Raw genomic sequence first — 230000 nt, forward strand, 5'->3', positions numbered from 1 at the left:
AATACACACACACACACATATATTTATATACTGTATACACACTCACACACACATATATATATATATATATATATATATATATATAAAAAATAATAATACACACACATATTTATATACTGTATACACACACACATATACTGTATATATATATATACACACATACACTCACCTGCCACTTTATTAGGTACACATTGCTAGTACCGGGTTGGACCCCCTTTTGATTTCAGAACTGCCTTAATTCTTCGTGGCATAGATTCAACAATGCGTTGGAAACATTCCTCAGACATTTTGGCCCATATTGACATGATAGCATCACGCAGTTGCTGCAGATTTGTCGGCTGCACATCCATGATGCGTATCTCCCATTCCACCACATCCCAAAGGTGCTCTATTGGATTGAGATCTGGTGACTGTGGAGGCCATTGGAGTACAGTGTACTCATTGTTATGTTTAAGAAACCAGTTTGAGATGATTTGAGCTTTGTGATATGGTGCATTATCCTGCTGGAAGTAGCCATCAGAAGATGGGTAAACTGTAGTCATAAAGGGATGGACATGGTCAGCAACAATACTCAGGCCATGACGTTTAAACAATGCTCAGTTGGTACTAAGGGGTACTAAGGGGTCTAAAGTGTGCTAAGAAAATATCCCCCACACCATTACACCACCACCACCAGCCTGAACCGTTGAAACAAGGCAGGATGGATCAATGCTTTCATGTTGTTTGTGCCAAATTCTGACCCTACCATCTGAAAGTCGCAGCTGAAGTCGAGACTCATCAGACTCGGCAAGGTTTTTCCAATCTTCCATTGTCCAATTTTGGTGAGCCTGTGCGAATTGTAGCCTCAGTTTCCTGTTTTTAGCTGACAGGAGTGGTACCCGGTGTGGTCTTCTGCTGCTTCAAGGTTCGACGTGTTGTGCGTTCAGAGATGGTATTCTGCATAATTAATTAAATGCCCTATCCTCCTGGCTTGCTGGAAAACCTTAATAACTGGAGCCATAAAACTGGCTCAACACATAACTATGTACAAATAATAACTGGAGCCATAGAACTGACTCAACAACTTAACTATGTACAACTATAACTCTTAAATAACTTTGTATAAAACTGTAATACTTAAATAACCACGCAGACACAGATATATGGGAAAAGACCCGAAGGTCACATTTATTGTAGAACGTGAGAACCGGCTGGACTCAACGGGGCCAGCTAAAACATGTGGCGGCAATCTAGCTAGGAGTAGGGACCCCCTGCTAGGAGAATGGACCGCGCCCGTGAATGCCCACACAAGCGGAGCTCAGCTGCCGCAGAAGCTTAGGGAGTTCTCGGCATCTTAGAATGGGAGGGACCCCAGGCGCGCGCCTGCAGAGATCACCCTCCCCTGGGCAGCCGTCACTCTACCTCTGATGGCAAACCGGGGCGCGGACCAACCGCCTAACCAGGGTGTAAAGTAACGATCTCCGAACCAGTAGGACCAGGTGTGACTAGACGCGTCTCCATGCCACTACCCGGGGAGTCAAAAACTACCGTCCTTGGACTTAAGGAAACAAGCCGCGTAGCTCTCATCCAGCCTCGGACACCTAGCTGAAACACCCTGGTGATGTAGCAGCCTAAAGATTGCCGTGTGAACAAGTGCAGGGAGGGAGGGAGGGACGCTGTGAAGACGAGCTGGAAAAGAGGGTTTGGGCCTTGGGAGCTGACTACTTAAAGGTAAGCTAAACCCCACCCTCACTAATGCAACATTGTTGCAACCTTCACAGCAGCACACTCCTAAGGGCCTTAATTATTATGGTCGTTCTGGGCTATGCTGCCCTCCACTGTCTTAATTAATTAAATGCCCTATCCTCCTGGCTTGCTGGAAAACCTTAATAACTGGAGCCATAAAACTGGCTCAACACATAACTATGTACAAATAATAACTGGAGCCATAGAACTGACTCAACAACTTAACTATGTACAACTATAACTCTTAAATAACTTTGTATAAAACTGTAATACTTAAATAACCACGCAGACACAGATATATGGGAAAAGACCCGAAGGTCACATTTATTGTAGAACGTGAGAACCGGCTGGACTCAACGGGGCCAGCTAAAACATGTGGCGGCAATCTAGCTAGGAGTAGGGACCCCCTGCTAGGAGAATGGACCGCGCCCGTGAATGCCCACACAAGCGGAGCTCAGCTGCCGCAGAAGCTTAGGGAGTTCTCGGCATCTTAGAATGGGAGGGACCCCAGGCGCGCGCCTGCAGAGATCACCCTCCCCTGGGCAGCCGTCACTCTACCTCTGATGGCAAACCGGGGCGCGGACCAACCGCCACAAGAGATAGCCCAACAGGCTCACCTCTTGCCGCCACACCTATAGATGATTAAGTATAGCACGCCTCAAATTACAGAGGAACAGGTCAATGCCCCTCTCAGAGAGGTGCACCCCGTCCCTTCTGTAGAGGCACCTCTCAGCCGTTGATATGTTCCCATGTTCCACAACAAACCCACCTGACTGCCCTAAGAAAATCCTCACTTCTCTGTTAATTTTCTTGCGGACCTGAAAAGCCGCGCGATGAGACTGCATATGGCGCCATTCTATTCTGGGGATGATGTTAGACCACCCTATCCTGACTTGGGGAATCCATGCCTGAATCGTGCGCAGATCCGACTGAATAACTGCACTGAGCTGTTTGCATGGTAGGAGCCCCATATCATTTCCACCTGCGTGAATGATAAGTACATGGGGTTTCTCCCACCTGCGCAAAGCCCCCTGCAGCAACTCAGGCAGAGCCTGCCACGTAAGCCCCCTGCGCCCTAACCACCTAACAGTGACTCGGGAAGAGGGGAACCCCAGCTGACGCCCATCAGGTCTCGCGATCGCTCGAAGCTCCGCCCAGTGGATGTACGAATGCCCCGTAATCCATACTCTCAGTGGACCGCTCCTTGGTCCTAAGAAAAGAAACAGAGGTTATCCCTTGCATCTGCAAAACATAATCATTTCTAAACAGTCAAAGGCCTAACGTATAAAAGATACCTTTGCGACCTCCATCTCCCCAGAGCTCTAATATGGTCAGCCGACCATCCTAAACTAGCGGCAGTGGTGGCCGCGCCCACCCTAAAGGAATGGGGAGCAATCACCCTGGGATCAAGACCTGCCTTTGATGCTGCCCAGGCCAACACCTTCCTAAACTGGAATCTAGTCAACGGGGAACCGTCCTCGTGAACTAGAAATTGCGAGAAACCCTCAGGACGCACGTCCATATAGGCTTTAACCAGTCTGACCGGGCAGCAAACAGCTTCAACATGGGATGGCAAAGCCAACCAGGCACCTCTCCCTTCCTGGTCAGTTTTGGATCTGGGAAGAAAGACCAAGATAGACGACCCGTCGTTTCTAACATGAGGCAGCAAAAGGCCGCCCGTCTTATTCTTAGAGGGCGGGACAATTTCCCCTACCCTAAGAGCCCCGTGAAAAGCCAACCCAAAGGCGGCTGAGAATAGGGCCGTTTCATAGGCGGATGAACAGACCGCCGGCAAAACTCGGCACAACGTTACCAGACGCTCCATGGTAACTGGTTCCCTGAAATCCCTGACCCTGGGGGCCATACGCCCCCAGCCCCGAAGTACCTGCCTAACCAGGAAGGTCTTCGAGGCGTCAACAAGCCCATACAACTTGCAGAAAAAGGACACTGCCGCCAGGCGTGAACCCATCGCAGTCTTCGAAACACCATTACCTTTAAGTTCGGTAATCCATTCAAGCAAGCCCCACTGGTCCCCGTCACAGGAGGGACGACACCTGAAGTCACAAAAGGCGATCCACTCCGTCCAGTATTTCACATACGTAGCCCAGGTAGACGGAGCGAGGGAAGCCCGCACCATCGCAATCAAGGGGCCCCATCCAGCGCCACCTGCCATAAGTAAGTGGGACAGGACAATCCGTTAGTGTCCGCATCGGGCACCAAAGCATAAAATGCTTCCCATTGAAAACGGGAGAGCGCATCAGCAATTCTATTCTGGACGCCCGGGACATGCTTAGCACGGAACACAATATTCAGGTGCAGACACCTCAGCACCAACAGTCTCAAATACCGCACAACCGGAGGGGAACTAGATGATAATCTGTTAACAGCATAAACAACGCTCATGTTATCTGTCCAGAAAACCACCTCACGGTCGCGAAGCTGATGCCCCAAATGTCAAGAGCAACCAGTATGGGAAACAGTTCGAGAAGGCATAGGTTCCTGACCAAGCCTCTCTCTATCCACGCGGCGGGCCATGGGCCCGCGCTCCATTGCCCGGCCAAGAAAGCCCCGTACCCGTGGGACCCAGCCGCATCAGTGAACAACTGGATCGCTGCGTTAGAAGGAACAACCTCCCGCCACAGACAGATCCCGTTAAAGTGGAGAAGAAAATCTTCCCAGACCTTAAGATCTTCCACCATCTCAGCAGACACCCGGAACCTCCGGGTCTGCGATCTTTTTCCGCACAGCTGCCTCTCGAGCCTGCGAAGGAATATTCTTCCCATGGGAATGATCCTGCCGGCAAAGTTCAGCAAACCCAATAGGATTTGAAGATCCTTCACGGAGCTATACAGCTCTGCTCTCATAGCGCGTACTGACTCCAACATGCGCTGAACTTTTTCATGTGGCAGACGGCACTGCTCTGCCACCGAATCAACTTCAATGCCCAAAAAAGTAAGGCACGTGCAAGGACCCTGGGACTTGTCTTCCGCCAGAGGAACTCCCATTCTATCCATTAGAAACCTAGTGACTTTCATCAGGAAAGCACACTCAGATGATCCTGTCCGCCCAACCAGCAGAAAATCATCCAAATAGTGTGCCAGGCCGTCGAATCCGGCCACCTCCGCAATGGCCCAGTGCAAGAAGCAGCTGAAAGCCTCGAAGTAGGCACACGAAATTGAGCACCCCATGGGCAAGCATTTGTCCACGTAGTACTGCCCCTCAAAATAGCACCCCATAAGCCTAAAAGAGGAGGGGTGAATGGGCAGGAGCCGAAAGGCGGACTCTATATCCAGTTTAGCCATCAGAGCCCCGGCCCCTGCCCTGCGAACTAGCCCCAATGCCTCATCAAATGATTGGTAAGAAACTGAGCTCAGTTCAGGGGGGATGGCGTCATTCACCGAACGACCCTTCGGGAAGGACAGATGTTGGATGAGCCGAAATTTACCCGGCTCCCTTTTTGGAACCACCCCCAAGGGTGATACCACCAGCCCTGGCAGGGGAATATCTTCAAATGGGCCTGCCATACGACCCAACCCAATCTCTTTGTTCAGTTTATCCCGCAAAACCCCGGGAAACTGATACGCGGATTTCAGGTTCCTGCGTGACAAGGAACCCTCCACGTGCGATCCGACTGGGATAACAAATCCCGACCGCAGACCGCCTCTAAGCAGCAAGGCGGCCTCCTCGAATGGGTATAGCAGCAGCCACTTCTCAATTACGGCCACCTTCAGAGGTGTGGCCGCCCTTTCCAACAGTGAAAGGTTTGGAGCCAGCCGCTGGTCTCTCTTGGGGACGACCCGCGTCCTGGGTTCTGGTACACTCGGACCCCGAGTGGCCGCCACCACAGGTTCTGCACGCGTGCCGAAATGCGCATGCCGCTCCCCTGGTACATGATTTGTCCTGGAAGCGCCAGCACACCCCTGTGGCCCGCCGTCGAGAGCGCTGCGAGGCCTTAACGCCCCCTGATGCTCCGACTACTGCAGCAGGCGCCGCCTGTTTTTCAGGACCCAATTGCGCCCACAGACGTGAATCAACGTCACCGAAAGTAAGAAGAGGGTTCCCAACCATCTTCCTACGGAAAGCAGCGTCGTAATCCCGCCAAGCTCCATCCCTGTACTTCTCGTACACTGTTTCAATGGAATCCTGATATTTCAGGATGTTTAAGGCTTGATCGGGAAATTTAGAGATATAACAGGACGCATAAACCCTAAAGCACTTGCGCCATTCCTCATAGGAATCAGGACGTTTAAATTTTTTCGGGCCCGTGCCATCATCCGCCATTTCTTTCTGGCGATAAGCTTCCGCAGAAAGCTCAAACATGTGCACGTACCTCCCACCCTGAATGCGCCGCACCATCTTAGATTTGAGATGCTCATGAAGGCTAAACGCAGGCCATGTTTCAGTGTCCCCATGTATAGCTGCCCTGCGCCTGTTCCCCATAAGTGGGCTAACTAAGTCTGTTGACGCAGGAGGTGTCAACATAGGAACAGTGGGCTCCATGCGGGATGAACCAGGGGGGAGGGGAAGACCCATAGCCTTCCTTTCTTCCACTAACCATTTCACCATCCTATACATTCTTTTTTGCCCTTTCGCTTCCAACCCCAGGGATCTATCACTCTCTGAACCTGAATCATCCGAGGATGAACTTAAAACACTACGTTCAAAAGTAATAGCGCGCTTACCAGCTCCCAAGAGGCGTTGCACCGGGACAGGACCAGAAGAGGTGGATGGCTGTTCCTGAGACTGTGGCTCCCTTTCCACGGCACTGGGGGTGGACTGGAGTGGCTGTAATGCAGTTCTGGGTTCCATAATGATCTGTGGAGACAAATGTGAAAGAGGAGTACCCAGGGAAGGGGACGAAGGCCCACTAACCACATTACCCCGGGGCCCTAGGGGACTGGGGCTCCTGTGATCACTGCCACACTCTTCAATACCATCATCAACCATATCAGCCATACGCACATTCATCACTGCATTAGCAAACTGTACTTGTCTATTCTGTTCATTCGCAGCCTGCGTGCCCTGACAAAGACTGGGCGTGATAACTGGGCCTTTCTTTGCTGAAGCCCTAGTGACAACACCTGGCGGAGCCCCGCTGAGGGCCACACCCACGGGCGCCGCCCGCGCACCCTGTCGGGCGTTACGTTTGCTGCGTGACGCAGCACTACGTCGTCTGCTAGGCCGCGATGTATTCGCGGGCCTACGCTTGCCCCCAGGCTGCGTGATTGCGGCCTGAGGCCCTGCGACCTGTTGCGCAGTAGGCATATTCCCCGTCAGGCCTGCGGCCTGCTCATTAATGCCTGTTTCCCTAATCTGGGCCCTTCTGGGCGAACGTGCCCTTGTTCCTTGCCCCTCAGAAATCACTTGCCCCTCAGACACACTAGTTGCCCCGTTCGGAGCACCGTCAAGTGCTAACATACCCCCGGTCAGGCTTGCGGCCTGCTCATGAGATCCCTCATGCAACCTTCTACCCCTTTCAATGGCCGCCAAATCAGTGTCCCTTCGCGGGCGCTGAGTAATTGAGCCTCGCTGCGCACCCCCCCGCGGGCGTCGCCCCCCCCCCGGGGTACCCCTCTCTTACCTGCGTACCCCGGCGGAGAAGACGATGCTGCCCGCTTGCCTCTTGTGTCCGGAATGGCGTTTCCGGACGTGACGTCACCGGAAGTGACGTCACCGGAAACGGCCAAACCGGAAGAGACGGGCTCTGAAGGGGCCATGGAGGACCGCGTGGACGCCGGCGCGCAAACTGAAGCCGGGAGGCCTCCCTGGGATGCCGGCCCCCCGCCGGAAAGCACCGCTGCCAAGGATTGGAGCAGCGCTACCGCCGTGGAGACCGCCTCCCCGGTAAGAACGACCGGAGCAGATACGGCCTCCCCCCCGTCCAGAACAGGGCCCTGTTCCCCTACCACAACCTCCTCTGCTATTTGGGGACCCACCTCTACTGAAAGGGGGATTAAAGGAGGGGAGGGAGAGACAACTCTAACTTCGGGATACAGGCTAGGCCCCGGGGGACGACTCACCGTGCGAGGGGGGGAAGGCTGCACCACATCTTCTCCAGAGTCAAACTCATCGATCATCAGCTCATCTAATTCCGACATCTTCTTCCACAGGACTCCTGACAGATGATCCTGACGCTGTGAAGACGAGCTGGAAAAGAGGGTTTGGGCCTTGGGAGCTGACTACTTAAAGGTAAGCTAAACCCCACCCTCACTAATGCAACATTGTTGCAACCTTCACAGCAGCACACTCCTAAGGGCCTTAATTATTATGGTCGTTCTGGGCTATGCTGCCCTCCACTGTCTTACCTTGGTTGTTATGTATTGCTAAGGATAGGGTAATACATCTTCTGACTGTGCTACATGACCATTTATAACCCAGATATTATTTCTTGCTAAAGGAAAGGGTAATACATGTTCTCGCTGTGCTACAATACCCTTTATCACCCCCCCCCCCATATTATTTCTTGCTAAGGATAGGGGTAATACATCTTCTGGCATCCACGTGTGACACCAAGAAGGGGACCTCCAGATTAGAGTCCTGACAGTGCCTCCTCCTTAAGTGTCACCTCCGGGGACTGCTGTGAACAGGATGGTTAGGATGTTTCCTCTAGAAATCTCAGATACGTGCAGGAGCATGGACCTTTGATGTTGGTACCCAACTTCTCTCATCAAGAGACCACATCCTTTCCATTGGATGAGGTTTCTAGCTCGCTACGCTTTCTCGAACAACTCGAGATCCTGCTTGCGGACAAGGGTGCCATTTGAGACATAAGTGCAGTCATGTGGCAGTACTTTGGCTGGGCAGAGAGTGATGTAGGTGCTTGCCAGTATAGAGGTGATGATGGTTTCAGGATTAGGTACATTATCAGAATGTTGAGAAGACGTTTCAGGAGCAAGAGGTAGAGACATAACTGGGGTCCTTAGTGTTTCAGGATTAACAAGAGCAGGCCCCGTAGGTCTACAGGAAATGAGAAGACGTTTCAGGAGCAAGAGGTAGAGACATAACTGGGGTCCTTAGTGTTTCAGGATTAACAAGAGCAGGCCCCGTAGGTCTACAGGAAATAACAGTCTCAGAGGTCTGTAGACTCCTCTGAACATCAGAACATAGAAAGTCATGACAGCAACCTTGGCACCTCACAGATTTGCATGTAGAACAGACAGGGTGAACAGAAACTTTGCCCATTTGGAGAGCTAGAGGCCGAGGTGGACGAATAGGGCAATAGGAGGTAACGTGTCCTCTTTCCCCACAGTAAAAGCAAAGGCCATGGCTCCTCATTCTGGTTCTTTCTTGGGGAGCCTTCTTTTTCTGAATTACCCATATCTCCATGGGCTCCTCATTGTCCTGAAAATGAGTATAGGATTCATCAGGGGTTTCAAGGCTTGCGGATGAGGACTGGTACAAGGCATCCCTGTCACGAGGAAGTTCTGATCCGTGGGAACAGTCCTAGGAACCTAGGTTTGCCTTGCGGTAGTACACTGAGTGGTCGTGGCGATTATGAAAGCCCCCAGCTATCTAAGACATTACTCTTAGCCAGGAGCATCTGGTGTACCCATTTTTTGATCTGCCCAGAAAGCAGGTTGATGGCTAAGCGGACCTTGATAAAGTCAGTGGCATATGTACGAGGCTTTAAGGCAAACAACAGCTCGCAATCCACCTTGAAGGACGAGAAGGAGGAACAATTACCATCTAATTTCTCAGGTAGAAATACAAAGGGTTCAAGATACGCTGGTTCTGGGGTTGGGTGTATCGTACCTTTGAGAGCGCAAAAGTCCCGCTGCAAATCCAGAACAGTCTGAGACAGGTTGGATACATGCTGCATCAGGTCTGCAAGCATCTTGGTCATCTCTGTGGGCTCCATGATGGTCAGTTCTTATGTAATGTTTTTTTCTGGATTTGGAGTCTGTAGCTCAGAAATATGTTTACCCTTACAGGTATCACAGCCCCAAGTGATCAGACAAGAAAACCACCTAAGCTGTGAATAAATGCACCCAAGGCTTGGGTTACTGCATTCAATTGTTGTGTTAAAACTTTGACTATTCCTGTGAGTTCCATCTCTTTGGCTGAGTTATTCTGAAAGGGAGAGGGGCGGTGTGAGGAACTTGGTATGCAGGAGCAGAGACACAGGACAAAGAAAGTCATTTTTTGTGAATACTTTACTGAAGCAAAATAATAAACAACAATATTCTGGAGTTGGGGAAAAGGGAATAGAATACCGAAAGTATAAGCACAAGTCTCTCAACAAGCACAGACTACCCAGCGGGCACTGTTGGTGAGAATTTGGCTTTCAGGATTCAGATAAGCATACACAGGTATCACAGGAGGGATACTTAGCTTCATGAACAAGGTAGGCATACACAGGTACAACAAGTATGCTAAGTCTCAGGAGCAAGGAGAACATACGCAGGAAATCCAAATCTCAAGAGCAGGAGCCAGAGAAGTACGCTCTGTATAGGGCAATAACACAGCAGGTAGTGAAGGGCTGATTGCACTTTTATAGGAACTCCCACACCTGATTCCTCCAGGTGGGAGTTCCTGTAATCAACAGAATGGCTCTTTAAATCCTGCGGCCACACGCACCTAGGGAGTTGCAGCACAGCCGCTTCAGACAGATCTCGATGCCAAGAACGTGACCTCCAGGTAAGAGTCCTAACATTATGCCTTGTTAAGGATAGGGTAATACATATTCTGGCTGTGCTACAAGACCATTTATAACATGTATATTATGTATTGCTAAGGATAGGGTAATACATCTTCTGGCTTTGCTACAAGACCATTTATAACCCGGATATTATTTATTGTTATCCCCTCAATGACGTTATCCTGGGCTTCTCTCTGCACTGATCTCGCTAAAATTAGCGATATTGTGCTATTTCTGCATGCCCCACGAGTGGGGCACTGCAGAAATATTGTTGCAGAGTTACAGATGCATCGGACAGCGGGGGTGCCGATCATTGGTGGGTGGGAGGGAGGCGGGTGGGCGGCCCATCACTGGAGGGGGCGGGAGCGGGTGGGACTGCTACGCCTAGCTAGAGGCAAGGAAAAAAAAAACACCTGCGCCAGTGAGGGGAAAGGAGGGAGGAGGGATCCTATTTGGGATCCGTAGAGGGAAAGGGATCTGGAAGGGGATATGGTAATGAGGGGGGGCAGCTACACTACCGAAAATTTTTTTGGGTGAAATAAAGCAAAATTAGGTCAAACTGGGTACTGGCAGACAGCTGCCAGTACATAAGATGGCGGCTAATAGGGGGAGGGTTAGAGAGCTGTTGGGGGGGGATCAGGGAAGTTGGGGGGTAAGGGGGAATCCTACACTGCAGAAAATACGGTATATTTAAAAAAAGATTAGATATTAAAAAAAAAAGCCTTTTATTTTAGTACTGGCTGACTTTCTGCCAGTACTTAAGATGGGTGTGACTATTGTGGGATGGGGGAGGGAAGAGAGCTGTTTGAGGGGGATTAGGGGGGATCAGGGGGTGGGGTGTGTCAGGTGGGAGGGTAACCTATACACTAAAGCTAAGCTACCTAATTAACCCTCTCACTGCTGGGCATAATACAAGTGTGGTGCGCAGCGGCATTTAGCGGCCTTCTAATTACCAAAAAGCAACGCCAAAGCCATATTTGTCTGCTATTTCTGAACAAAGGGGATCCCAGAGAAGCATTTACAACCATTTGTGCCATGATTGGCCAAGCTGTTTGTAAATAATTTCAGAGAGATACCTAAAATTTGAGAAAAAGTTAACGTTTTTTTTTATTTGATCGCATTTGACGGTGAAATGGTGGCATGAAATATACCAAAATGGGCCTAGATCAATACTTTGGGTTGTCTACTAAAAAAATAAATATATAGTTTTGGTGGGTAAATATAAAAAAGGCTCTATTTCTGTTTAAATGTAGTGATGGCAAAAATGCTAAAATGCTCTGGTCTTTTGGGGAAGTTTTTGTCTGAAATGCCCGGTCCTTAAGGAGTTTAGCATAGGGTAATACATCTTCTGGCTGTGCTGCAAGACCATTTATATCCTGGATATTATTTCTTGCTATTACTACTGATTAATCCTCCCATTGGGCCGTCTTAAAATTGCCAGGTCCACCCACCAAATCTAACAAAACACCAACATTTTCTGAGCTAGTACTTAGCTCTTCATTACACTGAATAGTTTGTTGTCCCACTAACTCAAGCATAGGGCATTATATCTTATTTGTCCCTCGTCAATATAATCACCTACCAAATCAGTTTCAGACAAAGGAAACACATACATCTAATTAGTTGGACCCTTTACTGGAGATTCCTGAACTGACTTTTCTGTTAAAGCCCATAATCCTAGAGATTTTGGAAAATCTCCCACTATCACCACCCCATGGGCTAAATTGGGTACTACACCCACACAATATATTTATTTACTACATTGAGTTTCAATATGAACTTCAGCTGTAGGAAATTCACTTTTATCTCCATGAACACAGACAAATTCCTATTTTTTGCACATAATCTAATACGTCAGTTACAATAGATTTAGCCACTATTGTGATTATACTTCCAAGCATGGCCCTGAACACTTTACCATTAACCTTTACAGTACACTAGAGGGAACCATTATTAACAGAGTTGATACAATCAGATAATAATGAATGTGTTTCATTAAAATCCATAAGTTCATCTTTAAGAACACAGTCTCTGGCTATGTGGCCAATCTCTTTACGTTTAAAGCATCTAACAGGTTGGTTATATTTAAAGGTCTCCTAAGTTCCTGGAGAAATGTCCCTGGTGTTTTGCATATACACCTGCTGATCTCCCAATCCCCTTATCCCCCAGAACAGTGTTACCAGTTATTGTAGAGTTCTGGGGCTTAGGATTGCGGGGCTGATCCACTGAAGATTGGTGCAGAGCTTCTCCTGAATCTACAAACCTTTCTACCAATGCAATTAACGGCTCTGCTGTTTGAGGATCACCTTGACTAACCCACCACCTCAGGGGGGATCCACGCTGAAGTGATCCATCGCCAGTAATTTGTTTATTTGGATAGCAGAATTGATTTTCCGGTCGCAGCCACATCCTTGCAAGGTGTAACATCTGCGAGAAAGTCACTCAAAAGCGTGAAAGGATTTCAGCTTTCAACTTCTCATATTTACTGGCTTGCACTGACTCTAAATCATAGTAGACCTGAGGTTCACCAATAAGAAATTGTGCAAGTATACTCGCCCACTCAGCTGTTGGCCATCTTTCTCTTTCTGCTGTGCGCTCAAAGGCCAGAAGGTACCAACATCATCAGCTGCCAACATGTTTTGAAAATAGTGACTAGCCCTCATCACATAGCGACTAGCCCATATCACATAGCAACTAGCCCTTATCACATAGCAACTAGCCCATATCACATAGCGACTAGCCCTTATCACATAGCAACTAGCCCATATCACATAGTGACTAGATCTAATCAAATAGTGACTAGCCCTCATCACATAGCGACTAGCCCATATCACATAGCGACTAGCCCGTATCACATAGCAACTAGCCCATATCACATAGTGACTAGATCTAATCACATAGCGACTAGCCCATATCACATAGCGACTAGCTATTATCACATAGCGACTAGCCCTCATCACATAGCGACTAGCCCTTATCACATAGCGACTAGCCCTCATCACATAGCAACTAGCCCTCATCACATAGCGACTATCCCTTATCACATAGCGGCTCTTATCACATAGCGACTAGCTCTTATCACATAGCGACTAGCCCTTATCACATAGCGACTAGCTCTTATCACATAGCAACTAGCCCTCATCACATAGCGACTAGCCCTTATCACATAGCGACTAGCTCTGATCACATAGCGAATAGCCCTTATCACATAGCGACTAGCCCTTATCACATAGCGACTAGCCCTTATCACATAGGGATTAGATCTTATCACATAGTGGCTAGCCCTTATCACATAGTGACTAGCTTTTATCACATAGCGACTAGCTCTTATCACATAGGGACTAGCTCTTATCACATAACAACTAGCCCTCATCACAAAGCAACTAGCTCTTATCACATAGCGACTAGCTCTTATCACATAGCGACTAGCCCTCATCACATATCGACTAGCCCTTATCACATAGTGACATAGCGACTAGCTCTTATCACCTCTTATCACATAGGGACTAGCTCTTATCACATAGCTACTAGATCTTATCACATAGTGACTAGCCCTTATTACATAGCGATTAGCCCTTATCACATAGTGACTAACCCTCATCACATAGCGACTAACCCTCATCACATAGCGACTAGCTAATATCACATAGCGACTAGCTCTTATCACATAGCAACTAGCCCTTATTACATAGCGACTAGCTCTTATCACATAGCGACTAGCTCTTATCACATAGGGACTAGCTCTTATCACATAACGACTAGCCCTTATCACATAGGGATTCACTCTTATCACATAGCTACTAGATCTTATCACATAGTGACTAGCCCTTATTACATAGCGATTAGCCCTTATCACATAGTGACTAACCCTCATCACATAGCGACTAACCCTCATCACATAGCGACTAGCTAATATCACATAGCGACTAGCTCTTATCACATAGCAACTAGCTCTTATCACATAGGGACTAGCTCTTATCACATAACGACTAGCCCTTATCACATAGGGATTCACTCTTATCACATAGCGACTAGCCCTTATCACATAGCGACTAGCTCTTATCACATAGCGACTAGCCCTCATCACATAGTGACTAGCCACCAACATGATCAGGGTCCAGCCTTTCTGATATCACTTGAATATCCTGTTGCAGATTTCGTGTAGCCTTTTGTTGCTCTTCATGGGCATTCCTGAATGTCTCCGCCTGCACAGCGGCCATCTGTTGCACCAAAATCTCAGTGCTCTCTCTCTGTGATTTAGCCATAAGCATAGCATTCTCTGCCTGGGCCAAAACCAACTGCTGCAGGGCTGCACTATTCTCATCATCTCTCCTGTTAGCCTCCTGTTGCCCAGTGTTAGACTTTATCAAAGCTTTAACGACTTCCTCCATGTTGCTTGCAAATTACAATGCCCACAGACAAAGGGCCCGATTACAAGTGGAGCGGTATTTAACGCTCCCGCCCTAACTCCACTAGAAGTGAGCTTTTAGCGAGCATCGGGGAGCGCTCCTATAACAAGTAAAATGTTTTTGCTTGCACGCTAACCTGATGTGCACAAAAAGCCGAAGTTAGAATTTCAGGCAAACGTAATCGCATATTCTTATGTGCGCTAACACAATATGAAAATACGAACATTTTACATTTAAATGTTCTTCACATAGCAGAATATGTTCTATTTATTCATAAATACATATTTATACATATATCTGATGTTTTGTGTACAATATATAGTTATACCTTTATATACAGTATCTCACAAAAGTGAGTACACTCCTCACATTTTTGTAAATATTTTATTATATCTTTTCATGTGACATCACTGAAGAAATTACACTTTGCTACAATGTAAAGGAGGGTACAGCCTGTATAATGATGTAAATTTGCCGTCCCCTCAAAATAACTCAACACACAGCCATTAATGTCTAAACCGTTGGCAACAAAAGTGAGTACACCGCTAAGTGGAAATGTCCAAATTGTGCCCAAAGCGTCAATATTTTGTGTGACCACCATTGTTTTCCAGCACTGCCTTAACCTTCTTGTTCATGGAGTTCAACAGAGCTTCACAGGTTGCCACTGGAGTCCTCTTCCACTCCTCCATGACAACATCACGGAGCTGGTGGATGTTAGAGGCCTTGTGCTTCCCCACCTTTCGTTTGAGGATGCCCCACAGATGCTCAATAGGGTTTAGGTCTGGAGACATGCTTGGCCAGTCCATCACCTTTACCCTCAGCTTCTTTAGCAAGGCAGTGGTGGTCTTGGAGATGTGTTTGGGATTGTTATCAAGTTGGAATACTGCCCTGCGGCCCAGTCTCCGAAGGGAGGGGATCATGCTCTGCTTCAGTATATCACAGTACATGTTGGCATTCATGGTTCCCTCAGTGAACTGTAGCTCCCCAGTGCCGGCAGCACTCATGCTGGCCCAGACCATGACACTCCTATCACCATGCTTGACTGTAGGCAAGACACACTTGTCTTTGTACTCCTCACCTGGTTGCCGCCACACACGCTTGACACCATCTGAACCAAATAAGTTTATCTTGGTCTCATCGGACCACAGGACATGGTTCCAGTAATCCATGTCCTTACTCTGCTTGTCTTCAGCAAACTGCAGGCTTTCTTGTGCATCATCTTTAGAAGAGGCTTCCTTCTGGGACGATAGCCATGCAGATCAATTTTATGCAGTGTGCGGCGTATGGTCTGAGCACTGACAGGCTGACCCCCAGCCCCTTCAACCTCTGCAGCAATGCTGGCAGCACTCATACGTCTTTTTCCCAAAGACAACCTCTGGATATGACTAGGGATGGGCAAATATGTTTATATTCGAATTCGAATGTTAGAACGAATGTTATTATAGAAATTTTATTTACATAATAGAATATTGATAAGAACGAATATTTTTAAAAATTTGATTTTTGAATGTTATTTACAGTTTTCAAAATGTCACATTCAAATTCAAATGTCACTTTGGAATTCGAATATTACATTTATAAAACACAATTGTAGACTAGAAACACTATTTCGAATTTGAATGTCACATTCAAATCGAAAATCACATTTGAATCGAATATCACATTCAAATTTGAATATTACATTTATAAAACACAGTATTAGACTAGAAATACTATTTCAAATTCGAATATCACATTCAAATCGAATATCACATTTATTAAACACAGTTGTAAACTAGAAATACTATTTCGAATTCGAATGTCACATTCAAATCGAATATCGCATTTATTAAACACAGTTGTAAACTAGAAATACTATTTCGAATTCGAATGTCACATTCAAATTCGAATGTCACATTCAAATTTGAATATTACATTTAAAAAACACAGTATTAGACTAGAAATACTATTTCAAATTCGAATGTCACATTCAAATTCGAATATTACATTTAAAACACAGTATTAGACTAGAAATACTATTTCAAATTTCGAATGTGACATTCGAATGTAGCATTCGAATTCGAATATTACATTTATTAAACACAGTTGTAGACTAGAAATACTATTTCGAATTTGAATGTCACATTCAAATGCGAATATTACATTTCGAAATTGAATGAATACATAGCTAAACATTCTATTATTCTAACAAATATTTTCGAATTTTATTGAAAAATGCGAAAACGAAAATTCAAAAATAGATTATTAGAATGTTATATAAACATTCGAAATTCGAACAAACAAATGTATAAAAATTTGTTTTATATTTTGAATTTTTAGAAACATTCGCCCATCCCTAGATATGACGCTGAGCACGTGCACTCAACTTCTTTGGTTGACCATGGCGAGGCCTATTCTGAGTAAAACCGGTCTTGTAAAACCGCTGTATGGTCTTGCCCACCGTGCTGCGGCTCAGTTTCAGGGTCTTGACAATCTTCTTATAGCCTAGGCATCTTTATGTAGAGCAACAATACTTTTTTTCAGATCCTCAGAGAGTTCTTTGCCATTAGGTGCCATGATGAACTTCCAGTGACCAGTATGAGAGAGTGTGAGAGCGATAACACCAGATTTAACACACCTGCTCCCCATTCACACCTGAGACCTTGTAAGATTAATGAGTCACATGACACCGGGGAGGGAAAATGGCAATTTGAGCCCATTTGGACATTTCCACTTAGGGGTGTACTCACTTTTGTTGCCAACGGTTTAGACATTAATCGCTATGTGTTGAGTTATTTTGAGGGGACAGCAAATTTACACTGTTATACAGACTGTACACTCACTACTTTACATTGTAGCAAAGTGCAATATCTTCAGTGTTGTCACATGAAAAGATATAATAAAATATTTAGACAAATGTGAGGGGTGTACTCACTTTTGTGAGATACTGTGTGTGTGTATCTATCTATCTATCTATCTATCTATCTATCTATCTATCTATCTATCTATCTATCTATATATATAATTCTGCTTTGTGAAGAACATTGGAATGTGAAATATTTACAGTAAATACATAGTTAAAACCTTTATTAAATATGAATATTGCACACATATGCATTTCTTTGAGCCCTTATAACTTTTGTGAGCAATATTTTTTTAAAATAATTGTTTATTAGACAATGTTAATATGAGTGTAACTGTACTTTGTAATGTATTTTTTATGTGTTTTGTGCAACCTTTTTGTTTTTGCGAAACAGTTAACCACAGCTCTGAAGTCACAGTAATAATTCTAGTGTAAATTGCGTTTACTTTTTTTTTTTTTTTTTTTTTTTTTTTAGGCCAGAAACTATTTTAATTATATATATTTTGTTTTTGTTTTCAGTGCAAAACTATATTTGATTTTTTTTTAAACTACAGAAATAGACTGACACCCTTTACAGAAAAAAATTGTTTGGTAAATACAGAAATGATGTTTTGATACATTAAAGCATTGTTTAGCAGTTTACAACGTGATTGTTAATGTATTATAAAGAAAATGAAACTGGTCTGCACATAAATCATGAAAGTTTGCTTATTCCCAGCCCCCTCTTCTCATCAGATTTATTGACCCTGGTCAGACAAAGACTTGTGCTTTGATTACTGCTCTTCCAGCCAGGATGGGGCATCAACCCCCGGAGTTTTCAATTTAACGTGGAACTGTTTCAACGTCTGTTCAAGCTGCTTCTGGTTCCCGGCAAAATAGCCAGCAATAGCATTGTGGAATAGGACTAGTTGATTATGCAGAACTTTTACCTTATTTTCTTCCAGGAACTTCAGTTTGATAGAAACATCATTTCGCATTTTGTCATACTTCTCCTTGTGTGTTTGGAAAAGTTGCTGTGACTGTTCAATCTTAGGCATTGTTGTGGCATCACGTGGTCCCAAATTTAGCTCCTCCAAGTCTGTGCGGTATGCATCATATTCAATTCTTGCTGTTTCTTAATGCTTCACTGTAACCAGTGTATCTTCAATTGTTTTGTTAACTAATGTGTTTACACTAGAGATGAAAAAGTTGATGGCCCCAAGAAGAGTTTCTCCATTCTTGGCCAGAAGCTTCTGAGTATCTGCATTGTACCCAAATTCCTCATGTAGCTCTAAAGACTTCAAGCTGAGGTCTGCAAAAGCATCTCCCATCTGCCTCTGGGTCTGCACCATCTGATAGAGCTGTGAAGAGAGCGTCTGTGCCAACTTCAGTACATTTTCATACTTCTTTTTGTTATCTCGAAGAATTTCTATTTGAGCTTCAAGCTCCAGGTCGACTGTTCTGGAGCCACGACCTAACTTTTCCGAGATGATCTGGCGGGTGCACTTGTATGTATTTAAACTCCATCTTCTTACAAGTTCAAACTTTTCAATAGCTGTGCTTCTTGGGTCTTCTGCCAGAACAATGGGTCCACTTTTCTGCTGTGTCCTCTCTCGTTCTGCTTGAAAAGAGCCAGCTTCAATGATTCCTTCTTTATTGCCATCAAAGCCATGAGAGGTGATCTGGGTTTCTGAAAGGCCAAGTCCAGCTTGTATTGACCGCTTTAAGTCCGAATTATAACTGTGCTCTATTGTATCATCAACTGCTCCATTGCTGGTCACGGCTATTTCAGCTGCTGTGCTTCTTGGGGAGTCTTCAGACATTGTGAGTTCATCTACTAATATCCACTAAACAGAAGGTAGACCAGATGGATAGGAGATCCCTAATAGAGCAACCTGTTGCTTCAGTATCACCAATCAGATCATAGTGTATTTTACAAATCTCCAAATTGCGTTTACTTTTAACTCAGTGGTAAGCTAGACAAGCGAAACCCCCCGAAATAAACTCCTTATTGTGAGCTAGCAAACATTTGCGCTCCCCTCGTAATCTGGCCCTTATTGTGTGTGCAGACCTTTTGTACTGTGGCACTTAATTACTGATATATACTGTGCATATATAAACATTTATTGCGTGTACAGACCTTTTGTAATGTGGCTCTTAATTACTGATATATACTGTACATATATAAACATTTATTGTGTGTGCAGACCTTTTGTAATATGGCACTCAATTACTGATATATACTGTACATATATTAAAATTTATTGTGTGTGCAGACCTTTTGTAATGTGGCACTTAATTACTGATATATACTGTGCATATATAAACATTTTAGTGTGCAGACCATTTGTAATGTGCACTTAATTACTGGTATATACTGTGCATATAAACATTTATTGTGTGCGCAGACCTTTTGTAATGATGCACTTAAAGGGACAGTCAACACCTGAATTTTTGTTGTTTTAAAATATAGATAATCCCTTAATTACCCATTCCCCAGTTTTGCACAACGAACACAGCTATAATAATACACGTTTTACCTCTGTGATTGCCTCATATCTATGCCTCTGTAGACTGCCCCCTTTTTTTGTTTCTTTTGACAGACTTGCATTTTAGCCAATCAGTGCTCACTCCTCTGTAAATTCACTTGCATGAGCTCAATATTATCTATATGACACACATGAACTAACACCCGCTAGTGGTGAAAAACTGTTAAAATGCATTTAGATTAGAGGCGGCTTTCAAGGTCTAAGAAATTAGCATATGAACCTCCTAGGTTTAGCTTTCAACTAAGAATACCAAGAGAACAAAGCAAATTAGTGATAAAAGTAAATTGGAAAGTTGTTTAAAATTACATGCCCTATTTGAATCATGAAAGTTTTTTAACTTGACTGTCCCTTTAATTACTGATATATAAACATTTATTGTGTGTGCAGAGCTTTTGTAATGTGGCACTAAATTACTGATATATACTGTGCATATATAAATATTTATTGTGTGTGCAGACCTTTTGTAATGCTGCACTTAGTTACTGATATAAACTGTGCATATATAAACATTTATTGTGTGTGCAAACCTGTTGTAATGCTGCACTTAATTACTGATATATACTGTGCATGTATAAACATTTATTGTGTGTGCAGATCTTATGTAATGTAGCACTTAATTACTGATATATACTGTGCATATATAAATATTTATTGTGTGTGCAGACCTTTTGTAATGCTGCACTTAATTACTGATATATACTGTGCATATATAAACATTTATTGTGTGTGCAGACCTTATGTAATGCAGCACTTAATTACTGATATATACTGTACATATATAAACATTTATTGTGTGTGCAGACCTTATGTAATGCAGCACTTAATTACTGATATATACTGTACATATATAAACATTTATTGTGTGTGCAGACCTTATGTAATGCAGCACTTAATTACTGATATATACTGTACATATATAAACATTTATTGTGTGTGCAGATCTTATGTAATGCAGCACTTAATTACTGATATATACTGTGCATGTATAAACATTTATTGTGTGTGCAGATCTTATGTAATGTAGCACTTAATTACTGATATATACTGTGCATATATAAATATTTATTGTGTGTGCAGACCTTTTGTAATGCTGCACTTAATTACTGATATATACTGTGCATATATAAACATTTATTGTGTGTGCAGACCTTATGTAGTGTGGCACTTAATTACTGATATATACTGTGCATATATAAACATTTATTGTGTGTGCAGACCTTATGTAATGCTGCACTTAATTACTGATATATACTGTGCATGTATAAACATTTATTGTGTGTGCAGACCTTATGTAATGCAGCACTTAATTACTGATATATACTGTGCATATATAAACATTTATTGTGTGTGCATACCTTATGTAATGCAGCACTTAATTACTGATATATACTGTGCATATATAAACATTTATTGCGTGTGCAGACCTTTTGTAATGCTGCACATAGTTACTGATATACACTGTGCATATATAAACATTTATTGTGTGTGCAGACCTTTTGTAATGCTGCACATAGTTACTGATATACACTGTGCATATATAAACATTTATTGCGTGTGCAGACCTTATGTAATGCTGCACTTAATTACTGATATATACTGTGCATATATAAACATTTATTGTGTGTGCAGACCTTATGTAATGCTGCACTTAATTACTGATATATACTGTGCATGTATAAACATTTATTGTGTGTGCAGACCTTATGTAATGCAGCACTTAATTACTGATATATACTGTGCATATATAAACATTTATTGTGTGTGCATACCTTATGTAATGCAGCACTTAATTACTGATATATACTGTGCATATATAAACATTTATTTTGTGTGCAGACCTTTTGTAATGCTGCACATAGTTACTGATATACACTGTGCATATATAAACATTTATTGTGTGTGCAGACCTTTTGTAATGCTGCACATAGTTACTGATATACACTGTGCATATATAAACATTTATTGCGTGTGCAGACCTTATGTAATGCTGCACTTAATTACTGATATATACTGTGTATCTATAAAACATATTTTGTGTATACAAATCTTTTGCAATGCAGTAATTATTTGCTAATATATACTGTACATCTTTACATAAGTTTAATGATCCGTTAATGTATTACTGGGATTCTGTTCTATTTCTAAGACACACAGGAATACGACACATTGCAGTTGCCCTCCGCTCCATCACATTGTGCTGAAGAATGTTGTGATCCTAACATACTTTATGCAACAAACTAAAGGTAATAGGCGACCACCAGGCCATCTGGTCATCCTGCTAAGCAACAGATGGTGGCAGTAGATCCCATCAGCTGATCTCCGGTTTATGGACGAGCTATACATAGCCAAACTGACTGAGGATCTGCAAGCAGGCTAGGCAGCGATACTTTGTGCCTGCAGGCTTACCAACCCATCATTTATTAAAGGGTTATGAATTTCAGTATGGACAAAATACCTATAATATCATGAATCAGAATTATCTGAAGCTTATGACCAGAAGTCATGTTTTTGTGCTGCAGGATTCATTGAGGATTTATGTTTCACTGACATAAGAGATTCTGTCAGCAGAGGTGATCATGGGCTGTAATGATTATAATCTATTCCAGTGGTTGAAAAATGTGTTTTAAATTTAGGAGCAGCTCAGAATACTGAGGGGGCAGCAACAGAATGGTCCAGATTCATAGAAGCTTGTGAGATAGAGGGGCCTCACTAGAAAGACACAACAAACTTCATTAAAGGGACACTGAACCCAAATATTTTCTTTTGTGATTCAGATAGAGCATGCAATTTTAAGCAACTATCTAATTTACTCTTATTATGAATGTTTCTTTATTCTCTTGCTATCTTTATTTGAAAAAGAAGGCATCTAAGCTAAGGAGTCAGACAGTTCTTGGTTCAGACCCTGGACAGCACTTGTTTATTGGTGGGTGAATTTATCCACCAATCAGCAAGAACAACCCAGGTTGTTCACCAAAAATGGGCTGGCTTCTAAACTTACATTCATGCTTTTCAAATAAAGATACCAAGAGAATGAAGAAAATTTGATAACAGGAATAAATTAGAAAGTTGCTTAAAATTGCTGCTCTATATGAATCACGAAAGAAAAAATTTGGCTTCAGTGTCCCTTTAAGCATAGCTGCACCTGGCTTTAATAGCTTATTGTTAGTGAACGTTCCTGCCAGTGACATCTATAGTTGTGGTAAGGGACAGATACTTGAGAACAATTAAAATAATTACAACCTAACAACTTAAAAACAGTAAATGTGTAGAATATCTGTCATGTCACAGAATAGTAGTCTCATCGCACAGAACCCGAGGCACCTGGGAAACCTCAGAGACAGAACCTGGGAAACCTCACAGACAGAACCTGGGAAACCTCAGAGAGAGAACCTGGCAAACCTTAGAGAGAGAATCTAGGAAACCTCACAAACAGAACCTGGGAAACCTCACAGACAGAACCTGGGAAACCTTAGAGAGAGAATCTAGGAAACCTCACAGACAGAACCTGGGAAACCTCAGAGAGAGAACCTGGGAAACCTTAGAGAGAGAATCTAGGAAACCTCACAGACAGAACCTGGGAAAACTCACAGACAGAACCTGGGAAACCTCAGAGAGAGAACCTGGGAAACCTTAGAGAGAGAATCTAGGAAACCTCACAGACAGAACCTGGGAAACCTCACAGACAGAACCTGGAAAACCTCACAGACAGAACCTGGGAAACCTCACAGACAGAACCTGGGAAACCTCACAGACAGAACCTGGGAAACCTCACAGACAGAACCTGGGAAACCTCTCAGACAGAACCTGGGAAACCTCACAGACAGAACCTGAGACACCTCACAGACAGAACCTGGGACACCTCACAGACAGAACCTGGGGCACCTCACAGACAGAACCTGGGAAACCTCACAGACAGAACCTGGGAAACCTCACAGACAGAACCTGGGAAACCTCGCAGACAGAACCTGGGAAACTTCAGAGAGAGAACCTAGGAAACCTCACAGACAGAACCTGGGAAACCTCAGAGAGAGAACCTAGGAAACCTCACAGACAGAACCTGGGAAACCTCAGAGAGAGAGAACCTAGGAAAGCTCACAGACAGAACCTGGGAAACCTCACAGACAGAACCTGGGAAACCTCACAGACAGAACCTGGGAAACCTCACAGACAGAACCTGGGAAACTTCAGAGAGAGAACCTAGGAAACCTCACAGACAGAACCTGGGAAACTTCAGAGAGAGAACCTGGGAAACTTCAGAGAGAGAACCTAGGAAACCTCATAGACAGAACCTGGGAAACCTCAGAGAGAGAACCTGGGAAATCTCACAGACAGAACCTGGGAAACTTCAGAGAGAGAACCTGGGACACCTCACAGACAGAACCTGGGACACCTCACAGACAGAACCTGGGACACCTCACAGACAGAACCTGGGACACCTCACAGACAGAACCTGGGAAACCTCACAGACAGAACCTGGGAAACCTCACAGACAGAACCTGGGAAACCTCACAGACAGAACCTGGGAAACCTCAGAGAGAGAACCTAGGAAACCTCACAGACAGAACCTGGGAAACCTCAGAGAGAGAACCTAGGAAACCTCACAGACAGAACCTGGGAAACCTCACAGACAGAACCTGGGACACCTCACAGACAGAACCTGGGACACCTCACAGACAGAACCTGGGACACCTCACAGACAGAACCTGGGAAAACTCACAGACAGAACCTGGGAAACCTCACAGATAGAACCTGGGAAACCTCACAGACAGAACCTGGGAAACCTCACAGACAGAACCTGGGAAACTTCAGAGAGAGAACCTAGGAAACCTCACAGACAGAACCTGGGAAACCTCAGAGAGAGAACCTGGGAAACCTCACAGACAGAACCTGGGAAACTTCAGAAAGAGAACCTAGGAAACCTCACAGACAGAACCTGGGAAACCTCACAGACAGATACCGGAGCAACATTACACAGATTGTGCAAGCAACGAGAGGAGCTCTTCTAATTACCCATCGGAATAAAGTTTTTTCATCTGAACCCATCGGCAACCAAGAATCCATTTGACGGCATTTATTTAACCGCATAAAGAAAATCCAACGGAATTCCATCTATATCTTTGAAACTGTAGCTGACGGATCGGTCACTGACCGACAGGAATAAGAAGACCTAAAGATACAGAACGGCTCATCTAAGCCGCATACGAATCCACACTTGGCGGCTTACACCAAACCGCACCCAACACTAACCTGGGAGGGACACCATCAGGTACCATCTACTCGCCAGCAATTAGATTGGTCACTGACCGGCAAAAGAAAAGGATACATAGCGGCCACCGGAACCGCACTGTATCTACTTCAAGGTGAGACCCAATAAAGAAAACCACGGAGGAACACCAACATATACCCAAATAAAAGGAACACACAGTGGCATATATTTAACCGCACACACAGAAGAGAGCTTATAGCTGTTACATCGGGTCACGGAGGAACACCAACATATACCCAAATAAAAAGAACATACAGCAGCATATATTTAACCGCACACACAGAAGAGACCTTACAGCTGTTACACCGGGTCAGGTAAATTGTAGCGGCATATATTTAACCGCACCATCTTGTATGCTATAAGCCTGGCAAAATACTATCTTGCATTTATAAACCAGGTCAAATACCTCACCGGTTTCAAGCAACATAGTGATATCATACAGATACACTATAAGGTACTGTTTTTAACATATCATCCTCTAGTGTGATAAACACGCTCTGTCCATTAGTTTGACAAACTGGAATAACAGAGTCCTATTTAGAAGAAATAAGCACACGTCTAAACTGTATTTATACATTTTAATGCATTTTTAGAAATTGTGTAACTATTTTAATTTGACTTATATGTAAACATTTTTATACTATCTGTATACAATATTATCCGACACCGGTGTCAAGTAAAATTCATGTCACTACATTAATAGTAATTTTATGTCTTTTTATACTGTATTATACTTAATAAAATTGTAAATAATATAACAACTCAGTTTTGTGGTCACCTTTACTATAATGAGTATTTTTAAGAATAGAATATCTATATAGAAACACTACTCTAGAAATTAGAATAACTTTGGAAATAGAATTTATATACAGGTAATAGCGACACTCACTAATATACCACATTAAGTCCGCATTAAGGCTATAGGACCAGCAAATATATTAGAGAATCGAACATATAAATAATCACATATTGGGAATAGCATTTATTTGCGCCACCTACTCCAGCAACTGTAAAATTTAAACCTCACAGATAGAACCTGGGAAACCTCACAGACAGAACCTGGGACACCTCACAGACAGAACCTGGGACACCTCACAGACAGAACCTGGGAAACCTCACAGACAGAACGCGGGAAACCTCACAGACAGAACTCGGGAAACCTCACAGACAGAACCCGGGAAACCTCACAGAGAAAACCCGGGAAACCTCACAGACATAACCTGGGACACCTCACAGACAGAACATAGGACACCTCACAGACAGAACCTGGGAAACCTCACAGACAGAACCCGGGAAACCTCACAGACAGAACCTGGGAAACCTCACAGACAGAACCTGAGAAACCTCACAGACAGAACCCGGGAAACCTCACAGACAGAACCTGGGAAACCTCTGAGATAGAACCTGGGAAACCTCAGAGAGAGAACCTGGGAAACTTCACAGACAGAACCTGGGAAACCTCAGAGAACCTGGGAAACCTCAGAGAGAGAACCTAGGAAACCTCACAGACAGAACTGGGGAAACCTCAGAGAGAGAACCGGGGAAACCTCAGAGGGAGAACCTGGGAAACCTCAGAGAGAGAACCTAGGAAACCTCACAGATAGAACTTGGGAAACCTCACAGATAGAACCTGGAAAACCTCACAGATAGAACCTGGGACACCTCACAGACAGAACCTGGGACACCTCGCAGACAGAACCTGGGAAACCTCACAGACAGAACCTGGGACACCTCACAGACAGAACCTGGGACACCTCACAGACAGAACCTGAGAAACCTCACAGACAGAACCCGGGAAACCTCACAGACAGAACCTGGGAAACCTCACAGACAGAACCTGAGAAACCTCACAGACAGAACCCGGGAAACCTCACAGACAGAACCTGGGAAACCTCTGAGATAGAACCTGGGAAACCTCAGAGAGAGAACCTGGGAAACTTCACAGACAGAACCTGGGAAACCTCAGAGAACCTGGGAAACCTCAGAGAGAGAACCTAGGAAACCTCACAGACAGAACCGGGGAAACCTCAGAGAGAGAACCGGGGAAACCTCAGAGGGAGAACCTGGGAAACCTCAGAGAGAGAACCTAGGAAACCTCACAGATAGAACTTGGGAAACCTCACAGATAGAACCTGGAAAACCTCACAGATAGAACCTGGGACACCTCACAGACAGAACCTGGGACACCTCGCAGACAGAACCTGGGAAACCTCACAGACAGAACCTGGGACACCTCACAGACAGAACCTGGGACACCTCACAGACAGAACCTGGGACACCTCACAGACAGAACCTGGGACACCTCGCAGACAGAACCTGGGAAACCTCACAGACAGAACCCGGGAAACCTCACAGAGAAAACCTGGGAAACCTCACAGACAGAACCTGGGAAACCTCACAGATAGAACCTGGGAAACCTCACAGATAGAACCTGGGAAACCTCACAGACAGAACCTGGAAACCTCACAGACAGAACTTGGGAAACCTCACAGACAGAAGTGTGATAAACACTCCTCTAGTGTGATAAGACAGAACCTGGGAAACCTCACAGACAGAACGCGGGAAACCTCACAGACAGAACTCGGGAAACCTCACAGACAGAACCCGGGAAACCTCACAGAGAAAACCCGGGAAACCTCACAGACATAACCTGGGACACCTCACAGACAGAACCTAGGACACCTCACAGACAGAACCTGGGAAACCTCACAGACAGAACCCGGGAAACCTCACAGACAGAACCTGGGAAACCTCACAGACAGAACTTGGGAAACCTCACAGACAGAAGTGTGATAAACACTCCTCTAGTGTGATAAGACAGAACCTGGGAAACCTCACAGACAGAACGCGGGAAACCTCACAGACAGAACTCGGGAAACCTCACAGACAGAACCTGGGACACCTCACAGACATAACCTGGGACACCTCACAGACAGAACCTGGGACACCTCGCAGACAGAACCTGGGAAACCTCACAGACAGAACCCGGGAAACCTCACAGAGAAAACCTGGGAAACCTCACAGACAGAACCTGGGAAACCTCACAGATAGAACCTGGGAAACCTCACAGATAGAACCTGGGAAACCTCACAGACAGAACCTGGAAACCTCACAGACAGAACTTGGGAAACCTCACAGACAGAAGTGTGATAAACACTCCTCTAGTGTGATAAGACAGAACCTGGGAAACCTCACAGACAGAACGCGGGAAACCTCACAGACAGAACTCGGGAAACCTCACAGACAGAACCCGGGAAACCTCACAGAGAAAACCCGGGAAACCTCACAGACATAACCTGGGACACCTCACAGACAGAACCTAGGACACCTCACAGACAGAACCTGGGAAACCTCACAGACAGAACCCGGGAAACCTCACAGACAGAACCTGGGAAACCTCACAGACAGAACTTGGGAAACCTCACAGACAGAAGTGTGATAAACACTCCTCTAGTGTGATAAGACAGAACCTGGGAAACCTCACAGACAGAACTTGGGAAACCTCACAGACAGAAGTGTGATAAACACTCCTCTAGTGTGATAAGACAGAACCTGGGAAACCTCACAGACAGAACGCGGGAAACCTCACAGACAGAACTCGGGAAACCTCACAGACAGAACTCGGGAAACCTCACAGAGAAAACCCGGGAAACCTCACAGACATAACCTGGGACACCTCGCAGACAGAACCTAGGACACCTCACAGACAGAACCTGGGAAACCTCACAGACAGAACCCGGGAAACCTCACAGACAGAACCTGGGAAACCTCACAGACAGAACCTGGGAAACCTCACAGACAGAACCCGGGAAACCTCACAGACAGAACTTGGGAAACCTCACAGACAGAAGTGTGATAAACACTCCTCTAGTGTGATAAGACAGAACCTGGGAAACCTCACAGACAGAACGCGGGAAACCTCACAGACAGAACTCGGGAAACCTCACAGACAGAACCCGGGAAACCTCACAGACATAACCTGGGACACCTCACAGACAGAACCTAGGACACCTCACAGACAGAACCTGGGAAACCTCACAGACAGAACCCGGGAAACCTCACAGACAGAACCCGGGAAACCTCACAGACAGAACCTGGGAAACCTCACAGACAGAACTTGGGAAACCTCACAGACAGAAGTGTGATAAACACTCCTCTAGTGTGATAAGACAGAACCTGGGAAACCTCACAGACAGAACGCGGGAAACCTCACAGACAGAACTCGGGAAACCTCACAGACAGAACCTGGGACACCTCACAGACATAACCTGGGACACCTCACAGACATAACCTGGGACACCTCACAGACAGAACCTGGGACACCTCGCAGACAGAACCTGGGAAACCTCACAGACAGAACCCGGGAAACCTCACAGAGAAAACCTGGGAAACCTCACAGACAGAACCTGGGAAACCTCACAGATAGAACCTGGGAAACCTCACAGATAGAACCTGGGAAACCTCACAGACAGAACCTGGAAACCTCACAGACAGAACTTGGGAAACCTCACAGACAGAAGTGTGATAAACACTCCTCTAGTGTGATAAGACAGAACCTGGGAAACCTCACAGACAGAACGCGGGAAACCTCACAGACAGAACTCGGGAAACCTCACAGACAGAACCCGGGAAACCTCACAGAGAAAACCCGGGAAACCTCACAGACATAACCTGGGATACCTCACAGACAGAACCTAGGACACCTCACAGACAGAACCTGGGAAACCTCACAGACAGAACCCGGGAAACCTCACAGACAGAACCTGGGAAACCTCACAGACAGAACTTGGGAAACCTCACAGACAGAAGTGTGATAAACACTCCTCTAGTGTGATAAGACAGAACCTGGGAAACCTCACAGACAGAACGCGGGAAACCTCACAGACAGAACTCGGGAAACCTCACAGACAGAACCCGGTAAACCTCACAGAGAAAACCCGGGAAACCTCACAGACATAACCTGGGACACCTCACAGACAGAACCTGGGAAACCTCACAGACAGAACCCGGGAAACCTCACAGACAGAACCTGGGAAACCTCACAGACAGAACTTGGGAAACCTCACAGACAGAAGTGTGATAAACACTCCTCTAGTGTGATAAGACAGAACCTGGGAAACCTCACAGACAGAACGCGGGAAACCTCACAGACAGAACGCGGGAAACCTCACAGACAGAACTCGGGAAACCTCACAGACAGAACCCGGGAAACCTCACAGAGAAAACCCGGGAAACCTCACAGACATAACCTGGGACACCTCGCAGACAGAACCTAGGACACCTCACAGACAGAACCTGGGAAACCTCACAGACAGAACCCGGGAAACCTCACAGACAGAACCTGGGAAACCTCACAGACAGAACCTGGGAAACCTCACAGACAGAACCCGGGAAACCTCACAGACAGAACCTGGGAAACCTCTGAGATAGAACCTGGGAAACCTCAGAGAGAGAACCTGGGAAACCTCACAGACAGAACCTGGGAAACCTCAGAGAACCTGGGAAACCTCAGAGAGAGAACCTAGGAAACCTCACAGACAGAACCTGGGAAACCTCAGAGAGAGAACCGGGGAAACCTCAGAGGGAGAACCTGGGAAACCTCAGAGAGAGAACCTAGGAAACCTCACAGATAGAACTTGGGAAACCTCACAGATAGAACCTGGAAAACCTCACAGATAGAACCTGGGAAACCTCACAGACATAACCTGGGACACCTCACAGACAGAACCTGGGACACCTCGCAGACAGAACCTGGGAAACCTCACAGACAGAACCTGGGACACCTCACAGACATAACCTGGGACACCTCACAGACAGAACCTGGGACACCTCGCAGACAGAACCTGGGAAACCTCACAGACAGAACCCGGGAAACCTCACAGAGAAAACCTGGGAAACCTCACAGACAGAACCTGGGAAACCTCACAGATAGAACCTGGGAAACCTCACAGACAGAACCTGGAAACCTCACAGACAGAACTTGGGAAACCTCACAGACAGAACCTGGGAAACCTCACAGACAGAACCTGGGAAACCTCACAGACAGAACCTGGGAAACCTCACAGAGAGAACCTGGGAAACCTCACAGAGAGAACCTGGGAAACCTCACAGAGAGAACCTGGGAAACCTCACAGATAGAACCTGGGAAACCTCACAGAGAGAACCTGGGAAACCTCACAGACAGAACCTGGGAAACCTCACAGACAGAACCTGGGACACCTCACAGACAGAACTTGGGAAACCTCACAGACAGAACCTGGGACACCTCACACACAGAACCTGGGAAACCTCACAGAGAGAACCTGGGAAACCTCACAGACAGAACCTGGGAAACCTCATAGACAGAACCTGGGAAACCTCACAGAGAGGTGATTGTAGGAAGATTGCAGGGCTGTACCTAATAATGTGGCCGCACAGTGTATATGAATATAAGCATATACATATGTATTTATAGTAATAACAGTCTTTTTCAGTGCCCTTTTGTTTTAACACACCACATCCAATCACTTTAAGAACTGACCTTCAACTACTGTGGACGCTTTGGGGTAGATTTCTCCAGCAGCGGATGCTGCTTTCTACCCCCGAAGTTTCAGGTCTACCTGAAACTAAAGTTAAGAAGCTCCTTAACTCATCCGCCACCTCTTTGGTGGCGGACAGCAATCATCTCGATCGGATATAATCGGGATGAATGACACCCTCTTCTAGCGGCCGGAAATGCTTGTGCAATAATAATTTACTACAGCCCATCATGTCCACCCATTTGATAAATCTACCCCTTTCTCTCTTTTGAAAAAAGCCTTTTGTACTGCTGAATGGCAACTTACTTGATGGTCCTTACTGAATGGAGACATTGAGGCTGAATTATCAAATGTCTGTCAGACCTGATCCGACAGTGCGGATCAGGTCCGACAGACATCGCTGAATGCGGAGAGCAATACTCTCTCCGTATTCAGCATTGCACCAGCAGCTCACAAGAGCTGCAGGTGCAACGCCGCCCTTATGCAGACTCGAGGCCAATGGGCCACCAGCTGGGAGGTGTCAATCAACCCGATCGTACTCGATCGCGTTGAATTATGGCGATTCCTGTCCGCCTCATCAGAGCAGGCGGACAGGGTTATGGAGCAGCGGTCTTTAGAACGCTGCTCCATAACTTGTGTTTCTGGCGAGTCTGAAGACTCGCCAGAAACACGGGCCCTCAAGCTCCTTACGGAGCTTGATAAATGGGCCTCATTGGCTAGAGGGTATTACCAACCACATTCAGATTCTTACTGACATAAGAACCTGATGTATTTAGAGACTGCTCACCGACTTAATCCTAGACAGGCCAGATGGGCCTTATTCTTTTCTCATTTTAATTTTATAGTCTCTTATCTTCTAACGCCCTTTCCTGTCGGTTTCCTCAGTTCAATGATGCCTCTGAAACTCCTATAGAGCATATCATTCCTCCCGCCTGTGTTATTAGTCAACTCAACACATCTCTTCTCAAATGTGCAATGGGCACAGTCAAGAAAACCTCCCGAGGCTCTTGCTGCTCCTGAGATCTTTTTGTACCTCTGAATCTCTGTACTCCTGTGCTATCCTGGGCTCATGATAGCAAACTTTCAGGTCATCCCGGTTCGTAACAAACCTTTAAACCTCTCTTTCAACTTGTCTGATGGCCCACCATGAAGTCTGATTCTCATGAGTATGTCAAGGCCTGTCAGACCTGTGCTGTTAACAAGACTACTTGAACCTTACCTCATGGTCTGCTTCAACCCTTGTCCATACCTAAGCAGCCTTGGACACACATAGCCATGGATTTTGTTGTGGATCTCCCTCCTTCCAATAATAATAATAATAATAATAATAGTGTCATCTGGATTGTGGAAGATCGATTTTCCACGTTTACCCATTTTGTAACATTACTCAAGCTGCCCAAGAAATGGCGGATCTTTTTCTTTCTCATGTTGTACGACTTCATGGTTTACCCTTGAACATCGTCTCTGACAAAGGACCTCAATTTCTTTCTACCTTTTGGAGGGGCTTTTTTTAATTAATTGGTACTACTAATTGTCTGTCTTCAATACCTTGTGCACTGGAAGGGTTACTCTGTGGCTGATCATTCCTGGGTTCCTGCCCACGAAGTTCATGCCCCTTCTCTTGTGTCCCGGGTTCATGCTGCTAATCCCACTAAACCGGCTAGCATCGGGTTGTTGTGCAGAACGCTGCTCCATAACTTGTGTTTCTGGTGAGTCTGAAGACTTGCCAGAAACACGGGCCCTCAAGCTCCAAACGGAGCTTGATAAATGGGCCTCATTGGCTAGAGGGTATTACCAACCGCATTCAGATTCTTACTGACATAAGAACCTGATGTATTTAGAGACTGCTCACCGACTTAATCCTAGACAGGCCAGATGGGCCTTATTCTTTTCTCATTTTAATTTTATAGTCTCTTATCTTCTAACGCCCTTTCCTGTCGGTTTCCTCAGTTCAATGATGCCTCTGAAACTCCTATAGAGCATATCATTCCTCCCGCCTGTGTTATTAGTCCACTCAACACATCTCTTCTCAAATGTGCAATGGGCACAGTCAAGAAAACCTCCCGAGGCTCTTGCTGCTCCTGAGATCTTTTTGTACCTCTGAATCTCTGTACTCCTGTGCTATCCTGGGCTCATGATAGCAAACTTTCAGGTCATCCCGGTTCGTAACAACCTTTAAACCTCTCTCTCAACTTGTCTGATGGCCCACCATGAAGTCTGATTCTCATGAGTATGTCAAGGCCTGTCAGACCTGTGCTGTTAACAAGACTACTTGAACCTTACCTCATGGTCTGCTTCAACCCTTGACCATACCTAAGCAGCCTTGGACACACATAGCCATGGATTTTGTTGTGGATCTCCCTCCTTCCAATAATAATAATAATAATAATAATAATAGTGTCATCTGGATTGTGGAAGATCAATTTTCTACGTTTACCCATTTTGTAACATTACTCAAGCTGCCCAAGAAATGGCGGATCTTTTTCTTTCTCATGTTGTACGACTTCATGGTTTACCCTTGAACATCGTCTCTGACAAACGACCTCAATTTATTTCTACCTTTTGGAGGGGATTTTTTAATTAATTGGTACTACTAATTGTCTGTCTTCTTCAATACCTTGTGCACTGGAAGGGTTACTCTGTGGCTGATCATTCCTGGGTTCCTGCCCGCGAAGTTCATGCCCCTTCTCTTGTGTCCCGGGTTCATGCTGCTAATCCCACTAAACTGGCTAGCATCGGGTTGTTGTGCAGCACACGGTGGTAACATTATTGCCGCGTGTCAGGAGTGTCGCTCTTCTCATTATGCGCACCTGTGCATCATCCCTAGCGTGAACCTGTGCCTATTTAAAGCACCTCCTTCTTATCTTCCTTGCCTAAGTATAGGTTTTCCATAGTGTACTCCTCGGTGCTCAATAAATTCTTTACATACTATCTGCTGATCCATAAGAGCAGTGAGTACCTACAGCAGGTATTAATACTGAATACACTACAGTTACATACTATCTGCTGATCCTGTCACCATAAGAGCAGTGAGTACCTTAAGCAGGTATTATTACTGAATACACTACACTTACATACTATCTGCTGATCCTGTCACCATAAGAGCAGTAAGTACCTACAGCAGGTATTATTAAAGAATATACTACAGTTACATACTATCTGCTGATCCTGTCACCATAAGAGCAGTGAGTACCTACTGCAGGTATTAATCTTGAACACACAACACTTACATACTATTTGCTGATCCTGTCACCATAAGAGCAGTGAGTACCTACAACAGGTATTATTACTGAATACACTACAGTTACATACTATCTGCTGATCCTGTCACCATAAGAGCAGTGAGTACCTACAACAGGTATTATTACTGAATACACTACAGTTACATACTATCTGCTGATCCTGTCACCATAAGAGCAGTGAGTACCTACAGCAGGTATTATTACTGAATATACTAGTTACATACTATCTGCTGATCCTGTCACCATAAGAGCAGTGAGTACCTACAGCAGGTATTATTACTGAATACACTACACTTACATACTTTTCTTCCTAAATGGAAAGAGTCCACAGCTGCATTCATTACTTTTGGGAAATAAGAACCTGGCCACCAGGAGAAGGCAAAGATAACCCAGCCAAAGGCTTAAATACTCCTCCCCTTTTTCTGCGAAACCATCCCGACTCATATTAACAGCTCCTCAAGCAATCGGCGTTGTCGAACTTCGCTTCGTTGCCTGTTTTCTTCTCTCAAGTCCATGGCAGAGGTGATGCTACTATCTGTCACACTTGAAAGGCTGTGTTCCTGTTCCACATCGTAGATTCGATCGTTTCATTTTACTTTATTCATCAATGTACTGTAATGTGAATGTTTTTCCGAGAGGCTACCCCCTTTCAGGTCTAACTTATCATAAGGGTCTCAGTGAATCTCTTGTAGTATCTTGGAATCAAGGGTTAATAACTCCTGAGGGGGGTTATTGAACAGGGGGTTTATAATCATGTTTGTTATGTGATTCAACCTGCTTATGTGTGATGTTTATGGGCTCGTGGTTTGGAACATTGAGGCCTTTGGAAGTGATGCAGCCTTTTTGTTGGGCGCGCTTTTTTGGACTGTACAGTTCACCTTGTGTTCGGGTGTGGCTCCGTTCCATTTTCCATTTCCGCATTCCCGACCGTGTGGCGAAATAAAATTTCTAGTCCGCAGGGGTCTGGTCATACGAGGTGGTGAGTGCCCCAGCCATTGGGGGTGTCAGGTGCCGTTTTTGTTTTTACTACTTAGTCCATATTTATAAATCTTCTATCCAGTCATGGAGGATTCTGATGCTGAGACTGTGCTAATTTCAGATTAAGTTACGGAGGATGCTGATACTGAGACTATTTTGATTTCAGATTCAGATTCTGTGTCCGGTGACGAATCCGGATTGGCCCCGTTGACACATGTCAACCGGTTTTGTTCCGTATGCCATTTCAGAGCACCTGGTTCCTCTGGCTCAGGGAATCAAGGGACTGCTGAGCCATCCGCCGCTGGAGGTCCTGTCCTCCGAGAGGCAAGTTCCCTACCAATTCATACTTCTACACATGTGGGTAACCCAATTTCTGATTCCTCCATGCAGGGTGGCGTGTTCCCCCTGGAGGTTGCAGCACGTTTTCGCTTCCACATAATGTTGGCGATTGTTCGTCTGCAGAGTCCAGACGTTTATTTGAGAATGTGCTTGTGCCTTATTGTCCCGGGCCTTCTGCCTTGGGGAGGGCCTCTACAGTTCCCCGTGGGTGTAACTGTCCCTGAGTGTTGTGCCTTTCATTACAGGATTGCACGCCTTTGCGTATTGCTCAGACATGTTTTTCAGTTATTGAATGACTATCATTACCAGATACGGGGATTTTCAGTCTGCTAATTCAAATGGTGCACCTCATTAGACATGTGGGGATGAAGTAGTCTCCCGATTGTCATTTGTTTGAGATCTTTCCCAGTTTTTGAAAGATAGGGCTCCTTTTGGCTGGTCCTGTGGGTAGGCCTGTGTCTTTTTGGGCGCTAACCTTTCGGTTGCCTTATATTTTATTTATATCTGATGGGATGTCTTTTATTTGTTTCCTTCGGGAACCTTCTGGGATTGATAGTCTTTATTACTTCTTCGGAAGTTGTTTTGGACATGTTAGTCCTATGTTAAAAATGTCTGTTTTTTCCCCTATGAGGGAGAATTTATGCAGTTTTCCAGTTAGGACCCTAGGTGCAGGCTAGTCCTTTCGCGTTCGTTCGGTCTTGTGGCTGTTCAGACACGTGGCGCTGTTCTGCTCAGCTGGTTTGGTAGAAGCGCAGAGTGCTCAGGTTATCATTGTTTTTCATGTTCAGCGAAGCATTCGAGAGGACCTGTGGGTCCGTGAGGCGGGAAGGATTGTTTCAGTCCTTATAGCCTTCAGTCATAGATGGCTGGGCAGGGGAGTTTTCCACTGCGTCACTCTGACATCTGATTTCATCAGAACTTAGTTTCCCTTCCTCATGTGGTGGAGGGTTGGAGGGCTTAACGCCCCTTACCGCAGTTGAGCGGTTTGGCCTTCATTTTTAGGCCTCTGGATTTGTCCTTTTGGGCTTGATCCAACAGCTTGTACAGAATAGCTGTCTAGCATGCGGAAGGTTTGCAGTTTGAAACCAGTTGCAGCTCTTGACACCTTGCAGGTGTCGCGCAAGCTGTTTATAGTGTATCTAGATGCAACTCTTACTCTTTGATGTGTACTGTCTGTCTGAGTTATAAGAGACCTTTGGGTCTTCTTCCATTGTCTCCTGGTGAGTTGAATCTCCTTTTAGGGATCTGTGTTTCCGGGTGATGGTTGTTCCCTGCGGGGACTTTGTTTAGCTTGGGGTTTTCCGGAGCTGGGTAGGCTTAGTGCCTTTCTCTTCCTTGTGTCCTCTGCTTGTGCGGAGGTGATAGGGAGACTAGTCCTGCTAGTAGGATTTTTTGGATCTCAAGGTATCCCTTGGTTGTCCTGCGGCTCTGAGAAGTATCTTCATATGACTTCTAGCCTTGCTCCTTGGAGCTAGGGGTGATTCCTTCCTTTGGTCGGGGCTTTCAAGTTCTTCTTGCTATACGGATTCTCTGGATATGCATCCATATCCCTTATGTCTGGCTTTTTGGCCAGTTGGGGTGTTTAGTTCTAGGGTAGGGTTTGCCTGAAATTTTAGATGCCCGGACCTGTTTTTCTCCCTGAGACTTCCGGTTGCTGAAGCTTCGCTTGGCCTTTTTCCTGACCCAGTCTTGGGTGGTTTTGAAATCTTGGACCTCAGGGCTGGTCGGGGTGTTCAGTGCACTGTTGGGAACTTGGGCTATGTCCTTGCTCCATCTACCTAACCTGGTCATGGTTGGCCAGGTTTTTGGAGTATTTTTTGCGTACACCCCTAAGTGGAAATGTCCAAATTGGGCCCAAAGTGTCAATATTTTGTGTGGCCACCAATATTTTCCAGCACTGCCTTAACCCTCTTGGGCATGGAGTTCACCAAAGCTTCACAGGTTGACACTGGAGTCCTCTTCCACTCCTTCATGACGACATCACAGAGCTGGTGGTTGTTAGAGAACATGTGCTCCCCCACCTTCCGTTTGAGGATGCCACACAGATGCTCAATAGGGTTTAGGTCTGGAGACATGCTTGGCCAGTCCATCACCTTTACCCTCAGCTTCTTTAGCAAGGCAGTGGTGGTCTTGGAGCTGTTTTTGGGGTTGTTATGTTGGAATACTGCCATGCAGCCCAGTCTCCGAAGGGAGGGGATTATGCTCTGTTTCAGTATGTCACAGTACATGTTGGCATTCATGGTTCCCTCAATGAACTGTAGCTCCCCAGTGTAGGCCGCACTCATGCAGGCCCAGACCATGACACTCGCACCACCATGCTTGACTGTAGGCAAGACACATTTGTCTTTGAACTCCTCACCTGGTTACCGCCACACACGCTTGACACCATCTGAACCAAATACGTTTATCTTGGTCTCATCTGACCACAGGACATGGTTCCAGTAATCCATGTCCTTAGTCTGCTTGTCTTCAACAAACTGTTTGCGGGCTTTCTTGTGCATCATCTTTAGAAGAGGCTTCCTTCTGGGACGACAGCCATGCAGACTAATTTGAAGCAGTGTGCGGCGTATGGTTTGACCACTGACAGGCTGACCCCCCCATCCCTTCAACCTCTGCAGCAATGCTGGCAGCACTCATATGTCTATTTCCCAAAGGCAACCTCTGGATATGACGCTGAGCATGTGCACTCAACTTCTTTGGTTGACTATGGCGAGGCCTGTTCTGGAGTGGAATCTGTCCTGTGAAACCGCTGTATGCTCTTGCCCACCGTGCTGCAGCTCAGTTTCAGAGTTTTGGCAATCTTCTTATAGCCTAGGACATCTTTATGTAGAGCAACAATTCTTTTTTCAGATCCTCAGAGTTCTTTGCCATGAGGTGTCATGTTGAACTTCCAGTGCCCAGTATGAGAGAGTGTGAGAGCGAGAGAGAGTGTGAGAGCGATAACACCAAATTTTTCATTTAGTACATGAGTAATCAGAATATCAAATATACACATCATATTTGTACTAGAAAGTTCTTAAACGGTTCTAGTCCTTATTTTCTTGCCCCTTATATTGTCGATATAGGTCACTCTTGGACCCTAGTGAGATGTTCTTTAAGACATAAATTTTGCTTCAGTTATGAAGATGCTAGTGCCAAATCCGGACACCTTGTCAGTAAATTGTTCCATGAAACATTTATATAACATTAACAATAGTATAAATCAATTGGTATAATTAAACTTCTAACTCAACTGTTTCCCTTCTAGCCCACACAACAGTTGCGGAACACTTTTGTATCCTCATTGCTATCAGGAGTACATCTCTTATTTATATATGAGAGGTATTATAGATTATAGAGTAGGTATATTGCATGTTGTACATATAAAAGTATAGTTCTGAGTGGTTCCCTAATTGATGCGTATATCTATATTTGTTCATGCTATACATAATTCTATATTCTACTTAACATTGCGATGACCCCATTTTGAGCAGTGTACCGCAACTTTATCAAAACATAGTTTTCCCTGTGATAAGCGTGAGCTTTTTTTGTTCATCTCCTGCCGTAGCCCCGGCCAAGAGGGAGATGTTAGTGTGAGAACCGTCCTATGTTAAGGGGCAGCGGCATTAATGTTTTGGAAGCCCTTAATCAGGTTTAGTTAAAGTAAGTGTAATCACAAGGGCCCCCCACGAGGCATTCTAGAATATATATAAGGACTTTGTAAGATTATCAGTGCCCCTTGCACTGACTTTATAGGGAATGTTTCTATAAATCAATCTGTTCTGTCTAGAAAACTCTTAAGGACATATGAAGCCTAGTGTATAATTAGTATAGGTTATAATTATTGAAAAATGCTAAAAACAGGAACAGTCACTTCAAACCTGCAATAATTAACGTATTAAACTGTAGTGAATATTAAACTATTATATGTCATAACCTTTCAATAGCTTTACTGGTCTTTCTCGTCATATCAGTGGTATATCATCCCCATGCCTTAATTTGTAGCAACGGAATGATTTGTGCAAAAACAGAGTCCAGCTGCAAATGTTTTTTTCTGCATATTAAAGTCGGATTTGTTGCTCCTAGTGTCTCTTTAATAATAGTCGCCCGTTGCGCTTTGCCATGTTTGTTGTAGTGGTCTTCGGTTTGGTTGCCCATATTATATCTGTTAACCGTCAGAGACATAGGTGTGGGTGAAGAGAGTACATGGTTTTTATTTGCGGCTTAGGAGAGAATCAGCCGGAGCTCTAGAAAGTGTGACCGCTTCAGATCGCTGATCAGACACGCCCCTCCGATAACACCAAATTTAACACACCTGCTCCCCATTCACACCTGAGACCTTGTAACACTAATGAGTCACAGGACACCAGGGAGGGAAAATGGCTAATTGGGCCAAATTTGGACATTTCCACTTAGGGGTGTACTCACTTTTGTTGCCAACGGTTTAGACATTAATGGCTGTGTGTTATACAGGCTGTACACTCACTCCTTTACATTGTAGCAAAGTGTAATTTCTTCAGTGTTGTCACATAAAAATATATAAAAAAATATTTACAAAAATGCGATGGGTGTACTCACTTTTGTGAGATACTGTGTGTGTGTATCTATCTATCTATCTATCTATCTATCTATATGTATGTATGAAGAGGAGTCCGCAGGCTAATGAGAGGTTTCTACCTAACTGCAACAGGTTATTTAGCCACCAATATGGAATATAAAAGTATATAAATCTTCATACAGTTTCATTCAATCATTTTAAAATTTATTTATTTTTACATTTATACAGCAAACAAATTTATTAGAAATCCGTAGAAAAACAAAAAATCTTTAAAAATATATAAATATTTTTTTAAAAAACAAACATGGACACGTGGTTCTTGTATAAATAATGACATTTAGACACAAAAACACCATATAAAACTGCACAGTTTGTATTTAATGCTGGCTAGACCCCAGACAGACGACATAATCCTTACATCTGACAGCAAGGGGTTAATAATTCAGACATATGGCTATAGTGATATCCTGCCTATAAACAGTGAAATAACACGTCACATTTGAACGAGTTGACCCAAATGGAGGACATAGTTAAAGTTACAGTGAACCCCCCTTGGTTGCCAGAGGGCATTTGAATTGATGTAGACAAAGGAAGGGTTAAGCTTCTGTTACAGTGACACTTTATTGACACTGAATTGGCAATCTAGACATTGCTAAAAGCTGCAGACCCTTTTACCAGTGTTTAAATAACAAATCCACGTCTCATTAAATGGGAATGACCCATTTGCAGGAATAATGGCGCTGCGGAATCTGTTGGCGTTCTACAAATAACTAATAAGTTGCACCAGGTGAGTTTTATTAGTCAGAACACAGACACACAAACTGTTTGCTCAGTACAGCCGGAGGTCACTCACACTTGTATTATTTTGTACTTTTTCTACTACCTAATTATTACATCAGCATGTTAAGTGGTTTTTATCTATGTGGGATTATAGATCACAGCAGAAGACTTGCAGCCTGCGTACGGCCTGTCTGATAGGACAATAAACTAATCTCACATATGAAAGGACACAATTTAACTTTAACGTATTTCTGTAAAGATATTAAATATCATTATGTTAAAGGGACAGTCTACACCAGAATTTGTATTGTTTTAAAAGATAGATAATCCCTTTATTACCCATTCCCCAGTTTTGCATAACCAACACAGTTATATTAATATACTTTTAACCCCTGTGATTATCTTGTATCTAAGCCTGCAAACTGCCCCGTTATTTCAGTTCTTTTGACAGACTTGCAGTTTAGCCAATCAGTGCCTGCTCCCAGATAACTTCACGTGCACGAGCACAGTGTTATCTATATGAAATACGTGAACTAACACCCTCTAGTGGTGAAAAACTGTTAAATGCATTCTGAAAAGAGGTGGCCTTCAAGGTCTAATAAATTAGCATATGAACCTCCTAGGTTAAGCTTTCAACTAAGAATACCAAGAGAACAAAGCAAAATTGGTGATAAAAGTAAATTGGAAAATTGTTTAAAATCACATGCTCTATCTGAATCATGAAAGTTTATTTTGGCCTAGACTGTCCCTTTAAAGCTGTTTATTGTGATTGAGAAGCTAATGGGAAAATGCACTGTGTACAAATGGGCCTTAAAGGGACACTAAACCAAAAATTTGCTTTAATGATTCAGATAGAGCAGTAATTTTAAGCAACTTTCTAATTTACTTCTATTATCAATTTCTCTTTGTTCTCTTGCTATATTTATTTTTATAAAGCAGGAATGTAAAGCTTAGGAGCCGGCCCATTTTTGGTTCAGAACCTGAGTAATTCTTGTTTATTGGTTTGCTAAATGTAGCCACCAATAAGCAAGCGCTATCCAGGGTGCTGAAACTAAAATGGGTTGGCTCCCAAGCTTTACATTACTGCTTTTTAAAGTGAATGTTAATTTTCAGCAATGAGTGTCCGGTTTTAAAAATACTTTTAAAAACAGGGGCACTATTATTGCTAAAAGTTTACATTGTACTGGATTTGTAGAAATACCTTTTACTTCTCCAAAACCGGATCGCCGATCCCCCTCCTTCTTCTTCCTGCTGTACAAACACAGCAATGACGAAACCGGCTTCCTCCAATCACAGCCGGGCATCACGAGATGTACGCTCTGGGGGGGAAGCCATGATTGGAGGAAGCCGGTTTTGTCATTTCTGACGTCAGTACAGAGGAACTGAGGCTGGGATCGGCGATCCGGTTTTGGAGAAGTAAAAAAGTAAGTATTTCTACAAATTCGGTGCAATGTAAACTTTCATCAAGGAAAGTGCACCTGTTTTTAAAACTATTTTTAAAATCCGGGCACTCCTTGAAAATTTACCTTCACTTTAAATAAAGATACCAAGAAAATGAAGAAAAATTGACAATAGGAGTAAATTAGAAAGTTGCTTAAAATTGCTGCTCTATCTAAATCATGAAAGATTTTTTTGGGGGTTTAGTTCCCTTTAATGACTGATTTCTCATTGGCTGATTAGCAGGAACTGATGCTGTTTTATTGGTAGACAGGGACACACCTCACAAGTGTAATAACAAAAAATAAAAAAGGCTATGAGTAAGGCTTAGGCCGAAACGCGTAAGCCGTTTGTTTAGGTGCCCTGCACTTATTTTTCCACTATTTTCTCTGCACTTTTAACCGGGAGTATACACTCCTCACGCTATGGATGTACATGTTTTTTGGATCTGTCCATTAAATTGATTTGCTTGCTTTAACTCGTGTGCTTCTCATACTTTTTATTAGACAGTGATACACCTCACAAGTGTAATAACAAAAAATAAATAAAGAATTACATTAAAAAATGACCCCTTGTAGCTGCAACACGTCCCATTGAGGTCAGATCAGTGTCAGCAATGTTATTAAAGTCATGTCGTCCTTCTCTGTGCTCGCCGGACAAATTAAATATGAATCACAGTAAGGGAATTGCACGAGCAATGTCAGAAGTGTTACAGAGAAACGAGCACCTAAAGGCAAATGGAAGACATTCGATAACATAAGGGCTAAGTTGTGCAGCACCAAGTGAGTCACATGACCACAGCTGATCTTCACAGACCTAAGTGGGTTTCCTGCTTCTTTTTTAACTCTGCAAAGTCTGGGACATAAGGAAGCAAAGTTCTCTCCTTAAAGTGGGGTTCGAGGGCGTATAGGTGAACTGGATACAGCAGCCTCACCAAATACATTGGCATATGAAGATTTTAGAAACTGAACATAGTTCTGCATGCTGCGATTTGTGCTCTCGGACTGCTCCAGTCGGTCTTTCAGATCTTGCAGACGGCTCTGGAACCGACGCTCAGCCTGGGGAGGGAAGAGATACACAGTATTCATCATATAACCACATCACCAGTACTGTGCATGTGCACTGCACCGCCAGTCAGCGCGCGCACGCAGCACCGCCAGTCAGCGCGCGCACGCAGCACCGCCAGTCAGCGCGCGCACTCAGCACCGTCAGTCAGCGCGCGCACACAGCACCGTCCGTCAGCACGCGCACACAGCACCGTCCGTCAGCACGCGCACACAGCACCGTCCGTCAGCACGCGCACACAGCACCGTCCGTCAGCACGCGCACACAGCACCGTCAGTGAGCACGCGCACACAGCACACACATAAAAAGGCACTAACTAAAGCATAAGCCACATACACATGCACAAATCACCTGCCAGTACTTCTGCCACTGGGGCATCCATAAAGAATGTGAATAACATAAAAAGGGAGAGATGCGTATGAGGACGGAGCTCTGCAAGAGGACACCTTCTATAGCTCACAATGTATAACGCATTTCACTAGCTGTACTTTGCTTTTCACCATTAATAAACTCTAGTAAAATGTATTAAATCATCTTGTGCTGATGTGTACTGTGTATAAATAACAGGGAATGCAGCAAGTTATTGTTTTATAAAGGTGAGCCACAAACAGCCAATCACAGGCTACACGGGTAACGTATTGACTTAAGCAGAAATCGTATTCAGTTGTACTTGAGAAATTATTTCAGAGAATTAAAGTCTGCGCATTAAATGGTGTCTACAGCTGCACACATGAGCGTTTACAGCCTTAAATAAAAAAATGTATGCTTACCTGATAAATTTCTTTCCGGACATGGAGAATCCACAACGTCATTCCAATTACTAGTAGGATATTCAACTCCTGGCCAGCAGGAGGAGGCAAAGAGTACCCCAGCAAAGCTGTTAAGTGTAACTTCCCTTACCCATAATCCCCAGTCATTCAGCCGAAGGAAAATGGAAAAAGAAGAAACACAAGGGGGAAAAGGTCCCTGAGGTTTACTAAAAAAAACCTGCCGAATTATAATTAAAAAAGAGGGCAGGGTCGTGGACTCTCCATGTCTGGAAAGAAAGATATATACAGGTAAGCATAAATTTTGTTTTCTTTCCTAAGACATGGAGAGTCCACGATGTCATTCCAATTACTAGTGGAAACCAACAGCCAATCTAGAGGACACAGAATGAACAGGGAGGGGAAAAAAAAGGCAAGAGGACCTAAAGAGAAGGCAACACCACTTGAAGGACCTTTCTCCCAAAAGAAGCCTCAGCTGAGGCAAAAGTATCAAATTTAGAAAAAGTATGCAGAAAGGACAATGTTGCCGCCTTGCAAATCTGTTCCACAGAAGCCTCATCTTTGAAAGCCCAAGAAGTGGAATGAGCCGTAATTCTCTCAGGAGGCTGCAGTCCAGAGTCTCATAAGCCAAAAGAATCATACTTCTTAACCAGAGGGAAAGAGAAGTAGTAGTGGCCTTCTGACCCTTACGCTTTCCAGAGAAAATAACAAATAGGGCAGAAGATAGCCGAAAATACTAGTAGCTTGAAAGTAAAATTTGAGAGCACACACAACATGCAAGTTATGCAAAAGACGTTCCTTAAGAGAAGCAGGATTAGGACAAAAAGAAGGAACAACAATTTCCTGATTAATGTTTCGATCCGACACCACCTTAGGGAGAAAACCCAATTTAGTACCAAGGGTCACTTTATCTGCATGAAAAATAAGGTACAGGAATCACACTGCAGAGCTGAAAACTCAGAACTCTGTGAGAGGAGGAAGTAGCAAGGAGAAACAAAACCTCCCAAAATAACCACATTATAATCAACAGCAAGCATCGGCTCAAACGGAGCCTGCTGCAAAACTTTAAGAACTAGGATAAGGCTCCAATGAGGAGCAGCAGAGTAAATACAGGCCTGATTCTGACCAGGGCCTGAACAAAAGCTTGGACATCTGGTAATTCTGCCAGATATTTGTGCAAAAGAATAGACAGCGCAGAAATCTGACCTTTCAGAGTACTGACAGACAAACCCTTCTCCAGGCCATACGGAAGGATAAAATTTGGGGAATCCTCACCAGACTCCAAGAAAAACCTTGGTTTCACACCAAAAAAGGTATTTACGCCACATCTCATGATAAATACGGGTAACAGGTTTAGGAGCCAGAAGCATAGTATCAAAGACCGTTTCCGAAAACCCGTGTCTATACAGGACTAGGCGTTCAATCTTTAAGCAGTCAGCTTCAGAGAATCTAGATTTGGATGGAGGAATGGACCCTGAATTAGAAGGTTATTCCTCAGTGGTATCCTCCAAGGTGGAAGACATGACATCTTCCCCAGATCCGCAAACCAGATTCAGCAAGGTCAGACAGGAGCTATTAGACTCACGGATGCTCTCTCCTGTTTGATACGAGCAATGACTCGTGGAAGAAGAGCAAATGGAGAAAAAAGGTAAGCTAGCCAGAAAACCCAAGGGACCACCAAAGTATCTATTAGGGCAGCCTACAGAACACCTCGAGATGGAGAGCCCACTACCCAGTATGAAAAGTCTGTCTACTCAGAAATCTACTTCCCAATTGTCCATTCCTGTAAAGTGGATGACAAATAGGAGACAATCGTGAGCTTCCACCTACTGCCGAATGCTAGTCACCTCCCTCATGGCCAAGGAACTCCGAGTTCCTCCTTGGTGGTTGATGTAAGTCACTGAGGTGAAGTTGTCTGACTGGAACCTGATAAACCAGACTAAAGATAATTGAGGCCAAACTGACAGGGCATTGAAGATTGCTCTCAACTCCAAGATGTTTATGAGGAAAGAAAACTCCTCCCGAGTCCACAGGCCCTAAGCATTCAGAGAACCCCAAACAGCTCCCCAGCCCGATAGGCTGGCGTCCGTAGTCACAATCACCCAAGAGGGTCTCAGGAAGTATGTGCCCAGAGACAGAAGGTCCTGAGAAATCCACCATGAGAGAGAGTCTCTTGTAAGGGGTCCAGAACTGAGCAAAAGGAATGATGTCCATGGAAGCCATCATCAGACCAATCACCTTCATGCACTGAGCCACTGATGGACGAAAAGCAGACTGGAGAAAGCAGACTGGAGGGAAAGACAAATAGCAAGAACCTGGAGTTTCTAACCTCTGTAAAGAAAAACCTTCATGGAGAATGAGTCTATGACCATTCCCCGTCATTTGGTACCAAAGGACTCTATTCCAAAATCACCTTTCACCCAAGTAAACGGGGAATCGACAACAGAGATGCAAATGAGAGCTTGCTAAATTGAAGGATGGCATCTGAACCAAGTTTTAGTCCAGGTACAGAGCCACCAAGAATCTCTGATCTGTCAAAAAATAAGATAACATTATCGTATAATAAAAAAAACTTATATTGAGCCATATAAAAGTAAAATATGGAAGCGCCTAAGTATATTGAAAGCATATTACATAATACCCATAATCATGTAGATAAGGTATTGTACCCTTATACCTGAAAAAAACAAACAATAAACTTAAACAAGTTTACACTTAAACTACCACTAAATAGCGGTAAACATCATGGAAAAGGCTTAAATTAACACCATTCCCCAGGATTATCTGTGGGTAGTAGAAAAAAGGATAAACATATTCTTCACTGTAAAGAAAGAAGAATATCCTGTCAGGATGGCAGGAATCAGACGAGACGAGAAGTGCAAAAATAATCACACCTTTATTAATAGCAAAAAATAATAAAAAGTCCACAAGTCAAATAACAAGCCGGGAATCAAAACCAGAGCTGGTAGTCAGACGAGCCGAGTCAGGAGCCAAAGCGAATAGTCAGACGAGCTGAGTCAGGAGCAAGGAGAACAGCAGATTCAGGAACAAGCCAAGGATCAGGAACCAGAAGGGACGTCAGACAGCCAGGTAATACACAGGAGCTCTCACAAACAGGTCTGAGACAATGCAAGGGCAAATCATACTGAACAGAGGCCCTTTAAATAATAAGTGATGACATCACAATTCTGAGACTGCATCCTGTCTCACACGGATGATGTACACCAGTCTGGCCATAAAAGGAAGTGCAGGAACTTCTCCCCAATACCCCTAAACATCTTGTATCTTTCATATACAAATTACTGGTACTATCATCCTCACAAAAACCCTCCTCCTTTAGATCACAGTGGGAGCGTGAACTACACATACATCTAGATGACTCAATATGGGAGAGGTGTTTTAGATCAATCAAGAAGTCCTCCCCCTCATTGAATATAGTAGAGACTAACTATAAACTGCTATCAAGGTGGTACTTAACCCCTGTTCGGCTCCACAAAATTTATCCAACAGCCTCGCCTAGATGCTGGAGAAAATGTGGAGGTCTCGGATCCCTATCCCATATATGGTGGGAATGCCCACATATTAAACTATTCTGGAGTCAAGTTGAGGAACGAATAAATATCATATTAAATACAGATATATCTCTGGATCCACAGATGATTTTACTTAATAACTTACCAAACCTACACTGCCAGTACAGGATGGGTTTACTTCAGATAATGATCAATAGTGCCAAGAGGCTTATCCCCCGGCTGTGGAAATCACCACAAATACCTAGCTTAGATCAATGGTTACAAGAAATAAAACATACCTTAAAACTTGAAGAACTATACCACAATTACCACAACAAAGCAGAACATTTCGCTAATATTCTATTCCTTTGGAATCAATACACATCACAAAAATAACTGAACACCAATAAAACCACAGATGCAAAGAATTCTCTTAACACTTGTAGTTTCCCTTTCCTTCCCCTCCTTTCTTCCCTCACTCCCTATCTTCTATATATGTCTCTGAAATTCTCTATGATTACCCGGATTTTTATATTGGATAAATGTTTATTATTGTCCATGTTTCCGGTCAAAGTTCGACATGTATATCTCTATATATGAACGTATAAGAATGTACAATTGTTATAGATTGAATGCTGATCCTGTTTCTTTATAAAATCAATAAAAAAACATTGAATTAAAAAAAAAAAGGAAGTGCAGGAAATGAGCAGCATCACACAGTATGCACCAGAGTCAGCAAGAGAGGCAAGTAAAATGGCTGCCAGCAGCACATGGCAAACAAGGCAGGGAAAAAACCCTGACATATCCGCAGAAGCCAAATTACCATAAACTGCCACAAGATGACAGCCACGGTACAGAAAAAGAAACTGTACAAACATAAAACACCTAAAATACCACCAACAAATATTGTAATGCCTATTAGGTTACCATAATTTTTTTTAAAAAAAGGAATACCCAACAAGAAAATTGAGTATAAATAAGCAATATTAGGAGGCAAAACCAGAGAACAAATGTTCAAAGGATCCTTAGCCTACCGAGTTATACAATATAGAGCATCTACATGAACTCAAGCCAGAGTACATATGAATATGCCCCCACATTGGCAAATTAAACAGACCACTGTATTAGCAATGGGCTAACGGCAAGCAATGAGGAAAAATTATCAAAAATCCCCTCAGTTGCCACTAGATGGTGGCAGATTAAAATGTAAAACAATACACATTTTTGATACAGAGCTGTAGACTGGTCTGCAGGGTAGACTCCATGAGGATATAAAAAAACTGTGAAAGGGGACCACAAGTACATGCACTTAAAAAGCATGGTCACATAACCCCAAAGACGTAAAAAACACAGTTTATTAAAGTATTAAACCAAATACTCCCAGCTCTCTCCAAATTAACCCATACACCACAGCACCACAGGGTTAAAATAAAACACCCCTATATACAAATCAGCCTAAAGCAGGTGCGGGAGAGCAGAGCTAAAAAGGCTTAAGGCACGAATGCAATCGCCTGATAATAAACCGATAATCGTACCGTAGAGAAAAGTCGCTGATTAGGAGGACTTAGCTACTATCCTCCGCTCTATCACGCTCTTTCAGGAATGCAATGTGCATCTATATACACCACCATATTCTGCTATCCTTAGTAGTAGTACTTACAGCGCGCGTTTATTCGCGCCAAAAACACACAGTAGAGTCCATACACACTGAGTACCAGTTTAGCCCGCCTTACATCGCCGGCTTCAAAATTTCAGATTTTAAAATTTTGCATCCACTAATGGCGGGTATTGTCATTATACTCTGTGAACTTAGGGACATAAATATGGCTGGAACCCTCTCCTCCTGACCTAGTGTAAATAGGTCATAGAGAAATACACAGAATAAAAAGTCCCTGACTGCCCAGGAAAACTGTGATGGTATGAAAGGAACGCTTAATATTAACAAGGGTAGCTTCACAGTCGCTTAAAATCCCTTGTAAATTCCCATAAAGAAATTTAAAAAGGCAGACCCTTAATACCAACATTGTCCTTCTTTGTATTTATTAAAGAGACAGCCGCTGAGGGATAATTAAGCCCAAGATAACGCCCCTCAATAACTCTGGATCCCACATACTGAAAAGCCTGAGTCTGACCACTTAAAGACTCGTAGGTAGGTTAAAGGGCGGCATAAATCTTTGTCACTGATTTTCATCAATGTGCCCCGCCGCAAAATATCCCAAACCTGTGGATATACTGTAAATACAATACATACACACTCTTCCTGAGGGTAGCAGGTCCCACCAGGTCCCTGACTTCCCAGTCCTTCCTCCTTCATCCTGATAATAAATAATAAGAAAGGACTTACCCTCCAGAGTCCTCTGCTGTGTGGGGCATTACAGCAGCTGCAGGTCTGTCAAACTCATCCGGCCGCTGACAGGAACCTGCAAGTAAAATAAAGAACAGAGTAACCAACCCTGGCTTTCTCTGAAGGGGTAGCAATAATGTTAGAAATAAAGCAAAGACAAGCTCGCCGCTTTCTAACTGCTAACAGCCACCATTACTCTTACTCAAGAGATTGACATGGACACAGCATAACCAATAAAAGGATTAAATATCTTCAGACACCGACTTCACACATCCTCCATTGACATAGGCAAAGAGAATGACTGGGGATTATGGGTAAGGGAAGTTATACTTAACAGCTTTGATGGGGTGTTATTTGCCGCCTCCTGCTGGCCAGTAGTTGAATATTCTACTAGTAATTGGAATGACGTTGTGGACTCTCCATGTATTAGGAAAGAAACATTTATTTGCGTGAAGTTCAGGCTATTACAGCTACATCATACACTGTGTCCCTTGACAAATAAACATGGAAGCGGTTAGATCTATTCATATATACATTTAGCCACCAATCAGCAAGCTCTACCCAGGTGCTGAACCAAAAATAGGCTTGGCTCCCTTCTTTTTGAATAAAGATACCACGAAAATGAAGAAAACTTAAATTATGCTTACCTGATCATTTTCTTTTCTTCAGATGGAAGAAAAGATGAACAGTTGCATTCATTACTTTTTGGAAATAAGAACCTGGCCACCAGGAGGAGGCAAAGACACCCCAGCCAAAGGCTTAAATACTCCTCCCACTTCCCTCATCCCCCAGTTATTCTGCAGAGGAATAAGGAACAGTAGAAGAAATATCAGGGTAAAAAGGTGCCAAAAGAATAAAAAATAAGAGACCCCCCACTGAACAAATACGGGTGGGGAGCTGTGGACTCTTTCCATCTGAAGAAAAAAAAATTATCAGGTAAGCATAATTTAAGTTTTCCTTCATAAATGGAAAGAGTCCAGAGCTGCATTCATTACTTTTGGGAAAACAATACCCAAGCTATAGAGGACACTGAATGCAAAAACGGGAGGGTACCATAGGCTGCCAATTCTGAGGGAACCAGGCCTGAAAAAAACCACAAACCAACCAAACCCCGCTTTGTCGGAGCTGGGCAACAAAAACTAGAAGGAAAGGGCCCCAAGGACACTGACCCGCAGATAGTCCGAAGGCCTAACTAGAGACCGCAAAGCAGACTTACTGAGCCAACACTCCTCCAGGAGAACCGTCACCCAGCAGTCGGTCCCCACACAACCCTTACTAGTACAGTACCAAAATCCCCAAAAGGAAGAGGAGAAGGGTGAACCAAAGGGATACCCAAAAGGTACAGCAAAATCCAATAACGGAAATCCCCCTTCAAAAGAAGGCCAAGTCCACAGAGACCCGAATGGATCCCGAGAACAAGGGGAGATGACTCCCAACCCACCGGGCATCACCAAGGAAAATAAACATCTTCCAAATATCGTGCAACAGCACCGAAAAGACAGCTGAAGACAAAGTCCTCAAAACGTCAGAACTCAGAGACTGAGCAAACAGAAAAATTACAAGTAGCAAACTCAGAACAAAAACATCTAAATCCAGTAACACGCTGTCATCCGTAGGAAGGAAAAAGCGTCCGAACAAACTAGCAGATTGCCCAACCTCCAAGGCAGAGGACACACTCCAGGCAATCCAGGCCGCCAGACCTACTCACAGATCTCAAAGGGTAGGAGGCACAGAACCTCTAACATAAAAGGTCCACTGGCACCCCCAAGACCTGAGGATAAACAACAGATCTCAGATCCTACACCTAGCCGGACCAGCCCAAGCAACGGCAGATCTAAAAAGCAAGGGAACAGAAAGGAACCCCAAGACCGGCCCCAAAAAGGGCGGAAGAATAGACAAAGCCACTTCAACCTAAAGACAATCGAGCAGGCATTAGACCCAAAGAGATCTAGCAAAGCCACCCGACTAAGTCTCAATGCGGAGCCAACAGCTCCCCAGATGGAAAGGAACAACTCAAAGAGCAGCCCAATCCCTGAACCAGATAAAACATCTGTTCCAACCTCCCAAACACAGGAGAGGCCCCTAAAAAAGGAACCACACCTCCGTACGGAGGACAACGAGCCCCCTGAAGAGGAGAGCGTAGATAAATACCTGTCCATAAGACAGGAAGTCGTAGGAAGAACCGAGAGGACACAAGGCAAGGTCACTGATGAACACGGAAAGAACCCCTTAAAACACCATTGTGCTAGCACACATACCAGGTGCAAAAGCGACAGCTGAGCAACCGCAAACCTTCCGTTTGCTAGACAGGAAAGCCCACCATCAGGTCACATTAGTCGGCTGTCCCAAGGGAACCGTATCGTCCGGCACAAGACAAGCCCCAAGGAGCCCGGGCTCTCAGAAGATCTGGCCAAGTTGTAAAACAGAACAGCCAGAACAAGGGATAAGCCCAAGTACCCCGGAAACTGGAACCCCCAGGTCAGTCCTAGGGTAACATCCCACAGCGGGATCCACAAAGAAAAAACGATGACCAAAACCCTCGACAACCGAAAGATCAGGACAAGAAGCCCGGGCCCCACAAATGTTTAGATTAAACAATCTTCCAGGAACTTAAATCCCTCGTCTGATATAAAAAAACAGACCTCCCAGGGAAAATATCCAGAATAAACCGGATAACAAGAGCAAGAAGCTCTTGCACGTCCCGACCCAAAGGGAAGAGACCACCCCTTGCAGGAGCCTAACACTCCAAAGAGCCAAGGCCATAAAAGGACACTAGAGCTAACAGACATCCAAGCAACAATAACATGATTGTGCTTGAAAAGCGTGGCTAATCTCCCTTAAGGGACACAAGGCACTGCTCATGTTATCAACCTCGAAGGAGGAAGGCTGAGTAGACCTTGCCAGGGATCGAACTAGCAACCCTCGGTTTGCTACAGTACAGAGTAGCCACAGAGCATTAGTATGCTGAGCTAGCTGTCCAGATAGCCACAAGCTCTATACACAAGGGGAACAGTGAGGACAAGTCACCCGAACAGAGCAACATCAAGCCTCCACATCACCTCAGATTCGAAATCCGAGGACAGTAAAAAATGGGCTTGGATGCCACCTGGATGGCAATACTCGAACCCTACGAGTGGAAAACCACTAGGACCTCATCTATCCCAAGAAGGAGATGCAGAGCATTCCCAACACCGGGGGAATTAAAACAAATAAGAAAAATAAATAATGTTGAAAGAACTCTGCACCCCAACCTGACCAGCAAGGTATTATAGGCGCCACGTGTCTGAATAAGCCGCGAGACAGAAGATCTGAACCCAAGCAGGACCAGCCCACAACCAGGGTCATAAATGCCAAGCTGGCTAAATCCGCTCTCAGAGAGGGAGGAAGAAAAACAGACAAACATGGGACTAACCTGTTCCGAACAACCTCCGTAGAAGCAAACAGCGAGTATCGATCCCAGAGAAAGTTCCCACAGGAAACATAGTATGAAAACTAAAACTAAAATTCATCCTAACCGGATAAAATAAAATGACAGGCAACCCGAGGGTTAACGCCCAAGAAGAACAGAAAAATCCGCAGGACCAGCCTAAAGGAAACCCTGTTCTTCCAACAAAACTAGGAAGGATCTCGATAACAAGATTTAAAGGAGATTACTTCATCCCCCCATGTCTAACGAGGTGAGCCATTTGAAGGAGGAGACTGATGATTTCTGTAACCAAGAAGGGTAGGGTCCCCAAACGTGTCTGAGTAGAACACGAAGGTGAGCCAGTCTGTAATAAAAGTCACAAAACTCAGGAACAGTTACACCCGCAGGGATCTGCACATGCCCTCCTGTGGCCAAGAGACCTGTGACAATCGGGCACGAACACAATCACAAATAAACATCTAGACTTTGTAGATGCGCAAGCGCCAAAAGCATGTAAAAGCGAAAACGTGCCACAACCTCCGGGGGGAACAATCCAAAAAAACATAACCTGGGTTACCCGCATGTGTAGTAGTAGGGAGCGGTAGGGAACTCGCCTCCTGGAGGACAGGGCCCCCCCGAGGCATATGGCTCAGCAGTCCCTTGAATCCCTGACCAACAAGGCACTCTAGAACGGCCTAAAGAACATAACTGGCTGACCTGAGTCAATGGGGCCAATTCGCATTCGTCACAGGACGAAGAATCAGAATCAGAAAGTTGAACAATCCCAACATCAGTATCCTCCATAACTGGATAAAGGATACCAAAAAAATGGACTAAATATAAAACAATTTAAACGGCACCTGACACCCACAATGGCTGGGGCACTCACCACCTCCTATGAATCAGACACCAGCGCACTAGATTTCTCCGTCGCCACACAGTCAGGAATGCGGAAATGGGAGACCAGAACGTAAACATGCCCGGTCACAAGGTGAACCGCACAGTCCAAAAAAAGCGCGCCCGACTGTAAGGTTGCGTCACTTCGAAAGGCCATTATGCTCCAAGAGCCACGAGCCCAGTTAACACTACACATAAGCAGACTGAATCACATAAACATGATTATAAAAAACCCTGTTCAATAATCCCCCTCAGGAGATATTAACCCTTGATTCTTCGTGTTCTGCAACAGGCTCCGTAGATACTAAAGGAGTCCCACTGAGACCCTGTATTTTTCATTGTGAGTTCGCAGGAACAAATGAGTTACAGTACAATCATGAAGAAGTAAAATGAAACAATCTTGCCGAAATCTACGCCGTGGAACAGGAACACGGCCCTTCAAGTGTAATGAATAGTAGCCTCGCCTCCGCCATGGACTTGAGAGAAGAAAGCAGGCAGCGAAGCGAAGTTCGACAACGCAGAATGCTTGTGGAGTTGTTAAAATGTGTAGGGATGGTTTCACAGAAAGACTCTTCCTGCATCTCCGGACTCTAACTTTCATCCAAGCCCTCACTGAGAGACTGACGGGATTACTTAAAACTCCCGTCCCATGTCGAAGAGTACTACCCTCCATAAGAGACAAAAACAAACTTCTGACACTTCTCTGCCCACCTTCTGGGACGAAAAGCAAAGAATGACTGGGGGATGAGGGAGGTGGGAGGAGTATTTAAGCATTTGGCTGGGGTGTCTTTGTCTCCTCCTGGTGGCCAGGTTCTTATTTCCCAAAACTAATGAAGGCAGCTGTGGACTCTTTCCATTTATGAAGAAAAAAGTGATAATAGGAGTAAATTAGAAAGTTATATAAAATTGCTGCTGTTTCATGTCCTTTTAACCCATTTGCGTTTATTCATTCTGAGTATGCAATACCACCACATAGCGCAATTTACTTACATCATCCTTGGTGCGCCGGAACTGGTTCAGTTCGGTTTTGGTTTTGCTCAACTGGGTCTCCAGATCCAGGATCTTAGACTGTGTTATTCGCTCTTTGGATGATGCACGTTCTCTCGTCTGATCCACCTGTTTTGAAGAAAAGTAAAATAAGCTTAGATTGTGCTGTCTGTCCTGCTCGTCTGTGTGTGTCAAACACAGGAGGTAATATAGCTCCTTATTAGTGGTCATGCAGGGCACTGCAGGTATATACTATATAGTAAATATGAATATCCTGACCTAACAACTAACTATAGCTAATAACTGCAGGTATATACAATATAGTATATACATAATATCCTGACCTAACAACTCAGCATAGCTAACACTGCAGGTAAATATTATATAGTATATACATAATATCCTGACCTAACAACTCACTATAGCTAATAACTGCAGGTATATATTATATAGTATATACATAATATCCTGACCTAACAACTCAGCATAGCTAATAACTGCAGGTATATATTATATAGTATATACATAATATCCTGACCTAACAACTCAGCATAGCCAACACTGCAGGTATATATAATATATTATATAAATAATATCCTAACCTAACAACTCAGCATAGCCAACACTGCAGGTATATACTATATAATATATACATAATATCCTGACCTAACAACTCACTATAGCTAATAACTTCAGGTATATACTATATAATATATACATAATATCCTGACCTAACAACTCACTATAGCTAATAACTGCAGGTATATACTACTCAGTATAGCTAATAACTGCAGGTATATACTACTCAGTATAAACTAATAACTGCAGGTATATACTACTCAGAATAAACTAATAACTGCAGGTATACATTACTCAGTATAGCTAATAACTGCAGGTATATACTATAAAGATATCAGAACAACTCAGTGACCCGTTGGCCGTTTCTCACCTGCCTTCTGGAGTCCTCAATAGCGGCTTCTAACTGGCGCGCCAGAGATGCACACTCACGACTTTTCTCCTCCAGCCGCAGTTGGTTCTGGTGAATGGAGTCCTCGCGTTTAGCTACGACCTGCATGAGTTCTCTGTTCTGAGTAGTGGCATCCTCCAGCTTCCTGGCAGAGAAATAAAGCACATTTATGGTTTACCTGACGGTGCGCCTCATGCTTAGATAGGAAAGCACAATAACATTTGTTTTTTTTAGGTCTTTGAAACTAAATGTCTGGTGAGGTCACCTTTCCAGTTCCTCAAGTCTCAGCACCAAAAGCTTGTTCTCTTCAGTAGCAGATTGGTAACGGTCCCTTGTGGATTCCATCTTGTCTCCTTGCTGCTCCATCTATAAAACAACAGCAGTATTAAACTATATCTACACTAAGAAAGGAAACGTAAAATCGGAAGAGTATTCAGATACCAATCACCCGGGCAAGGCTCTACATTCGTTAAATAAAACAAATTAACGTACTAGTACCTGTGAGTAAACTTAACTGATGAGAGACCGCAGGCTTCATGCAGACAGAGGTAAATAGCAATTAGCTGAGTGAAGAAATATGCCACAAAGTTGTACGAAATTAGCAGATCACCATACCGGACATTGGTTACGTCAGGAAATATAGCATATAAGAAATTCATGCAAAGACAACTAAAGAAGAGATCACACTAGAGACAAATTATGTTTATAACGGCGTTTAATTTAGCGATAACTAAGGGATGTAGAGATAACAGATCGAGGAAACTGCACAGATGAAGATCTCAGAAGCGTCAGGAGATCACTGGCTTCTCTGCTGTACTACATATGACGGACTGCTTGTGCAGATGGTGTTGCGCCAGTTCCTTACCCGAACGCGTAGATCAGAGATGATGGAAGTCAGCTCGCTATTCTTGTTCTCATATTCATGTAGCTGCTCTTGACATTCCTGCAGTTTCATCTCCGTTATCCTCAGCATCTCTGGGAGCTGCTCAAGCTCAGACAAACGATAGTGGAACTTCTTACGCACCTAAAGGGTGAGATGTGTCAGAGGAGGAATCATTCCTGTTTAATCATATGTAAACCGTGCCGTTTAAAGCAGCAAGACCAATGTAATATACCAAAGTCACATGGATGGAGAAAACTTTATTACCATTATATTACAGAGAGGAAGCCAAAAGGCAGCCAGAAGTTAGTATTAGCCAAGTGTAAATAATTATTTGCAACTCTGCTGTGCTAAACTTAAGATCTATCAGCATCGCAATATGAACAGCTTTGGGTTTTGGAAGTTTGTTTACCTGTTCCATGTCTCGGTTCATTTCATCCTTCAAGTTTTTGTTTTCAGAGACGCTTCTTTCCAGTTGCAGACAAATCTCATCGGCTTCTTTACGAGTTTTTTGCACCTGTAGGAAAACAGAAAGTCAATCAACAATGTGAGTTTGTTTGCACAATTGGGGGAAGTTATATATCCCTATTAAACAAATAGAGAAAGTTGTTGGTGCAAAGTTTCTATATAGTAAGCTGGATGTGTGCTACGTGTATTCTATTATACATACAAACATATACAAGCAAGTACGTATAGTATATAGTAGTGTGTATATCAATAGCTAACTGCACAAAAACAAATGTATATTATGATAAGTCCATTTCTATATATTCTGCACAGAAAACGGACTCTTAGGTACTCAGCTTCTATCCACTTAAAGTTATGTAGAAATTTCACAAAAGTCCTCATGCTTGTCCGATTCCCCTATATAGACACACGCCTTCCTGAGGGTCTCACCCAAACTACAAACTATCCGGACAGAAATAAGGAACAATAATTACACCAGTAATGATTCAGTGTCATTTCTAACATTGTCCATAATAAAGTAACTGGACAAATCCACGAAAGAGCTTTTTTATGAGACTACATGAAGAGAAAGAGCGTAAGAAGGCTTACAGATGTCTATAATGGCTTGTAGATGACCTTTATGGCTACAACAAGCTGTGTAGAAAAGACCAGAACTTAGGATCAGATGATGAGTTAATAGGATTAGGATTTAGATCAAAACAAATGTTCTAAGGTCCTCTTTATAATAATACACATCACAAAAGGAGGAATGAAGAGCAGAGGTTCTAGATCTGAAAGTCTTGTTGAAGTCAAAAAGTATTTTGAAGATGTATAAGCGTAATCATTACTTATGCTTATGTTCAGATGGTACTGAAACACATGTAAGAGCAAATTTAAGTAGAAGGGAGAAAATAAATATTTTAAGAGTTTAAAATAGTAAAATGTTGGGAGAAGCGCTGTCTCCCACTAAACAAAGTTAGCGCTAAAAGCTGAACCTCTATAAAAAAAGCCCAATGAAGAACCCTCTCTTTACACCATCTGGAAACACCGTAAAAACCTTTAAAATAGTCAGATATATTGGTCCTGTACACGGAAAACCCTTATTCTTCAGAATGGATTCTATAGCCAGTTGTGAAATAAACAAAAACTGGGGACCTGGAGAAGTAACCAGCAATTCTGCCCTGCAAGAGAAACAAAAATAAGGACACACCCAGAAAGATAGTCGTCTTCTTGTTCTGGTCTGTGCATAAGCAAAGCCTCATAAGAACCCTACTTTGTTCTCCATGGTTACAGCAATAATATTGTATGACTCCAATATGACATCGGCACAACTAAAGTACTTAATATTCTGATTTGCAGAATGCATACTGTTAAAGTAGCTTGATCGTTTCCAAATTGGTAGGACGGCTTACAAATTCAGGTGTCAGAAAATATACTTGAGAGTGACTAATATCAGAAATCTCCAAAAACATTTGTCCAAGTGATAGAAATACATTTTGCCAATATCTCTTAGGAGACACGTGAAAGAGCCAAATACTAGAAGCAACGGAATTGTAATTTGATCAGATGCTTGCTAAACAGGAATAGAATGAAATCTTCCGAACTGTAGCCAAACTTTAAGGAGAAACCAAATGAGAATGAAATTATCTAAGCGTTTGGGAATTTAGAGATGAGTCTTCTTGACTTAGGGTTGTTATGAATTAATCCTGTTACAAGGTAGGAGTCACCCCCCCACCCAAAAAATAAATACATTTATGTCCAGAACCAGACAAAAACTCCCCTTTGGAAGCATTAATAACATTTTAATTGAATCTCTGCCATTATTCCATCAAGTAGAAATGTTAAGTCATAAAAAATGTGCAATGAAAGCTTGTCCTTGGAGGCCCAAAGAAATATATATTGTTCCCCATGGAGAGACCACAGTTATTCAAAACAACTGGAGAAAAAACACAATTGGTTCTCAGAATACACTCACACAAGGCCAGTAGAGTGCTTGGTTGTATAGGTAGTGGTATCTGCAGCAGGAATAGTAAGTATTGCAGCAAGTAAAGCCAGTAGAGTGCTTGGTTGTATAGGTAGCGGTATCTACAGCAGGAACAGTAAGTATTGCAGTGAGTAAGGCCAGTAGAGTGCTTAGTTATATAGGTAGCGGTATCTACAGCAGGAACAGTAAGTATTGCAGTGAGTAAGGCCAATAGAGTGCTTAGTTATATAGGTAGCGGTATCTACAGCAGGAACAGTAAGTATTGCAGTGAGTAAGGCCAGTAGAGTGCTTGGTTGCATAGGTAGTGGTATCTGCAGCAGGAATAGTAAGTATTGCAGCAAGTAAAGCCAGTAGAGTGCTTGGTTGTATAGGTAGCGGTATCTACAGCAGGAACAGTAAGTATTGCAGTGAGTAAGGCCAGTAGAGTGCTTGGTTGTATAGGTAGCGATATCTGCAGCAGGAATAGTAAGTATTGCAGCAAGTAAAGCAAGTAGAGTGCTTGGTTGTATAGGTAGCGGTATCTACAGCAGGAACAGTAAGTATTGCAGTGAGTAAGGCCAGTAGAGTGCTGGGTTGTATAGGTAGAGGTATCTGCAGCAGGAATAGTAAGTATTGCAGTGAGTAAGGCAAGTAGAGTGCTTGTTTGTATAGGAAGCAGTATCTGCAGCAGGAATAGTAAGTACTGCAGTGAGTAAAGCCAGCACAGTGCTTGGTTGTATAGGTAGTGGTATCTGCAGCAGGAATAGTAAGTATTGCAGCAAGTAAAGCAAGTAGAGTGCTTGGTTGTATAGGTAGCGGTATCTACAGCAGGAACAGTAAGTATTGCAGTGAGTAAGGCCAGTAGAGTGCTTGGTTGTATAGGTAGCGATATCTGCAGCAGGAATAGTAAGTATTGCAGCAAGTAAAGCCAGTAGAGTGCTTGGTTGTATAGGAAGCAGTATCTGCAGCAGGAACAGTAAGTATTGCAGTGAGTAAAGCCAGCACAGTGCTTGGTTGTATAGGTAGCGGTTTCAACAGCAGGAATAGTAAGTACTGCAGTGAGTAAGGCTAATAGAGTGCTTGGTTGTAGAGGAAGCAGTATCTGCAGCAGGAATAGTAAGAATTGCAGTGAGTAAGGCCAGTAGAGTGCTTGGTTGTACAGATAGTGTTATCTGCAGCAGGAATAGTAAGTACTGCAGTGAGTAAGGTCAGTAGAGTGCTTGGTTGTAGAGGAAGCGGTATCTGCAGCAGGAATAGTAAGTACTGCAGTGAGTAAGGTCAGTAGAATGCTTGGTTGTAGAGGAAGCGGTATCTGCAGCAGGAATAGTAAGAATTGCAGTGAGTAAGACCAGTAGAGTGCTTGGTTGTATAGGTAGCAGTATCTGCAGCGGGAATAGTAAGTATTGCAGCGAGTAAGGCCAGTAGAGTGCTTGGTTGTATAGGCAGCGGTATCTGCAGCAGGAATAGTAAGTAATGCAGCGAGTAAGGCCAGTAGAGTGCTTGGTTGTATAGGCAGCGGGATCTGCAGCAGGAATAGTAAGAATTGCAGTGAGTAAGGCCAGTAGAGTGCTTGGCTCTATAGGTAGCATTATATGCAGCAGGGATAGTAAGTATTGCAGTGAGTAAGGCCAGTAGAGTGCTTGGCTCTATAGGTAGCATTATATGCAGCAGGAATAGTAAGTATTGCAGTGAGTAAGGCCAGTAGAGTGCTTGGTTGTATAGGTAGCGGTATCTGCAGCAGGAATATTAAGTATTGCAGTGAGTAAGGCCAGTAGAGTGCTTGTTTGTATAGGTAGTGATATCTGCAGAAGTAATAGTAAGTATTGCAGTGAGTAAGGCCAGTAGAGTGCTTGGTTGTATAGGTAGCGATATCTGCAGCAGGAATAGTAAGGCCAGTAGAGTGCTTGGTTGTATAGTTAGCCGTATCTGCAGCAGGAATAGTAGGTATTGCAGTGAGTAAAGCCAGTAGAGTGCTTGGTTGTATAGGTAGAGGTATCTGCAGCAGGAATAGTAAGTACTGCAGTGAGTAAGATCAGTAGAGTGCTTGGTTGTATAGGTAGAAGTGTCTGCAGCAGGAATAGTAAGGTTCTTATGGCACTTTATAGATCATTAGTTAGGCCTCATCTTGAGTATTGTGTGCAGTTCTGGAAGCCATATCTTCAGAAGGATATTAACAAACTGGAATCTGTACAAAGAAGGCTACTAAATGGTACATGGTCTAAGCAATAAAACTTACCAGGAGAGGTTAAATGACCTAAATATGTATCGCTTAGAGAGAAGGGAATGAGACGTGATATGATAGCAACTTTCAAGTATATTAAAGGGCTTTGTAAAGCTGAGGCTGTGAGTATTTTACATAAAAAGCTGAAGGGTAGTAAGTTCAGGAGTAATTTACAGAAGTTTCTTCACTGAAAGGGTGGTTGATTCTTGAAATAAATTTCCATTAAGGCTATCCTACCTACTAATTAATGCTTGGGGTAAGCATACGACTATACTATATACTAATTAATGCCTGAAATAAGCATAAGGCTATCCTACATACTAATTACTGCCTGGGATAAGCATAATTCTATCCTACATACTAATTACTGCCTGGGATAAGCATAGGACTATCCTACGTACTAATTATAGCCTGGGATAAGCATAAGGCTAGCCTACATACTAATTACTGCCTGGGATAAGCATACGGCTATCCTACATACTAATGCCTGGGATAAGATTAAGGCTATCCTACGTACTAATTATAGCCTGGGATAAAAGCATAAGGCTAGCCTATATACTTATTAATACCTGGGATAAGCATAAGGCTATCCTACATCCTAATTAATGACTGGGATAAGAATAAGGCTATCCTACAAACTAATTACTGCCTGGGATAAGCATAAGGCTATCCTACATACTAATTAATGACTGGGATAAGCATAAGGTTATCCTACATACTAATTAATGTCTGGGATAAGCATAATGCTATCCTACAAACTAATTACTGTCTGGGATAAGCATAAGGCTATCCTACATACTAATTAATGACTGGGATAAGCATAAGGCTATCCTACATACTAACTACTGCCTGGGATAAGCAAAAGGCTATCCTATATACTAATTAATGCCAGGGATATATATAAGGCTGTTATATACCCTAGGTTACAATATTATTTAATTCTATCTCAGCAGTAACCTCCAACGTGTTATATAACTTTACGTAACAATATTTTTGGTTAATGGAATTCTGAATATTAATAAATCAATCAAAATTATCGTCAGCAATTTCAATTCTGATATGGTAGAATTTGTCAATACCCTCCAGTGAAGCGTTATATAGTCTCTGTATCGTATTCCAAAATGCTAATGAGATATCTAGAAATTATGACAAAATTATTATGAACAATAATATTTAATCTCAAATTAAATTAAGTCCTGAGTTCTGACCAGTTAATCTCTATAAAAACATTGATTATATTTATGCAGAAAACAGTGTATTCATTTTGACCAAATATATATGTCTATTATCCCATGAATGGACAAAACACTTCTATAAATTAACCTTAACTCAAAATGAATTAACGGTACCTCAGTATTATGGACACCATAGGTCTATAAATTAACCTCAACTCAAAATGATTCACTTATTAAATATCACACAGGAATTATACTAGAATAATTTATAAATAGCCAGAAAGTTTAATCAATTCAATATATATAGCTTATTTAACAACGTTTGTATTTACCTATGTTCAAATTTGACAATGAAATCTTATCTTAACTCCCACAATCTAATGGAATTTCCAGGGAAATATAATTCACTATTTTTAACACAATATAATCTAATATACTTCCCTTAAACCCAGAGATTGTTACACAATACTACCAATTTCACATATACCAACTAATCTAGCATGAGATAACTTCTTATTTAGCCACAATAAAACACATTCTAAAATATATCACAATAACCACAAACACATTATGGCATTAAAATACATAAATCCTTTCTTAATACTAATATTTAACACTAGTACACTTACTACCCTGGTCTAATTAATATTAAATATAAGAATAAGATACCTTTTAATTCACAGCTACAGCTATAATATGCTATAACAAATTTCTTTGCTAAGGCCTATTTAATAACATAAATTATGCTTACCTGATAATTTCCTTTTCTTCTGATGGAAAGAGTCCACAGCTGCATTCATTACTTTTGGGAAATAAGACCCTGGCCATCAGGAGGAGGCAAAGACACCCCAGCCAAAGGCTTAAATACTCCTCCCACTTCCCTCATCCCCCAGTCATTCTGCCGAGGAACAAGGAACAGTAGAAGAAATATCAGGGTGAAAGGTGCCAGAAGAATAACACGGAAGCCCCACATAAAATAATGGATGGGGAGCTGTGGACTCTTTCCATTAGAAGAAAAGGAAATTATCAGGTAAGCATAATTTATGTTTTTCTTCTAAAATGGAAAGAGTCCACAGCTGCATTCATTACTTTTGGGAAAAAACAATACCCAAGCAATAGAGGACACTGAATGCCAAGACGGGAGGGTACCATAGGCGGCCCATTCTGAGGGCACCAGGCCTGAAAAAACCACAACCCAACCAAACCCCGCTTTTGTCAGAGCCGAGCAAAAAAAAACTAGAAGGAATGGGCCCCAAGGACACTGACCCGCAGATAGTCAGAAGGCCTAACTAGAGACCGCAAAGCAGACTCACTGAGCCAACACTCCTCTAAGAGAAACGTCAACCAGCAGTCGGTCCCCACACAACCCTTACTAGTACAGTACCAAAATCCCCAAAAGGGAGAGGACAAGGGTGAACCAAAGAGATACCCAAAAGGTACAGCAAAATCCAATAATGGAAAGCCTCCTTCAAAAGAAGGCCAAGTCTGCAGAGACCCGAATGGATCCCGAGAACAAGGGGAGATAATTTCCTTTTCTTCTTTCCATCAGAATACACAATACTTATATGCGAGTAACCTTATTTTATTATAATTGTTGGATATATAAAAGTATATTTATGTATCTCAAATGTTGAATAATATATACCTCACGGTTTAAGATTCACCTCTCAACCTAAACCACGTATCCATAATGATGTTAGCTCTCATTGTTGTAATGGTTTATACTTGTACCTGTGCTTTTTGAAAGTCTCAATAAAAATCATAAAAAAAAAATAATAATAGACACAGCAAGCTCACACATCCCAAAGGATACCGTGACCCATAGACCACTTAGGCATCCTGACCTGCAGACCTAGCAGGGTCACCAATACAAGGGAACAAAGATCCAGAAACTGGTACAGGAATGAGCGTAAAGATGGCAAAGCCAACCCCCCAGAGTACACAACTCTGAAAACAGACAAGGCCATAGACCCAAGGATCTATCAAAACAAGGCCCCACAGTCTGACACGGAAACAGCAAGATTCCAGGTGGAACCAAGTTCTCCTTCCACTTCCCGACCAGGAGAAGCCCCTAGTAAGGACTCAGTCTCCCCAGAAGCGAATATCCCTTAAAGAAAAAGGGAAGAGGCCAGAAGGGCAACAACAATCCTCAAGGCCCGAAGCCACCAGCTAAAACGGGAAGAAAAAAATCCCTTGCAAATGTCCTAGAAAGGACCCCCACACAAGTAGTTCGCCCAACAGAGGCACAGCCAACCCATTCGCCTGCAGAGCAGAGATCCACGGGTACCCTGGCAAACTAACAGGGGAATGCAACCCTAAGGCGCACCAGAAGCCTGGAATCCAGCGCCAGAAGCTGGGTAGGAACCCACCATACTTGAGGCGCAAGCCACCCAGCAAACCCCAGATGACATGGGTTACTCTGTGGCAAGGAGTAATAAATACTCAGATAGACCAGGTCAACCCTGACCCGGTCAGGTAGATGGAGCAACGACATAGCCAAAGTTCCCACCACCATGGAACATCCCGACCAGCCCTGAGATCCAAACAACCCAAAACTGGGACAGGAGCAAAGCCCCCGAAAGAGGAAGACTCAGGAGGAAAAAACAGGTCTGGGTACCTGATAGTTCAGGCAACTAAACCCTGGAACTAAACACCCCGACTGGCCAATCCAGACAAAAGGGATGGAGCATATCCAGAAAATCCGGACAGCACAGAGAACTCGAAAATCTCCGACCAAATGAAGGAACCACCCCTAGATAAAGTTCAACTTTCCAAGGAGCAAAGCTAGAAGTCAAATGAAGAGACTTCACAGGACACAGGACAACAGGGGGGATACCTTGAAGTTCCCAAAACCCTACTAACAGGGCTAGTCTCCCCATCACCTCCACACAGGCAGAGGACACAGGGGAGAGAAAAGGTGCTAAACCTTCCCAGCTCCGGGAAAACACGAGCTAAACAAGTCCCCACCGGGATCAACCAACGTCCGGAACACAGATCCCCAAAAGGAGATCTAACCCACCCGGGACAATGGAAGAAGAGCCAAGGTCTCATAACTCAGACAGACCTTACGCGGCCTAGAGTAAGAGCTATATCTAGAAACACTAGAAACAGCTGACACGCAGCCCTTTAAAAAAGGTGCCAAAAGCTGAAATAGGTTTCAAAATACAAAACCTTCCACAACCTGGACAGCTATCCAAGCTGTTGGATCAATCCCACAAGGACCATCCAGGAGCCTAAAAACTGAAGTCCAAACCTATCAAGCAGTGGCAATGGGGCACTACGCATTAGGCTATCCTATGTACTAATTACTGCCTGAGATAAGCTTAAGGCTATCCTACATACTATTTAATGCATGGGATAAGCATAAGGCTATCCTACGTACTAATTAATGCCTGGGATAAGCATAAGACTATCCACGTATTAATTAATGTCTGGGATAAGCATATGTCTATCCTACGTACTAATTAATACCTGGGATAAGCATAAGTCTATCTTACATACTAATAAATGCCTGGGATAAGCATAAGTCTATCTTACGTACTAATTAATGCCTGGGATAAGCATAAGGCTATCCTACATACTAATTAATGCCTGGGATAAGCATAAGGCTATCCTACATACTAATTAATGCCTGGGATAAGCATAAGGCTATCCTACATACTAATTAATGCCTGGGATAAACATAAGACTATCTTACTTACTAATTAATGCCTGGGATAAGCATAAGTCTATCTTACGTACTAATTAATGCCTGGGATAAACATAAGTCTATCCTACGTACTAATTAATGTCTGGGATAAGCATAAAGCTATCATTCAAGCTAATTAAATTTACACTTAATTAAATTCATGCAGACTTGTTGGGCCTATGGTTCTTATTATCAGTCACAACCTATGTTTCTATTTCTATGTGGTTGTTGGGCCTCCAGTTCACCATCCCTGACATACGTCATGGGGAGGGTGGGGAGGGTGGTGGCAGGACCACTGCAGTGCTGGAATATGTTGTTAAAGGGACAGTCAAGTCCAAAATAAACTTTCATGATTCAGATAGGGTAGGTAATTTTAAACAACTTTCCAATTTACTTTTATCACCAATTTTGCTTTGTTCTCTTGGTATTCTTAGTTGAAAGCTAAACCTAGGAGGTTCATATGCTAATGTATTTGACCTTGAAGGCCACCTCTAATCTGAAAGCATGTTGACAGTTTTTCACCACTAGAGGGCGTTAATTTGTTTCATATAGATAACATTGGGCTCACGCACGTGAAGCTCCTAAGAGTGAGCACTGATTGGCTAAAATGCAAGTCTGTCAAAAGAACTGAAATAAGGGGGCAGTTTGCAGAGGCTTAGATACAAGGTAATTACAGAGGTAAAAAACTGAATTTATGCTTACCTGATAAATTTCTTTCTCTTGTGATGTATCGAGTCCACGGATTCATCCATACTTATGGGATATTCTCCTTCCCTACAGGAAGTGGCAGAGAGAGCACCCACAGCAGAGCTGTCCATATAGCTCCTCCCTTAGCTCCACCCCCCAGTCATTCGACCGAAGGCTAGGAAGAAAGAGGAGAAACCATAGGGTGCAGTGGTGACTGAAGTTTTTTAAATAAAAATATACTACCTGTCTTAAATAGACAGGGCGGGCCGTGGACTTGATACATCACAAGAGAAAGAAATTTTTCAGGTAAGCATAAATTCTGTTTTCTCTTGTAAGATGTATCGAGTCCACAGATTCATCCATACTTATGGGATACCAATACCAAAGCTTTAGGACACGGATGAAGGGAGGGACAAGACAGGTACCTTAAACGGAAGGCACCACTGCTTGTAGAACCTTTCTCCCAAAAATAGCCTCCGAAGAAGCAAAAGTATCAAATTTGGAAAAAGTATGAAGCGAAGACCAAGTCGCCACCTTACAAATCTGTTCAACAGAAGCCTCATTTTTAAAAGCCCATGTGGAAGCCACTGCTCTAGTAGAATGAGCAGTAATTCTTTCAGGAGGCTGCTGGCCAGCAGTCTCATAAGCCAAACGGATGAAGCTTTTCAGCCAAAAAGGAAAGAGAGGTAGCCGTAGCCTTTTGACCTCTCCGTTTACCAGAATAAACAACAAACAATGAAGATGTTTGACGGAAATCTTTAGTTGCTTGTAAGTAGAACTTTAAAGCACGAACCACATCAAGATTGTGCAACAGACGTTCCTTCTTTGATGAAGGATTAGGACACAGAGAAGGAACAACAATCTCCTAATTGATATTCCTATTAGAAACAAACTTAGGAAGAAACCCAGGTTTGGTACGCAAAACCACCTTATCTGCATGGAAAACTAGGTAAGGTGAGTCACATTGTAAGCAGATAACTCAGAAACTCTTCGAGCCGAAGAGATAGCTACTAAAAACAAAACTTTCCAAGATAGAAGCTTAATATCTATGCAATGCATAGGTTCAAACGGAATCCCTTGAAGAACATTAAGAACCAAATTTAGTCTCCATGGTGGAGCAACAGGTTTAAATACAGGCTTGATCCTGATCAAGGCCTGACTAAACGCTTGAACGTCTGGGACATCTGCCAGACGTTTGTGTAAAAGAATAGACAAAGCAGATATTTGTCCTTTTTAAGGAACTAACTGATAATCCCTTCTCCAATCCTTCTTGGAAAAAGGACAAAATTCTAGGAACCCTAATCTTACTCCATGAGTAACCCTTGGATTCACACCAACAAAGATATCTGCGCCAAATCTTATGATAGATTTTCCTGGTGACAGGCTGAATCAGGGTATCAATGACAGACTCAGAGAAAACACGCTTTGATAGAATCAGGCGTTCAATCTCCAAGCAGTCAGACGCAGAGAAGTTAGATTTGGATGGACCTTGGATTAGAAGGTCCTGCCTCATTGGCAGAGTCCACAGTGGAACAGATGACATGTCCACCAGGTCTGCATACCAAGTCCTGCGTGGCCACGCAGGCGCTATCAGAATCACCGAAGCTCTCTCCTGCTTGATTCTGGCAACCAGACGTGGGAGGAGAGGAAACGGTGGAAATACATAAGCCAGATTGAAGGACCAGGGCATCTATCAGTACCGCCTGGGGAGCCCGGGACCTGGACCCGTAACAAGGAAGTTTGGTGTCGGGACGCGATCAGATCCAATTCTGGTGTGCCCCATAGCGGAGTCAGCTGGGCAAATACCTCCGGATGGAGCTCCCACTCCCCCGGATGAAAAGTCTGACGACTTAGGAAATCCGCCTCCCAGTTCTCTACCCCTGGGATATGGATTGCTGAGAGATGGCAAGAGTGATCCTTCGCCCATCGGATTATTTTGGTTACCTCCATCATCGCTAGAGAACTCTGTGTTCCTCCTTGATGATTGATATAGGCTACAGTCGTGATGTTGTCCGACTGAAATCTGATGAATGTGGCCGCAGCTAGCTGAAGCCATGCCTGAAGCGCATTGAATATCGCTCTCAGTTCTAGAATGTTTATCGGGAGGAGAGATTCCTCCCGAGACCATAAGCCCTGTGCTTTCAGGGATTTCCAGACTGCACCCCAGCCTAGCAGGCTGGCATCTGTCGTTACTATGAGCCACTCTGGCCTGCGGAAACACATTCCCTGAGACAGGTGGTCCTGAGACAACCACCAGAGAAGAGAATCTCTGGTCTCTTGGTCCAGATGCAGTTGAGGAGATAAATCTGCATAATCCCCATTCCACTGTTTGAGCATGCATAGTTGCAGTGGTCTGAGGTGTAGGCGGGCATAAGGAACTATGTCCATTGCCGCTACCATGAGTCCGATTACCTCCATACACTGAGCCACTGATGGCCGAGGAATGGAATGAAGAGCTCGGCAAGTGATTAAAAGTTTTGATTTTCTGACCTCTGTCAGAAATATTTTCATTTCTACCGAGTCTATCAGAGTCCCTAGGAAGGAAACTCTTGTGAGAGGGACGAGAGAACTCTTTTTTATGTTCACCTTCCATCCGTGAGATCTCAGAAAAGCCAACACGATGTCCGTGTGAGACTTGGCTAGCTGGAAAGTCGACGTCTGAATTAAGATGTCGTCTAGATAAGGCGCCACTGCTATACCCCGCGGTCTTAGAACCGCCAAAAGGGACCCTAGCACCTTTGTGAAAATTCTGGGAGCCGTGGCCAACCCGAAAGGAAGGACCACAAACTGGTAATGCCTGTCCAGAAAGGCGAATCTGAGGAATTGATGATGATCTCTGTGAATAGGGATGTGTAGATACGCATCCTTTAAATCCACGGTAGTCATATATTGACCCTCCTGGATCAGAGGAAGAATAGCCCGAATAGTCTCCATCTTGAAAGATGGTACTCTGAGGAATTTGTTTAGAATTTTGAGATCCAAGATCGGTCTGAAAGTTCCCTCTTTTTTGGGAACCACAAACAGGTTGGAGTAAAAACCTAGCCCTTGTTCTGCTCTTGGAACTGGGTGGATCACTCCCATGGTATGTAGGTCTTCTACACAGCGTAAGAACGCCTCTCTCATTGTCTGGTTTGCAGACAATTGAGAAATGTGAAATCTCCCCCTTGGGGGGAGTCTTTGAAGTCCAGAAGATATCCTTGGGACACAATTTCTAAAGCCCAGGAATCATGAACATCTCTTGCCCGAAGCCTGAGCGAAGAGAGAGAGTCTGCCCCCTACTAGATCCGGTCCCGGATCGGGGGCTACCCCTTCATGCTGTCTTAGAGGCAGCAGCAGGCTTCTTGGCCTGTTTACCTTTGTTCCAAGCCTGGTTAGGTCTCCAGACTGACTTGGATTGGACAGAATTCCCCTCTTGCTTTGCTGCAGGGGAAGCTGAAGCAGGACCTTTGAAATTCCGAAAGGAACGAAAATTATTTTGTTTGGTCCTCATCTTATTTGTTTTATCCTGAGGGAGGGCATGGCCTTTCCCTCCAGTGATGTCTGAAATAATTTCTTTCAGTGTAGGCCCGAATAGGGTCTTTCCTTTGAAAGGGATGTTCAACAACTTAGATTTTGATGACACATCAGCAGACCAGGACTTAAGCCATAACGCCCTGCGTGCTAAAATGGCAAAACCTGAATTCTTTAACGCTAATTTAGCCATTTGGAAAACGGCATCTGTAATGAAAGAATTAGCCAACTTAAGGGCCTTAATTCTATCCATAATATCCTCTAATGGAGTCTCCACCTGGAGAGCCTCTTCTAGAGCCTCAAACCAGAAAGCAGCTGCAGTAGTTACAGGAACAATGCATGCAATAGGTTGGAGAAGAAAACCTTGATGAACAAAAATTTTCTTTAGGAGACCCTCTAATATTTTTATCCATAGGATCTTTGAAAGCACAACTGTCTTCGATAGGTATAGTTGTATGCTTAGCAAGAGTAGAAATAGCTCCCTCCACCTTAGGAACAGTCTGCCACGAGTCCTGTATGGTGTCAGATATGGGAAACATTTTCTTAAAAACAGGAGGGGGAGCGAACGGAATACCTGGTCTATCCCACTCCTTAGTAACAATAGTCACAATCCTCTTAGGGACTGGAAAAACATCAGTGTAAACAGGAACCTCTAAGTATCTGTCCATTTTACACAATTTCTCTGGGACCACTATAGGGTCACAATCGTCTAGAGTAGCTAATACCTCCTTGAGCAATAAGCGGAGGTGTTCAAGCTTAAATTTAAAGGCCGTCATATCAGAATCTGTCTGAGGGAACGTCTTTCCTGAATCAGAAATCTCTCCCTCAGATAACAAATCCCTTACCCCTGCTTCAGAACATTGTGAGGGTATATAAAATACGGCTACTAAAGACGGCTCAGCATTTGTTCTTAACCCAGAGCTGTCACGCTTTCCTTGTAAACCAGTCAGTTTAGAGAAAACCTATGTGAGGGTTTTATTGATAACTATGGCCATGTCTTGTAAAGTAAATGAATTAGACGCATTAGAGGCACTTGTGCGGGCGTTACTGGTTGTGACACTTGGGGAGAGCTAGGTGCTAAACCCTCATTTCATCATCTATTGCAATATTTTTAAGTGCTAAAATATGCTCTTTATAATTTATAGACATATTAGTGCAAGTGGGACACATTCTAAGAGGGGGTTCCACAATGGCTTCTAAACACATAGAACAAGGCTTTTCCTTGGTGTCAGACATGTTAAACAGGCTAGTAATGAAACAAACAAGCTTGGAAAACACTTTAATCAAAGTAAATAACACTTTAAACAAAAACGGTACTGTGCCTTTAAGAGGAAAAAAAGCTGCACAAACTCTGCAAAACAGTGTAAAAAAGCAGTAAACAAAATGATTTTTTTACAGTAGCATCATAAAGCCTTAGTAACTTTGCACCACTATGCAAATAAACAATTAACCCCTTAATGTAAAAACCGGATTGAAAAAACTTCAAAACCGGTAAAATAACGTTCAGCACCTTGCCACAGCTCTGCTGTGGCGCCTACCTGCCCTTTAGGAACGATTTATGGGGAAAAAAAACTCTTTACAGCCCTCAAATACAGCAGAAATCTCTGGAGAAGTAGCTGGATGCTTCTGAGGTAAATAAACTGTGCAACTGAAAATAGGCCCCTCCCACCTCACTCAATGTTATGGGGCCTAAAAAACACCACAGAGTGTTTCTTAAACTAGCCATGTGGGTTAATAACCCTTAAACAAGCCACAAAGACCCCTTAAAGTCCCTCAAAAAACGCTTTATTTGTAATTAAACCAAAAGTTTTTTCCTATTAGTGTCACCAGTAACTATGAGCCCTTTATGCAAGCTTGGATTCCTCTTTTACTGAATACAGCTTACCTTTCCCTCATGGGGATATTGCCAGCCTTTTCTAGAAATAACACAGTGTGTCTAGAAAAAAATAGAATGAACATACCTTAATGCGGTTTAGCCTGCAAACTGTTCCCCCAACTGAAGTTTTCCTGTACTCTTCAGCCCTTGTGAGAACAGCAGTGGATCTTTGTTACAAAATGCTAAGATCATCATCCTCCTTGCAGAAACCTTCATCTCTTTTCTGCCAGAGAGTAAATAGTACACACCGGTACCATTTAAAATAACAAACTTTTGCTTGAGAAAATAAAATACAAAATTTATGCTTACCTGATAAATTTATTTCTCTTGTGGTGTATCCAGTCCACGGATCATCCATTACTTGTGGGATTTTCTCCTTCCCAACAGGAAGCTGCAAGAGGATCACCCACAGCAGAGCTGTCTATATAGCTCCTCCCCTAACTACCACCCCCAGTCATTCGACCGAAGACAAGCAAGAGAAAGGAGAAACTATAGGGTGCAGTGGTGACTGTAGTTTAAAAATAAAAAACACCTGCCTTAAAATGACAGGGCGGGCCGTGGACTGGATACACCACAAGAGAAATAAATTTATCAGGTAAGCATAAATTTTGTTTTCTCTTGTAAGGTGTATCCAGTCCACGGATCATCCATTACTTGTGGGATACCAATACCAAAGCTATAGGACACGGATGAAGGGAGGGACAAGGCAGGCGCTTAAACGGGAGGCAACACTGCCTGTAAGACCTTTCTCCCAAAAACAGCCTCAGAAGAAGCAAAAGTATCAAATTTGTAGAATTTAGAAAAAGTATGAAGCGAAGACCAAGTCGCCGCCTTACAAATCTATTCAACAGAAGCCTCATTCTTAAAAACCCATGTGGAAGCTACCGCTCTAGTAGAATGAGCTGTAATTCTTTCAGGAGGCTGCTGGCCAGCAGTCTCATATGCTAAGCGGATTATACTTCTTAGCCAAAAAGAAAGAGAAGTTGCCGAAGCCTTTTGGCCTCTCCTCTGTCCAGAGTAGACAACAAACAATACAGATGTTTGATGAAAATCTTTAGTAGCTTGTAAATAAAACTTTAAAGCACGAACCACGTCCAGATTGTGTAATAAACGTTCCTTCTTTGAAGAAGGATTAGGACACAGTGACGGAACAACAATCTCCTGATTGATATTCTTATTAGATACCACCTTAGGTAGAAAACCAGGTTTGGTACGTAACACTACCTTATCTGCATGGAAAATGAGATAAGGGGAATCACATTGTAAAGCAGATAACTCCGAAACTCTTCGAGCCGAGGAGATAGCTGCTAAAAACAGAACTTTCCAAGATAAGAGCTTAATATCTATGGAATGCAAAGGTTCAAACGGAACCCCTTGAAGAACTTTAAGAACTAAATTTAAACTCCATGGCGGAGCAACAGGTTTAAACACAGGCTTGATTCTAACAAAAGCCTGACAAAACGCCTGAACATCTGGAACCTCAGCCAGACGTTTGTGCAAAAGAATAGACAGAGCAGAAATCTGTCCCTTTAAGGAACTAGCTGACAAACCCTTTTCCAATCCTTCTTGGAGAAAAGATAATATCCTAGGAATCCTGACTTTACTCCATGAGTAACCCTTGGATTCACACCAATGAAGATATTTACACCATATTTTATGATAGATTTCCCTGGTGACAGGCTTTCGTGCCTGTATTAAGGTATCAATGACCGACTCGGAGAAACCACGCTTTGATAAAATCAAGCGTTCAATCTCCAAGCAGTCAGATGCAGAGAAATTAGATTTGGATGGTTGAAAGGACCCTGAAGTAGAAGGTCCTGTCTCAGCGGCAGAGTCCATGGTGGAAAGGATGACATGTCCACCAGATCTGCATACCAAGTCCTGCGTGGCGAGGGAGCAGAGGAAACGGTGGAAACACATAAACCAGGTTGAAGGACCAAGGCGCTGCTAGAGCATCTATCAGTGCTGCCTTGGGATCCCTGGACCTGGATCCGTAACAAGGAAGCTTGGCGTTCTGACGAGACGCCATGAGATCCAGTTCTGGTTTGCCCCAAAGTTGAATCAACTGCGCAAACACCTCCGGATGGAGTTCCCACTCCCCTGGATGAAAAGTCTGTCGACTTAGAAAATCCGCCTCCCAGTTCTCTACTCCTGGGATATGGATAGCTGATAGAAGGCAAGAGTGAACCTCTGCCCATAGAATTATTTTTGAAACCTCCAACATTGCTAGGGAACTCCTTGTTCCCCCTTGATGGTTGATGTAGGCTACAGTCGTGATATTGTCCGACTGAAATCTGATGAACCTGACCGCAGCAAGCTGAGGCCAAGCCTGAAGAGCATTGAATATCGCTCTTAGTTCCAGAATATTTATCGGAAGAAGTGCCTCCTCCTGAGTCCACGAGCCCTGAGCCTTCAGGGAGTTCCAGACTGCACCCCAGCCCAAAAGGCTGGCATCTGTCGTTACTATTGTCCAATCTGGCCTGCGGAAGGTCATACCCTTGGACAGATGGACCCGAGATCTGTGTAATCCCCATTCCACTGACTGAGCATGCAGAGTTGCAGCGGTATGAGATGTAGGCGGGCAAACGGCACTATGTCCATTGCCGCTACCATTAGCAAGAAGTAGAATAAAGAACACGGCAGGAATTTAGAAGTTTTGACAACCTGGCCTCTGTCAGGTAAATCTTCATTTCTACAGAATCTATCAGAGTTCCCAGGAAGCAAACTCTTGTGAGAGGGGATAGAGAACTCTTTTCTTCATTCACTTTCCACCCATGAGACCTCAGGAATGCCAGAACAATGTCCGTAAGGGACCTGGCGATTTGAAAATTCGACGCCTGTATCAGAATGTCGTCTAGGTAAGGGGCTACTGCTATACCCCGCGGCCTTAGGATCGCCAGGAGTGACCCCAGAACCTTCGTAAAGATTCTTGGTGCCGTAGCTAACCCAAAGGGAAGAGCCACAAACTGGTAATGCCTGTCTAGGAAGGTGAACCTGAGAAACCGATGATGATGTCTGTGTATCAGAATGTGAAGATAAGCATCCTTTAAGTTCACGGTAGTCATATATTGACCCTCCTGGATCATAGGTAGGATGGTTCGAATAGTCTCCAGAAATTTGTTTAAGATCTTGAGATCTAAGATTGGTCTGAAGGTTCCCTCTTTCTTGGGAACTACAAACAGATTTGAATAGAAGCCTTGCCCCTGTTACTCCTTTGGAACGGGGTGGATCACTCCCATAACTAGGAGGTCTTGAACACAATGTAAGAATGCCTCTCTCTTTATCTGGTTTGCAGATAATTGTGAGAGATGAAATCTTCCTTTTGGGGAAGAAGCTTTGAAGTCCAGAAGATATCCCTGGGACACAATTTCCAACGCCCAGGGATCCTGGACATCTCTTGCCCAAGCCTGGGCGAAGAGAGAAAGTCTGCCCCCTACTAGATCCGTTACTGGATCGGGGGCTGATCTTTCATGCTGTCTTAGAGGCAGCAGCAGGTTTTTTGGCCTGCTTTCCTTTGTTCCAAGCCTGGTTAGGCCTCCAGACCGGCTTGGACTGGGCAAAATTTCCCTCTTGTTTTGTATTAGAGGAAGTTGAAGTTGCACCACTCTTGAAGTTTCGAAAGGCACGAAAATTAGTCTGTTTGGTCCTTAATTTGTTGGACCTATCCTGAGAAAGGGCGTGACCTTTTCCTCCAGTAATATCAGAAATTATCTCCTTCAGTCCAGGCCCGAATAGGGTCTGCCCCTTGAAGGGAATGTTGAGAAGCTTAGATTTTGAAGTAACGTCAGCTGACCAGGATTTAAGCCATAACGCCCTACGCGCCTGAATAGCAAAACCTGAGTTATTAGCCGTTAGTTTGGTTAAATGAACAACGGCGTCAGAAACAAATGAATTGGCTAGCTTAAGAGCTTTAAGCTTGTCAAGGATATCATCCAATGGGGTTTCTACCTGTAGAGCCTCTTCTAGAGACTCAAACCAGAAGGCCGCAGCAGCAGTGACAGGGGCAATGCATGCAAGAGGCTGGAGAATAAAACCTTGTTGAATAAACATTTTCTTAAGGTAACCCTCTAATTTTTTATCCATTGGATCTAGGAAAGCACAACTGTCCTCGACGGGGATAGTTGTACGCTTAGCTAGGGTAGAGACTGCTCCCTCCACCTTAGGGACCGTTTGCCACAAGTCCCGTGTAGCGGCATCTATGGGAAACATCTTTTTAAAAACAGGAGGGGGAGAGAACGGTACACCTGGTCTATCCCATTCCTTAGTAATAATTTCTGAAAACCTCTTAGGTATTGGAAAAACATCAGTGTAAACAGGCACTGCATAGTATTTATCCAATCTACACAATTTCTCTGGGACTATAATGGTGTCACAGTCATCCAGAGTTGCTAAAACCTCCCTGAGCAACACGCAGAGGTGTTCAAGCTTAAATTTAAATGTAGACATATCAGAATCAGGTTGAAGTATCTTCCCTGAGTCAGAAAAATCACCCACAGATAGAAGCTCTCCTGCCTCAGCTTCTGAACATTGTGAGGGTGTATCAGACATAGCTACTAAAGCGTCAGAGAGCTCTGTATTTTTCCTAGCCCCAGAGCTGTCTCGCTTTCCTTGTAACCCTGGCAGTTTGGACAATACCGCTGTAAGGGTATGATCCATAACTGCCGCCATGTCTTGTAAGGTAAACGCTATGGGCGCGCTAGATGTACTTGGCGTCCCTTGAGCGGGAGTTATAGGTTCTCACACGTGGGGAGAGTTAGTCGGCATAACTTCCCCCTTGTCAATTTCCTCTGGTGATAAATCTTTTAAAGTCAGAATATGGTCTTTATAACTTATAGTAAGATCAGTGCATTTGGTACAGATTCTAAGAGGGGGTTCCACAATGGCTTCTAAACATAATGAACAAGGAGTTTCCTCTATGTCAGACATGTTTAACAGACTAGTAATAAGACCAGCAAGCTTTGAAAACACTTTAATTAATGTGAAAAAGCAGAATATAAAAAACGGTACTGTGCCTTTAAGGGAAAAAAACAAACACAAAAACTGCAAAACAGTGAAAAAAGCAGTTAACTCTATGAAATTTTTACAGTGTATATACTAGACTAAAATAGCATTGCACCCACTTGCAAATGGATGATTAACCCCTCAGGCTCAAAAACGAATCATAAAAACTGTAAAACAGTTATAAACAGTCACAATCAAACTGCCACAGCTCTACTGTGGCTCCTACCTTCCCATAAAACGACTTATGTAGTCACAAAAACCCTTTACAGAGGTCCAATATGTCAGGGGACTCCTTCAGGGAAGCTGGATGTCTCAGAATGTAAAAACTACTGCGCAATTAGAGCGCAAAAATAGGCCCCTCCCACCATGCACTGAAAGTCAGAGGGCCTTAAAAAACTACTCCTAGGAGTGAAATAACAGCCATGTGGAAAAACTAGGCCCCAAAGAAAGATTTATCACCCTTAGTAAAAAAACGTTCTTTATAAATCCTGTAAACGTTTAACATACTAAGCCATAAGAGCAATTAACATGAATATTACCCTTTACTACAAGCATGATGCCAGTTGTTAAATCACTGTAATCAGGCTTACCTTAAATATATCAGGCACTGTCAGCATTTTCTAGACCTTATCATCTCTCTAGAAAAAAATATACTGAACATACCTCAGGGCAGTTAATTCTGCAGGCCATTCCCCCAGCTGAAGTTTTCCCATACTCTTCAGTTATGTGTGAGAACAACAGTGGATCTTAGTTACAACCTGCTAAGATCATCAAAAACCTCAGGCAAAACTCTTCTTCTAATTTCTGCCTGAGGTAAAAACAGTACAACGCCGGTACCATTTAAAAATAACAAACTTTTGATTGAAGATAAACTACACTAAGTCACCACATATCTCTAGCTACTTCCCTTGTCGAGAGCTGCAAGAGAATGACTGGGGGGTGGCAGTTAGGGGAGGAGCTATATAGACAGCTCTGCTGTGGGTGATCCTCTTGCAGCTTCCTGTTGGGAAGGAGAATATCCCACAAGTAATGGATGATCCGTGGACTGGATACACCTTACAAGAGAAACTAACATTTTTGTCACCACACTCCCTTTGCCCTTCCTAGCAGTTAAGCAGGCAGAGAGAATGACTGGGGGTGGAGCTAAGGAAGGAGCTATATGGACAGCTCTGCTGTGGGTGCTCTCTCTGCCACTTCCTGTAGGGAAGGAGAATATCCCATAAGTATGGATGAATCCGTGGACTTGATACATCTTACAAGAGAAAGTGTATTATTATAACAGTGTTGGTTTTGCAAAACTTGGGAATGGGTAATAAAGGGAGTATCTACCTTTTTAAACAACAACAATTCTGGTGTTGACTGTCCCTTTAAGGGTTATGTTTTTCTTTGTTTTGGGAATAAATTATGCTGGAACAGAGCTACAGTCCAAATAACCATTCTCTAACTATGCAGAGGAGGCTTAAAGGGGAAGTGACCACAGAATTCTGAAAAGGTTGTACCTACATATCCCATAGTTTAATACCTAGAAGTCAACATATCTAGAAACGCAAACTAGAAATCATTCACATTTGTACTTGGAAACCTTTTTGTATATAAAGTACAATGAAATTAGATTCTGTTTTACCGTTCACCAGTAGAGCTGCCTACCTGCTCTTTATAGGTATCCACCAGTCCTTCATACTGACGTAGGGTGCCCTTGAGTTGCTGCACCTCACTATGAGCCAGCGTCAGTTTCTCCTCCAGTGTCGCTAAGTTTGTCTGTAAAGTGACAGAGAAAAGGCTTACAGTGAGTGCTAAACAACATCTACATTATACTCATCCTAAATATCTGCAAAATGTAAAAACAAGCACAGAATAGCTGTCACGCCACCACCGGAGGTTCCGGCGGCTCTTCCGGCGTGTTTGGTTGCCGGGCAACGTCTTCCTCTCTGAGCCATCCCCTCTGCTGACGTCAGTACCGGCTTCTTATTCCGGTCTCTCAATCCTCCGGTGCGTGATTGTTTGTTCTTTCCGGAGGCTATTGTGAGTACTCTTGCTTTGTGTAATCCTGTTCCAGAACCTTTGCCTGATCGACTACACTACTGCTTAACCCTCAAACTGCCTGATTACAAGCTGCCAAACCCTGCATATACGACTACACTACTGCTTAACCCTCAAACTGCCTGATTACAAGTTGCCAAACCCTGCATATACGACTACGCTACTGCTTCACCCTCAAACTGTCTGATTACAAGTTGCCAAACCCTGCATATACGACTACGCTACTGCTTAACCCTCAAACTGCCTGATTACAAGTTGCCAAACCCTGCATATACGACTACGCTACTGCTTCACCCTCAAACTGCCTGATTACAAGTTGCCAAACCCTGCATATACGACTACGCTACTGCTTAACCCTCAAACTGCCTGATTACAAGTTGCCAAACCCTGCATATACGACTACACTACTGCTTAACCCTCAAACTGCCTGATTACAAGCTGCCAAACCCTGCATATACGACTACACTACTGCTTCACCCTCAAACTGCCTGATTACAAGTTGCCAAACCCTGCATATACGACTACGCTACTGCTTCACCCTCAAACTGCCTGATTACAAGTTGCCAAACCCTGCATATACGACTACGCTACTGCTTAACCCTCAAACTGCCTGATTACAAGTTGCCAAACCCTGCATATACGACTACACTACTGCTTAACCCTCAAACTGCCTGATTACAAGCTGCCAAACCCTGCATATACGACTACACTACTGCTTCACCCTCAAACTGCCTGATTACAAGTTGCCAAACCCTGCATATACGACTACACTACTGCTTCACCCTCAAACTGCCTGATTACAAGTTGCCAAACCCTGCATATACGACTACGCTACTGCTTAACCCTCAAACTGCCTGATTACAAGTTGCCAAACCCTGCATATACGACTACGCTACTGCTTCACCCTCAAACTGCCTGATTACAAGTTGCCAAACCCTGCATATACGACTACGCTACTGCTTAACCCTCAAACTGCCTGATTACAAGTTGCCAAACCCTGCATATACGACTACACTACTGCTTCACCCTCAAACTGCCTGATTACAAGTTGCCAAACCCTGCATATACGACTACGCTACTGCTTAACCCTCAAACTGCCTGATTACAAGTTGCCAAACCCTGCATATACGACTACGCTACTGCTTCACCCTCAAACTGCCTGATTACAAGTTGCCAAACCCTGCATATACGACTACGCTACTGCTTAACCCTCAAACTGCCTGATTACAAGTTGCCAAACCCTGCATATACGACTACGCTACTGCTTAACCCTCAAACTGCCTGATTACAAGTTGCCAAACCCTGCATATACGACTACGCTACTGCTTAACCCTCAAACTGCCTGATTACAAGTTGCCAAACCCTGCATATACGACTACGCTACTGCTTCACCCTCAAACTGCCTGATTACAAGTTGCCAAACCCTGCATATACGACTACGCTACTGCTTAACCCTCAAACTGCCTGATTAGAAGTTGCCAAACCCTGCATATACGACTACGCTACTGCTTAACCCTCAAACTGCCTGATTACAAGCTGCCAAACCCTGCATATACAACTACGCTACTGCTTAACCCTCAAACTGCCTGATTACAAGCTGCCAAACCTGCATATACGACTACGCTACTGCTTAACCCTCAAACTGCCTGATTACAAGCTGCCAAACCTGCATATACGACTACGCTACTGCTTAACCCTCAAACTGCCTGATTACAAGTTGCCAAACCCTGCATATACGACTACGCTACTGCTTAACCCTCAAACTGCCTGATTACAAGTTGCTAGTCTCTGCTTCATAGACCACGCTGAGCTTAACCCTCAAAAGTGCCTGATTTTCAAGTTAACTAATCCTTCCTTATTGACTGTTTGTTTTTGGTACCCTATTCTGAAGTTTTACCTGCAACTATCAAGATTTACTTTACCCTTTCTAGAGGACCCAGACCAACACTGCTCCATATCGTGAGTACCTTGTTTCATAGTAGTTGTCGTGGGGTCACGTCCTGGATTAAACTCAGAGTGCAAGGGTGTTATTTTAGTTCGCCCTAGCATTTGGGTCTTCTTCTGGACATTACCTAACCTGACAATAGCTTCACAGCCGCTGAAACCGTAGCACAATGATGTAACGTTACCCACGACTTGCGCAACGATACATAATCCTGAATAGCATTAATAAGATTACAAACGTACAAAGGTAAAATAAAGAAAGACTTATTTGAATGACAGATGCCGACTGTACGGAACAGCATTTGGTTATATTGATATACGCTGCAGCCGCAGATAACTGACCTTTAATGTCTCATGTTCCACTCTCAGGCTGGTGTTTTCTGCAGTCTGTCTGTGCAGCTTGTCTAGCAGAGATTCCCGTTCTAAACGCGCTTTTTCCTCTGCGCTCCTCTTGTCTCCCGCTAGCACCGTTACGTGACTGGTGAGAAAGAGAGTCAGTGAGCAGTAACTGGTACAGAAGTGACAGTAACTACAGTAATTACTGCTTAACCTACTTGTTTAATGTGACCATTTCATCCTCTACTTGACTCTTCTCCTTCATCAGCGCGTTGTAACGGGACTTCCACGTATCAATAGCCGATAGAGATTTACTGAGCTCAGCGTCCTGTAATAACAATGGTCAGCACAGTGTTCAGATGGCGCACAAACACGAGGCCTGTAATAACAATGGTCAGCACAGTGTTCAGATGGTGCACAAGGCCTGTAATAACAATAGTCAGCACAGCGCTCACATGGCGCACAAGCACGAGGCCTGTAATAACAATGGTCAGCACAGCGCTCAGATGGCGCAGAAGGCCTGTAATAACAATGGTCAGCACAGCGCTCATATGGCGCACAAGCACGAGGCCTGTAATAACAATGGTCAGCACAGCGCTCACATGGCGCACAAGCACGAGGCCTGTAATAACAATGGTCAGCACAGCGCTCACATGGCGCACAAGCACGAGGCCTGTAATAACAATGGTCAGCACAGTGCTCACATGGCGCACAAGACCTGTAATAACAATGGTCAGCACAGCGCTCAGATGGCGCACAAGGCCTGTAATAACAATGGTCAGCACAGCGCTCATATGGCGCACAAGCACGAGGCCTGTAATAACAATGGTCAGCACAGCGCTCACATGGCGCACAAGCACGAGGCCTGTAATAACAATGGTCAGCACAGCGCTCACATGGCGCACAAGCACGAGGCCTGTAATAACAATGGTCAGCACAGTGCTCACATGGCGCACAAGCACGAGGCCTGTAATAACAATGGTCAGCACAGCGCTCACATGGCGCACAAGCACGAGGCCTGTAATAACAATGGTCAGCACAGCGCTCAGATGGCGCACAAGTCCTGTAATAACAATGGTCAGCACAGCGCTCATATGGCGCACAAGCACGAGGCCTGTAATAACAATGGTCAGCACAGCGCTCACATGGCGCACAAGCACGAGGCCTTTAATAACAATGGTCAGCACAGCGCTCACATGGCGCACAAGCACGAGGCCTGTAATAACAATGGTCAGCACAGCGCTCACATGGCGCACAAGCACGAGGCCTGTAATAACAATGGTCAGCACAGTGCTCACATGGCGCACAAGCACGAGGCCTGTAATAACAATGGTCAGCACAGCGCTCACATGGCGCACAAGCACGAGGCCTGTAATAACAATGGTCAGCACAGCGCTCACATGGCGCACGAGGCCTGTAATAACAATGGCCAGCACAGTGCTCACATGGCGCACGAGGCCTGTAATAACAATGGCCAGCACAGTGCTCACATGGCGCACAAGGCCTGTAATAACAATGGCCAGCACAGTGCTCACATGGCGCACGAGGCCTGTAATAACAATGGCCAGCACAGTGCTCACATGGCGCACAAGACCTGTAATAACAATGGTCAGCACAGAGCTCACATGGCGCACAAGCACGAGGCCTGTAATAACAATGGTCAGCACAGAGCTCACATGGCGCACAAGCACGAGGCCTGTAATAACAATGGTCAGCACAGCGCTCACATGGCGCACGAGGCCTGTAATAACAATGGTCAGCACAGCGCTCACATGGCGCACGAGGCCTGTAATAACAATGGTCAGCACAGCGCTCACATGGCGCACAAGGCCTGTAATAACAATGGTCAGCACAGCGCTCACATGGCGCACAAGGCCTGTAATAACAATGGTCAGCACAGCGCTCACATGGCGCACAAGGCCTGTAATAACAATGGTCAGCACAGCGCTCACATGGCGCACAAGCACGAGGCCTGTAATAACAATGGTCAGCACAGCGCTCACATGGCGCACGAGGCCTGTAATAACAATGGTCAGCACAGAGCTCACATGGCGCACAAGGCCTGTAATAACAATGGTCAGCATAGTGCTCACATGGCGCACAAGCACGAGGCCTGTAATAACAATGGTCAGCACAGCGCTCACATGGCGCACGAGGCCTGTAATAACAATGGTCAGCACAGAGCTCACATGGCGCACAAGGCCTGTAATAACAATGGTCAGCATAGTGCTCACATGGCGCACAAGCATGAGGCCTGTAATAACAATGGTCAGAACAGCGCTCACATGGCGCACGAGCACGAGGCCTGTAATAACAATGGTCAGCACAGCGCTCACATGGCGCACAAGACCTGTAATAACAATGGTCAGCACAGAGCTCACATGGCGCACAAGGCCTGTAATAACAATGGTCAGCACAGAGCTCACATGGCGCACGAGGCCTGTAATAACAATGGTCAGCACAGAGCTCACATGGCGCACAAGGCCTGTAATAACAATGGTCAGCACAGTGCTCACATGGCGCACAAGGCCTGTAATAACAATGGTCAGCACAGTGCTCACATGGCGCACAAGCACGAGGCCTGTAATAACAATGGTCAGCACAGAGCTCACATGGCGCACGAGGCCTGTAATAACAATGGTCAGCACAGAGCTCACATGGCGCACAAGGCCTGTAATAACAATGGTCAGCACAGTGCTCACATGGCGCACAAGGCCTGTAATAACAATGGTCAGCACAGCGCTCACATGGCGCACAAGTCCTGTAATAACAATGGTCAGCATAGTGCTCACATGGCGCACAAGCACGAGGCCTGTAATAACAATGGTCAGCACAGCGCTCACATGGCGCACAAGCACAAGGCCTGTAATAACAATGGTCAGCACAGTGCTCACATGGCGCACAAGGCCTGTAATAACAATGGTCAGCACAGTGCTCACATGGCGCACAAGGCCTGTAATAACAATGGTCAGCACAGCGCTCACATGGCGCACGAGGCCTGTAATAACAATGGTCAGCACAGCGCTCACATGGCGCACGAGGCCTGTAATAACAATGGTCAGCACAGCGCTCACATGGCGCACAAGGCCTGTAATAACAATGGTCAGCACAGCGCTCACATGGCGCACAAGGCCTGTAATAACAATGGTCAGCACAGCGCTCACATGGCGCACAAGGCCTGTAATAACAATGGTCAGCATAGTGCTCACATGGCGCACAAGCACGAGGCCTGTAATAACAATGGTCAGCACAGCGCTCACATGGCGCACGAGGCCTGTAATAACAATGGTCAGCACAGAGCTCACATGGCGCACAAGGCCTGTAATAACAATGGTCAGCATAGTGCTCACATGGCGCACAAGCACGAGGCCTGTAATAACAATGGTCAGCACAGCGCTCACATGGCGCACGAGGCCTGTAATAACAATGGTCAGCACAGAGCTCACATGGCGCACAAGGCCTGTAATAACAATGGTCAGCATAGTGCTCACATGGCGCACAAGCACGAGGCCTGTAATAACAATGGTCAGAACAGCGCTCACATGGCGCACGAGCACGAGGCCTGTAATAACAATGGTCAGCACAGCGCTCACATGGCGCACAAGACCTGTAATAACAATGGTCAGCACAGAGCTCACATGGCGCACAAGGCCTGTAATAACAATGGTCAGCACAGAGCTCACATGGCGCACGAGGCCTGTAATAACAATGGTCAGCACAGAGCTCACATGGCGCACAAGGCCTGTAATAACAATGGTCAGCACAGTGCTCACATGGCGCACAAGGCCTGTAATAACAATGGTCAGCACAGTGCTCACATGGCGCACAAGCACGAGGCCTGTAATAACAATGGTCAGCACAGAGCTCACATGGCGCACGAGGCCTGTAATAACAATGGTCAGCACAGAGCTCACATGGCGCACAAGGCCTGTAATAACAATGGTCAGCACAGTGCTCACATGGCGCACAAGGCCTGTAATAACAATGGTCAGCACAGCGCTCACATGGCGCACAAGTCCTGTAATAACAATGGTCAGCATAGTGCTCACATGGTGCACAAGCACGAGGCCTGTAATAACAATGGTCAGCACAGCGCTCACATGGCGCACAAGCACAAGGCCTGTAATAACAATGGTCAGCACAGTGCTCACATGGCGCACAAGGCCTGTAATAACAATGGTCAGCACAGTGCTCACATGGCGCACAAGGCCTGTAATAACAATGGTCAGCACAGTGCTCACATGGCGCACAAGGCCTGTAATAACAATGGTCAGCACAGTGCTCACATGGCGCACAAGGCCTGTAATAACAATGGTCAGCACAGAGCTCACATGGCGCACAAGGCCTGTAATAACAATGGTCAGCACAGAGCTCACATGGCGCACGAGGCCTGTAATAACAATGGTCAGCACAGAGCTCACATGGCGCACAAGGCCTGTAATAACAATGGTCAGCACAGTGCTCACATGGCGCACAAGGCCTGTAATAACAATGGTCAGCACAGCGCTCACATGGCGCACAAGTCCTGTAATAACAATGGTCAGCATAGTGCTCACATGGCGCACAAGCACGAGGCCTATAATAACAATGGTCAGCACAGCGCTCACATGGCGCACAAGGCCTGTAATAACAATGGTCAGCACAGTGACCATTGGTATTACAGGTCTCGTGCTTGTGCGCTATGTGAGCACGGCGCACGAGGCCTGTAATAACAATGGTCAGCACAGTGCTCACATAGCGCACAAGCACGAGGCCTGTAATAACAATGGTCAGAACAGCGCTCACATGGCGCACAAGCACAAGGCCTGTAATAACAATGGTCAGCACAGCCCTCACATGGCGCACAAGGCCTGTAATAACAATGGTCAGCACAGTGCTCACATGGCGCACAAGGCCTGTAATAACAATGGTCAGCACAGTGCTCACATGGCGCAAAAGGCCTGTAATAACAATGGTCAGCACAGTGCTCACATGGCGCACAAGGCCTGTAATAACAATGGTCAGCACAGTGCTCACATGGCGCACAAGGCCTGTAATAACAATGGTCAGCACAGTGCTCACATGGCGCACAAGGCCTGTAATAACAATGGTCAGCACAGTGCTCACATGGTGCACAAGGCCTGTAATAACAATGGTCAGCACAGCGCTCACATGGCGCACAAGGCCTGTAATAACAATGGTCAGCACAGCACTCACATGGCGCACAAGCACGAGGCCTGTAATAACAATGGTCAGCACAGTGCTCACATGGCGCACAAGCACGAGACCTGTAATGGTCAGCACAGCGCTCACATGGCGCACAAGCACGAGGCCTGTAATAACAATGGTCAGCACAGCGCTCACAAGCACGAGGCCTGTAATAACAATCCTCAGCACAGTGCTCACATGGCGCACAAGCACGAGGCCTGTAATAACAATGGTCAGCACAGCGCTCACATGGCGCACAAGCACAAGGCCTGTAATAACAATGGTCAGCACATCGCTCACATGGCGCACAAGGCCTGTAATAACAATGGTCAGCACAGTGCTCACATGGCGCACAAGGCCTGTAATAACAATGGTCAGCACAGTGCTCATATGGTGCACAAGGCCTGTAATAACAATGGTCAGCACAGTGCTCACATGGCGCACAAGGCCTGTAATAACAATGGTCAGCACAGCGCTCACATGGCGCACAAGCACGAGGCCTGTAATAACAATGGTCAGCACAGTGCTCAGATGGCGCACAAGGCCTGTAATACCAATGGTCAGCACTGTGCTCACATGGCGCACAAGCACGAGGCCTGTAATAACAATGGTCAGCACCGTGCTCACATGGCGCACAAGCATGAGGCCTGTAATAACAATGGTCAGCACAGCGCTCACTTGGCGCACAAGCACAAGGCCTGTAATAACAATGGTCAGCACAGTGCTCACATGGCGCACAAGCACGAGGCCTGTAATAACAATGGTCAGCACAGTGCTCACATGGCGCACAAGCACGAGGCCTGTAATAACAATGGTCAGCACAGCGCTCACATGGCGCACGAGGCCTGTAATAACAATGGTCAGCACAGCGCTCACATGGCGCACAAGGCCTGTAATAGCAATGGTCAGCACAGTGCTCACATGGCGCACAAGCACGAGACCTGTAATGGTCAGCACAGCGCTCACATGGTGCACAAGGCCTGTAATAACAATGGTCAGCACAGTGCTCACATGGCGCACAAGCACGAGGCCTGTAATAACAATGGTCAGCACAGCGCTCACATGGCGCACAAGCACAAGGCCTGTAATAACAATGGTCAGCACAGCGCTCACATGGCGCACAAGCACAAGGCCTGTAATAACAATGGTCAGCACAGCGCTCACATGGCCTGTAATACCAATGGTCAGCACTGTGCTCACATAGCGCACAAGCACGAGGCCTGTAATAACAATGGTCAGCACCTTGCTCACATAGCGCACAAGCACGAGGCCTGTAATAACAATGGTCAGCACCGTGCTCACATAGCGCACAAGCACGAGGCCTGTAATAACAATGCTCAGCACAGCGCTCACATGGCGCACAAGCAAGAGGCCTGTAATAACAATGGTCAGCACATCGCTCACATGGCGCACAAGCACGAGGCCTGTAATAACAATGCTCAGCACATCGCTCACATGGCGCACAAGCACGAGGCCTGTAATGGTCAGCACCAGTGCTCACATGGCGCACAAGCACAAGGCCTGTAATAACAATGGTCAGCACAGCGCTCACATGGCCTGTAATACCAATGGTCAGCACTGTGCTCACATGGCGCACAAGCACGAGGCCTGTAATAACAATGGTTAGCACAGTGCTCACATGGCGCACAAGCACGAGTCCTGTAATAACAATGGTCAGCACAGTGCTCACATGGCGCACAAGCACGAGGCCTGTAATGGTCAGCACCAGTGCTCACATGGCGCACAAGCACGAGGCCTGTAATAACAATGGTCAGCACAGCGCTCACATGGCGCACAAGCACAAGGCCTGTAATAACAATGGTCAGCACAGCGCTCACATGGCCTGTAATACCAATGGTCAGCACTGTGCTCACATGGCGCACAAGCACGAGGCCTGTAATAACAATGGTTAGCACAGTGCTCACATGGCGCACAAGCACGAGGCCTGTAATAACAATGGTTAGCACAGTGCTCACATGGCGCACAAGCACGAGGCCTGTAATAACAATGGTCAGCACAGTGCTCACATGGCGCACAAGCACGAGGCCTGTAATAACAATGGTCAGCACCGTGCTCACATGGCGCACAAGCACGAGGCCTGTAATAACAATGGTCAGCACAGCGCTCACATGGCGCACAAGCACGAGGCCTGTAATACCAATGGTCAGCACCGTGCTCACATAGCGCACAAGCACGAGACCTGTAACACCAATGGTCAGCACAGCGCTCAGATGGCGCACAAGCACGAGGCCTGTAATAACAATGGTCAGCACAGCACTCATATGGCGCACAAGCACGAGGCCTGTAATAACAATGGTCAGCACAACATTAACATGGCGCACAAGCACGCAGCACCACCGGTCTTACCTTGTCACGCAGTTCTGTATTAAGCACTTGCAAGGCCTCCTCCTGACGTTCTGCGCGCTGCTTCTGGGCTCGTACAGATTTCTTCAGGGCTTCTTTATCAAAATCTGTTTTATTCCTTGTCTCGCTCATCTGCTGCATCAACTGTTCTAACTCTGCCTTTTGCTGGGCCTCAGATCTCTCCAGGTTCTGATAAGGCAGAAGTGATATCAAACTACAGAGACGCGGACAACACAGCTCTTTAATTTAAAGTGACATAAATACAATGTTCTAAGTGGTTAAAGCAGGGTCAGATCTTGGCCTAGGCAAACAAGGCACTTGCCTAAGGAGGCAGATGGGGGGGAAGCAGCACTTTTAGAGTCTCACTACACGCACACTGCACTACACACTCACTACACCCACACTGCACTACACACACACATACAAACTACACTACACACTCTGCACTACACACACACAAATTAAACTACACACACAAGCACACTGCACTACACACTCACACAAGCACAATACACATACAAGCACACTGCACTACACACTCATAATACACATACAAGCGGGGGGGCGGAGCTAGCGCGCCGAGAGAAGGGGGGGCGGAGCTAGCGCGCCGAGAGAATGGCCGCTTGAGACCGGAGCTCCACTAACAACTGGCCTTAATGCAACATAGAAAGCCAGCATAACATACATTATGCCAAAGGCATCGATTGGGGAACAACATTAGGCGACCAGGGACTAAGCAGAAGCACACTGATCGAGAGCGGATGATAACAACTCCGGTGAGAGACCCGACGAGAGCGCAATAAGTAAGTGCGCCATACCTTAACCCCGGAACTGCAGACACTCTACATATAAGGGCAATAGCTGTGGATGTTATATAGACAACGCCAATAAGGCCATCAGTGGAAACTGTTTTATTAATCCACATATAATAAAAGCAGGTACCGGGTGGAGGAGTTATTAAAGAGTGCATCATAGACTTTACTTTGCACGCAGCACTAAATTTTGCATATCAAGGCCGCAGACCCTGTTGCACTGCCAGAACAACAGCATAGGAGACATTTAGAATAACAAGCATTAATACTCAATACTACAGTGGAATGGACTGCACAGATATTCAATCCGCTGAAAGGGCCTTATAGAATTCATTATGACAGTGGCTTAGGTGCCCAGGATGATAAAAGTTTCCCTTGTCGCCAAAATACTTTAAAGATTCAAATCAAGATGAGTTAAGAACTGACAAAATGCTATAAACACCAAATCCTTATATACTTCAGGCTGCATTTTTACTACCTACTTCTGAACTGTAATTTACAAGATATAAATCTTCAGAACTATATGATTGGTTATACATATCAAAGAGCACACGTGTATATGTCATTAAAAAAGTGCATTTCAAACCTGGCAACCCCTTCTCTGCTATTATTTACTACTCTGGCTATTGCAAGATCCTGCTAATTAATCACAGGCAGAGCATCAACACCATGGCTGCTAGGAAATCTGGGAAGCCGGATAAATCTAACAAAATGAATGCCTATTTTAAAACCCTTGACACGGAAAACACTGAAACTACCCCATCCTCACAATCTGTAAATTCTAAAAATGGGGACCAAGCAGAAGACGACACAGTTGCTATAACCAAAGCTGACCTCAAACTTCTGCCCTCTAAAGAGGACTTCTCGCAATTAATACTCCAGGTGAGCCAGCTTATTAAAGAGGGCCTGGCAGAAGTAAAATCTGATATATCACAGTTAGGGCACAGAGTGGAACAGTTGGAAGAAACAACAGACACCCTAGCTACTGACTCAGAACATATGGCTGAACAGCTAAAAGCCCAGGGAACCACTATCAATTTTCTGCAGGATCATATTGAGGATCTTGATAACCGGGGGCGCCGTCAGAACCTAAGAATCCGGGGAATACCGGAGACGGTTACGCAAACCCAACTGGGGCCCTTTTTACAAAGATTCTTTCAACACCTCCTTAATACACAGGCGGACCAAGAGTTACAACTAGACAGAGCACATAGGGCCCTTCGTCAACTTCCAAAAGACGGCGCTCCCCCAAGGGACGTAATTCTCAGATTTCACCAATTTGAAGATAAAGAAAAAGTATTGGTTGCAGCCAGAAAGATGAAACAATCACAATTTGAGGAAAGCAGCCTGCAAGTTTACCCTGACCTATGCCCACAAACGCTTATAAAACGCAGAGAAGCCAGATATCTCACCCTGCACCTGCAGGACTTAGGTATCAAATATAGATGGGGATTCCCCTTCTGCCTACGTGTAGAAAAAGAAAACCAAATTGCTATTTACCGGGGCCCTGATGATATCGCAGACTTCTGCTCCAAACTCGGCATAGCCCAACCATCCCTGCCCTCTCTAACAAGAGAGGAGAAAGACAATCCCTATAACCCTCTTGGTCCCAGAGAGCAAAGACAACCATGGGTCAAAGTAAACAGAAAACGCCAAAGAGGAGCAGGGGATAAGGCATCCGAGCATACCTCCGGCAGTCTCATCACCTGAGCTCCTAGCAAGCTCATCTCTTGAACTATAATCGATTGTTTGATGGACAAAGTCATTGCTAATGAACAGTGATCCTAACTCTGAAGGAAATCTCAGTATCAGAGTAACCTATTGTTTATCCTTAGGTTATAATAGTTTCTTATTGATATAGAAAGCCTCAACACTTATGTTGGTTTAGCTGTGTTTACTGTTTAATTATTGCTACTATGCAAGTTGTGAGTCATGTCTAGCACATGATCCCTCTGCTACAAGTTGTAGCTCACAGATCCCTAGCCGCTGTATTCAGCGGACTACTGCTGGCGACCCGCTCGAATGTTCTTTTGGAGCGGAGCGCCATTAGTATGGATCAAAAAGTTAATATGTCTTGTTGTTGTCAATATGTTCTTATTTGTTTTTGTTTTTTATTGTTTAGGTCAGTGCGAAATTTAAATACCAGTCCTATTGATCTCTATTCTACATGTCCTCTACATAACCTAATGCACATTTTCTTCCACAGGACGGAGGGTTCTCCTTGGGTGAGTTGTAGAAATGTAATTTACTATTTTGTCTACTTACAAGCTAGTCAGATTTACCTGATGTTTTCCTTCTTCTGTTGCTACAAGTCATTTAAAATTCCCTGATGGCGGCTCAAAAGATAAGAATTCTCTCACAGAATGTGAAGGGCCTGAACTCCCCAAACAAAAGGTCAATGGCACTTAGTTGGTTTAAACGACACAAGGGGGATATAATTTTTATGCAGGAAACCCACTTCGACATAAATAAGCAACCGAGATGTAGCTCAAATATATATCCTACTGGGTATTTCAGCTCAGCAAACTCAAAAAAAAAAGAGTAGGTATACTATTACACAGAAAGGTCCCATTCCAACTCATTCAAAAGGAAGTAGACCCGGAGGGTAGATTTGTGATCTTAGTAGGTATTTTGTATAATAGGCCGGTGACACTGGCCAATATATATTGCCCGAATCAGAAACAGCTCCCCTTTATAAGAAAAGTGATAAACAGAATAATGGATATTAAAAAAGGTACAGTTTTATTAGGGGGTGACTTTAATACGTTACTAGATCCACAATTAGATAGCTCACATCCTAGAGGGGCTAGGTCTAGAAGAGACTCTATTAAAATGGACAAATACCTATGGGAGTTAACCCTTTTGGATGCATGGCGCACATTACACCCAGATTACCGTCAATACACTTTCTATTCCCACCCAAGACAAGTTTATTCGAGAATAGACTACCTCTTAATAGACCAGAATAGCATACCAATGGTCTCCAACACGGATATAGTCCCAAATGTATGGTCAGATCACTCCATGGTTACCATGGATCTGGTTTGGTCATCCATGCCGGTGGTCCCTTACCTGTGGCGCCTTGATGAAGCACTACTTCACAAACCTGAGGTGGTTAAGAAAATTGCAACAGCTATGAAAGAGTATTTCACACACAACACCTGCAAACAACAGAACCCCACAGTTATTTGGGACGCTCACAAGGCGGTACTGAGGGGTGAATTTATCAAAATCCAGGCCTCCCTCAAAAAAATATACCAACAAAAATATAGATCCATGCTAAATAAACTAAAAGACATCGGTAGACTACATCAGCTTAACCCAGCGGACACCACCATCTCAAAGAAAAGACAGGAGATAAGACTAGAATTAAGAAACCTCCTACAGGAGGAGACTCATAAAAGAGCTTTATACCTTAGTAAAATATACTTTACGGAAAGTAACAAGGCAGGTGCCTGTCTAGCTAGAACTCTCAAACAAAAATCATCTTACAACCACATTAGAGAAATAGCCATCGATGAAACACATCATGTCTCAGATAGTGAGACGATAGCTGAGACATTCAGGAAATATTATGAAGGGTTATATAACATTCCCAAAACTCACACCCCAGATGTAGATATGCTCATGGAAAGATACATCACCCAAGCTGACCTCCCATCCCTAGAGCCAGACAAAAAAGCAGCATTGGAGGCTCCTATATCCTCCTTGGAAGTCATGACTGCAATAGACTCCCTACCTGCAGGTAAAAGCCCCGGCCCGGATGGGTTTAGCAACAAATACTATAAAACGTTTAAAGACATTCTAACACCTCACCTTACCACTTTATTTAATTCATCAATTCATTCATTAATGATCAAGGGGCATTTTCCAAAGAGTTTCTTTTATCACATATAACAGTAATCCCCAAACCCTATAAAGCTACAAATTTAACCAGCAATTATAGGCCTATTTCACTGCTAAATTCGGATCTAAAGATATATTCTAAAATACTGTCAGCTAGAATCAATAAAATCCTTCCTGAGATAATACACGTAGATCAAGCGGGATTTGTCCCTAATAGGGAAGCCCGGGATAACACGGTTAGGGTACTCCAATTGATAGATTATGTAAAATTTTAAAATATCCCATCAATTTTAATTTCTACGGATGCTGAAAAAGCTTTCGATAGGCTAAATTGGAAGTTTCTGGAGAAAGTAATGCTAAATATAGGATTCGGAGAAAAAATGGTTAATAGAATTTTTAGTTTATATGCCGACCCTTCAGCTATGGTTAAAGTTAATGGAGTCTTGTCTCTCCCCCTTCCCATCCGAAACGGAACACGTCAGGGCTGTCCCCTGTCCCCGGCCCTATTTATCATAACAATGGAGGTTCTGGCGTCACACATCAGAAAAAATAGTAACATCAAGGGCATACAAATCGGGCAAAATGATTATAAATTAAATATGTTTGCAGATGATGTATTAATATCATTATCATCTCCTGAAGAGACCATACCTCACCTACTAAAGGAATTTGAAAAATTTGGTGAATACTCAAACTTCTTAATAAATGGCCAAAAATCAGAGATCCTTAATTTAACTCTGCCTCCCCAGGAACTTGATGATCTGGGGCTAATTTGTGAATATAGAAGGAAATCTGATGCGATTAAATATCTTGGAATTGAGATAACAGCCCAACACTCAAAACTGTTTGATCTAAATTACACAGCACTGCTGAAAAATATAGACTCAGACTTACATAAATGGGTCAAGAATAAAACTTCCTGGTGGGGTAGAATCCAAACCATCAAGATGAACATACTACCTAGAATATTGTACCTCTTTCAGGCGGCCCCAATCTATTTGTCACCCATGTTCCTCAAAAAGCTTCAAAACAGTATAAACTCCTTTATCTGGGGCACACACAAACCTAGAATAACAAAGAATACTATATATCGTTCCTTAGATGAAGGGGGGCTGGGAGTCCCTAATGTTACGTTGTACTATCATGCAGTCACACTACAAAGAGTTATAGAGTGGCACACTGGAACTAACTCTAAAGCATGGGTATCACTAGACTCACAAATATTAAAGGCGCCTCGGGTGGGGGCCATATGCTGGCTAGCCAAAAGACACAGACCACGAATAATTCAGAAAATCAATTTGCTAAAACAAGTGTTCCAGAATTGGGATAAAATATTGGGGAGCTACAGGGGCTTATCGACCATAAAATCACCTATGTCCCCTGTATTTGCAAATGCTGAATTTAAAAGAGGGTTGGAAATAGGAGACAGTAATAGTGGGGAACTCGGTTACTCGATACCGATCTATACATTAGTCAATAATAACAAATTAAAGACACAGGAAGAATTAAGAGACATTGCGGGGGGAATATATGCAAACTGGCTGAAATATGCCCAGCTAACACACTTAGTACACACATCCCCATTTAAAGATGACTTTCTCTCCGTAAGCCGACAGACTTTGAAAACATATGCTTGACTGCAACCCCAACCAGGGGCACATTATCAAGGACTAGGAAGTTATTAAGTAAGCTTAGGTATACCTCCTTACCCACATATGTAGATAGGTGGCAACAAGAGCTGAAGGAAGACCTGACTCATAAGCAATTGAAACAAATGTTCTATCGCTCTCATAAAGTCTCAGGGTCAGCTAATATCTTAGAACTTAATTTTAAAATCCTCACAAGATGGTATTTGACGCCACACAGATTGAAACACTTATATCCCAGCTCCCTAGGTACCTGCTGGCGCGGATGTGGAGAAGTGGGCAACATGACGCATATCTGGTGGGGCTGTAGAAAACTCCATACCTTATGGACAGAGGTAGAAACACTAGGAAAATTCTTATTTAGTTCAAATTATACACTGTTAGCGCCTCATGCCCTATTTAACCAGAAACCTGGTAATTATTGTAAGATAAGACAGGTAGTCTTTCAGATAGCACTAAACAGTGCCAAATCTATTATAGCCAGACAGTGGAAATTAACGACACCGCCCACAAGACAAATGTGGATAAACAGAACAGATGAATTATTTTTCCTAGAAAAGTATGGTTTTTATAAAAAACAAAAACTTGATTTCTTTCACAATGTACAATTTTACTGGGATCAGTACAAATCTACTAGCCTGCCACCCTCTTCTTAGAAATGCGACAGGAGATCCCTCCGTCCTTTCACCTGTATAAATAATTTGGATATTTGACATGTATTTCATTAAGAATAATATATGGAAGCACTGACCAGAAAGTTTGTTTTGTGTTGTTATTGTACTTATTTCGCGCAAATATTCTTAAGTCTCTTGAAATGTTTATAATAAGTTATCTCAGAAGGATATGTATACCTATAAACATTGTATGATCATTAATGCACTTTTTTCCTGTAATGTGAAAAATTTAATAAAAACATTAATAAATATTTAAAAATGAAAAAATAAATAAATAAATAAATAAAAAAAAATACACATACAAGCACACTGCACTACACAATAAGAATACACACACTACACTACACAGGCATTGAACTACACACTCACACTACACACACACGATAAACATATATACACACACGCACACTTAGACATGACCTACAGACACATGTACCTACCTGAGACATACTTGTCACTGTGTCATGTTCATCACACACACAATCCTATAACAAACTAACCCTCACCTACAGACACATGTACCTACCTGACACATATATGTCACTGTGTCACGTTCAACACAGACAATCATATAATTATTATTATCATCATCATCATCAGGTATTTGTAGAGCGCCAACAGATTCTGCAGCGCTATAAACATAGGCGGTATACAAGGTAACATTTATAGGGGGTCTAACGGGTAGAGGGCCCTGCCGAGAGTTGCACTGTTGTTATCGGCTCTTATGCGGGTGATCTACAAACAGCTGGGCCCATAGGCTTACATGCTAAGGGGTTCAAGGGGAAAGCAGTGGAGATAGGAAGGTTAGCGTAGGTTGTATGCATCCCTGAACAGTAGAGTCTTTAGGGAGCGCTTGAAGCTTTCAAAACTAGGGGATAGTCTTGTGGAGTGAGGCAGAGAGTCCCACAAGATGGGAGCCAGTCTGGAGAATTCTTGTAAACGGGACTTTGTAAACGAGACTTTAAGAGAGGAGGAGATTGTGGGCAGAGCGAAGGGGACGGGAGGGAGAGAATCTGGAGACAAGGTCTGAGATATAGGGGGGGAGAAATGTAGTTGAGGGCTTCGTATGTCAGAGTGAGAATTTTGTGTTTAATCCTGGAGGCAAGACGAAGCAGAGAGGTGCGGCAGATGAAGAGTGATGTGTAAGGAAGATGAGCCTGACAGAGGCATTCATTAAAGATGGTAAAGGAGCTAGGCGGCAGCTGGGGAGACCACAGAGAGAATGGAGTTGCAGTAATCGAGGCGGGAAAGGATGAGAGAGTGGATTAGAATCTTAGTTGTGTCTTGTGAAAGGGGTATAACGACACAAGTCTATGCTTTTACTGTCCGTTGGTGTGGTCAGAAATGTTCCACCTTCACGGAGAGGCCTCTGAAACATGAATTCATCTTATCTCACCCGGATTTGCACACAGAGACGGTTGTTCTCAGCTTCGCGGCTTCTCAGCTGTCCCTGCAAATGCGCCTTTGTTACTTCGAGAGACTTGGAGAATTCAGACGCCGTCCTTGCTAGATCCTAGGTTAAGAATAAGTAGCGTCAGGGAATAGAAAAGCGTAATATAATAATGGTAATGAATAAAAGGTAGAAATGGCGCTTCTAACCTTCTCTGTTTGCAGCTGAATGTGTAGATCCTCAATCTCTTTTTCACGGTCTTGAAGCCTCATTTGCAGATGCTGCGGGGGATGAATTGAATTATCTACCAAGCACAGAAACTTATAGCCAACAGCAGAAGAGAACAGAGACCTTTTACATCCTGGGTATCAGAAGTCAGAGCCCTCACAGGGCCAAACCGGTCTTAAAGGGACAGGCAAATTAAACTTTCATGATAAAGCAACAACTTTCTAATTTACTTTTGTTATTAAATTTAAATTGTGCTCTATGTATCCTTTGATGATAAAGCATACCTAGGTAGGCTCAGGAGCTAGCTACTGATTGGTGGCTGTACAAACATTCTCTTATCATTGTGCTTAAATCATGTGTTCAGTTATCTCCCAGCAGTGCATTGCTGCTAAAACAACAAAGGATACAAAGAGAATGAAGCAAATTGGATAATAGAAGTAAATAGGAAATGTGTTTAAAATTGTATGTTGTGTCTGAATGTCTTCAGATCCCAGCTGTATATTTGTGAGTTGTCCGTGTATGTACTAGCGAATCACGTTAAATAACTGGTGTGTCTATGGTGTGTGATCTTTATTTCAGAAAGAAATCTATTACTTATATATAGTTGTTGCTGGGTATAGAGAAGCTAACAACTCTCCCCTCTGCAGCCATTTAATAGGGGAAGAGACAGAAGAGGTTGTCCCTGATAACGTGCACAATAACCTGATTTTATCATGTGACACCCGTCTCATCACATGACCTTTAGTGCTGGTACTTACCATATCATGTGACACCCGTCTCATCACATGACCTTTAGTGCTGGTACTTACCATATCATGTGACACCCGTCTCATCACTGCACCTTTAGTGCTGGTACTTACCATATCATGTGACACCAGTCTCATCACATGACCTTTAGTGCTGGTACTTACCATTTTGTCAGTGTCGGTCTCAGACAGCTTCTTTAGCAGCAGGTCCTTCTGCTCCAGCAGTCGGTATGATTCAGTCTAAGGAGAGACAGAGAGACAAAGAGTGCTTGGCCTCCTCTTGCTGTATTGGTTCATTAGGGCTATTAAAGTCACTATTTAGAAATGCAAAAGAAGACTCAGTTAAAGGGACATTATACACTAGATTTTACTTTGCATAAATGTTTTATAGATGATCCATTTATATAGCCCATCTGGGAGTGTTTTTGTAACAATGTATAGTTTTGCTTAGTTTTAAATAACATTGTGCTGATTTTCAGACTCCTAACCAAGCCCCAAAGGTTTAGATGTATACTGATGTCTACAGACTTCAGGCTGCTTCTGTTTGTATAATGGGTCTTCTCATATGCAGGAGAGGGGGGGGGGTTCTGCTCTCAGCCCCTTTCAGTGGGTGTCCCAGGTTTATCTCATTAACCGTGTTAATTTGGGAGCTTCTAAGTGTTTTTAAAAAGTTTTACAATGGAATTTTAGATCAGCATCTGTGCATATTATTCTTTATAGTAGGGTCTATTACATGCAGTTATATGAAAATTGGTGTATACTGCTCCTTTAAGCACCGTATAAATATATTGTAAAGGCATTTAAACAGCTTGCATTATTTGTAGCCCAGAGACACACCCTTTAAAAGCCTCATGTGTATCATAACTCATGTGCTGTTGCCAGTTAGAGGTAGGTACTTATCTAGGTTAGTCATTACTCACTTGCAGGCGTATATATGTTTTATTACAGGGTTCCCCCCAGGGCTTATGTAATGGGCACACCACTTGTCTTATTTTGCTGATCACCCAGCTAGCAATTATGCCAATATTGAAGGGATATGAAACCCAATTGTTTTCTTTCATGATAGAGCATGCAATTTTAAGCAACTTTCTAATTTACTCCTATTATCAGTTTTTCTTCGTTCTCTTGGTATCTTTATTTAAATGTAAGCTTAGAAGCCGGCCCATGTTTGGTTCAGAATCCTAAGTAGCGCTTGCTGATTGGTTGGCTACATTTAGACACCAATCAGCAAGCGCTACGCAGGTTCAGAACCAAAAATGGGCCGGCTCCTAAGATTACATTCTTGCTTTATTTTTAAATAAAGATACCAAGAGAATGAAGAAAAATTGATAATTGGAGTAAATTAGAAAGTTGCTTAAAATTGCATGCTCTATCTCAATCATGAAAGTTTAATATTTACTAGACTATCCCATTAAGCTAAAATGAGGCAATTTTTTTATTTTTTATGTTTGTTGCACAAATTGTCATTAAATTATTATGTTAAATTATGCTTTGAATAGCTTTCTACATAACAGAAAATGTAATGATATTGCAAATGATTACCACCCAGCTGGCAACATTTTCTGTAGAGAATACAGTATTTGCATTAGTAATATTGCAGAAAATATCTTAGCAGCCAATCAAGTAGAAAAACATTGTCACTTAAAGGGGTTTTACACGCAGGACACACTTGTGTGTGTGTGTGTGTGTACTTGACACTCAGGATACGCTTGTTTGTGTGTGTACGTGACACTCAGGATACACTAGTGTGTGTATGTAACACGCAGAATACACTTGTTTGTGTGTGTACGTGACACTCCGTATACGCTTGTGTGTGTACGTAACACGCAGAGTACGCTTGTTTGTGTGTGTACGTGACACTCCGTATACGCTTGTGTGTGTGTACGTAACACGCAGAGTACGCTTGGTTGTGTGTACATGACATGAAGGATACACTTGATTGTGTGTACGTGACATGCAGCTTACACCTGCTTGTGTGTGTACGTGACACGCAGGATAAGGTTGTGTGTGTGTGTACGTGACATGCTTGTTTGTGTTTGTGTGTGTATGTGACACGCAGGATACTCTTGTTTGTGTGTGTGTACGTGACACTCCGTATACGCTTGTGTGTGTACGTAACACGCAGAGTACGCTTGTTTGTGTACGTGACACTCCGTATACGCTTGTGTGTGTGTACGTAACACGCAGAGTACGCTTGGTTGTGTGTACATGACATAAAGGATACACTTGATTGTGTGTACGTGACATGCAGCTTACACTTGCTTGTGTGTGTACGTGACACGCAGGATAAGGTTGTGTGTGTGTACGTGACATGCTTGTTTGTGTTTGTGTGTGTTTGTGTGTGTGTGTGTGTGTATGTGACACGCAGGATACACTTGTTTGTGTGTGTACGTGACACGCAGGATACACTTGTTTGTGTGTGTGCACGTGACACGCAGGATACACTTGTTTGTGTGTGTGTACGTGACACACAAGATACACTTGTTTGTGTGTGTGACACGCAGGATACACTTGTTTGTGTGCGTACGTGACACGCAGGATACACTTGTTTGTGTGCGTACGTGACACGCAGGATACACTTGTTTGTGTGCGTACGTGACACGCAGGATACACTTGATTGTGTGTGTACGTGACACGCAGGATACACTTGATTGTGTGTGTATGTGAGACATAGGATGCATTGTTTGACTGCGGCACCACTTGTTTGACTGTATGGGACATACTTGTGTGACTGTATGTGACATACATGTGTGACTGTATGTGACATACTTTGTGTGTGTACGTGATACGCAGGATACACTTGTTTGTGTGTGTACGTGACACGCAGGATACACTTGTTTGTGTGTGTGCACGTGACACGCAGGATACACTTGTTTGTGTGTGTGCACGTGACACGCAGGATACACTTGTTTGTGTGTGTGACACGCAGGATACACATGTTTGTGTGTGTGACACGCAGGATACACATGTTTGTGTGTGTACGTGACACGCAGGATACACTTGCTTGTGTGTGTACGTGACACGCAGGATACACTTGCTTGTGTGTGTACATGGCACGCAGGATACACTTGATTGTGTGTGTACGTGACACGCAGGATACACTTGATTGTGTGTGTATGTGAGACATAGGATGCATTGTTTGACTGCGGCACCACTTGTTTGACTGTATGGGACATACTTGTGTGACTGTATGTGACATACTTGTGTGACTATGTGATACCACATGTGTGACTGTATGTGACATACTTGTGTGACTGTATGTGACATACTTGTGTGACTATGTGATACCACATGTGTGACTGTATGTGACATACTTGTGTGACTGTATGTGACATACTTGTGTGACTGTATGTGACACCACTTGTGTGACTGTATGTGACACCACTTGTGTGACTGTATGTGATACCACTTGTGTGACTGTATGTGATACCACTTGTGACTGTATGTGATACCACTTGTGTGACTGTATGTGATACCACTTGTGTGACATACTTGTGTGACTGTGACACCACTTGTGTGACTGTATGTGACATACTTGTGTGACTGTAGGTGACACCACTTGTGTGACTGTATGTGATACCACTTGTGTGACTGTATGTGACATACTTGTGTGACTGTATGTGACACCACTTGTGTGACATACTTGTGTGACTGTATGTGACATACTTGTGTGACTGTGACACCACTTGTGTGACTGTATGTGACATACTTGTGTGACTGTATGTGACACCACTTGTGTGACTGTATGTGACATACTTGTGTGACTGTATGTGACATACTTGTGTGACTGTATGTGACACCACTTGTGTGACTGTATGTGATACCACTTGTGTGACTGTATGTGACATACTTGTGTGACTGTATGTGACATACTTGTGTGACTGTATGTGACATACTTGTGTGACTGTGACACCACTTGTGTGACTGTATGTGATACCACTTGTGTGACTGTATGTGACATACTTGTCTGACTGTACGTGACACCACTTGTGTGACTGTACGTGATACCACTTGTGTGACTGTACGTGATACCACTTGTGTGACTGTATGTGACATACTTGTGTGACTGTATGTGATACCACTTGTGTGACTGTATGTGATATCACTTGTGTGACTGTATGTGATAGCACTTGTGTGACTGTATGTGATATCACTTGTGTGACTGTATGTGACATACTTGTGTGACTGTATGTGACACCACTTGTGTGACTGTATGTGACATACTTGTGTGACTGTATGTGATACCACTTGTCTGACTGTATGTGATACCACTTGTGTGACTGTATGTGACATACTTGTCTGACTGTATGTGACACCACTTGTGTGACTGTACGTGATACCACTTGTGTGACTGTACGTGACATACTTGTGTGACTGTATGTGACATACTTGTGTGACTGTATGTGATACCACTTGTGTGACTGTATGTGATACCACTTGTGTGACTGTATGTGACACCAATTGTGTGACTGTACGTGACACCAATTGTGTGACTGTACGTGACATACTTGTGTGACTGTATGTGATACCACTTGTCTGTCTGTATGTGATACCACTTGTCTGTCTGTATGTGATACCACTTGTGTGACTGTATGTGACATACTTGTGTGACTGTATGTGACACCAATTGTGTGACTGAACGTGATACCACTTGTGTGACTGTATGTGACATACTTGTGTGACTGTGACACCACTTGTGTGACTGTATGTGACATACTTGTGTGACTGTATGTGATACCACTTGTGTGACTGTATGTGATACCACTTGTGTGACTGTATGTGATACCATGTGTGTGACTGTATGTGATACAATGTGTGTGACTGTATGTGATACAATGTGTGTGACTGTATGTGATACCATGTGTGTGACTGTATGTGATACCATGTGTGTGACTGTATGTGACATACTTGTGACTGTATGTGACACCACTTGTGTGACTGTATGTGACATACTTGTGTGACTGTATGTGACACCACTTGTGTGACTGTATGTGACACCACTTGTGTGACTGTATGTGACATACTTGTGTGACTGTATGTGACATACTTGTGTGACTGTATGTGACACCACTTGTGTGACTGTATGTGACATACTTGTGTGACTGTATGTGACATACTTGTGTGACTGTATGTGACATACTTGTGTGACTGTATGTGACATACTTGTGTGACTGTGACACCACTTGTGTGACTGTGACACCACTTGTGTGACTGTATGTGATACCACTTGTGTGACTGTATGTGACATACTTGTCTGACTGTACGTGACACCACTTGTGTGACTGTACGTGATACCACTTGTGTGACTGTATGTGACATACTTGTGTGACTGTATGTGATACCACTTGTGTGACTGTATGTGATAGCACTTGTGTGACTGTATGTGATATCACTTGTGTGACTGTATGTGACATACTTGTGTGACTGTATGTGACACCACTTGTGTGACTGTATGTGATACCACTTGTGTGACTGTATGTGACATACTTGTCTGACTGTATGTGACACCACTTGTGTGACTGTACGTGATACCACTTGTGTGACTGTACGTGACATACTTGTGTGACTGTATGTGACATACTTGTGTGACTGTATGTGATACCACTTGTGTGACTGTATGTGATACCACTTGTGTGACTGTATGTGACACCAATTGTGTGACTGTACGTGATACTACTTGTGTGACTGTATGTGACATACTTGTGTGACTGTATGTGATACCACTTGTCTGTCTGTATGTGATACCACTTGTCTGTCTGTATGTGATACCACTTGTGTGACTGTATGTGACATACTTGTGTGACTGTATGTGACACCAATTGTGTGACTGTACGTGATACCACTTGTGTGACTGTATGTGACATACTTGTGTGACTGTATGTGACATACTTGTGTGACTGTGACACCACTTGTGTGACTGTATGTGATACCACTTGTGTGACTGTATGTGACATACTTGTGTGACTGTATGTGATACCACTTGTGTGACTGTATGTGATACCACTTGTGTGACTGTGTGACATACTTGTGTGACTGTATGTGACATACTTGTGTGACTGTATGTGATACCACTTGTGTGACTGTATGTGATACCACTTGTGTGACTGTATGTGACATACTTGTGTGACTGTATGTGATACCACTTGTGACTGTATGTGATACCACTTGTGTGACTGTATGTGATACCACTTGTGTGACTGTATGTGATACCACTTGTGTGACTGTGTGACATACTTGTGTGACTGTATGTGACATACTTGTGTGACTGTATGTGATACCACTTGTGTGACTGTATGTGATACCACTTGTGTGACTGTATGTGATACCACTTGTGTGACTGTATGTGACATACTTGTGTGACTGTATGTGATACCACTTGTGACTGTATGTGATACCACTTGTGTGACTGTATGTGACACCACTTGTGTGACTGTATGTGACATACTTGTGTGACTGTATGTGATACCACTTGTGTGACTGTATGTGACATACTTGTGTGCTAGATGTGTTAGCTGCTTTCTCTATGTTGTTATTGTAATGTATCAATAAGGTTTGTTCAAATCTGGTCAATTCCTACTGCAGACTGATTCCTCCTAATCACCAGCAAGTTCTAACCCACTCTCATCCACTGCAGGACTCTCTCTGATTACATACCTATCCCGGCCACTTACCTCACTAAACACCAGCAAGTTCTAACCCACTCTCACCCACTGAAGGACACTTTCTGGTTACCTACCTATCCCGGCCACTTACCTCACTAAACACCAGCAAGTTCTAACCCACTCTCACCCACTGAAGGACACTTTCTGGTTACCTACCTATCCCGGCCACTTACCTCACTAAACATCAGCAAGTTCTAACCCACTCTCACCCACTGAAGGACACTTTCTGGTTACCTACCTATCCCGGCCACTTACCTCACTAAACACCAGCAAGTTCTAACCCACTCTCACCCACTGCAGGATACTCTCTGGTTACCTACCTATCCCGGCCACTTACCTCACTAAACACCAGCAAGTTCTAACCCACTCTCACCCACTGCAGGACACTTTCTGGTTACCTACCTATCCCGGCCACTTACCTCACTAAACACCAGCAAGTTCTAACCCACTCTCACCCACTGCAGGATACTCTCTGGTTACCTACCTATCCCGGCCACTTACCTCACTAAACACCAGCAAGTTCTAACCCACTCTCACCCACTGCAGGATACTCTCTGGTTACCTACCTATCCCGGCCACTTACCTCACTAAACACCAGCAAGTTCTAACCCACTCTCACCCACTGCAGGATACTCTCTGGTTACCTACCTATCCCGGCCACTTACCTCAATAAACACCAGCAAGTTCTAACCCACTCTCACCCACTGCAGGACACTTTCTGGTTACCTACCTATCCCGGCCACTTACCTCACTAAACACCAGCAAGTTCTAACCCACTCTCACCCACTGCAGGACACTTTCTGGTTACCTACCTATCCCGGCCACTTACCTCACTAAACACCAGCAAGTTCTAACCCACTCTCACCCACTGCAGGATACTCTCTGGTTACCTACCTATCCCGGCCACTTACCTCACTAAACACCAGCAAGTTCTAACCCACTCTCACTCACTGCAGGATACTCTCTGGTTACCTACCTATCCCGGCCACTTACCTCAATAAACACCAGCAAGTTCTAACCCACTCTCACCCACTGCAGGACACTTTCTGGTTACCTACCTATCCCGGCCACTTACCTCAATAAACACCAGCAAGTTCTAACCAACTCACAACCACTGCAAGGCACTCTCTGGTTACCTACCTATCCCAGTCACTTACCTCAATAAACACCAGCAAGTTCTAACCAACTCACAACCACTGAAGGACACTTTCTGGTTACCTACCTATCCTGGTCACTTACCTCACTAACCACCAGCAAATTCTAACCCACTGTCACCCACTCCAGGACACTTTCTGGTTACCTACCTATCCTGGTCACTTACCTCACTAAACCCCAGCAAATTCTAACCCACTCCAGGACACTCCCTGATTACCTACCTACGCCGGTCACTTACCTCACTAATCACCAACAAATTCTAACCCACTCTCACCCACTCCAGGACACTCTCTGATTACCTACCTAAGCCGGTCACTTACCTCGCTGGCATGCTGCTCTTTAAGTAATGAGCGCAGCTTCCGGTTAGTGTCCTCAAAAGTCGCCAACTTCTGCAGCAGAATCTCCTTCTGCCGGGTGAGAAGATTGATATCTGTGCTGGTCATTCTCTTCTCCTGCGGAGACATAGGGAGTGAGCGTGTGGCATTCTTGTGGCGCCCATGCCCCATACACGTTACTTACATGCTTCATTCTGTGGATGGTATCTCGGAGCACGTTCACCTGTTTTGCTGCTTCACTTCCGTCCATCTCAGCCTCCAGCAACTTGTCAAGGAGCTGTGATTTCTCCTCTAGCAACTGCTGCTTCTGAAGCCTAAAATATAAAGATTTCACATAAATCCAAGCCACCCTCTCCAGGAGTCCCTCAGTATATTCTATGCAGTCACATCAACTCTACAATGTAATGGTTCATAAGCAGAAGCCTAAGTATCATTTCAATAATACAGCAAAACGCACACATCTGAATGCAGGTATGTGCTCCGGTTTTACTTCAATGGATATTAAATCATTTTTTATATAAGCACAGTGTATATCAGTAATTAAGTGCTGCATTATACAAGGTCTGCACACACAATAAATGTTTATATATACACAGTATATATCAGTAATTAAGTGCTGCATTACATAAGGTCTGCACACACAATAAATGTTTATATGTGCACTGTATATATCAGTAATTAAGTGATGCATTACATAAGGTCTGCACACACAATAAATGTTTATATGTGCACTGTATATATCAGTAATTAAGTGATGCATTACATAAGGTCTGCACACACAATAAATGTTTATATATGCACAGTATATATCAGTAATTAAGTGCTGCATTACATAAGGTCTGCACACACAATAAATGTTTATATATGCACAGTATATATCAGTAATTAAGTGCCACATTACATAAGGTCTGCACACACAATAAATGTTTATATATGCACAGTATATATCTGTAATTAAGTGCTGCATTACATAAGGTCTGCACACACAATAAATGTTTATATATGCACAGTATATATCAGTAATTAAGTGCTGCATTACATAAGGTCTGCACACACAATAAATGTTTATATATGCACAGTATATATCAGTAATTAAGTGCTGCATTACATAAGGTCTGCACACACAATAAATGTTTTATATATGCACAGTATATATCAGTAATTAAGTGCTAAATTACATAAGGTCTGCACACACAATAAATGTTTATATATGCACAGTATATATCAGTAATTAAGTGCCACATTACATAAGGTCTGCACACACAATAAATGTTTATATATGCACAGTATATATCTGTAATTAAGTGCTGCATTACATAAGGTCTGCACACACAATAAATGTTTATATATGCACAGTATATATCAGTAATTAAGTGCTGCATTACATAAGGTCTGCACACACAATAAATGTTTATATATGCACAGTATATATCAGTAATTAAGTGCTGCATTACATAAGGTCTGCACACACAATAAATGTTTTATATATGCACAGTATATATCAGTAATTAAGTGCTAAATTACATAAGGTCTGCACACACAATAAATGTTTATATATGCACAGTATATATCAGTAATTAAGTGCTGCATTACATAAGGTCTGCACACACAATAAATGTTTATATATGCACAGTATATATCAGTAATTAAGTGCCGCATTACATAAGGGATGCACACACAAATGTTTATATATGCACAGTATATATCAGTAATTAAGTGCAGCATTACATAAGGTCTGCACACACAATAAATTTTTATATATGCACAGTGTATATCAGTAATTAAGTGCTGCATTACATAAGGTCTGCACACACAATAAATGTTTATATATGCACAGTATATATCAGTAATTAAGTGCCTCATTACAAAAGGTCTGCACACAATACATTTTTATATATGCACAGTGTATATCAGTAATTAAGTGCTGCATTACATAAGGTCTGCACACACAATAAATGTTTATATATGCAGTGTATATCAGTAATTAAGTGCTGCATTTCATAAGGTCTGCACACACAATAAATGTTTATATATGCACAGTATATATCAGTAATTAAGTGCTGCATTACATAAGGTCTGCACACACAATACATATTTATATATGCACAGTGTATATCAGTAATTAAGTGCTGCATTACATAAGGTCTGCACACACAATAAATGTTTATATATGCAGAGTGTATATCAGTAATTAAGTGCTGCATTACATAAGGTCTGCACACAATAAATGTTTATATATGCACAGTGTATATCAGTAATTAAGTGCTGCATTACATAAGGTCTGCACACACAATAAATGTTTATATATGCACAGTGTATATCAGTAATTAAGTGCTGCATTACATAAAGGTCTGCACACACAATAAATGTTTATATATGCACAGCATATATCAATAATTAAGTGCTGCATTATATAAGGTCTGCACACACAATAAATGTTTATATATGCACAGTATATATCAATAATTAAGTGCAGTATTACATAAGGTATGCACACACAATAAATGTTTATATATGCACAGTGTATATCAGTAATTAAGTGCTGTATTACATAAGGTCTGCACACACAATAAGGTCTGCACACACACACACACACAATACATTTTTATACATGCACAGTATATATCAGTAATTAAGTGCCGCATTACATTAGGTCTGAACACACAATAAATTTGTATATATGCACAGTATATATCAGTAACTAAGTGCCACATTACATAAGGTCTGCACACACAATAAATGTTTATATATGCACAGTATATATCAGCAATTTACTGCTGCATTACACAAGGTCTGTACACACAATAAATGTTTATATATGCACAGTATATATCCGTAATTAAGCGCTACATTACATAAGGTCTGCGTATACAATAAATGCTTCTATATGCACAGTATATATCAGTAATTATCTGCTGCATTAGAAAAGGTCTGCACACACAATAAATGTTTATATATGCACAGTGTATATCAGTAATTAAGCGCAGCATTACATAAGGTCTGCACACACAATAAATGTTTATATATGCACAGTATATATCAGCAATTAAGCGCCACAATACAAAAAGGTCTGCGCACACAATACATTTTTATATATGCACAGTATATATCAGTTATTATCTGCTGCATTACAAAAGGTCTGCACACACAATATATGGTTATATATGCATAGTATATATCAGTAATTATTTGCAGCATTACATAAGGTCTGCCCACACAATAAATGTTTATATATACACAGTATAAATCAGTAATTAAGTGCCACATTACGTAAGGTCTGCCCACACAATAAATGTTTATAAATGCACAGTATATATCAGTAATTAAGTGCAGCATTACAAAAGGTCTGCAAACACAATAAATGTTTATATATGCACAGTATATATCCGTAATTAAGTGCCGCATTTCAAAAGGTCTGCACACACAATAAATGTTTATATATGCACAGTATATATAAGTAATTAAGTGTAGCATTACATAAGGTCTGCACACACAATAAATGTTTATATATGTACAGTATATATCAGTAATTAAGTGCTGCATTACATAAGGTCTGCACACACAATAAATGTTTATATATGTACAGTATATATCAGTAATTAAGTGCTGCATTACATAAGGTCTGTGCACACAATAAATGTTTATATATGCACAGTATATATCAGTAATTAAGTGCTGCATTACATAAGGTCTGCACACACAATACATGTTTATATATGCACAGTATATATCAGTAATTAAGTGCCACATTACATAAGGTCTGCACACACAATAAATGTTTATATATGCACAGTATATATCAGTAATTAGGTGCTGCATTACATAAATTCTGCACACACAATAAATGTTTTTATATGCACAGTATATATCAGTAATTAAGTGCCACATTACATAAGGTCTGCACACACAATGTTTTATATATGCACAGTATATAGCAGTAATTAAGTGCCGCATTACATAAGGTCTGCACACACAATAAATGTTTATATATGCACAGTATATATCAGTAATTAAGTGCTAAATTACATAAGGTCTGCACACACAATAAATGTTTATATATGTACAGTATATATAAGTAATTATGTGCCGCAAAACATAAGGTCTGCACACACAATACATGTTTATATATGCACAGTATATATCAGTAATTAAGTGCCACATTACATAAGGTCTGCACACACAATAAATGTTTATATATGCACAGTATATATCAGTAATTAAGTGCTAAATTACATAAGGTCTGCCCACACAATAAATGTTTATAAATGCACAGTATATATCAGTAATTAAGTGCTAAATTACATAAGGTCTGCACACACAATAAATGTTTATATATGTACAGTATATATCAGTAATTAAGTGCTGCATTACATAAGGTCTGCACACACAATAAATGTTTATATATGCACAGTATATATAAGTAATTAAGTGCTGCATTACATAAGGTCTGCACACACAATAATTGTTTATAAATGCACAGTATATATCAGTAATTAGGTGCTGCATTACATAAGGTCTGCACACACAATAATTGTTTATAAATGCACAGTATATATCAGTAATTAGGTGCTGCATTACATAAATTCTGCACACACAATAAATGTTTATATATGCACAGTATATATCAGTAATTAGGTGCTGCATTACATAAATTCTGCACACACAATAAATGTTTATATATGCACAGTATATATCAGTAATTAAGTGCCACATTACATAAGGTCTGCACACACAATAAATGTTTATATATGCACAGTATATATCAGTAATTAAGTGCAGCATTACATAAGGTTTGCACACACAATAAATGTTTATATATGCACAGTATATATCAGTAATTAAGTGCTGCATTACATAAGGTCTGCGCACACAATAAATGTTTATATATGCACAGTATATATCAGTAATTAAGTGCCGCATTACATAAGGTCTGCACACACAATAAATGTTTATATATGCACAGTATATATCAGTAATTAAGCACCGCATTACATAAGGTCTGCACACACAATAAATGTTTATATATGCACAGTATATATCAGTAATTAAGCACCGCATTACATAAGGTCTGCACACACAATAAATGTTTATATATGCACAGTATATATCAGTAATTAAGTGCAGCATTACATAAGGTCTGCACTCACAATAAATGTTTATATATGCACAGTATATATCAGTAATTAAGTGCTGTATTACATAAGGTCTGCACACACAATAAATGTTTATATATGCACAGTATATATCAGTAATTAAGTGCCGCATTACATAAGGTCTGCGCACACAATAAATGTTTATATATGCACAGTATATATCAGTAATTAAGTGCCGCATTACATAAGGTCTGCACACACAATAAATGTTTATATATGCACAGTATATATCAGTAATTTAGTGCCACATTACATAAGGTCTGCACACACAATAAATGTTTATATATGCACAGTATATATCAGTAATTAAGTGCTGCATTACATAAGGTCTGCACACACAATAAATGTTTATATATGCACAGTATATATCAGTAATTAAGTGCTGCATTACATAAGGTCTGCACACACAATAAATGTTTTATATATGCACAGTATATATCAATAATTAAGTGCTGCATTACATAAGGTCTGCACACACAATAAATGTTTATATATGCACAGTATATATCAGTAATTAAGTGCTGCATTACATAAGATCTGCACACACAATAAATGTTTATATATGCACAGTATATATCAGTAATTAAGTGCCGCATTACATAAGGTCTGCACACACAATAAATGTTTATATATGCACAGTATATATCAGTAATTAAGTGCCGCATTACATAAGGTCTGCACACACAATAAATGTTTATATATGCACAGTATATATCTGTAATTAAAACAACATGATTTCACCCCATAAAGAATTTATTAGCATATATCTGATGCCGGACACATACACACACTTAGCCCTTTATCTTTATAAAATAACTTATAGTCACCCTATAAAGAAATAATTATATGTCTGATGTCTGACACACATACACACTTAATCCCTTTATCTTAATAAAATAACTTATTGTCATCCTATAAAAACATAATTTATGCTTACCTGATAAATTCCTTTCTTCTGTTGTGTGATCAGTCCACGGGTCATCATTACTTCTGGGATATTATCTGCTCCCCTACAGGAAGTGCAAGAGGATTCACCCAGCAGAGTTGCTATATAGCTCCTCCCCTCTACGTCACCTCCAGTCATTCGACCAAAGACCAACGAGAAAGGAGAAGCCAAGGGTGTAGTGGTGACTGAATTATAATTTAAAAAATATTTACCTGCCTTAAAAAACAGGGCGGGCCGTGGACTGATCACACAACAGAAGAAAGGAATTTATCAGGTAAGCATAAATTATGTTTTCTTCTGTTATGTGTGATCAGTCCACGGGTCATCATTACTTCTGGGATACCAATACCAAAGCAAAAGTACACGGATGACGGGAGGGATAGGCAGGCTCATTATACAGAAGGAACCACTGCCTGAAGAACCTTTCTCCCAAAAATAGCCTCCGAAGAAGCAAAAGTGTCAAATTTGTAAAATTTGGAAAAAGTATGAAGCGAAGACCAAGTTGCAGCCTTGCAAATCTGTTCAACAGAGGCCTCATTCTTAAAGGCCCAAGTGGAAGCCACAGCTCTAGTGGAATGAGCTGTAATTCTTTCAGGAGGCTGCTGTCCAGCAGTCTCATAGGCTAAACGTATTATGCTACGAAGCCAAAAAGAGAGAGAGGTAGCAGAAGCTTTTTGACCTCTCCTCTGTCCAGAATAAACGACAAACAGGGAAGAAGTTTGGCGAAAATCTTTAGTTGCCTGCAAGTAGAACTTGAGGGCACGAACTACATCCAGATTGTGTAGAAGACGTTCCTTCTTTGAAGAAGGATTTGGACACAAGGATGGAACAACAATCTCTTGATTGATATTCCTGTTAGAGACAACCTTAGGTAAGAAACCAGGTTTAGTACGCAGAACTACCTTGTCTGAGTGAAAGATCAGATAAGGAGAATCACAATGTAGGGCTGATAACTCAGAGACTCTTCGAGCCGAGGAAATAGCCATTAAAAATAGAACTTTCCAAGATAACAATTTTATATCAATGGAATGAAGGGGTTCAAACGGAACACCCTGTAAAACGTTAAGAACTAAGTTTAAACTCCATGGCGGAGCAACAGTTTTAAACACAGGCTTGATCCTAGCTAAAGCCTGACAAAAGGCCTGGATGTCTGAATTTTCTGACAGACGCCTGTGTAACAAGATGGACAGAGCTGAGATCTGTCCCTTTAATGAGCTAGCCGATAAACCCTTTTCTAAACCTTCTTGTAGAAAAGACAATATCCTAGGAATCCTAACCTTACTCCAGGAGTAATCTTTGGATTCACACCAGTATAGGTATTTACGCCATATTTTATGGTAAATCTTTCTGGTAACAGGCTTCCTAGCCTGTATCAGGGTATCAATAACCGACTCAGAAAAACCACGTTTTGATAAAATCAAGCGTTCAATTTCCAAGCAGTCAGCTTCAGAGAAGTTAGACTTTGATGTTTGAATGGACCCTGAATCAGAAGGTCCTGTCTTAGAGGTAGAGACCAAGGCGGACAGGATGACATGTCCACTAGATCTGCATACCAAGTCCTGCGCGGCCATGCAGGCGCTATTAGAATCACTGATGCTCTCTCCTGTTTGATCTTGGCAATCAATCGAGGAAGCAGCGGGAAGGGTGGAAACACATAAGCCATCCTGAAGTTCCAAGGTGCTGTCAAAGCATCTATCAGAACCGCTCCCGGATCCCTGGATCTGGATCCGTAGCGAGGAAGTTTGGCGTTCTGGCGAGACGCCATGAGATCTATCTCTGGTTTGCCCCAACGTCGAAGTATTTGGGCAAAGACCTCCGGATGAAGTTCCCACTCCCCCGGATGAAGAGTCTGGCGACTCAAGAAATCCGCCTCCCAGTTCTCCACTCCCGGGATGTGGATTGCTGACAGGTGGCAAGAGTGAGACTCTGCCCAGCGAATTATCTTTGATACTTCTATCATTGCTAGGGAGCTTCTTGTCCCTCCCTGATGGTTGATGTAAGCTACAGTCGTGATGTTGTCCGACTGAAACCTGATGAACCCCCGAGTCTTTAACTGGGGCCAAGCTAGAAGGGCATTGAGAACTGCTCTCAATTCCAGAATGTTTATTGGCAGGAGACTTTCCTCCTGACTCCATTGTCCCTGAGCCTTCAGAGAATTCCAGACAGCGCCCCAACCTAGAAGGCTGGCGTCTGTTGTTACAATTGTCCAGTCCGGCCTGCTGAACGGCATCCCCTTGGACAGATGTGGCCGAGAAAGCCACCATAGAAGAGAGTTTCTGGTCTCTTGATCCAGATTCAGAGTGGGGGACAAATCTGAGTAATCCCCATTCCACTGACTCAGCATGCACAATTGCAGCGGTCTGAGATGTAGGCGTGCAAAGGGTACTATGTCCATTGCTGCTACCATTAAGCCGATCACCTCCATGCATTGAGCTACTGACGGGAGTTGAATGGAATGAAGGACACGGCATGCATTTAGAAGCTTTGTTAATCTGTCTTCTGTCAGATAAATCTTCATTTCTACAGAATCTATAAGAGTCCCTAAGAATGGAACTCTTGTGAGAGGCAAGAGAGAACTCTTCTTTTCGTTCACTTTCCATCCATGCGACCTTAGAAATGCCAGAACTAACTCTGTATGAGACTTGGCAGTTTGAAAGCTTGAAGCTTGTATCAGAATGTCGTCTAGGTACGGAGCTACCGAAATTCCTCGCGGTCTCAGAACCGCTAGAAGGGCACCCAGAACCTTTGTGAAGATTCTTGGAGCCGTAGCCAATCCGAATGGAAGGGCTACAAACTGGTAATGCCTGTCTAAGAAGGCAAACCTTAGATACCGGTAATGATCTTTGTGAATCGGTATGTGAAGGTAAGCATCCTTTAAATCCACTGTGGTCATGTACTGACCCTTTTGGATCATGGGTAAGATTGTCCGAATAGTTTCCATTTTGAACGATGGAACTCTTAGGAATTTGTTTAGGATCTTTAAATCCAAGATTGGCCTGAAAGTTCCCTCTTTTTTGGGAACCACAAACAGGTTTGAGTAAAACCCTTGTCCTTGTTCCGACCGCGGAACCGGATGGATCACTCCCATTAATAATAGATCTTGTACACAGCGTAGAAACGCGTCTTTCTTTATTTGGTTTGTTGACAACCTTGACAGATGAAATCTCCCTCTTGGGGGAGATAATTTGAAGTCTAGAAGGTATCCCTGAGATATGATCTCTAGCGCCCAGGGATCCTGGACATCTCTTGCCCAAGCCTGGGCGAAGAGAGAGAGTCTGCCCCCCACTAGATCCGGTCCCGGATCGGGGGCCCTCGGTTCATGCTGTCTTAGGGGCAGCAGCAGGTTTTCTGGCCTGCTTGCCCTTATTCCAGGACTGGTTAGGTTTCCAGCCTTGTCTGTAACGAGCAACAGCTCCTTCCTGTTTTGGTGCAGTGGAAGTTGATGCTGCACCTGCTTTGAAATTCCGAAAGGGACGAAAATTAGACTGTCTAGCCTTAGCTTTGGCTTTGTCTTGAGGTAGAGCGTGGCCCTTACCTCCTGTAATGTCAGCGATAATTTCTTTCAAACCGGGCCCAAATAAAGTTTGCCCCTTGAAAGGTATATTAAGTAATTTGGACTTAGAAGTTACATCAGCCGACCAGGATTTTAGCCACAGCGCCCTACGTGCCTGAATGGCGAATCCTGAATTCTTAGCCGTAAGTTTGGTTAAATGTACTACGGCCTCCGAAATGAATGAATTAGCTAGTTTAAGGACTCTAAGCCTGTCCGTAATGTCGTCCAGCGTAGCGGAACTAAGGTTCTCTTCCAGAGACTCAATCCAAAATGCTGCCGCAGCCGTAATCGGCGCGATGCATGCAAGGGGTTGCAATATAAAACCTTGTTGAACAAACATTTTCTTAAGGTAACCCTCTAATTTTTTATCCATAGGATCTGAAAAAGCACAGCTATCCTCCACCGGGATAGTGGTGCGCTTAGCTAAAGTAGAAACTGCTCCCTCCACCTTAGGGACCGTTTGCCATAAGTCCCGTGTGGTGGCGTCTATTGGAAACATCTTTCTAAATATAGGAGGGGGTGAGAACGGCACACCGGGTCTATCCCACTCCTTAGTAACAATTTCAGTTAATCTCTTAGGTATAGGAAAAACGTCAGTACTCGCCGGTACCGCAAAGTATTTATCCAACCTACACATTTTCTCTGGTATTGCAACAGTGTTACAATCGTTAAGAGCCGCTAAGACCTCCCCTAGTAATACACGGAGGTTTTCCAATTTAAATTTAAAATTTGAAATATCTGAATCCAATCTGCTTGGATCAGAACCGTCACCTACAGAATGAAGCTCTCCGTCCTCATGCTCTGCAAGCTGTGACGCAGTATCAGACATGGCCCTAGGATTATCAGCGCACTCTGTTCTCACCCCAGAGTGATCACGCTTGCCTCTTAGTTCTGGTAACTTAGCCAAAACTTCAGTCATAACAGTAGCCATATCTTGTAATGTTATCTGTAATGGCTGCCCAGATGTACTAGGCGCCATAATATCACGCACCTCCCGGGCGGGAGACGCAGGTACTGACACGTGAGGCGAGTTAGACGGCATAACTCTCCCCTCGCTGTTTGGTGAAATTTGTTCAATTTGTACAGATTGGCTTTTATTTAAAGTAGCATCAATACAGTTAGTACATAAATTTCTATTGGGCTCCACCTTGGCATTGGAACAAATGACACAGGTATCTTCCTCTGAATCAGACATGTTTAACACACTAGCAATAAACATGCAACTTGGTTACAATCTTATTTAACAAAAACGTACTGTGCCTCAAAGAAGCACTAAACGATTAAATGACAGTTGAAATAATGAACTGAAAAACAGTTATAGCATCACTCTTTAAAAACAACACAACTTGTTAGCAAAGGTTTGTTCCCATTAGTAAAGTAACACTAATTAAATTTTAAACATAAAAATCACAGAGCAACGTTTTAAAACACAGTCACCACATAAGTCTCACAGCTCTGCTGAGAGAATCTACCTCCCTTCAAAAGAAGTTTGAAGACCCCTGAGTTCTGTTAGAGATGAACCGGATCATGCAGAAAATACAAGAGTAACTGACTGGAAATTTTTGATGCGTAGCAAAGAGCGCCAAAAACGGCCCCTCCCCCTCACACACAGCAGTGAGAGAGAAACGAAACTGTCATAATCAAAACAAGCAAACTGCCAAGTGGAAAAATAATGCCCAAATATTTATTCACTCAGTACCTCAGAAATGCAAACGATTCTACATTCCAGCAAAAACGTTTAACATGAATTAAATACCTATTAAAAGGTTTAATGTACTTTTACAGAGTAATTCCGGTGAAATACCATCCCCAGAATACTGAAGTGTAGAGTATACATACATGTCATTATAACGGTATGGCAGGATTTTCTCATCAATTCCATTCAGAAAATAAAAACTGCTACATACCTCAATGCAGATTCAACTGCCCGCTGTCCCCTGATCTGAAGCTTTTACCCCCCTCAGATGGCCGAGAAACAGCAATATGATCTTAACTACTCCGGTTAAAATCATAAGAAAAACTCTGGTAGATTCTTCTTCAAACTCTGCCAGAGAAGAAATAACACGCTCCGGTGCTATTGTAAAATAACAAACTTTTGATTGAAGTTATAAAAACTAAGTATAATCACCATAGTCCTCTCACACCTCCTATCTAGTCTTTGGGTGCAAGAGAATGACTGGAGGTGACGTAGAGGGGAGGAGCTATATAGCAACTCTGCTGGGTGAATCCTCTTGCACTTCCTGTAGGGGAGCAGATAATATCCCAGAAGTAATGATGACCCGTGGACTGATCACACATAACAGAAGAAAAAGTAATTATATATGTCTGATGTCAGACACACACTTAGCCCTTTATCTTTATAAAAATGCTTACTTGATAAATTAATTTCTTCTATGGTAAGACGAGTCCACTGATTCATCCTTTACTTGTGGGATATTATCCTTCCTAACAGGAAGTGGCAAAGAGCACCACAGCAGAGCTGTCTATATAGCTCCTCCCTTAGCTCCACCCCCCAGTCATTCGACCGAAGGTACAGGAAGAAAAAGGAGAAACTACAAGGTGCAGAGGTGACTGAGTTTAAATCAAAAAAATATAATCTGTCTTAAAATGACAGGGCTGGCCGTGGTCTCATCTTACCATAGAATAAATAAATTTATCAGGTAAGCATAAATTTACTTTTCTTCTATAAAGGTAAGACGAGTCCACGGATTCATCCTTTACTTGTGGGATACAATACCAAAGCTACAGGACACGGATGAACGTGAGGGACAAGATAGATGGTTAAACAGAAGGCACCACTGCTTGAAGAACTTTTCTCCCAAAAATAGCCTCCGAAGAAGCAAAAGTATCAAATTTGTAAAATTTGGAAAAGGTATGAAGCGAAGACCAAGTCGCAGCCTTACAAATCTGTTCAACAGAAGCATCATTTTTAAAAGCCCATGTGGAAGCCACCGCTCTAGTAGAGTGAGCTGTAATTCTTTCAGGAGGCTACTGTCCAGCAGTCTCGTATGCCAAACGGATGATGCTTTTCAGCCAAAAAGAAAGAGGTAGCCATAGCTTTTTGAACTCTACGTTTTCCAGAATAGACAACAAACAGAGAAGATGTTTGACGGAAATCTTTGGTCGCTTGCAAGTAAAACTTCAAAGCACGAACCACATCCACGTGCAATAGACGCTCCTTCTGAGAAGAAGGATTAGGACACAGAAGGAACAACAATTTCCTGATTGATATTACTATTAGTAACAACCTTAGGAAGGAATCCAGGTTTGGTACGCAAAACCACCTTATCAGCATGGAAAACAAGATAAGGCGAGTCGCATTGCAATGCAGATAGTTCAGAAACTCTTCGAGCCGAAGAGATAGCAACTAAAAACAGAACTTTCCAAGATAGAAGCTTAATATCTATGGAATGCATAGGTTCAAACGGAACCCCTTAAAGAACTTTAAGAACTAAATTCAAACTCCATGGCGGAGCAACAGGTCTAAACACAGGCTTGATTCTAACTAAAGCCTGACAGAACGACTGAACGTCTGGAATGTCTGCCAGACGTTTGTGCAGTAGAATTGATAACACAAAATTTTTTAACAATTAACCCCTTAATTTGCAAACCGGATCGAAAATAGGCCCAGATGCAAGCTAAGTAATGCCCTTCTTTTAGCTCTAGGATTACTGCTTACCCTTACCCTCCTGGGTATAATGTCAGCCTTTCTGAAATACACAGTCCCTCCAGAAAAATATGACTGAACATACCTCACTGCTGCATAGCATGAAACCGTTCCTCACACTGAAGTTTCCTGTACTCCTCAGCCTCTGTGGGAACAGCAATGGATCTTAGTTACAAATGCTAAGATCATCATCCTCCAGGCAGCAGTCTTCATCCATCTGCTGCCTGAGAGTAAATAGTACACACCGGTACCATTTAAAATAAACTCTTGCTTGAAGAAATTAAAAACTAATATTTTATCACTTTACCCTTCCTAGTACTTAGAGTAGGCAAAAAGAATGACTGGGGGGTGGAGCTAAGGGAGGAGCTATATAGACAGCTCTGCTGTGGTGCTCTTTGCCACTTCCTGTTAGGAAGGATAATATCCCACAAGTAAAGGATGAATCCGTGGACTCGTCTTACCTTTATAGAAGAAATAACTTATAGTCACCCTATAAAGATATAACTACATATGTCTGAGGCCGGACACATACACACTTAACCCTTTATCTTTATAAACTAACTTACTGTCACCCTTAAAGAAATAACTACATATGTCTGATGTCGGACACATACACACTTAACCCTTTATCTTTATAAACTAACTTATAGTCACCCTTAAAGAAATAACTACATATGTCTGATGTCGGACACATACACACTTAACCCTTTATCTTTATAAACTAACAGTCACCCTATAAAGATATAACTACATATGTCTGATGTCGGACACATACACACTTAACCCTTTATGTTTATAAACTAACATAGTCACCCTATAAAGATATAACTACATATGTCTGAGGCCGGACACATACACACTTAACCCTTTATCTTTATAAACTAACTTATAGTCCCCCTTTAAAGAAATAACTACATATGTCTGATGTCTGACACATACACACTTAACCCTTTATCTTTATAAACTAACTTATAGTCACCCTAAAAAGAAATAACTACATATGTCTGATGTCGGACACATACACACTTAACCCTTTATCTTTATAGACTAACTTATAGTCACCCTATAAAGATATAACTACATATGTCTGATGTCGGACACATACACACTTAACCCTTTATCTTTATAAACTAACTTATAGTCACCCTAAAAAGAAATAACTACATATGTCTGAGGCCGGACACATACACACTTAACCCTTTATCTTTATAAACTAACTTATAGTCACCCTATAAAGAAATAACTACATAAGTCTGATGTCGGACACATACACACTTAACCCTTTATCTTTATAAACTAACATAGTCACCCTATAAAGATATAACTACATATGTCTGATGTCGGACACATACACACTTAACCCTTTATCTTTATAAACTAACTTATAGTCACCCTATAAAGAAATAACTACATATGTCTGATGTCGGACACATACACACTTAACCCTTTATCTTTATAAACTAACTTATAGTCACCCTATAAATAAATAACTACATATGTCTGATGTCGGACACATACACACTTAACCCTTTATCTTTATAAACTAACAGTCACCCTATAAAGATATAACTACATATGTCTGATGTCGGACACATACACACTTAACCCTTTATCTTTATAAACTAACTTATAGTCACCCTATAAAGAAATAACTACATATGTCTGATGTCGGACACATACACACTTAACCCTTTATCTTTATAAACTAACAGTCACCCTATAAAGATATAACTACATATGTCTGATGTCGGACACATACACACTTAACCCTTTATCTTTATAAACTAACAGTCACCCTATAAAGATATAACTACATATGTCTGATGTCGGACACATACACACTTAACCCTTTATCTTTATAAACTAACTTATAGTCACCCTATAAATATATAACTACATATGTCTGATGTCGGACACATACACACTTAACCCTTTATCTTTATAAACTAACAGTCACCCTATAAATAAATAACTACATATGTCTGATGTCGGACACATACACACTTAACCCTTTATCTTTATAAACTAACATAGTCACCCTATAAAGATATAACTACATATGTCTGATGTCGGACACATACACACTTAACCCTTTATCTTTATAAACTAACAGTCACCCTATAAAGAAATAACTACATATGTCTGAGGTCGGACACATACACACTTAACCCTTTATCTTTATAAACTAACATAGTCACCCTATAAAGATATAACTACATATGTCTGATGTCGGACACATACACACTTAACCCTTTATCTTTATAAACTAACAGTCACCCTATAAAAAAATAACTACATATGTCTGATGTCAGACACATACACACTTAACCCTTTATCTTTATAAACTAACTTATAGTCACCCTATAAAGATATAATTACATATGTCTGATGTCGGACACATACACACTTAACCCTTTATCTTTATAAACTAACAGTCACCCTATAAAGAAATAACTACATATGTCTGATGTCGGACACATACACACTTAACCCTTTATCTTTATAAACTAACTTATAGTCACCCTATAAAGATATAACTACATATGTCTGATGTCGTATACATACACACTTAACCCTTTATCTTTATAAACTAACTTATAGTCACCCTATAAAGATATAACTACATATGTCTGATGTCGGACACATACACACTTAACCCTTTATCTTTATAAACTAACATAGTCACCCTATAAAGATATAACTACATATGTCTGATGTCGGACACATACACACTTAACCCTTTATCTTTATAAACTAACTTATAGTCACCCTATAAAGATATAACTACATATGTCTGAGGTCGGACACATACACACTTAACCCTTTATCTTTATAAACTAACATAGTCACCCTATAAAGATATAACTACATATGTCTGATGTCGGACACATACACACTTAACCCTTTATCTTTATAAACTAACAGTCACCCTATAAAGATATAACTAAATATGTCTGATGTCGGACACATACACACTTAACCCTTTATCTTTATAAACTAACATAGTCACCCTATAAAGATATAACTACATATGTCTGATGTCGGACACATACACACTTAACCCTTTATCTTTATAAACTAACTTATACTCACCCTATAAAGATATAACTACATATGTCTGATGTCGGACACATACACACTTAACCCTTTATCTTTATAAACTAACTTACTGTCACCCTTAAATAAATAACTACATATGTCTGATGTCGGACACATACACACTTAACCCTTTATCTTTATAAACTAACTTATAGTCACCCTATAAAGATATAACTACATATGTCTGATGTCGGACACATACACACTTAACCCTTTATCTTTATAAACTAACTTACTGTCACCCTTAAATAAATAACTACATATGTCTGATGTCGGACACATACACACTTAACCCTTTATCTTTATAAACTAACTTATAGTCACCCTATAAATAAATAACTACATATGTCTGATGTCGGACACATACACACTTAACCCTTTATCTTTATAAACTAACTTATAGTCACCCTAAAAAGAAATAACTACATATGTCTGATGTCGGACACATACACACTTAAACCCTTTTCCTCCTTGATCCGGTCGATGCTTCTTCTCAGACGTGTGTTTTCGGTTTCAGTTTCCACTAGTTCTAGCGACACTTCGGCAAGTTCTTCTTTCTGGGACTCCAGCAGACGTTTTGAGACAGCCAGCTGTTCCTCGCACCTCTCCAGGACATTGTCTTTTCTGTGCAGTTCCACCTAAGTACAAAGAAAATAACGCTTAATGTCCTCCGAGCCCCCAGCCTGAATTCGCCCAACTGCTGGTCACCTGTAAATCTCACCTCGTTTTTCAATGTACCAACTTCATTCATTAAGCTGTCTATCTTCTTCTCATATGAATTGATCTTGCTTCTCAGAGTCTCTTCCTCGTCCGTGGAGAGATCACTCAAACGAAGAGCTGAAAACATTTTATCTGTGTCCGGAGGTGTGATCTCCAAGCGATGCGTCAAACCCTATGTGAGAGGAGCAGATAAAGGAAGAAGCTGATCTCATTATCGCATTGTCACTAGTGACCGGTGTCTAAAGGTGCAGCCATCGTCACTTATCTCATTTTTTTAAAGGGACACTCAGGTAAAATTAAATTTTCATGATTCAGATACATCATGTAATTTTTTTTTTTTTAAATAATTTTTTATTGAAGTTAAAGTATAGATCAACATACAAGATTCGCCCAAAGGCCAAAGTTACATCAAAGAGAGTAGTACATTGTCTATAAACTGACATTATTGAGAGAAAAAAAAAAACAATATGCACATGTACCAAGATAAATACATATCAAATCTTAACATGCAGATAGACAAGAGTTTAGGCGAGGTGAAATAGAACTTCATTTTATGTTATATAATTGACAGATGATCTCCACATCATATAATTTTAAACAACGTTCCAATTTACTTCCATTAAAAAAGATGTGCAGTCTTTTATATTTACACTTTATGAGTCACCAGATCCTACTGAGCATGTGCAAGAATGCACAGACTATACGTATATGCATTTGTGATTGGCTGATTGCTATCACATGGTACAAGGGGAGTGGAAATATACATAACTTTGAAATTTGTTATAAAAAAATCTACTACTCATTTGAAGTTCAGACTAAGTGCTATTGCATTGTCTTGTTATCTTGCATTTGTTGATTATGCAAATCTAATGTGTTGACTGGTCCTTTAAGGAACATTTTGCAAATATAAATTAATAAATCTTTAAGATACTGAAATATTCAGTGATATAACATTTTCTCATAAACTTGCTTAGTGTGAATTCTGTGCATATGTGAAGTTACCATTCAGATGCTTCTCGTATCCATCAAACTGAAATATATTAACTTCTAAACAAGAGGGCTAACCAATTTGTTCATGGTCTCTCTGGCACCCAAGGAGTTATGTGATACTGAGTAATACAGGTACAAAACCCTTTATCCAAACTGCTTGGCACCAGAAAAGCTTTGGATTTTGGAATATTTTGGATTTCTGAACATTTGTATTTGCATCTGTAAAAGACAGTTCAGAGAGGGGATGGAACCAAGTATAAGCGATAACATCTTATGTCATTTAGATAATATTTATATGTCATTATACAGCTTATACATGTAACCTAAAGGTAGTTTTATATCAGTTTATTACTTTTGTATACATAGTACCATGATAAAGATAGTACAGTACTGTAATCAGACAGGTAATATTTATATGTCATTATACAGCTTATACCTGTAACCTAAAGGTAGTTTTATATCAGTTTATTACTTTTGTATACATAGTACCATGATAAAGATAGTACAGTACTGTAATCAGACAGGTAATATTTATGTCATTATACAGCTTATACATGTAACCTAAAGGTAGTTTTATATCAGTTTATTACTTTTGTATACATAGTACCATGATAAAGATAGTACAGTACTGTAATCAGACAGGTAATATTTATATGTCATTATACAGCTTATACCTGTAACCTAAAGGTAGTTTTATATCAGTTTATTACTTTTGTATACATAGTACCATGATAAAGATAGTACAGTACTGTAATCAGACAGGTAATATTTATATGTCATTATACAGCTTATACCTGTAACCTAAAGGTAGTTTTATATCAGTTTATTACTTTTGTATACATAGTACCATGATAAAGATACTACAGTACTGTAATCAGTAAGGTAATATGTATATGTCATTATACAGCTTATACATGTAACCGAAAGGTAGTTTTATATCAGTTTATTAATCTGTATACATAGTACCATGATAAAGATAGTACAGTACTGTAATCAGTAAGTAATATTTATATGGCATTATACAGCTTATACATGTAACCTAAAGGTAGTTTTATATCAGTGTATTACTTTTGTATACATAGTACCATGATAAAGATAGTACAGTACTGTAATCAGTAAGTAATATTTATATGTCATTATACAGCTTATACATGTAACCTAAAGGTAGTTTTATATCAGTTTATTACTTTTGTATACATAGTACCATGATAAAGATAGTACAGTACTGTAATCAGTAAGTAATATTTATATGTCATTATTCAGCTTATACATGTAACCTAAAGGTAGTTTTATATCAGTTTATTACTTTTGTATACATAGTACCATGATAAAGATAGTACAGTACTGTAATCAGACAGGTAATATTTATATGTCATTATACAGCTTATACATGTAACCTAAAGGTAATTTTATATCAGTTTATTACTTTTGTATACATAGTACCATGATAAATATAGTACGGTACTGTAATCAGTAAGTAATATTTATATGTCATTATACAGCTTATACATGTAACCTAAAGGTAGTTTTATATCAGTTTATTACTTTTGTATACATAGTACCATGGTAAAGATAGTACAGTACTGTAATCAGTATGGTAATATTTATATGTAATTATACAACGCATACATGTAACCTAAAGGTAGTTTTATATCAGTTTATTACTTTTGTATATATAGTACAATGATAAAGATAATACAGTACTGTAATCAGTAAGTAATATTTATATGTCATTATACAGCTTATACGTGTAACCTAAAGGTAGTTTTATATCAGTTTATTACTTTTATATACATAGTACCATGATAAAGATAGTACAGTACTGTAATCAGTAAGGTAATATTTATATGTCATTATACAGCTTATACATGTAACCTATAGGTAGTTTTATATCAGTTTATTACTTTTGTATATATAGTACAATGATAAAGATAATACAGTACTGTAACCAGTAAGGTAATATTTATGTCATTATACAGCTTATACATGTAACCTAAAGGTAGTTTTATATCAGTTTATTACTTTTGTATACATAGTACCATGATAAAGATAGTCCAGTACTGTAATCAGTAAGGTAATATTTATATGTCATTATACAGCTCATACATGTAAGCTAAAAGTAGTTTTATATCAGTTTATTACTTTTGTGTATATAGTACCATGATAAAGATAGTACAGTACTGCAATCACTAAGGTAATATTTATGTCATTATACAGCTTATACATTTAACCTAAAGGTAGTTTTATATCAGTTTATTACTTTTGTATACATAGTACCATGATAAAGATAGTACAGTACTGTAATCAGTAAGGTAATATTTATATGGCATTATACAGCTTATACATGTAACCTAAAGGTAGTTTTATATCGGTTTATTACTTTTGTATACATAGTACCATGATAAAGATAGTACAGTACTGTAATCAGTAAGTAATATTTATGTCATTATACAGCTTATACATGTAACCTAAATGTAGTTTTATATCAGTTTATTACTTTTGTATATATAGTACCATGATAAAGATAGTACAGTACTGTAATCAGTAGGTAATATTTATATGTCATTATACAGCTTATACATGTAACCTAAATGTAGTTTTACATCAGTTTATTACTTTTGTATACATAGCACCATGATAAAGATAGTACAGTACTGTAATCAGTAAGGTAATATTTATATGTTATTAAACAGCTTATACATGTAACCTAAAGGTAGTTTTATATCAGTTTATTACTTTTGTATACATAGTACCATGATAAAGATAGTACAGTACTGTAATCAGACAGGTAATATTTATGTCATTATACAGCTTATACATGTAACCTAAAGGTAGTTTTACATCAGTTTATTACTTTTGTATACATAGTACCATGATAAAGATAGTACAGTACTGTAATCAGTAAGGTAATATTTATGTCATTATACAGCTTATACATGTAACCTAAAGGTAGTTTTATATCAGTTTATTACTTTAGTATACATAGTACCCTCAGAATGATAGTATAGTACTGTAATCAGACAGGTAATATTTATATGTAATTATACAGCTTATACATGTAACCTAAAGGTAGTTTTATAACAGTTTATCACTTTTGTATACATAGTACCATGGTAAAGATAGTACAGTACTGTAATCAGTATGGTAATATTTATATGTCATTATACAGCTTATACATATAACCTATAGGTAGTTTTAAATCAGTTTATTACTTTTGTATACATAGTACCATGATAAAGATAGTACAGTACTGTAATCAGTAAGGTAATATTTACATGTCATTATACAGCTTATACATGTAACCTAAAGGTAGTTTTATATCAGTTTATTACTTTTGTATACATAGTACCATGATAAAGATAGTACAGTACTGTAATTAGTAGGTTATATTTATATGTCATTATACAACGCATACATGTAACCTAAAGGTAGTTTTATATCAGTTTATTACTTTTGTATACATAGTACCATGATAAAGATAGTACAGTACTGTAATCAGTAAGGTAATATTTATCTCATTATACAGCTTATACATGTAACCTAAAGGTAGTTTTATATCAGTGTATTACTTTTGTATACATAGTACCATTATAAAGATAGTACAGTACTGTAATCAGACAGGTAATATTTATATGTCATTATACAGCTTATACATGTAACCTAAATGTAGTTTTATATCAGTTTATTTCTTTTGTATACATAGTACCATGATACAGATAGTACAGGACTGTAATCAGTAGGTAATATTTATATGTCATTATACAGCTTATACATGTAACCTAAAGTTAGTTTTATATCAGTTTATTACTTTTCTATACATAGTACCATGATAAAGATAGTACAGTACTGTAATCAGACAGGTAATATTTATATGTCATTATACAGCTTATACATGTAACCTAAAGGTAGTTTTATATCAGTTTATTACTTTTGTATATATAGTACCATGATAAAGATAGTACAGTACTGTAATCAGTAAGGTAATATTTATATGTCATTATACAGCTTATACATGTAACCTAATGGTAGTTTTACATCAGTTTATTACTTTTGTATACATAGTACCATGATAAATATAGTACAGTACTGTAATCAGTAAGGTAATATTTATATGTAATTATACAGCTTATACATGTAACCTAAAGGTAGTTTTATATCAGTTTATTACTTTTGTATATATAGTACCATGATAAAGATAGTACAGTACTGTAATCAGTAAGGTAATATTTATATGTCATTATACAGCTTATACATGTAACCTAAAGGTAGTTTTATATCAGTTTATTACTTGTGTACACATAGTACCATGATAAAGATAGTACAGTACTGTAATCAGTAGGTAATATTTATATGTCATTATACAGATTATACATGTAACCTAAAGGTAGTTTTATATCATTATTATTACTTTTGTATACATAGTACCATGATAAAGATAGTACAGTACTGTAATCAGACACGTAATATTTATGTCATTATACAGCTTATACATGTAACCTAAAGGTAGTTTTATATGAGTTTATCACTTTTGTATACATAGTACCATGATAAAGATAGTACAGTACTGTAATCAGACAGGTAATATTTATGTCATTATACAGCTTATACATATAACCTAAAGGTAGTTTATATCAGTTTATTACTTTTGTATACATAGTACCATGATAAAGATAGTACAGTACTGTAATCAGACAGGTAATATTTATATGTCATTATACAGCTTATACATGTAACCTAAAGGTAATTTTATATCAGTTTATTACTTTTGTATACATAGTACCATGATAAAGATAGCACAGTACTGTAATCAGTAAGGTAATATTTATATGTCATTATACAGCTTATACATATAACCTAAAGGTAGTTTTATATCAGTTTATTACTTTTGTATACATAGTACCAATATAAAGATAGTACAGTACTGTAATCAGACAGGTAATATTTATATGTCATTATACTGCTTATAAATGTAACCTAAATGTAGTTTTATATCAGTTTATTACTTTTGTATTCATAGTACCATGATAAATATAGTACAGTACTGTAATCAGTAAGTAATATTTATATGTCATTATACAGCTTATACATGTAACCTAAAGGTAGTTTTATATCAGTTTATTACTTTTGTATACATAGTACCATGATAAAGATAGTACAGTACTGTAATCAGACAGGTAATATTTATATGTCATTATACAGCTTATACATGTAACCTAAAGGTAGTTTTATATCAGTTTATTACTTTTGTATACATAGTACCATGATAAAGATAGTACAGTACTGTAATCAGTAAGGTAATATTTATATGTCATTATACAGCTTATACATGTAACCTAAAGGTAGTTTTATATCAGTTTTATTACTTTTGTATACATAGTACCATGATAAAGATAGTACAGCACTGTAATCAGACAGGTAATATTTATGTCATTATACAGCTTATACATGTGACCTAAATGTAGTTTTATATCAGTGTATTACTTTTGTATACATAGTACCATGATAAAGATAGTACAGTACTGTAATCAGACAGGTAATATTTATATGTCATTATACAGCTTATACATGTAACCTAAAGGTAGTTTTACATCAGTTTATTACTTTTGTATACATAGTACCATGATAATGATAGTACAGTACTGTAATCAGACAGGTAATATTTATATGTTATTATACAGCTTATACATGTAACCTAAATGTAGTTTTACATCAGTTTATTACTTTTGTATACATAGTACCATGATAAAGATAGTACAGTACTGTAATCAGACAGGTAATATTTATGTCATTATACAGCTTATACATGTAACCTAAAGGTAGTTTTACATGAGTTTATTACTTTTGTATACATAGTACCATGATAAAGATAGTACAGTACTGTAATCAGTAAGGTAATATTTATATGTCATTATACAGCTTATACATGTAACCTAAAGGTAGTTTTATATCAGTTTATTACATTTGTATATATAGTACCATGATAAAGATAGTACAGTACTGTAATCAGTAAGGTAATATTTACGTCATTATACAGCTTATACATGTAACCTAAAGGTAGTTTTATATCAGTTTTATTACTTTTGTATACATAGTACCATGATAAAGATAGTACAGCACTGTAATCAGACAGGTAATATTTATGTCATTATACAGCTTATACATGTGACCTAAATGTAGTTTTATATCAGTGTATTACTTTTGTATACATAGTACCATGATAAAGATAGTACAGTACTGTAATCAGACAGGTAATATTTATATGTCATTATACAGCTTATACATGTAACCTAAAGGTAGTTTTACATCAGTTTATTACTTTTGTATACATAGTACCATGATAATGATAGTACAGTACTGTAATCAGACAGGTAATATTTATATGTCATTATACAGCTTATACATGTAACCTAAAGGTAGTTTTATATTAGTTTATTACTTTTGTATACATAGTACCATGATAAAGATAGTACAATACTGTAATCAGTAAGGTAATATTTATATGTCATTATACAACTTATACATGTAACCTAAAGGTAGTTTTATATCAGTTTATTACTTTTGTATACATAGTACCATGATAAAGATAGTACAGTACTGTAATCAGTAGGTAATATTTATATGTCATTATACAACTTATACATGTAACCTAAAGGTAGTTTTATATCAGTTTATTACTTTTGTATATATAGTACCATGATAAAGATAGTACAGTACTGTAATCAGTAAGGTAATATTTATATGTCATTATACAACTTATACATGTAACCTAAAGGATGTTTTATATCAGTTTATTACTTTTGTATACATAGTACCATGATAAAGATACTACAGTACTGTAATCAGTAAGGTAATATTTATATGTCATTATACAGCTTATACATGTAACCTAAATGTAGTTTTTGATCAGTTTATTACTTTTGTATACATAGTACCATGATAAAGATAGTACAGTACTGTAATCAGTAGGTAATATTTATATGTCATTATACAGCTTATACATGTAACCTAAAGGTAGTTTTATATCAGTTTATTACTTTTGTATACATAGTACCATGATAAAGATAGTACAGTACTGTAATCAGTAAGGTAATAGTTATATGTCATTATACAGCTTATACCTGTAACCTAAAGGTAGTTTTATATCAGTTTATTACTTTTGTATACATAGTACCATGATAAAGATAGTACAGTACTGTAATCAGTAAGGTACTATTTATATGTCATTATACAGCTTATACATGTAACCTAAAGGTAGTTTTATATCAGTTTATTACTTTTGTATACATAGTACCATGATAAAGATAGTACAGTACTGTAATCAGTTAGTAATATTTATATGTCATTACATAGTACCATGATAAAGATAGTACAGTACTGTAATCAGTAAGTAATATTTATATGGCATTATACAGCTTATACATGTAACCTAAAGGTAGTTTTATATCAGTGTATTACTTTTGTATACATAGTACCATGATAAAGATAGTACAGTACTGTAATCAGTAAGTAATATTTATATGTCATTATACAGCTTATACATGTAACCTAAAGGTAGTTTTATATCAGTTTATTACTTTTGTATACATAGTACCATGATAAAGATAGTACAGTACTGTAATCAGTAAGGTAATATTTATGTCATTATACAGCTTATACATGTAACCTAAAGGTAGTTTTATATCAGTTTATTACTTTTGTATACATAGTACCATGATAAAGATAGTACAGTACTGTAATCAGTAAGGTAATATTTATATGTCATTATACAGCTTATACCTGTAACCTAAAGGTAGTTTTATATCAGTTTATTACTTTTGTATACATAGTATCATGATAAAGATAGTACAGTACTGTAATCAGTAAGGTAATATTTATATGTCATTATACAACTTATACATGTAACCTAAAGGTAGTTTTATATCAGTTTATTACTTTTGTATACATAGTACCATGATAAAGATAGTACAGTACTGTAATCAGTAAGGTAATATTTATATGTCATTATACAGCTTATACATGTAACCTAATGGTAGTTTTACATCAGTTTATTACTTTTGTATACATAGTACCATGATAAATATAGTACAATACTGTAATCAGTAAGGTAATATTTATATGTAATTATACAGCTTATACATGTAACCTAAAGGTAGTTTTATATCAGTTTATTACTTTTGTATATATAGTACCATGATAAAGATAGTACAGTACTGTAATCAGTAAGGTAATATTTATATGTCATTATACAGCTTATACATGTAACCTAAAGGTAGTTTTATATCAGTTTATTACTTGTGTACACATAGTACCATGATAAAGATAGTACAGTACTCTAATCAGACGGTAATATTTATATGTCATTATACAGATTATACATGTAACCTAAAGGTAGTTTTATATGAGTTTATCACTTTTGTATACATAGTACCATGATAAAGATAGTACAGTACTCTAATCAGACAGGTAATATGTATATGTCATTATACAGCTTATACATGTAACCTAAAGGTAATTTTATATCAGTTTATTACTTTTGTATACATAGTACCATGATAAAGATAGCACAGTACTGTAATCAGTAAAGTAATATTTATATGTCATTATACAGCTTATACATATAACCTAAAGGTAGTTTTATATCAGTTTATTACTTTTGTATACATAGTACCATGATAAAGATAGTACAGTACTGTAATTAGTAGGTAATATTTATATGTCATTATACAGCTTATACATGTAACCTAAATGTAGTTTTATATCAGTTTATTACTTTTGTATTCATAGTACCATGATAAATATAGTACAGTACTGTAATCAGTAAGTAATATTTATATGTCATTATACAGCTTATACATGTAACCTAAAGGTATTTTTATATCAGTTTATTACTTTTGTATACATAGTACCATGATAAAGATAGTACAGTACTGTAATCAGTAAGGTAATATTTATATGTCATTATACAGCTTATACATGTAACCTAAAGGTAGTTTTATATCAGTTTATTACATTTGTATATATAGTACCATGATAAAGATAGTACAGTACTGTAATCAGTAAGGTAATATTTATGTCATTATACAGCTTATACATGTAACCTAAAGGTAGTTTTATATTAGTTTTATTACTTTTGTATACATAGTACCATGATAAAGATAGTACAGTACTGTAATCAGACAGGTAATATTTATGTCATTATACAGCTTATACATGTGACCTAAATGTAGTTTTATATCAGTGTATTACTTTTGTATACATAGTACCATGATAAAGATAGTACAGTACTGTAATCAGACAGGTAATATTTATATGTCATTATACAGCTTATACATGTAACCTAAAGGTAGTTTTACATCAGTTTATTACTTTTGTATACATAGTACCATGATAAAGATAGTACAATACTGTAATCAGTAAGGTAATATTTATATGTCATTATATAACTTATACATATAACCTAAAGGTAGTTTTATATCAGTTTATTAGTTTTGTATACATAGTACCATGATAAAGATAGTACAGTACTGTAATCAGTAGGTAATATTTATATGTCATTATACAACTTATACATGTAACCTAAAGGTAGTTTTATATCAGTTTATTACTTTTGTATACATAGTACCATGATAATGATAGTACAGTACTGTAATCAGTAAGGTAATATTTATATGTCATTATACAGCTTATACATGTAACCTAAAGGATGTTTTATATCAGTTTATTACTTTTGTATACATAGTACCATGATAAAGATACTACAGTACTGTAATCAGTAAGGTAATATTTATATGTCATTATACAGCTTATACATGTAACCTAAATGTAGTTTTAGATCAGTTTATTACTTTTGTATACATAGTACCATGATAAAGATAGTACAGTACTGTAATCAGTAGGTAATATTTATATGTCATTATACAGCTTATACATGTAACCTAAAGGTAGTTTTATATCAGTTTATTACTTTTGTATACATAGTACCATGATAAAGATAGTACAATACTGTAATCTGACAGGTAATATTTATATGTCATTACATAGTACCATGATAAAGATAGTACAGTACTGTAATCAGACAGGTAATATTTATATGTCATTATACAGCTTATACATGTAACGTAAAGGTAGTTTTATATCAGTTTATTACTTTTGTATATATAGTACCATGATAAAGATAGTACAGTACTGTAATCAGTAACTAATATTTATATGTCATTATACAGCTTATACATGTAACCTAAAGGTAGTTTTATATCAGTGTATTACTTTTGTATACATAGTACCATGATAAAGATAGTACAGTACTGTAATCAGTAAGTAATATTTATATGTCATTATACAGCTTATACATGTAACCTAAAGGTAGTTTTATATCAGTTTATTACTTTTGTATACATAGTACCATGATAAAGATAGTACAGTACTGTAATCAGTAAGGTAATATTTATGTCATTATACAGCTTATACATGTAACCTAAAGGTAGTTTTATATCAGTTTATTACTTTTGTATACATAGTACCATGATAAAGATAGTCCAGTACTGTAATCAGTAAGGTAATATTTATATGTCATTATACAGCTCATACATGTAACCTAAAAGTAGTTTTATATCAGTGTATTACTTTTGTGTATATAGTACCATGATAAAGATAGTACAGTACTGCAATCACTAAGGTAATATTTATATGTCATTATACAGCTTATACATTTAACCTAAAGGTAGTTTTATATCAGTTTATTACTTTTGTATACATAGTACCATGATAAAGATAGTACAGTACTGTAATCAGTAAGGTAATATTTATATGTCATTATACAGCTTATACATGTAACCTAAAGGTAGTTTTATATCAGTTTATTACTTTTGTATACATAGTACCATGATAAAGATAGTACAGTACTGTAATCAGTAAGGTAATATTTGTCATTGTACAGCTTATACATGTAACCTAAAGTTAGTTTTATATCAGTTTATTACCTTTGTATACATAGTACCATGATAAAGATAGTACAGTACTGTAATCAGTAAGGTAATATTTATATGTCATTATAGAGCTTATACATGTAACCTAAAGGTAGTTTTAGATCAGTTTATTACTTTTGTATACATAGTACCATGATAAAGATAGTACAGTACTGTAATCAGTAAGGTAATATTTATATGGCATTATACAGCTTATACATGTAACCTAAAGGTAGTTTTATATCGGTTTATTACTTTTGTATACATAGTACCATGATAAAGATAGTACAGTACTGTAATCAGACAGGTAATATTTATATGTTATTATACAGCTTATACATGTAACCTAAAGGTAGTTTTATATCAGTTTATTACTTTTGTATACATAGTACCATGATAAAGATAGTACAGTACTGTAATCAGAGAGGTAATATTTATATGTCATTATACAGCTTATACATGTAACCTAAAGGTAGTTTTATATCAGTTTATTACTTTTGTATATATAGTACCATGATAAAGATATTACAGTACTGTAATCAGTAAGGTAATATTTATATGTCATTATACAGCTTATACATGTAACCTAAAGGTAGTTTTATATCAGTTTATTACTTTTGTATACATAGTACCATGATAAAGATAGTACAGTACTGTAATCAGTAAGTAATATTTATGTCATTATACAGCTTATACATGTAACCTAAATGTAGTTTTATATCAGTTTATTACTTTTGTATACATAGTACCATGATAAAGATAGTACAGTACTGTAATCAGACAGGTAATATTTATATGTTATTATACAGCTTATACATGTAACCTAAAGGTAGTTTTATATCAGTTTATTACTTTTGTATACATAGTACCATGATAAAGATAGTACAGTACTGTAATCAGAGAGGTAATATTTATATGTCATTATACAGCTTATACATGTAACCTAAAGGTAGTTTTATATCAGTTTATTACTTTTGTATATATAGTACCATGATAAAGATATTACAGTACTGTAATCAGTAAGGTAATATTTATATGTCATTATACAGCTTATACATGTAACCTAAAGGTAGTTTTATATCAGTTTATTACTTTTGTATACATAGTACCATGATAAAGATAGTACAGTACTGTAATCAGTAAGGTAATATTTATATGTCATTATACAGCTTATACATATAACCTAAAGGTAGTTTTATATCAGTTTATTACTTTTGTATATATAGTACCATGATAAAGATAGTACAGTACTGTAATCAGTAGGTAATATTTATATGTCATTATACAGCTTATACATGTAACCTAAATGTAGTTTTACATCAGTTTATTACTTTTGTATACATAGTACCATGATAAAGATAGTACAGTACTGTAATCAGTAAGGTAATATTTATATGTTATTATACAGCTTATACATGTAACCTAAAGGTAGTTTTATATCAGTTTATTACTTTTGTATACATAGTACCATGATAAAGATAGTACAGTACTGTAATCAGACAGGTAATATTTATGTCATTATACAGCTTATACATGTAACCTAAAGGTAGTTTTATATCAGTTTATTACTTTTGTATACATAGTACCATGATAAAGATAGTACAGTACTGTAATCAGTAAGGTAATATTTATGTCATTATACAGCTTATACATGTAACCTAAATGTAGTTTTATATCAGTTTATTACTTTTGTATACATAGTACCATGATAAAGATAGTACAGTACTGTAATCAGACAGGTAATATTTATATGTTATTATACAGCTTATACATGTAACCTAAAGGTAGTTTTATATCAGTTTATTACTTTTGTATACATAGTACCATGATAAAGATAGTACAGTACTGTAATCAGAGAGGTAATATTTATATGTCATTATACAGCTTATACATGTAACCTAAAGGTAGTTTTATATCAGTTTATTACTTTTGTATACATAGTACCATGATAAAGATATTACAGTACTGTAATCAGTAAGGTAATATTTATATGTCATTATACAGCTTATACATGTAACCTAAAGGTAGTTTTATATCAGTTTATTACTTTTGTATACATAGTACCATGATAAAGATAGTACAGTACTGTAATCAGTAAGGTAATATTTATATGTCATTATACAGCTTATACATATAACCTAAAGGTAGTTTTATATCAGTTTATTACTTTTGTATATATAGTACCATGATAAAGATAGTACAGTACTGTAATCAGTAGGTAATATTTATATGTCATTATACAGCTTATACATGTAACCTAAATGTAGTTTTACATCAGTTTATTACTTTTGTATACATAGTACCATGATAAAGATAGTACAGTACTGTAATCAGTAAGGTAATATTTATATGTTATTATACAGCTTATACATGTAACCTAAAGGTAGTTTTATATCAGTTTATTACTTTTGTATACATAGTACCATGATAAAGATAGTACAGTACTGTAATCAGACAGGTAATATTTATGTCATTATACAGCTTATACATGTAACCTAAATGTAGTTTTATATCAGTTTATTACTTTTGTATACATAGTACCATGATAATGATAGTACAGTACTGTAATCAGTAAGGTAATATTTATATGTTATTATACAGCTTATACATGTAACCTAAAGGTAGTTTTATATCAGTTTATTACTTTTGTATACATAGTACCATGATAAAGATAGTACAGTACTGTAATCAGACAGGTAATATTTATATGTCATTATACAGCTTATACATGTAACCTAAAGGTAGTTTTATATCAGTTTATTACTTTTGTATACATAGTACCATGATAATGATAGTACAGTACTGTAATCAGACAGGTAATATTTATATGTCATTATACAGCTTATACATGTAACCTAAAGGTAGTTTTATATCAGTTTATTACTTTTGTATACATAGTACCATGATAAAGATAGTACAGTACTGTAATCAGTAAGGTAATATTTGTCATTGTACAGCTTATACATGTAACCTAAAGTTAGTTTTATATCAGTTTATTACCTTTGTATACATAGTACCATGATAAAGATAGTACAGTACTGTAATCAGTAAGGTAATATTTATATGTCATTATACAGCTTATACATGTAACCTAAAGGTAGTTTTATATCAGTTTATTACTTTTGTATACGTAGTACCATGATAAAGATAGTACAGTACTGTAATCAGTAAGGTAATATTTATGTCATTATACAGCTTATACATGTAACCTAAAGGTAGTTTTATATCAGTTTATTACTTTTGTATACATAGTACCATGATAAAGATAGTACAGTACTGTAATCAGTAAGGTAATATTTATATGTCATTATACAGCTTATACATGTAACCTAAAGGTAGTTTTATATCAGTTTATTACTTTTGTATACATAGTACCATGATAAAGATAGTACAGTACTGTAATCAGTAAGGTAATATTTATATGTCATTATACAGCTTATACATGTAACCTAAAGGTAGTTTTATATCAGTTTATTACTTTTGTATACATAGTACCATGATAAAGATAGTACAGTACTGTAATCAGTAAGGTAATATTTATATGTCATTATACAGCTTATACATGTAACCTAAAGGTAGTTTTATATCAGTTTATTACTTTTGTATACATAGTACCATGATAAAGATAGTACAGTACTGTAATCAGTAGGTAATATTTATATGTCATTATACAGCTTATACATGTAACCTAAAGGTAGTTTTATATCAGTTTATTACTTTTGTATACATAGTACCATGATAAAGATAGTACAGTACTGTAATCAGACAGGTAATATTTATATGTCATTATACAGCTTATACATGTAACCTAAAGGTAGTTTTATATCAGTTTATTACTTTTGTATACATAGTACCATGATAAAGATAGTACAGTACTGTAATCAGACAGGTAATATTTATATGTCATTATACAGCTTATACATGTAACCTAAAGGTAGTTTTATATCAGTTTATTACTTTTATATACATAGTACCATGATAAAGATAGTACAGTACTGTAATCAGACAGGTAATATTTATATGTCATTATACAGCTTATACATGTAACCTAAAGGTAGTTTTATATCAGTTTATTACTTTTGTATACATAGTACCATGATAAAGATAGTACAGTACTGTAATCAGTAAGGTAATATTTATATGTCATTATACAGCTTATACATGTAACCTAAAGGTAGTTTTATATCAGTTTATTACGTTTGTATACATAGTACCATGATAAAGATAGTACAGTACTGTAATCAGACAGGTAATATTTATATGTCATTATACAGCTTATACATGTAACCTAAAGGTAGTTTTATATCAGTTTATTACTTTTGTATACATAGTACCATGATAAAGATAGTACAGTACTGTAATCAGTAAGGTAATATTTATATGTCATTATACAGCTTATACATGTAACCTAAAGGTAGTTTTATATCAGTTTATTACTTTTGTATACATAGTACCATGATAAAGATAGTACAGTACTGTAATCAGTAAGGTAATATTTATATGTCATTATACAGCTTATACATGTAACCTAAAGGTAGTTTTATATCAGTTTATTACTTGTGTATATATAGTACCATGATAAAGATAGTACAGTACTGTAATCAGACAGGTAATATTTATATGTCATTATACAGCTTATACATGTAACCTAAAGGTAGTTTTATATCAGTTTATTACTTTTGTATACATAGTACCATGATAAAGATAGTACAGTACTGTAATCAGACAGGTAATATTTATATGTCATTATACAGCTTATACATGTAACCTAAAGGTAGTTTTATATCAGTTTATTACTTTTGTATACATAGTACCATGATAAAGATAGTACAGTACTGTAATCAGACAGGTAATATTTATATGTCATTATACAGCTTATACATGTAACCTAAAGGTAGTTTTATATCAGTTTATTACTTTTGTATACATAGTACCATGATAAAGATAGTACAGTACTGTAATCAGTAAGGTAATATTTATATGTCATTATACAGCTTATACATGTAACCTAAAGGTAGTTTTATATCAGTTTATTACTTTTGTATATATAGTACCATGATAAAGATAGTACAGTACTGTAATCAGACAGGTAATATTTATATGTCATTATACAGCTTATACATGTAACCTAAAGGTAGTTTTATATCAGTTTATTACTTTTGTATACATAGTACCATGATAAAGATAGTACAGTACTGTAATCAGACAGGTAATATTTATATGTCATTATACAGCTTATACATGTAACCTAAAGGTAGTTTTATATCAGTTTATTACTTTTGTATACATAGTACCATGATAAAGATAGTACAGTACTGTAATCAGTAAGGTAATATTTATATGTCATTATACAGCTTATACATGTAACCTAAAGGTAGTTTTATATCAGTTTATTACTTTTGTATACATAGTACCATGATAAAGATAGTACAGTACTGTAATCAGTAAGGTAATATTTATATGTCATTATACAGCTTATACATGTAACCTAAAGGTAGTTTTATATCAGTTTATTACTTTTGTATACATAGTACCATGATAAAGATATTACAGTACTGTAATCAGACAGGTAATATTTATATGTCATTATACAGCTTATACATGTAACCTAAAGGTAGTTTTATATCAGTTTATTACTTTTGTATACATAGTACCATGATAAAGATAGTACAGTACTGTAATCAGTAAGGTAATATTTATATGTCATTATACAGCTTATACATGTAACCTAAAGGTAGTTTTATATCAGTTTATTACTTTTGTATACATAGTACCATGATAAAGATAGTACAGTACTGTAATCAGTAAGGTAATATTTATATGTCATTATACAGCTTATACATGTAACCTAAAGGTAGTTTTATATCAGTTTATTACTTTTGTATATATAGTACCATGATAAAGATAGTACAGTACTGTAATCAGTAAGGTAATATTTATATGTCATTATACAGCTTATACATGTAACCTAAAGGTAGTTTTAGATCAGTTTATTACTTTTGTATACATAGTACCATGATAAAGATAGTACAGTACTGTAATCAGTAAGTAATATTTATATGACATTATACAGCTTATACATGTAACCTAAAGGTAGTTTTATATCAGTGTATTACTTTTGTATACATAGTACCATGATAAAGATAGTACAGTACTGTAATCAGTAAGTAATATTTAAATGTCATTATACAGCTTATACATGTAACCTAAAGGTAGTTTTATATCAGTTTATTACTTTTGTATACATAGTACCATGATAAAGATAGTACAGTACTGTAATCAGTAAGGTAATAGTTATATGTCATTATACAGCTTATACCTGTAACCTAAAGGTAGTTTTATATCAGTTTATTACTTTTGTATACATAGTACCATGATAAAGATAGTACAGTACTGTAATCTGACAGGTAATATTTATATGTCATTACATAGTACCATGATAAAGATAGTACAGTACTGTAATCAGTAGGTAATATTTATATGTCATTATACAGCTTATACATGTAACGTAAAGGTAGTTTTATATCAGTTTATTACTTTTGTATATATAGTACCATGATAAAGATAGTACAGTACTGTAATCAGTAAGTAATATTTATATGGCATTATACAGCTTATACATGTAACCTAAAGGTAGTTTTATATCAGTTTATTACTTTTGTATACATAGTACCATGATAAAGATAGTACAGTACTTTAATCAGTAAGTAATATTTATATGTCATTATACAGCTTATACATGTAACCTAAAGGTAGTTTTATATCAGTTTATTACTTTTGTATACATAGTACCATGATAAAGATAGTACAGTACTGTAATCAGTAAGGTAATATTTATGTCATTATACAGCTTATACATGTAACCTAAAGGTAGTTTTATATCAGTTTATTACTTTTGTATACATGGTACCATGATAAAGATAGTACTGTACTGTAATCAGTAAGGTAATATTTATAGGTCATTATACAGCTTATACATGTAACCTAAAGGTAGTTTTATATTAGTTTATTACTTTTGTATACATAGTACCATGATAAAGATAGTACAATACTGTAATCAGTAAGGTAATATTTATAGGTCATTATACAGCTTATACATGTAACCTAAAGGTAGTTTTATATCAGTTTATTACTTTTGTATACATAGTACCATGATAAAGATAGTACAGTACTGTAATCAGTAAGGTAATAGTTATATGTCATTATACAGCTTATACCTGTAACCTAAAGGTAGTTTTATATCAGTTTATTACTTTTGTATACATAGTATCATGATAAAGATAGTACAGTACTGTAATCAGTAAGGTAATATTTATATGTCATTATACAGCTTATACATGTAACCTAAAGGTAGTTTTATATCAGTTTATTACTTTTGTATACATAGTACCATGATAAAGATAGTACAGTACTGTAATCTGACAGGTAATATTTATATGTCATTACATAGTACCATGATAAAGATAGTATAGTACTGTAATCAGACAGGTAATATTTATATGTCATTATACAGCTTATACATGTAACGTAAAGGTAGTTTTATATCAGTTTATTACTTTTGTATATATAGTACCATGATAAAGATAGTACAGTACTGTAATCAGTAAGTAATATTTATATGGCATTATACAGCTTATACATGTAACCTAAAGGTAGTTTTATATCAGTGTATTACTTTTGTATACATAGTACCATGATAAAGATAGTACAGTACTGTAATCAGTAAGTAATATTTATATGTCATTATACAGCTTATACATGTAACCTAAAGGTAGTTTTATATCAGTTTATTACTTTTGTATACATAGTACCATGATAAAGATAGTACAGTACTGTAATCAGTAAGGTAATATTTATGTCATTATACAGCTTATACATGTAACCTAAAGGTAGTTTTATATCAGTTTATTACTTTTGTATACATAGTACCATGATAAAGATAGTACAGTACTGTAATCAGTAAGGTAATATTTATAGGTCATTATACAGCTTATACATGTAACCTAAAGGTAGTTTTATATCAGTTTATTACTTTTGTATACATAGTACCATGATAAAGATAGTACAGTACTGTAATCAGTAAGGTAATAGTTATATGTCATTATACAGCTTATACCTGTAACCTAAAGGTAGTTTTATATCAGTTTATTACTATTGTATACATAGTATCATGATAAAGATAGTACAGTACTGTAATCATTAAGGTAATATTTATATGTCATTATACAACTTATACATGTAACCTAAAGGTAGTTTTATATCAGTTTATTACTTTTGTATACATAGTACCATGATAAAGATAGTACAGTACTGTAATCAGTAAGGTAATATTTATATGTCATTATACAGCTTATACATGTAACCTAATGGTAGTTTTACATCAGTTTATTACTTTTGTATACATAGTACCATGATAAATATAGTACAGTACTGTAATCAGTAAGGTAATATTTATATGTAATTATACAGCTTATACATGTAACCTAAAGGTAGTTTTATATCAGTTTATTACTTTTGTATATATAGTACCATGATAAAGATAGTACAGTACTGTAATCAGTAAGGTAATATTTATATGTCATTATACAGCTTATACATGTAACCTAAAGGTAGTTTTATATCAGTTTATTACTTGTGTACACATAGTACCATGATAAAGATAGTACAGTACTGTAATCAGTAGGTAATATTTATATATCATTATACAGATTATACATGTAACCTAAAGGTAGTTTTATATCATTATTATTACTTTTGTATACATAGTACCATGATAAAGATAGTACAGTACTGTAATCAGACACGTAATATTTATGTCATTATACAGCATATACATGTAACCTAAAGGTAGTTTTATATCAGTTTTATTACTTTTGTATACATAGTACCATTATAAAGATAGTACAGTACTGTAATCAGTAAGGTAATATTTATATGTCATTATACAGCTTATACATGTAACCTAAAGGTAGTTTTATATTAGTTTATTACTTGTGCATACATAGTACCATGATAATGATAGTACAGTACTGTAATCAGACAGGTAATATTTATGTCATTATACAGCTTATACATGTAACCTAAAGGTAGTTTTATATCAGTTTATTACTTTTGTATACATAGTACCATGATAAAGATAGTACAGTACTGTAATCAGACAGGTAATATTTATATGTCATTATACAGCTTATACATGTAACCTAAAGGTAGTTTTATATCAGTTTATTACTTTTGTATACATAGTACCATTATAAAGATAGTACAGTACTGTAATCAGTAATGTAATATTTATAGGTCATTATACAGCTTATACATGTAACCTAAAGGTAGTTTTATATCAGTTTATTACTTGTGTACACATAGTACCATGATAAAGATAGTACAGTACTGTAATCAGTAAGGTAATATTTATATGTCATTATACAGCTTATACATGTAACCTAAAGGTAGTTTTATATCAGTTTATTACTTTTGTATACATAGTACCATGATAAAGATAGTACAGTACTGTAATCAGTAAGGTACTATGTATATGTCCTTATAAAGCTTATACATGTAACCTAAAGGTAGTTTTATATCAGTTTATTACTTTTGTATACATAGTACCAATATAAAGATAGTACAGTACTGTAATCAGACAGGTAATATTTATATGTCATTATACTGCTTATAAATGTAACCTAAATGTAGTTTTATATCAGTTTATTACTTTTATATACATAGTACCATGATAAAGATAGTACACTACTGTAATCAGTAAGGTAATATTTATATGTCATTATACAGCTTATACATATAACCTAAAGGTAGTTTTATATCAGTTTATTACTTTTGTATACATAGTACCATGATAAAGATAGTGCAGTACTGTAATCAGACAGGTAATATTTATATGTCATTTTACAGCTTATACATGTAACCTAAAGGTAGTTTTATATCAGTTTATTACTTTTGTATACATAGTACCATGATAAAGATAGTACAGTACTGTAATCAGTAAGGTAATATGTATATGTCATTTATACAGCGTATACATGTAACCTAAAGGTAGTTTTATATCAGTTTATTACTTTTGTATACATAGTACCATGATAAAGATAGTACAGTACTATAATCAGTAAGGTAATATTTATATGTCATTATACAGCTTATACATGTAACCTAAAGGTAGTTTTATATCAGTTGTATTACTTTTGTATACATAGTACCATGATAAAGATAGTACAGTACTGTAATCAGTAGGTAATATTTATATGTCATTATACAGCTTATACATGTAACTTAAAGGTAGTTTTATATCAGTTTATTACTTTTGTATACATAGTACCATGATAAAGATAGTGCAGTACTGTAATCAGACAGGTAATATTTATATGTCATTTTACAGCTTATACATGTAACCTAAAGGTAGTTTTATATCAGTTTATTACTTTTGTATACATAGTACCATGATAAAGATTGTACAGTACTGTAATCAGTAAGGTAATATTTATATGTCATTATACAGCGTATACATGTAACCTAAAGGTAGTTTTATATCAGTTTATTACTTTTGTATACATAGTACCATGATAAAGATAGTACAGTACTATAATCAGTAAGGTAATATTTATATGTCATTATACAGCTTATACATGTAACCTAAAGGTAGTTTTATATCAGTTGTATTACTTTTGTATACATAGTACCATGATAAAGATAGTACAGTACTGTAATCAGTAGGTAATATTTATATGTCATTATACAGCTTATACATGAAACCTAAAGGTAGTTTTATATCAGTTTATTACTCTGTATACATAGTACCATGATAAAGATAGTACAGTACTGTAATCAGTAGGTAATATTTATATGTCATTATACAGCTTATACATGTAACTTAAAGGTAGTTTTATATCAGTTTATTACTTTTGTATACATAGTACCATCAGATAGGTAATAGTTATTGAATATATAGACTATGCGTTTGCATAACCAAAGCAAAGATACAGGCGGAGAGAATTGTGACTTACTTGAAGGGAAATTATTTTATTTAAAAAATATTATATGACAAAATGTAAATTTGGGAATAATTCTGGATTTTGGAAATTGGGGATTTGTACCTGTAGTTTTTTTTTATAATCTACCATATATTGTGTAGGGATTGGTATCAGACACACAGCATAGCCAGTATGACTATTGAGATGAACCTCCAGTTTAGATGCGCTCAGTAAAGTTCTGGCTAAATGCCTGTAGCTGAGTGTAGACTTTCACGTCTTAGAGCTCCCAGAATACAACGCATTTAAGCCTCTCTGCCTTTTTTAAGCATGATGCTTCTTAATATGACTAGGCTTCAATCCGACAAGGGACTTTCTCACCTGGTCCGCCTGCGGGCCCAAAGAACGGAGGGGATTCTGTCTCTGTCAACACCCATCTCTAAAGATACCGCCTACCAAAGACATGGTCACGGACCACCAAAGACAAGTTTCTATAAGACCGGATGCGGAGCAACGGTTTAAAGTGGATATTGCCATCCTAGGTTTACCCCACTAAGCAGCTGCTTAGCCAAGTTTTTTGCCGGACGCTACCAAACAGGAGGTATTCTCCAACACTTCCCAGCATTTATCAGATAAGGGATCACTTGACCTGGTCTGCCTGCAGGCCCTAAGAACGGAGGGGTTTCTGTCTCTGCTTATACCCATCTTTAAAGATGCCGCTTTCCAGAGACAAGATCACGGACCGCCAAAGACAAGATCTCTAGGACTGACTGCAGAGTAACAGTTCAGAGTGGATTTCACCTGCCAAGCTTTATCCCACAAAGAAGCAGCTTTTCAAAGATGCGGTCACTGACCGCCAGGTATTATTTGCCAAATCGGCTCAACTGAGGACTTCCACAACGTAGGGGATTCTTTCTGCCGACACATATTACCAAGGTAACCACTAAGCACTAATACCGGTCACAGACCCATAAGAACATACTTGTTCTTACAGAGGACCTAAAAGACCAACTACTGCCAGAGACGCTAAAGTACTAACAGCTTGGATCACAAAGGCAATAATATCTATCCGATATCAATCAGCAAACAAAGTACGGCAAAAGTGAGTAACGGACAGGTGTACGCATTTAGAGACATACTCCTGATAGACTTATACATAAATACAAAGATAATATTTAGTTCCTGCTATTTCCTCACTAGAGACTATACGCTCAACTATTCCCTCGGGCTATCGCCATTAGTCACTTTCTACACAACTGTTTGCCGCATTTTCTTTGTTTTGTATATATAATATATATATAATTTTAGTCTGTATCATATTGTTTCTTACTTTATATTTTTTATCTGAATACAGCAATTTCATATTTGTAGCACTATTTTTTGGAATGGCCATATCCGCAACCTAAATATGCTTTTTTAAAACTAACCACTAATTTCATGTTTTTACCTATGTGTTTATACTAATAAATTCTGAGATTGAGTTTGATCATTTGAATTTTATTAGCCGAATTTCATTCATTGTATTTTGCATTTTTATTCCAAGATAAATACTTTACCCACCTTCACCACTTAGGCAAATATAATTTGTCTCTTTCTCTAAAACTAGGGATTTTTTGGAATAGCTATTTTAGCGCTCCATTTTTTAACGTTTTTGTAACAATGCTAGGCTGACCATATTGCCGCTTTAAGAAGGAACACATATGAAAAATACATATGTCAGGGTTCTTATACAAATCATTTCTTAAAACAGCCCTGACATATGTATTTTTCATATGTTCCCCTTTTTAAAGCGGCAATATGGTCAGCCTAAACAATGCTGATGTCACTGAATCATTTAAAAAGAAACAATGAATGCTAAATACATGTCATGCACCTGCTTCTAATTATGGATGCCGCCATATTGAAACCAAGGTTACAGTTCAGCTATCTGAGAGTTGCTGCACAAGTGCAAACACATCAGCACTGAAATGTAGTGCCGATGTGTTTGCACATGTGCAGAAAGGTATTTCCTTCCCCCACTTCTAACTATCGACCGGTCTCATTACTTCCATTTGCTTCAAAATTATTGGAACGACTGGTCTATAATCGGCTAACTCAATTTCTCACAACTCCTTACTTGGTCCACTACAATCTGGTTTCCGCCCTAAACACTCAACAGAAACCGCTCTTACTAAAGTAACAAATTACCTTTTATCAGCTAAAGCAAAGGGCCACTACTCCTTACTAATTCTTCTTGACCTGTCCGCTGCTTTTGACACAGTTGACCATCCTCTCCTTCTTAAAATCCTACATTAATTTGGCATCCGAGACACAGCCCTCTCCTGGTTTGCCTCATATCTCTCAAACTGCTCGTTTTCAGTTTTCTTTAACAACATATCTTCTAATCCTTTTCCTCTCTCAGTTGGAGTACCGCAAAGCTCTGTCTTGGGTCCATTGCTTTTCTCTCTCTATACATCCTCCCTTGGAAAACTTATAGCCTCCTTTGGCTTCCAGTACATCTTATATGCTGATGATACCCAAATCTATCTCTCCTCTCCTGAGATCTCTCCCTCTTTACTCAAACAGATTTTCAACTGCCTCTCTGCAATTTCCTCTTGGATGTCTTCACACTATCTGCAACTCAATCTGTCCAAAACTGTGCTGCTTCTTATTCCCCCCTCTTCAAGACATCCAACACCTGACATTTCTCTCACGGTCAGAGACTCTAATCTCAACACCTCAACCCAGGTCCGTTGTCTTAAGGTCACACTTGACTCAGAACTCACATTCAACCCACATATACAAGTGCTTACCAAATCCTGCAGTTCATACCTACGCAACATTTCCAGAATTCGTCCCTTCCTTACTCAAAAAACTACAAAAATACTAATTAATTCCCTCATTCTGTCACTCATTAATTATTGCAATCTACTTCTAAACGGCCTTTGAAAACACTGCCTATCCTCCCTCCAATCTATTATGAATGCTTCAGCTAGACTCATCCAGCGAAGTCGCCAATCTACATCAGCTGCTTCACTCTGCCAGTCTCTACACTGGCTCCCCATACACTCCAGAATACAATTTAAAGTATTAACCCTAACTTACAAAGCATTCAACAGTCTAACGCCCAAATACATTTCCTCTCACATCTTCAAATATTCCCCATCCCGTCCTCTACTATCAACCTCTGACCTACGTCTCTCTACTCTCTACATCCTACTCCCATCTCCAAGACTTCTCACGTGCTGCTCCTGTCCACTGGAACTCTCTACCCCGCTCCATAAGACTGTCTCCAACTTTGTATAGCTTTAGACGCTCCTTGAAAACCCACCTATTCAGAGAGGCTTACCATCTCTCCTCCATCCCTCATCCGAACCAAAATAACTCTTGAACTGCCTGACTCACTGCTGCAACTACAATCCATGTAACAAGCTACCCCAAATCTTATGTCTCTGCACCCATAACCTGTAGACTGTGAGCTCTCCGGAGCAGGGCCCTCTTCCTCCTGCACTAGATTTGTTTAGTAAGTATTTTATCACAAACCCTTGTCATTGTATACCCCTATCTATGTACCCAGCGCTATGGAATTTTGTGGCGTTATACAAATAAATGATAATAATAATAATAATAATAATAATAATAATAACTAAATTTCAATAAGGCGGCACCCATGAGGTGAAGAATAACCTCAGTACTGTGCTTTCTTACAAGAACTAACTTAGTGGTCGTTAAACACTAAATAGACTTTATAAGCAAAGTGTGAGCTGCAGAGCAGAATGGACAAGTTGTTTTACCTCCCACTTGAATCCCGAGTCACGCAATGATGCCTTCCCAGGAGGAATCCATGGAACCCTGGTCTTTACTTTGGCACTGCGGCGCAGGTTTCCAGTGTCCCCTTTCATTTTGCTCTTGGTTCCTTTATGCTAAAAACAAAGAAGAGGACAAAACACAAGATAATAAAACATAAATTATGCTTACCTGATAATTTCATTTTCTTCCATGGGAAAGAGTCCACAGCCGCATTCATTAGTTGTGGGAAATAAGAACCTGGCCACCAGGAGGAGGCAAAGACACACCAGCCAAAGGCTTAAATACTCCTCCCACTTCCCCTATCCCCCAGTCATTCTGCCGAGGAACAAGGAACAGTGGAAGAAATATCAAGGTGAAAGGGTGCCAGAAGACTCTACACCTCAAAAAAATGGGCGGGGGGCTGTGGACTCTTTCCCACGGAAGAAAATGAAATTATCAGGTAAGCATAATTTATGTTTTCCTTCCTAATGGGAAAGAGTCCACAGCCGCATTCATTACTTATAAGAAAATTATACCCAAGCCAAAGAGGACACTGAATGCCAGAACGGGAGGGTAAGAGGCAGCCCAATCAGAGGGCACCAGAACTGAACCACATCCCATAAAGAAAAATGGCCCCAAGGACACAAACGACAGTCCCAAGCCTGGCTAAAAAACACACGCAACGCAACCGAGCCAACAGGACTCGAAGCACACTATCGCCAAAAGGCAGATCCCAGACATATGCCCCCATAAAGGGGCCCCGACCAACAGCTCCCCAAAAGAAGAAGTAAGGTAGAGGGATAACTAACCAGAACTCTGTCTTCCAAAACGGGACTAAGGCGGAGAACGAAAAGTATCTCAAGAAACAGAAAAAATGGCGGCTAAGCAGTACGCCATAGTGCAAGTCACAGAACAAAAGGAAAAAAAAAACCTTGTCCAGCTCCCCAGCTGGAGGGAACCAAGGAGTTAGCCGCAAACTGTAAAAGAGATAGAGGCGCCTCCAGACGAAAACCCAGCAGCCCGGGATAAAAGGAACCAGCAAAACTAAGTTATTAGGCAAAATACCCCTCCATGGAGGAGGGAAAATTCAGAGGATCCAAACCCCCCCCGAGAGCTCAGAGAGCACCTCAACAGGGACCCATTGCATCCAAAAGAAAACAGAGGCATCTGACAAGTCGAAAGATGACCAAAACAACAGCTTAGGATCCTGAGATAAACAGGGACGTCCTCCACCACTTCAGAACTGCCGCAGCGAGGACCGCCCACACACGTAAAGACCAACCTGTCAACAACAGGAAAAGTCCAGGGACAGAGTCCCACTCCCCCTTGAACGAGAGGGAAAAAAAACACCAGCCACATCGAAAGAATGTGACCAGAAACACGGGCAGAGTCCCACCAGAAGAGGAACACCGGACCCAGAAGCCAATTCCCAAGGGTATCCCCATCCCTGAACCATGGACTAACTAGGAAAACACCCACAGAGAGACAAAAGTCCCCCAAGGGAAGACTGAGGACAAGGGAACCTTGCCCACCAGACACAAAACACGACACAAGAGTCAAAACGACCCAAAACGAACCAGCCCCCAAAGGGAGCAGAGACTATCCGAGGAGCAATCTCTGGGCCCCACAACTGATGCTGTTGTGTAAGCTATGAGGACAGAGCGACCCTTACCAAGGCACTCCACAGGAATGCTGATTCAAAGTCAGACACTCCTCACCCGAGGAAGAAACCCGAAAAAAATGGGAATTCTAGAAAACCCAGAGAAAAAGGACCGCGAAAAACACAGAACCGATCTCAAGGTGATAGAACCCTCAACACAGAGTCAAACTCCACAACATTTAGAAATTAGGGTCCCACGTCAGCCCCCGACCCAAAGAGGGTGGAATAGAATTCTGGAAAACAACAGAACCAGAACCGAGTTCCTGTCAGAGGAGACCTCCAGCAACAGCGTAGAGGCGAACCAGCCCCCCGCGTAGCAAGCCACAGGCTAGCCACCCAACAGCACAGCTGCCGTATCACAGAGAATGCAGAAACACGTTATCTCTCGCAAACCATCAAGCGCCCCACCGCTAATCCACAAAGGGATCCGTTAAAAGCGGAACAAAACGTGGTCCAGAGACCTGAGGAGCCTAAACCCCTCAAAAGGCAGCAAGATACAAGACCAAGGCCCAAAATCGCCCTAGCGGAGAAGGCCCTGCCCCCTATCAGGAGAGGCAGAAGCGACGTGGCGGAAAAACCACTGACACAAGCCCCGGGAATAAATTGGCACGCCCAATCTCTCTAGGTATTCGGACCTGAAAGTCCACGATGTAGATGTATAGCGTAGTTTGTGAAAACAAACAATATAACAATAAAACAAACACTCAAGGTCCCGCCAGGCGCAACATGCGTCACTGACAACTTAACATGACTAAGGGCCTATAGCAGGCCTGAAACGTTGTATTTTTTTGCTTAGACCCAAGAATATGAGACAACAAAGGTCTTTTAAATTACTGGTGGCTGGAACAATCTTTTGTCTATTTGAACTTAACAAGGTGCACACAAAACTCCGGACCTAACAAGTCTGTAAACAACTTCCATGGAAGCAATAACAGTCAAGTGCATCCCAGAAATTCCCGAAGGAATAATGAAATAAAAAATATCCTAACCGGATGAAAGAAAATAAGGCAGCCCGAAGGCATCTGCCAAAATACAAAATCTGGGAAAAATCATGAGCGACCGACAGAAGATGATCCACACCCCTAGTCTAGCTCGAAGCACCATTTGAGGACTGCACATTCCCCGACTGATTAAGGAGAGGATCCCCCAATAAGTCGAAAAGATGACGGAGTAAGACGCACAGCCGCACGATTTGATAACGAAAGGTGCAACATGGAGGAATATTCACCCCCAGGGGAAGCTGCATAGACCCACCCGAAGCCTGAACACCCCGGATAGTTGGGCAGAAACTCAACCGCGCAGAAACCTCTGGGTCCTGCAGGCGAACCTGCTCCATTAAGACATTGAAGCGGAACTGACCTGCCATCTCCAGGGGAAACCCGCAAATGTAGTGGAAGGGTGCTGTTGGGAATCCGCTGATTGAGGGACAGAGTCCCCCGAAGCTGATGGCTCTGTAGGCCCCTGGTTCCCCGAGCCCGAGGAACCAGGTGCTCTAAGGAGGCAAAAGAGACAGGACTGATAGACCTGCGACAGTGGGGCTGAAGCACATTCCTCACAAGAGGAAGAATCGGAATCAGAAACTACAACAGTCTCAGCTTCAGAATCCCCCATGGCTAAAACCAAAGAGAAAAATAGGACTCTATAAAAAATGAACGGCACCTGACACCCCCAATGGCTGGGGCACGCACCACCTCCTATGACCAGATCCAAACGAAACAGACTGTCTTCGTCGCTACACGGTCAGGAATGCGGAAGCGTAAAACCCAGAGTAACAACGCCCGGCCATAAGGTTAACCGTACAGTCCCAAAAAAGCGCGCCAGAAAAAGGCTGCAATTAGTCCCCACCAAATCCATCAAGCAATTCTCCTGAATTGTGAGATGTCTCAGACCCAGAGCCAATACCCACTACACAAGCAGAGTGATCACATAAGAAACATGATTAAAAAACCCCTCCCTGTTCACAAAACCCCCTAAGGAAGGAATTATACCATGATTCACAGATCCGTACAGAGGAGCCTCACTTAGACCCATACCTATCTGTCACATAACAACATAACATTCATATTGATAAAATGAAATGATCTTACCAGAATCTACGCCGTGGAACAGAAACATGGCCCTTCAAGTGTGACGGATAGTAGCGTCGCCTCCGCCATGGACTTGAGAGAAGACAGCAGGTAGCGAAGCGAAGGGTTGTCAACGCCAAGTGCTAGAGGAGCTGTTAATACGAGTCGGGATGGTGTTGCAGAGAGAACTCCCACTGCTCTAACTCTAACATTTGCCCAGGCCCTCACTGAGAGACTAACAGGACTACTTAAAACTCCTGTCCCTTTGCGAAGAGTAATACCCTCCATAAGAGACACACTTTTTTAAGAAAAAAAAAATAAAATTACTGTTTTTGTTAAAACGTTAAACTTCTGACACTTCTCTGCCAACCTCCTGGGACGAAAGGCAAAGAATGACTGGGAGATAGGGGAAGTGGAAGGAGTATTTAAGCCTTTGACTGGGTTGTTTTTGCCTCCTCCTGGTGGCCATGTTCTTTTTTCCCAAAAGTAATGAATGCAGCTGCGGACTCTTTCCAATTAGGAAGAAAAAAGCCCAGTGCAGCAGAATTATAAATAAATGGGGCATCTGGTAGAATGGCGGCTAGTAATCCAAATAACAGAGAAAAAAAAAGACTAGGTGCCAATCAGATGGGCAAGAGAAGCCAATCACAGATGACCTACCAGCATTTTGGAGGATATTTTTGGGCTCTTCTTGATGTGCACATGAACCGGTGTACTTTCATCTACATGAACATGTAGCGGTGGTGTAGGAGAGCGGTTTTTCATGGTTCGCTTCTGCTGTTGGACACACAAAACAACAGACTAATTAGTCGAGAAAGCATATTATTTAGTTCTGTCAATAAAATTTATTACAGTTTATTTTTTTCATTCCAACACTTTGGTTTGTCAGTCTGTAATTTCTCTGCTTTTCTCAGTCTCGGTATACTCTAAAGCTCTCTCCTCTAGTGAGATTACCCGATAAGTTTTAGCACTACTGTGATTTTACCCTGAGAGCCGTTTATCTCACTGTGCAGGAGAGACCTCTCTGCACACGTGTATGTGTGGTGTGTCTCTCTCTCTGCACACGTGTATGTGTGGTGTGTCTCTCTCTCTGCACACGTGTATGTGTGGTGTGTCTCTCTCTCTGCACACGTGTATGTGTGGTGTGTCTCTCTCTCTGCACACGTGTATGTGTGGTGTGTCTCTCTCCATCTCTGCACACGTGTATGTGTGGTGTGTCTCTCTCCATCTCTGCACACGTGTATGTGTGGTGTGTCTCTCTCCATCTCTGCACACGTGTATGTGTGGTGTGTCTCTCTATCTCTGCACGCGTGTATGTGTGGTGTGTCTCTCTATCTCTGCACACGTGTATGTGTGGTGTGCCTCTCTATCTCTGCACACGTGTATGTGTGGTGTGCCTCTCTATCTCTGCACACGTGTATGTGTGGTGTGTCTCTCTATCTCTGCACACGTGTATGTGTGGTGTGTCTCTCTCTCTCTGCACACGTGTATGTGTGGTGTGTCTCTCTCTCCATCTCTGCACACGTGTATGTGTGGTGTGTCTCTCTCTCTCTCTGCACACGTGTATGTGTGGTGTGTCTCTCTCTCCATCTCTGCACACGTGTATGTGTGGTGTGTCTCTCTCTCCATCTCTGCACACGTGTATGTGTGGTGTGTCTCTCTCTCCATCTCTGCACACGTGTATGTGTGGTGTGTCTCTCTCTCCATCTCTGCACACGTGTATGTGTGGTGTGTCTCTCTCTCTCTCTGCACACGTGTATGTGTGGTGTGTCTCTCTCTCTCTGCACACGTGTATGTGTGGTGTGTCTCTCTCTCTCTGCACACGTGTATGTGTGGTGTGTCTCTCTCTCTCTGCACACGTGTATGTGTGGTGTGTCTCTCTCTCTCTGCACACGTGTATGTGTGGTGTGTCTCTCTCTGCACACGTGTATGTGTGGTGTGTCTCTCTCTCTCTGCACACGTGTATGTGTGGTGTGTCTCTCTCTCTCTGCACACGTGTATGTGTGGTGTGTCTCTCTCTCTCTGCACACGTGTATGTGTGGTGTGTCTCTCTCTCTCTGCACACGTGTATGTGTGGTGTGTCTCTCTCTCTCTGCACACGTGTATGTGTGGTGTGTCTCTCTCTCTCTGCACACGTGTATGTGTGGTGTGTCTCTCTCTCTCTGCACACGTGTATGTGTGGTGTGTCTCTCTCTCTCTGCACACGTGTATGTGTGGTGTGTCTCTCTCTCTCTCTGCACACGTGTATGTGTGGTGTGTCTCTCTCTCTCTCTGCACACGTGTATGTGTGGTGTGTCTCTCTCTCTCTCTGCACACGTGTATGTGTGGTGTGTCTCTCTCTCTCTGCACACGTGTATGTATGGTGTGTCTCTCTCTCTCTGCACACGTGTATGTATGGTGTGTCTCTCTCTCTCTGCACACGTGTATGTGTGGTGTGTCTATCCCTCCGTCTCTGCACACGTGTATGTGTGGTGTGTCTCTCTCCATCTCTGCACACGTGTATGTGTGGTGTGTCTCTCTCTCCATCTCTGCACACGTGTATGTGTGGTGTGTCTCTCTCCCCGTCTCTGCACACGTGTATGTGTGGTGTGTCTATCCCTCCGTCTCTGCACACGTGTATGTGTGGTGTGTCTCTCTCTCCATCTCTGCACACGTGTATGTGTGGTGTGTCTCTCTCCATCTCTGCACACGTGTATGTGTGGTGTGTCTCTCTCCATCTCTGCACACGTGTATGTGTGGTGTGTCTCTCTCTCCATCTCTGCACACGTGTATGTGTGGTGTGTCTCTCTCTCCATCTCTGCACACGTGTATGTGTGGTGTGTCTATCCCTCCATCTCTGCACACGTGTATGTGTGGTGTGTCTCTCTCTCCATCTCTGCACACGTGTATGTGTGGTGTGTCTCTCTCCATCTCTGCACACGTGTATGTGTGGTGTGTCTATCCCTCCGTCTCTGCACACGTCTATGTGTGGTGTATCTATCCCTCCGTCTCTGCACACATGTATGTGTGGTGTGTCTCTCTCTCCGTCTCTGCACACGTGTATGTGTGGTGTATCTATCCCTCCGTCTCTGCACACGTCTATGTGTGGTGTATCTATCCCTCCGTCTCTGCACACGTCTATGTGTGGTGTATCTATCCCTCCGTCTCTGCACACATGTATGTGTGGTGTGTCTCTCTCTCCGTCTCTGCACACGTGTATGTGTGGTGTATCTATCCCTCCGTCTCTGCACACGTCTATGTGTGGTGTATCTATCCCTCCGTCTCTGCACACGTGTATGTGTGGTGTATCTATCCCTCCGTCTCTGCACACGTGTATGTGTGGTGTATCTATCCCTCCGTCTCTGCACACGTGTATGTGTGGTGTGTCTATCCCTCCGTCTCTGCACACGTGTATGTGTGGTGTGTCTATCCCTCCGTCTCTGCACACGTGTATGTGTGGTGTATCTATCCCTCCGTCTCTGCACACGTGTATGTGTGGTGTATCTATCCCTCCGTCTCTGCACACGTGTATGTGTGGTGTATCTATCCCTCCATCTCTGCACACGTGTATGTGTGGTGTATCTATCCCTCCGTCTCTGCACACGTGTATGTGTGGTGTATCTATCCCTCCGTCTCTGCACACGTGTATGTGTGGTGTATCTATCCCTCCGTCTCTGCACACGTGTATGTGTGGTGTATCTATCCCTCCGTCTCTGCACACGTGTATGTGTGGTGTATCTATCCCTCCGTCTCTGCACACGTGTATGTGTGGTGTATCTATCCCTCCGTCTCTGCACACGTGTATGTGTGGTGTATCTATCCCTCCGTCTCTGCACACGTGTATGTGTGGTGTATCTATCCCTCCGTCTCTGCACACGTGTATGTGTGGTGTATCTATCCCTCCGTCTCTGCACACGTGTATGTGTGGTGTATCTATCCCTCCGTCTCTGCACACGTGTATGTGTGGTGTATCTATCCCTCCGTCTCTGCACACGTGTATGTGTGGTGTATCTATCCCTCCGTCTCTGCACACGTGTATGTGTTCTCTGCACACGTGTATGTGTGGTGTGCCTATCCCTCCGTCTCTGCACACGTGTATGTGTGGTGTGTCTATCCCTCCGTCTCTGCACACGTGTATGTGTGGTGTGTCTCTCTCTCCATCTCTGCACACGTGTATGTGTGGTGTGCCTATCCCTCCGTCTCTGCACACGTGTATGTGTGGTGTGCCTATCCCTCCGTCTCTGCACACGTGTATGTGTGATGTGTCTATCCCTCCGTCTCTGCACACGTCTATGTGTGGTGTATCTATCCCTCCGTCTCTGCACACGTGTATGTGTGGTGTATCTATCCCTCCGTCTCTGCACACGTGTATGTGTGGTGTACCTATCCCTCTGTCTCTGCACACGTGTATGTGTGGTGTGTCTATCCCTCCGTCTCTGCACACGTGTATGTGTGGTGTGTCTCTCTCTCCATCTCTGCACACGTGTATGTGTGGTGTGCCTATCCCTCCGTCTCTGCACACGTGTATGTGTGGTGTGCCTATCCCTCCGTCTCTGCACACGTGTATGTGTGGTGTGCCTATCCCTCCGTCTCTGCACACGTGTATGTGTGGTGTGCCTATCCCTCCGTCTCTGCACACGTGTATGTGTGGTGTGTCTATCCCTCCGTCTCTGCACACGTGTATGTGTGGTGTATCTATCCCTCCGTCTCTGCACATGTCTATGTGGGGTGTGTCTCGCTCTCTATTTCTGCACAGCATGTTAATGGCATCAGATCACGTTTTTCAATGTTTATCAGCAGAACTTACTACGTTGTTTCAGTGAAATAGGGCCTGTGTCAGTCCTGCGACAAACGTAGCCACCAATCAGCAAACGCTACCCAAGGTGCTGAACAAAAAATGGGCCGGCTCCTAAGCTTACATTCATCCTTTTCAAATAAAGATAACAAGAGAATGAAGAAAAATTGAAAATAGGAGTAAATTTGAAAGTTTCTTAAAATTGCTGCTCTATCTGAATCATGAAAAAAAATGGGTTTCATATCCCTTTAAAGACAGATTTATCAGGCAACTTTTCACTATTTAAATTCAACAAAAATAGGACTTGGTAAACCAGGCAAGAGATTATTAACAAGTAACCCACACATATTCTGTATCTAACACTGGCTTTGTGCATGCATGAACATACTGCTATACTGGATGTGATTAGCAATATGACCAGATACAAACGCTACCTGCCAATCAATTCAAGTTTAAAACGTTATAAGCACTTTACACTAATACAAGTTATCCTAATCAATAACAAACACACCAGCTTTGTACCCATAATACCCAGAGTGAGACACTGTACCCATAATACCCAGAGTGAGACCCTGTACCCATAATACCCAGAGTGAGACCCTGTACCCATAATACCCAGAGTGAGACCCTGTACCCATAATACCCAGAGTGAGACCCTGTACCCATAATACCCAGAGTGAGACCCTGTACCCATAATACCCAGAGTGAGACCCTGTACCCATAGTACCCAGAGTGAGACCCTGTACCCATAGTACCCAGAGTGAGACCCTGTACCCATAGTACCCAGAGTGAGACCCTGTACCCATAATACACAGAGTGAGACCCTGTACCCATAGTACCCAGAGTGAGACCCTGTACCCATAGTACCCAGAGTGAGACACTGTACCCATAATACCCAGAGTGAGACCCTGTACCCATAATACCCAGAGTGAGACCCTGTACCCATTATACCCAGAGTGAGACCATGTACCCATAATACCCAGAGTGAGACCCTGTACCCATAATACCCAGAGTGAGACCCTGTACCCATTATACCCAGAGTGAGACCCTGTACCCATTATACCCAGAGTGAGACCCTGTACCCATTATACCCAGAGTGAGACACTGTACCCATTATACCCAGAGTGAGACACTGTACCCTTAGTACCCAGAGTGAGACACTGTACCCATAATACCCAGAGTGAGACACTGTACCCATAATACCCAGAGTGAGTCCCTGTACCCATAATACCCAGAGTGAGACCCTGTACCCATAATACCCAGAGTGAGACCCTGTACCCATAATACCCAGAGTGAGACCATGTACCCATAATACCCAGAGTGAGACCCTGTACCCATAATACCCAGAATGAGACCCTGTACCCATAATACCCAGAGTGAGACCCTGTACCCATAATACCCAGAGTGAGACCCTGTACCCATAATACCCAGAGTGAGACCCTGTACCCATAATACCCAGAGTGAGACCCTGTACCCATTATACCCAGAGTGAGACCCTGTACCCATTATACCCAGAGTGAGACACTGTACCCATTATACCCAGAGTGAGACACTGTACCCTTAGTACCCAGAGTGAGACACTGTACCCATAATACCCAGAGTGAGTCCCTGTACCCATAATACCCAGAGTGAGTCCCTGTACCCATAATACCCAGAGTGAGACCCTGTACCCATAATACCCAGAGTGAGACCCTGTACCCATAATACCCAGAGTGAGACCCTGTACCCATAATACCCAGAGTGAGACCCTGTACCCATTATACCCAGAGTGAGACCCTGTACCCATTATACCCAGAGTGAGACACTGTACCCATTATACCCAGAGTGAGACACTGTACCCATAATACCCAGAGTGAGTCCCTGTACCCATAATACCCAGAGTGAGACCCTGTACCCATAATACCCAGAGTGAGACCCTGTACCCATAATACCCAGAGTGAGACCCTGTACCCATAATACCCAGAGTGAGACCATGTACCCATAATACCCAGAGTGAGACCCTGTACCCATAATACCCAGAATGAGACCCTGTACCCATAATACCCAGAATGAGACCCTGTACCCATAATACCCAGAGTGAGACCCTGTACCCATAATACCCAGAGTGAGACCCTGTACCCATAATACCCAGAGTGAGACCCTGTACCCATTATACCCAGAGTGAGACCCTGTACCCATTATACCCAGAGTGAGACCCTGTACCCATTATACCCAGAGTGAGACACTGTACCCATTATACCCAGAGTGAGACACTGTACCCTTAGTACCCAGAGTGAGACACTGTACCCATAATACCCAGTGAGACACTGTACCCATAATACCCAGAGTGAGACCCTGTACCCATAATACCCAGAGTGAGACCCTGTACCCATAATACCCAGAGTGAGACCCTGTACCCATAATACCCAGAGTGAGACCCTGTACCCATTATACCCAGAGTGAGACACTGTACCCATTATACCCAGAGTGAGACACTGTACCCATTATACCCAGAGTGAGACACTGTACCCATAATACCCAGAGTGAGACACTGTACCCATAATACCCAGAGTGAGTCCCTGTACCCATAATACCCAGAGTGAGACCCTGTACCCATAATACCCAGAGTGAGACCCTGTACCCATAATACCCAGAGTGAGACCCTGTACCCATAATACCCAGAGTGAGACCCTGTACCCATTATACCCAGAGTGAGACCCTGTACCCATAATACCCAGAGTGAGACCCTGTACCCATTATACCCAGAGTGAGACACTGTACCCATTATACCCAGAGTGAGACACTTTACCCATTATACCCAGAGTGAGACACTGTACCCATTATACCCAGAGTGAGACCCTGTACCCATAATACCCAGAGTGAGACCCTGTACCCATAATACCCAGAGTGAGACCCTGTACCCATAATACCCAGAGTGAGACCCTGTACCCATAATACCCAGAGTGAGACCCTGTACCCATAGTACCCAGAGTGAGACCCTGTACCCATAGCACCCAGAGTGAGACCATGTACCCATAGCACCCAGAGTGAGACCCTGTACCCATAGTACCCAGAGTGAGACCCTGTACCCATAGTACCCAGAGTGAGACCCTGTACCCATAATACCCAGAGTGAGACACTGTACCCATAATACCCAGAGTGAGACACTGTACCCATAGTGAGACCCTGTACCCATAGTACCTAGAGTGAGACCCTGTACCCATAGTACCCAGAGTAAAACACACACACACACACATACCCCAGAAGACTGAACACAAGAAGCAGCATCTCAAGTTCCTCATCTAACAGCAGAACAGCTCAAAAACGTCTACAGTAATACATCTGGTTGTTTCAAAGGTTATAAAATACACAGATAAATTAGTCAAGTGTAAAATGTAAAATAAAACAACAATGTGTGTGTTTAGCAGCTCTCTGGCATCTAAAGGGTTATATGGCTGAATAATTAAATCAAAATCTACTATAACATATGTTTGCAAATAAAACTTCTGTACAGGTTTAAACATACAACAAGTCCCCTACCTTTTATACAGAAACAGTAAATCAGTCTGTGAAATGCAGCAGAGTGCCAGTCAGTGCTGTGAGACTCAATAACTCCCAAGTGACTCTATACGCCTAGCAAACAGTTACTATGGTTACTGATGCTTTGTGCAACTGTCTAAATACCAAGCCATGTCAGCCAATAACTGCTGTACTGTACACACACCCAATCCATGCCAGCCAATAACTGCTGTACTGTACACACACCCAATCCATGCCAGCCAATAACTGCTGTACTGTACACACACCCAATCCATGTCAGCCAATAACTGCTGTACTGTACATACACCCAATCCATGTCAGCCAATAACTGCTGTACTGTACATACACCCAATCCATGCCAGCCAATAACTGCTGTACTGTACATACACCCAAGCCATGTCAGCCAATAACTGCTGTACTGTACATACACCCAAGCCATGTCAGCCAATAACTGCTGTACTGTACATACACCCAAGCCATGCCAGCCAATAACTGCTGTACTGTACATACACCCAATCCATGCCAGCCAATAACTGCTGTACTGTACATACACCCAATCCATGTCAGCCAATAACTGCTGTACTGTACATACACCCAATCCATGTCAGCCAATAACTGCTGTACTGTACATACACCCAATCCATGTCAGCCAATAACTGCTGTACTGTACATACACCCAATCCATGTCAGCCAATAACTGCTGTACTGTACATACACCCAAGCCATGCCAGCCAATAACTGCTGTACTGTACATACACCCAATCCATGTCAGCCAATAACTGCTGTACTGTACATACACCCAATCCATGTCAGCCAATAACTGCTGTACTGTACATACACTCAATCCATGTCAGCCAATAACTGCTGTACTGTACATACACTCAAGCCATGTCAGCCAATAACTGCTGTACTGTACATACACCCAATCCATGTCAGCCAATAACTGCTGTACTGTACATACACACAAGCAATGTCAGCCAATAACTGCTGTACTGTACATACACACAAGCAATGTCAGCCAATAACTGCTGTACTGTACACACACACAAGCTATGTCAGCCAATAACTGCTGAACTGTACACACACACAAGCAATGTCAGCCAATAACTGCTGTACTGTACATACACACATAAGCAATGTCAGCCAATAACTGCTGTACTGTACATACACACATAAGCAATGTCAGCCAATAACTGCTGTACTGTACACACACACATAAGCAATGTCAGCCAATAACTGCTGTACTGTACATACACCCAATCCATGTCAGCCAATAACTGCTGTACTGTACATACACCCAATCCATGTCAGCCAATAACTGCTGTACTGTACATACACCCAATCCATGTCAGCCAATAACTGCTGTACTGTACATACACCCAATCCATGTCAGCCAATAACTGCTGTACTGTACATACACCCAATCCATGTCAGCCAATAACTGCTGTACTGTACATACACCCAATCCATGCCAGCCAATAACTGCTGTACTGTACATACACCCAATCCATGTCAGCCAATAACTGCTGTACTGTACATACACCCAAGCCATGTCAGCCAATAACTGCTGTACTGTACATACACCCAATCCATGCCAGCCAATAACTGCTGTACTGTACATACACCCAAGCCATGTCAGCCAATAACTGCTGTACTGTACATACACCCAATCCATGCCAGCCAATGACTGCTGTACTGTACATACACCCAAGCCATGCCAGCCAATAACTGCTGTACTGTACATACACCCAATCCATGCCAGCCAATAACTGCTGTACTGTACATACACCCAATCCATGCCAGCCAATAACTGCTGTACTGTACATACACCCAATCCATGTCAGCCAATAACTGCTGTACTGTACACACACACAAGCTATGTCAGCCAATAACTGCTGTACTGTACACACACACAAGCTATGTCAGCCAATAACTGCTGTACTGTACATACACACATAAGCAATGTCAGCCAATAACTGCTGTACTGTACTTACACACATAAGCAATGTCAGCCAATAACTGCTGTACTGTACATACACTCAAGCCATGTCAGCCAATAACTGCTGTACTGTACACACACACACAAGCTATGTCAGCCAATAACTGCTGTACTGTACACACACACATAAGCAATGTCAGCCAATAACTGCTGTACTGTACATACACTCAAGCCATGTCAGCCAATAACTGCTGTACTGTACACACACACACAAGCTATGTCAGCCAATAACTGCTGTACTGTACTTACACACATAAGCAATGTCAGCCAATAACTGCTGTACTGTACATACACTCAAGCCATGTCAGCCAATAACTGCTGTACTGTACTTACACACATAAGCAATGTCAGCCAATAACTGCTGTACTGTACATACACTCAAGCCATGTCAGCCAATAACTGCTGTACTGTACTTACACACATAAGCAATGTCAGCCAATAACTGCTGTACTGTACATACACTCAAGCCATGTCAGCCAATAACTGCTGTACTGTACATACACCCAATCCATGCCAGCCAATAACTGCTGTACTGTACATACACCCAAGCCATGTCAGCCAATAACTGCTGTACTGTACATACACCCAATCCATGCCAGCCAATAACTGCTGTACTGTACATACACCCAAGCCATGTCAGCCAATAACTGCTGTACTGTACATACACTCAATCACATGATCAGGAGTGTAGTTTATTTATCAGGTCTTTAGTACATAGGTAAAGTACTGCTCGGGAGCTACTAGTCACATGACCAGGTGTGAAGTTTATTTATAAAGGTCTGTAGTACATAGGTAAAGTACTGCTCAGGAGATGCTAGTCCCATGATCAGGTGTGTAGTTTATTTATATGGTCTGCATTATATAAGTAAAGTACTGCTCGGGAGCTGCTAGTCACATGATCAGGTGTGAAATTTATGTATCATGTCTTTAGTACATAGTTAAAATACTGCTCAGGAGCTGCTAGTCACATGATCAGGTGTGAAGTTTATTTATAAGGTCTGTAGCACATACGTAAAGTGCAGCTTTTCAGGACTCGCTGCTCATTGGCTCGTCTGCACAAGCTCTGCAGCTCTATTGGCGGACAAGGACACGCCCCACTATTACATTATACACACACCTGACAGTAATACTGTAAAGCCGCTGCTTATACCGTTACTTCTGTCATATGTAATATAAGAAGCACAGAGCACGCTCACCTTTCCCGGGGTCACCGCGTAAAAAAACCGGCGGACACTGGCGCTCGGTCACAGCTGCTCAACTCGGTTCACGATCCGCGCGCTCCTCATTGGTGCGTTCAAACGGCTACAGCGCGTCACATCCTACTACCATGGAAACGGAGACTCAACTCATGACGAGATCACGTGACACTAGGTGCTGTGTACTTGGAGGTTTCGACACAGCAGCGGTGTTTACTTATAAAATGGCTGCACAATCTGTAACAAATGGTCATGTGATATACGTGTCATGTGACCCCCCCTATAATATGGGGGGGCGGGGTGCGCGTGTGTGCTAGTCTGCTGACAGTACTGTGTGTGTGCTAGTCTGCTAATCACTGACACTGTGTGTGTGCTAGTCTGCTAATCACTGACACTGTGTGTGTGTGTGTGTGTGTGTGTGCTAGTCGGCTAATCACTGACACTGTGTGTGTGTGTGCTAGTCGGCTAATCACTGACACTGTGTGTGTGTGTGCTAGTCGGCTAATCACTGACACTGTGTGTGTGCTAGTCGGCTAATAACTGACACTGTGTGTGTGCTAGTCTGCTAATCACTGACACACTGTGTGTGTGCTAGTCTGCTAATCACTGATACTGTGTGTTCTAGTCTGCTAATCACTGACACACTGTGTGTGTGTGCTAGTCTGCTAATCACTGACACACTGTGTGTGTGTGCTAGTCTGCTAATCACTGATACTGTGTGTTCTAGTCTGCTAATCACTGACACACTGTGTGTGTGTGCTAGTCTGCTAATCACTGATACTGTGTGTTCTAGTCTGCTAATCACTGACACACTGTGTGTGTGTGCTAGTCTGCTAATCACTGATACTGTGTGTGTGTGCTAGTCTGCTAATCACTGACACACTGTGTGTGTGTGCTAGTCTGCTAATCACTGACACACTGTGTGTGTGTGCTAGTCTGCTAATCACTGATACTGTGTGTGTGTGCTAGTCGGCTAATCACTGATACTGTGTGTGTGTGCTAGTCGGCTAATCACTGATACTGTGTGTGTGTGCTAGTCGGCTAATCACTGATACTGTGTGTTCTAGTCTGCTAATCACTGACACACTGTGTGTGTGTGCTAGTCTGCTAATCACTGATACTGTGTGTGTGTGCTAGTCGGCTAATCACTGATACTGTGTGTGTGTGCTAGTCGGCTAATCACTGATACTGTGTGTTCTAGTCTGCTAATCACTGACACACTGTGTGTGTGTGCTAGTCTGCTAATCACTGATACTGTGTGTGTGTGCTAGTCTGCTAATCACTGATACTGTGCGCGTGTGTGCTAGTCTGCTGACAGTACTGTGTGTGTGCTAGTCTGCTAATCACTGATACTGTGCGCGTGTGTGCTAGTCTGCTGACAGTACTGTGTGTGTGCTAGTCTGCTAATCACTGATACTGTGCGCGTGTGTGCTAGTCTGCTGACAGTACTGTGTGTGTGCTAGTCTGCTAATCACTGATACTGTGTGTGCTAGTCTGCTAATCACTGACACTGTGTGTGTGTGTGTGCTAGTCGGCTAATCACTGACACTGTGTGTGTGTGTGCTAGTCGGCTAATCACTGACACTGTGTGTGTGTGTGCTAGTCGGCTAATCACTGACACTGTGTGTGTGTGCTAGTCGGCTAATCACTGATACTGTGTGTGTGTGCTAGTCGGCTAATCACTGATACTGTGTGTGCTAGTCGGCTAATCACTGATACTGTGTGTGCTAGTCTGCTAATCACTGACACTGTGTGTGTGTGTGCTAGTCTGCTAATCACTGACACTGTGTGTGTGTGCTAGTCGGCTAATCACTGACACTGTGTGTGTGTGCTAGTCTGCTAATCACTGACACTGTGTGTGCTAGTCTGCTAATCACTGATACTGTGTGTGCTAGTCTGCTAATCACTGATACTGTGTGTGTGTGTGCTAGTCGGCTAATCACTGATACTGTGTGTGTGTGCTAATCGGCTAATCACTGACACTGTGTGTGTGCTAGTCTGCTAATCACTGATACTGTGTGTTCTAGTCTGCTAATCACTGACACACTGTGTGTGTGTGCTAGTCTGCTAATCACTGATACTGTGTGTGTGTGCTAGTCGGCTAATCACTGATACTGTGTGTGCTAGTCGGCTAATCACTGATACTGTGTGTGCTAGTCTGCTAATCACTGACACTGTGTGTGTGCTAGTCTGCTAATCACTGACACTGTGTGTGTGTGCTAGTCTGCTAATCACTGACACTGTGTGTGTGTGCTAGTCTGCTAATCACTGACACTGTGTGTGTGTGCTAGTCTGCTAATCACTGACACTGTGTGTGTGTGTGTGCTAGTCTGCTAATCACTGACACTGTGTGTGTGTGTGTGCTAGTCTGCTAATCACTGACACTGTGTGTGTGTGTGCTAGTCGGCTAATCACTGACACTGTGTGTGTGTGTGCTAGTCGGCTAATCACTGACACTGTGTGTGTGTGCTAGTCTGCTAATCACTGACACACTGTGTGTGTGTGTGTGCTAGTCTGCTAATCACTGACACACTGTGTGTGTGTGTGTGCTAGTCTGCTAATCACTGACACACTGTGTGTGTGTGTGCTAGTCTGCTAATCACTGACACACTGTGTGTGTGTGTGTGCTAGTCTGCTAATCACTGACACACTGTGTGTGTGTGTGCTAGTCTGCTAATCACTGACACACTGTGTGTGTGTGTGTGCTAGTCTGCTAATCACTGACACACTGTGTGTGTGTGCTAGTCTGCTAATCACTGATACTGTGTGTGTGTGCTAGTCTGCTGACAGTACTGTGTGTGTGCTAGTCTGCTAATCACTGATACTGTGCGCGTGTGTGCTAGTCTGCTGACAGTACTGTGTGTGTGCTAGTCTGCTAATCACTGATACTGTGCGCGTGTGTGCTAGTCTGCTGACAGTACTGTGTGTGTGCTAGTCTGCTAATCACTGATACTGTGTGTGCTAGTCTGCTAATCACTGACACTGTGTGTGTGTGTGTGCTAGTCGGCTAATCACTGACACTGTGTGTGTGTGTGCTAGTCGGCTAATCACTGACACTGTGTGTGTGTGTGCTAGTCGGCTAATCACTGACACTGTGTGTGTGTGCTAGTCGGCTAATCACTGATACTGTGTGTGTGTGCTAGTCGGCTAATCACTGATACTGTGTGTGTGTGCTAGTCGGCTAATCACTGATACTGTGTGTGCTAGTCGGCTAATCACTGATACTGTGTGTGCTAGTCTGCTAATCACTGACACTGTGTGTGTGTGTGCTAGTCTGCTAATCACTGACACTGTGTGTGTGTGCTAGTCGGCTAATCACTGACACTGTGTGTGTGTGCTAGTCTGCTAATCACTGACACTGTGTGTGCTAGTCTGCTAATCACTGATACTGTGTGTGTGTGTGCTAGTCTGCTAATCACTGATACTGTGTGTGTGTGTGCTAGTCGGCTAATCACTGATACTGTGTGTGTGTGCTAATCGGCTAATCACTGACACTGTGTGTGTGCTAGTCTGCTAATCACTGATACTGTGTGTGTGTGCTAGTCGGCTAATCACTGATACTGTGTGTGCTAGTCGGCTAATCACTGATACTGTGTGTGCTAGTCTGCTAATCACTGACACTGTGTGTGTGCTAGTCTGCTAATCACTGACACTGTGTGTGTGTGCTAGTCTGCTAATCACTGACACTGTGTGTGTGTGCTAGTCTGCTAATCACTGACACTGTGTGTGTGTGCTAGTCTGCTAATCACTGACACTGTGTGTGTGTGTGTGCTAGTCTGCTAATCACTGACACTGTGTGTGTGTGTGTGCTAGTCTGCTAATCACTGACACTGTGTGTGTGTGTGCTAGTCGGCTAATCACTGACACTGTGTGTGTGTGTGCTAGTCGGCTAATCACTGACACTGTGTGTGTGTGCTAGTCTGCTAATCACTGACACACTGTGTGTGTGTGTGTGCTAGTCTGCTAATCACTGACACACTGTGTGTGTGTGTGTGCTAGTCTGCTAATCACTGACACACTGTGTGTGTGTGTGCTAGTCTGCTAATCACTGACACACTGTGTGTGTGTGTGCTAGTCTGCTAATCACTGACACACTGTGTGTGTGTGTGCTAGTCTGCTAATCACTGACACACTGTGTGTGTGTGTGTGCTAGTCTGCTAATCACTGACACACTGTGTGTGTGTGCTAGTCTGCTAATCACTGACACACTGTGTGTGTGTGCTAGTCTGCTAATCACTGACACACTGTGTGTGTGTGCTAGTCTGCTAATCACTGACACACTGTGTGTGTGTGCTAGTCTGCTAATCACTGACACACTGTGTGTGTGTGTGCTAGTCTGCTAATCACTGACACACTGTGTGTGTGTGTGCTAGTCTGCTAATCACTGACACACTGTGTGTGTGTGTGCTAGTCTGCTAATCACTGACACACTGTGTGTGTGTGTGCTAGTCTGCTAATCACTGACACACTGTGTGTGTGTGTGCTAGTCTGCTAATCACTGACACACTGTGTGTGTGTGTGCTAGTCTGCTAATCACTGACACACTGTGTGTGTGTGCTAGTCTGCTAATCACTGACACACTGTGTGTGTGTGCTAGTCTGCTAATCACTGACACACTGTGTGTGTGTGTGCTAGTCTGCTAATCACTGACACTGTGTGTGTGTGTGTGTGTGTGTGTGTGCTAGTCTGCTAATCACTGACACTGTGTGTGCTAGTCTGCTAATCACTGACACTGTGTGTGTGTGCTAGTCTGCTAATCACTGACACTGTGTGTGTGTGTGTGTTAGTCTGCTAATCACTGACACTGTGTGTGTGTGCTAGTCTGCTAATCGCTGACACTGTGTGTGCTAGTCGGCTAATCGCTGACACTGTGTGTGTGCTAGTCTGCTAATCACTGACACTGTGTGTGTGCTAGTCTGCTAATCACTGACACACTGTGTGTGTGTGCTAGTCTGCTAATCACTGACACACTGTGTGTGTGTGCGCTAGTCTGCTAATCACTGACACACTGTGTGTGTGTGTGCTAGTCTGCTAATCACTGACACACTGTGTGTGTGTGCGCTAGTCTGCTAATCACTGACACACTGTGTGTGTGTGCGCTAGTCTGCTAATCACTGACACTGTGTGTGTGTGTGCTAGTCTGCTAATCACTGACACACTGTGTGTGTGTGTGCTAGTCTGCTAATCACTGACACTGTGTGTGTGCTAGTCTGCTAATCACTGACACACTGTGTGTGTGCTAGTCTGCTAATCACTGACACTGTGTGTGTGTGTGTGTGTGTGTGTGTGTGTGTGTGTGTGTGTGCTAGTCTGCTAATCACTGACACACTGTGTGTGTGCTAGTCTGCTAATCACTGACACACTGTGTGTGTGCTAGTCTGCTAATCACTGACACACTGTGTGTGTGCTAGTCTGCTAATCACTGACACACTGTGTGTGTGCTAGTCTGCTAATCACTGACACACTGTGTGTGTGCTAGTCTGCTAATCACTGACACACTGTGTGTGTGCTAGTCTGCTAATCACTGACACACTGTGTGTGTGCTAGTCTGCTAATCACTGACACACTGTGTGTGTGCTAGTCTGCTAATCACTGACACACTGTGTGTGTGCGTGCTAGTCTGCTAATCACTGACACACTGTGTGTGTGTGCTAGTCTGCTAATCACTGACACACTGTGTGTGTGCTAGTCTGCTAATCACTGACACACTGTGTGTGTGCTAGTCTGCTAATCACTGACACACTGTGTGTGTGCTAGTCTGCTAATCACTGACACACTGTGTGTGTGCTAGTCTGCTAATCACTGACACACTGTGTGTGTGCGTGCTAGTCTGCTAATCACTGACACACTGTGTGTGTGTGCTAGTCTGCTAATCACTGACACACTGTGTGTGTGTGCTAGTCTGCTAATCACTGACACACTGTGTGTGTGCTAGTCTGCTAATCACTGACACACTGTGTGTGTGTGTGCTAGTCTGCTAATCACTGACACTGTGTGTGTGCTAGTCTGCTAATCACTGACACTGTGTGTGTGTGCTAGTCTGCTAATCACTGACACTGTGTGTGTGTGTGTGTGTGTGCTAGTCTGCTAATCACTGACACACTGTGTGTGTGCTAGTCTGCTAATCACTGACACACTGTGTGTGTGTGCTAGTCTGCTAATCACTGACACACTGTGTGTGTGCTAGTCTGCTAATCACTGACACACTGTGTGTGTGCTAGTCTGCTAATCACTGACACACTGTGTGTGTGCTAGTCTGCTAATCACTGACACACTGTGTGTGTGCGTGCTAGTCTGCTAATCACTGACACACTGTGTGTGTGCGTGCTAGTCTGCTAATCACTGACACACTGTGTGTGTGCTAGTCTGCTAATCACTGACACACTGTGTGTGTGCTAGTCTGCTAATCACTGACACACTGTGTGTGTGCTAGTCTGCTAATCACTGACACACTGTGTGTGTGCGTGCTAGTCTGCTAATCACTGACACACTGTGTGTGTGTGCTAGTCTGCTAATCACTGACACACTGTGTGTGTGTGCTAGTCTGCTAATCACTGACACTGTGTGTGTGCTAGTCTGCTAATCACTGACACACTGTGTGTGTGTGCTAGTCTGCTAATCACTGACACACTGTGTGTGTGTGTGTGTGTGTGCTAGTCTGCTAATCACTGACACTGTGTGTGTGTGTGTGTGTGTGTGTGTGCTAGTCGGCTAATCACTGATACTGCATACCTCCCAACATTTCAAAATTCAAAAGGCTAGTCGGCTAATCACTGACACTGTGTGTGTGTGTGTGTGTGTGTGCGTGTGCTAGTCGGCTAATCACTGACACTGTGTGTGTGTGCTAGTCTGCTAATCACTGACACTGTGTCTGTGTGTGTGTGCTAGTCTGCTAATCACTGACACTGTGTGTGTGTGTGCTAGTCTGCTAATCACTGACACTGTGTGTGTGTGTGTGTGTGTGCTAGTCTGCTAATCACTGACACTGTGTGTGTGTGTGCTAGTCTGCTAATCACTGACACTGTGTGTGTGTGTGTGTGTGCTAGTCGGCTAATCACTGACACTGTGTGTGTGTGCTAGTCGGCTAATCACTGACACTGTGTGTGTGCTAGTCGGCTAATCACTGACACTGTGTGTGTGCTAGTCGGCTAATCACTGACACTGTGTGTGTGTGCGCTAGTCGGCTAATCACTGACACTGTGTGTGTGTGCTAGTCGGCTAATCACTGATACTGTGTGTGTGTGCTAGTCTGCTAATCACTGACACTGTGTGTGTGCTAGTCTGCTAATCACTGATACTGTGTGTGTGTGCTAGTCGGCTAATCACTGACACTGTGTGTGTGTGCTAGTCGGCTAATCACTGACACTGTGTGTGTGTGTGTGCTAGTCGGCTAATCACTGACACTGTGTGTGTGTGTGTGCTAGTCGGCTAATCACTGACACTGTGTGTGTGTGCTAGTCGGCTAATCACTGACACTGTGTGTGTGCTAGTCGGCTAATCACTGACACTGTGTGTGTGCTAGTCGGCTAATCACTGACACTGTGTGTGTGTGCGCTAGTCGGCTAATCACTGACACTGTGTGTGTGTGCTAGTCGGCTAATCACTGATACTGTGTGTGTGTGCTAGTCTGCTAATCACTGACACTGTGTGTGCTAGTCGGCTAATCACTGAAACTGTGTGTGTGTGTGCTAGTCGGCTAATCACTGACACTGTGTGTGTGTGTGTGTGCTAGTCGGCTAATCACTGACACTGTGTGTGTGTGTGTGCTAGTCGGCTAATCACTGACACTATGTGTGTGTGTGTGTGCTAGTCGGCTAATCACTGACACTATGTGTGTGTGTGTGTGCTAGTCTGCTAATCACTGACACTATGTGTGTGTGCTAGTCGGCTAATCACTGACACTGTGTGTGTGTGTGTGCTAGTCGGCTAATCACTGACACTGTGTGTGTGTGTGCTAGTCGGCTAATCACTGACACTGTGTGTGTGCTAGTCGGCTAATCACTGACACTGTGTGTGTGTGTGTGCTAGTCGGCTAATCACTGACACTGTGTGTGTGTGCTAGTCGGCTAATCACTGACACTGCGTGTGTGTGCTAGTCGGCTAATCACTGACACTGCGTGTGTGTGCTAGTCGGCTAATCACTGACACTGCGTGTGTGTGCTAGTCGGCTAATCACTGACACTGCGTGTGTGTGCTAGTCGGCTAATCACTGACACTGCGTGTGTGTGCTAGTCGGCTAATCACTGACACTGCGTGTGTGTGCTAGTCGGCTAATCACTGACACTGTGTGTGTGTGCTAGTCGGCTAATCACTGACACTGTGTGTGTGCTAGTCGGCTAATCACTGACACTGTGTGTGTGTGCTAGTCGGCTAATCACTGACACTGTGTGTGTGTGCTAGTCGGCTAATCACTGACACTGTGTGTGTGTGCTAGTCGGCTAATCACTGACACTGTGTGTGTGTGCTAGTCGGCTAATCACTGACACTGTGTGTGTGTGTGCTAGTCGGCTAATCACTGACACTGTGTGTGTGTGTGCTAGTCGGCTAATCACTGACACTGTGTGTGTGTGTGCTAGTCGGCTAATCACTGACACTGTGTGTGTGTGCTAGTCGGCTAATCACTGACACTGTGTGTGTGTGCTAGTCGGCTAATCACTGACACTGTGTGTGTGTGTGTGTGCTAGTCTGCTAACCATTGATACTGTGTGTGTGCTAGTCTGCTAATCACTGATACTGTGTGTGTGTGCTAGTCGGCTAATCACTGACACTGTGTGTGTGTGCTAGTCTGCTAATCATTGATACTGTGTGTGTGCTAGTCTGCTAATCACTGATACTGTGTGTGTGTGCTAGTCGGCTAATCACTGACACTGTGTGTGTGTGCTAGTCGGCTAATCACTGACACTGTGTGTGTGTGCTAGTCGGCTAATCACTGACACTGTGTGTGTGTGCTAGTCGGCTAATCACTGACACTGTGTGTGTGTGCTAGTCGGCTAATCACTGACACTGTGTGTGTGTGCTAGTCGGCTAATCACTGACACTGTGTGTGTGTGTGCTAGTCGGCTAATCACTGACACTGTGTGTGTGTGTGCTAGTCGGCTAATCACTGACACTGTGTGTGCTAGTCGGCTAATCACTGACACTGTGTGTGTGCTAGTCGGCTAATCACTGACACTGTGTGTGTGTGCCCTAGTCGGCTAATCACTGACACTGTGTGTGTGCTAGTCGGCTAATCACTGATACTGTGTGTGTGTGCTAGTCTGCTAATCACTGACACTGTGTGTGTGTGTGTGCTAGTCGGCTAATCACTGAAACTGTGTGTGTGTGCTAGTCGGCTAATCACTGACACTGTGTGTGTGTGTGTGTGTGTGTGTGTGTGTGCTAGTCGGCTAATCACTGACACTATGTGTGTGCTAGTCTGCTAATCACTGACACTATGTGTGTGTGTGTGCTAGTCGGCTAATCACTGACACTGTGTGTGTGTGTGTGCTAGTCGGCTAATCACTGACACTGTGTGTGTGTGTGTGCTAGTCGGCTAATCACTGACACTGTGTGTGTGTGTGTGCTAGTCGGCTAATCACTGACACTGTGTGTGTGTGTGCTAGTCGGCTAATCACTGACACTGTGTGTGTGTGCTAGTCGGCTAATCACTGACACTGTGTGTGTGTGCTAGTCGGCTAATCACTGACACTGTGTGTGTGTGCTAGTCGGCTAATCACTGATACTGTGTGTGTGTGTGTGCTAGTCACTGACATATCGTGTGCGCGTGTGTGCTAATCACTGACATATCGTGTGTGCGTGTGTGCTAATCACTGACATATTGTGTGTGTGTGTACTAATCACTGACATATTGTGTGTGTGTGTACTAATCACTGACATATTGTGTGTGTGTGTACTAATCACTGACATATTGTGTGTGTGTGTACTAATCACTGACATATTGTGTGTGTGTGTACTAATCACTGACATATCGTGTGTGTGTGTACTAATCACTGACATATTGTGTGTGTGTGTGTGTACTAATCACTGACATATCGTGTGCGCGTGTGTGCTAATCACTGACATATCGTGTGTGTGTACTAATCACTGACATATTGTGTGTGTACTAATCACTGACATATTGTGTGTGTGTGTGTACTAATCACTGACATATCGTGTGCGCTAATCACTGACATATCGTGTGTGTGTGTGTACTAATCACTGACATATCGTGTGTGTGTACTAATCACTGACATATATTGTGTGTGTGTACTAATCACTGACATATCGTGTGTGTGTGTGTACTAATCACTGACATATCGTGTGTGTGTACTAATCACTGACATATTGTGTGTGTGTACTAATCACTGACATATTGTGTGTGTGTGTGTACTAATCACTGACATATCGTGTGCGCGTGTGCTAATCACTGACATATCGTGTGCGCGTGTGCTAATCACTGACATATCGTGTGCGCGTGTGTGCTAATCACTGACATATCGTGTGTGTGTACTAATCACTGACATATTGTGTGTGTGTGTGCTAATCACTGACATATTGTGTGTGTGTGTGTGCTAATCACTGACATATTGTGTGTGTGTGTGTTAGCTAATCACTGACATATTGTGTGTGTGTGTGTGCTAATCACTGACATATTGTGTGTGTGTGTGTGCTAATCACTGACATATCGTGTGTGTGTGCTAATCACTGACATATTTTGTGTGTGTTACCACTGCATCTTCCCTGCCTATATTGTGACACTCTAGTCTAAAGGGCATAGCTGTAAGGGAAAAGGTAACCAAAATAAAATCCTGTCATTTGTAGTAGTATGATAATGTGCATCATGTTTTAACCCCTCCCTCCCCAGCTAAAATACTGGGTAGCTCTAATAGTAAGATACTTAATGCAATACAGTACTAGGGCTGTTGCCCTGTCGCTTTATCACTAATCGTACCCTGAGCCGGTCCCATTACCGGTGCACAAGGGGATGCGGCTTTATACCGGCGCACAAGGGGATGCGGCTTTATACCGGCGCACAAGGGGATGCGGCTTTATACCGGCGCACAAGGGGATGCGGCTTTATACCGGCGCACGAGCTGAGGTTAGTTTGTTACAAACCTCACAGGACTTAGCTTTATTTTCCTTTAAATGACGTATTTAGCACATTTATTTGTAGGGGACATATATGTGGTAATAACTTGCTGTAATTCCATTATTAAAGGGACAGTAAGTATGAAACAAATTGTAGCAACAATAAAATATTCCTGTAGAGCAGTGTTTTTCAACCAGTGTGCCGTGAGAGATCCTCAGGTGTGCCGCGGCAGACTGACAACAGTGTGACTTTTTTTAAAATTTTGCTTGTTTTTTTACTCCCAGTGCGGGGGTGTCCCTCTTTCAAATGTTTAAATATTGGGAGGTATGTGACAGGCTCATCTGGCAGACATCATTTACATTCATTCACAGACAATATGATTGTTTGTGAATAAATGTCAATATGTCACGTATAGTCTGTAGGAGGCATGACATCACAGCACAATATATACACAGTATGTTTGTGTGTGTATCCTCCCCCCATATAAGCAGCTATATTGCTTATTTAATCATTTGTGATGGTTACGTTTTTAACCCCCGCACAGGAGCGGAACATACATGTGACTGGCAGCTACATACCCCTGACTGTATCAGTTCTGCATAGGTAACGGGCACACTGTCCTGGTCTATTAGTATGAGCAGCACTTGTCAGTATATATTGTGCTTATACTTTCCTTTGGAGGACATATTTGAACGGACAGTCTAGTCAAAAATGAAACTTTCAGGATTCAGATAGCGCATGTCATTTTAAAACAACTAAAAATGTACTTTTATCATCAAAGTTGCTTTGTTCTCTTGGTATTCTTAGTTAAAAGCTAAATCTAGGAGGCTCATATGCAAATTTCTTAGCCCTTGAAGGCCGCCTTTTATCTGAATGCATTTTGAAACATTTTCACAACTAGAGGGCGTTGGTTCATGTGTGCCATATAGATAACATTGTGCTCATGCACATGGAGTTACCTAGGAGTCAGCACTGATTGGCTAAAATGCAAGTTTGTCAAAAGAACTGAGATAAGGGGGAAGTCTGCAGAAGCTTAGATACAAGGTAATTACAGAGGTAAGAATTATATTAATAGAACTGTGTTGGCTGTGCAAAACTAGGAAATGGGTAATAAAGGGATTATCTATCTTTTTAAACAATAACAGTTCTGGTGTAGACCGTCCCTTTAAGCAAACTGTAATATGCAGCTACTCTAGCTAAACAAGAAACATTCCTTGTGTGTGCCCTCTTCACCATGTCAGCGCTGTGCTTTGGCACCACACAAATAACCTGTGCTATTGAAATGACCAGCAGCAAGAGCTGTACTGAACATACAGGAGAGAGGGAAGCTAATAGCTCACTGCTTTATCACTAGACACGCCTCTTTAACTGTACTATACAATGATAGCTATAAGCCCTGACCCTGCACTTATTTTATTATCTGTGTTTTAATGGCACAGCCCGATTTCCTCAGAGAAGCCGCCAATACCATAATGCCACATACTATTTATCACTGCAGCAGTGAGATAATTCCAGCTGCCTGTGGCTAAATGACGGTGCAGGAGGGTAAAGAATTCACTAGAGAGCGCTCGTCATACTCATAATGAAAGTCTTTACTAATAACGGATCAGCTACAGAACGGAAAATATCTCCAGATGAGCAAATATTCCTTGTACAGAGGAACAAGAACAGTGACGCTTTCATGTCCTGGACCAGTCACAAAAAGCAATAGCAGAACCAAGAACATTACATTGCAATCTAGATAAAACCACCCAGGATAGAATTCCTAAACCGTTCATTTGTTTTCATGTTATTTTGTGCATCTGAGAGTAAATGTATCCTCAGTCCTAGATAGCCCATCATGCAGCGAGTCTAAAGGAGGACAGAAAAACCGTTGTGCAGGTTAACTTGCCAGCGATTTGAACCATATTCTTTTTCTCAAGCAGTTTAACCGGCGACAGAGCCCTTCTGAACTGCTGCAGACATTCTCTGGTACCAGGGCTGAATTTTGGTGTTTGCCATCACGTCATCAAATGACTGCAAGCCTTCCATCACTCGCAGGATGCCGTACACTGCCTATAATAGGAGGGAGAACAGAACTGGCTTAGGGAAAATGTCATAGCATTAGGGCACAGTGAATCAACAGCAAATTAACCAAATCATGTCATACCCCAAAAAATAATCCTGTTATATTTGTTTTCAATATCGATCAGCGTAAAAATGCTACAACCCTACGTTTCACTCTAATAAATGGCTGTATTACATTACTGCAGTGTTGGTACAACATCAGTATTCTCTATGTATAGCGAGATGCCATATGGCTGAGGTTCATATTTGGTTCACATCCTGACAGCTCTATCTCTGCAAGCAAAATATTCAACATTATTATTTACGTCACATGTGGCAGTGACAGAGTGTGTGGTACCTAACGGCAATCTCTAATCCTAAACTTACCTCAATATTAGGATCATGGCTTATGGCCTTTTAGCACTGGGGTGTCATGTTCAGCTCCTCTATAAATGGAATTGCGATACTGGACTAATACCAAACTTATTAATGTAAGAGGCGCACTCATCTCTCTCAATAATACAGCAGAATACTGCTAGACCTGCTTATTAGCTACCGTACATAACCATGCATGTTATCCTATTGATAAACCGCACATACTACAAACTAAACATGTAGGCCTTGAGCACATCAGACGTAAGCGTCTATCTCACCAAGTCAGCAAGGTTCGGTTGTGATCCTCCCATAAACTTTCTGTGCTTCCCCACAGCCCGAACCCAGTCATTGGCGGCTTTATAGAGATCCTGGCGCACATCATCCTGCAGATTGTGCCTGAAAATGGTTAACAAAAACGTCACGTAAAGCTATTGCATCAGTAATGAAGGGCAGATCTGAAAACTATTTACAAGGACAGATACGAATCCTTTTTTACACACAGATATACAGAGTATGACAGCAGGTAATAACCAGAAGCTGTTCCATTAGGTATCTCTATTCCCTTATGAAGTGTAAGCTTAAAAAGGTACAGTTCATTTATACAAGGAGCACACAAACTATAAAAATATAAAATTTATGCTTATCTGATAAATGCATTTGTTTCATGGTGGTAAGACTGCATTCAGTGCTCAAGACCTTGCTGACTATTTTTTCAATAAAACACTTGCCATCTGAAGAAACCTCCCAACACAAACCTGCATTCTCCCAACTTCGCTCCCAGTCACCCCCTCTGCCACTCTCTGCACCCTCCTCCCAACCACTGAGAGTGAAGTGGCTTCCCTTTTGTCTTCCTCACACCTCACTACCTGCCCACTTGATCCTATTCCTTCTAATTCTAATTCCCCCTCTGTCTCCCACCCTCACATATTAAACCTATCCCTTTTTACCGGCTCATTCCCTGCCTCCATCAAACATGCAAAGTTCACCCCCATCCTCAAAAAAACCCCTCCCTAACTCCCCTGCAAACTACTGCCCCATATCACTGCTCCCGCTAGCTTCAAAATTCCTTGATAAACTAGTTTTCGATTGCCTAACCCAATTCCTGTCCTCCAACTCATTGCTCGACCCCCTGCAATCTGGTTTCCGTCCCCAACACTCAACTGAGACTGCCCTCAAAGTTACTAATGATCTCCTTTCTGCTAAAAACTAAGGCTACTACTCTATACTCATCTTACTTGACCTCTCTGCTGCTTTTGACACCGTTGACCATCCCCTTCTCCTACGGACTCTCAGCTCTCTTGGGGTCTGTGACACTGCCCTCTCCTGGATTCACTCTTATCTCTCTAACAGATCCTTCTCCGTCTCTTTTGCTGACTCCTCTCTTTTGCCTCTGTCTGTTGGAGTACCTCAAGGCTCTGTCCTGGGTCCTCTACTCATCTCTATTTACACGTCTTCACTGGGTAAACTTATCAAAGAGCTATGGCTTCAGCTATCATCTCTATGCTGATGATACCCAGATCTACCTATCCACCCCTTCACTCTCTCCTTCTGTCAATTCTCACATCAGCGACTGCTTATCTAGCATTTCCTCCTGTATGGCCTCTCACCACCTAAGAATAAACATGTCCAAGACCGAACTACTTCTAATTCTCCCCTCTAACTCTACTCCAGTTTCTAATTTTTCTATCACTGTTGGCGGCACTACTATCTCCCCATCACCCCAAGTCCGCTGCCTCAAAGTCACGCTTGACTCAAATCTGTCCTTCATTCCCTACATCCAATTGCGCTCTTCATCCTGCCGCAACCACCTATGCAATATCTCCAAAATTCGTCCGTTTCTAAGTGCTGAAACTACTAAACAGCTAATCCACTCCCTGGTAATTTCCCGACTTGACTACTGTAACAACTTACTAACCGGCCTCTCTCTCTCCCCTCCAATCCATCCTAAATGCATCTGCCAGGCTAATCCACCTCTCTCGATGTTCTGTTTCTGCTGCACCTCTCTGAGTCCCTTCACTGGCTCCCCATTCACAACAGAGTTAAATTCAAGATTCTCACCCTGACCTACAAAGCCCTCACCAATGCTGCCCCACACTACCTGTCCTCACTTAACAAATATACCCCAACCGCCCCCTAAGATCCAACAATGACCTGCTTCTTGCGTCCTCTACCATCACCTCTCATGCTAGACTACAGGACTTCTCTCGTGCGGCACCAACCCTCTGGAACGCACTTCCTCATGCTGTCAGACTTTCCCCCAACCTCTCCTCCTCTAAATGCTCCCTAAAGACCTTTTTGCTCAGGGAAGCTTATTACCCGACTTATTATCAAACTAACTTCACTTAACTAACAGTTACACTCATCTCCTCACTAATAAAATTCGCACCTTTGCGGTCCCCACCTCCTGTTTCCCATCCTCCTACCCATCTAGATTGTAAGTTCCCACGGGAATAGGGCCCTCAATTCCCCCTGTATTTTGTCTGTAAAATTTTGTCTTATCGTATTGTTTCTCCATTGTACTGTTATCCTTGTACCCATGGGCAGTGCTACGGAATCTGTTGGCACTTTATAAATAAAGAATAATAATAAAAAACAATAAATAATATAGAGTAGGAACAAAAAATGTGGGGGGAGGTTCTCTGCACGTTAAAGAAAATATTAAAGTAACTGGGTAACTATAGAAACTGAAGGGAAACAGGCATTTAGATAGGGGTAGTATATAGGTCTCCATTACAAAATGAAGCATCAGATCAACTATTGATAAAATAGCCAAAATTACAATGAAGGGCAAAGTTATAGTAGTGGGGGACTTTAATATGTCTGATGTAGACTGAGAAGTACCGGTTGCTAAATCAACTAGAGGCATATTCTGGAGTCTTATAAGGGGAATCTCTTGGGCAACTATTAAAAGGAGCTATATTAGATTTAGTACTTACAAACAGTAATATAGAAGTGTCTGTGGGTGAAAACCTAGGCTGTAATGATCATCAGTCTGTATGGTTTAGTATTCAGGTGAAGGTACTGTGCAACCATAGTAAAACAAACGTTTTAGACTTTAGAACGACTGATTTTTCTTACATGGGCAAATACCTAAATGAATCTCTAAAAGGGTATGGCACAGATTACAGGAGAACAAGAACAGTGGAAATATTTTAAAAACAAAATGCTATTCTAGATGCAATTAGACTGTAATAGACTTGTTTGCAAAAGAAAACTAAAACCAATATGGCAGTTAAGACACAGAAGAAAAAAAAACACAGTATATAAAACATTCAAACTCACTGGCTCAGAAGTGGTTAAGGAAAAGTTGGAGAACCCAACAAAAGATGACAAAGCAGTTAAAGGGACAATCTACACCGGAATTGTTAGTTTTTAAAGATAGATAATCCCTTTATTACCCATTCTCTAGTTTTGCATAACCAACACAGTTATATTAATATACTTTTTACCTCTGTGGTTATCTTGTATCTAGGCCTCTACAGACTGCCCCCTTATTTCAGTTCTTTTGACAGACTTGCATTTTAGCCAATCAGTGCTTACTCCTAGGTAACTCCAAGTGCATGAGCACAGTGTTACCTATATGACTCACATGAACTAATACACTCTAGGGGTGAAAAACTGTCAAAATGCATTCAGCTTAGAGGCGGCCTTCAAGGTCTAAGAATTAGCATATGAAGCTCCTAGGTTTAAGCTTTCAACTAAGAATACCAAGAGAACAAAGCAAAATTGGTGATAAAAGTAAATTGGAAAGTTGTTTAAAAATTACATGCCCTATCTGAAAGAAAAAAAAAAAAAAAAAGTGAAGAGGGAAACCGGTTTAGTTCTTTTTTTTTTGTTCTTCATATGATGCATCAAGAGCAACACATAACATGTAAAATTGTAGAACTATAGCTAAATGAGGCCTTTTTTGCGTTTTAAAACTTTACTTGCGACGCAACAAAAATGTTGTTGCTGTTTAACATAATTGTCAAGATTTTGTTTTCATCTTTGTGCCTGCATGTTAATAGGTTTATAGCCTCTGTAATGCTCAAAATATTAAGTACACCAGTTGTAAATTCTTTATATTGATATTTATTTGCTTTGTACAAATCTGTGAACCTCAATATAAAAAATAAAAATGGCATGCCCTATCTGAATCATGAAAGTTTATTTTGGACTAGACTGTCCCTTTAATCAGAAAAGCTAAAGCTGATGCAGAAGAAAAAATAGCACAATCTGTAAAAAAGAACTGTGACAAAACCTTCTTTAGATATATCAGTGGAAAGTAAGACTCACAGACCGATAAGAGTAGTGGAAGGAGATAAACCAATAGCAAACTGTTTAAATTATTCCCTTTGTTCAGTCTTTACAGAAGATGGTCAAGATAGTTATCCAAGGGTTCTAAGAACGTCGATCCATTATAGCTGCTCCATTTGCCGATTTATTTAATCAGTTACTGCTAACAGGAGTTGTTCCTAAAGACTGTCCCTCGTCATAAAAAAGGGTATTAGGGAAGATTATTTCTAATTATAGCCAGTCAGTTTGACCTCAATTGCAGGGAAATTAATGGAAACTCTTTTAAAGGAAAGACTGGTGTCTTTCCTTCAGACAAACAACTTGGAAAAACGAAGGACAGCATGGTTTCCCTGCTGGAAGATCATGTCAGACTAATCTAATTGATTCCTTTCATCATGTAACTAACTTAAAGGGACACTTAACACCTGCCTGCTAAAATCCTTAAATCTTGCTCATTCTAATCAATCAAAATCAAGTTAGCATGAATGTCTATGCCCACTTGTCATCTTACCCCAAATTGTTCAAAAAAAGGGTTTTCAATAACAATGGTATACCTGTGCTCTATGGGTGTATGCATGCCGCCATATTGTGACGTGCGTTACACACAGGTACACCAGTCACATGACACGCACGCATAGTGTTCTATTATGTATTTGCTGCTTACTTAGAAGGAATCACATCTGCAGCACACGCTCACTGTGATGCATACAACAGCAGCACATGTGATTCTTGCAGAGCGTGTGCTGCAGTGTTTGTGGAGATAATGTGACAACACAGCAATACATAAGTTAGTAAATGCACGGCGTCATGAACAGTGTAGCACTATACAAAACATATCTATATTAAAGCTATTTATACCGGTGTGTATTTAGTACCATGGGAAAGTAAATAACATATAGCATGATGCGACAGCGATTCTATATATTGTAACGTGATAAGGATTGTGAAAGCCAGAACTGTAAATCAGGGGGGAGGGGAGCGGACTGTCTCATGCGAGAAAAAGGCCACACAGGGATTAATTACACCAGATCCTACTGCCCTGTATATCTGTACACACTGGATTAACCCTGGTAACCCTGGTGTAAATGTTAGCCAGGAGCTCACTGCAATGTACAAGTCCCCATTCAGTGCCCGAGCTCACTTTGACTCCCAGGATTCGCGCACACATACGTCCGGCGGTGACATGATGGTTGGTGTAGTCTGAAGGGGAGCAAACGATACGAACAAGACAGGACAGAGAGGCCGGAGAGATCACACAGAGCAGTTGTAATCGGCTAAGCCGACGGTGCCTGAAAGGCCGGAGCCGGGACAAGGTTGAAAAGGAAGACGTGAACCACGCCTCCTGGTCAACAAAATTAATGTCACTCCACATACTAATGTCACTCCACAAGCCCGCTAACAAAAGGCAGCCTAGTCTGTCATAGCGGGCTTGTGGAGTGACATTAGTGTGTGGAGTGACATTAATTTTGTTGACCAGGAGGCGTGGTTCACGTCTTCCTTTTCAACCTTGTCCCGGCTCCGGCCTTTCAGGCACCGTCGGCTTAGCCGATTACAACTGCTCTGTGTGATCTCTCCGGCCTCTCTGTCCTGTCTTGTTCGTATCGTTTGCTCCCCTTCAGACTACACCAGCCATCATCATGTCACCGCCGGACGTATGTGTGCGCGAATCCTGGGAGTCAAAGTGAGCTTGGGCACTGAATGGGGACTTGTACATTGCAGTGAGCTCCTGGCTAACATTTACACCAGGGTCACCAGGGTTAATCCAGTGTGTACAGATATACAGGGCAGTAGGATCCGGTGTAATTAATCCCTGTGTGGCCTTTTTCTCGCATAAGACAGTCCGCTCCCCTCCCCCCTGATTTACAGTTCTGGCTTTCACAATCCTTATCACGTTACAATATATAGAATCGCTGTCGCATCATGCTATATGTTATTTACTTTCCCATGGTACTAAATACACACCGGTATAAATAGCTTTAATATAGATATGTTTTGTATAGTGCTACACTGTTCATGACGCCGTGTATTTACTAACTTATGTATTGCTGTGTTGTCACATTTTAAACATTATCTCCACAAACACTGCAGCACACGCTCTGCAAGAATCACATGTGCTGCTGTTGTATGCATCACAGTGAGCGTGTGCTGCAGATGTGATTCCTTCTAAGTAAGCAGCAAATACATAATAGAACACTATGCGTGCGTGTCATGTGACTGGTGTACCTGTGTGTAACGCACGTCACAATATGGCGGCATGCATACACCCATAGAGCACAGGTATACCATTGTTATTGAAAACCCTTTTTTTGAACAATTTGGGGTAAGATGACAAGTGGGCATAGACATTCATGCTAACTTGATTTTGATTGATTAGAAGGAGCAAGATTTAAGGATTTTAAGCATGTGTTTAGTGTCCCTTTAATAGACCAGGGAGGAGCCGTAGATGTTGCATATCGAGACTTTAGCAAAGCATTTGACATGGTCCCATATAAACTTATTCACAAAATGTATTGCCTTGGAGTAGATGCTAAGATTGTTAAGTGGGTAGAATGCTGGCTTAAAGATAGATGACAGAGGGTTTCAATTAATGGAGTACATTCAAATGAGGCATCCGTTACTAGTGGTGTTCCCCAAGGGTCAGTTCTTGGGCCTGTTTTGTTTAACATGTTCATAAGTGATATTGGAAAGGGGCTTTAGGGAAAGGTTTGCTGAGGATACAAAAAAATTGTAACAGAGTTGATGTTCCAGGAGGGGTTGATCAAATGAACAATATAAATGAATGATATTAAAAAACTGGGAAAATAAATGGGATCTGCAATTTAATATTACCAAGAGCAAAATTATGCATATAGGATCCAAAAAACCCAAAGGCCAATTACAGTCAGTAATGTACCATTGAGACTATAACTAAAAAGGAACAGGATTTGGGAATTATTGGTACACAATGCAGCAGTGCAGCCAGTCGAATACTTGGCTGCATTGGGAGAGGTATTAGAAGCAGAAATAGCAAGGTTCTTATGCCACTTTACAGATCATTAGTTAGGCCTAATCTGGAATACAGTGTACAGTTCTGGACCATATCTTCAGAAAGATATAAACTAGAAACTTTCCAAAGGATGCTAATAAAATGGTACATGGTCTAAAATATACAAAGAAAGACTATGACCTAAATATGTGTAGTTTAGAGAAGAGAAGACAAAGAGGTGACATTGTAGAAACCATGAAATATATGAAGGGACTTAATAAAGTGGAAGCTGAATGCATTTTCCACAAAAAAAAAAAAAAAAAAAAAAAAAGCCAAAGGGGTTACAATCTTAAGTTGGAGGGTAGCAGATTCAGGAGAAAATGTGAGGAAGCGTTTTTGTTTTTTACAGGAAAAGGTGGTGGATTCATGGAATAAACTTCCAATTGATGTGGAAAACACAAAGACTGTAAAGGAATTCAAAAATGCCTGGGACATACATAAGGCTATCCTAAGAAAAAAAACTAAAAAATTATGCTTAACTGATAAATGTATTTATTTTCAGGCACAGAGAGTCCACAAATCATTCCAATTACTAGTGGGATATTCCCTTACCCACAACCCCTAGTCATTCGGCCGAAGGGAAATGGGAAAAAAAAAAAAAAAAAAAGGGTAGAGGTGCATGAGGCTTTTACAAAAAAACAAACAAAAAAAAAACAACAACTACCGCCTGAATGTAAATAAGGGCGGGTTGTGGACTCTATGCCTGGAAAGAAATACATTTATCAGGTAAGCATAAATTTTGTTTTCTTTCCTATGGCATGGAGAGTCCACAAATCATTCCAATTACTAGTGGGAACCAATACCCAAGCTAGAGGGCACAGAATGAAAGGGAGGGAGAACAAGACAGCGGACCTAAACAGAAGGCACCACCGCAGGAACTTTTCTCCCAAAAGAAGCCTCAGCTGAGGCAAAAGTATCAAATTTGGAAAAGGTATGTATGGAAGACCATGTGGCCACCTTGCAAATTTGCTCCACCGAAGCATCATTTTTGAAAGCCCAGGAAAATGAAACGGCTGTAGTGGAATGAGCCGTAATTCTCTCAGGAGGCTGTTGTCCAGCTGTCTCATAAGCTAAATTGATAACACTTCTCAACCAGAGAGAGAGTGGTAGAAGTGGCCTTCTGACCCCTACGCTTACCAGAGAAAACAACAAACAGGGCAGAAGGTTGCCGAAAATCTTTAGCTGCTTGAAGGTAAAATTTCAGAGCATGCACAACATCCAAGTTATGCAAAAGACGTTCCTTATGAGAAGAAGGAACAACAATTTACTGATTAATATTGCGATCCGACACTATATCTTAGGGAGAAACCCCAGCTTAGTATGTAGAACCGCCTTATCAGCATGAAAAATAAGGTAAGGGGAATCGCACTGCAAAGCCGAAAGTTCGGAGACTCTGCGAGCAGAAGAAAAAGCAATAAGAAACAAAACCTTCCAAAGATAGTAATTTAACATCAACAGAATGCATCGGCTCAAACGGAGCCTGCTGCAAAACTCTAAGATTAAAGTGATGGTAAACTCTGTGTCCCATCTTGCGCACAAATAAATCTATTTGTCCCATTAACCTCACATACCAATTTTCGCGTAATAAAGTATATTACATTTTTTATAGAAATCTAACTTATTTTTCGCTCTATTGCGAGCCCCTTCCTACCCCGGCATCAAAAATACATAATATAATAGGTTTCCTTACTGGCTCTTCTAATCAGTATTTGTGTCGCCCGACAGGCTTAGGTCTATGTGCGCGATACACGCATGCGCATTTCAGCACACTTCTGGCCAATCCATATTCTTACACATGTTGTGCGTGCGTGCTAGACAGTAAATTTAAATGCATATTTAATAGACATATATTATTATATTTAATTGACAGTATATATTATTTATATTAAAAGCAAAACCATGTTGGCAGTGCACAGTAGAGATGACGTGTACAGCAGGTGGGACCGCGATGCACGTCATTTTGGTGCTAGAAGGAAAACTATTCGGGGCGGAGCAAATAAGCGCTATAGGAATAATAGGATTATTATAAACGGGTCAAAAATATTATAAAATAAGTACAAAACAAAAAAGGTTGCGGTTTAAATATTTGATTAATGAAGAGTGTAATTCTACAATTTTACTACAGCAGAGTTTACCATCACTTTAAGGCTCCAAGGAGGAGCAACAGGTTTAAATACAGGCCTGATTCTGACCAAGGCCTGAACAAAAGACTGAACATCTGGCAGATCTGCCAGACGTTTATGCAAAAGAATAGACAGTGCAGAAATCTGACCCTTCAGAGTGCTGATTGACAAACCTTTCTCCAGGCCCTCCTGAAGAAAAGCCAAAATTCGAGGAACCCGTACTTTGTTCCAAGAGAAACCCTTTGAATCACGCCAATAAAAAGGTATTTTACGCCATACCTTATGGTAAATTCTGCGAGTAACCGGTTTACGAGCCTGAAGCATAGTATCTATGACTTTCTCAGAGAAGCCATGTCTAGCCAAAACTAGACGTTCAATCTCCAAGCACTCAGCTTCAGAGAATCCAGATTTGGATGAAGGGACCCTGAAGCAGAAGGTCCTTCCTCAAAAAGGTAACATCCAAGGCGGAAGAGATGACATTGTCACCAGATCCGCAAACCAGATACTGCAAGGCCATGCAGGAGCTATTAGAATCACAGACGCTCTCTCCTGCTTGATACAGGTAATTACTTGTGGAAGAAGAGCAAACGGAGGAAACAGGTATGCTAGACTGAAGTTCCAAGAAACCACCAGAGTGTCTATCAGAACGGCTTGAGGATCTCTTGACCTTGAACCGTACTTTGGATGCTTGGCATTTTGACGAGAAACCATTAGATCCAACTCCGGAACCCCCCACCTGAGAGTTATTGTGAAAACCTCTGGGTGGAGAGCCCACTCTCTGGGATGAAAAGTCTGCCTGCTCAGAAAATCTGCCTCCCAGTTGTCCACCCCTGGGATGTGGATGGCAGATAGATGGCAATCGTGAGACTCTGTCCACTGGAGAATGCAAGTCACCTCCTTCATTGCCAAGGAACTCAGAGTTCTTTAAACACACAAGGATGAACAGTGGCACTACTTAGACTTTTCCTCTAATAATAAGTCAAATTCAGAGGTAAGAGTTAGATTAATTCTACTGTGTGTTAGAGGAAATATAGATATGAACACAAAGGAAGAATGGTATGGAGGATACCAGACTACCCAAAGTATGCACTTACAGCACTCTAGGTCTGAACTAAAGGTTGGGATTCCTCAACAGGATATTAAAATATAACTTTTATTGGTATTAAAATTAAAAAACCAAAATTGTTTGGTTAATACATACACGATTAAAATTTGCTCCAGTGCCCAAATCAGTATAATGAGTTTCACGTTAGATCACTATTTATGATAATTCGGCCTGAATAAATTCACTAGTAATAGTGATCTAAATAGTTCAATAAATCAACTCGGTAATGGTTACCATCATATAGTGTTAATCTGAATAGTAGAGCTCATGTATAAATTCTGATCAAGGTTGTGTACTCTCAGCTATATAAACTTATGCTATCATCATTCAATATAATGGGTGATAGCAGAGTAATGAGTATTGTATATTAATAATGATTATCCACGAATAGGGGTACTGGTGAATTGAAGATTCACAAAAACGAGGGTTTGATCAGTTATAACCTGGGCTATAATTTTAGCCTGTATACTTGTATAAATAGCAATGTGTGCGTGCTTGGTGCTACTGTAGTTTTCAATATTTCATTAGGTATATATTCCTAAAAATTGGAATACAGTTATTGTCACAATAAGCCTAGTTCTGTGTAGCCCAGACCTCAGATCTGGCCACTTATGTTCACTTAAAGTTATTAGATAATTAGACCCTGATTAGTCCATACAGCAATTGCTGCAAAGTTACTATGGCTTATATTAATCCACCTTCATAAATTTTAGGCATATGTTTCATAGAAAACTAAATCTGCTATCCCGGCGCCTCACAGATTTTATTAATTGACAAATGTCCCAAAGTTTATTCACAGTGCCAAAGATTATTCTGGGCCAGTGGGTGGTAATTCGAATTATGTGCCCTTTGGCACAGCCACTGTTATGAGCCACAAGTATTACAATTATCAGTCATTAGTTTGTAACATTCTTCTCATACATATTCATTCATATACTGGGTTTTATAGCTTTAGTTAAATTTGGCACAACCCACTTTCAATAAATGCTTGCTATGATTTCGTTTCAGTTAAATATCCGTGGTACAATATCTATTAATTTCGAAAGCTCTGAAAGCTGTATTTAAAGTTAAAGCTCGGTCTGGCACAACCCAGATTATATGTATAGAGTTAATAGTCCATTAATTTATAATATGAATCTCCATTGAAACACCCATTCATTCTCAAACTTCGATTTAACAATTAAAGTAAATCTAATCTGGTACAACCCAGGTTATATAAGTAATGAATATCTGGCAGTTTTTGTTTAATTCGCAACTATGTTGCAGGTTGATATATATGTTTCAGTTTGAGCGCTGTGTGGTACAGCAAATGCTGTGACTATCGGGCAGTATCAATCACACTCATACGTTTATAAGATCTTACAATACACGCTCATTCACACACCAGTTTGGTAGTTTAAGTTAAAACTGGCACAACCCAGTTACTATAACAATATCCACGACGTAGCGTATAATTATTGAAAGACTTAGTTAGCAACTGATAAAATAAAGTCTGGCATAACACTGACTGAATGAGTATAACTTGTTATTGTGTATACTATAAGTTACTATAACAGTATCTGCGGCGTAGCGTATAATTATTAAAAGACTTAGTTAACTATTAATGAAATAAAGTCTGGCACAACCCAGGCTATATGGTTATAACTCGTTATTGCATATATGGTAAGAAAGGTTTTTTAAATATAAGCACCACGTAAAGGTCCCTATTAGGTACCCTGACCAGATAGGTCAAATATCTATGATTAGCTCTATGATTGCGGTAACCCTATGCTCCACATGATTTAGCGGTACTGGGCTAGTTTAAAATACATAGAAAATAGAGCGTGAACGAGTTCAACACTCTCCCCTGACGCGTTTCGCCCGATTGGGCTTTATCAAAGGCAGCGAGCCGCCGTGTTTATGGGGATATATACACTGTGGGACCGGAAGTCCCGCCCCCGCTCCACTCTGATAGGTACTCTGATTGGTTCTGAGTAAATTGATAGACAGCTAGTTGCTCTAATCGCGAAGTCATGTTTACGAAACTACATGACCCGTACTCATGGGTACTGTGATTGGTTCTGAATAAATTGATAGACAGTTAGTTACTCCAATAGCGAGGTCATGTTTACAAAACTACATGACCTGTATTGTGAAGAAGGATAGTTATATTGTATGTATTATAGTAAGATGATTTAACAACCGTAGACTGTATCTCAAGTATTTATGTCAAACCATTATTGATAGAAATTGGATATTTGTTATAGGATAGTGATCATCGAAATTCCTAAGATTCAATGTGCTAAATATAACTATGGAGTGCCATACTGTCTAAAATTCTGAAGATATCCTAAATCTATAAATATGTTAACAAATGTTCCTGTAATTCTTGTCTGCACATTAAACTGTATGTCATTATTATGACTAATATACCTGAATCTGCATTTACTTATAGACCCCAATAATTTTTGTTCTGTATTTTAACCTATTTACTATTCATTATTTGTACAACACAATTACGTTCAAAGGCTCGCTAGAGCGTTGCTTCAAGAGCATTATAGATTAATATATCAGAATTAATTTCTGCAGCTATTTTTTATATAAGCAACTGCTAGTTCGAATTTCAAAATTAATTTATTCCAAAGGGGAATAAATACAAGTGTTGTGTGTAAGACATCTATTAAGTTGTTATATGTGCACTGACTGTAATAAAGTCTTCCTTAAACCTAAATCAATTTATTCAGAACCAATCACAGTACCCATGAGTACGGGTCATGTAGTTTCGTAAACATGACTTCGCGATTAGAGCAACTAGCTGTCTATCAATTTACTCAGAACCAATCAGAGTACCTATCAGAGTGGAGCGGGGGCGGGACTTCCGGTCCCACAGGGTATATATCCCCATAAACACGGCAGCTCGCTGCCTTTGATAAAGCCCAATCGGGCGAAACGCGTCAGGGGAGAGTGTTGAACTCGTTCACGCTCTATTTTCTATGTATTTTAAACTAGCCCAGTACCGCTAAATCATGTGGAGCATAGGGTTACCGCAATCATAGAGCTAATCATAGATATTTGACCTATCTGGTCAGGGTAGCTAATAGGGACCTTTACATGGTGCTTATAGTTAAAAAACCTTTCTTACCATATATGCAATAACGAGTTATAACCATATAGCCTGGGTTGTGCCAGACTTTATTTCATTAATAGTTAACTAAGTCTTTTAATAATTATACGCTACGCCGCAGATACTGTTATAGTAACTTATAGTATACACAATAACAAGTTATACTCATTCAGTCAGTGTTATGCCAGACTTTATTTTATCAGTTGCTAACTAAGTCTTTCAATAATTATACGCTACGTCGTGGATATTGTTATAGTAACTGGGTTGTGCCAGTTTTAACTTAAACTACCAAACTGGTGTGTGAATGAGCGTGTATTGTAAGATCTTATAAACGTATGAGTGTGATTGATACTGCCCGATAGTCACAGCATTTGCTGTACCACACAGCGCTCAAACTGAAACATATATATCAACCTGCAACATAGTTGCGAATTAAACAAAAACTGCCAGATATTCATTACTTATATAACCTGGGTTGTACCAGATTAGATTTACTTTAATTGTTAAATCGAAGTTTGAGAATGAATGGGTGTTTCAATGGAGATTCATATTATAAATTAATGGACTATTAACTCTATACATATAATCTGGGTTGTGCCAGACCGAGCTTTAACTTTAAATACAGCTTTCGAAATTAATAGATATTGTACCACGGATATTTAACTGAAACGAAATCATAGCAAGCATTTATTGAAAGTGGGTTGTGCCAAATTTAACTAAAGCTATAAAACCCAGTATATGAATGAATATGTATGAGAAGAATGTTACAAACTAATGACTGATAATTCTAATACTTGTGGATCATAACAGTGGCTGTGCCAAAGGGCACATAATTCGAATTACCACACACTGGCCCAGAATAATCTTTGGCACTGTGAATAAACTTTGGGACATTTGTCAATTGATAAAATCTGGGAGACGCCGGGATAGCAGATTTAGTTTTCTATGAAACATATGCCTAAAATTTATGAAGGTGGATTAATATAAGCCATAGTAACTTTGCAGCAATTGCTGTATGGACTAATCAGGGTCTAATTATATAATAACTTTAAGTGAACATAAGTGGCCAGATCTGAGGTCTGGGCTACACAGAACTAGGCTTATTGTGACACTAACTGTATTCCAATTTTTAGGAATATATACCTAATGAAATATTGAAAACTACAGTAGCACCAAGCACGCACACATTGCTATTTATACAAGTATACAGGCTAAAATTATAGCCCAGGTTATAACTGATCAAACCCTCGTTTTTGTGAATATTCAATTCACCAGTACCCCTATTTGTGGATAATCATTATTAATATACAATACTCATTACTCTGCTATCACCCATTATATTGAATGATGATAGCATAAGTTTATATAGCTGAGAGTACACAACCTTGATCAGAATTTATACATGAGCTCTACTATTCAGATTAACACTATGATGGTAACCATTACCGAGTTGATTTATTGAACTATTTAGATCACTATTACTAGTGAATTTATTCAGGCCGAATTATCATAAATTGTGATCTAACGTGAAACTCATTATACTGATTTGGGCACTGGAGCAAATTTTAATCGTGTATGTATTAACCAAACAATTTTGGTTTTTTAATTTTAATACCAATAAAAGTTATATTTTAATATCCTGTTGAGGAATCCCAACCTTTAGTTCAGACCTAGAGTGCTGTAAGTGCATACTTTGGGTAGTCTGGTATCCTCCATACCATTCTTCCTTTGAACTCAGAGTTCTCCCTGGTGGTTGATGTAAGCCACCGAGGTGATGTTTTCCAACTGGAATCTGATATCTTTAAATAATAAAGTCTTATTTAAACAAGGGGAACAAAATTGCACAGGAGGAAGAACTTTCACCTCCAAGCAAAACAAACATTTTTCAAAAGACATCATTATACGGCGCAAAAAATAAAGGACAAAATTACTAGCTTGCGATTAAACGGTCACCTGACCGCAAAGCAACCGGTTGCCATAAGAAGATAAAATGCCTTATTAAAAACATAATAAAGTGCCCCAAATAACATCTCTTAAAGCGCTAGAAAATAATTGAAAACACCATTTCAAAAAAATATCAGCCTCATAATCCCAGGTTTTTGAATTCCCCCTAACAATGTAACACAACCACCTAGAAACGATCTTAGGATCTGTGTAATCAGGTTAGATCCAAACCATTGTGCTAACCCTGCTTTCAAGATGAAACAAATCCACAGGGAGATTAACCCTTGGAGTGCTGGTACCTTCTAACCTAGAAGGGAAAGAACTTACCTGTGGATGCTGCAGTCAGGCAGAGAATATCTTCTAAGGTGTGACAAATATCTCCACAGCTGTCAGGGACCTGTAGAAAAAGAAAGAACAGGGTAACCAACCCTGGTTTTCTATAAAGGGGTAGCATTGTTGTTAGAAGTTTAAGCAAAGACCACCTTGTCATCTTCTAACTGCTAAAAGCTACCATTACTCTTACTAAAGAGATTGACATGGACACATCATAACCCCAAATCCTTGCTTGCAGGGAAAAGTACCCATTAAAGGATTAAATATCTTCAGACACCATCTTCGCACATCCTCCCTTGACAGAGGCAAAGAGAATGACTGGAGGTTATGGGTAAGGGAAGTGACACTCAACGGCTTTGCTGGGGTGCTCTTTGCCTCCTCCTGCTGGCCAGGAGTGAATATCCCACTAGAATTTGGAATGATTCATGGACTCTTATGCCTTAGGAAGGAAAGAAAGATAACCTGCCTGGAAATAGGCCCTTTTATAAAAGGATTCAAATTTCCTATACAAAGGGTCTTTGAAAGAAGTGCTATCCTCCAATGGGATAGTAGTACGTTTAGCCAAAGTGGAAATAGCAACATCTCCCTTAAAGGGACACTGAACCCAAATTTTTTCTTTCAGGATTCAGATAGAGCATGCAATTTTAAGCAACTTTTTAGTTTACTCCTATTAATTTTTCTTCGTTCTTTTGCTATCTTCATTTGAAAAAGAAAGCATCTAAGCTTTTTTGGTAGATAAATTGATCTACCAATCAGCAAGAACAACCCAGGTTGTTCACCAAAAATGGGCCGATGTCTAAACTTACATTCTTGCATTTCAAATAAAGATACCAAAAGAATGAAGAAAATTTGATAGAGTAAATTAGAAAGTTGCTTAAAATTTCATGTTCTATCTGAATCACGAAAGAAAAAATTTGGGTTCAGTGTCCCTTTAAGGACATATTCCCAAAGCTCAATATTAGAAGCTCGAAGAGGATACATTATATATTTTTTTTTTTTCCCAAAATATTTTTATTAAGAATTACAAACAATCAAGTAGCAAATAAAGAAACAATTATTTTCCACAAAGACATCAAAATGGTAACATAGGTTTGAAATATAATATCCAGGTATAGGTTTAAGTGAGGAACATCCCAGTACATTATGAACAATATGTAGATTAGGTATTTGTTAAAGAAGATCCTCAGGGCAGGTAGGTGTTTCAAATAGCGGAACATAAACCTGGCTTTTGCAGTAAAAAAGAAAAGTTTTAAGTGACAGATAGGACCACATATCTCAGGTGTCAGAGTAGTCTCAAGGTCATCGTTGGCTGTTTTTTAGAGATATTGTGTAAGAAAAAAGGGGGGGGGGAAGGTCTAAGGGTAGAGGGTAGAGTAGTCATCATATGGAGGGGAGGGGTCCAAGGGGATCCAGGGAGGAAAATAGGGTAGGTGAAGGGGGAGTAAAGAAGAGTATTGTGGGGGGTTGTGGGAGAAAAAAAAAAAAAAAAAGGGGGGGGGGGAGGGGGTGTTAATCGCAGAATCCCGCGCGCAATGTTCTCGGGCCCATTGACCTGGGGAAAGAGAGCAGTAGCATGCAAAAATATCCGGGACTACTGGATCTGAATCCAGTCTTCCCATATTTCCCAATTGTCCTCTATTCGCTCCAACGAGCTATATGCAAATTTCTCCATGTTAGCCAGGTATTGAATCACCCCACAAACATCTGAAATCGTAGGCGGGTCGGTTTGCTTCCATGCTCTGGCAATGCAGAGCTTAGTGGCTGCCATAACATAGATCACAAATTGCTTGTTGTGTTTAGGCAAGGCTTTATCAACAATATGGAAGAGGGCCAAACCTGGCGTCAACCGCAAGGTCAGATTCATGGAGTGCAAGAGCGTCTCAACGTCACTCCAGAGTTCGCGGATCTTCGGGCATGCCCACCATATGTGGGAATTGGATCCCTCCTCACCACACAGTCTCCAGCATCCTGAGGATGCGCTAGTGAACATTTTTGACAGCTTAGTGGGCACTCTGTACCATTGAAGTATGAGTTTCATGTAGCTTTCAAAGATCGTTATACAATGAATCGTTTTTTTGGTTAGCTGAATTGCATCTCTCAGCTCTATATCCGATATATTTAAGGCTAGCTCTCTGCACCACATCTTGATTTGGCTTGGGAGGCCCACCGAATGGTCCTGCAACATGGCTTTGTAATGGAATGTAAGAGGCTTCACCGTCCCCGTCTCCTGCAACCATCTCTCTTCCCACTTAGAGTGGGGTCTTAAGGCTTGAGCTCCAAATTTCCAGGAGTGCAGCAAACTAAGAATTCTGTAGCATTCAAAGTACAACCAGATAGGAGAATCTCGTAGTGAGTCGAGTATTTGGTGGACCGTCATAAGCCTACCGTCTGAGAAGAGGTGTTCCACCACGTCGATATTGTGTTGTATCCAGAATTCCACATGGATATTTGGGAGTTCCCACAGGAGACCTCTCATCTGGTGAATCGGTGAGGGGTGTGGAGCCACATTTTAATGTTTTGTTGAACCACGGGGTTGGTGACCCTGCCAACTAGTTGTTTGTGCCTGTGGACCCACAGAGCACTCTGAAGGTCCAAGCTCTCAGGTAGGTGGAGTTCCTCGAGTCTATACCATTTCGGTTTTTTTCTAGTAGGGCCCCAGGCCGTGATTTGCGATAGTCTAGTAGCTTCATAATAAAGAAATATGTTCGGAAAAGACACTCCGCCTCTGGAGAACTCTCTCTGCATGATCTTATAGCTAATCAGGGGTGTCTTCTTCATCCAAACATACTTGGAGAAGAGCCGGTGGATCTGCTGTAGGGTGCCATGCGGAATATTCAACGGGATGCACCGAAAGAGATATAGCACCTTGGGGAGTAACAACATTTTCACAGTAGCTATACGTCCCATCCATGAAATTTCCTTGAAATCCCATCTGCATACCAAAGACTGTAGCTCTGTAATTAGAGCATCAAAGTTTAACGATAGAGTGCTATCGAAGTCCGCACTTAGGTGAATTCCCAGGTGCTTGATAGACGTAGTAGACCAATGAAATTCGTACTTTTCTTGGAGGTATAGAAGCTGCTCCTTTGGTAGGTTGATACTGTATGCCTCTGTTTTTGATAAGTTTATCTTATAATAGGTGCTAAACCGTTCTAAGATGTTAAATACTGCCGGGACCAAACTTGCAGGTTTCATAAGAAAGAGAGTGACGTCATCTGCGTACAACGCAATTTTTTCTTGACCAGGGCCCACTGCTAGACCATCAACAGCGGCCGACATGCGTATCGTCTCCGCTAAAGGCTCCATAATTAGGGCGAACAGCAGAGGGGACAGGGGGCAGCCTTGTCTGGTTCCATTGGAGATGTCAAAGGAAGGGGAGCAGAACCCCATCCCTCTTACCTTAGCGGAGGATACATTATTTTAAACCTTGCAGAAGGATTAAAATTTACTACCAGGTTTAGACCATTCTTTAGAAATAATTCAAGCCACATCAGCCACTGGAAAAACCTCAGAAGCAGGTTATAATAACCTAAACGACTGGTAGACCCCTCTTCAGAAACATCCTTAATTTCTAACCTAAGCAAAACCTCATTTAATAAAGAACGAATGTGATCAATCAAATAAAAAGGAGGAAGAAGCAGGCTCAGGATCAGAGACAGGCCCCAAATCATTTGAAAAAACACTCGCCCTCAGAGGCTTCAATAGCATCAAGAGAGACAGGAATATTACTACTAGTAGAAGGCATATCTTTTACGTTTACTTAACCCCTTAATGACCACAGCACTTTTCCATTTTCTGTCCATTTGGGACCAAGGCTATTTTTACATTTTTGCGGTGTTTGTGTTTAGCTGTAATTTTCCTCTTACTCATTTACTGTACCCACATATATTATATACCGTTTTTCTCGCCATTAAATGGACTTTCCAAAGATACCATTATTTTCATCATATCTTATAATTTACTTTAAAAAAAATTATAAAATATGAGAAAAAAATGGAAAAAAAACACACTTTTTCTAACTTTGACCCCCAAAATCTGTTATACATCTGCAACCACCAAAAAACACCCATGCTAAATAGTTTCTAAATTTTGTCCTGAGTTTAGAAATACCCAATGTTTACATGTTCTTTGCTTTTTTTGTAAGTTATAGGGCCATAAATACAAGTAGCACTTTGCTATTTCCAAACCATTTTTTTTTCAAGATTAGCGCTAGTTACATTAGAACACTAATATCTTTCAGGAATCCCTGAATATCTATTGACATGTATATATTTTTTTTTAGTAAACATCCCAAAGTATTTATCTAGGCCAATTTTGGTATATTTCATGCCACCATTTCACCGCCAAATGCGATCAAATACAAAAAATCGTTCACTTTTTCACAAATTTTTTCACAAACTTTTGGTTTCTCACTGAAATTATTTACAAACAGCTTGTGCAATTATGGCATAAATGATTGTAAATTTTTCTTTGGGATCCCCTTTGTTCAGAAATAGCAGACATATATGGCTTTGGTGTTGCTTTTTGGTAATTAGAAGGATGCTAAATGCCACTGTGCACCACACGTGTATTATGCCCAGCAGTAAAGGGGTTAATTAGGGAGCATGTAGGGAGCTTTTTGGGGTAATTTTAGCTTTAGTGTAGTGTAGTAGACAACCCCAAGTAATGATCTAGGCCCATTTTGGTATATTTCATGCCACCATTTCACCGCCAATTGCGATCAAATTAAAAAAAAAGTTAAATTTTTCACAATTTTAGGTTTCTCACTGAAATCATTTACAAACAGCTTGTGCAATTATGGCACAAATTGTTCTAAATGCTTCTCTGGGATCCCCTTTGTTCAGAAATAGCAGACATATATGGCTTTGGCGTTGCTTTTTGGTACTTAGAAGGCCGCTAAATGCCGCTGCGCATCACACGTGTATTATAGCTAGCAGTGAAGGGGTTAATTAGGAAGTTTGTAGGGAGCTTGCAGGGTTAATTTTAGCTTTAGTGTAGAGATCAGCCTCCCACCTGACACATCAGACCCCCTGATCCCTCCCAAACAGCTCCCTTCCCTCCCCCACCCCACAATTGTCCCCGCCATCTTAAGTACTGGCAGCAACTCTGCCAGTACTAAAATAAAATATATATTTAGGCTTTTTTTTTTTTTTAAAGCATATTTACATATGCTGCTGTGTAGGAGCCCCCCTTAGCCCCCAACCTGGCTGATCCCCCACCAAACAGCTGTCTAACCCTCCCCCTCTGCCTTAATGGCCGCCATCTTGGGTACTGGCAGCTGTCTGCCAGTACCCAGTTTATAAAAAAAAAGTGTTGCTTTTTCATTTTTTCCCCATTTTCTGTAGTGTAGCTCCCCTACCCACCAAAGAACAAACCCCCACCCCCTCCTAGATACCTTTACTGTTGTTTTTCTTTTTTTTAATAAACAGCTGTACCTGAAACTTTTCTGTAGTGTAGCGGTTCCCACCCGCTCCCGCCCAGTGCACGCGCCCGCCCGCCACCCGGCGTGCGCGCGCGCGCGCCTGTGTGCGCCCCCATCGCCCCCGCCCCCGATCCCGCCCCCCTCTACATTACCCGGCCCATCGATGGCCGCCCACCCGCCTCCCAAGTCAGCTCCCACCCACCAACGTTACCGGCCACCGATGTCCGGTGCAGAGAGGGCCACAGAGTGGCTCTCTCTGCGCCGGATGGCCATTTAAGGTTATTGCAGGATGCCTCCATATCGAGGCATCACTGCAATAACCGGAAAGCAGCTGGAAGCGAGCAGGATCGCTTCCAGCTGCTTTCCACACCGAGGACGTGCAGGGTACGTCCTCAGGCATTAACTGCCTTTTTTCTGAGGACGTACCCTGCACGTCCTCGGTCGTTAAGGGGTTAAAGACAGAATGACTGCCAACATTTCAGACGCTGTTTTAATAAATTCCTTAATGCCAGGAGCGATTTGAGTTGTACCTTCCTGTAATGATAAAACAGAAGGAGCAATACCACCTTTGGAAGCAAGTGCAGCTTTAGATTGGTCTGAATGCATCAAGCCATGTAACACAAACAGGGAGGGAAAACCTCAGGCTATTTACAATAAACACACTTAATATTGGTAGAAAGGTATCCAGAAACTTCAGCTTCTAAAAGAGGATTAGGAACAGATTCAGAAGATTCCTTAGTGAATAAAAACTAGCTTTAAATAAGTATTAGAAATGTAAAAATAAATACTACTTATCTATAACACTCTCCTTACTATGCTTGATAGCAAGAAACCACACAATATAGGAGTTAACTGTAGACCCAATAGGAGGAGGCAAAAGACAAGTCCTTGTGACATCCTTGGGAAGATAGTGACTTAAATTTTCATGGAAAAGAAAAAAAATAAAACACCCCCTAAACTCAAACTTCCCTCTTGACAAACACTGAACTCTGAGGGGAAATTGGCCTCAACTCAGTCTGAGAATCCCTCTCAACGAAGAAATCATCTGCATATCTCCATTCGTCACCTTCCTCCATCAGAGGCAAAGATAAGACTACTACCATAGAGGTGGAAGGGGTTATATAGAGCTCTTGAGAATCTTTTCCTTCTCCTTGTGGTAGGGAAGGTAATCCCCAGAGTAATTGATGGTGGACTCTTACCACCTTTATGAAAGAAATAAAAGTTTCTATTTTAACAGTTTATACATCCTCCCTTGGTGCTGACCACTGATCTAAGTTCAAACACATTTTTCTTCTGTACCATCTATTGCGCTATTGCCTATAATGGCGGTATGTTCCAGCATTATGCCATTATAGTAGATACTGAGGGCGGTACAGCCACATCAGGGAAGACAAAAACAAAACATGCTTTAAGAGGGACAGCCGGCTGCACAGAAGGAGATAGTACCCGCTATATAAACTACTTACAGATTGCAGTGAAGGTATTCATACAAAGTGCTTATATAAACTACTGTTTACTGTCCGGCTATCCTAAGACTGAATTACACAGTCTCTGTCCCTACCACTGGATATTCCATGTAAAGAAGCGATTATGCAAATGACTATTATAACAAAGCGCAGTTTGCCTATTACGGTTCTACAGATCATTTTTACTCATGAGGAAGCTCTGGGCTCCCGTTACGCACTACATTATACCTTCAGCTCTCTCACACATCCTCTTTAGTCTTTTACTGTTTTACAGATCATTTTTACTCACAAGGAAACTACATACTCACATTACGCACTACATTATACCTTCAGTTCTCTCTCACACCTCCTCTTTAGTCTATTACAGTTCTACAGATCATTTTTACTCACAAGGAAGCTCCGGACTCACGTTACGCACTACATTATATCTTCAGCCCTCTCACACACCTGCTCTTTAGTCTTTTGCCGATTATGAACATGGCAGCAGCACCAAAATATTTAGCGAATAGTCCCTCCACTGTGCCAAAGTTTCCTTCCCGGACGATGTAGTCAAAAGAAGCTAACGACTCGCTGGGGTTACGATAAACGTTGGGGGAGATCAGGTGAACAAGCCAGTCATCCGCCCAGCGGCGCCACTTTATTTCTTCCCTAAACAAGAGACATTTAGGCAGTTAAAAAGACATAAAACGACATGTGGTTATGCACAGTTTATGTCATGTAAGCATTACTGACCCCCCCACACAGAGGGGAAACACATAGTTAAACTTCTGCTTGGGACAGCAGGAAACTGCTGGCCAGCCAATCCCCAATCCTAGTTGCATGTAGCTACCAATCACCAGCAAGTTCCTGCTCGCAGCTCCTTAGTGAGGATCTGCCTGTGTGTTTGACCTCTAATAAGCACGTGCAGTGTTTTATACACAGATTCTCAGCAGACAGGTTGTACAGAGGCATAAACACAACACTATCAAAGAATCATTAAAGATTTGTTTATTTTAAACTAAAAGTTTATCCCTTTAATGGCCTTCCAATGGTCCATTTTACTTGCTGAATCTATTTAATTCTTTGCAGGCAAATCAATTAACTTTATTTTGTTAATTGAAATAGCTGCATTTGCCTAAGATGTGTTTTCTAATAATAACCTGACCTTGTGTGCATGAGCAGCTCATACACACGTACACCAGCACACATGCATACGACTGCTCATTGGGAAAAAAAACAGACCTTAGAAGGACCGTGGAAATGATTTTTTACAGGTTAATTTACAACAAAAACAGCTTTATTAGACATTTTTCACAAAAAGATTTCATGGGACATTATACGTAAAAATAAAATGTTCCATCTAACCCTTGCAAACGGGCTGATGAATTAGTGCCCAGTTTTTAATAATCCTATTAAAAACAAGGGCACTTTAATTCATCAAAATTGACATTTTACTTGTTTTCTTCAAAAATGTACCTTTTAATCCTGACAGCTACGCCAGCACTTCCTCCGCCTGTCGCAAGCCGTCTTTGCGGGTCCAAAATGACGAATCCGGCTTCCTCCAATCACTGTGTTGCATCAGGCCAAGATTCCCCCGGGGGGGGGGGGGGGGGAGCCGTGATTGGAGGAAGCCGGGTTCGTCATTTCTGACGTCTGCAGAGGCTTCCGACGGCCGGGGGAATCGCTGGAGCGGCTGCAAGGATTAAAAGGTACATTTTTGAAGAAAACAAGTAAAATGTCAATTTTGATGAATTAAAGTGCCCTTGTTTTTAATAGGTTTATTAAAAACCGGCCACTAATTCATCAAAATGGACCTTCACTTTAAAGCTGTGGTCCTGAGTATACAGCTGGAGAGCAGATATAATAAAGGCATACATGCGTATCACTGGTTGAATCCTCATCTGGGGCAGAATGGGGGGTTTCTGGAGTGCGACTATCTGTTTAACGCTTCTGAATAATATTAGAGTGTCCCTTTAACTTGAAAAACACTGGAAAGCAAAGAGTTATTATGTTCCTCCAAATTACAGTATTTATGTTTAACTAAAAAGGGACACTCAAGTCAAAATAAAATGTTAGGATTCAGATAGAGCAGCAGCTTTAAGACGCTTTGCAATTTACTTCCATTATCAAAATGTTGTCTTTTTATATTGACACTTTCTGGGGAACAAGATCCTACTGAGCATGTGCACCAGCTTACAAGGTATACGTATACTAGTCTGTGATTGGCTGATGTCTGTCACATGATAGAGGGGGCCGGAAATGGGAGATAAAAAAAAAAAAAAAAAAATTGCCAGAAATAAAAAAAATCTACCGCTTATTTAAAATTCAGAGTAGGTGTTAAATCAGTCTTTTTATTATACACTTGGCAATTAAGTAATCCTACTGCATTGAGTGGTCCTTTAAGCTCTTAAAAGGATATAAAACCATCTGCTTCATCATTGCAATATAGATTATACAAATACATACAGAAAGAAAAGAGCTATAACAGGAATGAACAGCTCAGCTTGTTCGAGTTACTACCTAGGAGCAGCCTCTTTTAGCCCAGTTGTTCTTTTCACAGAGAAAAAAATTATCCTGAAGTACATCAGCCCCTAAATACCAGGCAATGCTCCTCTGAACAAGGGAAAACGGCAACCCCAGACAATCGTTTTTGCCTCCTTTGGGCCTAGTCAGAGAGGGGCAGCCTTATCCCTCTAAGCACATTGCACTGCTTCTCTTTCAGTTTGTATTTGAATATGGGATTATACATAATTTTAGAAGGATTTTACTTTTTTTTTTTAAACTTCATTTGTGATGTGTCCATTGCTAACGGTCATAACCCTAGAAGATAGAAGCTCTACAGAAATGAATATCTAGTGTATTATAAATCTTCTAGAGCAACATGAGCTGGTTTACTGTTCAGTTAGAGACAGGAAGTCAGTGTATTGTCCATACTCAGAAGAGGCATCACGCCTCTTCCTTATATCAAAATAGGCAGGGGCTAAAATGAGAGTGCCCATTCTGCAAGAAATTTTTTTTTTTACATAGTTTTTCTTTTTATGCTTACTTATTACACATTTATAAAAGGAATGCGCTGTTTTTAATCAGAGTGCAGAACACATCTACAGTATGTCTTTAAAGGGACAGTCTACACCAGAATTGTTATTGCTTTAAAATATAGATAATCCCTTTATTACCTATTCCCTAGTTTTGCATAACCAAAACAATTATAATACACTTTGTACCTCTTTAAATGACCTTGTATCTAAGCCTCTGCAAACTGCACCCTTATCTCAGTTCTTTTGTCAGACTTGCATTTTAGCCAATCAGTGCCGATTCCTGGGTAACTCCACAGGTGTGAGCACAATGTGTCTATATGACACACATGAACTAACGCCCTCTAGTGGTGAAAAAAATGTCAAAATGCATTCAAATAAGAGGCGGCCTTCAAGGTCTAAGAAATTAGCATATGAACATCCTACGTTTAGCTTTCAACTAAGAATACCAAGAGAACAAAGCAAAACTGGTGATAAAAATAAATTGGAAAGTTGTTTAAAATGACATGCCCTATCTGAATCATGAAGGTTTATTTTGGACTAGACAGTCCCTTTAACCTAAGGCTGTGTTCTAACTACCCCAGGGAAGCACAGCATGTGACCTACTGGGCAGGACAAGCAATACGCACATTCGAGCTTCCTTGTTGGGGTAAATTCGCTCAGTTTCCTGTTCATCTAGCATCAGCCAGTATTTGTTGTTATACTCTATCACTTCCTTCCCTCTATCGTTAACGGCTTTCATCGATGGGTAATATGACACAATCTCCTCAAGACTTTTCCTTCTGTAAAAGCAAAAACACAGAGCAGCTACTCATTTTATACAAACACAACACAGTCGGTAATAACGTGCGTTAAACCAAGTAGATTTTGTTTTTAACAAGCACAAAACTAAAAAGATGTTAACATTATTTTCAGTGAGGATCACTATTTCAGTAACGCAGCATTGCAAGCAAGAACAAAACATCATGGTCAAATCTGTGTTGTCTTTTGTCTGAGGAAGCCGACAGCTGCCAAAACGGGTTTAGCAAGATTGGGCTTATATTTCTGATTACCTTTGTGTATTGCTCATTTTATAACAATAAATTAATCTCTTAAAGGGCCATTATAGCCACAAAATAGTATGCTCTACTCCGTCACGTGCTCTAATGTGTTAGCGCTGCCATTATAAGACTATCAACCCTACACTGCTGTATGTTTAACCCCCAAAAAGGGCTTAAACACAGTAGAAGCTCCACTTTTGACTCGCAGAGCGCTGCTGATCCAATCAGCAGTGAAAGTTCAACATCAGAGTCGTGTGATTAGCACTGCTCATTTGGATCAGCAGCATTTTCTGTTCTGAACCAGAAGCGCTATGCAAGTACTGAGCAGTATTTCTGTGTTTAACCCCTGCTGGAGGTTGAACACACAGTATAGGGTTGATAGTCTTAAAATTACATGCACTTATGCAGACATCCTCAAACTTGGTCCTCCAGAGGTTTTGGAACTACATTTCCCATGATTCTCAGCCAGCTGATATGCTGACTGAGCATCATGGGAAATGTAGTTCCAAAACCTCTGGAGTGCCAAGTTTGAGGAAGTCTGCACTAATGGCTAACTAATCAGGTCATGTAATGGATCAGAGCAGGTGCCTTTTCTTGACTATAATGGCCTTTTAAACAGAATGCCCATACTCCTTTTTTTGTGTGTGAAGAGCTAGTTACTAATGATGGTGTTAGCCAGGAGCACAATACACTAAACTTATGGTAAAGTTATCGGCTCAAAAAAAAAAAAAAATGTCATAAGTCATATTTTAGTTAAAAATACATAGGAAATATGATTCTGTTAATATGTATAAAATGCAACTATATAAAACCACTCCCCAGTCTCCTCTTCAAAAGAAGGATACAAATAGAATGAAGCTAATTAGATAACACTGGTGCTGTATCTGAATCATGAAACTTAAAGGGACAGTCTAGTCAAAATTAAACTTTCATGATTCAGATAGGGCATGCAATTTTAAACAACTTTCCAATTTACTTCTATTATCTAATTTGCTCAATTCTTTAGATATCCTTTGTTGAAGAAATAGCAATGCACATGTGTGAGCCAATCACACAAGGCCTCTAGGTGCAGCAACCAATCAGCAGCTACTGAGCATATCTAGATATGCTTTTCAGCAAGTGATATCAAGAGAATGAAGCAAATTAGATAATAGAAGTAAATTAGAAAGTTGTTTAAAATGACATGCTCTTTCTAAATCCCGAAAGAAAAAAATTGGCTCTCATGTCCCTTTAAAGGGACACTGAACCCAAATGTTTTCTTTCGTGATTCACAGAGCATGCAATTCTAAGCAACTTTCTAATTTACTCCTATTATCAATTTTTCTTCGCTCTCTTGCTATCTTTATTTGAAAAAGGCATCTAAGCTTTTTTTTATTGGTTCAGGACTCTGGAAAGCACTTTGTTATTGGTGGATGCATTTATCCACCAATCAGCAAGGACAACCCAGATTGTTCACCAAAAATGGGCCGGCATCTAAACTTACATTCTTACATTTCAAATAAAGATACCAAGAGAATGAAGAAAATGTGATAATAGGAGTAAATTAGAAAGTTGTTTAAAATTGCATGCTCTATCTGAATCACAAAAGAAAAAAAAAAAATTGGGGTTCAGTGTCCCTTTAAAGGGATACTGAACCCAAATATTTTCTTTCATGATTCTGATAGAGCAGAAATATTGAGCAACTTTCTAATTTTTTTCCTATTAGAAATTTTTCTTCATCCTCTTGGTATCTTTATTTGAAAAAGCAGGAATGTAAGCTTACAAGCCGGCCCATTTTTGGTTCATCACCCTGGATAGCGCTTGCTGATTGGTGGCTTAATGCAGGCACCAATCAGCAAGCGCTATCTAGGGTTCTAAACCAAAAATGGGCCGGCAAGCTTACATTTCTGCTTTTTCAAATAAAGATACCAAGAGAACGAAGAAAAATTAATAGAAGTAAAATTAGAATGTTGCTAAAAAAATCGCTGCTCTATCTGAATCATGAAAGTTTAATTTCGACCAGACTATTTCTTAAATATACTTTTTACCTCTGTGATTACCTTGTATCTAAGCCTCTTCTCACAGTCCCCTTATCACATGACTATTTATTTATTTATTATCTATTGATTTGCATTTTATTTAACTCCACAGGAGTGAGCACAATGTTACCTATATGGCACACATGAAATTAGCAGTGTCTAACTGTAGTTTACAGGTGTGAGCACAATGTTATCTATATGGCCCACATGAACTAGTACTCAGCTTTTGTGAAAAGCTAATTAAAAAAAACCATGTGATAAGAGGCTGTCTGTAGTGGCTTGGAAACAGGCAGACGTTTAGAGATTTAAATGTTATAAAGTATATTAATATAACAATGTTGGTTGTGCAAAGCTGGGGAATGAGTAGTAAAGGAGTTATCTATCTTTTTAGACAATAACAATTTTAGTGTTGACTGTCCCTTTAAAGTTTGACTTTACTGTTCACTTAAAGGGACAGTATACACTCATTTTCATATAACTGCATGTAATAGACACTACTTTAAAGAATAATATGCACAGATACCAATATAAAAACACAGTATAAAACTGATTAAAAACTTAGAAGCTCCCAGTTTAGCTCTGTTGAAAAGTTAGCTAGAAAGCCCACTGCACTTGGGAAATAAGACCCCCCCCCCTTCTTTTGCATATGAAAAGACCCTTTACACAATCAGGAGCAAGCTGGAGAAGGTATCTGACGGTATTCTCATAAAACTTTGGGGCTTGGTTAGGAGTCTGAAAATCAGAGCAATGTTATTTAAAAATAAGCAAAACTATACCATTTTTTTTTTACAAAAAAACCCAAAAAACTTTATGGGCTATATAAATAGATCTACAAAACATTTATGCAAAGAAAAAATGTGTATAATGTTCCTTTAATATGTAAAGCCTTACAAATTTACTGACTTACTTTGAGACTAGGAACGTTTTTATCACACTGATTATAACGGAAGAGTCATTCAGTTGCTGCGGAGACAAAAACAAAGCAATGAATAAGACCTGGTAACATTGCCCGCCCATCTGCCTCTATGCGAGAGAGAAAATCATATCTATATCCCCCTTAAACAGTACAGACACCACACACAACAACGAGATTAAAGATTACCAGAGAGCACCCAGAGTGTGCCAAGACGATGGGCACCTTCCTATAGATGGAGAACTTAATCTCTTTTCTCAAGACTGGATTCACTTCCACAATCTCATGAGGTAGCTGGTGATAGTCTAGGAAAGCCCGGACTTTACTGCAGAAGGGGCAAGTTTTGTACTGATACAGTGTGAGACGAAGCGTTCCATCCTGAGGCTGAGAGAACAAGAGGATGTATGTGTTTACCCTGTGAAATGATCATACGTATAGGAGGAAAAAATGGTTACAGAAAAGTGACTGCAAACATGCACTGCCAAACCAAAAATAGTAATAATAATCAAATGGCACCAATCAGCAAGCGCTACCCAGGTTCTGAACCAAAAATGGTCCGGCTCCTAAACTTACATTCCTACTTTTTCAAATAAAGATACCAAGAGAACGAAGAAAAATTGATAATGGGAGTAAATAAGAAAGTTGCTTAAAATTGCTGCTCTACCTGAATCATCAAAGTTTAATTTTGACTAGATTATCCCTTTAAGCGAAGAGGTTAAGCAAATATCTGGAGGTTAAGCACATATCACTGCAGGGTTGTGTGTGTTAATTAACAAATTAGAGCATGTTATTGTTTTTACAAGGAACACCCTTTAAGCGCATATGTTAGTTGGCACTGGTATTTCATGTCAGACAGATAATGTAAGCTGTAGCTGTGTCATATACTAAGATGTATGTATCATTCACTAAGACCCCACAGATTGCATATTGGTGTTTCAAATTGTCACATGCAGGCAGCAAAAATGTCACGTGCATGTGTGTCATGCAGGTACATAGGGCTGGCGATTCATTGTACTTAGGTGCATTAGGACGTCATTTAGGTGTGTCACATGTATGTGCACTGAGCCGCTTGTATACACTTGTACTACATTACAGCTATGTGAGGCAGTCAGCAGGTTACAAATAGGTACCCACAGGAGCGTTGTGCAAAGCTGTTAGGCAGTCGGCAGGTTACATATAGGTACCCCCAGGAGCGTTGTGAAGAGCCGCCAGCAGGTTACATATAGGTACCCCCAGGAGCGTTGTGAAGAGCCACCAGCAGGTTACATATAGGTACCCCCAGGAGCGTTGAGCAGAGCTGTCAGCAGGTTACAAATAGGTACCCGCAGGAGTGTTGTGAAGAGCCGCCAGCAGGTTACATATAGGTACCCCCAGGAGCGTTGAGCGGAGCTGTCAGCAGGTTACAAATAGGTAGCCGCAGGAGCGTTGTGAAGAGCCGCCAGTAGGTTACATATAGGTACCCGCAGGAGTGTTGTGTGAGGCCATCAGCAGGTTACATATAGGTACATGCAGGAGCGTTGTGTGAAGCCATCAGCAGGTTACATATAGGTACCTGCAGGAGCGTTGTGCAGAGCCGTCAGCAGGTTACATATAGGTACATGCAGGAGCGTTGTGTGAAGCCATCAGCAGGTTACATATAGGTACATGCAGGAGCGTTGTGCAGAGCCGTCAGCAGGTTACATATAGGTACATGCAGGAGCGTTGTGCAGAGCCGTCAGCAGGTTACATATAGGTACATGCAGGAGCGTTGTGCAGAGCCGTCAGCAGGTTACATATAGGTACATGCAGGAGCGTTGTGTGAAGCCATCAGCAGGTTACATATAGGTACCTGCAGGAGCGTTGTGCAGAGCCGTCAGCAGGTTACATATAGGTACCTGCAGGAGCGTTGTGCAGAGCCGTCAGCAGGTTACATATAGGTACCTGCAGGAGCGTTGTGCAGAGCCGTCAGCAGGTTACATATAGGTACCTGCAGGAGCGTTGTGTGAAGCCATCAGCAGGTTACATATAGGTACCTGCAGGAGCGTTGTGCAGAGCCGTCAACAGGTTACATATAGGTACATACAGGAGCGCTGTGCAGAGCCGTCAGCAGGTTACATATAGGTACATACAGGAGCGCTGTGCAGAGCCGTCAGCAGGTTACATATAGGTACATACAGGAGCGTTGTGCAGAGCCGTCAGCAGGTTACATATAGGTACCTGCAGGAGCGTTGTGCAGAGCCGTCAGCAGGTTACATATAGGTACCTGCAGGAGCGTTGTGCAGAGCCGTCAGCAGGTTACATATAGGTACCTGCAGGAGCGTTGTGCAGAGCCGTCAGCAGGTTACATATAGGTACATACAGGAGAGCTGTGCAGAGCCGTCAGCAGGTTACATATAGGTACATACAGGAGCGTTGTGCAGAGCCGTCAGCAGGTTACATATAGGTACCTGCAGGAGCGTTGTGCAGAGCCATCAGCAGGTTACATATAGGTACATACAGGAGCGTTGTGCAGAGCCGTCAGCAGGTTACATAAAGGTACCCGCAGGAGCATTGTGTGGAGACGTCAGGCAGTCAGAAGGTTACATATAGGTGCCCGCAGGAGCGTTGTGCAGTCAGTATATACCAGTACAGTAAATAACACTTGGCAGAACAAGGTCTGTGGGTGCCAGTACCTGCTCCTCCTCAGCTTGGGGCTCCTGCAGTGAGTATGACACGGCCCAGTATATACCAGTACCGTCAATAAACAACAGTACTGTACAGTCAGTATACAAGCAGAACAGTAAGGAACATGAGACTTGTCAGAACAAGGCCTGTGGGGTGCCAGATTCTTCCCTCTCAGTTCAGGGCTCCTGCAGTGAGTTGTGAGTATGACACGGCCCAGTATATAATAGTACAGTCATTACACACCAGTACAGTCAGTACCGTCATTATAAACCAGTACAGTCAGTACCAGTACAGTCATTATTCACAAGTATAGTCAGTATATAACAGTACAGTAAATAACATGACGACACTTGGCAGAACAAGGTCTCTGGGTGCCAGTACCTGCTGCTGCTGCGTCTCCTCCTCAGCTCTGGGCTCCTGCAGTGAGTATGACACGGCCTGTAAGGACCCCAGAACACCTCCCAGCACACACACCAGCCCCAGTCCCCTCCTGCCCCGCTGCTGCCACCCCCCGGCTCTATACCCACGCCGTGCTAGTGTCACTTGCAGAGCACCTCGACTTCCCAGAGCCCGCAGCCCCGCCAGGCGCAAAGTCATGCCTGCCAACCCCTGCAACCTGGAGGCCGCCATCTTGCCCGTCAAATAACCCCGCCCATATTGTAGGTGTGGTTACCTGGGATTGGCTAAAATTTACGTGTCGTCACGTGCATCCGGCTAAATTATAAAACCAGAGTCTGTCACGTGATACAAAATCACATGATCATTGCGAAATGTCAGGACCAAACGGGGATCCGCAGGTGCCGCTGGGAGAGGTGACCGGAGAGGAAGGTACTTACCGATCGCGCGCATAATACTGGGTGCATACACATGCACGCGCATAATGCCGTGCACAGACAAAGGTGCACACACTGCTGTGTATTGATTGGGGTAATATAAAGTAAGACTGAGTTCCCAACAGGGGATTAATGAAGATTAATAACGTAAGTAGACACCCAACAGGGGATTAATGAAGATTAATAACGTAAGTAGACACCCAACAGGGGATTAATGAAGATTAATAACGTAAGTAGACACTCAACAGGGGATTAATGAAGATTAATAACGTAAGTAGACACCCAACAGGGGATTAATGAAGATTAATAACAAGTAGACACCCAACAGGGGATTAATGAAGATTAATAACGTAAATAGACACCCAACAGGGGATTAATAACGTAAGTAGACACTCAACAAGGGATTAATGAAGATTAATAACGTAAGTAGACACTCAACAGGGGATTAATGAAGTTTAATAACGTAAGTAGACACCCAACAGGGGATTAATAACGTAAGTAGACACCCAACAGGGGATTAATAACGTAAGTAGACACTCAACAGGGGATTAATGAAGATTAATAACGTAAGTAGACACTCAACAGGGGATTAATGAAGATTAATAACGTAAGTAGACACCCAACAGGGGATTAATGAAGATTAATAACGTAAGTAGACACCCAACAGGGGATTAATAACGTAAGTAGACACTCAACAGGGGATTAATAAAGATTAATAACGTAAGTAGACACCCAACAGGGGATTAATGAAGATTAATAACGTAAGTAGACACCCAACAGGGGATTAATGAAGATTAATAACGTAAGTAGACACCCAACAGGGGATTAATGAAAATTAATAACGTAAGTAGACACCCAACAGGGGATTAATGAAGATTAATAACGTAAGTAGACACCCAACAGGGGATTAATGAAGATTAATAACGTAAGTAGACACCCAACAGGGGATTAATAAAGATTAATAACGTAAGTAGACACCCAACAGGGGATTAATGAAGATTAATAACGTAAGTAGACACCCAACAGGGGATTAATGAAGATTAATAACGTAAGTAGACACCCAACAGGGGATTAATGAAGATTAATAACGTAAGTAGACACTCAACAGGGGATTAATGAAGATTAATAACGTAAGTAGACACCCAACAGGGGATTAATGAAGATTAATAACGTAAGTAGACACCCAACAGGGGATTAATGAAGATTAATAACAAGTAGACACCCAACAGGGGATTAATGAAGATTAATAACGTAAATAGACACCCAACAGGGGATTAATAACGTAAGTAGACACTCAACAAGGGATTAATGAAGATTAATAACGTAAGTAGACACTCAACAGGGGATTAATGAAGTTTAATAACGTAAGTAGACACCCAACAGGGGATTAATAACGTAAGTAGACACCCAACAGGGGATTAATAACGTAAGTAGACACTCAACAGGGGATTAATGAAGATTAATAACGTAAGTAGACACTCAACAGGGGATTAATGAAGATTAATAACGTAAGTAGACACCCAACAGGGGATTAATGAAGATTAATAACGTAAGTAGACACCCAACAGGGGATTAATAAAGATTAATAACGTAAGTAGACACTCAACAGGGGATTAATAAAGATTAATAACGTAAGTAGACACCCAACAGGGGATTAATGAAGATTAATAACGTAAGTAGACACCCAACAGGGGATTAATGAAGATTAATAACGTAAGTAGACACCCAACAGGGGATTAATGAAAATTAATAACGTAAGTAGACACCCAACAGGGGATTAATGAAGATTAATAACGTAAGTAGACACCCAACAGGGGATTAATGAAGATTAATAACGTAAGTAGACACCCAACAGGGGATTAATGAAGTGTCTTCACATATAAGAATCAGACATCCCAACTCTCTTGTAATAGCGGCTCCCTGATGCCAGCAAATGGAGTACAATCTCCCTGAAACTCTAGGTACCATGATCCAATGTGGCCCAAATACAGAAAAGTGTTTCTTTAAGGAATGCCTTTAGTTGCTGGGACGTTGTAGAACCCTCAAAGCATCAGTAACCAAAAAGCCCCCACTGATTTTAATAAAATAAAAACACAAATACTACCTTATTTACTGCACGTAATAAAACTTCGTATTCTAGAACATTTAAGCATTCAACAAGCGTCCGATCACTGGAAAATAGGTTTGTTGTATGTGGTTGTGCAATAAAGTTACTTTTTTAATGTGATTTTAGTGGGAATCTAATTTAATGATAAGTCTCTCTCTTATTTAGGGTTTCAAGGTGTCCAATATATAACTGGGGGGGCGCAGTAGCGGGTGAAGCCACCTCCCTGAAATGAGTTTTTGCAGGTTGGGATGTCTGACGAATATAAACCCAAACGTGCTTATTGGTTACATATCAAGCTGTTCTCATACATTTGCATATCTTATATGGGACTTTGCCTTATCCTAGTTTCGATACTGTTTTTATATATGTTTTTGATTGTACAAACACATGCATAAGCAACCAGTGCTTTATATATATATATATATATATATATATATATATATATATATATATATATATATATATATATATATATATATATATATATATATATATATATATATATATATATATATATATATATATATATAATTTTAGTGGTAGATGGTGCAGATCTTTAGTTTGGATGTATAATAGTCCTGATGACAAAAAGGAAAAGGGCTTGGTGTGAATGCAAAAGCCAATTAATAAGAGTGCAATATACTCACTCCATAAGTTGCATGATATCTGCTTGTCTGGAGTATGTCACACAGATGTCCAGTAGCAGTGATCCACAGATGTCTTGTAACAATCGTGGTTTAACAAATCCTTCAAAATTGGACTTCCGGCGATGTCACAGCAGAGGAACAAAATAATATTCCAATATAGGTAAAAATTATTATCGGAAGTCCAATTTTGAAGGATTTGTTAAACCACGATTGTTACAAGACATCTGTGGATCACCGCTACTGGACATCTGTGGGACATACTCCAGACAAGCAGATATCATGCAACTTATGGAGTGAGTATATTGCACTCTTATTAATTGGCTTTTGCATACACACCAAGCCCTTTTCCTTTTTGTCATCAGAAGGACTATTATACATCCAAACTAAAGATCTGCACCATCTACCACTGAAGTTCTACCTTAAGCACAGTCCCTGGGGAGAGACTGAAAGAAGGCAGCGGTCTAACCACAAGGAGAGTATTAGTTCTCAGTCCATTTGTAACAGATTGTTTTTTACCATCTTACAATATCTGTACATTGTTTCCTCTGTATTATATGTATATATGAGTGTGGCAAACATATAAAAGCTTAGGCCTGTTGTTTTGGGAGAACGTACAACGTATACTAAACAGTGTGTGTTTACACATAACATTGTTTTTAGTGTCGGGTTCAGGCATTAGAAGGTCTACTCTGTGTCTAGTGCAGTTTATTACAAAGCTTCCAGGGCAGGGATTCCTGACCGTGCCAGTACTGCGCTGGGTAGATTCAGCTCCTGCCAGCAAGATCAGATCACAAGCGCACACTACAGTATCTGAGTTTAGGAGTTTATCTGGTAAAGCCTGTCCTGCCAGCTCAAAAGGACAGGAAACCCCAAAATGATTTCATGATTCAGATAGAACATACAATTTTACACAGCTTTATAGTTTACTTATATTATCTAATGTGCTTCATTCTCTTGGTATCCTTTACTGAAGGAGCAGCAGTGCACTACTGAGAGCTAGCGGAGCACACAAGTAAGCCAATGGCAAGAGCCATATATGTGCAACCACTAGCATCCAGCTCCTGTAGACTACCTAGTTATGCTTTTCAACATAGGGTACCAGGAGAATTAAACAAATTAGATATAAAGTTGTTTAACCCATTGTGCCAAAAGATGTGTGTGTGTATATACTGTGTGTGTATATACTGTGTGTGTGTGTGTATATACTGTGTGTGTGTGTATATACTGTGTGTGTGTGTATATACTGTGTGTGTGTATATATACTGTGTGTGTGTATATATACTGTGTGTTTGTGTGTGTATATATACTGTGTGTTTGTGTGTGTATATATACTGTGTGTGTGTGTATATACTGTGTGTGTGTGTATATACTGTGTGTGTGTATATATACTGTGTGTTTGTGTTTGTATATACTCTGTGTGTGTTGTGTGTGTGTATGTATATATATATATATATATATATATATATATATATATATATATATATATATATATATATATATATATATACTGTGTGTGTGTATATATATATATATATATATATATATATATATATATATATATATATATATATATATATATACTGTGTGTGTGTGTGTATATATACTGTGTGTGTGTGTGTGTGTGTATATACTGTATGTGTGTATATATATATATATATACTGTGTGTGTGTGTACTGTATGTTTTATATACTGTATGTGTATATAAATGTGTGTATATATACTGTATGTGTATATAATGTGTGTGTTTGTATATACTGTATGTGTGTGTGTGTGTATAATGTATGCGTGTGTATATGTATTAGGGCTGTGCGATATGGGCAAAAATTAATATTGCGATTTTGGCCATAAAATATAGCGATTGTGATTTTTTTTTTATTTTTTTTTAAACATATATACAGCTCTCTGAAACCTTACAGTTTTGTTAGTTACAGCTAATTTGTGATCAGAGGTTACTTAGAGTTGTGCAACATCAGCCCACGTTGCTCTTACACTGTGTGCTACCTGCTGTCTCCCCGGCTATCTGCACTCCCACAGAGGCTCTAGCAAAGTACCTTATACACCCCTACTACATTATGAAGTAGGGCGTTGCTTATACACTAACTCTCACATCGTCCCTGTACAATAATGCAAATGCAGTAAACACTCATATTCCAGTGGGGAGAGTAGCAAGTTGGGGCTGTGCTGGGTTGAGCAGGGAGCTCTGGGGCTGAGGATGAAGTCACAGCCCGAGGAGGAGGCGCCCCAGACTGGGGGATCACTGCTTCCGTTGGCTTCTCTTCTCTAATCTTCTCTTCTCCCATGCTGCTGCTGAAGCCAGCCCTACATCTTACACTGCATGTTATCTGCCCTGATAATGCAGCAAGCTCAGTAACCAGCTCCTGTGCAGTAACCCAGGGCTCCATATTGTAAAGCACGAGAGAAACCCTCAAACAACTTCCAGACAGGCCACTGACAACACAGCCTCTGGGTACAAACCGCGGTACACACACAGAGGCCGTGTTGTCAGTGGCATGTCTGGAAGTTGTTTGAGGGTTTCTCTCGTGCTTTACAATATGGAACCCTAAATTACTGCACTGGGCTCTTTAATGGACCGCAAACAGCTGAAGCAAATATTCACCCCCAGGCCTGCAGCAGATAGAGCTGATACCGTTGACAAATGAAACGCGAGCGCAGCTTTTTTTTTCTCTTTTAAACAGATTTACTCGGCAGAAGAGCCCTCCTGTACGTCATAGGTGATATCATGGGGGCGGGGTTATAAATGGCTTACTCCCGCGATTTAAAATCGCATCATGTGATTAATCATGCAGCTCTAGTGTGTATATGTGTGTGTGTATATATATATATGTGTGTATATATATATATGTGTGTATATATATATATATATATGTGTGTGTATATATATATATATATATATATATATATATATGTGTGTATATATATATATATATATATATATATGTGTGTATATATATATGTATATATATGTATGTGTGTGTATATGTATATATACAGGTTACTGCCCCCATCTAGGCTGTGGAAGCCTGGCCCCTGAGGTATAATTACCTACTTATGCACCCTAGACCTTGAATTGGGAAGTCACTGAATTACCTCTGAATGTGAGGGAGTAACAAGATGGACAATCTTTATTTGATCATACTTGGTCCTTTATGAGTTGGTCAAGTCTATCACTGTGTGTATGTGTGATAATGATGAATCTATACCAGATGTAAATAATATCCATACCTACACATCACTTTAGATTGTCCGATATGATACAATAAGGCATCTCTTAGAGATATATTGGGGTATCCCTCCACCTTGGATGTTGATTGTAGATAGAAGCACTTCATTTTCTCTCTATATAAGCCTATCAATCTTCGTCTCCTTGAGATTTCACTGTTAAACTAGGTGAATATCTCTATTGGGCTTTGTATTTGATTGTGGCCGTAAATGTAGTACAGATGCATTAAGGTATATATTTATACCATTTTGGTGATGTGCAATAATTTTGCCCCCAATTGGTCTCAGTACATTACCAATTGTCACATATCCCACTGTAATACATTTTTATATAACATTAGAAATAGATACTGTAGGCGCACAGCCAGGAAAAGTGCCCACTGAATACTCAGTCGTTTAACACCATTCTATTAATTGATAACAAGCTCAGCAAGAATCCCCACTTTCTGTATATAAATTTAAATTTGTACTTATCTATGTATATATACTTTTGTTTTTATATAATGCACAAATGTGATTAAGAATGATTATTACTTATTGTCACAGATGTTTGTGTGCTGCACTATGCAATTGATCACAGTGTTGAGACACGATTAATGTTTATCATAACCATGACTACAGTTGACATAGAGATTTGTATACACAATGGCACTTGATCAGCCGATTAGAGACGGTATTACGGCGATCTAATGTATTCTGTCAATAATAGTTAAGTTTGTGTCACTACTTGTTTAATACACATTTACACATTAGTGTATGAGCAATTGTTAAAAAACAGCTTGTATACTTAATATTATGATGCAGCGAAACTGGAAGTGAGATAACATCACTTCCGGTAGGCTTCAGCACTGTGGAACGCAAGATGCGTTCCACACTCAATATTTGGCGCACTTTGGAGTAACACTTGTTTGGTGAGTGATATTTGAAACACTATAAATTGTTTGAGTTTTGCTTATATGTTTATGCTGATGAAGGGGTTGTGAACCCCGAAAACGTTCCAATAAAGAAATTTGTGGAAGTCCTGAGAGTGCATTTACTTCTATTTTATTTATTTATTTATATATATATACAGTGAGTGCAGAATTATTAGGCAAATTAGTATTTTGACCACATCATCCTCTTTATGCATGTTGTCTTACTCCAAGCTGTATAGGCTCGAAAGCCTACTACCAATTAAGCATATTAGGTGATGTGCATCTCTGTAATGAGAAGGGGTGTGGTCTAATGACATCAACACCCTATATCAGGTGTGCATAATTATTAGGCAACTTCCTTTCCTTTGGAAAAATGGGTCAAAAGAAGGACTTGACAGGCTCAGAAAAGTCAAAAATAGTGAGATATCTTGCAGAGGGATGCAGCACTCTTAAAATTGCAAAGCTTCTGAAGCGTGATCATCGAACAATCAAGCGTTTCATTCAAAATAGTCAACAGGGTCGCAAGAAGCGTGTGGAAAAACCAAGGCGCAAAATAACTGCCCATGAACTGAGAAAAGTCAAGCGTGCAGCTGCCAAGATGCCACTTGCCACCAGTTTGGCCATATTTCAGAGCTGCAACATCACTGGAGTGCCCAAAAGCACAAGGTGTGCAATACTCAGAGACATGGCCAAGGTAAGAAAGGCTGAAAGACGACCACCACTGAACAAGACGCACAAGCTGAAACATCAAGACTGGGCCAAGAAATATCTCAAGACTGATTTTTCTAAGGTTTTATGGACTGATGAAATGAGAGTGAGTCTTGATGGGCCAGATGGATGGGCCCGTGGCTGGATTGGTAAAGGGCAGAGAGCTCCAGTCCGACTCAGACGCCAGTAAGGTGGAGGTGGAGTACTGGTTTGGGCTGGTATCATCAAAGATGAGCTTGTGGGGCCTTTTCGGGTTGAGGATGGAGTCGAGCTCAACTCCCAGTCCTACTGCCAGTTTCTGGAAGACACCTTCAAGCAGTGGTACAGGAAGAAGTCTGCATCCTTCAAGAAAAACATGATTTTCATGCAGGACAATGCTCCATCACACGCGTCCAAGTACTCCACAGCGTGGCTGGCAAGAAAGGGTATAAAAGAAGAAAATCTAATGACATGGCCTCCTTGTTAACCTGATCTGAACCCCATTGAGAACCTGTGGTCCATCATCAAATGTGAGATTTACAAGGAGGGAAAACAGTACACCTCTCTGAACAGTGTCTGGGAGGCTGTGGTTGCTGCTGCACGCAATGTTGATGGTGAACAGATGAAAACACTGACAGAATCCATGGATGGCAGGCTTTTGAGTGTCCTTGCAAAGAAAGGTGGCTATATTGGTCACTGATTTGTTTTTGTTTTGTTTTTGAATGTCAGAAATGTATATTTGTGAATGTTGAGATGTTATATTGGTTTCACTGGTAAAAATAAATAATTGAAATGGTATATATTTGTTTTTTAAGTTGCCTAATAATTATGCACAGTAATAGTCAACTGCACACACAGATATCCCCCTAAAATAGCTAAAACTAAAAACAAACTAAAAACTACTTCCAAAAATATTCAGCTTTGATATTAATGAGTTTTTTGGGTTCATTGAGAACATGGTTGTTCAATAATAAAATTAATCCTCAAAAATACAACTTGCCTAATAATTCTGCACTCCCTGTGTGTGTATGTATATATATATATATATATATATATATATATATATATATATATATATATATATATATATATATAAATATTAATATTATACTGGATAGAGAGAGAATAGAGTAAAGAAAGGATGCACTCGCCGGGATTTTCAGTGTTACCTTTTTAATGTAACATTTCGGGGGATTACCCCCTTCGTCAGACAAACAAAAACAAAATTTATGCTTACCTGATAAATTTCTTTCTTTCTTGACATGATGAGTCCACGGATCATCATTAATTACTATTGGGAATATCACTCCTGGCCAGCAGGAGGAGGCAAAGAGCACCACAGCAAAGCTGTTAAGTATCACTTACCTTCCCACAACCCCCAGTCATTCGACCGAAGGAAAAGGAGAGAAAAGAAGTAACACAAGGTGCAAAGGTGCCTGAGGTTTACAAAACAAAAGGACTGTCTGAATAAACAGGGCGGGCCGTGGACTCATCGTGTCAAGAAATACATTTATCATGTAAGCATACATTTTGTTTTCTTTCTAATGACACAATGAGTCCACGGATCATCATTAATTACTGTTGGGAATCAATACCCAAGCTAGAGTACACCGATAAGGGAGGGCAAGACAAGCACCTTAACAGAAGGCACCACCACCACTTGAAGAACCCTTCTACCACAAAAAGCCTCAGCCAAGACCAACTATCAATCTTGCCTTGCAATGCTGATCCACAAAAGCTGCATCCTTGAAAACCCAAGAAGCAGATACAGCCCTAGTGAAAAGAGCTGTAATTCTCTCGAGGCTGTTGTCCAGCAGTCTCATAACCAAACGAAGTACACTTTCAACCAAAAGAAAAAAGAAGTAACTGTCCCAGAGAAACAAACAACCAAACAGAAAACTGTCGAAAATCCTTAGTCGCCTGTAGACAGAGATTAAGAACACGCACAACATCCAAGTTGTGCCACTAACGTTCCTTATGATAAAAAAGATTGGGACATAGACAAGGAACAACAAAACCCTATGAAGAACCACCTTATCTGAAAGAAAGATAAGATAAAGCAAAATTCACTGCAAAGCTGAGAGTTACGAGACTCTCCGAGCAGAGGAAAGCCTTCCGAGATAACACTAAATATCTGTCAGGGTTTTTTCCCTGCTTTGTTTGCCATGTGCTGCTGGCAGCCATTTTACTCACTTCTCTTGCTGAGTCTGGTGCAGTGTGTGTGATTGGTGCTCATTTCCTGCACGCCCTCTTATGGTCAGACTGGTGTACATCATCCATGTGAGACAGGTTGCAGTCTCAGAATTGTGATGTCATCACTTATTATTTAAAGGGCCTCTGTTCAGTATGCTTTACCCTTGCGTTGTCTCAGACCTGTTTGTGAGTTCCAGTTCCTGTGTATTACCTGGCTGTCTGACGTCCCAACTGGTTCCTGATCCCTGGCTTGTTCCTGACTCTGCTGTTCTTGTTCCTGATTCCGGCTCGTCTGACTACTCACTTTGGCTCCTGATTTGGCTCGGATGACAACCAGCTCTGGCTTTGACTCCTGGCTTGTTATTTGACTTGTAGACTTTTTATTATTTTTTGTTATTAATAAAGGTGTGATTATTTTTACACTTCTCGTCTCAGTCTGATTCCTGGCACCCTGACAATATCTATGGAAAGTACCGCAAAACCTTAAAAAACAAGGTTAAGAACAAAGTTAAGACTCCAAGGGGGAGCAACAGACTTAAAGGGACACTGAACCCAAAATTTTTTTTTCGTGATTCAGATAGAGCATGCAATTTTAAGCAATTGTCTAATTTACACCTATTATCAATTTTTATTTGTTCGCTTGCTATCTTTATTTGAAAAAGTCATCTAAGCTTTTTTTTTTTTTTTTTTTTTTGGTTCAGACTCTGGACAGCACGTTTTTATTGGTGGATGAATTTATCCACCAATCAGCAAGGACATCCCAGGTTGTTCACCAAAAATGGGCCAGCATCTAAACTTACATTCTTGCATTTCAAATAAAGATACCAAGAGAATAAAGAAAATTTGATAATAGGAGTAAATTAGAAAGATGCTTAAAATGTCATGCTCTATCTGAATCACGAAAGAAAAAATTGGGTTCAGTGTCCCTTTTAAGGACAGGCTTGAGTCTGACCAGGCCGGACAAGGATTGCACAGCTGGCACGACCGCCAGACACTTATGTAGCCAAATAGACAATGCAGAAACTGACCCTTCAGGGTGCTGACAGACCTTTTCCAGACATCCTAGAGACAGGCAAAATTCTAGGAATCCTGACTCCAAGAGAAGCCATTGGCTTCACACCAATAAGGATAAGTATGCCATAGTCTATGGCAATCCCCTCGAAAACATGCCTGGAAGCCTGAGCCATGATCTCAATGACTGACTCAAAAAACCCCACGCTTAAACAAAACCAAGCGTTCAATCACCAAGCTGGCAGCATCATATAAACTAGATTTAGATGAAGAAGGGACCCCGTCTCAAAAGGTCCTCCCTCAGGTACAGTCACCAGAAGTGGAGAGACGACATCATCAGGTGATCTGCGAAGCCATGCAGAGGCTATTAGAATCCCTGCCACTCTCTCCTGTTGAATACGAGCAATGACTCGTGGAAGGAGAACAAACAGAGTAAACATGCATGACAGACTAATCCAAGAAAAAAAACAGCTAGAACATCAGGGCGGTCAGTGGATAACTTGACAGTGAACCGCACCTTGGAAACTAGGCGTTCTGCCGAAACGCCCTCAGAAGCCAACTTTGGACCCCCCACTTGAGGGTTTACCTAGAGAACAAGAAGAATCCACTCTCCGGAAGGAAATATCTCTTCAGAAGCCCGACTCTCAAATGCTTGGAGAGAGGACGACAGACAGCAATTGTGAGCTTCCGCCCACTGAACAATCCAAGTCACCTTCTATATGGCAAAGGAAACCTTAGATCCTCCCTGTTGGTTGAAATAAACCATTGAGGTGACATTCCCCGACTGGAACCAAACTAAGAAACGACTGAGGACAAGGTAACAGAGCATTGAAGATCGCTCTCTACTTCAGATATTAAAGAGAAGAGTAGACACTTCAGAGTCCATAATCTTAACGAGACCCAGACAGCATACCGGCCCAGCAGGTTGGCATCCGTGGTCACATCACCCAGGAATATCTCTAGAAGCACAAGCCCTGAGATAGACATTCCTGAAAATTACTCCGGTAGAGAGACTCTTGTCGACTGATCTATATCTATCTTTTGAGACAGATCCGATGTTCTCCCCTTTTATGGAAATTAACAAAAAGGAATGATGTCCCATGGAAATCATTAGACCAATTCCCTCCTAAATTGAATCACTGACAGTGAAGGAGATTCAGCTGCAGTTAGATGCGAACTCCCAACCTACTGGTTGTAAAGAGTTAAGCCATTTACCGGACAACTAAAACTTGCTGTTGGGTAGACAATAGCCTACACAGAGAGGAAAAATGAATATATCCTAGATATCCAACCTCTGTATTTAGAAGAAGTTTTCTAACAGAGTCCTAAAAATCCACCCCTGAAGACGGAACAAGGAAACACCTCTCCAGATTCAATTTCCATCCCTGAGAAAGAAGATTGGACAAGAGAAAAAGAGAGCTCGTAGGAAGGATGACACCTGAACTATATATAGTCCAGAGAGCACCCTTGAGCTACCCCAGGACCTAAAAGTCTTTCTTGGCTGATGAAACTCATGTGTTAGAGAAGCTCCCTAAACATGAGAACAATAAACACACAGCCCTCCGGTCTATGTTCTTATGAATAAACCCACCAGAACCAAAAGAAGGTCAGTACTAGAGAAAACTTGAGATAAATACCCAGATCCCATTCCCAGACGGGCTGAAACTCTCACTCCCAGCGAGGAACGTCCTGAATCCTGTTCAAGGAATGTTTCTCATCGTACCTGGATTTCAGAAATCTTAGATTGTATTCCAAACTCTACTAAGGAAGAAAAGGAAAACTTTCTTTTAGACCTACTCCACAAAAATCCGTAAGTCAGGGATTGTTCTGCCAAAACAAGTCCAAAGAAGGACTCATCCTTGAAAGTTAAACACCAGAAGCATGATTTTGGAGGAAAAATTTAACCTGCAACTGCAGCACTATAAAGCCTAGGCTGTACCACAAACCACAGGTAGGAGCTGACCAAGACATTAGTCATAACGCCCCGCGGCTAGCACCGCAAGCTTAATAAGACAAGTAATTGCTCTAAATGAACAATTACACCTCCCGCTTCTTATCTATGGATCCATAAAGGAGCAGGTACCCTCTAAATTGATCGAAGATCTCTGCGCCATAGTAGCGAGGCCCCTCTCAACTTTAGGCACCGTGCATTTTAATGGAGACAGCGACAGGAAGATCCTTGAAAAGACGTAAGACAGGGAGAAAGATATCCCTAGCTTATCCTATTCCTGTGAGAATATCCAAGGTATGCCTAGAAAAAGCTTCCTCAAGGAAGGAACATCATATAACTGATAAAGTTCACACAACTTTTTAAGGTTGACAACGACTGGGGCATCATCAATGTCGTCCAAATGGCCAAAACCTTTAACAGTACATAAGGTGTGCAAGCATACATATGAATAAAAGCACTTCAGCATCAGATGAAGGAATTATACTGTCGGCATCTGAGATTTTTAATCACAGAGGCTACCAGCGAATTCCCCTCACAGACTTAGAGAGCAACCTGTGTAGCAGATGAGAAGCAGAAACCTTACTATCTGAATCTTCAAATGTTTGCATTTTTCTTGTAGAAAGGAAACGCAGATAAAGCTGCAGATATCGCAGAGGATACCTGAGCTACAAATCTATTGAACACCAAGAGAGTGTGGTATAACTGTGTATAAGCTAGAAATCTTTAGTGTTACCAGTAGATCAACTCCTCAATCTCATTCAGTTGTGTGATTTGGTCAATGAAGCTATTAGAATCTTGGATGTAAGAGCGTATTCGTTTGACCAAAGGCTGTAGGAATAAGTTGACAAATTGTGCCAGTGGTTGGAGTAGTGAACCTCTAGCTGACACTATCGGTCTGCGTGGTGGCTTATTACAGTCCTTGTGAATCTTAGGCAGCGTATATATAGTATCAGTGTAATCAGGAAATCACGTGTTAGAAACCCCAGCTCATCAGTGGAGATCAGCCCCTCTGTCATCTAGGTCTGTAGTTGTACATCAATCTCCTTTTTAAGTGTTGTTGTTGGGTCTTTGAGTCTCAGGTAGGTGTTGTCATGAGACAGTTGGCACAGTGCTTTATTCCTATAATCGCTCAGATACATCAGTACAACAGCATCTCCTTTGTCCGCTAGGCGGATGACTATTGATTCATCAGTACTGAGAGAAGTTAGTGCTGTACGTTCCGCCTTAGAAATATCATCACGTATTGGATGTTGTAACTTGTTCTTGATCTGCTGTGTCAGGTACCTTGTGATAGTAGGTATGGATGTATTATTGGAATTAGGATCAAATGATCCTTTCTTTTTGAAAGGTCTCTGTGACTAGAGGACATCTCCAAAAAAATTCCTTTAGACGTAAATTTCTCCCAAATCTTTTGATGTCTATAAAGGTGTCAAACTTATCAATCTTCCTAGTGGGTACAAAATAAAGTCCTTTGTTTAGTAGCAGAGATTGTCTTCAGTGAGATTCCTAGAGCTGATGTTGAATACAATGTTGGTTATCTCCTTTTGTTGTCTTGGGAGGTGGGCAGTGCCCCTCCCCTTCTCCTTGTGTGTGTGGCCTCAGCCTAAAAATGAACCGATGATGGATGAACAGCAATTTGTGGCAGTGTTGCACCATGATCAATTTGATGTGCCCATTGTTGTGCACCTCTATTGCCTCTAAAGCGTGTGGTAATACCCTGTGTACTAGAGTTGATCCTGCTGATTTCTGTTTCGGTATCAGTACTATTTCCCGAACTCGTATCCACAGTGGTTAGAACTTTCTTTGTGTATTTTCTATCTCTTCTGGTGCAAAATGCTCTTCTTTCTTCTGGTGATAGGAGCCACCTGTATACACTCTTGTGGTTGTAGTTGAGAGTAACAGTCTGTAGCTTCCTATTCTTGAATGCCACTAGTTCTTGGTTGTATGTTCTCAATTATATTGTAAGTTTTTCCATCCAGTTCTCAGTATTATCTGCTCTTATGTAGGTTATGTGGTCTTCAAATTTAGTAATCTCAAGCTTGATCACCTTTATTAGGCGGCCCACCTCTCAGATAACTAGAAGCATTAGGTCAAATGAACACTTATTAAGTATTTTACACCAATTAAGGCAGAATTCTTGATTGGATCTACCGATTGTAGGCACATTCCGAACCCTGAACCCTCTGGGTATCATGCATCTTTTGTGGTAGTCTGACCGATATGTGCCATGTAATGTGAGGTCCACCTCCCTTTGCTTCAATTCTATCAGGGAGTTATACAGTGAATTAACAGTTTCTTCCAATTGTTGTTCCTCCATGAATCCAAAACGGATATTTTCTGCATCTTCCTCAGTAAAGGTGAAGATGTCTTCATTTTTATCCTCACCAGGTTTATCAGGTTGTGTCTCCATCAGATCCATGGGAGCATTCCCTGTATCCGTCATGTTGATATCTATACCAGCTATAAGTATAGTGGGAAGGGTAGAAAACAAAAGCAGTCCAATTGGCCTCAGGTGTGGGTACACTACACGAAAGAGGTTTCAGTAGTAGTTGGTGGTGTGGATGCACTCTCATTCAAGATTTCCAGCTGCCAGGGTGCTATGAGGGTAATAGTAAAGGCAAATGTGATGAAAAGCACTCACTGGACTTCGGTCAACTTCACAGCAAACAAAAACTTTATTCCTGTAACGTTTCGGGAAACAAAAATCCCTTCTGACCATCAAAACATACAAACTTAAAAAGTCCTAGTAAGCCCACCCTAGGTGAATAAACCAATCCCCACAGGTTGTGTGCAAAAAGCCACAGTGCTGTGTGCAAACTGCGGTTACTATAGTGACATAAGTGTTTGCACATTTTTGAACCCAGAAGCTGTAATCTGCCTCCAAGATTAAAGTGACAGAACATCACATAGCCATACGAATTTATGAAGTAAAAAAAGTGTCAAAAAGATATAAAACATAGATCCTCATATTAGGTTAACCTATACTTAAGTGTCTGTATAAAAACATTGCCGAAAATGAGCCAATCACCTATTCAACAAGAGCAACACACCTCCTGGTGAAATCATATGTTAAGCCTATGCTGCTGTCATTAAACACCTACTACATGATGTGGCACTTGTCAATAGGCACACCAACCTTCCCTGATTTGGAACATCCCCAAAGCTCAGCTGCAACGTGTGATCAGGAACAACGCCAATATCGAAAGACGCACAAACCAACTAGGTGAAATGACAGGTTCATCCAATGTGGATATAAAAAGAGCCTGGAAACAAGGAAGGATCTATTGGACCTACACAAAAAATTGAACAAAGAGGCCACAAATTCCAAACGACTAACTTTTTTTGTTACCACCTATACACCTGATAAAAAGAATCATCACTAAGGGACGAATGGAAACTCATCAAGACAAACGACACCCTTCCATTTAAGCAATGGAACTCTCCCCGTATAGCCTA

The 230000-nt window shown here is 41.2% G+C and overlaps 4 protein-coding genes across 6 annotated transcripts in view; 1 reads left to right on the top strand and 3 right to left on the bottom strand.

Moving 5' to 3' along the window:
• Positions 1-18132: 18132 nt before the first annotated feature.
• LOC128643044 (arfaptin-1-like) lies at positions 18133-19422 on the bottom strand. Its single transcript, XM_053695970.1, is given in 1 exon segment — positions 18133-19422. A coding segment is annotated over 1 exon segment (1029 nt). The 5' UTR covers positions 19417-19422; the 3' UTR covers positions 18133-18387.
• A 21780-nt stretch (positions 19423-41202) lies between these two features.
• ODF2 (outer dense fiber of sperm tails 2) lies at positions 41203-167270 on the bottom strand. Of its 2 annotated transcripts, XM_053695885.1 has the most exons (22): positions 167048-167270; positions 160346-160464; positions 156220-156336; positions 151839-151967; positions 125137-125307; positions 124866-125053; positions 108182-108311; positions 107983-108114; positions 100011-100085; positions 99081-99152; positions 98878-98994; positions 90507-90692; positions 83171-83280; positions 82959-83094; positions 80280-80390; positions 58477-58581; positions 58050-58208; positions 57450-57550; positions 57167-57329; positions 56221-56346; positions 44656-44673; positions 41203-44297 (listed from the first exon to the last, which is right to left on the bottom strand). In XM_053695885.1, the coding sequence occupies exons 3-22, from the start codon at positions 156322-156324 to the stop codon at positions 44124-44126; spliced, it is 2508 nt and encodes an 835-aa protein (XP_053551860.1). In that variant the 5' UTR covers positions 156325-156336; positions 160346-160464; positions 167048-167270; the 3' UTR covers positions 41203-44123. The 2 variants fall into 2 exon arrangements, with proteins under 2 accessions (XP_053551860.1, XP_053551861.1); XM_053695886.1 differs by lacking the exon at positions 44656-44673 and having other exon boundaries at positions 167048-167269.
• A 12419-nt stretch (positions 167271-179689) lies between these two features.
• On the bottom strand, positions 179690-213602 carry PTGES2 (prostaglandin E synthase 2). 2 transcript variants are annotated; one of them, XM_053696245.1, is made up of 7 exons: positions 213342-213602; positions 210507-210701; positions 210312-210367; positions 206976-207128; positions 203780-203980; positions 180815-180932; positions 179690-180170 (listed from the first exon to the last, which is right to left on the bottom strand). In XM_053696245.1, exons 1-7 carry the CDS (start codon positions 213588-213590, stop codon positions 180042-180044), a joined length of 1101 nt encoding a protein of 366 aa, XP_053552220.1. In that variant the 5' UTR covers positions 213591-213602; the 3' UTR covers positions 179690-180041. The 2 variants fall into 2 exon arrangements, with proteins under 2 accessions (XP_053552220.1, XP_053552221.1); XM_053696246.1 differs by lacking the exon at positions 203780-203980.
• A 108-nt stretch (positions 213603-213710) lies between these two features.
• The window catches only part of BBLN (bublin coiled coil protein), a 50521-nt gene continuing 34231 nt past the window's right edge, over positions 213711-230000 (top strand). Inside the window, exon 1 of the mRNA XM_053696141.1 lies at positions 213711-213788. Coding sequence (XP_053552116.1) covers positions 213731-213788 — 58 coding nt within the window. The 5' untranslated portion in view covers positions 213711-213730. The remainder of the gene's footprint in view (positions 213789-230000) is intronic.

This window comes from Bombina bombina, chromosome 12 (assembly GCF_027579735.1).
Source record: "Bombina bombina isolate aBomBom1 chromosome 12, aBomBom1.pri, whole genome shotgun sequence".
Lineage (NCBI taxonomy): Eukaryota > Metazoa > Chordata > Amphibia > Anura > Bombinatoridae > Bombina > Bombina bombina.

What these genes read in the sequence shown, in the direction of transcription:
- ODF2 (XM_053695885.1), bottom strand. Translation starts at nt 156,324, where the DNA reads ATGAAAAACCGCTCTCCTACACCACCGCTACATGTTCATGTAGATGAA. An exon ending in AAGAGCAGCATGCCAGCGAG is followed by an intron (nt 100,086 to 107,982) that starts GTAAGTGACCGG and finishes GTCTCTCCTTAG; the next exon opens with ACTGAATCATACCGACTGCT. An exon ending in TTGAGGACTCCAGAAGGCAG is followed by an intron (nt 56,347 to 57,166) that starts GTGAGAAACGGC and finishes TCTTCAAAACAG; the next exon opens with GTGGATCAGACGAGAGAACG.
- PTGES2 (XM_053696245.1), bottom strand. Translation starts at nt 213,590, where the DNA reads ATGGCGGCCTCCAGGTTGCAGGGGTTGGCAGGCATGACTTTGCGCCTG. An exon ending in CCCAACAAGGAAGCTCGAAT is followed by an intron (nt 203,981 to 206,975) that starts GTGCGTATTGCT and finishes TCTCTTGTTTAG; the next exon opens with GGAAGAAATAAAGTGGCGCC. An exon ending in AACCGAACCTTGCTGACTTG is followed by an intron (nt 180,171 to 180,814) that starts GTGAGATAGACG and finishes CTCCTATTATAG; the next exon opens with GCAGTGTACGGCATCCTGCG.